Here is a 288358-nt window from a genome sequence, read left to right on the forward strand (position 1 = left end):
TTCCTTAGTAGCTAGCAGACTATATTAAATCCACTTCTGTGTACATTTTTGTGGGATATAGCTGTCTTATATTGCTACGACATCTGCAAATTCATAGAGCAGCAACATCTACAGTTGTTCATCTATTCCTATTGTTTCCACATAATTTCATGCGTCTAACGCTCTGTGCTTTTTGTGTGGTTAAGTTTTAAACTCTCAGCCAACTCAGATTAGTTGCTAATCAGCTGTGTATTAAACTGCAGAGTATTTAGCACAGATGAATGCACGTTTCTGGACCCACACACTGTTTACTTTGTCTTCGCTCATTATGGTATAGGGTCCTGTCTCACTGCATGCTAAAAAGTAATGCTGACTGGTTTTATGAGGTGCAACCCGATTAAAAACTACACATTTATCTTGCCACAGGTAAGCTCCTGAGAGGGTTTGATCCTGTTTATCCCAAAAGCCTCTGGATTGACACAAAAACATTTTGCAATGGACTTCCCTTTCATATGGTTTTTGACAAAGAGGTAGGACGAGCATGTGGTAAGGGCCTTTAGTCTGCATAAACCTCGTAGTAATTTTCGTCTGTTTTGTCTGTCCTACAGTTCACTGCTGCCCGTGCTCTGTACACAGTGCACGCTCATTTGTGGGATTTGCAGAAGTGCTCTGTACGGAGACATGCAATAAAGGTCACTCACAACAACTGGGTTTGGATCGTTTCCAATAGGAATCTCCTTTGAATTTATCGAGATTACCGTGTCTGAAACAGCTGCAAATACGCCAACAAGGTTTATTGCAGCAGTCTATCAGTTAACAAACGCTAACAGAATTTTCTGAGGTTTCTGGCCACCTTCCCTCCCTTGGATGTGCCAGAGACATGACCCATCCTTTAAGGTGTCTTTGTACTCACAGCTAGTCACCCTCTCCGCTCAGTTACTAATCTATCCAAAGGCTTTTGTAAGGCTTTGCTGGCAACCGAGGCTCTACATGCTTCCTGAGTCTACTCCTACACGCTTCTGCTGCAAAAACCCAGCTACCTACTAAATCGGGCAGCACGCAACCCCATCTAGTAGGAACTGGACCCAAAAACCTCTTCATCTTCTGGGGGAGGATTGAGTCTCCTCTTCTGTGCACGCATACTCTGCAGGAAGGGAATTGCCCTGTTTTTGGCAGGGACTGCCCCGTGTCTGGTTTCCAGCTAGCCTGGGTTCCCACCAAGCTACAGTTCCTCTTGCTGCCAGTTCTGTGCAGAGAATATTAGCTTCAGACAGGAGCAAAGAAAGGAGAAGCTGAGAATAGGACAGCAGGAGCAAGCTGAATACAGCCACTCAGGGAACATGTTTTGGCATCAGGCTGATAGACATTCCAGACCAGATAGTCTGCTTTGTGCCACCGTCCACATTAGCCAAATTTCAGAGTTTTAAACGTTCCAAGACATCCAGTCTGCATAATTTGATAAAATTACTGGTGTGGAAAAAGGGCAAGTCCTGCACCCATTATTAGTAGCTAGGTCAGAGCTTCAATAACTCTGATGACAAGCAGTGAAGGCAAGGTGGTCATTTCTGCAGGAGTTAAGAGTTCATGTATGGTCAGCAGGCTAAAAGAGAATGACTAAACCTTTACACGGCAATGGTTAAGAGAAGGTAACCCATGGCATCTATTAGAAAATTAAAATTTGCCAAGATGTTTTATGCCACAGTTATTTTCTGTTTGTAATGCAGGACACGCTCTGGTATGTCTAATAGTCTCTTGCAGCTCTGTAAGGCTATTTGTTAACCCTACACAAATGCAAGCAAGGATAACTGCAGATAATTTTGTTTTGTTTTTAACAGTTGATAGGGAAGAGCATTTGGGGAATAACATTCCTTTCTGGGGGCTTTGTCTTGCTATGGAGACTCATTCAGAGCTTTGCAGTAATACACTAATACGATAGAAACTTTGCTCAGAAATAAGCCATGTGGTATAGTAAGGCTAAGTGTGTGTACATGCATAAAGAGTGACCAGCTATAGCTTGACCTGAACCCAGGCAGGGTATGAATTATAACACATTGTTCATATTTTCTTTTTAAGCTCAGAGTGAAGCAAGCTGGGGTGAGCATTCAGAAGATTGTACCTGGCCTTCAGACCATGGGCGTCTGCTTGGATCACTATTTCAGTATTGTTCACCCAGAAGTACCCTTCACCATCACTAGCATTCAGAAATTCATCAACAGCCAATTTGTTTTCCAGACTAGAAGAGAGATGATGCCAGAATCATGGAAACAACGGCCAATGCTGGAGCTGAGAGGTAGTTCACTCTTTTCAACAGCATAAGTGTTCATATGAAATCAGGAATTATGCCAGTGTTGAACTAATGCCTTTCTGTGGACTCCTGGCTTCACATAAGTCCTAATAAATGGCCTTGTCTTTGTGCAGTGAGGAGAGGATTAGATGGTTCTGTTTAGAGAAACAGTACTCTAAGGTGCTTGTAGACAAATTCTGCTATTACCTCACCAGATTTTGAAGGCTTTCAGTCAGAAATAACAACTGCACTCCCATTTGAAAGGCTTAGAAAGACGGTGGTTTTCTAATGCTGCAAACCCCACGTCTTTGCAGGTCTCCTGAGTAACAGGGGCAAGGCTGGGGGAGGATTAGATTGTTTCCTGAACCACCTCTAGTCTCAGTTATTCACCGAGTCACAGAATTGACTGAACTCCAGTTGAGTTTGGAAGGGACCTCTGGAGACTGTCTAGTCCATCCCCACTCAAAGCAGGGTCAACTAGAGCATGTTACTCAGGACCATGTCTAGTTGGGTTTTCAATGTGTTCAAGGATGGAGAAATTGTTTCTTGTCCTTTTGTTGGATACCACTGAGCAACACATTTTTTACTCCCTCCTATCAGGTATTTATACATATTGATAAGCTCCCCCTGAGGCTTGTCTTCTCTAGGCTGAACAACCCCAGCTCTGTTAGCTTCTCCTTATATGACAGATGCTCCAAGCCTTCCCAGGCCCTCCATCCATTGCTCCTTGAAAGTAGGAGTGACAGTTACTTTCTTCCAGTCCTCAGGAACCTCCCCCAGTCACCACAACTTTCAAAACTAATGGAGCGTGGCCTCGCAATCACGCTGGCCAGCTCCCTCAGCATTCCTGGATGCATCACATCAGGTCTCGTGGACTTCTCTATATCCTGTTTGTTTAAATGTTTACTAACCTGAACCTCCTGTGCTGATGGTAGGTCTTCATAACTCCAGACTTTTCCACTGGTCTCAGGGCCCTGGGATTCCTGAAGGGTGATTCTTATCAGCAAAGACTGAAGGAAAGAAGGCACTGAGACCTTAAACTTTTCCATATCCTTTCTCAGCAGATCACTTGCGCCATTCAGCAGCAGGCCCACATTTTCACTAGTCTTCCTTTTGATGCTCATACACCCATAGAAGCCCTTCTTCATCAACAGATGCAACTTCAGGTGGGTTTTGGCTTTTTCAACCCTGTCTCTTCCTCTGGGGTGACCTGACCCAGCTTTCACCTCCTGTATTTTTTCTTTTTCATGTTTGAGTTTAGTCAGGAGCTCCTTATTAATCCATGCAGGCCCCTGCCATGTTTGCTTGACTTACTGCACATCGGGATAGACCATTCCTGAACTTGGGAAAGGAGATCCTTGGAAATCAACCAGCTCTTCTGGAGCCGCCTTCTTTCCAAGACTGTATCCCGTGGGATTCTTCCAAGCAGATCCCTGAATGGGACGAAGTCCAGTCTCCCGAAGTCCAGGGTTGCGATCTTGTTTTTTTGCCCTGTTCATTCCTTGAGTTCCTGCACTGCACCATCACACAGTCATTGCAGCCAAGGCCGCGCCCAGCTTTCACATCCATAGGTCTTCACTATCTGTAAGTATCAGGTCTAGCAGGACCTGCCCTCATCGGCTCATCAGTCACTTGTGTCAGGAAGTTCACCTGTGTCAGTGCCTCAGTGCACTCCAGAAACCTCCTGAACTGATTGTGCCCTGCTGTGATGTCTGTCCAGCAGAAATCGAAGTAGCTCAAGTCCACCATGAGGCTTCCCCCACTTGGCTTAAGAATGTCTCATCTACTTTATCTTCCTGAGCAGGGCATCTGTAGCAGACACCCATCACAATGTCACCCACATTGGTCTGCCCTCTAATCCTTATCTCAAAGCTCTCAGCTGGCTCATCATCCAGCCCTTGGCAGAGCTCCATGCATTTCCCTTGCTCCCTCACATAAAAGGCAGCTCCCCTCCTTGCCTGCCTGTCCTTCCTAAAGAGTCATTCCGTTCAACCTTTGCAGTACTCCAGGTGTGTGAACTACCTCACCCAGCCTCTATGAGCCCAATGACTTGGTAGCCCTGGAACGGCACACAGACCTCTAATTCCTCCTGGGTTTTCCCCATGCTGTGCACATGTGCATACAGGCACCTCAGAAAGGTGCCCAGTCATGCCCATTTCACAGAAAAGGTACAAGGGTTTCCCCCATAATGCTGCCCTATGTGTTTTTCTTTGCAGAGTTTAGAACCAAATATATAACGTAAGGCGTTGCTCTGGGGCCGTCCCTGTCACATGGTTGTATTGTCACTCTTGGCTTTGGTTGGGATCCAATGCCAGTTGCCCTGCGGATCTCCCCAGCCTTCAGCTATGGCCTTCTGCTTCACTGGGGACCTGTGGAAGGGACACAATGCCAGCCCTCAGAGCCAGCTTCTGCCCGTGGAGCTACCGGGCTCAGCATGGAGATGCACTGACCTGTGTAAAAAATATCTGTCCAGGTCTCACCTCCCCAGAGCTCTCCACACCAGCCTATGTGCCCCACACAGAATCGCCTTGCACTGCTAAGAATTTTCTTTGCCAAAGAAATTACTGCTTTGTACGTGGAACATGCCCAGCCGCCCAGCACGGGCAACGCCAGTTCCCAGATCTTGGGTTGCATCTTTGGCACGTAACGAAAGGGGGGTGAGCATCCCCGCAGCAACGCACCGCTCCCCGTCTGCCGGGCGAGGGGCGGGCAGGGGCAGGGACGAGGGACGTGCTTAGAGACCAAGTCCCGATAACATTGCTCCAGCTGGAGGAAAGAAATGGCTCCCCCCGCGCCTCCATCCATTTTGATTCCTAAAATGTGAGTACATGATTCATTCTTAATTTATGCCTTTGAGGGGAGTTGTTTGCTACTGGTTGGGTTTCAAAGGTGGATAAAAATAGATTAGTTAGCTGCGTTTTTATTTTTTGTAGTCACATTTTCAGATTCTGATTTGTCTTCACCCCCCAATGTTACATAAGAGTTTACCAGTAAAAATTATTGTAGCAAAGAAGGTATTTTATTTGCTTTTTTTTTTTTTTACTGAGGCGCATGAGTATGGAATGATTCTCTGATTTCTGTAATTAACTATGATATTTGGTTTAACTGTTCTGTGACCTCAATTTTGCATCTCTGAACTATATAATATGACCTAATTTTCCCTTCTCTCCTTTCACTTTTACATAAAAGAATGTCAAATCTGGTATTCCTTAGATTCAGAACAAATTAAGAGTTTAGGGAGACCTTGAAAAAAGTGATGTTACCAAAACAAGGAACTTTAACTAGTCAACAGGTACAATTTTACTTCCTCTTATGCTGTCGGGGTTAATTCACATGGTATCTCTGACGTTCCAATCCTGTTAGTTTTCAAGCTGTTTATCCAGTTGCTCTGGGGATGGGGTGAGAGAGAAAGAAATAGGAATTCCTAGATTGTGTTCAGAAACCAAGGAAACTTATGAAGCAAATAAAGAATAATAATTATAAAAAAAATTTAAAAAATCAAACCCATAACCAATCTCAAAAAAGAAAACAAAAACTCAATCCCCCACCAAAAATCCCTTCTACATTTCAGGCATTTTTGTACCTGCTTATTTGCATGATCATAGTGACTGAAGGTTCCGGCTTCCACATCCAGCTTCCAGGAAGGAAGGAAGGCTCCGTTGACTTTACTGGGGCCACATATTACCCACCGTGAAATTAAACTTTAAATGTTTCACTTAATCATTGTGAGCCTCAGTTCCCCTGTGCGTGATGCTGACTGGCTGGCTCCAGGAACAGCTCAAGGACTAGTAGCAGAGGAGAGATGCTGCGAGCACTGGGGGTCCTCGTGAAGAGAAGGGACCTGAAGCACGGTTGGGCTCTGCCCAGCAGTTGCAATGAGTGAGCGACTGCTTTCTGGGTCCTGAAACTTTTTTATTTGCTTAGTGTACCTCCTCCAAACAAGCCCACCTCTAATTCTAGGAAGCAGAGTAATTCCTGTGATGACCCAGACCCTACAAAAAGCCACTGTCCTTAGAACTCATCCCCTAAAATTAACATCAGTAATACTGAGCATCACGTGAAAGTCCAAGCAGCTGAAAACTCTTACCGACTCTTGTCTTGAACAGGCCAGATGATCTGGATGGAGTCCCTGCAGTGCATGCTGTACCTCTGCTCACCTTTGCTTCGCACCTTGCATGAACTGGAGGAGCGACAGATGCATATTGCAGATATTGCGCCTCACGACGTGACCAGGGATTTGATTCTTCTCAATCAGCAGCGACTGGCAGAGATGGAGCTCTCTAACCAGCTGGAGAGGAAGAAGGAAGAACTGCGGATACTGTCAAAGCACCTGGAGGAAGAGAAGAAAAAGACTGAAGCTCTGCTCTACGCCATGCTTCCTCAGCACGTGGCCAACCAGCTGAAAGAGGGGAAGCGAGTTGAGGCAGGTGAATGAATGGGATGCGTTCGCGATGCACGATTCACGCACCAGCTGATGGTGGTAGAGAGACTGGGGTGCTGGCACAGCCCCATTGCTGCTGTTGTGGAGTACATTCTCTGTTTGGTGACATTCATGGTAGGGGGAGGACCACAGACCCTTAATCTCACTGGTAATAAAGATTAGACTATTCTTTCAAACAAAGCTTTGGAAGCTATTTGCCAAAATTATTCCCTAGGAGGTGAAAGGTGGTAGCAGCTGCCCATTCGAGGAACAGCATTCAATGTTGCAACAGTAAACTGAGATTTTGTTTTTAACATGGGTATACAGGGAAATGTGGGCTCAAAAAGGAATAAAGAAATTGTCTGTCTTAGAAAATTCTCTTAGTTCCTCTATGCTATCTATAAACGTAGAATCATCATGATTCCCACTGTTATTAAGGATAGCGAGTAAGAATATGCTTAAATTCCCTTTAGTAAGCACATATATGACGTTAGGGGTCAAGAGCTAAGCATATCCTGAATATGGATGGACAAAGGGATGTATTCAGATGTCTGGATTGTTTGAGATGTGCAACGATTCTTACATTTGATATACTCTCGCATCGATATCTCTCGTTCATATCAGCATCCGTATATAAGTATTACACCTGATAGGTCATGTTTCCTAAAAGAATGACGAGAAAGTAATCTTTGCAAACAGGTCTCAAACAGTTGGCATGATTGTCCAGCCACTACAACTACTTACTACTGGTCTTTCTGCTCACAGGAGAGTTCAAGGAGTGCACTATATTGTTCAGTGATGTTGTGACCTTTACCAACATTTGTGCCCAATGTGAGCCTATTCAGATAGTTCTCATGTTAAATTCAATGTACCTGCGATTTGACAGACTGACCACGGTGCACGATGTGTACAAGGTATGTACTGATCGATAAAGGCTGTAGAAATAGTTTGAAAAAAGGTCGTCTTGTTGTTGTTTTGGTTTTTAGTTTTTAAATACACTTAAATCCTCTCCCCCCCAGCATGATTTTTGATAAACCATAAAGTATTGCATATTTGTAGTGGCCATACAGAGAAACTAAAAAGCAGGCAGAGTTGCGATTAAATATATTTAAAATTTTCGGACAGGAATGTAACATATAATCATGGGCTAGAGACTCTTTCCACAACACTAACACCAGAATGGCTGTTCTTTCACACATGTCTCTCTCCTCTCTCTCAAATGCCTACCCAGCATGACAGGATATCTTAGTTGATGAACCAATTTGAATAATTTTCCTAGCTTTTATTCCAACCTGTTGTAAATAGGTCACTATGTCTTTTAAGTGTCCCCTTTGGTGGGAAATAACCTATAAACAATACACAGATAATAACTAGACTTCATTTTGCTTCATGAAGATCTTAGGTATAGATCTCCTGCTGACCCCGAAGAGCACTGATCAGATCTAGACTGTAATGCACGTGTTGTCTCCAAACTGTGCTGGAAGGATCAGAGCCCTGCTTGACATATAATAATAGCGTTATTGACATCTCCAGAGCTACCCAGATTTGACGAGCTGACGAGCAGGTCCCAAGTGTCTGTCTGTCCCCACCCCAGCACAGTAAATATTTAGGAAGGCAGAAATAGTAAAGGGTGAAATCCAAATCCCATTCATTCCTCGCTCAGGCAAGGCATGCAGTTCATCCCGCAATAAATTGTACTGGGAAATCAGAAGTATTTCTGCCTTGGCAAGGAAACTGTATTCAATAATTGAAGCATCCAGGATATGGCCCACAGATTTTAGGATAAATTAGCATCATATTCTATCTAAATCATCCATCATGAGTAAATTATCTGTCACTATAATAATCTCCTTTTGATGCCTGCATATATCTCCTATTAATATTGAAGGAGGTTACTAGGGTGTGGAGAGGGAGGACGAGATTACTGTTTCAGGGAACTGAGAAAGACATGAAATATTGACATTGATCAAAGAAACTTGGCCCAAGCTTATAAACATCTGAAGTTATGAATAAATCTTGTTAAATTAAATCTCCTACCACAGCTGAAAAATAATTAGGGTATCTATTTGCATTAGTAGCTTTTTACAGTTGTTTTTAATTTGTTACAGAAAATGACTGACATTACTTTGGGGTTGGCTATCTGATAGAAGGCATGTACAGGAACACATTTTTTGAGACTAATGTGCTGAACAGTTTTGAGTCACTATGTTAATGAACAAACCCTAAGATGAAATTATGCTCCCGCTCTCTTATTTGTGTTCATTTTTAAGAAATCCAATTAATCTAATTTAAACTGATCTCTTATTTACTGGTGGTAAATGTAACAATGAAGTCTCATAAGAACAATTTAGAAATTTTCCTTACTGTGTAGCAGTCTTTTACAGTGAATTTTAAACATTTGAGAATTCTCAAGTTCTATTCCTAGCCAAATCTCTGGTACAGGGACGACTCCCCGAGTATTTATCAGGTGCCTTATCATGCACTTCAAAGAGACTCGGTGCCTGAAGGAGGACGAACCCTTCAGCATTTGTCTCACAGGCTGCAGCATGTTGTGGGAAAGCAGCTGGTTGTAAGGAAGGATGCTCCCAAACTGCTTAGTCCACACTTCGTGTTCTCCGACACCCTGGAGGTTGCAGGTTTCTTGATTTCATGTGAACCCCTTAGTAATAATCAACAGTGAATAGAGTCCCTTGATTGATTGTGACTTTTTGAAAAAGAAATATCTTTTAAAAAAGAAATATGCTTTTAACACCAATTGTGAATTAGAGCTAATTAATAGCATTCAGCTATCGGATAACCTCCTGGCTCGGGAGTCTGTGCCTGGGGATGGCTCTTTGCATGTAGGTCTGCCCTGGGTAAGAGGAAGGCAAAATAGCTGACACTTGCACAGCATCCCTTACTCCTTAGGGTCTCTCACACTGACATCGAAAATGGGTCAAGTAAGCATGGACAGAATGCATTGAAATTTTTAGCGTGGAGGCAAGGAGAAGATCCCCATCTTGTGTGAGGAAACTCACACATGCTAGAGCTTTGTACTGATTGGAAACATCTTTTAGAAGAAAGGGAGGGTTGGTGCAGGAGCCCCAGACAGCAAGGCACTAACCTGAGCAAGGTATCTATGGCATGCTCATATGCTCGTCCCTCTCAATTAAAGGTGGAGACAATTGGAGATGCCTATATGGTGGTAGGCGGGGTCCCTGTGCCCGTGCCCACTCACGCTGAGCGAGTTGCTAACTTCGCCCTGGGGATGATAATAGCAGCCAAAGGAGTACAGAACCCAGTTTCTGGGAATCCTATCCAAGTAAGTTGTCAATGCAAAGGCGCACGTCTGTCTGTCTGCTTCTTGGGTTGGGCTTCTGGTTAATGTGTTGCAGTAGGACATCAAAGAGCTGCTTCTGACTCCTCTGTGACTTTGGGCAAGGCCCACATGGGTACATTTTTCACGAAGAGCCTCTCCCTGTGGCTATTTGATATTTTACTGGTGTCCAGTGTTGTGATAGGATGAACTTTTAGGTGGCTGGATAGCATTAAGAAAGGTGCTAAATAACAAGTGACATTTCTGGGGGGTGTTTTATGTCTTTGTAAAGATTAGAGTTGGGATCCATACAGGTCCTGTCTTGGCTGGAGTTGTTGGAGAAAAGATGCCTCGTTATTGCTTGTTTGGAGACACGGTGAATATAGCTTCCCGGATGGAGAGTCACGGCGTGCCGAGTAAAATTCATCTCAGCTCCAGTGCCTATCAGTGAGTAACTGTGATGGGAACTTTGCCTTTTAAAAGCTGTGCTGAAAAACACTGCCTTGACAGCTGCAGCTTTCAGTGTAGGTGATGCTTGTCCTAGTCATGGATTTAGGCAGCTTACTTATAAAGAAAAATCACTGCTTGCAGAGAGTTTTATTTGTTCTGATTATTTCAAATGCAGTTGTATAGGGAGACAGAGGTTTGAGAGTCTCAACAGACTTCCCTAGAAAGCAAAATATGGGAAAAAAATAATTGTGATTGTTTGTTTGGAAGTACCGATAGGGTGATGTAGATGATAGAAAGACTGTCAGAACATTTAAGTTGACATCCTGCATAACAAAAGCTTTAAAATCTCTCTGATTTCACACAACAATGTGTGGCAAAACAGTTTTATTTGCACTTACTAAGGATTAACTGCATAAAACACTATCCTATTCATGCAGTGAGTAATTTAAGTTTCCTAAAACTCATGTCACTAAAAATTAAATACTCATTTTCAAGAATTTATGTATGCATAAAATATGTATGCAAGAGGTGGAAGTGAAGACAAAGCTACAAAGGAGGAGTACAAAAACGTTGTCTGGGCACATAGGAATTATATTAGGAAAGCCAGAGCTCAACTAGCATTGAAATGGGCAAGGAAGGTTCAAAGGCAGTAGGAGGAGCTTCTGCTATGTTGGCAGAAAAGTATAAATGGAAATGTGGACCTGCTGTGGCAGGTGATTTAGTGACAGTGCCCCAATAAAGGCTGAGTTACTCAAGGCCTCTCTTGCCTCAGTCTTCACTGACGAGGTTCGAGGTCCCTGCACCTAGAGTCAGGGCTCAAGGAACAGCTGAAGTACCAGTATTAGAAGAGGATCGGAATAGGTCTTCTGAGAAATCTCAATCTATAGAAGCGTACAGGAGCAGATGGGATGCCTCCAAAGGTAATGAGAGAGCTGGGTGGTGGCATTACAGTGCTGCTGACTGTCATCTTTGGAAGGTCATGAAGACCAGCACTGTAGCAACTGAAGAAAGCCAGATGTTACAGCTACCTGAAAAATGTCAAGGAGGACAGGCTGGGGAACCATAGGCTGGTCAGCCTCATGTTAGTCCCAGTGAAAATCAAGTCGTCTTGGAAGCCATTGTTGGACACATGAAGAAGGCAATCGGCAATAGCCAGTCTGGATTTACCAGGACTAAATCATGCTTGAGGAACCTGATTGCCTTCTCTGATGAAATGACTAGAGACAATTCTGTCTAACTGATATTGGCTGCCTCAGTTCTTAATTTCTATTTACTAGTCAGTAAGAACCCTCCACCATACTGAAGTATTTGACTATGTGATCCATTGATTTTTGATCAGGCTGTATGTGTAAAGCTATAAAAGCACAGCAGGCTTGAATAAACAGTTGAAACAAACCCTCATTTGCTCATGGATTAATACTGTTTTTCCCGAACTGTTGTGATTTGACTACTTAGATTACAATAGCTCTTCTAAAACGTCAGTGTCATTTTTGCTCATCTTGAATTTTACATGTCATTTTGATTCTGATATTTTAGATGCCTAAAATACAAGAACTTTGAGATGACTGAAAGAGGAGAAATAGAAGTGAAAGGCAAAGGGAAAATGCACACATACTTCCTCATTAGAAATAAAACTGCAACTGAGAACGAGATTATGGGAAGGCCAGTGAAAGACTTAGATTCCGGCCATGAATCTGTTCAGTCCTTTCAAGAAGGCAGGACTGAAACAATACCAAGTTGTCATCAGCCAGGTAGAGTCAACTCGACATATCTTTCCCTCCTTGAACAAACGAACGTTAATACAACTCTCTTAAATATCCTTTTCTGTTCTTTTTTCAGCTACTCAGACTCAGCCAGAGAAGGACCGGACCCCAGCCATTGCAATGAAGTATACCAATGGCCCCACAGATGCACAAAACAGCCTCAAAAGAAGAAATCAAACGAAAACTGCAGATTTAACAGGTAGTTATTTAGTTACTATGTGGCAATGACAACAGAATTAGGAAGTAATTGAGGCTGAATCTTGCAGCTGTGTTATATTCCTCTTCTGGATAACTATTGTTTCACTCAAGCCAGAAATTCATGCCAACATATCCACGTTGGTGAAACTAACCGTTCTGCACACTGTTTAGGGCCAAGCACACTCACCTTCAGAGCAATCCCAGGTGTTAATTGTGCACTAGGGAGAAAGAAGCTGACATGGCTGTCACACCCCAGTGTCCTTCTGGCAGTGCGTACAGAACTGGTGAACGTTAGACAGCTCTGTGCGTGGACAGTCCCAGTGGTTCATGCACACATCTTTCCCTAGAAAAGCTGTCATTATTTGTGGGCACGGGGAAGCCCTTATCGACTCAAGCCTGAGAAGCACTGGCCGTGCAGCCTGGCAGTCCTCAAGCCAGTCGCCTGCAGGAGTCAGAAGGATTTATTGCCATGCCCATGTTCTGTGACCAAAATTCATTCTCCAGTATGAGAATGAATCAGCTACTTCAAAGAGAGATGATGGATTTGATGCCATAACAGCCTAATCTAATGCAGCAAGTCTTGTAATTCTATTTATGTGTTTTGTGGATTTTATACAGACTAAATATGTTGTCCCTGATTAGTAGAAAATACCGTATTCCCTTCCCTCCCACCTGCTTAGATGTGGTAGTTAATCTAGTATACGGTGTGCTGGCAAACACAAACCTCTACGGTCATTAAAAACTCACGCTGAAGGAGTGTTTCCTTTCAGGCAAAACTTATGATTCCAGAAGTGATGGGAGTCTCCATGGCAACCAGCACGCAGATGATCGTCCTTGTCCTCTAAACCGGGGAAGAGTCAAACCTTCTACCGAAGAGCCACAGATTAGAAACGTTCGCTCTAATTTTTGCACTTTACTCTAAGTTTCTTACTTTTTACATTAAACAGAGCAATTTTATTATGATTTAGTGCATTTCGCTGTTATGGGACTGATTTTGTATGTCAAGTACCATGTGATTTTGTAAAAAAAAGAAAACAAAACCAACACAAAACCCAAGAAAAAACAGAAAAAAGAAATTTCATCACAATTTTCAGCAAAAAGAAAACAATAGAGGATTTTTTTTTAGTCAATCTACACATGCCATCTAATACTCCCACTGGAGAAGGAAACCACTGCAAGATGCTTTGAAGACATATTTTTCAGCCTTTGCTGTGTCTTTGAATACCCCTGTGTAAACGTCACTTTTTGGTATCTCATGCAGCAATTGAGAAAGAGGTGACTCATCCAGCTAGAAATATTCCTACTCAAACAAGCGCTTGCCATAGAGGAAATACTCCCCGAAGTGACCATCTGCCTTGACTTCAGCACAGCCAACAACTTCCCCGTGTAAGGTTAGCAGAGCTTGGTCTACATTTTAACTGCAATGACAATTTAATCTCTTAACAGGTCTTTTGTTGGGTCAAGGCATTATGCAGTAGAAGTGCAGAATAGAGCTAATACAACCTGTATTTTTCCATCCTGAAGATATAATATCGTGTACTTTATAGCATCCAACAGTAAAAAAAAACCATCTGTGACTTTTGAACCAGCTTTCCATACTGGGCTTAGATAATCGTAGAAGGACGTGCACATAGTGGAGTTACGTAGCATCGAATTCATCACAACACTGAAGGACTGTTCAAGGCCTGTGAACTGTGTGAGACCTTCAAAAAAGTTGCAAGTTTATTTCTCATTTTCTCATCCCAGCTAAACAAAACTAAAGTTTCAGGACTACAGAGAGAGCCTATCAGTGCTGGAATTAATGTTAACACCATTGCAAATAACAGTGTTAAAAGTCAACATCACTTACCTGGTGTCAGAGGCTCTTCAGCTGAATTACTTCTGTGCTGATATATTCTTAGATTATGCCTGATCAGAAATGGCAGAGAAAAATTGAAGTTCAGCTGTCAGGGATTTAAGATGTAGGAGCAAAGACACAATGGATATAAAGGTTGTGGGCAATTTGGCACGTCGTAAATTGTGCTCTCACTCCTGTGAACGGAGTAATTTAGTGACAGGAGCTTGGAGTAGCTGGAACGTGCTTGTACTGGGTGATTTTGACAGGAGATGCGCCCTGCACACCGATTTATTGCCTTTGGGTGTGGATTCGTTGTCTAAGGATGCAAGCATGAGACCCATTTGAACTTTGAGCAAGAACACACTGGAGGAGATGATAATGTTACTCCTCTGTTACAGTGTGGAGCATCACATTTCCACCTCTGCGGCAAGAGTGAGGCTTTTTAAACACCAAACAGAGAGGTAGGACTGATGAAAGGCATCTCCTCCTCTCTATAATATAACAAGATGAAATTTCACCTGGTTAGATTTTCTTTTTAAATCTCTGAGACAGTAGCTCCCTTGTCTGGGTGCTGTACAGCCCTGTCTACGTTAACAAGTAGCGCAGACCAGTGGAGGAGGATGTGTAGGGCGAAACCATCAGTGCTGTTGTCCACACTATAGGTATTTCAGAGGGCTTGCCAGGGTGGTCCCATGTGCTGAATACCTGTTAGCTTTTGGAGCACCTTACAAGCACATCATCTGACTTAGCTTCATCCAGAAGAGATCCATTCGTGTGCTTTGAGACCACTCTGTGACGTGAAACAGAGTCCAGTAAGCGGGTTGGACCAGGAAATTCACTCAGGAGGGTTCTCCTGACCCTGACTGAAATGCTGATGTAGATGCACCCTTTAACGTAGCACTTTCCACGGTACAGCTGAGCAGCACCGTTCTGAGAGAGGGTAGTTTTATGAATGGCAGGATTAATTAATTAATTAACTAACTTATTTATAAGGATTTTGCTGTCTAGGCACTGTTCGTTATTTTGGTGAGGGTGAGATCTACCGTAGGTTGAAGATGCATTTAAGGATTATCATTGTTAAGTTGGGTATCAAGACTTTAAACATTTGACTGTGTGTTACCCTCAGACACACAACATCCCACAACAGAACAATCATCCTTAGTAACTCCTCCCCCCTGGTCCAGTGCTCGTGGCTTTGCACTTCTGTGTTATGACCATAGCTTTAAAAAGACTTTCCTAAAGAAAGATAATACACAATTTCTCTCTCGCTTACAATGATGTAAATGTGAAGTAACAGTTACGTCGGCACTATCCCACTGATTTAAGTCGAGAATCAGCTCTGACAAGACTTCTTTGTCTCCAGCCTAGAGGTGTGTTTCGCTGCTCTTGACTAGTCACGCGGATGGAGCGGAGAACACATCATTTAGCAAGTGGCAGTTGCGGACTCCGTCTTTGTCGGCATTCGCTATGGAAATCCAAAGCCACTCAGCCCCAAGCAGGAGCCCTGCACAGGAGTGCACGTCTCTCGGTGGCCAGTGCCAGTGCAGGAGGGAACCTCGGAGTGTTCTCAGCTGCTCGGGCAGTCCTGTACCTGCCTGCTGGATACCACTGACCGCCTCTCCGAAAGGAAGAGTTTCCAGTTGGAAGAACTCCATAGTCCAACAAGCCTGGCTATCGGTGACTAGGGTTTAGTACGTATTCTGGGGTTTAATATATATTCCAGAGTGGTTTTAGGGAGAGGCCCAGAGCTCCTCTGAACGTGTATGGATCCTCTTTGGGCAGAAGAAAGAAAAGGACCATGGCTTAATTGCTGCCTGCATCTCTCTGTCCAAATTTCAACACTCGCTTTGCTTATACCTGCCCTTTTTTGTAGTGAACAATCTATGAATGTTTAATATTGGAATGCTTTAGTTGCCAGGAAGTGCTCCATGGTAAGTTACTTTGTGTTGTACTGTGGTAAAACTGATGTGCTCAGTGGTTTCTCTGTGGCCTCTGCTACAATCTGGTTCTCCTAGAGCTGCGGAGCTAGGTCAAATCTGCACAACGCTTTTAAAAATTAATGTGCCTGTGCATCATCATGTGTTCTTAAACCTGTGGGCACTGCTAAAGATTGCAAAAATATCTTTGAAAAATAAATATTTCCGTTAATATACTGACTGCCATTTATCAATGACTACTTTGATTCCTTTCCCTCTTTTCCCTTCCACCTTTCTGTTCTTTTTCCCTGTAAGTATACAAAAGTTTAAGACTATTATACTCTAAGACTCTAATAAATGTCCAGCGAGTTTAATTTCTGGACCATACACAAAGTTGTATGTATTTGTGTGACATCAGAATCAGCAGCCCACTACAGCTGACGCTGTCATACGCTTACTAATAGGCAGTCTTAGTGTCAGTGAGCTACCTACGGTGAATTGACACAAAGAGGGTGGGAGAAGAGAATTCCCACCGCTGCTTCATGGAAGCTGAGGCTTAGAAAACTTAAAGGCTGAGACTTCTGAAGGCTGTCTAAAGCATACGGATTCCCAAATCCCATGAAATCTGGTGTTCAAACAGGAACTGTCAAAAGCTTCGGTACCTTAAAGGTCCAGGGCCAGATTTTCAAAGATGTTTGTTGTTACTTTGCTGAGTGAAATCAGCTGGGTTTAGGTACTTAACTGAACACACACGCAGTGTCCAGTTTCTGACAATGAAGCTTTCTTTAAGACATTTAAAAAACACTTCCCTGTAAGTGCCTTCTGAAATGAGCTGTTGAGTAAATTTTCCAAACTGTAACCTCGTTTGCTGGAAGTCATTGATTCATTACTTCTGATATTACAATGCAACTCAGTATGGACCCAAGCTGAACATAAAAATCCACAAATAAAATGGCAGTGAAATTGAAGTTATTACTTCGTTGGTGAGAATATAGTAAAAACGTACTTGAATATACAGAACATGTTGAATTTCAAAATGAAAAAAGGTGCACAGATTTTTATACACGTATACAACATCACGGAAAATCCAGAAGGTATTTTTTTTCCACCGGGTCTCTGCTCTCACTTGTGAAAGCTCAAGAGTTTAAGAGTAGACAATGAGATTAAAATCTTCCTTAAAGTTATTGGTACAAACATCTACTGTTCATGTATTTTCTGTACAATATTCAATCATCAGTGCTGCCTGTACATAAAGAAATAGCAATGTGCAATATTTTGGTTCCGTAAGTACTTGTAATAAAAATAAACATGTGGGACACTATCTTTACTCATGTGACTAGAACTAACAAGCACTCCTCATTTTTTACAAGGTGTTTGTAGTTCTCTCTCATTTTTTTCTTGCACCTGTTTGCTGAATTCCTGCTAAGGATTTTTGATTTTTGAGAAGCCATTCCTGAAAAATTCTGATATTTGCAATTCTTCCTGTTTTGACGTGGTGTACAGCCTTTAGTCTCTGGCTGGCTCAACACGCCGAGGCAGAAACAGACACGTAGTCATGTTTTCATACCGATTAGTACTTGCTGCGCTCCCTCAGAGGTGCACCCCAAACGGACCTAAACAGTCATTGCCAAGCTTTGCGGAAATTCAGAGTAACGCTAACTGACTCCGTAACTCCTTCTTAACTTTGCTGTATTAGTACTGTGAGGTCTTAAAGTTTTACATACAGAGGAAACCTCACAGGCTCTTTAATAGCTCTTATTTTGTCATTTGCATCAAATACCTTTCCGGCGAGGGAATCGGCAAACACAAGCGGTGACATGGTTTCTGCTTTTTGTGACAAACACATCAAAACCAGCTTCAACACTGTTTACAGCGGTCCTAAGGTAAGGGATCCTTGAGATACGTTGCGCAGAAGCTACTTTGTGGAGGTACCTTTGCTATCGTGTGGCTTCATCACGGCGTACGGGCTTCCAGCCGGCTTTGTCGTGGCTTCCATTTCCATGCTGAACATGGGGCCAGTGACCCGAAACACGGGCTGGGTGATTCTCCGCAGGCGTCCTGCCAAAGCGTTTTGCAGGAAAGGAACCTGACACACAGCTATCACTTAAAACCAATTTATCTCAGGAATCAATGGTCCTTTAAAAATTCACCAGCTCACATATCCTTTTCAGCGATGGTGGTTAACCGCTTGGTGCTCTGACTTTGCGGGCTTTTGAGGCAGCCTTGCTTTTCAGCGTATGATGGCGTATCCACTGGTAAGAGGAAACTAACGGCCTTTACTTTACCCCTGGAGAAAAATGAGAAAGCGTTACGAGGATTACAAATGTATAAAACGTGCAATGAAAGTAAAAAAAAAAGAAAAAAAGCCACCAGCAAGCAAAAAGGAAATGCTTTATCAGCACTTGCATGCTGCACGGAGGCAGGGTTTCGTGGTCGCTGGGACAGGGTTCACACGCTCTTCCCAGGGGACCAAGCACAGCGTTGTCTGCCTGTCCGTCCGTCTGCGGGAGGCATCTGCCTTTTTCCATCCAGCCTCACATCTCTCTGTCGGCGCCCAACGCGTACGCACAAAGCTACGCGCATACGGAGCCCTCGGGGTGCACGTGCACCCACACGGGCCCCGGGGCTCCTCCGGTGGCTTTCTGTTGCTGTGCACCAGCACCCAGCTACGGCAGGCGGGCCCGAGAAGAGCCGCTCCCCAGCGGCGAGCGAGGAACGCTCCTTCACGTGTCTCGGGACGGGTTGGTTTGGCAAGTGAACGGATTGGGTTTCGCAGAGCTTTGGTTTTCCTTCCGACTGTCCTCCGCGACTGCTGTCAGCTCGCTCAGGCCCTCGAGGAGCACGGGAAAGGAAAATCATGAAACTATGAAAGTATTTATTGACGGTTACTGGGGGTGTCCTGCAGGGCAGAGGACCTCTGCGACTTCCTTGCCCCTTCTCACCTGCCAATTAGACCTGTCCCACTGGAAGGTGAAACCATCAAGCCTGAACACCCCAGTGATTGGTACCAAACTGGCCTTGTGCCTTTTGTAATTTTACTGTAATAGCCCTGAAAACAGCTCTCAGCCCCTCTTATGCTGCCTAGTGTAGTCAAATATTTAGTCTTTTTTTATTTACCAAAAAAAGTGGGAATCATAGAGTAGTTTGGGTTGGAAAAGACATTTAAAGGTCATCTAGTCCAACCCCCCTGCAGTGAGCGGGGACATCTTCAACTCTGTCAGGTTGCTCAGAGCCCCGTCCAACCTGACCTGGAATGGTTCCAGGGATGGGGCATCTACCGCCTCTCTGGGAAACCTGTACCAGTGTGTCACCACCCTCATTGGGAAAAATTTCTTCTTTATATGTAGTCTAAATCCGCCCTCTTTTAGTTTACAACTGTTACCCCTTGTCCTATCGCAACAGGCTCTGCTAAAAGTCTGTCCCCATCTTCCTTATGAGCCTCCTTTAAGTCCTGGAAGGCTGCAAGAAGGTCCTCCCAGAGCCTTCTCTTCTCCAGGCAGGACAGCCCCAACCCTCTCAGCCTGTCCTCTTAGGAATGGCGTGGTATAAATAATTCTTTAGCATATATGAATGAAAGTGTTGTAGGCATGCAAATTAGTGAGGATTTGTTAGCAGTGCTGTTATTTTATTAGTTGGATGCACTGCACGCTAGATAAATCTTGAGTTAATTTTAAAAGAAAAATATTCAGCAGCACATATAGGATTACAGCTTTGGAGCAAAATGTGAGAAAACTACAACAAACAATGCATAGGAAAACCTGACACGGACCAGCGTGCTGGGAAGCAAAAATATCATCACTGTAAAAAATTAAGCTCAATTAGCTTGCTGAACTCATTGCCACAAATTATCGTACTAGTTAAAATTTTACTAAGATTGCTGTATGTTTTAGACCTTTGTGGATATAATGGAAACATCCACCATTAAGACCAGAAAATACATTAAACTTTTTTTGCTGTAAGGAACACAAAGCTTCAAGCTTCAGGAGATCACCCAGCCTGCTGAGGGGGTTAGGTAAAAAGCTCTTTCCGTAGCCGTTCCTTCTAAAGCAGCCGACGCCGAGTGGACGTGAGTTACAGCACCACACGCTGCTGCTCAGAGCTGACGAGGCGGCTCTAAGGAGGGCGATAAAAGAAGCGGCACCATTCCTTCGGCCGCTGGGAACCGGTGCTTTTAAACCTGCGGGGCCCGAGGGTCAGTTGTGTGCACGGGGAGGCGTAAGTTGCCCTGAACCCCGTGGATCACGTGCTGAAATCCAGAGTTACGGGGTCAGGGTGCTTCGGAAAACGATACGAGTCGCCTGCCAGGGACTAAATCGAGGCGTTCAAATGTTGTAAAATATCTGACCCTCAAACGTCCTTGCAGGAAAACCTGGGTGCCTGCGAAAGCGTCCCCTCGTGACCGGGGCTGTCGTGTATCACAGTCTCATTATTGGTGCTTCTACCTTGGATCGTAGCCCTGTGCTGGAAAGCTTCTCATCAATAAGCAGAGACACTGGCTTATTGGGCTTGTCCAGCAGCCGTTTCACTTAATTTAGAAGCCACCCTGAGAACATTTTTCTCAAGGCTGAAAGCATTAACCTGTAATGCTTCAATTACAGGGGAAACATGATACAGCATGTCTAAATCCATGAGCCGTATTAACCACACTTCCAAAAGCATAGTTCAGAATTCCTTGATATCTTCGGTGCTTTTTGTTCAAAGCTTAAAAATCCCTTTCGTTAGCTTGTCAGATCAACACACCAATCTGCAAAACTCTTTAACAGAGAGAAGATTTCAAGCCCCTTCCCTCTCCCCTCAGCCTCTCCTTTCTACAGTAAATTTAAACTGCTAATGCCACTGGCGATCTTCACGCGCTGCAGGGGGGAGTGGGACAACTGGCCCAAAAGAGGTGTCCCGCCTGCTTGATGCCTATATACATTCAAACAAAGACCTTGCTGATAACGAACTAAACCCCAGAGCAATATCCATAGGTGTTATTAGGTGAAACCCGCGACCAAGCCAGGCAGGCGACGCTGCGAAGGCAAACTGAACCTACCTGCACTTACTGACGTGCTGCCGGAGCAGCTTCGCTTTGCTGGAAGGACTGTAGGAGAGCGAGCCGGCTGGCGTTTTTCCCAGCCCTTTCTCCTCTCCACCGGTGGGCTGTGCTGCAGCAGGAGGGGCCGGTGGCCGGGCGCTGCCCGGCGCGTCCGGGAGGCCATTGCTCGGAGGCCTCTCGCCGGCCCGGTGAGACCTCGCGCCGGCAGGAGCGGGTGCTGGCGAAGCGGTGGAGTATCGCCGCACAGTCATGGTGGTATCTGGGTAGCAGAGACAAAAGCAGAGCTAGAAACAATAGTAATGAGAATTCAGATATCCTCGACTTATTTTTAATCGCCTTCTTTTGGCTCAAAAAGTTTTCCACGTGGGGAGACCAGAAAGCAGAGGAGGCCAAACAGCCCCTTTGGAACCCACCCGTTCGCCTAGAAGGCAGCTGGGGAGGAGAAGCCAGAGGGCTGGAACGCACTCCGCACATCTCTCACGCTCGCCGAAAGACCAGTCAGCTGTTCCCAAGCTGGCGACATCCATAGCCACCGGCAGCCCCAGTTCAGGAGGCCCTCAGGTTGGCAGCCTGACCACTGGGCTCGGCGGGCTCGGCAGTACGCGTGATGGCACGGCAGCACTCATCTAGCGTCACGTAAATCCACCGGTACTGTTCAGCCTCTCATCTCGTTCCTTTTCATAGACTTGGCTCTGTCAAAACCTGCGGGGACATTTCTCCAGGGCCTGGACCTCTCCAGGAGGTTGGTTCAGAGCTGAGGGGCATGTGGACTGTAACGGCAGCTGCAACCCGTAACACACACCACACTAATGCCAAGAGGTTGCGTTAGTGAAGTAGTTTTCCAGCAGACTGGACGTGACAGATGCCAGACGAGGACGGGACAGGCCTCAAGCACGTACGATACCCAACAGCCTGACCCTGCCAAGAACCACATCCAATTCTGCAAAACTACTTCTCACCAAACAACACTTTGCTCTAGTTCCTGCTTCATTAAATCCTCCAGAATTCTCAACCAGACTTCTATAACCGAGGCATATTTCCATTTTTTCCTCTCTGATAAATTGTGAAGAGGGAGTATTCCTTTATATTGGACCCTCTCTCCCTCAGCCAAAATAACCGCCTTATCTGCAAAAAGAAATTGCACATCTGGTGTGATGTATACAAGCCATCGCTGTTTGTTACTATTTGTAGAGTCTTTCTCATCTTTTACTAAGGCAAGAGAGGTTACAGCACGGTTACAACTGTTGGTCCTTTTCTGCCTGGATCTGACAGGGATCAGGCATGGGCAAGATACTCCATGCCCACGAAAACACAAAGCAGTAAGTCAAATTCTGCTTAAACAAAGACAAACCGAACTTTTTGAGTTTAACTCTTTGCTTGAGCAGCAGCAAAATACTGCACTAAGCTCCGCTTGGGGGATGTAGGTACCCCCCTATAAAGGTCACAGCGCGAGACACGCAGTTAAGGTGGGCTTGGGTGCGGGCACCGAGGGAGGCCAGAACGCTTCCACCCCGTTAACTAGACAGGAAGCTCGTGGCCCGTCTCCCGTTCCCTGCAGACGCGGAGCAGCCCGGCTGGGAGGTCCTGCGCGGGCAGCACACGTGGGCGCCACGGACAGCCCTGGCTCTTCGGTACCTGTCTGCTCCTTTGGTGCCGGAGCGGGACTGGCCACGATGCTTCCACGCAGGGATGCTGCAGAGCCAGCTGGTCCTGCCCCATCGCCGGCGAGGCTCCTCACGTCGCCCTTCCCACCTCCTCTGGCTGCCTCCCTCTCCGCGGGCGCAGCGCTCTGCCCGCGGACCGCCAGCTCTCCCCGCAGGGCCCTGTTCTCCCGCTCCAGCTTGTTGATTTGGGAACGCATCTTGCGGATGACCTGGAGGAGGTGCACGTTTCCCTCCATGGTCCCGCGCCGCGCAGCAAGGCCGCCCGCTCCCCCGCCAAAGCGCCTGCGCTGCGGAGAGGCTCCTCAGCCAGCGGCGGGCAGACCCTGCCCTTAAAAGCCTGTGGACAGCAGGGGTGCCCCCCGCACGCAGGGCTCGGGCCAGCTCCCACCGCCACCAGGGCTGGCCCGAGTCGTCAAGTTACTAAGCGGAGGCCCATGATTTATTCATTCCCTGTCTCGTTTTTCAGAGCGGAGCCGGCCTCTTCCGCGCCGCACAAATCACTGTCAGCACAGTATCGCCGCTTCGTCGCAAATCCCTCCTGCTCCCACGAGAACTCAAAGCAGTAAGTCAAATTCTGCTTAAACAAAGACAAGCTGAACTTTTTGAGTTGAACTCCTTGCTTCAGCAGCAGCAAAATACTCCGCTTGCCTCAGGCTTTGGTTTTCTCCGAAAGGACCAAGGAGGGACAGAGCCCGTTGCCCTTAGTTCACCCGAAAAGGCCAGCGATCGCCTCCGGGGCGCAGAGGAAGGGGCTGCCCTGTGCTGGGCAGCAGCTCCCCTCTCCCTTGACACCTTGAGGTGAACCACTCGTTTTTGCTCTGCGCATCTGGAAAAGAATTAGCGATTTCTCAAAGGAAAACTAGATTTCCGAACAAAAGCTGATGGAGTGCGAGACCCCCGCTATTAACGGCGTACGTCAACAGTAGGCTAAACTCTCCCGAAACCGCGGCAGAGCCCGCTGCCCTGCCCGGGCGCCCGGGGAGGCTTGCTGGAGCGCAGCCTCCCGCGAACGTAAGGAGAGAGGGACCGGGCATGAATCTTGCATTAGGAAGGGAAACGCAATCCTCTGCGCTGCTCTCGAGGCCGAGGCCCTAAAGCCATCATCCTGCCGGCAGTGAAACGCGAAAACCTGCGGAACGCCCTTCCCACCCCCACGGCTTACTTCCGAATACAAAACTGAGAGTGCCGGAAAGCCAGCAGGAAAATAATTTAACACACCTTTCGCTTTGAGCCCATTCGGTTTCCAGTAGCTCAAGAGTGACTCGGGAATACCTGAGAAGAAAAGACCTTTTGTCTGCGCGCACCTCCCCGCGTTGCTGCAGAGGCCGGGGGACGGAAGGACAGCTGGCGTGAGGCGCTCGAAACAAGAGACGACTGGGTTTGGCTTTCCCAGAGAGCGTCAGAGGCGGGCTGTCGCGAGGAAGCGCTGCTATTGGGAAGTCGGGCAGAAACTGCCAGAACTGAGAGAAAAACAGGGATGCAGGCGAAGAGCTTTGCCCTCGGGCAGGTTCCCGCCCGGCCGGCGCTGCCTCCTCGGGAGCAACGCCCTCAAAAGCGCTTCGTGAGGACGAAGCGGTTCCCGCAGCTCAGGCGGCGCGCGCTGCCCGCTCTGCCTCCGGCAGCACGCGGCGCCCAGCTCCGGCAGCGGGGACTCGGGGCAGGAGCGGCCGGAACACGCAGCTGCGCCCAGTTTTGCGGCGACACGGACACAAGGCTGGGGACCGGGCGCCGCGGGAGTCACGGGCAGCCCTGCCGTCGCCTCCCGGGAGCCTCTCCAGAGGCCTCTGCGCAACTCGGGCTGCGTGCAGAGAATGAATTCGAGTTTTCGGGCTGCAAAGAAAGCCCATGGCATCCCTGACCTCTCACGAAATCACAGTGCAAGGGGAAGAGCACGTCAGGCCCCGCTGTGTTTCCCCTGCCCGGCTGGTGGCAGTCTGGGCTTGATGTGCTGGCATTAACCTTGGCAAAGCTCCGGGTGGGTCCTGTCCTCTCTCCAGCCCATCCAGACTGCACCAACAAGAAGTGGAAGAGTTTTTTCCTCCCCTCCAGAGAGGTGCATGTTACCGAGGGCATAATCACATACAAATGGGAAGGAGTGGGCAAAGCCGGGCTCAGGAATGGGCTTGGATCCAGGCTTAAATAACAGCGCAGGTGCCCCTGTGCTGGGGAGAACGTGTGGTGAGCAAAGCTGCTGGAACCGAAATACAAATCCTCTCCATTTTGGAGTCATCCAAGAACTTAAAGCACAGCAGCAACCCTCCAGTGTGTGTTTCAAATTCACGTTTCTGTGTCTCCAGCAAGCGGATCAGGTACCGGAGCAGCGATAGCGCTCACGTGCGATTAGAGTGTTGCTGCTGGTGCGGCAGCGGGCCGGGCGGGAGGGCGGGGGACGCCTGCCAGCTCAGCAGTCAGCTCACCCCGGCTGCCACCGAAGGCACCTGCTCCTCCGATCCCGTGCCCGCTGCCCCACTGGCACCAGAGGGGCACGGACCGCTTGTTGTACCAGCGACTTCCGAGGAAACGACGTTTGCCTTGTAACATCGTCCTGCTGCTCCCGCTGCGATTCCTGCCCAGGGACTGATGGGCAGCGGGGCAGACGAGTCGGGAGTTTTGGGTGACAAAAACCTGGCAAAGCTAGATTTTCCGCTGAGCTGGTCAGCATGTTCCCTGTACGCAGACAGAGCTCCTCGCACGCAGCCTTGTGCTTGTAGAGTCAAGGTCCAAGACGTGTGCTGGCGCTGCCGGGCCCGTGGGGCCGCCGGCCCGGGGCAGGGCTGGGCAGCTCCTGGGCGCTGCCTCTCCATGTGCCATGGGTGGGAGACACGCTCGTAGGCTGCAGATTTTGGCTGGCCATACGTTCAGTGTACCTTCCTACAGTCACCTATAGCTGTGTGGTTTTCGCTGCCGAACGCTTCAACCTAAGGATAGCGTTTCTCACACCTGCGCTGCTTGGGCAAGTTGTGCTTGGTAGGACATGGACCTGGGTAAAATCGTATTCACCTTCAGCCGTATCCAAACCTCTCCAGCAGGAAGAATAACCAAACACAGCGGCGGAGTTTCTGGCAGCTGCTGGGCTCCAGCGGCCCTGGAGCAATCCCCGTACGTGGCTGCCGGAGCATCTGCTGGGTTTCAGGGGACTGTACGACCCGCGTACCAAGTAGCATTGCAACAGAAAACCTGTGAACAAAACGCAGAAGCCTTGGGGAGCGGCTTCGTACAAAGCCAGGAGAAGCGCGGCTCTTTATTCCGCCACTACTTGATATTCTGCAGCTCCCTTGTGCGTGTCCGTGGCTGCCGCGGGGGCTCCCTGGGGAAGGGGCTACGCTGTGGGTGCAGAGGGTGCGTTGTGAAACCTGCCGTCAGCAGAAAACGGCACCTGCACGGCTACCGCCATCGCTGAACAGCTCTTCCAGCTGTCTCACTTGCCAAATCTGCTCTCGTGCTACCCTGAAAGTTGGAGAGGTAAAAAACCAGAGAGGACTCATTGCTACTCCAGTAAAAATAAAAAAAGATTTTTTTTTTTTTTGCACGTCACAACATTTTGTCCCTGAAAATCCATCAGCAGCAAGTGTGTGGCTATTTCCCACGACACGCTGCAGCTGGAGGCGCGTCATGCCTGCAGGGGCACGGGAGCCCGCCCGCGAGACCACCGAGTCTCCGCTCTCCGGGGCGAAGCCCGACTGGCAGAGCACGAGTGCCGAGCTCCAGCTCCCCATACACGGGCAGGACGGCAGGGCCGCAGCGCCCACAGCCTGTGCTAGTGCGGCGGGGTGAGGCCTCCCCTTCCCACCACGCGCTGGCCAGAGCGCGGCTGGGCTGCTGCGGCCCGCAGCTTTGAGGAGGAGGAGATGGAGGCAGAGGACCGAGGCCGAGCAGGGCTGGAGGTGGAAAATCTCTTACCACTCGGCAGTGAGCGAACACCCTTCCTTCTCGCCCGACGCCATACTCCTCCTAACCCGTAGGCTTCCGTCCTTATGACGCCCTGCTCCCGCTCCGATGCGTCTGCTGGCTGCCGCAGCTTCGGCCCCACCTGCCGCGCGGCCCCGCATCGCGCCGGGGCTCCGGCCCCTCGGCGGGGGACCAGCCGCGCTGCACCGCGCCGCCGGCCTCGCTGGGATGGGCGGGAGGCGAAGCACGGCAGCCCGCCCGCCCCGGCACGTAGCCCACGGGCAAAGCTGGGGAGGGGAGCGGCTCACGCGCCGCCACCCCTGCTCCGGGCTGGAGCAGGGCTCCGTCAGGGCGGGAGCCTCCGGGGAAGGTTTGCTGTTAGCAGCCACGAATGCCAGCGGCGCTGGATTTATTCACCCTGTGAGAAATGACCAAGCAAAAGCGTAACACCAGCACCGGTCGGGGTCAACGCCAAATTCTTCCTATTGCCACCGTGCAAGAACTTCACCGCGCCCTCAGTCCTTGCTTGATTTCTGGCTTTGACCTATGTTTTGTGCTTCATGACGGTGCAGAAGAGCCTAAGTCTCTTCGGATCTGTCTGTACAACTTCAGGAGTTAAAAAACGAATATTTCAGTGAATTTAAAAATGAGTAAAAAAGAAATGTTTTTTAGCGTGTTTTGCTGATGCACACTTTTGACAATTTTGCTCCTGTACATCTGAAGGGACTGCATAGATTTATTGTCAAAAATTTGATCCTATATTGGCCTTCTCCTTGTTTAATTCTCAGTGGCTGTTCAATCAAGAGGTAAATCTGTAATCAAGAGGTAGATTTACATTTATTTCTCCACTTTCACTCTTCTCAAAGTTTAGACATTTAGACCTTTAGACATCTAAACTATCCCCGTGCTTTACTTGGCCAGTCCTATAGCTTGAGGCTCAGCAGAAGGTTTGAGATCGATGCTCTACGCGAATGTGGGTTTTTCCAAGCGTTCGAACAACGGCTGGAAAGTGGTGGGACACGCGACACGGTCTGCAAGGCCCTTGCTCACCCGAGCCTGGTGCCGGCAGCCGCCGCAGCTGGCATCAGCGTCCCCACAGGCGGTGCTCTGCCAGGCCAGGTCACACCGTGCCTGGAACGAATCCCATCTGCGAATGCTCAGCCACGCAAAGAAAGGCACGAAGCGCAAAGAAATGCACCCTTCTGGCAAGGGAAGGACTTGACAGAGAAGATTTTGCAGCACAAATTGAAAATGTTCCAATAGTTGGACAAAACAGCTCAGCCTCTAAAGTTTGCCGATCGCGTCCGTGTTTAATGCCGTTTCCTAACGCGCCCCGGCCACACGGCCCCGCCGCCCCGGCCTGCGTGCCGCCGCGCCAGAGCCGAGCTTCCACCGCGAGGGCCGGCGCAGGGCGCGCACCGGCCTCCGGGGCAGTGCCTCAGGCCGCGCCGCGGCAACCGGCTCGTTACCCACCGGCTGGGTTCACTCGCTGCGCGGCGGGCGGGCGTGTCCCCGCCTTTAGCCGCGGGGATGCCTCCCCTCCTCCCAGCCGGCATCTCTCCGCAGCTGAACGGAGGAAGCCGGACGCCCGCTTTGGTACGTTCCCACAAATACAACCGTTGAAAAATTTCCACACTGACTCTGAAAAGTGTGACTTTTGGCTCCAAGCTATTGCACAGTTGAAACCTGCTGTTCCTAAGCCCCTCGGAAGGCCGAGGCACGCCGGTGCCGGGGCACCCGTTCGAGTGGGTGCCAGCGTGCCAGCGGGCGGGTGCTGCCCGCCCCGCTTCGGGACGCCCCCAGAACCGGAGCCCACGCGCGCCGTGAAGGAAAGCCCTCCCTCACCCGCGCGCAAGGGCCGAGGCGGTGCCTTCACGCGCTCGGCTCGGCGGGGGCACAGCAGCAGCACCCACGAAGCCGCCGCAGCCAAGGGCGAGGTGCTCCCGCGCCCACCGGCACTTCCGCCGCCCGGGCCGCTGCCAGCCCCGCCGCCCCGCGCGGGAGCCACCTCCACGGCCGCCCACGTCTCGCCAGACCGTGACCAGCCACCGACACGCGGCACTTCTGCACAAAGCTCTTTTTCTGAGCGCGCTTGGGCAGCGACTTCCCGGCAGAACAAAAATTCGCCGGGGTTTGGCAGGACGAGCCCGGGAAGGGGATTGCAGGTCTGCAGCGGCGCTCTCCCCTCCACGTTGAAGCGGGGAGAAGGAGCGGGGCCGCAAGCCGAGAGAGGGGGCACGGGACACGGGCTGCCCTCGGGGCACGGACACGGCCAGCAGCGTTGCGAGAGGCAGCGGGGAGCGGCAAGGGCAGCGCCTGTGGAAACGTTCACCAGCCTCACGCGTAGCCAGGCGTGAGAGTATATAAAGCCGGCTGCTTTCCATGCGTGAACGAAGTGCCTTACGCTCATGACTAATTAAAGGCTCCCATTCAGCCCCGTCGGAGCGGTGACTTCTGCTCACGCTGGGTGCAGCGAGGCAGTTGTGTGGAGCGAGCTGCATAACCTCCCCGAAAAAAACCAAGGTGGCAAAAATTAGCTCCTGTTTAAAGCGTTCTCAGGTTTCATAATCTAATTAGATAACAGTGGCAAATAGTTACTTGATTAGTCTATTTAACAGGTAATTGTTTAACTTGTCAGTGTCCACTAAGCATCCTTTTTCTTTTGCAAGGACCATCCGCCTGCCCGTGCCTTAACCCCAAGACGTACGCAGAAAACCCCACACACGCGTTGTTAAAAGAAACCCCCGTGAGCACCCCGCTCGCTTCAGCGGCGGCAGGGAGCCGAGCACCCGCGCAACACGCTGAGCCTCTACAGCTTGGCATACACAGCCCCAAAATCTTCATAGTGTTGCTTTGAGTATTCGGTTTCTGAAAGGGGTCTGGTTTCCAGCAGGGGATGCTCAATACTTTCGAAAAACCAGGCTTAACCTGAACACGGGAAATGGAAACTCCGAGATACGTGAGTCACATCTGAAAACCTTGGCTACAGTTTTGGACCAGGCTGGCAGCGAAGCAAGGCTGTAGAAACGTTTCAAACTTTTCAGAGAGCACTTCAGCCCTCCGTGTTGCATTTCTAAGCCTCTGGGTCTCTCTCCCTTTAAAAGGATCCTCAAGTTAGTCTGGAATCATCAGAATTAATCTGTTTTATGCCAGCTCCCTGGAAGCACAACATATGCTACAGAGTACAAAACTGTGCCTCGTGCAAGAAAATCTATATGCTCAGCTGGAGATTTCTGTAACTAGGAGTGTGCAGCTGGGCCCGTAGTTACCTGCACGCGGCTTCCGACGGCTTTCCAGTTAAAACAAGCCATCACTCATGGGAGATAGCCTCATGATTAGGGAGCAGCTCCAAGCAGAAAATCCATCCCAAAATTCAAAATGATAATTATTTCTTACTCAGTTTTCTTCTCTTGAACAAAACATACCATATAAAATGTACGTGAGCGTATTTGTAGCCATAAGATATCACGCCATAGGCAATCTGTGCAAACACATCTAAAACGTGACTCAGAACCGCGGGGGAATACCACGTGGCATTTGCAGGTCACGAAAACGTATCGCAGGGCAAGTAACTCCCTCACAGCTGTTCTCCAGCAGAAATGAAGGATTATAGCTAACAGGAACAGCATACGGGGAGCACAGCTTCAAAAGCACCCAGAAAATGCGTCTTCTGTACAGCTGGGGGGTAATTAATCGGGAGAAAGGGAAACGTGCATTTCTTGGCTCCTGTTCAGGGGGAGATGTTCATGCTGAGAACTTCAAGATTCTTGCCTTGGCGAGTAGTTAAGAACCGCATGAAGAACCTCAACAGCCCGGACAGAAAAGTCAGTAATTACGATGGCAGTTTTGCGTTACTGAGAATTTTCCAGAAATACCTGTACGTTGTCAGCTTGACGAAGCGTTACAAGCAACCACACACGCATCCCACGCAGACTACGACTCCCGGCCCGAAGGACGCTCATTACTGTAACTCCCACCTCAGCCGGCCTCAGGGATGCTCCCGAGGGCATGGGACATGGGTGGCTGCTCAGGGCTGATCCCAAACCTCCGTTAAGCCCAACTCCTCCTGCAGTGCCGTGAGGAGGCTCTCCCAAAGGAGCTTTTTACCATCTGCCTTAAAACCACTCGTGTTCTTTTGGCCTGATAACCTAGACACTGCGACAACCCGCCCCAGCCACGCTGGCTTCGCTCTACTTCTTATTTTTTCCCATCTCTGAACACGTGCCCGGGAGGTAGGGAAGTTACTCAATACTTTCCATAGCTAATATTTCACCAAGGAACCGTGCTGGATTTCTCCCGAGAAGAGTAATAATGTTCTCATTTCCTCCCCGCGCTGCCCTGCGAGCCGACGGCTGCCCAGAGTCGCTCTCTGCAAACGAGAAAGCGCTGGAAGGTCCCTACGCGGGGGAGAGCCACGGGCGCCCGGGGGGGGTCCGTGCGCTCTGCACAAGCCCACCCTGCCGCGGCGGCTGCCTGGATCCCCACCCCATCCAGGCGGGGGCAAACGCCGTTCCCTGCGCCGGGTTGTTTCGGCCTCGCGAGCCGAACGCCGTGGCCTCGGCAGGTGCTGAGCTTGGAAACCGGGCTGCGCCGGCGCGCCTGACTCCGGGAAGAGCCGACCCGCCGCCCTGAGCCGTGGACGTCTTTACGCCTGCATTCAAGCGTCGGTCCCTCTCGTGAGCCCTGCGCTGCCCTGGGCTGTCAGACCTGGCCTTCCCAGTCGCGATCACAGTTCCACACGGGCTTGGCTATTCTTTCTCTTTTGGATTGATTTTATTTCTCTCAATGCAATTCTCTTAAATGAGAAACACATTCTAGTTGGGTGTGTTTCCTTTTTCCTTCTTTCTTTTTCTACAGCTCTGGATGCTTTTCTCAAAATCCCGTTTCTCTGTTCTCATTCGATACTTGATTTTAACATCCTTCAACTGCCCGAGTTCAAAATTAACTTCATGGCTTTAATGTGCTTGTTGTGAACACGTAACTGATTATTTTCGCAATTATTTAAATATTTCAAGGAAAACCTTTCACATGCATACCAAACTTGTTAAAAATTGGTAAATGCATTCAAATCCATAGGCACAGGTACGACAGCATTTTTCACACCGAGATGCAAAAATCCAGGTTCAAAGCTACACGCGAACGTAATTTCACTTTTTCCCCAGGCCGGCGGCTGGGCAGCGCAGGAGTACGAATGGTACAGATCCTCCTCCTGTTTCTCATTTGGATGTTATCCAAAAAAAAAAAAAAAAAAAAAAAAAAAAATCATCCCTGTTCAGATCAACATGACGTTGCCAATGTAACATCTCTCCAGTGAATGTTAAGATATAATTACCCTGTAAGGAATGATTCCTATTAAACATTTAGTACATCTCCCTCTAATTGAAATTTAAGCCTTTGGTTGTGGTTGGGTGTCACTAAAGATGTGATTAAACATAAAATATGTATAACGCTTAACTCCTCTTGGGGTGTTGCGATAGCTTTCACTAAATAACAAACATAAATAATTCCTTTTGCACTGTAAAAAGTTTTTAAAGTAGCTCGATTGGAGGCCGGCGCAGGAAGATCTCCTTCCTCGGATGAGAGGGGTTCTTTCGCCGGCTTCCCCGACAGCAGCAGGGGCCCAGAGCGTCCTCCAGCCCCGCTTCGCCTCCGCACTCCTGCCCCGTGTATCCCGCTCCCTCGCAGGCTCCTCCCTGCCCCAAACCTCCCCCCGCCTCTCCTCCGGCTCCGGCTGCCTCGCAATGTTCCTCTTCTCTGTCGTAGCTTCTCAGCCTGAGCTCAGAAGTCTTCTTAGGCAGAACTACTCACCACAAAGCTTTAACGGAGGAAAACGTGGACTTTCCTCTTACGTGAGTAATCTGAATGTGAGACATTGGCAAGGCCACCAACACTAGTCCTAAATCAAACACTTGCACAGATGCATTTTTTTGGCCTGTTATTAACGATCTTGCTCATAGCCTAAAAACCAGTTCTTGTCAAAGTCTCACCTGTAAAGGTGAGCACCTACGTAATGCCACACTTACCAAAAACTTAGACAAAGATTCGAAGCAGCACCGGCAGCTATGTTCCCTGTCCACCTTTCTTTCTTTTCTTCAAGCAGCACAATTAACAAAATTTTGACTTCAGCATTTCTCACCGCCACCTCTGCCCGGTCCCCGGGACGCCTGCGCTCGGGCCACCGAGGCCCTGCCCAGCCTGCAGCAAAAGTAAACCCGACGAACGGCAGCAGTGGGGACGAGCATCTGTTTGTTGTGTGGTTATTTTAAAAGTGTCCTAGGACTTGAAATAAAGAAAGTCCAGAGAATCACTTTCAGAAGTGACTGAAAAATAAACCCAGCTGTGAGAATACACCGAGAAATGATCTACTGGAGAAGAGCTCAGCTCTGAGAACAGCCGACCATGTTCTTGTGCTCGCCCGAGACAAAAGGAGTCTCTGAGCTGAGCTTTCGGCAGGGAAAAAAAAAGGTGTAGACCTCATGTAATCCCACGAGTTTGAAAAGCAGCGACTGTACGAACAGAGCCCTTTCTTACAGTGCCTGCTCTATGGCGGGCAGCACTGAGCCGTTCGGGGGGGCTTTCACAGCCCACGGGCGGGGTGGATGAGGGATTCCACGCCCACACATCCAACTGCTGCAGTTTTGGTCGCTGAATTTTATGGCAGTGAAGGGCTGAACCCACCTTCGTAATAACCCTACTCCTTCATGTTGCCTTCTGCATTTCTCTCTTCTCCCCCCGAATGCTGGGACGATCCATGATTTAATGCTCTGTTTTCCCTCCCTGTTGCAGCCCCGATTCAAAGCTCATGTTTGCTAACTGCTGTCATGCGGCTGTGCTGAAAGCGCTTGAACACAGCAGGAGAGGAAGAGCCATCTGGAATAAGGACCCAGCTTCGCTCAAGCCTGAGCGTCTCTAACGCCAGCAATAAGGTAACAGGCAGAATAAGGGCTGGATTTTCAAATCCCCAGAGGAGGCTGCAGAGCTGGTGCCTTAAAATAAGCCAAACCCTGCAACCCTTAGACTTACCCATGAAATTCCTTTTGTGTGCAAGCTATCGAGAAAACAATCCAGGGATCTCCTTACCTCTGCTCTACAGACCACAGCTTGGCTTCAGAGCAGCCCGGTGTCAGCTTGCACCGCTGCCTCGGTGCAAACCACACTTTTGCAATCTAGTTATTCCCAAAGATGCTCAACAGATTGAGTTGCTCCATTCTTGTGGCCATTAATTAGAAGCAGTCTGTCTCCAAGTCACCTTGATGGCTTCTGAAGTACCCATCCATAAACACAAATCACAGTGAATGCAAAATGAGTCCAGGGGACCAACAAACCGAAGGACAAGAGAGCTCGATGCTCCGACTTACCTCCTCCATACGCGGGTTCCCAGTGTCTGTGACTGGTTCCTCCCACAGACACAAACGAGCAGGTAACTTCATCTACCATGACACATATAGTATAAAGCAGGTTAAAATCTGGGCCAGAAATCATTCCTTTCAGCAGACTATTGGTTTTGAACAGTGCAGTGTCTGAGGAGCAGAGCTGGGCTTTTCAAGGTGAGGATGAGGAAGGCGCCTGGCTCCCCGCCCAGCTGCACGGCCGATGCTGGTGTGACATGCACAGCCGAGAGCTTGGGCAGGCGCGGGCTCACGCTGCCACCGCGCTAACGCTGGAGCGGGGCCCATCCCAACCCATGGGGTGCTCATCCCAACCGCTCCCCTCCTTCTCCCACCAGGAAAGAACGCCGTGTGGGTTTCAACCCTGAGCAGAGACTTCTTCTGAAAGATCCCAGATCTGCTGACAGCGAGACACAGCAGCACGCGCTGCGCAGGCAGAGACGGGATGATGGCGCTTTTACATTGCTCGAATAGATGGGGTGAATTTAGAGGCCACCCTTGGCTCTGGCCCGCAGGCTACAACTTGAGATTGACCAGCTGTGAACGGAGGGTGTCACGGGAAGAGGCACAGGGAACGGAGACAGTAGGGCAGAATGAGGCAGCACACGGGGAAAACCCTCCTGGCATCCCCACGTAGCAAGATCTGGCGCTGGCCCCTGACCCGAACAAACACTCATGAACCTGTGGAGGCCAGGGTTTCTCCAGGGAAAATAAGCCACAGCTTAATGGAATGTGGGGACTGCATGCATAGAATAGTATGTATCCTAACATACACGCACAACCAGCAGGGACCCCTGAAAGCAGGGGTTTTCTACAGGCAAAGGAATGAACATGGAAGAGTGTGGGAGTGCCAAAGTTAACTCATAAGAGCTGGCAGAACCGCTCCACCTCATCCCAACATGATGCAGAAACCTAAACAAACATCTCACTACAGGCGCACGGTTTCCCAATACGCCCTGGGGAAAATCTGGGACTACGCCCTTCAAAGGAAGAGCAGAGCTTCCTTGGCCTCAAGCAGGAGGACTACACCGAGCCCCGTTTCCCAGGGTGACCTCAGTCTGTGGCCATGGAGAGAATCTGAAGGCATGTTCTGCAGATGGTCCCAAGCGTCCCTGTCAGCAACCACAACGCAACAGACAGCCGGGATGCAGGAGGCATCCTGATCTCCACCGCTCTGGAAAGTGCTGACATGGGAATGAACCAATGCACAGACCTTCAAAGAGAAAGTTTTATGGACGCTTTTATACACATACACAAATATTTTAATATAATGGTAACTGAAATGTTATCCATATTCTTAGTACTGTCATAATTAACTAAAAAGATATTTTTAAAATTTTGTAAAAATGACATATTTTACACATCTTCTATTTACAATTGCAATATACTTAAATGTTATAAAACATCCACTCTGACCTTTAAAATATATGTATACTAGGACTTAGTATTAGATATATTATAATTTATAGCAAACTTGGGGTTTGCTGTGTACCTATCTGTTCAATGGGAATTTCATGATTAACCTGGCTTAATAAAGGCTGCTCAAAACCAAACATCGACAACAAAGAAAAGGTATGGAATGTGCAAATATTGGGACAGGCAAAAAAAAAAAAAAATCAAGCTTGCAGTTTTAAAAAAATAACACCATGAAGACTTCCAATAAATTAAAATCATAACCCACAAATCCTTTTCCTGGCATTGTCCGTGATCAAATTCATTTTCAGTACTATTAATCTAAACGGGGTGGGGGGGGGGGAACAAAACACTCCCCCAGCCACCCCAGGTCCTTCCAAGGCTGTGTGTTCCCCACGCTGCAGTCAAGCATCAGGATTTGCCAGGGTGGTTGCTGCTGGCACAGACGAGCTGGCTCTATTGATGACTCGTGAATAAGTGCGTTCCATTCCTTGCTGTTTTGCCGAGTCCTCCTTGTATGCAATCTTTTCATAAAAAAAGAAAAGCAAAAAAATATGCAACAGTGAGGGAGATCTGAATATTTTGGCGTCTGAAGTGTTCGTTATCTAACCAAGGATTTCCCATATTTTATTTATTACACAATGATGCTAAGGATCTGGCAGAGGAAAAGGACCTTTGCTGGGGGACCCAGAAGTGACGGGAGGCTGCAGCGAGAGGGAGGATGTCCTCTGAGCTGGTGGGATGAATGGGGCTGGGGTCACCATCTTCTGCCAAGTGGTGCTTCGTGGCATTCCCTGAACTGTGTTTCTCTAACAACTCTCATACAAACACAACTGAGAAATCACCTACATTTTATAAACTCAGCAGACACCTGCACTAGCACCTATTGACCATGGTACAGACCAGCCCCAGCTCTGCCCACGCTGTCATTCGGGCATGCAGCATCCCCAGCGAGCTTCACACACGGCAGCTGAAAAAATATGTCCATTAGGCAGGGTCTGGACCAATTGCCAGGCTGAGGCTGCAGGCAGAGCTGCACTCTCGGGGAGAAGCAGTGGCAAAAGCTCTGCCCTGTCCTACACACAGGCTTCAGCAGGAATAAAGATTTTTTTTTCCTGAAGAAGTTCTTTTTAGCCTTGGTAATAGGTATTTTCCCTGCTTACTTCTGTAAATACAGACTGAAAACCTGCCTTCTTCCATGGGGCACTATGTTGAAGCATCCACAGCAGAAACAGGGGCCATCTCCGTTGACCATGCACCCGTTAGCAGTGGAATAGAAAGCTCTCCCCTTCACAAAGCTCCAGGCGTAATCTTACGCCACCAACCCCCAGTTATCCCTGGTCAGGGCTGCCGGTCAACCACACCACATCTGTTACTCGGGCAGACATGACCACGCTGCCTCCACGTACAGCTTCAGTGCCTGAGCCAGCAACTCCGGCAGCTCTGGGAAGGAGCTGCTCCCACGCCGCGGGCTGGAAGAAAAGCACTGGGACTCGGGCACTCCCTGGCAGCGCCCAGCAAAGCCAGGGAAGCTGCAAGGACAGCAGGGAAGTTGCAAGAAGGCGACCACGCTCACAGGACAAGGGAGTCTTGGCTTAGTCGGTACCTTTCTACACCACTTGTCCCTGGCCCTTCCATCCGGCCACTTTTGCTACTACCGGCACATGCTTTTGCATTAGGATGCTCTTTCTGAGCTGCCCCATTGCCCCAACTTCATGAGTAGGATCCTAAAGAACATGCGTCTCAACACCGCTCACGGACAATAAATCACACGTATCCCTCGTCTTTTTTTTTTTTTAACTCCCTCAGCAAGAGAGTCATTAGACATGAAACTAAACAAACATAGCAAGTAGAAAAACAAGCAAGTGAGGAAAGTACATGACATTAAATGAAACAATAGATGTAAGAAAAATGAACATACCACTTTTGGCTATAGTATTGAGGGAAATGTTAGACAGGGAAGAAGAGAAGCTGTATAAGCAAGGACCATGACAGAGCTGTCAGAAAAGAAAAACAAAACAAAACAAAAAAGAGAAAAACATATGGTGATGAAATAGTCACTGTCAATGGGTGAGCAAATAAAACCCTCTTGAATACAACCATGGGAAAGATGGCAAATCTTACTGGTGTAAAGCACACAGCACAGTTACAATAGAGCCTCAAGTTTTCCAGCTGCGAGATAAATATTTCAGCCACGGTTTACAGCATGTGATTTCTCTGAGGCAATGCTCTGCTCAGAAGTAGGGAGTTCATGCATTTGTTGCAAGAGGACTGGAGTCTTCCCGGAAAGCCATGCTGCCTAGGAAACTGGGCTGTTGCTTATAAGGCTGTCCCACAGGGCTCTGCAAGTGGGAGACTGGTTTTCGGTGTGGACTTTCAAGTTCAGATGATTTGGGTTAAACAGATGACAACTTTGCTGGATTAACTCTTAACTTTACATATTAACATTGTTATATACAAGTAATTTTGTATTATTTAGTCTTTTCATTTACATGAAGAAAACTCAGAGCTCAGTGACATAAATACAGGTGTGAGTATTTAATAGAACTCACCAAATATTTTACGAATGCTGAAACTCATAGGCTGTTCGTACCTCATTTAAATTGACCATATGTTTTCCATTCTTATGGGGAATGGGCAAGAAATATGGTACTGCCTATGCGCATTGACTGGATGGCCAAAATACCTTCCATGGGAGAGCCATGAACTTGGAATAACAAATGACACCCTTAATACTTGCGTACTTGATATAAGAAACAGTGATAAATATTAGTTATGATAAAATTACTGGAATGCTTGAGGTTCACAAATCTTTATAAACCTAAACAGGAAGGGAGCACAATTCACAGAACAGCAACCACCACTGAGCTCGACCCCCACCTGGCATACCAAGGCACACCAAGTCTTCCAAGCACTTTCATAGCTTTACACCCTATGAAAAACTAGCTCAATCCTACACTAGTAACAACAACGGGCCAAAATTTCTGGTAAATCCTTATTCTCCTCACATGTGAAGATGAATAATACAGCATGGTCTAATGGGGAGCCAGTTAGACACTTCTGTGAGATGCCATCACTGATACCAATGGTTAATCAATGTCACTCTGTACGCAACCAGTGCTTATGTGTGCTATAGGCACCTGGAAACGCACTGCAACTGCTGGAGAATAAGTATTTCTCAGATGCAATCTAAGGCGTCCTACACACAAGCATGCACAGAAATAACTAAGCATGATTTGATTTGCACTTTAGTATGCAAATGTAAACGTAGCCATGCATGCTCATCCTTCCGAAGCTGCTAACAGCTGAAATAGAGTTTTAACACGGCATGTATTTTGCCAGTGTACTTAAATATAAAAAAATAAAAGAAGAAGGAAATCTTGCTCTGAAAGCTGAATACAAATAGAAACTATAAAGATACGTCCTCCAGTTATAAGCTGGGTCTTAAAAGCAATTTACTGTTTTAATTAAATACCACACAGCTGTAGGATAAAGCAGGCAACACATAAAACGCTACTTCAGCTGATTATATTTCTACACCTTTAGACCTCAGTCTGCATTTAGCCTCATGAACATTCAACTTTTCAATATGTAGCAAGACAGGTAAAAACCAAATCTTTGTTGATCAGTCAGATTCAAGATATACAGTACAGCTGGATTTAAAAGAAAAAAGAGGGAAAAACACACAACTGTTTTCTTAGTGACTTGTTACACTTCTAGTTTTTACTTCTGGTATTTTGCTCTACAGCTTCATTTGTCGCTAGAAGACACAATTAGCCACCCTCGTTCAGCCCAACCAGCACCAAAATAGATGATCTGACCTGTTCATTCATAACTGCAGAGAGCTCGCTGAGCATGTCCTTATAATGAGACTTCATCTCTCCCTGATATTCAAATTGGTCCTCCTTAATAAGGCGTTCATTGACATCAAGAGCATGTCCACATGCTTCTGCAAATTGCCTGCAAGCACAAAAGCACAAAGAACAACCATACAAATTTTGTAGTAATGAAAAATATTTATCTATATAGATACAAACACACACACACACTACTGTACCTCTTCTCCCACTTGCAAATTACACCTTGTTAGAAGTGAATTTCAGAACTCGCCCTCAGATCAAGAGGAATGTAGGCTACTAGGACAGCCCAAAACTTCAGTATATGCTTTCTTGGCAATGACTTGTAAGATAGTGTAAATGCACATGTAAATTAGCCTGGTTCAATTCAGACTGATTTCATGTTACACCTACTCATGCTACTCATCCTGTGCAGAGGGTGGAAAGTCTAAACTTAATGCGTACCTGAAGATTTCCTTCAGAAGCTTAACTTGATTATCAGGGTATCTCTTAGCATTTGTCTCTTCCAGAAAAGCTCTAGCATAGGCCATTGGTCCAGCATTTACCTGGGGGAAAAATACACAGATTAGGTGCAGAGAACAAGCAGTTTATCATCATTTTCTCTTGTGTCCCAAGGCTCAGGGACTGGCCTCAGGCAATCAAGCCTGTGTGAAGAACATCACATCACTCCTCTTGTCACCTGGATGAAACCTGAAGAGTTTTACTGAAGAAAAGGGAGCTGGTCAGCCTCACACAACCTGCGAATCTCTGCTGGCCTTTGAAAGTCCTCAGCTAGTTAACCATCTAGAAAGCTACACATTTGAAGACATTTTAATGAGGGCACCAGAAACAGGCACTCCTCTCACCAATCCCAACTTTTCTAAATAAGAAATGACAAAACTAATCCTAACAAAACTCCCTTTAAAGTATCTGCATGCTTGGCTGTGAGATGGGCTGTATTCTGAAGTGACATGTGATGGTCTTGTTTGAAAGGCCTTAACATTTCCTTAGAGAAGATTTGACTGAAATAGTTGTATTTGCACACAAATGATGACCAGCAGTCATCAACATCAGTGGAAAACTTTCCATTCTCTTACATTTTTAGAGCAGGCACCAACAGCAGTGGAATACAAGATATGACCAGAAATATAAAATAGACAAGACATGTCTGGAATGATGAAAATCAGAATAAAAATGTAGGTAGATGGGTTGCCCAAAAAAAAAAAAAAAAAAAAAAAAAAGAAAGAAAAAAGAGAGAAAGAAAAAAAAAAAGAGAAAAGGCAAATTGTCATTACCTTGACACTGACACTTCCTTGGAGTTTGAGCTGCAGTCGGATCATGTCCACTTCTTCCATTGTGCAAAGCTGATTGAGCTCTGAGACTTTTTTGGACATCTCATCAATCGCTACTTCAATAGGGTTCAGCTCTGTGCTGGTTTGGCTTATGACTTGAATACGCTTCTTCACGTAGGGAAACAAGTGACTGGCTACTCGAAAGGAAGAAATGTATCAGAGAAATTCACCCAACAAAAGATATTTAAGAAAGCAAAACAATTGAGTCAAAGTATTAACTTTTGACTTTGTCAATCTCTCTATCGATATATAGAAATTATGTTTTAATCAGTAAATGAGCGATGGTGACACAGCAGGTCCAAATTGAATTTTGATGTACCTGGCACTGGAAGAGCATTTCCTTTTGATTTCACCAGTTTGCTACTGAGCTCTTGGCACATCCATGTGGCAAAAAGTTCTTGCCGTTCAGATTTTAGAATCCACAAATTTCTTCTTCTGAGTTAAAGCACCAAATTATAATCCCGTACTGAACATCAAACAGCTCAAAACATCCCATCAAACATATTTCAAGTTAGAGGCAAGAGCCTCTAGTTTAGCTGACTTGGGTATCCTTCACCCACACTATTAATACACACAATATTAATCATCCTTAAAGAAGTAAGGAGTTACTTTTAGTATTCTACCTAAATACTGCTATGGGAGCTGACAGAGGAATTACTCATCGTTAAAACCCCTTCCTCCCAGTCAAGGCCTTTTCATGGATCTCAAGGAGTTTGGCAAAGGTACAGTTATGGCACATTAAGCCTGATCTAAGCTAACAATCTTTTCCCAATTGCCCTACACACTTTGGAAGGCGTCCCAAACTTCGTGCATGCCCTCCTCTGGCAAGCATCTGCTGCCAGTCAGCTCAGACCTAAATAAGCTCCAGCTTACAGGGTGCCTGTCTCCTTGCAGAGCATGAAACCCAGGAGAGCTGGAAGCACGAGTTGCAACCAGGCACGGCAGAGCGCCAGGGATCCACAGACTGCAGCCAGACAGCACTTGTCCTCTGCGCAAAGCAGACAGCAGGCTCAGGAGCAGACGCTGAGCAGGTACGGTTCCAGCCACCCAGTACCTCTGCCCAAGCACAATTAACTTCCACTGCTCCTCCAGTCATACCAGTAAGCCTTGCTTTCTTCTCAAAGTGGTTTCCTTTACAGAAAAGCACTGAGGCAGGTGCCAGAGGGAAAAGCAGGGGAGAAGAGAAGGTCATCAAATTCCCACCTAACGCTGAAGATGGAGCCAGGCTGAGAGCACTGGGAGCTGACGACAGCATGCAATAACCTGGTGTCCTGGTTTCAGCCAGGATAGAGCTGGTTTTCTTCACAGAAGCCAGTGTGAGACTGTGTTTTGGATTTGGGATGAGGAACTGTTGATAATGTGCTGATGTTTTGGGTTGTTGCTGAGCAGTCAAGGACAGTCCAGCTTCTTGTGCTGGGCTGCCAGCAAGCAGGCTGGGGGTGCACGGGGAGCTGGGAGGGGACACAGCCGGGACAGCTGACCCAGGCTGGCCAAAGAGATATTCCCTACCATCCGACGTCATGCCCAGTACATAAACTGGAGTTGGCCGGGGGGCGGAAATCGCTGCTCGGGGACGGGCTGTCGATCACGGGGTGGTGAGCAATCTCTGTACTGGGCCTCACTTGCTCTTGTACATTCCTTTGTTGGTATTATCATTGTTGTTCCCTTCTTTCTTTCTGTCCTATTAAACCGTGTTTATCTCAACCCACGAGGTTTTTCCTAATTCTCTCCCCTGTCCCACTGTGGGAGGGGGAGTGAGCGAGCGGCTGCGTGGTGCTTAGTTGCCAGCTGGGGCTAAACCACGACAGTCCTTTTTGGCGCCCAACGTGGGGCACGAGGCTTGAGATAATAATGGTTGCAGGTCACAATATCAGTTTATTTGATTTGCATCATGCTCTCGTCTTTGCTGTACATGTTAAGGATCGGTGTTGGTTTCTGCGGGCTGCTGTACTCTGCAATGATTAGTAATGTCTCGCCTGTGAATTTTGTTTTTAGAGCACTGACCTTGAGCTTAATGTGGTATCATCTGAGCTCTGTACTAAAGCCGTTACTGTATTTTGGCTACAGTCTTGTGGAGACGATTAGCAATTATACTTCTGCCTCTGAAAGGTTTTTTATGGAGGAAATGCAGAATGGTACCTTTGCTACCCTCTATCATAACATTTCCTCCTTCATCACAATAATTTTTCAGTATTTTGAACACCCTTGGGTAGTTAAAATACCTCTATTGCTACTTCTGGGGAACATTGTTTCGGTTTTGTCTAAGGTTGGCAAGCAATTTAAGAATATCACCCGGAGATCTGCCCCAAGGCTGGATAGTTATGAATGGCAGGGCGTGTGGAACAGCATGGGCAAATGCCTGGGGCGGTGGGCACCTCCGGTGTTTTGGAGCTTCACTCCCGAACAAGTGCAGAATCCTGATAAACTAGCAGAATATTTGGAAGAAGTATGCTGTCGGCCTGGCAGCTCCAAGGAGACACAAATCATTGCCATGTGCTGGGGCCTGGCCCATGCCTACAGAACCCTATTTAACACTGTGCAAAGGGGAGAGAGGCTCTCTGGGTCTGATGGCAATGTGGCAGGCACTGTGACTACTCCAACCCCAAAAACACAGTCTCACACTGGCTTCTGTGAAGAAAACCAGCTCTATCCTGGCTGAAACCAGGACACCTAGGCAAAATGTTCTGCTGGAAGAACAACCCTCTCTGTTTTTGCCAGACATACCGTAACAGCTACGCTTTCAAGTCAGTGAAACTACCTGCTTCAATACAGATCTCAAAACACCTACTGCTGCTCAAGCACTTAAAACAAACCACACACAAGCTGCTACTCCTTTCTTCTTCTCACAAGTAAAGCTGTGGCATGTAACAAGATGCCCCCAGACATCAGTGCATCTTTCCTGACTTGCCAGAACAAAACTTTTAGGCTACTATGCCTGTACTGTAAGCAGCTTGCTTCACTTTGCCCTTTGGGAGAAGCAGATGTGCTGAAGTTGGTGGGGAACTGGATTTTCTGTCACTCAGGAACTTTTGCTGTGAACGTCAGCCTCTCTGCTCACGGCTGCCCACGAGAACAATGCCTCCATCTCAGACAGTTTCTCATGCTCCCAGCCAAAATTCAGACAGATCAAGTTTCAGTAGTAGTTTCATGACAGAAGCGTCTTTAAAAAGAGATTTCAGTCATGACAAGGAACTAAACATTTACCTATTTAATATAGCTCAGTAAGAGCAGACATATCTAGTGCTCCTGACATTCCTGTCTTAAAACACCGATTGTGCCCACTGAGATGGAATCTTACCTCTCGCTTTAAAAAATTCTATATATTATACTTTACTCACATTTTGAACAAAAATTCTTATCTGCTAAGTTTTACTCTTCTTAGCAGAACAGGCACCCTCTTCTGCTTTTTCTTCGACCTGTTTATTATTAAAAGAACAATGGTTCTGAGCGCTAAGCTGCCTCCAGCAGAACCACTCCCAAATTACATCACTGTAAGAACAGTTAAGATGTCAATAATAATAAGGAAAAATAAGACAGCTGATGACTCCACAAAAGAAAGTAACTTCCCCTAGAATGGTCAGCAGGATTGCAAGAAAGCACATACTTTGCCAATGGACACATTGAAAAGATCATTTATTCTGCACAACATGCTGCGCCCACTGACTGCAGAAAACCTGGCACATGAAATGCACTGCTGGGCTTAGCTGGGAAAGGTGGTGTGGGAGCGGGGAAGCAGCCGGAGCAAACGTACTTGTTAGGATTGTGCGCCTCTTGCACTGCTCTTCTACACCTCCGTGCTTTTTTCCTGAGAGTGTGAAAGGCGTTTCAAACACAAAACGGTTGATGTTGTGGTGCATTTCAAAGTCAGTCTTTCGATCCTCAGCTTCTTTCTCTTCAAAGAAAGGTGTGACATATGTCACCTGGATGTAGGCATATTTTGGATCCAGGTCTTTGGGGTTGACCTGTGTAACAGTGGCAAACAATAAAATTCTGTTAAGTGTGACAAACTACCAAGGCGTCCGTTATATTTCTGATGCTTTTATCTATCATGGCAATACTGATCAAAACTGAGACTTCCAAATATAATACTCAGGCCACCAATTAATACAAAGATATTTAACTAGGAGGCCCCTAAGAACAGTGAGACTTTTGAATATAGCCAGCGGCAAAAGCTAAATGAGAGAGAAAACAACCTGCTTCTGCATTGCAGTAAACATCTGCACGCTCTCTGCAGGCATACACTGGCATATGCTCTCTTCCCACTGACTCTGATGCCCTGCTGTAACATTGTCATTTCCATGCAGTACCTGCCACGCTATAAGGTGAGGGTCCTTTTTTGGTTCTAATACTAGACCATAGCAGTTTACACGCACACTCAGTTCACATTCATTCAAAACACAGCTCTCAAAATGTGAGCCACACACTCACTTCTACCCCTCGCACAAGAACCGCACGTCTTTTGCACCTTGTTGGAATCCTGGATGATCTTCACATTATCTATTCCAAACTTGTCTGCATAAAGTTTCATCAGCCTCTGAGAGATCTCAGACAAGCCAGTTAATTTGGGTTCTTTATAGATATATTCTTTACCTTCCTCTTCTTCAAAAAAACCCTGTTTGGAAAGAAATGGAAGGAGGCAGTGAAGACAACAAGCAGGGCAAAGCCTGAATGAGGTGCTTACATCAGGAATCAAGGTTGCCTGTATACCCACCAGAGCCTCCAGTATGCTGTTTCCAGCACCTAAGGTAAAAGCTTACCTCTCTCCACCCCTAGCAGACACACACCTAGATAACTGCGCTTATACTGGTTTGGTATATCTTAAGTTACCCAGGAAATAAGTTGTACACATTTATTTATGTAAGAGACCTAGCTGTTTAATGACTTAAAGTGCTTTCTTGAGAACACTGATGTGTGTATGGTGAAAAACGCTAATGAATTAAAAATTCGACATTAAAAAATCCTTTAAATTTTAACCATTTGGTTAAATTAACTATTTCAGAAGCACTGTGCTAACAGAACGTGAGTGCCACAGCTGATCACTGGATGCCCAGCCAAGCTGGGGCGCGTGCAGCATGCCACCTCCAGTGCCTCCTATGTGGGAGCTACGTGTGCAGGCAAAGGCTGGGCACGGCACGGGGCACTGCTGCCTGCGGCCACGTGCAGGGCGGGCGCTCCTGCCCACAGTGATGCGCAGGGCCGAGGCACCGGGAGCTCCTGTGAACCTGTCTGCATCTGTTCAGGGCAGCTGAAGAGGAACTCTGGTGGCATCCTGAAAGGCCATATGGAATTGCAAAATTTTCAGAGACAATTAGTAAATGATTTACATTTGAAAAGAAAAAAAAAAAAAAAGATGACGACACACAGACTGTGCTCCTTTGCAGAAAGTTCAATCTTGTTAAGGTCATTTACTTACTACACTGGATGGACTTGGCAGAGCTTTAATAAAAGGCTCCACTGAAGAGCTGAACAAGAACCTGTCAGGCTTCTGAAGAAATGCCGACCTCAGAAAATTAGCACAGATTGCATCACATGCAGGTGAGACACCCAACTGCTACATGATGAACATGTACATCAACACTCCAGAAGCTCTCCAAGCTGAGCAGAAAACAGCAGGTGCCCCATTAACAAGGACTGTATTTATCTCAACATCATAAGCAGCACCAGCCCTCCTCCTAGGATTTCAATATGCTGCTGCTGAAGTCTGGCAGTATTAACCACTGCAGCTGGACCCAGCGCCTCCTCCTTTCACCTTAACGCAAAGTGACCCAGAGAAAAATACTTGAAGCTGCAGGCATAAAGGGGAAAGGAAGACAGCATTAATGATGTCAGACCCAGGGGCCTTTAAACTTCATAGGACGTGGCTTTGACAGCTAGTTCTATAATAAGCCCAGCCAAACTGCCATCTGTTGAAAAAGAGAGAAGCACAAATGAAGGAAGTCAAGAGACACCCTCAGAATCTCTTTGGAAGGTAGTCATGCAAAATCCAGCCTATTCATGTTGTCGGCCGCTAAAATTACAGACTAGGCAAATCTTCACAGAAAAATATGCAGAATTAAAATACATTAGCTGTAAATTTCAATGTTTGTTTCGGAAAAAAACCCTAAGCTTTATTTCAATAGGGATTAACAGATATGTGCATCTCAGGCTTCTCCTTCAGTGTGGAAAAGGAGCAATATAATTGTCTTTTAATCTCGCAAGTGCCAACAGCAACGTGGGCATTACTGGAAACCAATGACTAATAGCAGCAATAGCAGCTTGTCTGATAGTATCGTAATCAGTCTCACAGTGACCTTCTAACATTACACAATTTTTAAATTGATAATATTGTTAACTCCATAGGCATATGAAGAACTTCACAGGTAATTAGAGAACAAATCTAGAGCTCAAAAGCTGATACCCTATAAATATTTACTGAGCTAGGCAGGCAATTGACTTTCTACTGATTTCACTGGGAAAAGATCTACAGGATCATAACCTGGTTTCTGATCTTGGTTCCACCGAAGCAAGACTGCTTTATGTGGGAAAACCTTATTACTCTCATGCAACCATACTCAAATATGTTACTCAGGACTGCTTCTGTCAAAAAACATCTGTTCTCTTTTACTATTCCATGTTTTCAACAAAAAACCTTCTTGCTTTCCAAATTAATCACATAGAAAACTACAATATAGTTCATCCTCTTAAACATTGATTCTGTGTATGTTTGCATGCTGGAACACAGTGTTTACACGTAAGTGCCAAATCTCCGTGCTGATGCTGCATGGCACAAGAAGATGATATCTGTATTAATGGTTTTGATTAAAAAAAGATACCTGAAAACAAACAACGAACAGATTTAGTCTAGTCGCTAATGCAAGAGGCATCATTTAGGTACATATTCCCTACAGTATTTCAGCTGACAAGCTGAAGTTAATTGTGAGCTATAAATAATCATGTCTGCCATATGCTATATGGCTGGCAAAGACTATTGAATGTAAGATTAAATACTTTTTAGGAGAAAAATATCCTCCAATTTCAGGATTTTAAAATATTAAGCAGCCAAGGTCACATTATCAATGCATATCCCTAGATTATTTTCGTACTGGTTGGTTTTGCCCTGCAAGAACGATGCAGCCTTACAGATGAAAATTATTACATGGAGCAGCCAAACGTAACAGAAGGGAGACGATCTCCCAGACAGTAGGTTACTGGTTTCCACTGAGCTCTGATGTGCCGAGAGTCAAGTTGTGACCTGGCACTATCACCATGGGAGCGCTGAAAACGCCCTTCTTCCTCCCCACATGCCCTCAGACACAGCCCTTGGAGCTCACAGTAAATCAGACTCTTCTCTGCCCTTTGCTAGAAGAGTACACGCTACCCCGCAGCTGATGTGCCGAGCTAAAGCCTTCTGCTTTACCTGCCAAGAATTGGCTTTTAATGGATCCCTCCCTGTCTGTATCGAGTGAGCATCACCTCCTAGGGTGTGTGAGTGTATTGCACTCTTTGGTAAGGAAGCTACAGGTGTTTTACTACGTTTGGAAAAGGGGACACATATTCTGATCTTCAGATGTAAACCCGCAGTCAGCTTACTGCTATGAAAATCTGCCCTCCAACTTCTACAGCTTCTTGCACAGGCAGGAGAACAAAACCTCAGCTCTACCTCTACCTAACACTGCTCTGAAAACCAGTCTTGAATGTCTTTGCTTATCAGCACAATATGAGTTTTCAGCTCCTTGACACATTTAACAGATTTGTTTGTTTATTTTTTTTTAAATTCAAGAAAGAACTTGTCTTCTCAAAGCACTCATCTGTAAATAAAATCATAAGCACTGGCTAGTGTGGCCACTTGGTGGTGCAATGAGATGTTGTCACCACGGCCCTTAACAGAGGTTGCAGTCTAAAACAGCCACTGCCATGAGATCTGGCGCTCTGAACTGGCAAATAAAGCTCTCTGGCGAAAACAACCAGCTACACCCTCCCTAAGGACTACATTCATTCACATCATCCTTGCAGAGGGTCCCTGCAGCAATGCAGTAACCAAACGCTGTCTCTGCTTTTGCATGAAGAAAAATGGTTTTCAGGTGCAGCTGCAGATTTTATTTTTTCACTAAGAATCCCCCAAATTCCCCCTGCAAACAGTATTTGCAATATTATTTTGTCCTTTAATCTGCTTTCCCTGCAGTTTTTGTTTCAGTTAAGAAACAGCAGTGCTCCATTTTTACAAAACATATATATGTATTTATTATTGATGCAATAGACGAACAGTTTTAATGAATAAACGCATGTGTAATAATGCATTTTTTATATGTGTGTGCTTACATATGTACCTACCCACAGGCATTTTATAGAACAGCATATGTGTAAGACTAAAAAGGAATCTCATACCTGCATGCTGAGTTTCCTTCTGTGCCATTTCCTTTGTAGTGGCCTAAGCAGAGCGATTCGTATTGCTTTACACTGGTTTAACTGTATAACACTAGCAAAACCTGCAACCATTAGCTTTTGGGAAGTGTGCAAAATCTGTCAGAAGCACAGAAAAGGGAATTGCTTTTAATGATTTAAATGAATTGGGCATTGAGACTGTTTTCAGCATGGAGGCCTGCAATACTCTTGCCAACAGAAGGACCGAAAGGCCCCATACCTTTCCACTTGCACAGCCAAAATGGAGGCAAGCGGCACATGGGAAAAAGGAACTGACAGAAATACAGAAAGGAAACCTTCCAAAGGGAAAAATATGCAGGCACAACCAGGATATGGGAACAGACTGTTCTGTCTGTCTCTCCTTCCAGGTCAAGCTTCATCTGTAGCAAACATACCTGCCGTGGTGCTTTGTGTACTGGTAAGCCCTCCTTAATTAGTTCTGCACGCCCACTCCTATTTTCCTTCGTAAATGAGGCACAAGTAACTCTGATGGGAATGATCCACCTTTAATTATTTGCACTGTGCCATACATTTTTGTCACTATGCCTCTGCAAAGAGCAATACAGAGCAGTCCCACTTTCCACCACATAAAATCTCTTCTGCAGAAGGAAAGGAGGAAGCTGTGCTTGTTTGCATCTAGAGCTCAGTGTCTGGAGGCACCAGGGAACAGATCGAGCAATACGCAGCTATGAAAAAGTCATACGCTTTCAAGCACTAAAGCTGTTTAAATGAAGTTGCCCTTGTGGCACTGGCAGCTGGAAAGTCATTGCACTGTAACGGAGATTTTTTAACCCAGTTCAGCAGAACTGCTGCAGCTGAATTACCCACTTACAAGTAGCTGCCTCTGGGAGAGCCCTGGCAAGAAGCCGCAAGTAGCAGAGTCCCATTTCCCCCTCTGCTGCCGCCATTTTGAGGAAGGACTCGCCATTGCCCTCCGACTCCCAATTTGCTTGCTCCTACGAGGTACTGCGAGGCCCGTGGCCGCAGCCTGCCTGGAGCGCTCCAGCTACCACCGCCGTACGTGGCAGACTGCACAGGCCAGGAGAGCAGGCTTGCATTCAAACAGCAGGAATGCCACGCTGAATTTTTCAACAGGGGAGGAAGGGCTCCAATCCCACTCCCAGCGAAGCTGAGAGAAAAACTTTCACTGAGATGAGATGACACAGCATCGGGCCCCATGGAGCACACACAACACGGCGACAGGTACAGCTCGGTAATCCAGGTAACTGAACGAACAAAAATTAGTTTGCAGGATGCAACAATGAATGGAACAATGTTATTTCATCTGCCACGAACCAAAGAATCGAGAGAATAGGGAAGTTAATGTTAAGTAACAGTACAGGGAAGGATGGAGGACGTGTGAGGAGAATTAAACAAAACATGCAAAAGAACTAGACTTACCACGGCCTTGAATAAGATCAAAAGGAGAAAAGAGCAAATTTTTGCATTAAAATCTAATTAACAAACAGAATGATTCACATCAATCTGTTGTTTACACACCTTATTTTAGAGTAAAGGAAATTGTGTGCTTGCCAAAACCAGGTCTTAAGAACATGCTTGACTGCTGCACTGGTTTGTAGTGGAAGAAAGCACAGAATAATGCTTTGAGGATGCTAAAAGCACAGCAGAGGGAATAAAACTACTCTACAGTATATTGCACAGAATCAGAGGTGGCCTGAAAGCAGAAGCCAGAGTCAGTGAGAAACACAACAAAACATCTACTGCATACTGCTCTGCTTTAAGCTCTATTTGAAGAGAGGGCCATATATCAAAGATGTCTTATCTGGTTTTATTTAAGTTTTACTCTGAAAAAAACCATCCTGCCTCAATCTCAGTTTTGCTTGATGAAGTCAAGAACCAAAGCTGACATGCAAGTCTGTTCTCCATTACTACTAAACACACAGCAGCAGTTTACACGGATGCAACTGAATGCACTCTCTCCTGAGTGAAATCCTCCTTGGAGTCTGAGCCACGAGGCACTTCTACCCCATGATTCACTGCCAAGTGTTTCCCTGTTCTAGCTTCCTGAAATACATCAGGACTAGAAGAAAGTGGCTGAAATCTGGGAATCCGGGAAACAAAAGAACACGTTGACTTACCTGCCCATAAAATGCAACACGGTAATATCGCCCAAAGAGACGTTTTTCAGAGTTCACTACTTCTGCAACCTTCAGGTATGAGCGGTGGATGTCGTAGTACAAATCAGACAGCCTCTACATTAAGACATAAGGAGAGCAAGGAGAAGTGAGAGAGCGCGAGTACTTTGGGAAATAACACAAAGGCTCTACACAAGCATGGCTTGTCTTAACTGGATTACCAAACCTTTGCGAAGATGGCTGTATATGCTAAGGGTTAACGTTGGCAGCAGTCACTAAAGATTCATTTCAAGGTTTCTGTCATCTTTTGAGCACAGTATGTGGCAGCAGGTGCCTTTGTGTACAGAGTCACACAGGCACGCAAGCAGCCCACCACTGGGCAGAGGTAGGGACCTACTAAGTGGTCAGAGAACCCAACTGTCCTATATGCGGGAGAGAGCAGGGTGCCAATAACTCCAGTCAGCTCCCAACCCCATGCAAAGATGTGCTATCCACAATTACCACCAAAAAGCGCTTTCTTGGGACAGTAAACCAGAATTTCAACTAAGTTTAAATCTGAGGCCCTGCTTCCTCAGCATACAGCTTATAGCTACCTACTTCTTTGCTTATTTTAAATTTAAAACCAGAAAAATCAGTAAATGAGATTATCATCTGGTTATCCATTATGTATTGAAATTGCCAAGTAAATAAGAAACTAAGAAACCCTGGAATTGTGAAGAGATCACACAATTTATCAGCAGTTTTGAAACTTAAATACAACACAAATGTGCTCTCGGTTTAAAAGCACATGTAAAAATTCACATCCACTAGCTAACAGAAGAGGCTTGTTTGAAAAGTTTTTGTTCATTTACTGTTGTATTGATGCTGAAAAGAGGAGGGTAAGGTACCAAAGTTTTTCATTTACTCACAGTACAAAGTATTAAATAGAGAAATTACAGACAGGAAGAAAAAAACATTCCGTTTAAAGAGAGCACTTTTTTTCCCCCCTAAGAATTTTGATCTTTACTGTTGTCTTAAGATAATTTAAAAAACAAACAAACGAACAACTTACTTTAAAATCCCTCTGCTTCTCAAAAACAGCAATGATAGGCTTGTTAACCTCAGCAATAAGCTCATATCTCTCAGACTTCCACAGGTATTCAACACACAACTCCAGCTGCTCCACAAGAATATTCTGCAATTCCACAAATACAAATAGCTCAGTGACTCGACAGCTGGTGGCATTTAATTAATAGCAATGCAGCAAAAGGACATACTCAGTATTTAATTTTTGTTCTGTGTCTTCTATATTAAGGTTTATTTCAATGACACAATGTTTAATCAGATATTGGTGAGCTACCTCTTCTTTAGATGAAAAACCCTTGAAATAACAGTAACATGAAAATATTGGAATACTTGACATCTCATTCAGAAGAATGGTTTGCTCTGTGGGCTCTCCCCTGCCCTAACTTCCAGCGCTGGTACTTAATGTTCTGGTTAGCCAAACACCTACCCCAGCTGTTTAGTACAACAGCTATGGCATTTCACTCAAAAGTTATGTGCCTTTTAATACTGTGTGAAGTACACTCTCACTGTAATTTCACAGAATCACAAGGTTGGAAAGGACCTTCAAGATCATCAAGTCCAACCATTAATCCAGAACCACCATGTCCCCTAAACCATGTCCTGAAGCGCCACATCCACACGTTTTTTGAACACTTCCAGAGATGGCGACTCCACCACCTCCCTGGGCAGCCTGTTCCAATGCCTGACCACCCTCTCAGTGAAGAAATTTTTCCTAATATCCAATCTAAGCCTCCCCTGGCGCAACTTGAGGCCATTTCCTCTTCTCCTATCACTAGTTACTTGGGAGAAGAGACCAACACCCTCGTCGCCACAACCCCCTTTCAGGTAGCTGTAGAGAGCGATAAGGTCTCCTCTCAGCCTTCTCTTCTTCAGACTAAACAACCCCAGTTCCCTCAGCCGCTCCTCAGAAGACTTGTGCTCCAGACCCCTCACCAGCTTCGTTGCCCTTCTCTGGACACGCTCCAGCACCTCAACATCCTTCTTGTAGTGAGAGGCCCAAAACTGAACACAGTATTCAAGGTGCGGCCTCACCAGTGCCGAGTACAGGGGCACGATCACTTCCCTGCTCCTGCTGGCCACACTATTGCTGATACAGGCCAGGACGCTGTTGGCCTTCTTGGCCACCTGGGCACACTGCCGGCTCATGTTTAGCCGGCTGTCAACCAGCACCCCCAGGTCCCTTTCCGCCGGGCAGCTCTCCAGCCACTCCTCCCCAAGCCTGTAGCATTGCATGGGGTTGTTGTGGCCAAAGTGCAGGACCCGGCACTTGGCCTTATTAAACCTCATACAGTTGACCTCTGCCCATCGATCCAGCCTGTCCAGATCCCTCTGCAGAGCCCTCCTACCCTCCAGCAGATCAACACTCCCACCCAACTTGGTGTCATCTGCAAACTTACTGAGGGAGCACTCGATCCCCTCATCCAGATCATCAATAAAGATATTGAACAAGACTGGCCCCGATTTTTGTTGTAATTTGTTGTAACATGCACAGGCATCCATTAGAAATAACACCCTCTGTTAATATAGAGCAAGTATATAAATGTTAATGCTGCTGACCTCATTATAGGGAGTATCTTGCATCCCAGAGTCTTCCTTCATAGCACCTTCTTCTTTAATGTTGGGGGTAATGCTCAGAAAAGCAGGCCATCCCATGGAAAATAAGCCTTGAAGTGTAAGTCATAACAATGTCAATTAATGACTGAATAACCACATAATTCAAAAAGTTATTGGATGCTATTAAAAGAGAGCTGATTTTGTCTGACTGGATTAGTTACTTTTTTCACAGCCCAACTGATGAGAAACAAATGGAACTGACTGAATTTATGAGGCTATTACACATTTTCTCTATGATACAAATCCATTTGTGCAGGTAAAGGGTAACTAACATTTTCCTGATGCAGTATTATTCCTCTCTTTAGCATTTCAGTTCCTTAGCCGTACAATACTGTCAGCCCTTGTAAAACTATGCATGCAGCACTCCTCTCTACAGGAATTGCTGTTGCAGGCTGAGGAGAGACAATTCATACTCATGAAACCAACGCTGTAGCTCCCATCCTGACCTCCAGGCGCTTAATGCTACACGCTGGGACCTGCACTCATCCCACCCACCAGATTTCCAAAGCAAGAGGGGCACAGTTGCCCGGGGCTTGCTGCAGCCGATGGGGAGACGGCCGCTCCGGAGCACGCTGCGCCTTTGCTGGCTTGAGGACACCCTGGCAGCGGCTCTCCTTATCTCCTTATCCTGCTCAGGGTCAGCAGAGCGACCGCAGCCCTAACCGAGGAACTCTCCTGTAGAAAGCTCAGGCCAGTGGCAGAAGCTGCTGACACGGGAATGCTTCAAGGACTAAAGCCGAGCTTACGTTTAATACTTGCTAAGCTGGGGCCTTAATGCAATGGTTGCAGAAAGAAGAACTTACACAAGCACTGCACATTACAAATCAGGCAGAGTCTGACCTGCAAAGATTTTACTACCACTCTTGAATGGCAAAAGTAAACCTGCCAGTGGAGGCGATGAACTCCTGACACAGTTTGTGTTCAATTTAAAAGTAGAAAAATGGTAGTAAGGCACAATTAAAAAGGTAACCTTTACACATTGGGACAGAGAGACTCCTTCCCCTTTGTCAAGTTTTGAAAACCATTTAAACATAGGTTTAAAATGACCCACAAGTTCTTCACTCCACCTACTGTGATCTGTCATTCATGCAAAGTATTTTACCACTAGTGAACCATCTCCAAAATACTGCTCTTCACAGAAAGTTTCCTTCTAAAAGGATGTATTTTTCCATCTCACCCACAGATGCTTCCAAGTGTATCAGAGAACCATGGTCTTTCCAAAACTAACAGTTTTCTGTTCCCCAGATATCTGCCCTTGCCCCCCAGAATTGCTCTTTGTGAAAACTGCTAAAATATCTCACGCTGAGAATTACTTTGAAATACACATTTCATAAACTAAATAACCACTGGCATAAAAACATTCAATAATAGAAGCCTGCACTGCACTTCTCTAATAAGCATCACAGTTTTTTTTTTATAAAATCTTTATCTATACTGTTAGATATGGATAACCAGATATTAATTCCGCCCTCACGCCCTCCCAGCTTTGGATAGTCAAGGAATTGGACATGGATTTGTGTGCTAAACAGCAATTGACTTGAGAGGGATTTCTGTTGCCGATGAAGAGCAGACTGCTCTCTTGTTGAAAAAGCCTTTAAACAGAGACATTCTGAGCAATTCATCAAACCAGCCAAAGAGCATCAGGAAAGTAACATACAATATTTCTGACATTACTTGCTTGCTATTACAGCCATCAACATGCACTATAAATATTTTCATTTTGGTAGATATTTTTCCAGATCAGCTGGAGAACAGTAATTTGACTCCCTAATTATGTTATTGGACCCATGAACAGGCATGGTTAGAGCACTCACTTCCTCCATTGTGAGTTGTTAGTAACACATTACTATCAGAGACTTGACCATCTTCCAGGAGCATACGTGAGGTACAAATCTTTTCCATTTTCCAGTAACCTATGATAGTGTAAGATGGTATTAGTACACTGCTACTGGTATGTGTTAATACATGCATATTTAATAACAACAGACTAACAAGTGAAGCATTCTCTTTTAGCACTAGCTTACTAAACATTTAATTAAACCCCTTTACACAAAACACACACTTTCACTATTCCAGTGCTAATACTAGCATTTATGATATATTTTAAAAATAAAGTATTTGGGAAGAATCCCAGCAGCGTTAAGAGTACTTTATATATATAAAAAGGAAAGCAGGACAGCTAGAAATTATTTTCAACAATAATGTTTAATAGATACATAGTTGGCTCTGAATATGTCGATCTTACCCTTTCTTTTCAGGTACTCTGCAATGAGAGCAGCAATATGAATATAGCACATAGCAGCCTGTAATGAGAGACCAAGATACACGTACACGTTAAAGTACACTATGACTTACAGCATACAGGTGAATAAAGAGCACATACATTCATTACTGTCAAGTCATGCTGCAAAACAGGGAAGACAAAATTTATATAACCATTTAAGAATATAAAGGATTAAATGATGAAATCCTTCTTGAGTGTTAAATTCACTAGGTGTTCTAGATAAAAGCATAGATTTGCTCAAGAAAACCATTAACATTCCTTAGTAAAGAAGATATTCCTGGGTTATGCACTGGAGTTTTGCATCACCCATTTAGTTTTTGATGAAAAGGACAACACATTATAAATGAAGCTCATCTCTCATGCCATAGTGGGGAGAAGAAAATCCTTTATGTAAGTTATGCACTGCTCATAACCTCATTTACACTACAGCTACTGTGCCTGCTAGGGTTAAGCAGCAGAGATGCTAACGTGATACTGACCACAGCTTCCCTGTCAGACATTTTCAAGTCTTGCTCAAGACTTGCATGTATCAGGTAGTCAGGATTAGGCAAACTGGGATAATTAGCACATCACATCTCTAGGTGTTTTTCAAACCTGTCTTCCTCTAGTTTAAAGTATATGAGAGACACTGTATGATTCTCTTGAATCACTACTGTTGTCTGTCTTTCAGAGCCCTTGTCATCAGAAATCTCAGCCTAAAGACAAATGGATTTCCTGTTCATTTATTTATATTACCTCCGACAAATCTCCATTTCTTGCATGAATCTTGGCCATGCTTTCAAGCCATGTCCTACGTAATTCAGGTGTGCTGGCATATGAATTTGCTAGGCTGTACTGCAGATCCACAAGCATCTCGGGGTCTTTCTCATGCTCCTTCATCTGAGCTGTGGCCATTAAAACCGTTCTGATGCGTTTCGTCAGATCCTTCACCTCTGCTGGGAAATTAATGTTCTTTGGGAAAGATAAGCAATACATCACTAAAACCATCCAAAGAGCCACATGCAGCACCCGTGAATGCGCTAAAGTCCTACTTATGGAAGACCTTCCTCCCCTTCCCTAATTCAGTAGGCTTTGAAGCAGAGTCACAGTTCCACAGCACGTACACGTTGTACACAAATCCTTGACTTTTTTTACTGAGGTGTCATAGCACCTACTAGATATCCCACGCAGTCAGCTACACCACCGTCTGTAGGTGGCAACTCCACTCAAGTCAGCAAACAGAAACATTTGTTCCTCGGTCGCTCACTGCATCCAGAGCTGGATTCTCGTACACTTTGAGCTGACGAACAGAACCATGCACTATAGATTATCCTGCTTAACTACACTCACAGCATGTTTCACTGCGGTGAATAAAGCACAACAGTCTGGCTCCTGGCCTTCTCACACTGCGCAAGATTAAAACAGAGTCCTTGTATTACTCGTATCAGCTGTTGTCAACATATTTAAGTGAGCATTGTAGTCTCTCTTTATCAGATGGGAGATGAAATACATTTCTATATTCAGACTTTTTCCTCTCGTTCCCTTTGTTTAAAAGTAAAAACATCCAGAAAAAATTAAATGAAATTAAATGCTTCCTCCTCTATGTGACACAGAGATGAACATGTTACAGAAGCAGCGTGACTGACTGCAGTACTGGGAAGTCAAAGCTGGATTTTGAAAATAAATACAATTGTAACTGCATCTTATTAAATAAGACATCAAATTACTTATGCTAACTATCAACCAATTTGCTTACACTAACTTTATTACTAACCTCAGTGGAGATGCCCTAAAATCACTTTCAGAGAAAGTAAAAAAAACCTTCAATGTATAAAATTCAAAGTGCATGTTGACAAATGTTTGGACAGGAATTGTAAAAATTAAAAACTGGGATCTCTTTCCAACACCTTTAGTACAGACAATTAATATAATAACAATGGTAACTAATCTAAGAGCTAAGTGCCTTTTTCAGGCTGTTACAAAACCAAACCTCTGTGCATGTTTCTGCTACGCATTTACTGAACAGACTAAAGAGACAGTTTTGTAGACTAAACATTGTCAACTGTAGTTGTGTTTCATTAGACACAATGCACAGTATCTTCTCTGACATCAGGCAAACAAATAAAAAGAGCAGCGAATAACAAATAATACAATTTTAAAATAAAAATATTTTTTCTTTTAAAAATTATTTTCAATTACTAAGCTTCTGAGTCACAAACATCTTCATGAACTTCAGGCTGCCTGAAAAAGGCACACTAGGAATGCATAAATTACCGTCTAATAAAAGACAGCAATTTTATTCACTGAAACACTTGCTCTTCTGAAATTGTTGACCTTTTGCAAGAGGTAGTGATTGACGAAAAATGTTTCTTACTTTCATCTGCTTGTCTCCGTTAGCGAAATTATTAATAATTGCAAGCGAATGTTGAAAACGAGATCCGCCAATCCCGGCATCTGCTATCAGCTGGCTCACTGCTTTGATGAGCTGTATGGGGGGGCGCAAACACAGGGTGCAATTAGCAAAGAAAATCAAAGTTTCTGAATAGTTTTTAATCCCTATTTTAGTATGACTTGATGTACCAGGCTAGCAGAGATGCACTTTTATACCTGTCTTAAGATAACATATACAAACACAATGACTGTGAGTAATCTTTCCAATGTTTGTAATCGCTCACATTTTGCGGTGTAAGCTCACTGTTACTGGACTTTACATTTCTGTTACTATACTATCTGATTCTGTTTAGTTCCTTCATCAGCTATGTCCTCACTGCAGTAAGCAATGCACATGAATCAAGAACAGCCATTTATCTGGCTATTTATTGGCTAGAGTGGCTAGATTCACAGCTGTTGTCTCTCCCTGGACCAGAGCCAAGCAGCGCAAGAACCGCAGAGAATCCAGCCCAGTGTCTTCAGACTTGGCATGAAAATCAAGCTGCCACAGAGAATTGCCTGTCTGAGGACTCCAAAAGAATTGCTTTGCTACAATGCATAAAAATAGTAATGATAAAAACCAACGCACATCAGGTAAATACTGATGATCTCACACTTCACTTACCTGTAGATGGGATCTGACTATTGATTTCTGCTTGTTAAATTCAAAGTTCTTTCTCATGAAAAAATAAAGAAGAGCAGATGCCTCCGTCTGAGTTGAACGTGACCTATGGTTACAACACTTCAGGATTTCGTAGCACAGTGAACCGCAGAGATCTGCTTGTCCTTGGAAGAAAGCTGATGGGAACTATTGAAAAAAACATGTGAATATAGAATCATAGAATTACAGAATAGTTTGGGTTGGAAGGGACCTTTTAAGGTCATCTAGTCGAACCCCACTGCAGTGAGCAGGGACACCTTCAACTAGATCAGGTTCCTCAGAGCCCCGTCCAACCTGACCTTGAATATGTTTAGCACTACTCTCAGGCCTTGGTACAGTTATTCTGAGTCAATAATTTTTTCTGTCAAGCTTGCAGTAAAAACAACTCTCTGTCACATATTCATTCACACCAGCATTTAGTGAAAAAATTAGCCACCAGCTAAACATAATCCCATATGCAAATTAAGATTAAGTAAAAACTGCACACAGGTTTTCATACAAACACCATACGCAATGCAACGATCAAACTGGCCTTCAGAAACTCCAGACAGCAGCTGGCACACAGCAAGCATAAAAGCAGAGCAGCCTATCTGCAAGGAATGCAGAGTAGCTAACCAGGAAAAGCCTGTGTGGAGTTCTGTACTACTATAAAAGTTGTTCAGGAGAAAGAAAACACTTTGAGTAGCAAGCAAAGTCAGCAAACTTACAGCAGTGAAGGGTTTGAACAGCAGGAGACAACAGAGAGTGAAAGATGGCTCTCCAAACCATACCTACTCTTTATCAGTAGCGTGAATATAACAGAAGACAGACTGAGGAGAGGTGGAAGTTGTACATATTGGCTACAGATCTCAAGTATCGCCCAAGAGGTTCTGCTGCAGGAACCATGACTGACCCCTGTTCCCACAGAACTACAAAGAAAGAATTCAATCCTCAGAGCTACAGGATGAATGAAAAGGACGATCCTGGATATTTATTCGTCCGTCCCCATTGCACAAGAGTTCTGTTCCTGACTGTCTGGTATGTAATTTAAAGCTGTCTGTGAATGGTTTACTTTATATTATACTCCCATGGCCTCAAGCTATGTTACTGGGAGAAGCATGATTTCCTCCTCTTTCCCCCGAGATAACAACCAGAAGGAGGCCACATGGTTGAAACTGATCTACGCTATTGCGTTTCATAGAAACATCTGGGAGATCAGGGCAGCCTTGCTTATTTTCCCTTCCCCACAGCAATTGTTATGTGTGCTACATTCTGGTTAGTTTTAAGAGGATCTCATCTAAGTCTATGACTTGGAAATCGTGCAGCCTTTGCAGTTGGCACAAAGCATCTAATTGCCCATGATCATTTACATATGTGCAACACAAGCAAATAAACAGTTTGACAAATAAGCATGTTTTTGTCCAAAAACTATTCTATGTTGAAAACGAGGTATTTGTAAAACTGTATTAGTCTGGATGAACATTTGGTAAAGTGCAGGGAATACTCTCCTTGCAGCTCCTCTGTGGATAGCTGTAACCCTTCACTGCTGGACTGTGCAACCCAGGTATCCGCCATGAAGATCACGGACCTCTCGGGTTTCAAGTTTTCTTCCACAGGTGGTAAAAGCATGAAAGCCAAGAGGGCTATGACATAGCCAGACACCACAGACCTGGACATTACTTATCTATTTACTTTACAATTTTCAGTTTCTTAGTAAATTTTTCATTTTCCAAAACAGAACTAGTTTTTCAGATATTGTGAACTTCTCACTTTTAATCGGCAATAAATCGGAAGATCTTTGTCAGGAATGAGCATTAGTACAGTGAAGTTCAGAACTCTGAATTCGAAGTACCCAACTGTCCTCAAGCTGCACTTGCTGTAACATATTAACAGGTCAGACTAACAGAATAAAACCATAGTTACCTTGCCTACAAACAGCCGTAGGGCAGCAAAGACGTGCTTCAGAGCTGCTGCTGACTGGTTGATTTGCAAAAAGAGCATGTGTGTGTCAAAGACTTTCTTCATCAATGCATTCTGGCAATCAGATTGCTGGAGCTGCCTCTGAAAAAGTCGCAGACAAGACAGGACATTCTGGTTATTGAAGTGAATAAACAGAAGAAGGATCTGCTAGACTTTACATTGGAGTGTTCCTATGGAGATGCTTTTTTCAATGTAAAATTTCTGCTGGTGAGGCATTTCCAGCTTGCTGCAGACCTTTTGCAGTTTTTCAAGGACAGCACTTTCCTATGCCTGTGCTCTTACTTGTAGGTGGTAAACGCTAGACTTAAGGGCTAGGGTGGCAGAAAGGAGACACTAAACCTAAAAGGAACTGCCTGCTCTGTTGTAGCTGTGAAACCTTCAGCAAGTCATCTAGGCCAAAATTTGTAGAACAACTTTTAAAGAGGCAGAAGATCCACCTGCTGACTTGAAGCGATATAGATAAGCAGTTCAGAAATCTTTCGTCTAAAGTCTCTGATTATCTAGTGGGATAAGCATGATTCAGATAAGGTGACATATTAGTAGATGCATGACCCTTTCATGCAGAGCAGGGCTGTACATAGCCCTGGATACGTAAGATGCTCTTCCTCCACATCCTTCTACTTAGTCTAGGTACTAAGAGTCAATTCCTTCATAAAATACCTTCACTGAGGACTGGCATATCTTATTTCCCTACCTTGGTGTCTCAGGCATTTCAAGTTTTCTGTCTACCTGCTCCCCAAGACCTTCCTCCACCACGTATCCCACATGGCACCAGTTCAAGCAGAAAATGAAACAGCAAAACATACCTGGTGGTTCAGAGTGTAAAGACACAACAGGTCAAGGATTGTGAGGGAAACTTCTGTAGCAATGTTTGCCTCTGTGTCTACACACTGTACAATGTCCGTTTCATTGGAGCTGCCTGCAACACATAAAAAGCAAGAAGACAAATGATCTTCTGAGTGTAGTTAACGATGATGTAATTCTGCAATCTGGTCATTAAGTCTCAGCACAGTAGAGATGGGGTCCTAACTGCACATTTAACCAAAGGGGTATTTTGAAGATCACTGCTCATAGGAGATGAAAGGGGAGGGAATTTGAGTCAACTTTTACCAGCTGCACCAGTGATGTGAGTATATTCTTTCATTGTTTCTGTTTGTTCTCAAAGGAGGAGAGAAACCTAATTGCAAAGTGGGACAGATGACTTTGATCTCATCATTTAAAGAACCTTCTGTCATGAAAAGGTCACTTTTATTGCTAGATTTAATAAATGTATTTCAGCCAGTGTACATCTGCTAGTCCAGAAAGGTACATAACTATAGATGCAAGAGATGCTGGGAAGGGGGCAATAACTTGTCATTAAGGCTATTTAAATATGTCAGGCTATTGTAATTATTTTTGTTTCTAAATAAACTTTGATCAACTTTTTAAGCTCAGATTTCTTAGTCTCCAGAAAAAAAGCAGATTCAGCAGCTCTGTTTGTGTTTAGGCTCTTCTCTTCAGGCTATATTTCACTGAAACTCATGAAAACAGATTTAATTGTATACAGCCTGATCCAAACCCCATAGAATTCCAGAAGGAAATAAATAATTTTTTGTACTTACTTGCAGTGCTGCTGTCTATCATCTGCAAGAGTTTGGGGTTAGAAAGTGCATTTTTGCCACGGATTATTGGTAATGTTTGAGATCTATGATGCTTGTGGCCATCGTGACTAGAAGTAGAATGCATCCTGAAATTGAAAGGTATCATTAAAAAAACAGGAACAAGGAATAAACTATCATGCCTACACAGAATTTTTCCATGTTATTTAGAATTTTCTGCAGTACTTCTCAAAGGCTAAATTAAACAAATCGATGCAAAATTTTTCAGAGAAACAAAGATTAAGAAGAAAGTCAGTGAGGTTGACAAAACGAACAGATGTGCTGTGATTTCTTGAGATCACAGGAGACAAAACACTCACTGAGCACTGAAAAAAAAGCATCAGCTTAAAGAGCTGGCTGATGTTTAGAAAACTGCCTTTGGGTGAAGAGAAACTGAGATGAGTTCTGTTAACTCAGAATACAAGAAAAATGTATTCTGCTCATGGAAGAACTAACACAGCTTCTGGAAGAGGAATAAAATGGTGACAAACTGACAACAGTAAAAATATGTATGCATATGCGTGTGTTCATTTATCCCTCTTGACGCTGACAAACATTATTAATTTATAATGAGAAGCTTAGAACTAAAATACCAATGCTTATCATAATTTTTGAAAGGATTTTGAATTTGTAACCACTATAGAATTCAGCAAGATTTAACATCCGCAAAATTCAGGTCACTTATTAAAATACACTTTTATTTATTTTTTTAAAAATGTAGCTTCCTAAATTTGTGTAATTTAAAAATATTCTAGGGCAGAATTACTTCCTGCACCTAGCTGAATCCTCTTTTATGTTTGTTATTTTTATGAAATTAATTTAGAAAATTAACATTTCAGATGTAAACAAAAAAAAGAAAAAGTTCCTGTCACCGGTATGGAATTGATGACCAGACTTTAGCCAATCAATGTGACTGGCAAGTCTTCCGTCAGTGGTCACAGTGGAAGGATCTGGGTGGACATCCTGGCAAGCTAATGGATTTGGAACATGTAGAAATTTGATCTCAAGGTGCTTGCTTTTTTTTTTTTTTTTTGGCAGGGCGGTGGGAAGTCTGGTTTCATATGAACATTTCAGCAAACTGAAATATATAAATGTAAGTTAGAGCTGGTCACCAGCAATACTTCATTTCTCAACTCATGAAAAAATGCTCTGTATTACAACAGGCCAAACAAATAGCCATTTGGACAGCAAATGCTGATCTAGAGGAGGTAAAGTGTAAAGGGTTTGGAGACAGCAGAAACATGACTTTGCTGGATTCCTACCATGTTGGTTCACCTGCAAATGTGCAACAGAACAACAGTCTCCTAAAGCCTGCTTGCCAGTTCCAGCTGGTGTAATGAAATCAGTGCTGTTTCTTGAAAACTGCACAGTAGAGGAACAAAGAAAGAAGTATGGCAGAGAAAGCATCTTTTTTCCCCTTTGTTCCATTCCAAGATACATGCTTATAATGCTAAGCATATTCTAGCTATACATAAATGAGAAAAGTCAATGATCCAAGCTCATAAGGAAGGGGGACTTTCTCACCATGCTCTTAGATACAACCACAAGCTGCACAGAGTCAAAAGTTTCCTTTCTCTCTTGAGTTTTACATTATTAACATGAAAAGAATCACACTTTCCCCTAAAGGGATCAAAAAGACTATTAAAGATGAGCTGCACCTGCAGCTTGTTACCATGCTGTCTGTGAAATGATTAAATCTTGCAATGTTTAGACTAGGAGGAAAAAAAGACCAGGAAAGAAAGATTCTGTAACTGGCGACATGGACATAACAGTGTAAGACTATGCTACACTTTGCAGTGTGGAAGTAAAAAGACAGGGATCAAGTAAACCCACTCTTAATTTTGACTTTGTGTTGCTAGATACTTCCCCATCTGCAACCCCAGGTTATTGGGGAGAAACAAATCCCCCAATACTGTAACTGCATCCATAGATATTTACCCCTGAAGCAGTAAGATTCCATGAAAGCATAAGGTTGCAGACCTATGAATTCCTTCAAGTTGGAGAAAACTGTGGATTATCTTTCAGACAGGGATCTGAGCTGAAAACAACAGCTACTGTTTCTGCAATACTTAACAATACTGACAGTAACTAAGGATTCTTCTGAACGTAACATTTTAAACAACAGCTTCTAAGTCACGTTGAAGTTAAAGGGACTCAATTCTTTTACAGTTTATGGCTTTAGGGGCTCTATGTGTTACATGTTGTGTCAACCTCTTTTCAGTCAACACTGTGACAGTGTACAAGGGCTGGAGGATGACAACAAAGATGTGGGTTTATAGGAGTTAATAATATAACGTGTCATTACCATTGCGAGAGCAGACCTGATGCCTGGCCAGAGGAGTTTGAACCTTTAAGGGTTCCATTATTCTGGGTGGCCTGAACAAACTTAAAAGCAGCAGCAATTTTCCTGTTAAGAGAAAATAACTGTTAGTCTGTTATGGAACGTGACATTGATTTTGCCATGCCTCTGAAGAATAAATACAGGCCTGAGACAACCTGCCATGGAGCGTGAACTGGTTCATCTGGTAACCTTTTGTTTTTCTACAGTATGACATATAGACAAGTTCACAGTGGTAGCATTAAATTATAAATGAAACATCAACTGAGACAAAGTGTGCATTTCACATTTCACAGCTGGAACACAATCTCATGCTTTTTCAGAGTGGGTAGGGACAGGAAATTTCTTTTTATTGCTGTAGAACATTTATCTATGCCCATTAAACCATTCTTTCCATTATATGGATGGAAAATACAGCACTCAAGTTCCTTTGTTTGGCATATGCACAGAAATATGGTTAAGAATGGCCTTGTATTATGGGTTATAAATGCCATAGTGGGTATCATCACACGCGATTCATCTTTTACACCAGGTATGTACTCAGATGTCCAGAACATCACGATAACATTGTTTGCATAGAAGAAAAAATAAAATAGACATCGGCTTCTGCATGTCAGACTTAAGCTTTCAGGAGAAAACTGATACACTATTAGTCTCATTTAGGCCTAATGTCATGCAGTAGTATTTAATACGGTAACATACAGTCTATAACTAGACAAGTACCTTACAATATTGCGTTTTCCTAGATATCTGAAATTCTGCAGACAAACCCTGAAAGGTAAAACAACATATTTTATGTCTATGAATGGCTTCATAATTATGGAAAAAATCTGAGTCTTAGTGCTTTGAAGAGACCTGTGGCACATGCACTTCCTCGTAAGCAAACAGAATAGGATGCAGCAGTTCCCAGAATAGGGATGCACAAGATGTGGCACCACTTTCCACACCCTTGTTCCCTTTCTCCATGATGGAAGATTCCTGCCTGGTGAGGAGGCAAAGTCAAAGGCAAAGACTTGGCTGCAAAAGCATTGCTTCTTCGCCAGGTTGAAGTTAAATAACTTCCATTTCACTTACGAGATGGTGAGGAAATTCTGAAAACAGCTACCTGCGCGGATTCTGCAGACATGCATAGATTGGATTGAGCAAACCACCTTGGAGGTGTGAAAAGCAGGTAATTCTACCTTACATGGCTTTTCTTATGGTTTGGAAGTTTTCGGGAGCTAAATACTTTTCTCAATGTAAGAACAGAATCTCACCCCCAAATGGGGAAACTACTATGAAAATCTTTTAGGAGGAATACCCAAAGCATTATGTCCCTTGTTCATATTGGAGGATAAGGATTTTATTAGTAATGCCTCATTATGACTTTGGAAGATTATGGCAAAATAATCTAAGATACAAGAGCTATCTCGGCCTATTCCACTAGGTGGACAAACTCAAAGAGAAATCATTTGCAGCAGTCACTTCAGAACATCATCATTTAACACAAAATAAACCAACCATAAAGTGAACTTACTCTAAAATGCTGAAAAAGTCTGTTATTTCTGAGAATGGTGCTCGCAACCAGTAGGAAATCAGTGCATCTAAAGGGAGATATTAAAATATATTACGTGTCTGTTACAGGGAATTAAACTTGACCCAAAGCCTGTAGAATACACTGACAATTATTCTGATTTAATGTTTGGATTCAGCATTCACAATATTTTACAGCAATGTAGATTAGGAGTGCACATTTTTTTACCTTCTGAAATGGTTTTCATAATGTGAAGGAAACACATAAGAAGGCTTCTAGTTTCAGCTTGATCCAATTTGTCAAAACGAAGCGTTGATCCGATCAAAGACAAAGGTCTTGTTATCTGTTGAATTAACAGCAAAGGCCCTTAAGCACAGAAATAGTTTTGCACCTCTAGTAACTGTTTTCAACATTTGCACATGTACCTTTTCACAGGTGTCAGTTCTCTCACTGTTTTTTTCATTGGTACTTGGGTTAGATTCAAGACTTGCTAAGGAAGCTCTGGAGTCAGCATGGTTTGCTGCAGAGATAGCTATTGATGAAAAGGCTGTAAATGAAAGTCATAGCAAACATGCTAAACTAAAACATTAATGGATACAAAAACCTAACAAGAAAAATGGAAAACGTAAAATGTGTCACATGCTGAATTGCCACCAGTGCTTTGAACTTCCAATAGCAAAGCCATTGATGGGTATGTTTAGTACTGAAAACATGCAACAAGTTGACGTAAAATGATTCAGTTTGCTGTTATTCACGGCATTAAAATGGCCTGTTGCATTCTGTAAGGCCTGACTTAAAGCCACAAAAATCAGTGGAAAGATGCCCATGCACTTCCCTGAATTTTGAAGCGGGGTTTGGAGGAAGTGAACAAAGTTGTGTTTCTATCTTTCCATTAAGTCTGGAAAAACTAAGAATACTTGCCTCCAAGAGACTTCAGTTTTCAGGAGAAACCTTGGAACTATTCTTAAATCAGGCAGAGTCTGCAAGAATGAACTCAGGCACCGGGATTTGTGGAAGCCTGAATAATGTCATAATTCCAAAGCAGGAGAATAAGTGAAGCAGTGGAAGAAGAGTGGCTTCACAACAGAAATAAAACCCAATCCAAAAACACCCAAAAGGAAGAGAAACATTGCATATCATGTTTCCCTGAATATTGTATAAAATGGGTTAATAATATCCTGCATGAATACTAAGCAGAAAGCACGATGGATGGAGATACACAGAAATCTACCTGTGTGCATGATCAGTCATTTATACCTGCTATAGAGTTCAGAACATCTTTAGAAAAGGATGTGTCCACAGAGTTTGCATGTTTCATTGCTGTCTGGCTCTGAAATCCTCCGGCTGTGCTCAGGTCATCCCTAGATCCCTGTATTTTGAAATAAACAGAATAAAATCCCGTAAATAATATCCTAACTTTCATGGTGACAGCACGCCTGATCGATTTTTCTTAGACATTGACCTTGAAAACCTACTTTCAGTTGTTTAGATGTGACAGCCTTAAAAGATCAAGGCTTACTATAACACAGCAAATAGTTACCTGCAATATGAAACCTTCTCCTAATTGGAGTTGTAAAGGACAGATCAAGTCTAACTGTGTTTGCTTCTTAAACACTAGCACAGCATTGGGAAAGGAGTATTAATTGCTGCTACCAACGATCAGATGAAACAGGCTGGTTTGCTAGAAGGACTGAAAGACACAACACCCCTACAGAAATCTGTTTCTGGTTTTTAGGGCAGGGCTATTAACACGTCTAATCTTCTATGAAATAAACAAACATGCTCCTCCACATGCGCAGTTTATACAGACATTTTCCGTGGTGGTAAAGCTGTACCCCTTCCCTCCTTCAGCTACTTGTATGCATTCCCTCTGCCTCCTGGTATAGTTCACAGTCCCCTTGTTGTACCAGCGAAACTGCTTGTGAATCCATGATGTAACCCTGCAGAAAATCTGAGTGTGATGGGAGTTTTTCTCTGTAACAACGTCTTCCAGCCACCTGCCAAGCGACCTGGCTGAGGACAGGGTCCTCAGCCCACAGCACCAGGGCAGACATACTGGATGGACTGGTTGGGGCTGCAAACCTGAGCTTCCAGCCCAGGCAAAGCCAGTGTCCTGGGTCTGTTCCAGACCCACGGCTGTACCCTTCCAGAGCAGGCTCCCAGGGCCCTGCAAGTGCTCTGCAAATCAAGGGCTTCTAAAAACATTATAGGTGCAAACAAATCAGCATTCTTCGGAACTGCATTTTGTTAGCTAATTCATGACCAGCTAAGCTTCCCACCAGATTTACTGGGTCAGACCTCAGTTTGGTCATTTAAATGTTCTGAAATATCACGTTAATTACCTGATTGGAAGTATTGATATTGAAAAGGAACATATCCTTCATGTAAATCCTTGGCATATTGTCCAAAAGCATTCCATAGAGCGGCATATACAGGTTTGCTATTTGTGCCTGTTTTGCCTAAAAAATAAAACACACAACATAATCCTGAAGAAACTAAGTAATGTATACAGGTGGCTAAGGAAGTTTCATATATGTTTAGCTACTGTATGAACAAGCAAATGAAAAAGAATAAACAGTTCTTTACCGGCTCTGCGTATCGATCATCAAATGAATGCTTTGCCATTAAGTTTTTAAGCACAGCCAAAGCTAGGTGCCTAATATCCTGATCTTCTTGCAAGGCAAAACCAACCTCCCGCAGCAGTACTCCAATTAAGAAATGTTTACGGCAAAATTCATTGGTCAATGTGTACTCTGGAATATCTTGGAACAAAATGGACAAGAACACTTAAATGAATATACAGGTTACATTAAAAAAACCCTCTCCTGTTTTCCAAATTTTCAGTAACTTCTATTGATTTAATCCACTGTTAAAACTTGATTTCCTGATCTATCCAATTATGCTCCCTCAATTGTTATAATAAATTAACCTAATATTAATATTTCTTGAAAAAAGGCAGTTTTTACAATTTAATAATGAAAGACAAGTTATATACACATTCCTATATAAGAATTTCAAATGTTTTGCACACAATAAGAGTATTCGTTTTGAGGCACAGAGTCCAAATTGTTGTTCCCATATTCTACCTAGAGGAGTTCTAAAGCACAGAGAGATCCAGAATAATTCAATTTTTCAAAATGGTAAATAATTTTTGCCTAAATTTGCCACAGTTCAGTGGCAGAAGTTGAAGTAAATCTTAAAGCTCTTGATGCACAATTCTACTTACTCCTTATGCAGTCATTTTGTTCATACCTGATGTTCGATATTCCTGTGTTGATTCTGAAGGTGTCACAGGGTCTTCATTTTTCATAAATGGAGAACAAAAATAGGCAAAAATCATGCATATTGTTTTACTTAAGTGTAAAAATATACTTACTTTGTATCCTTTTTCTTTGATTTGACTCAAATTTGAGTGAAACAGCTTCTACTGTTAAAGAAAGCCCTAAGTGCCAGAACTGAACTCACTTTTTGGTGGTAAAAACTGAAGCAAAAAGGAGACAAGGGCCCATGGTTTGAGAGATGCTGCATAGAGAGGTGATTCTGCTTCCCACTGGAAGATACCTTCCTCCCTCAGCAACTTAAAAGCACCACATTCCAAGTGAATTTCCCGGAAGCCACAGAAAACTGTGAGAATGGGGAATTGTGCTCAGGCCTGAAATCCCAGTGCCTTTGAAACTAAGAGGAAAAGCACCCGATACTGGGCATTGGCCACAAAGTTGGGTTCAAAACAACAGATTTCAGTGCACGAGATGGAATGCAGGGCGGCTGCTGGCTTTGGGGCATGGGCAGGGTGGATCCACTCCTGTGGTAGAGCACAGGCAAAAACCTGTTCATGCTTCTCCGCAGAACATAGTTACACACAGTACCCACCCCTGCCTTGAGCAGCAGCTCGGGGGTATTACTGACACGTTCTGCAATGGGCCTCTCTTGCCTCACTGCTCCAGGTAAAACACTGCACTACGTAGTGACCATGGAAAGTTCAGGCTTGCCAGAGGCCAAGAACTTGGGAGAAAAGGGTTATTGTGTGGGACACGCCTGCCAATCCTAGAGATACTCTGAAGGCAAAAGTACTAACGGCCTATTATCTGTGAGATGGATGTTTCCAGACTCCTGCTGCCTGTCCAGTTCAGGTCTTGCCTCCAAAGGAGGGGCTGCCACATGGACAAGTCACGCTCCCAACAGCAGCAGGAAAGCCTTTCCCAACTAGCAAAGTTTCCCAACGCCCTTATCACCGCCTCAGCTTCTTCCCCTTCCTCCTGTACCTGCTCAACCTCTTCACTAGGCTCATCAACTCAAGGCTACTGCAGCTTTAGTAATTAGTCCTCACAAATAGTCCAGTTCATTCACCTCAAAACTTCCAGTGAAAGTCACCTCCCACCTCCTAACTGGGCTGTCAGGGGTTGCGTATGTTTACACCATACTGAAATGATGTCGTTTATCACACTGCTTAAGTACCACACCTGAAAAGCCATTTGGGGCTTCCGTGCCTGATGTGCAGACTTCACAGAGTTAATTGTTATCTGCTCTTTGAACCTCCTGACAATTTGCTGTTGTACAGAAACCCTTCTGGGGTGACACCTTACCAGGAATGTTTGAAGACCGTATGGGCAGGCACAGAGGAATAAAGTGCTCGTGGTGACAGACTTCTTGGAGAAAATCAAATTTGAACTGATGTAAAGTCTGAAAATCACAACAGGCAATGGCTCGGTTAACATTAAAACAGGAGAAATGGCAAGATAGAGCTGCGCTACTATTTATCTCTACCTCAACATTCATACTCACACCAACAATAAAACCTTACGGCTTGTTATGCCAAGCTGCACAAATAATAAATGTTTGGTTTTCTTCTCTGTTATCAAAAGAACTTGTCACAGTCGCTTTACTGGATTCCTCAACCATGATTTTTCATTGAAGATGCACTGATAAATACAAGCTTGATCCAAGTTAAACATTTAAGGCATATTTAAAGCTACACTGGGTCTTTTCATGGTATATGCTATTGCATATAATCATAGTGGTATCTTCTCCAGTTCACATAAATTTGGGACCATCGTAATTATTATGCCTTTCTTCTCTCTTTCGCTGCCTGCCTGCCCCCCCCGCCCCTTTTTTTGGTCAACCGAATACAAAGTTTCAGCCACACAGGCCAGATCCAAATCTTACTGATAGTGGTGAAAGTTTCCTCTACTGAGGCCAGTGAATTCCAGCTCCCAGGGGTTTTGGTATTATGTATTATTGGTATTATTTCCTGCTAACTCCCTCCCAAGATGCCATCCATGAACTTTTGTGGGGCCTTACAACTAGCTCAAGAATTTATCATTCCCACTATAATGATGTGCCACTGAGATATAAAGGTAATAAATGACATCCAGTAATAAAATTTTATTTCCACCTTCTCTTTTCATCTTTTCAGCTCACTGTTATAAGGGGCAGAAAGCAGTCATTCAGGACTACCAATATGACACTGCATCGATCCAGATCAAACATTTTCCCTAGCATTATGAAGTACTTGTAAAGGTCTTAAACTTGCCCCGCATTTAAGTCTGTCAGTCCCCAACAACCTGTAGCATTTCTGTTGCCACCATCAGGCTAAGATATCCGGAATTTGCACTTTTCAGAGTCTACCGCGTGGGGATGGTGGTGATTTTTTCCCTGAAATGTTTTATTGCACTGTAGTACCTAAACAAGAATACAGCAGACATGCAATTCATGGTCTAATGGCAAATAAAGAAATGAAGCACCCGAAATACGTTTCCCATGAGGAACTGTGGCATTTTGAGGGAACACAACAATGAACTGAGTTCTAATGAGGTATTCAGCTTTTGAATAAATGAGTATTTCTCAAAGCTACGTTTAAATGTCAAAATATGGAATACTGTGAGTGATATTTCTGTGAAACAGAAATTACTGTGCTTCATTCACAGTCAAAATAAATTCAGACTGCAATGTTACAGACAGATATACCCATAAACTATTTATTCAAGCAGCAATATATGCCGTTAAATTTTCTGAAGAGAGAAGTTAGATTGTAGTAGAATCTTTCCAGTATGTAAACAAGCCACTTGAAGAAAAAGACACACAGAAACAAATCCTGCAGCACGTTTTAACAACTGACTCTTGCTTAGGTGTCTGACTGAAAAGGAAAACAATGCCAGGCCTCTCCTTGAGGTCAGAAGTCTCTGATTTTGTTTTGTGGCTATTGTTTTCAGGTGCCGCAAAGTCTGTTCCAGGCCCATCTGTCTCAGCTCCGCAGTGATGCTGCTTCCACGCGTTCTGACAGATGGCTCTGGAGGGATGCTGTGTGGCTGGCAATGCGCAGGCACTCACTGCCAAGGAGGTGCCAAGTTCTCCTCTGCACACTGACTAATCTCAGGCTTTTCCACTGGCCATTAATTGTGTTTTAATTAAACATTTGTTTCTGTGGTTGAATGTATTTAGAGAAGTTTGAAACGTGGAAACAATTTTCAGATTACATAATGTTATTTACAGAATTATAGACTTCAGGCTATGACATTAATACTGAGAGACTCCATTCTACATTTGTCCCAGGCATCACGTGAAAGATCCAAGTGCAGCATGAAGTTGGTTTTAGTAAAAAACAGAACAGACTTGGAATAATCTCACTCATTACCTACAAATGCCCAGATCACCACTAAAGAATTATAAAAAGTTAATGGACAAAAGTTTTGTAAGCTTTTTTGGGAAAGAGGAGTCATCCAAAGTGTGTATCTTGAACACCTTCTGTTATCTATCATCTTACATGCTCTGGTATGATAGCTCAAAAATTTAGCTGTGCAAGAGAAAAAACCTGTCTCATCCTGACGGATGAAGAGTAAAGAAGTCAAGCTGAATACTTTGGGGCCCTCTTGCAGTTTGAAATTTATTGTTTGAATGACATCACTGATTATTTTAAGTATTATAGAAGAAATCCCAGCTGCAGGGAATTTTCCTCATGGCAAGTACAAGTTAATTTGGAGTAGACTGGCTTTCTTGCATCATCAGTGAGGTAAGAGCTTACCGTTCATTCAAAGTAACTGAGATGTTACATTCTCACTTGAGTTTAGAGAATGGTAACTCATCCATATGCTCTAACTAATCCTCTCAAAGAAATTACTGCCAATTGCTGCTGATATTTATAGAGCAAACCACAAGCAAACCTCCAAAGAATCAAAGCTTAAACTCAAAGAATTTCTGACTGGTCAGCCTTTTGCATGTTTGGTCTGAGCAGTCCTTGCAGAGCCTGGTCTTGCAGAGCTGAGTGAGTAGTTGTTTGGACACAGCTATTTACTTCCAGGAAAGAGGATAGATGGTTCAAAACCAAGAGGTTTCAACACATATTTACAGTAAATGTTTTCACTGACTTGAGTTCTGAGCATGGTGAAGCCAAGGAATAGATAATAAATAATTTCAATATAAAAATATTCTGCTAGCGAGTTGCCTAGGAAAAACAAACAAACAAAAAATATCCATACCTTGCTATCTCCTGTTCCAAACATACTTATATAATTGTTGAACATCTTGAACACAAATCCACGATCCATAAATGTAAAACAGCGCTAAGAAAGAGGGAAAAAAGACTTATTATATAGCCACAAAAGCAGTACATGGCCTCACTTACCTGGCTATTTGCCTTGCGTCACCTATAAACTTGAACCATTTGTGCAGGTGAAATTAGTCTCATGGCAGAGCAAGGAAAACCAGGGAACTGGTGAATCTGGTTTGATTTTTAAGTTTATTTTCATCAATAATGAATCAAATCCAGCCACAATACTCACTATCTATGAGCTCCATCATCTCTCTGTGAGCAAATATGCCCCTACGTTACTTCACAATAAGAACACCGCTCTTGCTGACTGATGGTGCTCAATAATCAGAAGGTGTAAAGGTTTTGAGGGCCTTGGTGCTACAGTTACTGACACTTCTTCCTTGCAGAGTCAGCCTACCAGACAGGGAATGCAATCCTGAATTCCTCCCTTTCTGGTGTTCCTGAACTCTGCAAAGCTAGCGAAGCACCAAGCCTTCTGCCACACAGCATTCAAACAAGGCTGCTGCAACCCCAGCCTGGAGAAAGCCGTACCAGTGCACACCTATGTAATTCTTTCTGGCAGACTAAATTTGACAAGAAATTAAAATACAGCCATATGCCATATCATATAACGCAACATTACTGTCTTCCCAATTTAGATGACTAACACACAAAAATAGCATGCAAATCTGCAACACCTCCACAGGTGCAACTACTGACTACACCTCTCCATCTACGCTCCTGCCTCAAACCAGCATGATCTTCCAAATGATGTAACACTACGGAGAGATATAGCTTAAGGTCAGCATGCCAACAGCAACTAGGGCTTCCATGTAGTATCAGCAACAGAGGACAACGCAGCAGACAGCAAGGTTGTTATTTATTTCGCCTATGTATGAAAGGAGAAAAATCCACCTTCAGTTTGTGGTTGTTTTCTTTATAACCTCACAGGAATATTTTATTGCTGGAATACTGCTCTCTCCTAATGCTGTGCTTCAATTTGCCATGAAAGATTTGAGCCTGGGTTTCAGTGTGTATACAGTGTTCTGTACGTCATTAATGTATATCATTCGATTAAAGGAAAGGTCTGTGTGTGTCCCCAGTTTAAATCTAGATTAAGTATCTGGCCATGCAACTTACAGAATGTAATTTTCCCATGTTACACAGCTAATTCAATGCTGGGAAAATAAAAATGATTGAGAAGTATTAGGACAAGACCAAAAAATGCAACTCCTTTTAGTCACTTTTCCAAAGCATGCATGTATTTTCTTATATTTGGTAAATGAAAGGGCATTACCGAGTTAAAAAGGTAGGTTACAGTATTTCACAAAATACTTGCAATTTGCTTATTCTGGTTTGTAAAAGATGCCTAGCTTTGTGGTTGTGATTAGGAAATATTAATCCACCCACAGTCACTAAGAGCTATAGTATTTAAAGAAAAAATACTATGTCAACTGTAACTACGGTTTCATTCCTTACCAAACTTTTTACCTATTTGAATGTAATGTAAGAATCTGCAAAATTTGAAAATTTGAACTTGGGCTCTTTTAGAGAATAAATATAAATTAATCAGAATTGCTTTAAAGCAGACTCCGTCAAAGCTTTTGCATTCTTAAAGACCCAAATGCATAGAAAAACTGAACAATAGGTCAACACTAAACTTGGAAACAGAGCCATTATTCACTCAGAATTGTTTTTATTCCCTTTGATTAGACCAGAATAGCCTCAAGTTGGCATTAAGTATGGGCAAATAAGTGCATACACTGTAAAAACAAAACATCTCACCTTGAGAAATTTGGCAGTGCTGTAGTTTGCATTCCTGGTTTCTTCAAGAGCATCTTTGTACTTCCAAACAACATGGTCTGCTAAGACCATCACAAGTGTATCCAGCTCAGTTTGAAATGATTCTGGAAACCTCTGAGTTCGAGACACCTAAGCAGGGAATAGATCATCACTTGAGAGTGTACGATGTTGCACATGAAACCTGAAAATACATTCAGGCCAAGAGTAAAGCAATAAAACAGGTCATTCAACACAGAAGAAAAGTATTTCTAGGGTTCTATGGACCTGTTCTGAGTAAAAACCCCAAAGGGAAGAATCTAGTCCATAAAAAAGTGGAAAATCTTATCCTCAGATTCCAGCACAAGTATACTAAGAGCATCTTTGATAACCAGGAAGAAAAGAGGTCAGAGCACTGATATTCAGCGATGTATGGTTTGTTCAAAACAGAACTGAGTTTTTAGATAATTTATTTGCTGTCTGGCATAATCACCTGTTGGGTAACCAGCAGAAATTAAAGAATTCTCATTCCGTTCGAGAATTGTCATTCTATTCTAACCTATAAAGCTGATGCATCTGCATTTTCGGCCCACCAGTTCTGTACAAGCAAGAATAGGTTTGAGCCTAGCAGGTAATATAATGTTTTTGTGGGTAAAAGCAATATTTTACAAAGTACAACAGTGTTTCTTTTTTTGACTAGTCAAGAAGTCCAAGTATATGTATTTCCCAAGATTTCACATTTTATATTTTCCCTAAAAGACTGATTGCCTACTTAATTGAGATCACGCATATACTTACCTTTGTTTTGTTTCTATCAACCAAGTGCTGCGCCATTGATTTTAAGATAACTGCAAAGAAGAACCAGGAATGCTGTTCAAAAGAAGGAAAAAAGATATTAGGAAAAATGATTGTCTGATACATACTTTATGATGCATTACCATTCTTTATAGATGGATTACAGTTCTCAGCAATGGACAATGATAAACTATGTGACAAATAAATTAAAGAGCCTAAGTGCCATGAATTTGAGTAACACTGCACTTAAGAGAGTTGAAGCCATCTCAGGCACTTTGTGTCACTGTGGCTCTGGGCAATAAGGAGTCCACAAACACCACTCCCACAATCCTTCTGTTCCCGAGCACTGTCTTTATTCTTTGTTTGCAGGTAACTGGCAGAAATGCATGATGCAAAGAACATCACAAAACAGACGCTGAGAATAAATTGCTTTGTTAGTTCCAGTAGATGGGTAATTCAGCCCAGAATAAGATGGTACTTGTTTAAAAGATAAGCAGAGTGGTTCTTCAAATACCATTTGTAATAGTGAACAAGTAGGATACAGTCTACTATCTGTATCCTCACATATCTCAGGAGATACATGAAACAAATACACTCAAAAAACTTACACATTGCAAAAAAACCCCAAAAACCAAAACCCACAACAAACACAACCACAAGTACTTTTGCATTGCCCAGGTTTCCTGCAGACCAGATTTTCTGCTTTTTTCAGCCTGTTTTTTCTATTCCAGTTGCTCAGCACAGGAAATAGGAACTGCTTCACTCTAAACAGTTGAGCATATCTTTGCCCCTGGGAACTCCTGAGCTGGACTGGCTCTTATATGGCTCTTATACCATAACCAACAGGCTCAGTGATGCGACTTGCACACGTATGAATTTCTTAGACCTGGTTTGATATGAGAAACCTCAGGAAACCTCAATCATTCTCTTTTTGGTCACTGTCAATCAAAGAAGCTGAAATCAGACCTAAATGTCCTACTTACAGATGAATATTCTCTCCTGCATCTTCCAAAATAAAAACAAGTATCCTAAAAGTAATTGCTCACATCATATTGTGTAAGAATTAGGTTTCTGACTCAGACTAAGCTGTAACAGAAAAGAGAAATTTTATTATGCAGACCATGGCATTCCAAGAAACATCTTATGCTGAGAAACTGTAGCAAGTCTGGTAAGTCCTGCTAAAGAGACTAAGAAGTTAGTCTCTTTAGCTTATCCTTCCTAAATTGCATTGTGTTTTGGAAGGTAGAGTAGGACAAATAGAGCAGTCAATAAGTTTAACTCTTAGTCTTCGGGAACACAGCTGGATGTAGGGCTCAAAAGGATTAGAAAACAGCCTCTGTTTTCTCAAGTGGCCATTGCTCGTTTCAATACCAAATACAAATGTGTGGCTGCAGAGATCACTCTGTCACTGAAAACTGGGTAGGAAGAAAGTTGTTCATCATGCCTGTCTGTAAATCTGTAATATAAAGTCTGTTCTTGTTTTTAATTGTGCTGGTTCTGTTGAATCACTGCAGGATGTGATTTGTGCAAAGCTCATACAGGGAAAAAGGAGAGGAGAAAGAGATGTGACAAGTGAGTTTCAGGCAGAAAACCAGTAGTAAAACTACAAATGTGCTAATCCAAGCTATCATTCACCTTTAAAACCTGTTTCACTGTAACTTGGTCATTTAACTTCAGAAGACCAGTCATATTCTTGGCCAGCTCCTCATGAACAGTCCTTTCTTCAAATGATTTGGTCCTGAACACATACTGAAGAAGAAAGGAAAAATAAAAATTATCAAAATGTATATTAAAACAAATATAAAAAAACCTCGTAGGACAAGATAAATTATTTATACAGCACTAAGAGCTGACAATCTTTGCCGCCAAGTATCTTGTCTGAACAATACATTCACATAAAGTTTAATTCCGCTAGCAGTAACGGCACACTACTACTCCCCTACAAAATCCCAGTTTTAAGCACAGCTTCCCGTTGATTTCCGCTTAATGTGAACCAAGAGGAATTTCTGCTTAAAATCAGTGCTACGATTTATTTTTTCAATAGCGCACAGGATTTTGACACCTCTAAACTGCCTTTCAAGCCATTTCACCAGGGGGGAAAAAAAAAATCAAGCAGAGGAAGTACAGAGAGTTTTTCACCCACCTAGTCAGGGCCACCTTTTACTTGCTCCTTTCTGCCAGTGGCAACAGCTAGTCAGAGCTGTTAGCAACTCTTTATCCTGAGAGGCGCAGAGCACCCATTGGAGCTGACAGAAGGGGAAAACTATACCCCTTTTAGAAATCAAGCCCTCAAGAGAGGAATTTATCCACCAAGTTGCTCAGAACTCATAAATCTAGTATGAGTTTCAGTCAACGTTTTAAGCTAATAATTTGGTACCGGGATCCATTACTCCTTCCCTAAAGCAAGCACTGCTCTGCCAGTGCATCATCAGTCCGGATGAAATACCTTTTCAATTCAACCAGGTAAAAGAATGGAATATCACTTGGAAATACCTTATTAATATTCAGCCTTGTTTCCAGAGCAGATGCCCTAAGCTTCTCCCTATGCAGTTTGACACTTCTGGGTCCAGTTATTAAGTTAGTGTAATTCTGCATTATTATTGTATCTCAGACTTACTCCCAAAACAACATTTCTAAAGTAGGTATTCATTTCCTCACAGATTGATAAAAGAGATTAACAGTTATTGACTTTTGACTGCTGCTGGAAGTGGGAAAACAAGCTAAATGAACTTCTGGTGTGGCCTAAAAATCACCTGTTACTTCAAAGATATTTAGCTGCAATAGGTGTTAATATCCATTTAACTAACAAAAGACAAAGTGATGGCAATATCTACTTTAATTCTTCTTACAACCTGCAATTCTCCTCTATGCTGTTACTTGAGATGAACAAATAAGGTAATAAATGTAACACTCAAAGATATTACAAGTTACTCATTGCTGATTCATCTAGTAAGACCAGAACGAAATTTTCCAGCCCTCTCCCCCACAATTAAAAGGGAGAGGAAAAAAAAAAATAAAGGCAAGTGAAAGGAAAAGAAGAGTAGCACCCTTAAATGAGATTAATTTGTCTATTAATTTTTGTGTCTGTGCCATTAACAGCAGTTAATGTATTCTTCTATTTAAAAACATGCTTCTTCACAAAATTCTCAGCTTAGAAAGCTGTTACCCAAATATACCATTGATGAGATACTTGCTGGTCAATAGCATTATTCATACTCATTTAATGGATATTCAATTGATACAGATAACAAGGAGATGATCTTTAAAGGGGACACCCCTTTGGCTTTTTAAGTAGTACTACAGCTTCCCTGGAACCAAACTCCATACACAGAACATACGCATATATATTCTATGTATGCCCTTGCAAAAATAGTAACACATGAAAAAAACTGATAAACAGGGCGCAGTCTCAAAAAATCTGAACTCCACAGATGAGAAAAGAATTTACGTACAACAGCTCACGCAAGGACACAGGATCTTGAAACTAAAATCACGCCTTAAGGAAATAATCAAAAGATTAGTTAAAAAGCTGTAGCTGCACCAGGCAGAGGAAACATAAGCAGCCCTTTGTCCTCAACGGAGTAAGGTTGTGAGCCAGGATGCAGGTGAGTTTGGTGGAGAAGAACACTCCGTGGAGCATCCCTGCTCTAGAGGATGCACTTAGAGCACAGAAAAGCAGTGCAACTTGTCCAAGAGGACAAGAAACTTATGGCAGAGGAGGGAAATTAACTCAGCCTCTTCCGAGTCTTGTGTTACTTTTCTCACCAGTCACCCAGCCTACCAGGGGCAGAAAGCCGTAATGCAAGTGCAGAGGAAGCTACAAACAAGTACAATGAAGAGTAAATCAGGAACATTCCCCCCCAAATAGTTAACAGTATAACAGCAATCATACCGTCACATAAGAATTAACGCAGTTGTCTAGCTGTTCTTCATGGCACTTAGCAACAATGTTAGTAAGAACCCTGCAAGATAAAAAAAAAAAAAAAAAATCTGAGCTGTTTTGTGTCATAAGGCAGAGAAAGTCCATCTGATGCATCACATTGTTCTGTTACTGTATGCTCATTTAAAACAGTCCATGAGGAATGTGATCCAAATGATGAATAGCGCGTGCAGGAACTGTCCCACTGGGCAAAGCAGTCACTCCTTAGGCCCTCCAGTCGCATGGATCATGCTGGTATGTATGCATTCAATTAACAAAATACGCTCAGTTTTCATGGTTATAACTGTTCTGACATTACAACAAAAGAAAACTAAAGCTTACACAGACCTTGGACGATTAGAAATAAGGAAAACTAGAGTATGTTAATGAAACAGAGAGACAAGAGCCTCTTTCTCCGGGAATGCTCCTTGCCAGGTTCTCTCAGACCCTGGTAATTCTATAAAGCTCTGACACTTGGTTTACGATGGCACCGTTAATCGAAGACAAACACAGGCCAAGGCTCAGGCCCGAACATGCCTCTCTCCTGCACGGTTCGCCCATAACCTTGGACTCGGCCCCGGCCCAAGCGCCCAGGCTCGTGGGAGCAAAAGGCCGAGCCCAGCACCCTCTCGTCACCGTGCAGCGGGGAGAGCCTGGACACTTGGTGCAACCACAGATGCTTTGAGCTTCTGCAGATCATCTTGGTGATCGGCCATGTGGAGGAAAATTGCCTGGGTCATGCCGTATCCACTCACACCACTGCTTCTACTAACAGCAGATATGGTACCACTAGAGACCAAGTGTTTCAGCAAAATCTTCTCTTCGATTTGTACCTGGGCCATCTTTGTTTGAGATCATCCTGTTTCAGGAAATGCAAGAAGACTTCTTCAACTTCACCATGAGATTTTCTCTAATTACTGGGACCTCATTTTTTCAGGACACAAAATAGAAAACACTCTGTAATTTTATAATCTTATTTTTACGTCGAAAGAATGGGGAGGAAACAGTTCATGATTTTCAGATGTAAAAAAATAGTGAACCATACCTCAAATTCAAGGGTACGCATAACAACAGCATAACTAAAACGGATTATTAATACATAGATAAACAAACAGGTATATGCCTGACTGTGGTCCACACACAAGTAGTCATTTCAACTAGCTTGGTGATTTGAGTGTTTTCTGCCAATTCTTATTATTGGATGTAAAAGCTTTGTAAATCTTTTAAGTCAGTATTTTTTCATAGATCTCATTTCTTGCTGTTAGAAGTAGTAAAATTTGTAGCAAAACACAAAAGCTATGAAAAAGTTAGTTGTGCCCATTCTGATCCTTCAGCCTTTACTCTGATTTGAAACTGAAACAAGTCCTGGCAAAGATGAGACAGAAATGATGACATGACTGGGCCCGCAGACAAGTAAATAACTATGACAGTATAAAAGGGATAACGTTTTCTCCCCAACACATGAGCCAATCTATGCTCTCACTCTGTTGTTGTTGCTTTTAATATGTTCAACACAAGCTGCTTCAAGCTATTCAGAACAAAATACACTGTGTGTATATATAGGACACATCAATGAATGGCACACACAGCAGTCATGCATATTCTTGTTGACATCAACTCTACTAGCACAAAAGCTACCACACATACAAGAAAAAACACAGAATCCTTCTTTCTTTTTTTGGCCAGGTGGGTGTATAGTCAAAATCTGTACTATGAAAAAATTTGCATCTTTCCATTTTTCCATGTAATCACTAAAACTAATTTTTAAACAGCTGCTTCTTCTATAGTATTTATTTTTCAGTCAGTTAACTGATACTGAAATTCTGGCCTGGAACAGAATTCTTTGTTCTATCTAGCCTTAACATCAGTTGATTTGGTGGCCATAAAGGGGTCCTGAACAAAGGTCTGACTGCCCCTCTCCCTTTGAAAACAGTATGCAGTGATGAAAACACACATGTTTACAACGAAAGGTTCTTCTAATCCTAGTGCCCAGGTGTGGTAAAATTGGACTGTGCCCTGTAAGGTGCCATGATCCTTTGATAAAGGATATTGAAACATTAGCTTTCCAAAGCTAAGATGAGGAATTCTGCTTCCTTGCTCAAGTTTTCCTAATTAATCTAGTTAATTTCTAATTAACTTAATTAATGTAATTCTTAATTAGAGGAACTAATTCTGAAGAACAATTTGTAGAAAGAAAGAAAATATACAGACAGCAGATTAGTCTAGAAGGGTTGCTGAGGACAGTTGTCATTTTTTCCTACTAGTTGTATTGTAGTCCCCATGTTTAGCTACTGGCAGAAGTACAACAAAAACACCACTACGGCCAAAATAAAACGCAGTGCAACTTTCTGCCCTCCTGCAGAGACCAATAATAATCTCTCCAGCATTTTTTTTTTCCTTCCTGCTGCCCTGATTAACAGCATCAATAAAGACAATTTCATTACGTGAGGGGTGAAAGACTCAGCAAATCATTCCAGCTGTTTTCCTGCTCACTGGAAAATGCTTCCATTGCTCCTGAGTTATTGCTGATATACTCTAATTAAAAAAATACCCCAGAACAATGTGACCTGGTTGTTTGACTCTGTACTGGATGCTGCCAGATGCTAAGTTCTTCCTATGCTGAAATCCACATCCTCAGACCCAAACATAAAGCTAGACTGATATTCAGTTTTGTTAGGAACCACTTAGCTCCTTAAGAATGAGACTTTTACCTACGATTGCCTCTGGGTACAGAGGAATGTCCATCATGGCCAATGACTTCCTTGTTGGTATCAAGAGTCAGACACATAATGGCATGCTCTTCCATGCATCATTTGCAGAGCCCTGTGTTAAGGGCAAAGCAGGGAGTCTCACCTATGAAATCTAAATGCCATAGTCAGCCTTTATAAGAGCAGCTATAATTGGACTAACATCTACATTTGAAGTCCCGAGTGAATTCTTTTCCTCATATAGAAAATACTCAGATACCTGGTCACAGCTGTTGTAACTTCATCATCACTGTTTTGCACCAAAACCCAGAAGAGTTGATTCAGGACTATGGGAAGAAAATTCATAATTACATGGATCTTCTCAATCCTCAGCAAATTCTGTAATGGACATAAGAAAGAAAATGAGAGATTTCCAATAGGAGCAATAAAAACTGATTATTTGCTTTCCTGCTTCAGCAGGAAAAATGCAGTGCAGCCACTGGTGTAAAAGCAGTAGGAGAACAGGACAACTACTTGGAGGACCAGTTCCCTGGGGAGTTTGTTTTAAATACGACCATCAACACAACTGTAGGTATTGTCCAAATTTCAGAATTCCAGTATTTTGCTCTACCTTGACTGGGGGTGGGGGGGTGGGGGGAGGGAGAGAGAACGAGAAACCAACACCAATTTTCATATTTCACTAAGGATATGGATGTAAGAGCAATAAAAGAAATTAATTACTATTTTCAAGACATGCATTTCCTAAGAATTTTAGGAAAACTCATTCTTTCTATGTAGAGATCTGATACACTGAACTTGTTGTGGCTAAAATATTTATGTTAAAAGCACACTGATTAAAAAGTAGCATTAACACTGTAACCTGATGGATTGACATTACCTCCTCTGATCAAAGAGGATATTGAGCTCTTAATTAAATAAAACCCAAAACCTCCTTTGAATTCCTCCTAGTTTTTAATTTCAGTCATTTCCAAACCACTCCAGAATTTCTTCAAGGGTCTTTGTGATTTATAAATAGAAGCAAAGCACTCTGGGGAAAATGACTTATTCCTTGGTTATCCATACCATATCCATAGTTGATCCCTTGACACATACAACATTGCCTCTATTCTCTAATGCAATTACTGAAACTTTTTTAAAAGGTAAACCACAAACAGCAAACAAGGAACAATGCAGTTCTGGCAGTTTAGATAACTGACTTACTGTCTAGAAATTTGTAGATGCTGTTATGGATTTCTCCAATATTCTCAATGGCTTCCCAAAAATTCACAGTTAAGGACTTCATTCCATAGAGGTATAACCTCTAAATAACCTTGATGCTTTGATTTTTGAAAACTTCCCTTAATAATTTCTTTAAATCAAGACAGTATTTAAAAACAAAGAAGCCCCTTTCAGGTCTACCTGCATCTATCAACAGAAGTAGTAGCCACCTTTAGGGATTTGCCCAGAGATCTGCCATGATATAGTGGAACTCATTGCTTGCTTATAAAAGCAAAATTATCTTCCCAAGCAGCTTTATAAAATCTGCTTAAGATACGCTCAAACAGAAAACATTAACAACCAAGGAAAGGGGAAAATGGCATTGGAAAATGGGATCTAAACACCAAAAAACCTGTTAGATTTCACAGACTGCTACAAGGAAAATACATAGCTGTAATAAACACAAGTCATGTTGTCCTGGTTTCAGCCAGGATAGAGTTAATTTTCTTCACAGAAGCTAGCGTGAGGCTGTGTTTTGGATTTGGGATGAGAAACTGTTGATAAGGTGCTGATGTTTTGAGCTGTTGCTAAGTAGTCAAGGACAGTCCAGTTTCTTGTGCTGGCCTGCCAGTGAGAAGGCTGGGGGTGCCCGGGGAGCTGGGAGGGGACACAGCCAGGACAGCTGACCCAGGCTGACCAAAGGGATATTCCCTACCATACGACATCATGCCCAGTACATAAACTGGAGTTAGCTGGGGGGCGGGAATTGCTGCTCGGGGACGGGCTATCGATCGCCGAGTGGCGAGCAATTGCTGTACTGGGCATCACTTGTTCTTGTACATTCCTTTGTTGGTATTATCACTGTTGTTATCATTGTTGTTTCCTTCTCTCTTGCCGTCCTATTAAACTGTTCTTATCTCAACCCACAAGGTTTTTTTCTATTCTCTCCCCCAACCCACTGGGGGAGGGGGAGTGAGTGAGCGGCTGCGTGGTGCTTAGTTGCCGGCTGGGGCTAAACAACAACACGTATATATGATGTTTTAGAGTTAGTACTGTGGAACAGTGCCACAGCTACCCTTCAGTCTTCTTGCTTATCTTCCTGTTAAAATTCAGTAAGCAGATTGCAAAGCAAGAACTGAATTCCACCATCCACAAACAAATAACAAATCATGGCCCTACTTAACCTGCTGCTCTTCTAATTTGCTTGTTATACTCCTCCCTTCTCACAGCTTTTGACCTCTACTGAATACAGTCACAGTTAATGCAGTCGTCTCTTACTCGTTCCACCTCTGCACAAAGGGTATCTTCTTTCTGATTTCAGAATTTGACAGCAACCAGCGCACCCTTGATTTATACATGCAAAATACCCGAAACAGCCCTCTGAATAGCATCCAGGTTTTTAAGAGTGGAAGTATGAAAAGCCAAGTAGGAGGTAAGGGTACAATATATCTGAGGCAAGAGAGGACTAGCAGGAATACTACAGCTCTACAGCCTACCGCTCCTTTTCCTGGACATTCCTAGAGCAACACAGCGACATTACAGAATCCTTTAATGGGATCTGAGGCTTGGCATAGGCTGGATTATCAAAGTCGATGGGGCAGATGCAGCCATGCCCTAAATGAGAAGGGATGGGAGACAGCTCTGTGACCAGAAGTGCATCTGTCACATCAAGTAAGTCTAACTGGAGTTGTCACGGACCCTTGCCTGCTGCTAAGTCTATGCCATGTTTAGAATTGTGCAGCGATAGATCAACTGAGAGAAAGCTCTAAATACAATTTTATAGCACAGTTCTGTGCTGCAGGTTACTTTACCTTACAAGAACTGATAAAGTTTGAGGTAGGAGGCTGGGATAAATCCTTTTCCCTTTCTTGGCACTGATGGAAAAAGTTATTCAGGTATGGATCCTAAAATGATAAACATTCACATTAATATATGTTACAGAAAGGATTAGAATTCAGCTCCAAAAATTGGTTACAGCAATCACCTGTGATACTGAAGAACACACTTGGTCCCTACTGCCTTCAACATAACAAACAGAAAGACAGATCAACTTATTTAGCCCAACCCACTGGCCAGCACAGCTTGCTATATACAACTTATTTCTAGGTGCTTTGACTGCTCTTTTTTCAGTGTTGTGAGCAATTAATTTTTTTCTCACAATCTATGTGATTTCAGCGGCCAGATTTCTTTTTCCTCCTGGTGCTCACAATTTATTTTCTTGCTGTTTAAACTGCTATTCCACGATTTTTCGGTTGGTATAATCTCAAATGATTTGTATTTTTCCTTAAAGTGTGTATTCCATCATTGTCATCTTGCCCTTCTACATTCGCATAACCTTTAATGTTTCAGGAAGATATTTATGCAATATTTCAAAACATCTTTCGGAGATTCCCTCACACTTTTTGTTTGTAAGCAGGTAACAGAGCTAAGATGAAATTCAGCTTACCTGAGTATTTACTGTCGATACAACAAAAGTAGAGACTTTGAAAAGTGGTTTCCCACTATCTACCCATTTTACATCACAGCCGATCTGCTATTAAAACAAACAAAAAAAACCAAAACATTTTCCCACTTATTACTCCTAGTTAGTCAAGTCTGCATCAAATTTTCCCTGCATAGCTTTGCACATGCATGAACTGTGCTGGCTACCGTGCTTTCACAAGTAGAGAACTAACACAATACCAACCCACTGTTCAGCACAAGCCCATGAACATTATAATTCAAGGGACCAGATCACTGCCCCACCCTGTCCTCATGACAATACTAAAACAAACACAAGGAAGCAGAAATTACCCAAACTGGGCAGGATCAGTGGGAAAATGTGATATCACACCACAACGCTGGAGAATGAATCATGATCATGGATCGTGTCAGCTAGAGAATGAATGTCATATGGCCTGAGTTTGTGAGAAGAGTTCTCTTAAACAACTCCAGTTGAAGCTTTGGAGAAGTTAGGTGTAATATTGTAGAATACACAGTTACAAAATACACTTTTTTCCATAGACACCTGTGAACCAGCAACATTATGGCTCACAGTCCGGTGGTATACATATTAGTGTATACACTCAATGATATGCAGATGAGTATTCTAAAACAGATACACTTACCCGGGTAAGTGCAAATGCAAATCTGATCTCATGTAAAACATCTGTAAATAAAAGTTCTGCACTGACTGAATAATATAAAAGTATGAATTAATACCTTTCCACTAGTTGGCTCTTGAAGGCTCAAGTAATTGTGAGGCAGACTGCTTGCCACTGGCACGTTGTGTTCTTGGGAAGCTAACTGGGCATCTTTCAACAAAGGAAGCCATGCGTATCCGACTGTGCACAAGAACAAAACAGTATGACTCTTTGGAAAAACAAGCTCCTCATGTTCAAAGGAAGACAGTAATATCTAGCCAGAAATTCTGGAATCCTTATTTGAACGTACATAATTTATATTTATAATTGAAAGTAATTCTACTACAGGTACCTGGTGTTTCCAGAGCCTCTTTCTTTTTGGCATTAGCTTTTGCATTTATGTCACAGGTGACATGATAAAATGAAAACAGAATGTGGTGTTTCTTATGGAGTTGAGTGGGAAGTTCAATTTTCACCTGAAATGTAAAATGTTACACCTCACTTTAGTTTAAAAATCGATTAAACCAGGCATCAGAGATGGTCTAAATGAGTGACATCTCTCTCTACACAGAGGTCTAAGTACAGCCTGCCTTTACTGGCTAATGTTTGTCTGCATGGTGCTGTTGCTACTTGGGTAATAGATGCTTTCTTAAGGAAATCATTTAGGATGATCATCCATCACATTTAAAGTAGCTTTTTTTACCTCTCTGTCTTGTGGATGAATATTTGCATTTATGATGAAAGAGTGTAAGATGAAAGAGCACAGATCTAAAGAGTGATGGACACTGCTTAGAAGTGATCACCTGCACGCTAACAGCCATAAATAGCCATCACCATTCTCGTATTTTCAGGGTGATCAAACCAAAAACTAAAATGCCATCTCTGCTACCCCTTCATCACCATTTCATGGCAAAGACCAAATAATAAAGGCTGACATGAAAATAAACTTTTATTTGTGATTTCTGGTCAGTCTTAAATCCCACATCATGTCATCCATGAATCCCTACAGATTGCGTTTGAGGTATTATTAACCTATTGGAATAAAAATACAAAGTAATCAAAACATTTTACCATAGGAACTAATAAAAAAGACCCCTTGCCCTTGTGAGCTATGATAAAGTTTATCCAACCTAATCCTATGTTTGATAAATGCTTCCAGTGTTAAATCAGCTTATGGGTAAGAATCTAATATCATTAACATAGCTATGAAATGGGCATTCAGGTGCACACCTTTTCCAGTCAAATCAGCTATTAAGATCCAAGTTCAACACTTCGTTCAAATTGAAAGTAATCTGCCCAAACCAGATGGCTCACTAGCATCACATGAAGGACATTTTCAGATGTGTTAAATGCCAAAACACTGCTCGCAAAGGAGTAGCGGGGAGTTCAATGCCTCTGAAGATGTAATGCTTTAAGTTCCACCTCAGTTCCTAAATATGAATCTTAAATTGACACTTCACATGATGTTGTATGTTATCTGCTGGTCTTGCTCCTGCCATTTTATAAGTGAAAAAGGAAGTTTTTCCAAGATCAAGCCAACAGTTTGAAAAATGCTGGCTATATCCTAGCACGGTTTGCCAACCTTATCACTACACATAAAGCAGTAGTGGAAAATCCAGAACAGACATGTGACATTCACAGGCCATCAAACACACTAGTCACTGAAAGGGTGAAATTAAGTTCACCTGCAGAAAGCCTGGGGAATCAAGACTTGGTGTTGGTGAAATGTAAAGATGTACGTGCGACTGACATTTGGCAAAGGCCAACATATAAACTCAATTCTATACCTGCATCCTCAAAAGCACCAGCTAAATTACTTGCTGCAGCCACTACATGTCACTGTACATCATGTTCGGACCACTGGATCAACAAAAATGACCCGATCTGGTATCTCAGAGAGGGATTTGTTCTGACATTTGGCTCCACCCTCCATCATAATGTTTACTGTTTCCATTAAATTCAGAGATGCAGCTGGACCCTTAATGTAATCCAGACATACATTTTAGAGAACTAGACTGTTCCTAATTAATTCTAAAGCATCTTAACTGTACTCAGAACATCTTACAAAAGGAAGCACTCACTGACTTAAGAAAAAAAATCAAAACGTGACACTGTGTGTATACCTACATAACACAGGCCCATCCAGATACACAAACAATTTTAACAAAAGTATTCTTTACACATATTTTTCTGTCTCCTTGGCAAACATGTGGGATTGGCAGACATTTAATGAAAGCAAAAGCAGACTGACCTCATCATAGAAGTCAGGATTCTGGGAATGATGTAGCACAGCGGTGTAGGCTGTTGTTGTAAATAGTGGTCCACCTGGCTTCCCATAAATACACTGGTAAGAGAAACATGGTTTAATTACCTTGTGAAGTTCTGCTGATGATACTACTCTTGGTATATCTAATATGCATGTACACTGAAAACAATATAATGAAAGATTGATAATTACTTTGATCACATATTAAACAAAGTATCTTGAGTGCTCAAACCTGCAATTTTTTATACACGTTTCCAGTAACAGTCCATTGATTCTGTGAAAATTACACTACACTCTACTATGCAATGCAGACTCCTTAGACTTCTTCCTTGCTGTTGAGTTTTCTGCAAAAAGCTTTACAAAAGCTATTCCACTTTTATCTCCTTGTTGACAAGAGTCCAGTCTGGAGGCTCTTGATTATCAAGCGATGGCAACTTTATTTATTGGTGGGGAAACTACAGCACAACAATGTTATGCAATAGCCCTTGGTCAATAGCAAAGTTAAGAATTGTCTAAGGTTCTTCTAACTTTGTCCCTCAGTCTTTTCAATGAAGTGTCCTGAGCTCAGTGAGAAACCTGGGGTAAATGGGGAGTTCTAGAATAAGCAAGTTGCGCTGTAAAAATGGTAAGTTTCCTAATATTCTCTTCTTTCCCCTCCACCAGTCAGAAAGCCGGTGCTGCTAAATGGCACTCTGAGCTGGAAGCATTATGACCAGCTCAGATCAAACAGAACCACAGTGCATATTTAGAAAGATGCATGACAACATTCACTCTTTAATTGTTCTGGGTTAATATATTAATCTTGATTCCTGGATTTTACAAGCATAATGTCCTCAGAAACATTGTTGTCCGAATACACTCTCGTGGCTCACCTTCAGTGGCTTTGCTCCTTCTTCATCAGAGCTTTTAAATTCAATGCACACTGTTATATTCCGTGCCTGAAAAAGCAGGAATGTATTAAAGCTTAGATCAGAAATGGGGTACCCATAAAAACACAGGCAAACTACAAGGTGTGAACTAAGCTCTTTTCAAAATCTAGGAGAAACATGCAGATGGTGGATTGAAATTTAAAATGCCTTTAAGTCAGTGATATCACTGAAAATAATATTTCCAAGAAGAATGGGCAAAATGCAAGCCAGGCCTCAAACTGACTGTGTAGAAGCACATTACACAGTGACCAGCACTTAGCTGTGTCTTGTCCCTAATTAATTTCAATCACCATGAAAATGCAAGCAGTACTTAAGTTTCGTTTAGAGAGAACAAGTATTCTCCAAATTAATTTTATCTCCACACATCATTTCATGAAATACAGCCCTTCCGAAGGTTGTGAAAAAGCTATTACCACATTATCTCTCTTTGAATCACTGATACAACTTAAAAACCAATCAATAGATTAATTTCATTAGAATTCTACCAATGCTTTAGGATTGTAAAAATTGAAAAAGATCAAAAGCCAAGTCAGTGACACATCACCATTTCCCCCTCCTTTAAAAAAAGCAAGTAGTGTCTCATTTCAATGACTGCTCAGGCAGTACACATATACCCAGTGCTGGTTCCTGAATCGGTCACGTACTGTACCTTGTTGAAGTATTTTTGGCTATCATACTTGAGGTGTTTTGGATATATGTATATTTGGTTCTTGTATACTCTGTAAGGTCGAGAATATTTTGTTGATTCCTGTACAAACTCTTCAACTTCCACTGTAGGTTGATGCTCCCTTATGTCATTAAATGGCTTGATTGGAATAAAAGACGAAGTTACACAGTCTTTAAAAGAACAGAAAAGAAAACCATCACGTATTATGTTTATTTTTACAGTCTTACTACTAAGCGTAAGTAATATTGAGATGCAACAAGTAAAATCCTGCCTTAAGTTGCAAAGAATAAGTAATGCTGAGATGCAACAGGTCAAATCTTGACTTAAATTGCATCCATGTTACATCAGAACAATTAGCAAATATCATCCTTAAATGGTTTATCTCACTTGAGTTAAACAGAACAGCACTGAAAAACCTCTTTTGACACACACAAATGTTTGATGGCATAAAAGAACCATTGGTATATGGACAGTTTCAACAGAATATACTGAAGTGATGCTGTTTCTAATTATTTTTACAGCTCAGTAGCTCATTTTAAGTTTTTCTATTATCTAATAACATAGTAAACAAAATGAAGAAACAAGTCACGCAGAACTAGATTAAATATATGATGCAATTGGGATAACTGAAATCAGATCAAGAAAGAGCAGATGAAAATAAGCACTCTGTCACCCAGACAGCAAAGTCACAGGGGCAGATTAAAAACAGATAGAGTATACAGTCTGTCTGTGTCATTAAATCAGCGAGACATTTAACTTCAGCATGGAGAACTCAAAGGCTGTTTGCACAAAAGCAGCTGAGAAGGTTTGGATGACCAACGTAGGGATGTCCTGAGCTAATTCTGGGAAAAGCAGTTTGAAGATCCCACCTACAAATACATTAATCAAACCCTACAATAATCCACAGGAAAAGTCTACCAATTTGTGGTGAGGAAGTTGAAAGAAGGTGGTGATCCCTTGTATACATTATGCCCAATTTTACTTCCTTCTAAACTAGCACAAGAGGGAATTGCTGGGTTTAGGATAGTGCAGGTCCTCTACAGCCCAAGCAGGCAGAGGAGAAGTGTCTCTGTGTCAGCTATAGCTGGGTGATTTCTCTGTTTTCTTTCAAATAGACACTGAAAACTTTCTTCCCAACCTGCTGCCCCCCAAAACAGCAATGTGTCTGGTTGACTTGTACGCCCCAGTCAACAGACACAGCTCCTGAATTAAACTGGAAAGATCCATTTGTCATGGTTTAGCCCCAGCCAGCAACTAAGCACCACGCAGCCGCTCGCTCACTCCCCCCTCCCCCAGTGGGATGAGGGAGAGAATTGGGAAAAAACTCGAGTGTTAAGATAAAAACAGTTTAATAGGGCAGCAAGAGAGAAGGAAACAACAATGATAATACCAACAAAGGAATGTACAAGAACAAGTGATGCCCAGTACAGCAATTGCTCACCACCCGGCGATCGATAGCCCATCCCCGAGCAGCGATTCCTGCCCCCCAGCTAACTCCAGTTTATGTACTGGGCATGACGTCATATGGTAGGGAATATCTCTTTGGCCAGCCTGGGTCAGCTGTCCCGGCTGTGTCCCCTCCCAGCTCCCCGGGCACCCCCAGCCTCCTTGCTGGCAGGCCAGCACGAGAAGCTGGACCGTCCTTGACTACTTAGCAACAACTCAAAACACCAGCACATTATCAACAGTTTCTCATCCCAAATCCAAAACACAGCCTCACGCTAGCTTCTGTGAAGAAAACCAGCTCTATCCTGGCTGAAACTAGGATGGTATATGAAAACTTTTGTCCTTCCAATCAAAATTAGTAGCATTAAAAGGGAACTGCTACATTAAATCACTGGCATTTGTCAGCCAGAAGCGACCACTGCCTGCTATAGAGAAGCCTTAGGAAGGAGGTTTATTCTCTCCAGTGCCAGCAACAGGTCCCTGTAGGTGATCACACAAATTCCTCTGTAGGTCAGTGAAGATACTCAGGGTCACATACAAACTTTGGAAGGTTTGTTCTTCTGCTACTTATGCTCCCAGTACTTGGGAGACTGCTCACTGGTCTTGGCCTACAAAGCTAAGATGGGCAGCTTTCTGTTTGGGCAAATCTCACACAAGTCATCTAAAAGACAAGGATGCGTTACATCTTATAATTTGTCCAGCTGCTCCTTAAGTTCAATATATTATAGGCATTCTGACTGTGTCCATTTTTGAACATTTTAATTAACCTTGTTTTTCATTAGAGAAATCTGGGGACTAACCCAAGGACAAACACAGCGCTCCAAGGCCTTCCTGCAGAAGTCTTTTTGTGCCCTCCGCACACAGCACTTCCAGTAGCCCGTGGAAGATCCATGGGGAAACAGTGTTGAACTGAACACAAAAAAGGGAGTGATATAAGACTCATGAAGTTTTAAAATACCAATAGCTCAGATACACTCTACAGGCTATCGCTACTCTCCTGAGAAGAGGCCGTCATAATAGGAAGAAGCTGGCTGGAAAATGAAGGCTCCTGCAGCCAGTTGTGACGGTCTGGTCTCTCTATGCCTCACCTCCGCTGCACAGACATGCACATGGAGGCAACAGCCCAGTTTGCTGCCAGCCACATGGCTCTTGGCTACAAGCTACTCTCCGTGACTGCCCTCTGCAAGAACGGAGCCTCACAGTTCAGGGTTTTAACAGGTATTCTGGGGAGGAAAGCAGTGGATGTAGCAGCAACGGTACCTGCTGGCCTAACGGGGGTGCTCTGACCCTCCAGTGCAAAAGACAACAAGCAGAACCATGCAGCACAGGTGGCAGCTTCGGAAAGCTATTTTCTCTCTTCCCCGTTGCTAGAGCTACATGAGCTTGATTTCCTCCCATGCAGGAGAAAAGGCAGAAGCTTTGTTTCAGGTTAAACACTGCCAGACAACACCCCTGATACACCGCTGGCTCTAGCTCCTAAAAGCTGGGAAGGAGGTGTTAGAACAGGTTACTGCTGTTACAAGGCTTCCTTCAGAGCTGGCTGCAGTCAGAAGAGTTTTCATGGAGATTCTAATGAATCCTACAGTATGCAAGTTTTCTGGTGCAGTTTATAAATGATTTTACAGCCTTATTCAGAGTAAGGCAAATTTTCCCCATACCAATGAAACGTTTAAGCCATTACTCTTTAGAGTGAAGGAATTTTCATTAAACTGGGCACCCTACTAGCACATAACCTTTAAAGCCAGTGTGCCACAGTGCACACTGAGTCAGGTAACAGTACAAGGCCCAAGCTGCTTTGGACCATTTTGCCTACTCTGAACTATCACAGTTTCTTTTAATTCCAAAAATTAAAACTGCTTTTGAAATGTTAGTGAAACTATTTTTTTATCTAATACCACATGAAGATGGCATGAAGATGCGTAATGATAAGACTTCAGAGGAACTCCGATGGTCCTGAGCTTTTTGCAACAGTGGGTCACAGAAATGTGGCCCTTGAAACAGAAAATTAAAAAAGAGGTAAAGTTAGAAGCATCTATCTTTGCCATCAGTGCAGCAACTGCTGAGTGGCCTCTGAATGAAGTCCTCCATCTAGTCTCCATTCTTGAAACCCACTGGTAATCATATCCCATACATGCTAATTCATAGAGGATATGAGCACCACAGCTCATCAACAGTGCCAGGCTCTTAACTTCAAGCTACAGAAGTCCAGACAGCTCTTTTGCCTAATCCCTTAGCGACCAAAAAGTCATCCCTGGACCTTCATCACATGTGGATTCACTGTGTTGTGTTCTGTATTGCTGGAGTATATCTGGCCAGGTACAGGAGGAAACAAAGAATGGTCTAGCTAAATGAAAGCAAGACATCAAGAACACTCCCCTGCATACATTTTTCTATTCAACGATGGATGCTTCTACCAGAATTGTCTCAAGGCAGCAATTAAGGCTGGAAAGCCTATGACAATGTCCTATTTAATTATAATATTTAATTATAAAGTGAAATCATACTTGGATGTTCCAAAGGAACACAATCAACTGCTATGTCCAAACAACCAGGTATGGTCTGTATTTTGCTTATCTTCTCTGCTCTGCAATGACAGAAATGAAAACATTTTAGAAAATTAGAACAAGGAGATGAGACCCATCATAGGAATTAATCTAAAATGAAAACAGATCCTGATTTAAGATACAAATATATATTGAACACATTTAACATACACCTATTGGTGATTAAACTCAAATCAAATACAACAGCAGGAAAGAAATGTGGTGTGGTTTTTCTTCTTCTTTCTTTACCTCATTCCTGCCTTCTCTTTGCAAGCAATATCATAACATGTTTTGAGAAGAGAAAGAAACTGATGAACCAAACCTTATGAGAATTAACTTACCCACTTCTTTCTAAAATCTGAATCAAATGTTCTTTAAAAGGAATTCAATGACCACTGAGACAAGAGGAGTTCACAGAATCATGGCTTCTGCAAGTGCCATGCTGAAAAGGGACCAAGACATAGTCCTTGTGCCCAAACAATTTGAGAAGCGCCAAAACTGTGATGCTAAATTGCTTTTATCTAGGAGATGTTTTAGACAGACAAATGCAGCAGCGGTAACTCTTATTAGAGTAGTGAGAACTTCAGTAAGGTTTCCTGACCAGTACCAGCAAGATGGCACCAGAGATTAAGGGCCTGATCCAATCCCTGTAGTTGAAATTCAATCTTTCCATGATCTGATTTTATGTAAATGGCACAGAAATTAATTAGATTAATTAACAGGCACATTTAGAGTAGAAGGGACAGGAAGAAAGTCAAGGTTCAATTCTCATGTCACTTATCCAGTACAAACAAAGGCTCTGCTCTAGAATCAATCTGATTTACACCTGTGTGGAAGAATATCCAGCCAAACTGCTACGCACTAATTTACACACTGTCAAATGTTCGGAGAAGTTTTTTCCTTCCAATGTTCATTCTGCAGTTTGTCATGGAGACTCAAACAAACAAAAGCAACAAGTGGGGAAACCACTGAAGAATGCTTTTTCATTTTTCTCTCTTGTTTTTCCCCTCCTCCTTTTTCTCCCCGAGGTAATGTTCTCTTGTTGGTTACTTCACTGACATGTCCCCTGATGGAAGCTAATTTAAAGAATCACTATGCTTAGGTTATAGTAATAATTCATTAATGTGCCAAATGATGTTTCAGCTTTCCTGAAAAGTCCAACCTAAAGCACTATTACACTAGCACATAATAGGCTAATATGAAAAACACTAATTTAATATGGCACTTTGGCACTTTCTGTTAAATGAAGAAAAAAAATCTGTAAAAATTATTCTGCACAGCTTTATAAAGCTTTTATTCCTTCTCAGAGGAAATGAAACACTGTTCCTTACCTTCTGTATTCTGCTATTAATTTAATCAAATCTTCCATGGAAATCTTATTACTTTCTTGCCTGAATAAAGGTGAGAATCGGGAGTCTCTGTCAACATTTCCCTGATTATCTTTGAACACTGGTCTATAAAGAAAGAAAAATGACATGTTTATAAACACGCATATATTTCAACATTTGAAATGGTCATGTAATCTTTTAACAAGAATATGATATGCATTCTTACACAAATTCAAAGGGTCTCTATGAGCTTCACACAAGAAAGCTCTTCTGAGCTGTACATTTGCAGGAGCACAGGCAATTTCAGTTTACTTGCATGCGCAGTCCCAGTCCTGCAAAGACTTCAGACTTTGTTTAATGTTTAATCTTACACGATGCAGACATCCCCACTGACCTCAGGTGCAGTGTGACCGCGCACAGTTTGGAGTTCCTGGGGTTTAATGCTAGAACCGATTACCATCTAGTTCAGCATCCACCGTGTTCCCCCCTCTTCTGTAGCCAAGTCTCACTTGAGAAAGCACCTCACCAGAACCAGCTCCCCGCTCCCACCCGCCCCTCCATCACCCTGGCTGCAAGGCTGCCTTCTCCAGCCTCCCGGCAAGCTGCTGGGGCAGTTCCAAAGATGCCATCCCTGGCTGAGAGCCACTACCCCTGAACCCGATGGGACCTTACCATCTTGCTCACACATCAAGGACATGACTGCTCACTTCAACAAAGAGACTGAATTTCAAGGAAGCATTTTGAAGAATTCATTCATCAATAGCTAGTTTTGTCCAAGAAGTTACTACCCAAGGAAAATAATGATAATTTTAAGTAACAGAAATCATAGCAAGATGTCAAAACCCAACCACTACCTCTCACCACGTACAGAAGTGTATGCTTTTGCAGAACGAGATCAGAGACCTCTACTGAGTCTTCGTAGGCATTACATCTGTTCTGCGTCCTCCAGGGACATGACACCAACTCACCGGGGTTTAGCTTTCCTTCACGAAACAAGTTTGTGGAGCATCAACTAAATTTTTGGTGAACCAGCTACAAAATGCCAAATGAAATGGAAAAAAAGGATATCCAAAATAACTGGGAACAATAAGTATCAGCTGTTGTGTGCACAGGAAAACATTCCCAGGTATTTCCATTCCTGCTCATTGACACTTGCAGGATTTAATTGAGACATTCCAGTGCCCTTTGTATATCCCCAAGGGTCACACATGCTGGCTGGACTAGATAATGCAACAGCTATCCAAATTAATGAACCTTGGATTCAACTGTAGTACGCAAAAGCCTTACTTAACGAAAGTAAAATGTTCTTGACACTAAGTGCTGCTCTGTGAATCATTTGGCCAATCTTGCTTCCTTAATTTACTTGTCTGTTCCACTGCCAGTGAGAAGAAGAATTGATGCCAGCACAAATTGTTGCCAGATGCAAAATAATGGAGTAAATCTTTGGAAGAGGATCCCAAGGATAAGTATAAATGCACCGTGTCTTAACTTAATTAACTGAAAGAAGCACCACTATTTCATTTCTTTGTAACTGTAGAGCAAAAACAGCTCTCTCCTATCAGATTTTTGCCTCCAGCAGTTCAAGGGAATAAAGTCCACGCTAACACACCATGTCAAAAATATTAAGTTATTAGGGAGAAACAAGACCTAATTTCTGGCAGCCACCACTTACTTTACAAATCCTATTAAACTGCTGTCAGGAAAAAAAAGAAAGAAAAAAGATAAGATTTAATAATTATTACAGTTTTGGTGACACTATGAGATTTCTTGGACTCAGCACTGCTTCCTTCTCCAGACTCACAGACAGGACTAAAACATTCAGCAAGTGATTTCTGCCATGCCACTGGGCTCTGCAACGTAATGCTGAGCAAACCCAGGCTCCGCTGGAGCTTATTAACTAATTCCAGTGTGAGCAAACCCCTGCTCAGCACAGCAGGGTGTAGGGGTGCTTACCAAGGCAGGGTTGGGGATGTTCATAGTGTAAAAGGAAAAAGAACCAGGTCAGTGGTGCTGAGCACTGAGCACTGCCTCCCGGGAGGCCCAGGGCACAATATCATCACCTCGTCCCCTCTGTCCGCTCTGGTTTGGAGTCAGAAGGGCTTTAGAGTCCTCCTGCCTACAACCACTCCTCCCCAGCATCCATGCTCCCAGGGTATCATATGCCCTACCTCTAGAACTGCTCCTCGATAGTTCAGCAGCATATGCCAGCCTAAATACACCCAAAAGGGATGAAACCAGGTACCCCCAATACAAAACAGGTAAGTATTTTTATCCCTCCAACTTAGACACAATACTCCATTTATGTAAAGCTCTTGCCACCACAAGAGCAATTTAGATGTCCACTGAAAACAAGATAACCCTTCTTAAAAAACAGGTACATTTAATGCGCTCAGGGAGGAGTTAAATGGCTTTCTCCTGATCAAATTGTACTGGTGTTTCCATTCCCCGGCTCATTAAAGCTGAAGAACTGGCAGAGCAGCAAGCATGACGTGTATTACGTCTGCAGTTAAGTAACCACAATCCCATGTTTTGCGAGATCCTTTCAGGCTGCTGGGCACAGGTGGAACAAGAGTGCTCCTTGTCACAGTGAACATATTGGAGGTGTTTGAGAATGACAACCGTCACATCAAAGAAAAGGAAACGTAACAAAACACTTCTACAATTCAGGAGACCAATATTTGTCTAATGTATTAATGATTGCCTACTGGTGGCTACTTATTTACTAGAGAGATTTTAACAAGAAAAATTTCACAGAACTAAAATCCTGGAGAGATTCTAAAGGTGTTAATTTAGGGGAAAATAAATCAACAGATTTCACTAAAGAAACTGAGACATCATCTCAGTATTTAAAATGTTTCTATGATTCTCACATTGTTAGGTGATAGTCCACAATCATAAAAATTCTTTAAGCATAGAAAACCTACACAACGTTCATATTTTAACACCGAAAAGCTACTTTCTAAGTAGTGGTTTACGATCTGTGGAAAAATTGCTCACCTCCAGGGTTAGAGATACAGTGTGAGATCTGCAGCTACTGTAAATCAGTGCAGCCTCACTACCTTCAGCTATGTCAAGCTACATCAGCTGAGAAGTGAACCAGCAGCTGCACAAGCTGCTGAAGGAATCAAATATTAGACTCTAAAATGTGAAGTTTATGAGGGCAGAGAACATCTGACGGAATAGCAGAGTGTAAGAACTAATCTCCGTGAGTGAAGTTTCCCCACCTCTACAATATGTAGCTCAGGCACATATTTGCAAACTCTGACAGTTCTGGCAGGAATATGAGAATGGAAGATGGAGCTGACACGCTGTAATTCTAACATATACCCTAATTATACTTGCGAGAACATACAGACACCAGATCCCACCAGCAAGAAATCAGGGAGGAACCCCGAGTCATGCTTTTGAACAATGCTAACAAACCGGATGCCACATGAGCTAATTAAGAGTTTCAGTCACATGCACAATACTCAACTGTTGAGATTTTGGCTTGCTGAATGTATACGTAAAAATCGCACTGTGTCCATCTGTAACTGCTTTAAGGGAGGAAAATTTCCACACAAAACCAGGAGTGTGGTTAATGCCAGAATGAAATAATTGGAAAACACATTTCCAAACCCAGGGGTTTGCTATTTATCATAGCCAAACCATTTTTTCCCCTGTAGTGCGATAGCCTCCTGTGGAAACTTCTATTTTCAAGCTGTGAAAACAGAAATAGATTTTATAGAGCCAAATTATACTTCGCTTTTAGCAGACAGAGTCCTGAGTAATGTTAATACATAAGCAGATGTAAATGAGTGCAGAATTTGACCCAATGAACTAAGTTCCTTGTGCAACATCACTGATACCAACAAGGTCACACATGTGGTGTATTTTGTCAATGATTTTTAAACTACATTATCTCATAATGTGATTTATAATGAAAAAGTTTAAGAGCTGATAAATACACCCAAGTATATTTTCTGCAATTAATTGTACAGATAGGAGGAAAGGTTTTTAATGGTATGGGTAGGGAAGCACTGAATTAGGATGCCATCCAAAAGTACTGCCTGCTGGAACTGAGGGCTGTCCACAAATCCCTGCTACGTCCTCTGCCCATGTGCAGGCCATCTGTGTAATGCGCACACAATAAGTCTGCAAAACGTTGAACTTGCGATGCACTTGCCAACTGGTATTTTAATGATAAAATATCTGAAATAACACAGAACGGAAAGGAGAGGAGAATCTTCCGAAAAGCACTATGTTCTCAGTGCACCCTAGCTTGACAGGCATTTAAGGTGCTATCCACCTTACAGGGGTGGAAGTAAAACTTCATTCATGCCTGTCAGACTTCCCTTCGGCAGAGCAAGCGCAGTCCTGCAGCCACAACTCTGGGCCGAGGCGCAGCACCACGACTGCGCTTGAGCGACGCAGCCTCGGCACATACGCAGCCCAGCATCTGCGCAGTGGTACAGTACGGCACAGCCCGAGCCTACTCCCTCTCACTGAGAGGCAACTGGAGGCTGCCACTTGGAGAATCCTACAAAAGGGAAATATGCTTCCTTTAAAATAAGAAGAAAACCTTTCTGTATTTTATTTTTTGGCAAGAAACACTCTAAGGTAAGATTTGCTGAAGATGTAGAAGAATGTTTTAGCCTTCTCCACGTGCGTAAGTGACTAGACAGACTCCAAAGTAGTTAAAATCATCATGCCACCTAAAGACAGCTACAGCAATGACTGAGTTGCAGGACATATCACTAATGGTACAGCCACAGACCACAGGCAGGCAGGACAGAGTTAATGAAAAGCCTCAAGTCAGCCTGATGTCAAGCCTGCACCTCATGCCATTGTACGGTCCATTATGTGCTAAAAGTAGCTCTGTCAACCCAAGAGACACTCATCAATATAATTTTTTGAATAGTCCTTTGGCTACACAGAAGCAGTAAATATTCAAGAATGAGAAGGGAAAACCAGAGAGGACAGAGAAAGGAATTACATGGAAAACTTGAAGGGAGAACAAAAAAAAAGTCATATCTGGTTCTGCGAGTTAATTTGGTAGAAGGGGATCAAGAGGCACAGGGGTGCCTCAATCTTGAGGGTGAGACCAGCAAGTAGCACAGAACAGACCACACAGTGACCCGTGCAAAAGGAAACAAAGAACTCTTCCGAGAGGAGAGAGAGGAAAAAAACTCCATTACTGCCACTGCACTGACCTGCAATAAAACCCCAATGACCTGCCAAACAAGAAACTAACAGCTCTGTCACCTATCAACCACTAAAAATGCAAGAGTACCTAAAGCATAAGCCTCAATAGCACCCCCAAGGCACTGTTTTAGGGGCACCATAACCTCCAAATCCTTGGTTAAATTTTTCCTAAAACCTGACAGGCATCACCATGAGAACAGAGTTTCAAACCTGTGCACTTATATTGTAGGTGGCCACTACAACGCTGTTTCAGACTGTAATTATCTTTGTAGGAAATTCTTGTGAGAACTGTGACTTAATTTTTCGCACGAAATCACTGGTGGAGCTCATGATAAACTGATATTCTGTCAGCCACCTTTGCTACTCCCTGGCAACTTCACTGCATACCTGAAGAAAGGATTCCAACACAGTAACATTTAATGAGAAAGTAACCAACATTCAGCTGTGTGAAAAATAGGTCAATGAAATAATAAAGCTGCAGGATCTTCTGGGGTACTGGACCACACAGAAAGCTTTGTTCAGTTTCAGGCAGAAAAAGTGGAAAAGGATAAAAGCATACAAGTCCAAGAACAGAATAAGCTATAAGATGCTTCTAAAATTATAAAAAGAATGAATACATACCTCACTGACCAAGCAAATGGCATACGGTATTTCCCCAGCTTGCTGCAGAACTGTTTATTGGATTTTAACACTTTCTGTGCACACTACAAAAAAGAAAATATTAATTATTTCATCAATATAGTTATAATATCTGAAATGCAGCACAGCGTACATTCAAGTACTCCTCTGCTGAAGAGACAATAGCGTCCCTGAAATAATTTAGCCTGATGCTGCCCGTAACAGAAGGTTCTGGGTGGACAGCAAAGACATCATGGATGAATATGATGCTGCTGACGAATTAAACCCCTTCTCCATCCCTTCAGTCAGAACCGCGTTAGTTACAGTTATTATTCCAGTTTTCTGCAATATACTCAATGCAGATGCATTGTCTGCTCTCAGAGGCAAACAGGTGACTATCCCAACTTTGCTCATATACGAAGTGCACTAACTCATAATTTCTAAAAGATTGCTGAAAGAGAATTTCAGAATGTAACTAGCATAGGAATGCACCACAAATGAATTTGTATGTTGCAGACAAAACAGTACTTTACTCATTCATTCATTCAGTGTAACTGAAAGAACACATCTACCATGGTAAAGTTGGTTGCCATATGTAAAGGTTTCATCTTTCTGAAGTCAGTGGAGCTTGAACGTTTGCTTTCTTAGGTGTGGGTCTCCTGTGAGCTTGCCCCATTCAGCAACCACACACTGGTGAGGTTTGTGAGCACAATCTGCAATGTCTTCAGGTTCCAACAGGCTGAAGCTGACAAGAAGGAACTGATGCTCCTGTTACATTACCTTAAACGAATCAGGATTCTTAATGTAAGGTTCAGCACTGCTGGCAATGTTTCCCGTAAGCACCTTTTCTATTTTTGCCACTAATACAATCTCAGAATGAGGATTACTTATGGAGAAAAGAGCCTGTGGATAAAAGAGAAAACAGTTAATAAGTATATAGCAATACTGGAGAAATGAGATACTGCCAGTGCTCTCTGTTGATGAAAACAGTAACAAACCCAATTCAGAAAGGATTATTGAGGATTATTATCTCTACATTTGCAAACTTAAATGCTGGCCTACATCAGTCATACCTCAGGGAAATAATGGGGAGAAGAAAAGGTAATGTATGGGGTTTCGGAGTAAGACTTACAGCAACAGCAAGAATGTAGAAGTACTTTGAGATTAATGCACCATCTTTATCGCTTTAAACTGCGATTTTGTTTGGCTGATTTGGGAGAGGTCAGGAAATGAACTTAAAGAGCACAGGAAATGTGGGTTGTTTCTCTAAATAACAGACACTAACTTTCTTCAAAGTTTTGATAGTAAATGGTTTTAAAGTCTACACAGAGAGCTCAAAAATCAAGCATCTGTACAGAAGTACTACTGATACACAAAAAAGAGTATTCTTGACAACAAGAACCACTGGTAGTAGATAAATTCTCTGATGAAAATGAATACTACTACTGAACTAAAGTCAGTCACATGAGTCACTAAGTGACTAAGTGACGCAAATCACACGTGGAATACCTGTTTTGGGTATTTCAGCCACTCTTCTGGAAAGCCTTTGACCTGTGGTTCTTCCATTTCATTTGAGTCTGTATTTTCAACAGTGCCGTTTTCTAATGAAAACGAGGAAACTGAAATCATCTGTCTAACGAGTGCGTGGTTCAAATCCACATGAAAATCAGCAGAGATCTTCCTGCCATCCCTGACATCATACAGTGCCATGCTCACAAAGAAAGGCTCTACCTGGAGAAAACATCAGAAACATAATACAGTGGTAACTGATAGCAAGGGGGTAAACGCTATCTTTTATTAGGTTCCTGCAGCTAGAAAAAATGAAAGCAAACAAAGATTATTCACAAATTACGAGATTCGTTAAAAACACATGCTCAAACATACCCCTGACGAAGTTAGCGTCCAACCTAGTGATTTTTAGAGGCTTTTAAAGGTAGTTTGTTAACAGTGTGCCAGAAAAGTAATTGACAGCTAACTTAGAAACTTGCAGAAAAAAGCCAAACATATTTGTCACAGATTAGAGTAAATGAATAGAGCCCCAGAGAAACACGTTACAGCATTTTTAAAATGTAGATTCAGATTCACTATTAAAGACGGAATAGTGAGGATGGACTTCCCAGGGATCATCAGAAATATGACACAAAGATGACAAATATAAGTAGATGAAAAATGTTTTCTGGTACAAACACAAATGTGTGGGTATATTATTCTGTGGGAAACACATGTTCCGTTTTGCTAGGAAACCAAGAACATTCAAATTGCTCTGACAGTACCCACTTATTGTACCACAGAGTACCAGGGAATTACATCCTATGACTGTAAGTAACCCCCAGATAGCCTCCATAGTTCTGATGAAATAAGTAAGTCTCAGAACAAGAGTAACCAACTGGTGATGAGACCTTCTGAGCTGTCCAGAAATCAGAATCCTAAAACTTTGGAGACAAAGAACAAACATAGAGGTATAATATTTTATGCTTCTTTAGCCTCTACAGTGAATTATCACATGCCTTTGGTACAGTTATCATGACTTCATTTCAACAGTTATTCCAGTCTGCCAAAAAAGTATTGATTACATCATGCTGAATATGCACTCATTGTAGAGGTCATCTTCAAAAAAAAAAAAAAAAAAAATTTAATCAATGCCTCATATGTAATGTATGAAAGTTGAGCTGCCAGGACACTAATTTCTCAAAACTTTCCTGCTTCAGAGGAGAATGAACTAAAAGCTATAGACTGACAGCTACAACTCACTTTTCCCTGCCCTTTTTTCTTAAAGTAAGAGTAAGAAAAATTTTCTGCTTTGTCCTGTTTTTAGCTGGGCTTTTCCACTAGATGAAACATCCAGTGCTTTCTATTTTGCCTTCTCTTCTGTAATTTAATCTGCTGGGTTCCTGTTCTCTCTGAAAAACAAAAAAACAATTCACCAGTAACTGATACTCACTTGCCTCCCTACACAGGTCTTGGAAGTTTAAATTTCTTGTTCTTACAGCAATTAAGAATCCTCAAGGATCTTAATATTTTTAATTTCCCATTCAACTGTAGCTAAAAGTCTGCAATCTAAATCAGCTTCAAAATGTTTATTGAAAGGTTCCTCAGTTTCATTATTCAATCACCAAATAAAGCAAGTAAGTGCACAGGGAGAGGGAAAAAGAGAAAAAAACACAGGGAAATAACCAAAGCTTACATTGGTTGAAGGATCATTTTCATTTTCAGTAACACAGGCCTGGAGATTCAAACTGAGGGATTTGCAAGATATCAGGATCCTCTTTGCAGGCTTTTCTTCAAATGGCTTGATCACCGAGTTTGTGCCTGGAAACTCCTTTTTCTGAGGATTCAATGACTGAAATAAGTTAGGCGATTCGTTACATATGGGAAAAGCATAGCAATCCAAAACTACACAAGTTTTTTAAAGGTCTTTACTATCACTGAAGCACGTTGAAAACCTCACAAAGTCACTGCTGATATCTTTACATTACCACAGTAAACAAGTGGTAGTTCCTAATTCACAGATGAGAAAGTGAACCAAAAAGATTAACTGAGGACATATATAATGTCAGAGGCAGAAGTAGGGATCCAAGTTAGGTTTCCTATAATTATAGAACAGAACCTTGAGTTTTCTCTTGTTTACTTACTACTTCTGAAAGCTTAGCTATTAGTTTCCTCACCTAAATTAAACTGCCTCATATTTTCAGACTGTAACACCACATTTTAGGATTAGATTTCAGACCTTTCCCTTCCTTTCCAACTACTTATACACTACACCACTATTCCAATTCACTTAACATTTTTAATAATGACACTACAGTTGACTGACCACAGGTTCAAGTTTGAATATAAACTGATCCAAATTTTACTTAAGCCTTCTTTAAACAAAGTTTCCAGTTAAATCACCAACAAATGTACATTCAATGCAAGGAAAAAGAGTCTTTGAATCATGAACTCTGACCCTAATGATAAGCAAGCTGAAGATAAAAAGAAAAGCAACCTGTTCTTCCTATGTTTCCAGCTAAGCATTTTTTCACATAGGTAGCCTTTTGTACCTCCAGCTGTACCTTCCCACTGCTTTTTACATCCATTTGTGTTTTTGTAGTCAAATTCAGCCTAACAAACAACAATAAGAACACTGTTCTTCTAACATTCCCAGTCCAAGTGAGGGTTCTGCTCCTGTAATATTTTCAGTTTGCTTTAATAATTCAAAGCTTAGCTAGACTGGACTAGACGACCTCCAGAGGTCACTTCCATCCTCAACCATTCTGTAGTCAGATATGGCTACACAGAAATCTCTGCAGACTAGAGATAGCTCCCCCCACCTTTCGAAGCTGAAGTCTTGGGCATGTCTGGTTTCTTGCTGAACTCCAATCCACTCAGGATGTCTTGGCTAACCCGGGTAGCTCAGACCACCTGTATTTTAAAACTTCTAAGAACTTGGAGGGAAAAAAAAAAAAAATCACTTACTGCTATATCAGGATCCAAAGAGAAAAGATTTAGTCGTTCTGTATTTCGAGAGGCTTTCACTGTTTCTTCCGTTTCTGTGATGTACTGCAGTGACAGATAATAAATTAGTTTTCTGCACAAGAACAGAAATCTATAGAGTTGTTAGACTTCTAAATGAATGAACAATGTTTCACTTATAGCACTTCTCATTTCTGCAGTAGTTAACCCGAAGCACCTTCAAGCACTCTTTTGAAGGTTACGTGCTTGTGAAGCGGGGATTTTCAAGCCACGATATACTTCTAAGGAACCCCAAAATAGATCGATTAAGTAATTCCAGTTCATTATGTTACTAAAGAATCCATTGTGTAAGCTATCAGAACAGTGGAACATCGCACTAAAATCATTTTAGGGATTCACAAGTTGAGGGAAAAAAAAAACCAAACAGCCCTGCAGAAAATCACTTGTGTTAAGGGGAGGGCAGGAAGGGGAGCAGGAAAATGCAGCTCAGCCTTACAGTGGGCAGACACACAGATTGCAGCGTGTCACCCAAGGGTAAGGCTGGGAGTCGTCTCCTCATCCATCCTTCTGCCATGAGGCAGGATCAGTCACATCCATTTTATTTCTGACGGACACGTGCCTAAGTTAATAATAAGCTCTTTGATAAAACCAACTCAACAACATCCTGAGGCCACCTGGTGCTTTCCTAACCTGCATTTTAAAAGTTTAACCTTGTGTCTAACTTTGATAAGTTTTCCCCCACTATTTAAGCCCATTCATCCAACATGTGAAGTATGCCCTACACGTTCCCTTCCCCTTACAGATCCCTCATGATATCTTTGAAACCTTTTTTTCTCAGTCTAAACATGCCCAATTCCTTCAGTCTTTCTTTGCACTTTGTTTTTCCTAACTTTTCATTATTTTTCAATCTCTGAACTACTAACAGAGTCCACAATTCTACTGGTTGCCCAAGACTGAGTATAAACCTTAGCTGACATGGCACAGGCTATGCTTGTGTTCAGGTTCCATTCAACGTTTTGTGTTTTTCACAATAGCATGACATTGCTGACACACATTAAGTAACAAGCAGAGCAGCACAGCAAGACCAAGAGCTCTGTGTCCTCTTCCTAACATGTCCCACCCACGGGCTGACTTGCAGATGCAGGTCCTGATGTGTCCCTGGTGCACTGGTTTAGGTAGAGATGGGATGTGGAGAGGTACCTGCCATGGACTAGGGACAGGCCACAGATCACTGCTGCAGCCAGGCCTATGGAGTAAGGGTGGGGAACAGGAATTCACCGTATAAAGGACAATACAAGCATCACACAAGTTGCAGATCAACAGTGGTCTTTCAGATATATTTAAGATACCTTTGAGATAATCTGCATTATCTAGAAAGTATCTATCCACAGATGAGACTATCAGATGCTACAGTTGTCCTTAATACATAAACTCAGTTATATTTTATCTAGTTGGTTGGCTTGTCCTTATTCTGGGTTTTGTTTGGTTTTTTGTTTTTAAATTCTAGGTGACCACTTCATAAAGATAAATACAACCCAAAGTAAAATGTAGGCCAAATTGTGTCCTCATTTGCATATGCAGCTTTCAGTTCAAATCTGCAGGAGTAACATCCTCAAACAGCATTTGACTGTGTAGATAAATAGTATCTATAGTAGCTCACTGATGTAAGATTACAAACATTAATTTAAGAAAAAGCAGTGAAATATTTACAATCTAGCTTTTCATCAAAAAGCTTCTTAGCACCGTCTACAATTATAAAAAACACCTCCCCTGATACTACATGCATCTTTCAATGAAATTACAGAAGGTGATGAGCACTGCACAGCTCGCTTCCTTGTAAGTCACACAGGAAATCTTGGCTCTCCAAGGGCCAAAGTCTTCTGAAATGCAGTTAAAAAGAGTAAATATTTCACAGATAACTTCAGGGACCAGACCCTTACTGACTTCACAGGTCTAAATCAAACCACAAATACAGTGATCCATTATATCACTGGATAGAATGAAAGGGAGCATCTACTTTCATTATATCCAGTGGAGCTTTTCTCACTTAAACAAAGCCATCAGCTGTTCAGAAAGAGAATAATTCCTGTCATTTGTCACAGCTCTAACAATCAAAATGGGCCATGATATATTTTTAAACCTTTCACAATACTAATGATCATCTATTGGCAGGCATTTTTCACTTTACACTAAGCTTGTAAAGATAAATATAGCATCCATTACTTTTGCAAAGTCTGGGTGCAAGGTGTTCTCTGAAGCATCAGTCTCTTCTTGAGAGCAATCATAATTCACTGGAACTTCTGCAGAGTCTTGAATAGAAGAAAAAACATGCACATGTTTTTATTATACTTGCTATTACCACTGGGTTAAAAAAAAAGAAAAGAAAATCTATCCCCATCCTATTTCTTTTTATTCCCTTTAGTATCATCAGGCTAACAAATGGAAGAGATACTAATGTAAACTCTGTCCTCAACCCCATCTCCCACTGGTGCTTACTGTAACTTAGTCTTTATTTAAGCTTTCAAACAAGAGGCCTGATTCTACTCAGTGACATGTCCGACACATTCATCCATGACAAATATTCGTGCCCACAACAAAGACACCTTCCCTTGCTCTCTTGGTCCCTTCTGAGGCAACATCAAGGGTTTATGTCAACTGAAAGATTTCTGGAGTCCCAGTAAAGGGAGTCTTCAGTGAGGCGGGCAGGACCTTACCCGCTCTTTGGGAAGGGATACAGTCTGGACTCCATGAGTTGCAAATCTATGGATCCAGAGAACAGCACTATCTATACAGCAACTCCTTTGCTTTATTTGGCTCACCAGGGACCGTTCTGCTTTCACTAGGTAATTCACCCCAATGTGAAGTAAGTCATTACAGCCATTTGGGGATCTTCTGCCAAGAAAGCATCATGCCTTTTGACAAGTTAACTCCATAGCACATTCCTGTTGCTTGTTACCAGGGTTTTTACCAGTAGAGACTTCTGTTTTCTGTTAGCCTTATGGCTTTGACCTTTTATGCATGTACTTCTTCCTATGTCATTAATATCCCTTATGGGTGGGATTTCAAAAGTAGTTCTCTGATTCTGAAGTGCAAGTCTCTTGTGCCTCCAAATTATAAAAATGTCTTTGGCTATATGAAGAGTATCCTGTCCCTCCAAAACTAGAATTTATTATAAACACCAGGCTAAGGCCTTCAATTAGCTCTGAGCTTCCCCAAGATTCAGATGCATGTGGATTCAAAGCTTTGATTTCGCTCAGAGCACAAGCAGTTCAAATCTGTATTAAGGTTTCAAGTGTTTTCAGTCTTAGAATTTCAGCTGGGGTTCATCCAAACTGAATGTGGATTTATTACGTGGAGGAATAAGTTACTGCCACACGAAGAGTGCAGTATAACAGGGCATCCAATTCTTTCTTCCACAGTGAAAGCGTATTAATACACAAACTCACAAAAGCAAGAAAAGAAAAGTCAATAAGCTTCCAGGGAAAGAGCAATATACCACAGCTGGGATTTTTTTTTTAATTATTAGCTCCAGATTTCTAAAGAAAACACAATGCTGGAAAAAGAACTGACTTAACCTCCCTCCAGCACAAAACTCTTTAAAACCTTCCAAGTCCAAAGACAGTAAAACACAAAGTACTAGCAAGATCATTGACAGAGAGGACTATATTTGAAAAAGTGCTGCGTATGCAAAGCAGAGCCACGTTGCTCCTGCTGACTTTGTGGGGAGCAGCTTTACTTCCCCTACAGCCTTTTGAAAATGACCTGTGGGGAGTTATCTGACATTGCTCAGGGACTGACAAAAGACTGGTGCTGCTTCGTCAGAAATCAATACATGCAGAATCCATTACAGACTCGGGCAGTTAAAATGATTCAATAGTGATATCTGAAGGTTCGATTTTTTGCATTTGATTAAAAAAACCCAAAAACAATGCAAGAGACTATTCACTCTTACCAAGTTTCAGATCAGTGAGATCTGCACTTTTCCTCTCCTGAATGGCTCCCTCTGGATTTATTTGCAGGATTTTGTTGAGAGTGAAAATCCAGTCATCCATATCCTGCTCATTTTCAGCTGCCAGCACGAAGTATGTGAGGTCATTCATTTTCAACTCAAAGGCATGTTTCCTAAGCCTGTTATTCTGTTGGAACAAAAGGAAAAGGAAAATGAACACTAGAACTAATTATAAAAAGGTGCTGAAAAAGGCATCCATAAGATGGACTTGTCTATGGCCACTCCTTAAAAATAACGTTCAAGTAAAATTCAGTGGCTTTAAAGAAAATCCAAGTAGTGCGACATTAATGCAAATTTATGTCAATTTATTGTCGGGTCTTTGTGCATCTAAGATCTTCTATGGCCAAATATACGTCTTCCATTTAGCAACAGAAATCTGAGACTATGAACAGTAACACTTTAAACTACAGTAGGGAATACCTGCCAAGTGGAATAATGAAAGACTTCTGACGGTGAAGTACAGCATTGCTACAAGAGCCGTAGCTGTCCGGAGAGAAGACCTCTAAAGCCCAAGTCTCCTACACCTTACCAGTGCACCAAACACTCAAAAAGATACTAAGCAGTGCCAAGTCATGCAAATATTTGCTCAGTGGGAACAGGACTGAGTTCACCAAATTCAAACTAGCAAGTAAGCAAACTCAGCGTGTGGTCAAAGACTATTCCATCCCTGACTGCTGAGGTTGGGCCTGAATAGGTCAAAAGTGCTAACTGTGAACAATTTATAACATCTTCTGTTTCAAGATGTTTACAGGTTCTGATAATAAGCCACATAAAGATAAGAATTTCTGAGTCTCTAATGAAGTTAGAAACATTGTGGTTAGGATAAGAACATTTCTACATAATTTTATTCTTTTCATATTTTTCTGAAAGAGCTTCTAGATAATGAGTCTAAACTTGGAATAGAGATTAACCAGTAAATCTCTCCAGAAGATTGCAATACGAGAAATTCCTCCGTGTGAAAAGATTACAATGGGTACCTCCCACTGCCGCCTTTGTGTTAGAAGGGTTTTAAAAATGACTATGGCAGTTTCAGCAATTCTTTGCAGGAGGCAAACAGTGAGGTATAGTGCTGTTCAGTCACTGCAATACTATCCAAATACAGATTAAGAACCAATGCTCAGTATACTGGCAACAGATTCAGTTCCGAGACCTGTGCTACATCACCAGATTTCACCTGCAGTAGATGGGTAATCCATCAGTTTCTGTCATTAGAATTAACAGGTGCTTAGTTACTGTAACAGCTCAATAAAATTAAACTAAGTGATGTGATTTAATATAATGTGCTTCATTCCTCAAATTTATCAAATTAGCGAGGCTTTCATCTCTCAGTCTTATGGAAGCAGTTGCACCAATTGTCTCTGCTCCTTGCTTAAAAACCTGAAAGAACACTGACACGTCCTACACCCTATTATTCATCGAACTTCTACAACCACTGACTATGGACATCAGTGCTACCATTTTGTTTTCAATACTCCAGAAAATTGCCATCACTTTGTTGACACATCTAACCTTGGAGTGATGCTGACAAATGAAAAACGATTAATCCACTCTGTAACTGGCCATTTAATTCAATTTTATTTTTCTTCATTAACAGTCTCAAATAATATGACAATGGTACCGTGTAGTTCTACATACTATAACCACTTCTCAGTACAGTCCTATATCAAAAAGTTACTAAGAATAGCTTCTCAGCCAGATGGTGAGGTGATAGTGATATTTTTATATGTACAAGAAGAACAGAGGCCAAATCTGATACTGATTAGCAGAGGAGACTGAGAACCCAAGACACTGAGAATAAAGTTCCATGAACATTTTTTTTCCAGCAGCAGAGATTATTTAGAAGATTCCTACCCAATCTGTTGTTAATCACTTGCTCCAGTTCTTATATTACATGTCATGACGCAGCTCAGTAATCAGTTAAGACTGAACAACTTCTGGAGCCACTCGGGTCAACAGTCAGTCAAATCTTGGCTTTTCAAACTGATTTGGGATTGTGTGTGTGTCTATGTGTGCGCGTGTGTGTTATTTCTTAGTTCTGCTACTGGAAATTCTCTTGGTAGGAAATAGTTTTCCTCTCAAGTACTTTACTGAGGTGAATATTCTTTCAGGGATATAAATTTTAGTTCATCCAACATAGGGTAAGAATAGGGTTGGGTTTTGTAGCAACTGGTTCTTGGGTGTCCAATATTTTTCTTGATCATGAAATCACTCTAATACTCCAATCACTGCATACATACAAATCCATGCAAAACAAGGACTAAAATTTCACTGAAACCTGTTTTTACTAATAGAACATGAGGGCTTGAGAGAGAGCTAGAAGTTGGACAAAACTATGCCAAGAATCTTAGGTAGTAGCGTTCAAAACTTTTAAAGATAGATTATGTGTAGAAGTGGATTATGTATGCCAATTTATGCACAACCTATGAAGAAAAATGCTACATTTAAATTTATCTTCAGAAAGTACAAAGAGCATTAAAATAAATGTATTTCTTGTGTGTATTATGTACTTCCCCTTATAGACATGTCCAAGATCTTTAAATCAGGTACTGTAACACTATTAGACATTATCTAACAGAGCAACACATCTTGCGAGGCTGAATCGTAAGAGCATTAGGGCAGGAAAACTTCAATATCCACTTTTCCATCTGCACTTCAGAGTTCTGGCAAGCAGATGAGATCTACAGCAAAGTCTTTGTTTCAAATCTAAAGCCAACTATTTTCTTCCTGATCAGTTAACAGGGAAAAAAAACCCCACCATTTCTCACTTTGCTTCTCTAAGTCCTTCCATATGGTATGTGGACCTTGAGGTTGCCTTGTCATCCTCAACACTTAATTTCAAGTTTAAAATTTATTCCAGAAGGAAATAATACAAGATTCAAAAAGAAACTATGGATGAGCTATAAATGAAACATCAGGCTAAGTCTAATGCATGCAGGGTCACTCTTCCAAAATAACAGAACTGTTTTGCAGGCATATTGTATTTTATCTGGATATGATTTCTCCAGTATGTTTACTACAATTTAGATACTCAAGCTCTATCGAACAGGAGCTCAAAGTCACTCAAAGAGAGTTAAATGACTTATAGTGATATTAAAACTCATTAAATGACAACTTCCATATCAAAGTTTTCCTCTAAATCTTCAGTTTTACCCAACTCTTTCTCCACATTCTGTGGTCTCCCCGTTTATGGCACCACTAAGCCAGGCTTTGTTTTTCAGCCTTCTGATTTTAAGTTCATCACATTTTGTAAGTGACAGATAATTTGACAGCTGATGATAGTTGCCCTATTACTTCCTTGGCCAAGACTCTCACTTCTTGCTAGTGAAGATGGCTCATAAATTTGTGCATCCCATTCCAAATGTCAATCAAAGAACAGTTGTGAACACTAGTGACTGGAGGTAGGCGAGAGAAGAACATGTAGTTCAAACAGTTTAGGACAATTTGCAGGAACACTGCAGCTGGCAGCTGTCAAAGTTCAGGAGGAGAATTTCAAAGGTTTCTTTAGCTTTTTGGTCCAGAATCTTGCAGTCAAGACAATTTTGGTATCATGGAGTGTCATCAGAAACAACACAGCAAAACAGGCACCCTCTGGGATAACTAAATTGCATTAAATCTGTAGCTAAACCCACACTACAGGGATGTTCAGGGCTTAAGTAGAACTCTGGCAGAGACTCATCTTCAAAGAAAGCACACGCTCCCAGCAAGCAGGAGCAAACACTGATTTATAAACAGGATTTCTGCATAAGAATCTCCTCTACTCCTTCTGCCACACTTCCAAGCTACCTGTTAGGGTCTTTCAAGTCAATGGACTGACACAGGCAAACATCATTGTCCTTCTACAAATTTATCTGTGTCTTGTCCTACACCTGTTTGAAAAAAGAAATACCATTTTGAACTACACAGGGGAAAACAGTCATTCCCTACAGAGCTGGGTACTTTTCTGGGTGCAGGAATGAGGTTCTGCAAGAGGCTGTCAGCAAATATTTGTTCCCAGAGTGAATTACTCATCAGTTAATTTTCTTGCTCTGAAGGGCCTGTTCAGGGGTGAAGGACAGACTTCCCAACCAAAAAAGCTTGTGCTTATCAGGGGTCTCCCCTTGCATTACCTGAAAGTTTTCTTTCAAAGCAACCCTCAAATGAGTCTGCGCTAGCACTGTTGCCAATCTTTACTGGTTAAGTAGTAAAGAATAAAGTAGAGCTAAAATAAATAAATAAATAAATAAATAAATAAATTCCTTATTTAGTGACACATGGGTCTAGATCAACCAAAGTAAGATACTATTCAAGAAAACGTCTTGTTCAGAATAGAAAAAAGAGAAAAAGAAAGAAAGAAAGAAAGAAGAGAAATACATTAATAGAATTAGAGGAAAGGCAGAGAAAGAGGGGGGAAAAAAGCCAAGAACTCAATCTTAGGTGGAACGAAACAAAAGGTGGTGTCAGACACTTCTGGCTCTTTCTTTTTCCAAGCCACAATAAACAATAAGACTCTGTCCTACCTGCTGCCAGTAAGACTTTCTATCACCTCCAAAACTGATGATCTTCAAGGACGCTCAGGATACAAGATTAGTTTACCACTTGCCCAATAGCTGATGCTTTGTAACCTGAGTCTCTTTAACCCACAACAAGCAAGCATGCTGTTAGTAAGCATGAGGTAAAATCTGGCAACTAAGAAAATAATCTCAGTAAAAAGAAAGATTTTATAATTTTTTTCTCATGTGTGCCATGGGCAAAGAGCACACGCATGATCTGCTATCATAATTCAACTGTGGGTTTTGTATCCTGCCAGTCGGAGTACTTGCACCAATTAAAAGAGCAAAACTAATGGTGTTTTCATTTCATGAAAATGCTCATGAGATTACTATTCCATTAACGTGTGTGTTCTTCCACTTGCCTTTTCAAATTTATCTGACACCGAAAAAATACAATGAAATAAACTGAAACGTACCTGTACGACTCCTGTACAAGAATCCAAGAAAATACATCCCTTTGGCTCCTTTGATATTTTTTCATCTTTATAAAAATTCATAATATAGGAGTTATCCGACAATTGTGTCAGCTGGAAGTAGCGCTTTTTGAATGACTGGCATGGGTGGGGAAAAAAGAATGAAAAAAATTGTTGTACTGCAAATTATTTTCACTGATATTTATTCACAGGGTTTAAATAATAGGCAACTCCTAACTGCACTTCAATCGCACTATTTTGCAGACAACTGCCATATTACTTTACTATCATTTAAAGCAATGTAACCAAACCTGAGATATAAACAGATAAATGACAATTACAAGCAAGTGTGCCTCTGTGGAGGAGATAAATCCAAATGGAACAAAGAAAGAATAGCGCTGTCCCCTTACCCGAACAGTAATGCTATTGTTTACAGTGCTGTTGAAATTCCCTTTATAAAGCCATCCAGACTTGTAAACTCCTGCTGCTAATCCTCCTCCTCCACCACCACCACCTTTTGAAGATGAGTGGGATGTTGTATCCTGTATGAAAGACATTATTAATATTGCATGGACTTGCTTTGTGAATTCTAAGACAAAAGAAAACTGTAGCATGTGAATATCTGCTTGACAACAAATAATCATCCTTTCATTCCTTTTCAAATAAGACGTTATTAATATGCCTGCTGTGCACATGATGACATAAGAGACAAAGCTGTTCCACTAACTTCGGAGTTATTTAAAATATGAAGTATTTTACAGGAGACAACGAGCCTCCATTATAATTCTTTACTTGAAATTAAAGCAATAAATAACTCTTCCCCAGGGGAAACAAAAAACACCAAAAAACCAGAATACATACTTCATCCTTATCCACATCTTCATGATCGATTTCAAAGGAATGTGATGGCAGTTTTTCCGGTCTACATTCATTTCTGGGAGGGGAGGAAAAAGTGTCTTTCATTTTTTATTAATTTTTTTATTTTTAAATAATCATGTACCTGCTATTTCAGGGAGGCAACCATCCCAAGTCCCCGTGGCATCTTCAGTACACCTATTGCCGTGACACTATTAACTCCTTCAAAAAATCACTACAGTTACAAAATACAGCTTTTTTCTTAAGCCACATGCATTTTTTTTGTCAACACTATGAAGTTACAACAGTTCTATACGAACGATAAAATACCACTTCTTGTTCTCTTCACTGCTCTTCCACCACAACAGGCAACAAAACCCAAACAATTTCCAAAGAGATATCTCATTTAAAGCTGTCAAATGAATGAGAATGAACTCTTTAGTATCTCACCAAGAAGAACATTAGGACATTCAGCTTAGAGCTTCTACATTTCTTCAACATTTCAAGATATTTTTTACTATTCAATATGATGAGCACAGCCTTAAAATAATTTTTAAAAAAACACAGATGTCTTTTCGGTGCCGTTTAAGATCTTCATATTGTGGACTTAAAAGCAAAACTGAGTATGAAAAAGCAAAGCACTCAAGCACTTAATTTTAAGCACATAAGTAATTGTACTTAGGCCCAGAGTACTTCACATGTTGCAGAATTTAACCTTAAGTACCTTAAGTAACCTTAACTGTAGCTAAATATCTATGATAAAAATTCAGATATATTTAAATGGAGAAAAAATAGATTTTTCTATGGCCTGAGAAATACCAACATTATTTTCAAATTCCCAAAGATTACAAATCTCATCTTGGAAATCTCCAGTTATCATATAAAAACCTACAGAAGTTGTCATGCTAAAAGTCATCGTTTATCAGGAAGACTGGCTTTTCCAGAACTTACTTTCATCTACTCAGCCTGAGAACAGGAACAGAGCAACACTAGTCTGTACCATGCAAGGAAGCAAATCCAAACAGAAGCAGGGAAACCACACGCTCCTAAGCTAGTTTTCTTTCTCAGCTTAGCAAACTTTAGCACACACTAGCACATAATGTTAAATGTCACTATTTAAAAAAAAAGGTAACTTTGAACCTTTTTATCTTCTATTCATTCATACACAAGTTACAGATTAGGAAGATTAATGAGCAATACCTCTCTCCTCCACTCTCTCCATTTCAAAGTCAGCGTTCTCATGACGCAACTACCCCACCACAACCGAGGTCAGCATTTCAGCGGAGCTAAGGGAACCAAGTGCACAGAAGTGTTTTATCCTCTGTTTTAGTCTTTTCTGGCTCTGGTGTTTATTTAATGTAAACAACCGATCAACATTTTGAATAAAAGGGACATCTGCAATCTATTGACATCTTTGACATCTGCAAAAGCGTTAACATTCAGAATATTTGTGATGGTAATCCACCACAGGTTTTCCAATGCAACCCAGGGCAGCTGTTAAAAATTCTTATGCAAACACTCCCTCCCACCCAAAAGAATGCCATAACAAAAATCTCGAGCCGAATCCCACCTTTTACAAAAAACACCATTCAAGCTTTCACATTTTTGACAAAAACCCTATTGGCTTCTTCTTTATTCAGAGCTAAAAGTATACCACAGTGCTCCTGGGGTGACCTGTAGGCAGGCTGATCGACGCTCCCTGGCCACACGGACAGATAACACCACTGCACAAATTTGCTTGAGGGTCTGTACCAGTAATAGGACAAGCTAAGTCAGCTACTAAAAAAACCCCAAAACAAAAGCCCAACCCTCATGCTCTTGATGCTGCTGGGCAGGGGAAGGAGTCAGAAACCTGCTGGATTAGCGGGATGCCGACCCCTCACCATACGACACAGCGACTCTGCCCTGCTCTGCTGCCCCACAGTCAGAGCGAGCTTGTCTCATTAAACCACAGTCCTTAACCATACGCTCAGGCTTGCTGAAGTTTCTTAGAAAGAATGAAAACCCTCTGTCCTCTCAGCTGAGCTATAAGAGAGATAGAAAAAGACAGACCACTACTGCTTCAGGTGTCAGAGCTCCCTGACCACCCATGAAACACTCATTCCGTCAGACCCCTGTGTCATTCTCCATAGAAGTTTTTCCTTCTTTGGATGGGAATCCTTTTGGGCATGCTCCTCATCATCCTTGGGCAGGCAGATAAAGCATGGTAAGGACACGATCCTGTTTGGTATACCTTCTTTTTCTGTGCCTACTGCCTCATCAGACTCATATGAAGATGCAGAATTCCAAGGGACCAGACCTGAAATACCTACCCAATGTTCCAGGTTTTCTATAAACAACAGCAAGAACTTTGCTAATGACTATTTCTGTTCCCAGACACACTGTCACCAAAGGACACACTAAGCAACCCCTGTTCCTCCTCCGCCCTTCCACTTGCTCGAGAAGCAAGAACACACCAGCACGAAGCATAAAAAACGGTGTAAAAAGAGGTAGTGAGAGCTCACAGAGAGGAATTTAAGGGGTAGAAAGGCCTGAAAAAACCTCAAAGGAGGAACACACTCAGAGAAAAACTGATGCTAAACATTTTGGTCATGTTGTTGTGAAGGTGATCGAGCTCTACCCCGGTGTCACAGCACTACTTCAGCGGAATTGCACCATGGACACGTTGAGTCCTCCCTGCCTCCCAGGTGGTCGGCCTCACAGAGCAGCTGCTTCCCAGTCAGAAAGGGTCAGTATTCAGAAAGAAAAACTTTGATATCTGATAAAAATCTGCTACACCATGCAGCCATTACTTGACATGTTGTATGACTGTGTGAAACTGCACAGCATGTCCTCACGTACAAACAAGTATGATGTCCTTCAGCTGAAGGCTGCCAAGTCCCAATTTGTGTTTCTAAATGGGAAAGCCCACAGGAAGGTTCAGCACACCCTCAGAGAATGGAAGTACTTTAGCCACAGTTAGATCTGGAATTGTAAATGATGTTCCTTTCCCATGACGCAAAGCTAAATGCTTAACACTCATCCAGTCTTCCCTGTTACGACTTCCTATAAAGCAACGGATATAACAATATACTCAGATTTCTGATAATGCGACAAGCAGTTTTGCACAAATGAAATAAAAAACACTGTGGAAACTGGGCATCCGGAGCTCTCAACAGTGAGATATACTACTACAACAACGATGTATCAAGCCACTATATTTTTAATGAGGAGATTTAATTTAAAACACTTTGTAACAATGCATGTGCAAATCAAGGTCCATTGATGTTGAAGAGGCTGGAAAGGTATGAAACAAGGTGGACTCCAAACCAGCTCTGTTTAAGGTATGTTAAGCTCAAAACCCATGGCAACTTTCAGCAAACAAAATACAGACACTCCTGCTATAACTTTGCTTATGAAACATCAACCAGTGCTGCATCCAAACCACTGCCGAGTGCTATGTTCTGATACAAGACAAAACAAGATCTCTTGTTTTGTTATAATCCTCTACCCAAGGGGAAAAAAAAGTAAGATGTGAGACACTGTAACAGCATGAACTCATGAAAGAAATATTAAACATCATATTAAAATAACCTTCACAGAAGAGGATGTATGTAATCAGCTAAAATGTACTTTTGTGCAGAGTAATGCAACCCCATCTGTCAAATGCATATTTCATAAGAGTGAAGATGCTTAAGGTTAAATGGAAAACTGCTGTGCTGCAAACATTTTTCTTGAGCAATAAATGCATTAATTTTCTAAAACAATCAGTACACTGGGTACTTAAGAAAAGGTATGTTTATAATCTCGGATTAGTAAAACTGCTCTTAATGGCTTTTTGTACTACCATATTCACTGTTCATAAAAATACCAACATACAAGAGAGAATGAATGCAGATCTGAAGGAAGGCTTGCAGCACAAAAGCCTCTGAACACAGCATCTAAAGGGACCACAAAGGATCAGTTATTGATTCCTCCAACAATGTTTAGTTAGTACTAGTTTCCATCCAACCCATGCCTGGAGTACCCCTTCCACAGGATAGAAACCTGCCAGAAACCAGAACATGGGCAGAAACTCACACATGAGGGAACGAGCACTGAATTCTTCATTTCTTTCCATTCAAGTCAAGGAACTTGTTCCTTCTCCTCCCAGCACCTTTACACTGATTTTAATGCACTGCCTCCACACACAGAAGGGAGGCCCACTTACCCACACACCTGCAGATTTCTGCAGCCTTGTATCACCCGTGCTGCACCAGCATGTGCTGTACGCATTGCACCCAGTTCTTCTGTACGGTGCAGCTATAAAGCACTAAGTGAAATCCTACCCCTCTGTTACACAGGGTAACTAAAAGGAGAATTAATCCCAGTTAAAGGTGAGTGACATTTATGCATTATTAAGGAAAATGGAAAGCCAGCTTTCCTGTATCAACTGTGCTTTGAATACACAAATATGCTTCTAAGGATTTGTATCAGCACTAATAGAGTTTGTTGATACTAGTGAATTCTGCAGAGTCTTGAACTTTTGTTGAAGGACCTTTTCTTCCCCTTTTTAAAAATGCAAGGTACTATAAACATGGTAAAACAAGCAGAGCGTATGAGACAAAGGAAAGTGCAAATATGGACAAAGCTCAGCAAAATGACACAAACCTAATAGGAAAAAATAAAAAAGAACGTATGCTAGATCTTACTGTGGTAAGTGTCGAAAGTCTTCTGAGTACTGTTCATATTTGTAGTTCACAACATGCCACTGAGAACTGTAGTATTTACAAGCCTAAAGAGAAGAAACACAAACAACAACAACAATAGAATTACTACAACTATTTAGATTCAAGAAGGCTAGAGAACTAAGAAAGATCTGAGGGAGTCATTTGTGCTCGAGAACATATTCTTTTTTTCTAGCTGGGTGCACCGTTCTTAAAGGAAAATCAGAGCCGTATGTTTCCACATTTTGATGCACAATTCCCCTTTTAAATCAAATGCACTGAATCATACAAGATGGAGGAGGGAGCTGAGAGCAATTTAACATGCTTTACTGATTCTCATCTACTCTGTAGGAAGCATCACTAAATTATATCGCTACTGCCTCAAAAGACACCACCAAGTTTAGGCCTGACTTTCTCCATGGGCATTAATTATGCATTTTTTTGTTTGCATCCTGCTTCACTACCTAAGCCTTCCATTGTAAATACATTTGCCCTACTCCTTTTATTCCCCCTTGTTGCAGCACAAGCCCTCTACTTCTTGTTCTGCCTTTAAGGATTGATCTTAAACGTCTTAAAAGCATTCAGGAATATATTAACAGGACTATCATTTTTCACCAGAGTCTCATTTTCCCTTCCACACTGAACTTGCTCAGTCATTTCATCACCTCCTTGGAGTTTTTATTTCCTAAAAAACTTCTTGCTGGTTTTGCATTCATCTTTTGAAATTGTTTTTAATGTGTCATTCTCCCTGAAGTAAGGGAACCAGACCTGAACAAACACTATACTGAAGGGCTTTGCTATGCTGTCAAATAGTCCAGAATAACTGTGTGATTTCCTCGATGCAGAACTTCTATCAATGCAATTAAACACAACATGACATTTTTAAAGGCAACAAGATGCATGAGATATGTACAATTATTGATAAGGTACACATCTCCAACAAGAAAAATGACACAATGTCAGAATTTCCAGTGATTTTTGCTACAGAGTGTAAAATGCAAACTGATACTTGTACAGTATGCTGAAGAGCATTATTTTCTCCCCACACTCCACCTGAATATTTGCACCAGCCCATGTGGGCTACACACAGAAAATGGAAGAAAAGGCAACAAAAGGATAGGATTAAGTTAGTTCTCCTCTGACTGGGAGTATCCCCTCTCTTCTCTGCCAGCTGCTTCTGGAGCTCCCACGGGAGTCATTCCTTGCACAGTGGCCTCTGCCTCAGAGGGGCAGAGAGGGGATTATCAGGTTGCTGGAGCAAAAACTGAGACGGGCCAAAACCATAAAGGTGGTGCTTTCTAAATTGCTTAGCACTGGCTTAACAAATCTCCTTTTCAAATCTTGTGTAAAACATGCAGAGTATGTAGCCACAAATTAATTTAGGAAGTCATCTTGGGTGTGGTGACAGCCTCCTGTGACAGCTTTATTTGGTTCAGAGTATGGAAAAGGCGACGGGGAAGTGGGTGTACGTTTACAGGCAGTTCTCTCCCCTCCTGACACTGAACTGAGCAGTTAGCACAGCCGAAGGCGGTCTGCAGTAAACACGTTCCCTGTGCATCTAGCATCACCTTTTTGGTCTGACATAAACCCCCATTATCTTACAGGATGCAGAATAAAGTGTGACCATGAGGCAATATAAAATAATCACAGATCCCCTGAGAATGAACATAATACTATGGCATTATAACTAACTCCGCACCTTGTGGGGTCAGGTCCAAAGCCTACCCCTGACAGCCATGGTACCTACACCACTCCAATGTTGTTTACGCTTTGCCTTTGAATAGATGGAAGAAAGCCCCACAACCAAAACCAAAAAACAACCTTTCTGTTTTGTGACTCTTCATAAAACGACTTGGTCGCTCTTGTATTTTTGTGGTCTACATTTTAGTTAAAACTATTTGATAGTCACGTAGGCTATAAGAATACTCTTATAAGATCAACATTTACTCTGTTCTACATGAGCCAATGAAAAACTCATTCACTGAATGTTGTGAGGATGAGCCCAGACCCTCCAATTCACACTTCACTCGCTTTGTGTTTGGCAAATGTAAACCAACTGAATCTTCTAAGGACCACTTTTTCCTTGTGGTACTTTCATTGCTAAGTAGTCTACTTAACAGATGCAATTAAAGCCCCCAGAGAATTCTCAATGCTGACTTTTATTGCAAAGATTATAGGCTGATGTGTTGTGAGTAACATATAGAGCAGGCCACAGTATTATAGCTTATAACTATAAAGGTTTATTGTGCTCCTCCAAGAAAAAGCTAATAAAAATAAAAATCCAAGCGGACAAGCAGCACATTCAAGTATCATTCAGTAAATTCACAAAAGGCAAGCCAATTCAGTCCAACAGCTAATGCTGTTCTTGAACCAGCTCATTGCAGCTATCCATTGTAAAGTAGATCTAGTTAAAAAAAGATTAAAAAATTACAGCATTTTCTCTTCAGAACATCCCAACTAAAAATCAAATACTTCTGCTGACTGTACTGACTTAATGACTTTTTTTAAATTGGAAATTATTATTGGAAATTGAATTTTAGCAATGAGGAAAAATACCTGCAAACCTGATTTGAGGAGCAAGAAAAACCTACAGGCAGAGATTTCATCAAGAGGCCAGAGCTGGAAGCTACCATTCCCGGCAAGAGCAGAGGCACCAGTGCAGAGGCTGCTGAGCCCAAGTGGACTGTGGGGGAGGAAAAATATAGATGGAGAGATGGAAGCTTTGGGATGTGGGAGGGTTGGCACACGTTTGCATGAACTTTCCTACTGCATTTTCGACTAGGCAGGCTGCACAGCCCATTCCCAAGGGCCCTATCAAATTCAGGTCATTTCTTTTCTTTTTTCTTTCTTGCCCAGCTGACCTAATTTTTCCTTAGAGAGACAGACAATCCTGTAAGCTTTTTCCACCTGTAACTTCTTAGCTCTGGTGCTGGTGATGACAGCATGATGGCTACTGCTGTGAAAGAGGCACTTAGAGATTTACCCTGCAATGCAAATGAACCATTTGGAGAAAAAAAAAAAAGAAAAGAGAATAGGAAGTGAGAGAAACACAAATGAAGCAAACACTTTGAAATATTTTAAAGCAATTTCCCCACTTATATTATCTCCAAGATCACGCTACGTATGTGGTCTTCGTAAATACAGATGCACATATGACAAAAGTCGTTTGTGGAACAACTAGGCTTCTTGCACAGAAACTGCATGCACAGAGCAATCCTGCCACCTCGCTCACCGTTGAAGAGCAGCTATTTCTGAGATGGAAAGCAGGAGATGATGAACAGGGAAAAGCAAGCCCATGCAAGCACTTAGGAACAGAAAGCCAAGACCTTCCAGAGCTGGAGGTGGCCACAGTGCTAAAGGGGAAGCCGCACAGATGGCTCTCTGCTCTGCCCCGTGACCAGGGACACGCATGGCACTGCTCATAAACGCTTCCCAACCGCTTCTCCCTCCTCTGACCTCTGCTGCAACAACCAAAGGCAGCGTGTGGGGATTTGGCAAGGAGGAAGGCGGTGTGATCACCCTGGCTTGAAATTCAGTCCTCCACCCCGGGCCTACCCCTGCTCCCCTGCATTGCGACAAGCATGGCAGCGTCACGACGAGCTGCTAGCAACCTGGACCTTCGTTGAGCTTGGGGCTCTCAATGCTGTTTCCAAGTTAACACAGTTTACACATATAGCAAAGTCCAATGACACAGCAGTGTCACAAATCAAAACATTAAAACACACTATTTTTTTAAAGTATTAAACATTTTTTAAAAGTATTTACCTCTTGTGCTATCAAAAGACCCACTGTCCTTTAGTAACATATATCATTGTCCTGACACTACAGTTCTTTGAAGTACTGAAAGCACTCAGAATTTGAAGGTGGGGAGATCTACACTTTGACGAGCGGTAATAAAACTCTCTTTGTAACATTTCTCAACAAGCATTCCCATTTTAATTTCGCTCACTGTAAGAGCAATACAGATTAGCTTGTAAGTAAAAAGCCTCAGAAATCAACTGTATGGACACACAACCGCTTTCAGTAGTTCTGCAGAAGACTGTGGCTCTTTTAACATTATGATTAATAAAACTCATGTTTAATAATTACTTACAGGTCCTGTAGATATCACCTACAAAACATCAAATAAAAAAATCCCCCCAGATAAATGGCAAAGGCTCTAAAAACTTACAAGTGACAACTCCAACTTTTGTATCTAGAAAATCTACACAGGAAAGTTAAGAGGTGTCCACATGAATACAGTACTATAGCAGACACAACGAACTACACAATCCATCAAATGAAATTTGAATATTCTTACACTGTTATTTCATTTTTATGTAGTGCTTTTCAGCTAGCATGGTCATGACTGCTCTAAGGATGAAGTGTGAGGACAACAATTACACCCACAAATGAAAAGGAGCCAACACTTGGGTGCAAGAAAGCTCAGTCTCAACAGCTCTCCCCAGCAAGCTCGTTTCTTTGTTGTCCTCATTTTTAAGAGCAATTCCCTTAAGTTTGACCACCACAATTTGACATCAAATACAGAGTCACTAAAAAAAGTTTACGTAATGCTGCACGCGCAGAGTGCTGTTAGCACACTCCGTTCCTGGGTTTACCTCAGACTCCCTTACTCCACGCACTGGCAGGTCCCAGATGTTGGACACAATCGGGTCACACACGCCATTAATAACTGACCTCTGTTCCCAGGCTTTTTCCAACAGGTTGCTAAGACGACAACCGCCTAAATGTCCATGATTTGAAAGAAACAATTGGCTCTACAATGACTTTTAAAGCTACAAGCATGCTCAAACACAGCTCAAGCGTGCCAGCAGATTTCTGAAGGAGACAGGCCTGACTTGAACCTATGCAAGTTGGCCCTTTGATAATAATAATAAGCCCCAAATCAGCCCATCTGCTCGACGGTAGACAATCTGCCTCAGTGACCAGTAAGAAGCGCACAGCAGGATGATGGCAGCAATAGTTTTACGACTGCAACATGAACTCCATCACCCGTGCTAGAATATGGGTGAGATCACCAGTGACGGCACTTGCGGGCTGATCCAAGGCCCAGCAAGCCACCAAAGGAGCCCTTCCTTGTAGCGGCCACTGCCGCTGGATCAGACTCCTGAAGCAAAAAGGATGGGTCAGGAGGTACCTGGCCTACCTGGGAGGGAGGGATGAGACAGCTTCTCAAAGGGCCCTCGGGGCTTATTTACGCCCATTACACTGCATAACCCAGGGACGCTTCTGCAGCAAGCTGCTCCCCGTGCCTCCTGCCCCTGCGCAGCTCCCGGCAGGGCCCTCCGCACCCGCAGGGCCGGCCCCTCCGCGAACATGCTTCCCAAAAACATATGCAGGTAGCACCTGTCACTTCTGGAGGGATCATTTAAGAAAGGACACTTGCCAGGTAATATTTATTTACTTTCTGGACTTTTTTTTTCTTTTATACCTAAAATTTCATCCCCGTAGATACACACACACAAACAGTATGCATGTGTGTATGTGTGTGCATGCACGCTTTCTGAAAATACCGACTTGACGCAAATCAACATGGGACTAACTGTGTTGCAATTAGATAGCTTAAGTTCCTCAAACTAAACATAAATTTGAATTGCAAAACGCACCGTCCCCTAGTGCTTCCGAATGAAATGTGGCAAAAATCCCAAGGATTGCCATTTGATCTGCGTATTCAGGAATACAGAGTTGGGAAAGGTGATATTGGGAATGTTTCCACTGTCTAAACCGGAGAATTTTATTTTATTTCTTGTGGAGGGAATGTTTCTATTCGCAAAAATTATGGACTACGAGGACAATGCTGACTGGCATGAGTACATGCAGCAGACTCTGTGAGGAATTGAGAAAATTCAAAATTTGGGAGGAAACAGCACTGTACAATACAGAATTCAAGGAAGTCAGGAATACTTAAAAAAAATAAACATTGAAGGCAATTTTATTTTGGCTTTAAAAGTTTCTGGAAACTTCTCTTTTCTTGGAACCTAATTTAGGTACTCAAGTTCCTCCTGCCTAAGAAAAGTTAAGGTGGAAAAATCCACCAGGAAAATATGCTAAGATGACTACAGGTATAGGAGTGATCAACTCACAAATTTAGAATTTAGAATATACCTAATAATTAGGTATAAATTAATAAAGGGATTCAGATTATTAATCAATCCTAACATGTAAAATATCTGTTCTCTTTGCATCCTACAGAAAATACTTAGTTATCAAAGGGCTATTTACTTATTCAAGTCATCTGCATTTTATTTTTTTTAATTTTCGTTTTACAGTTTCAGCAGAAAGGAGAAGGTTAGACATCTTAAAGTAAATTCTTCTGCCTCGCCCATTACCATAACATCTGAACATCTCCAACGGTGGAAGTTTTTGGTTACTGCAGAATCTAAAAGCAGTATTAAGAGAACTGAATTAGACAAGTAGAGGCACAAACCTTCCACTACAGGTGGACAGGATCAAATGCTATCCATACTGAAAGCCTTCCTCAGCAACATCAGCCTCATCTTTCTTCATCTGGCTCGTCAGCTCTTTTGCATCCACAAACCGATACTGCACAGGCCATCAAGTCATCCTGCCGTGCCTGTAAGTACTGTTTACGATCACTTGAGCAAAGGGAATCTCATCAAATCCCCAAGCTGTCATATGTATTTATTTTGGTAGGGGTTGGGGAAAAAAACCTGATCCTTGAAGGACTCAAGCAATGAAAGAGCTAGCGGCAGAAGTAAAGCCTTCCTACTGTCACCAGTAGGAAACAAATGCCCAGGAAGAGACAGACAGGATTTTAAGGCATTATCAGACTTCTGACAACCCTTTCAAATGACCTAGCAGTACCTTATAGACAAGACCATCTGAACACCACCAAATATCCAGGAGGAGGAGACAGGAGATGATGGATCTGAGCTCCTGAAATAGCTTCAGTACCGTGTCCTCACACCACGCCATATGAAGAAAATTAGTTTCACCTTCAGCAGCAGACCCTTCATTTGTAGTTAACTGACTTGCTCCATGTCTTCGCGCCGCAATTCGCTGAACTACTGAGACAGTGTAATATATACTAATGGTCAGAGATGGCTGTTACCACTTACGGGGAACACCAAAAGAGCTTCAGCGAGATGGTGTACATTGCCTTTGTATAGCTTCCCCAACAGTCCGATCAGGAATTAGACATTTGATCCTGGGTTGTAACAAGTCCAGCTGACCAACAGATAGTCAAGTATGTACAAGATGGATGCTTTAATTGTTTGTGATATCATAGTATATTTGAAGAAAGAGAAGAGTCCTTCACTGAGTAAATGTTGGCTTTTTCACAGCTCCAAGAAAGAAGTGAAGGTCACACACTCCACTCCTGCACATCTATCCAGAAGCGCTGAACACCAGCCTAGAACACAACAGACTGCTGCTGGGTCAGTACAGATTTGTGCAATTGCTGCAGTGGACTACAATCACAGATCTTCACAGCACCTCGTGCTCAGTTTTACTTAATTTTGGACTAGAAACTGTCCTCTTCCTGGAGCTTAATTTATTTTGCATATAGTTTTTGGCTTTGTGGAAAAGTGGAACATTTGCATTACTGCTTTAAAAGAGGGTCTTATCCTGCTACTATTCCATGCAAAGGCTTAGTTCTGTAGAACTGTTTTTTTCCACTGCTTTCCTCCTCCTCTCCCCCTTCCCTTGGCTCACTGGTATTGCAGAGAAAGCTAATAGATGTGCTCAATATGTATTTTACCAGGTTGTCATTAGCATCCCCTTGGAGTACTCAGCTGTAATGATTCCCAGACACTGTGTACTATGTTCCATTTTTAGACCCACCACTTTCTCTGTAAAGCCATGAGTACAGTGCTGGCCTTGCAACTTGTGGAACCTTAAAATAAAAAGCAGACCCCAAAGTGCTGAAAGGGCAGTGAGGCTTCTGGGAAGGTAGATAATTCCACAAGATATGTTATCTTTAAACCCTACTGTCGGATTTAGAAAGATGGCAAAGTTCAGGCAGTTTGAGATGGCAGTAAATTGTTATTGCTCTTCCCAGACCTGCTGGAGAGAAATACAGCCAGCCTGTAAAATGTCATGTTGCAAACAATTCAATAGCTACATTCCTGCCTAATCTTGGATTTTTTTTTTCTAATCCCTGTGTTTCTCTGCAACTGACTTTTCCTCCACAAATTATCTTGCAGTTAAGTTATAGTGCATATGAAATAGCCCATACTAATTCAAACCAGGAAGCTAGGTGTGAAAAATCCCAATCTGTGACAAAAAAAAAAGACAGAGAACACACACCTTATGAACTAATTATAAGTGCTTGGAATTAAATCCCTTATAGAAGCTGGCTGAAAATTTGGTTTCATAAATCTGTTTTGTTAATGCAAACGATGAGCTATACTTTGCATCTCTACTGAAAGATGGGGAAGGTTCAGGGAGTCATCTAAAGTAAATTCCTTTCAACAGTATAACCAGCACCTCCAATGTCCTTCAAAGCGATAAAACCAGCGACAACCTGAAATATCCCTGAGGAAAAATGCAATGCCCATCTACAAGAAAGGCTGGAAGAAGGATCACGGGAACTACAGGCCTGTCAGCCTGACCTCCATGCCAGGGAACATCATGGAGCAGTTCATCTTGCGAGTGCTCACAGGGCATGTGAAGAACAATCAAGGGATCAGGCCCAGCCAGCATGGGTTCATGAAAGGCAGGTCCTTCTTGACCAACTTGATCTCCTTCTATGACTAGGTGACCCGCCTAGTGGATGAAGGAAAGACTGTGGACGTTGTCTACCTGGACTTTAGTAAAGCCTTTGACAGTGTCTCCCACAGCATTCTCCTGGAGAAACTGGCGGCTCGTGGCTTAGACAGGTTTACTCTTTGCTGGGTAAAGAACTGGCTGGACGGCCGAGCCCAGAGAGTTGTGGTGAATGGCGTTAAATCCGGCTGGCGGCCGGTCACAAGCGGTGTTCCCCAGGGCTCGGTTCTGGGGTCGGTCTTGTTCAGTATCTTTATCAATGATCTGGATGAGGGGATTGAGTGCTCCCTCAGTAAGTTTGCAGATGACACCAAGTTGGGTGGGAGTGTTGATCTGCTGGAGGGTAGGAGGGCTCTGCAGAGGGATCTGGACAGGCTGGATCGATGGGCAGAGGTCAACTGTATGAGGTTTAACAAGGCCAAGTGCCGGGTAGTCCTGCACTTTGGCCACAACAACCCCATGCAACGCTACAGGCTTGGGGAGGGGTGGCTGGAGAGCTGCCCGGCAGAAAAGGACCTGGGAGTGCTGGTTGACAGCCGGCTGAACATGAGCCGGCAGTGTGCCCAGGTGGCCAAGAAGGACAACAGCGTCCTGGTTTGTATCAGCAGTAGTGTGGCCAGCAGGAGTAGGGAAGTGATCGTGCCCCTGTACTCGGCACTGGTGAGGCCACACCTTGAATCCTGTGTTCAGTTTTGGGCCCCTCACTACAAGAAGGACGCTGAGGTGTTCGAGCATGTCCAGAGAAGGGCAACGAAGCTGGTGAGGGGGCTGGAGCACAAGTCTTATGAGGAGCGGCTGAGGCAACTGGGGCTGTTCAGTCTGGAGAAGAGGAGGCTGAGGGGAGACCTTATCGCTCTCTACAACTACCTGAAAGGGGGTTGTGGCGACGAGGGTGTTGGTCTCTTCTCCCAACTAACCAGTGACAGGACGAGAGGAAATGGCCTCAAGTTGTGACAGGGGAGGTTTAGATTAGATATTAGGAAAAATTTCTTCACCGAGAGAGTGGTCAAGCATTGGCACAGGCTGCCTGGGGAGGTGGTGGAGTCACCATCACTGGAAGTCAAAAAATGTGTGGATGTGGCACTTTGGGACATGGTTTAGGGGGCACGGTGGTGTTGGGTTAACGGTTGGACTTGATGATCTCGAAGGTCCTTTCCAACCTTAATGATTCTGTGTGATTCTGTGAAGCAGGAAGAACAATCTTCTACAATCTGAGATCAGGTACAGAAACAATACAACTATAGGTTTTTTTTTAAAGGTAGAGCAATTAATTGGTCCTGGTGGGGCTCTAACTGCCATGGAAGAACTTCACTCAACTTTTTACTATGGAGGTAGAACAGACTCTAAATACTGACAATAAATATAAACCCCTACACATCCTTCACAGTGCAAATACACCTCAGATCGCTATAATATACACCTTCAACTAAGATACAGATCTTGTAATAACTAACAATCTAAAACAGTGACAAATAGTTATCTTTTTTGGAAAGATATCAATATCTTCCAACTGCAAAGCACATTCAGATCAACAATTAGCACCTGTAAAAATACCAACATCAGTATCAGCAGACTAGCAGTGACAGGGAATGCAGCTGGAAAACAGTAGAATGAGAGGCTGATTCAGTGCATTTGCCATTTTTCTAGATACAAGTATCTCAGAATAGGCACCTGCAGATATGCTGTCAACCCTTCCCCTCCTTCTGGCCTCCAAAATTCAAACCTGATTCAAGTCACCTAAACAATACTCAAAGAAAAAAGATGTTCATTATAATCACAGCAAGCCTCCCCCAAGCCCATGGTTTTATTTAAAATTAAAGGATACACACACTAGATATTTACCTCTTTAACAAATAAATTTTCTGCTTTTTGTTCTGCATCTTCAGGTACAGAAGGATACAGCGTCCTGATTTCCAGTGAAATTGTGTCTGTCTGACAATAAACAAAAAAAGGCAAATTAGTCAGAGTGACAGAACAGCAGTTTTGTCTCACAAAGAGGTTAAAAACCATATTACTATGGCTTGCATTTTTCAGTTTGTCATGCAGCCAATAGACACGCACACCAACAACTACAACCCAGCTCCTGCCCACACACGCTATTCAATACTATCAGCTAAAGAATTAATTACAAGCAGCAGCAGCGTTTGAATAGATTTTTGGGAACAAAGTTGTTCCAAGCAAACTCGCTTCAGTCTGTGAGGTTTCTGATAACAGAAGTCATGAAGTCTTCCTTACATCCTCTCCCAGAACTACACGCCAAATCCAACAGCGTTACTTGCTTCCTCTGCTTCCCTTCTGCACCTCATGCCTTTTACAGCAAGGAATGTGGAAACAGAACTAAAAGCTTTGACTCTTTTGGAAGGAGAAGAGAGGAGCAGAGCAGAGAGTCCTCCCAAGAAGCCGCAGAAGGGCTGCCACAGGACAGCCTTATGGTCGGAAAGCAAGGGGAGCCAGGCAATAGCTTCTCAGTGGGGCACTTCCCTCCGCGGGTGCAGACAGCGGAGCAGGACTCACGTGGGACTCCTGATGCTTCCTGCAACCTCCTTTCAGGCTCAACAGATACCACGCATATTAAGTCGTTTTTCTGAAACCAGCTCCTGACTGAGCTGGTTTGTCAGGCCCTACAGCAGGAAACCACACAGAGAAGTGGATCTCCAGAAGGTCTCCACAAAGAGCCAAGCTTCTCAGTTCCCACCAGGCCAACGAGAGGCCAGGGCCACCAGCAGTGCTCCTCTGTGTGACCCTGGGCCTCCATGCTGAGGACAGGCATAGCAGCCACTTTGCAAAAGTCACAAAAAGGGGAAGCTTTGCCATATTTTGAATTAATCCACAAATCGGGCCCCCTCATTTTCTCCGCCGTAAGAGGGGGAAAATGAACATAACCAAACCCCAGATGACCAGGTTATGCTCTCAGTTACCGTGGAGTAACTCCACCACTCAAGACAATGAAGGACTGAAACCAAGACAAATCTGATTTCCCAAGCTCATTTCTCTTCCCTTACGGAAAGGCACATGATTTCTGGAGAAAGGCCTATGGCATACGACTGGTTTAGCATGAAGAACCACTACTTACTAACACCATGAAGCAGCCTGCAGTATCTAATGTATGCCCCTGGAGGATCTTCTCCCAATCCCCAGTGTCAGACTGAAAAGTGATGTTTTTCCTCTACCAGCTGAAGCATCCAGACTCTATGAGACAATTGCTTGGATATTATTGACTGCATTTTTCCTTACAGCTTACACAGATCACACTAATTCCCCCCCTATCACTTTCCATTTGAATAATTATGAACGAAAGGCATGTACCACTCACGCAGATGAAAACGTCATGGGATTCCCCAAACTTTTTCTGTTTCAACTGCACAGCTCAGGATACAGTGTGATTTAAACACTTTGTCTCCCACAAATAACGATGGTGCCTCGTAGACACCACAAAATGAAAAAAACCCTGTTGTACTGGACAAACTAAGTGCAGTTTCCTAAATGCGGGTTCCTGGGCTCCACCCAGCTCTACTACCAAAGCCTGTGTACATTGGAGATTTACACAATCATTTAGTCTATGAGTAAAAAGAGACAGTGGATGGAGAAGTATGAATTTTCAGGCCACATTTAGTAATAGTGAAGATGTCTGAATCCTTGGTTGCTTAGGGACTTCCCAGCAGCACCCACAGTCTCTGGAACACACTTCATTACTTTTACTTCACACATACGTGACATTTTAAGTGCCTTTTTTTAACCAGTCCCGAGAAGACGCAATCCCAGAGCACAGCTGAAAACCCATGCTGCCCCTGAGGTCCATCATACAGGGTTCTTCCCAGGTCTGGGGTCCCACCGCCAGCAGCAGCCGCCCCAAAGCACGCACACCGTCCTTCCATGGTATCACCACTGCTGAAGATCAGCTGCTCTTTCCAGACTAAGGCAGCGTGGGAGGCCACAAGAGAGGAGACGTGTGATGCACCGTGTACCTCACACTGACCCTGTTGGGATGGTGACTAAGCTGTAGACAGATCAATAACCTCTTCTGCTGGCCCATAACAAACTTACTTGCCCCATGTATTATGCCGAAGACAGTTTCCAGTATTTTTATTTTTAGTTAAGACACATAGCAAGTAAAATTTTTTACCCAATACAACGCTTCTTGTCAACTGATAGCAACATGTGGATCAAGACAGCTAACTTTTGCCTTAAAGGGGTCATTATGCCTCCCTTCCCTTACACAGCTTGTTAAAAAGACTGTAGCTGAACAAGACACGTAACTCAAGCCCACTGTTTTGCCTGTGATATGCTCTTCTACTTTCCTTCTCAACAAGACTGCACTTGCAAGAAAGAAACATAGCTGTGCAAAACAGAGAAATCGGGTAGCACTGGGCTTGTCACGTTTGCAGACTTTGCCAAAGAATATCACAAGCTTACTTACATAGAATTGGGGCATGGAAAATCTTGTGTATTGTTATATTTAAACTTGTTTTAAAAACTACAAAGCACTTCCCTTCTGAGAATTAGTTATGTTCAACCACTTAGCTGCAAAAGCCTTGCCACAAAGACACTTCCTGTTCATAGTTGATTACTTCCAAAGTTAAATGCTCTTAAAGGCTGATCAGGCATAGCATGTATTCACCAAAACCTTTTTACTTCAGAAAATAACTAAATTTCAACAACAGACTAAGTGCTTTTGCAAAGGTCATCAAAAAAATACAGGATTTTATTTACAGAATTGAGCATTTATATATGTGCTTTGATTGCAGTCTAATTTTCTAATGTATAGGCAATCATAGCAATTGTCTGTTCAAATCAGAGGCCAACTATCTTATAATCTGTGCATGCAAACTGTGATAATCAAATAATGCAGCTATCAGCTTAAAACATTAAATTCCATAATTCTTCTGAATTACTTTTAAAATCTATTTTATATAAATATCCTATATCTAACAATGATTTCTGGCATTCAGACAGGCTGTCTGATTTGCATAAACTGTTGGCCCCAGGTGTTTGATTAGTTATAAGGTGCAATTTAACTAAGCGCCCTCTCTTTCTACATCCACTCTCTACAGTGAAAGCCACAAGTTAATATTGCTCCTTATCAACGACTGATTAGGAATAATATTTTCAGACAGTGCCTACTTCCCACTGACACGGTGAGTTTAGTAATGGAAAACGGAGTTCAAACTCCATTAGCTGTTTCAGACATTTTCATTCTGAATCCATTCTAATAGCTTTTAGTCTGAAAGCATGTTACCAGTGGTTAAATCTTTAGACAGATGCATCAAAACTGATTATATTTACTTCCTGAACAGGCAGCCCTTCTAAGAGAGCTAACCGCACACAGGCAGAAATGTTCCCATATGTTAATGCTTAGGTTCAATCTCTCTAAAGAAACGTTGCTCAGCCCCATTTTCGTCCAAGTAAACAGATTTACTTAACATTACCAAAAACTGTAATGAGTTAGGCAATCAAATTAAAAAGCAGAGTAAGATGCAACTTTGCTGTACAAATACCACTGTGCAAATGCTGTCGCCATATGGGGCTCCTGACAGGCTGCTGTCTGCTGTCCCAGCACAGACCTCACTGCAGAGGTATGTGCATGGGGGCAAAGCAAAAGGAAAGCAAGCACAGAGCGCATTTAAAGGACAGATTTTGCCCCATCGCTCACAGGATCACGTTCGGGGTGAGAGGCTATGCTTTGCCCACATAGCGTTTGCTTGGCTCACTGCATTGGCTCTATTTAAATAGCCAGAGTGCGTCCCTCTAAGTATAGATACCTCTGGCTTTCCTGCTCCTCCCAGATGATGCGAACTCATACATCAAGGATACCCACATCCCATTAATCATGAGAATAATGGACTCAATTTCTGCTCCTCTAAGGTTGAGCTGATACTGCCTATCACATGGGAAAGCGGGAGAGAAGTCATGTGCTATTGAAAATAACACAAGATCTCACCACTGTAACTCTTCTGACCTTAGAAATAAGAGTCAGATCTACAGGGTTACTTCCAAGGAGGCTCTAAGTCCTGTGTTTAGAGCTGCCCCTATGGCACACGCGCTGTTTGATGCAAAGAGGCAGTGGTGTTGCCTACTCTTGCCCTCCCCCCTTAAAGATGCATCAGGTTCTGTTGTGAACTTCTGTATCCAAACGAACAATTTTTGTCCATGCGCAACACCTAGATAGCAGAGGTTTCACAATTTGAAAAATAGGGAGATTTTGGCTCTTCCTTGTTCAGAGCTAAAATAAAATAAGCCTGGAAACAGTCACACCTGCAGTGATGGAGAATATCAGCACTGCACGACACAGCCCCTCTTTGGAGGGCACTTGGGTAGGCTTTCAAAAGCCCAGAAGAGCCAGGAGCACATGTCAGACTGAACTTCCACAGGTTTTGCATTACACAAGTAAGCTTTGCCATCTTACACCTGTCCTAAATTTAGGCAATGCATTATTATTTCTATTGCCGGTTCAAATCAGACATTCAGCCATATTAATACAATTACTTTAAGGAAGTCTAACTTCGACTTTTCAAACAGAGATTTAAAAAATAGTACGTGGAGAAAGGAGGAGGAACAAATTTTCAGGACCCAGAGAGTTTAACATGCTTTTATACCATACCAAATTGAAGTACCCATTAAATACTTTCAGTTACCTTTTTATGACAATAAACTTACATTTATCAACATGTTGTTAACATATATTTAGTTACTAAACCTCCATACAAGCAAAGGTGTTTGCAAAGGGGTGCTGAGCCTCTTGCCACTAAGGAAGGGCACCAACGTTTCTACGCAAGACTTGAGATCCTTGAGAGATTTGAAGAGACTGAGGGGGGTTCAGTGAATTTCCGAAGGATGGTGACAGAAAGAAAGGACATACTTATGACTTTCATAAGTCATACAGCAAGCATTTTGCTTGGATACATGAAGGTGCTTAGGTGCACAAGTACAAATGTATGACAACAAATCTGTGCAAGACTAAGATGCAAAAGGTTAAAGGTGAGAGGGAGACTAATCTGAAGCAGGTTGTCACACTTCTTTCATGGCCTCCTTTCCACCAAACAAGCAGGAGAAAAGTGAGAAATAGGAATGCCAGCCAGCAGCAGTTCCAGTTGTCACGGGAGAGTGTGGCCAGGTCTGGGGAACAGAAGGTGAATAGAGCACGTTATCCCAAAGGTGAGGATGCAAACCTGCCAGCATCACCACCAAGCACGTATTTTTGTAAGCGCAACAGGAAGCCCATCAACTCCCACTTACTACCACCAAGAAATACAGTGCAGGCTCGCACTCTTGTGATAGGGAGCTCCTGTGAAGATCTGCAGATCCTTCTTGCACACAGTTGCTGCACTGCTGCAGAAATGTCCACTGGCTATTATTTCACAGCACAGCAACAGAATGGTAATTTGTTCACAGGATCCAGGAGCAGGTGAAAAATGAAACTGAGATGACATGCTTTTGCCCAAAGGGACAAAGGAGGAGAGTTAGCAAGCAAGGCACTGCTAGGCAAACAAGTGGAACTGATGTGTATCGATGATTTTATTTTTTTAAAAAAGGATTATTAAGCACAGTTACAAAAAGTGAAGCGTCTTTTCCCCAGCTGAAGCAAAACCAGATCTTTGTAATGCATCTTTGTAATGTATACATCTTGTATTCATCTGCTGAAATGCAGGGAAATGGAGGAATACAGTCTATAAGGTTCAAATTGATATCAAGAATTCTTTGCTGTTCCACAGACTTCTCGTAAGATGTTGGAAATGACCAACAGAAGCCTTATGAGAATAACTGCATTTTCTTTGAATTGCATTGGAAGAGAGAAAGCAATTCAGAGACGAAACAGAAGACCAGATAGTGCAGCAGCTATGATGATAATTGACCCGTATCTGATGCATGCGGTGAATACTACAGATCCAGAAATGGGAAATCATTATCAAAAGCAGAACCTTCTCTCATGCTCACTACCTCAGCTAATTCTTTTGGTGGGGTTTCACTCTGAAGAGACTTTGCCCAATAGGATGTGCTACCACACAGGCCCAAACTGGGGCTGCAACCCCGAGCCACAAAGTCTGAAGCAATTGTAATCATTAGGAGTTAAACAGTAACGTCCACCATTTCCTGGGGCATTATCACATTAAATAACACTCAGAGCCAGCCTGAGCACCTCCTAATTCAGTCAGACCTGGATCTCTTTCTACTCAAATGGCTGACCCAGACTTTTGTGCATAGGTAGTATTTCAGCAGCAAGGAGCAGGGCTATAAATAGATGCTCTGCAGCTGAGAAACCTATCTGCTATGAAAGCTCTGCCGTCCTGTCTGGTGGCACAGGCTCTCGTTACTGCAGCTGACTTCAACAGAAGATAACAGAGACAGGTTTATTGCGAGGATATGGACCCTACCTACCACTGCCTCTGCTCTTCTACAAGTACAGGCCACCTCTACTAGCAAGCACCTCTCTCATCTGTCTTAATCTTTTTTTTCCCCCCTTCTTTTTTTATTTAAATCAATTATGCAGAATAGTTGCAAAGCATAACACAGAGGGAACAAAACAGAAATAGCTACTAAAAGCCAGGCAGCAACTGCTCAAAATGAAACAAAAATAAGGATATGAGAATATAGCTTGAGAGGCAGAGGCCTTGAGCAGGACACGACTCCTTTGCTGAGAGGGTTTGCTCTACCAGCATGAGCTCAGTTATTCTAAATCAAGGGGCTCAAGGGCCTTGTGACAGCACACAGTATGTCTAGTCAGCTTTATAATGCTAAATTTCAATTTCATAAATTCACAAATGTGCGAAATGGATAAAGGAATTAACGATGATGAGGAAATCTATTCTGTTTAGTTTCCTCAATCCCATGAGCACATTAACTCAATTAACGCCACCAAGGAAATAAGAGCCATTCAGTAAAACAAAGCAGTCAATTAGATTAGGCCGGCCCCACAGGACAGCAGCAGTGCCATGAGCTGATGGGAAGGGCCCTCACACAGCAGCTACAGCTGGTCACAAATTGAAATGTTATTTCCATTAGAGAATGCCTAGTCATCAAAATCTAAATCTTTTGCAGAAATTGGTTGATTCTGAAGTTGCTATAAGATGCAGGCAATCTGCCAGCTGACTCGCCTGGCAGCATTCCTCCCCAGCCGCCGGGCAGGCAGCCCCTGCCCTCCCCAGCTGACCCATCGCTGTCGCGGTGAGGGCTGCCCTGCGCTTCCACGTTCTCAATTTCTTTGCAGCTTGCCAGGACATGCAACGGGGAACCCGGGATGAGGTCAGGCAGCTCCACAGTCGCAGGCTCTGCTATCCACTGCCTGTCAGCATCCCACCACGGAAGCCTGCCTTAGGACTGGGGACTCTGCGCCCCCATCACTGCAGATGCCAGATCTCAAACCCCACTGAAGAAAAATTTAAGACAACCCCAAAACCAAACAAAAATCAAGTCCATTTGGACTTATGTTTCTTGTGCGATCTAATGTCAGCAACGGCACAGCTTGGAAATACGACACAGCCACTGTCTAAAAAGTCTGATTTTGAGCAGAAGGCTGGGAGTCATGGGTTGACTCTAGTGGCCAAATACATTAAGCAGAATAGGATCAGAAAGACTAGATGTAAATTACGGAAGTGTGATTAAATTAGATTATAATATTAGGGAGAGATTCCAGTACTGGCCAAACTACCACTGTGCTGAGCAGACAGACAAGTATAGATTATGGAATAACATGTTTTCTGAGTTCCTGTTTGGGAACAACCAGGGCTTTTTATCTAATCCTGAACAGTAAAATCACTCACATACAAACGTCAGCAAAAAAAACCCAGAGTGAATTTGGTGAAAGGGAAGTAAGGCATTATGCATAAATTAAGAAAATCTTAGAGAGCCCTGGGGGAACTTCTGGCTCTTCCTCTAGCAATGAAGATAAAATAAATACATGAACAGGCTAACCTAAGGGAAAGAGTAACACATATTTGCCTTATACTTACTGAAAAGTCATCATCGGGGAATAATATCAGATCCTTAAATGGGTTATCCCCAATATTTTTTTCAATCTCTGTGATAACAGCTTCATAATCCAAAGGTTCCAAGAGTTTGGGTTTTTCCTGCTGTGGAAAGAAAGAAAAGATCAGGTAATCTCTCTAACACTCAAATTTGCCTTCCTTCCCCTTCATAAACTGAGATCTGCTGCATTTTTCCTTTTTTACACCGAAGTATAAATAACTTCCTCCTCGCCCTCCTCCATTCTTCCCAGCTTGCTGCAGCTGAGCTGATGTGACAACAGTGGAAGGGAGGAAGTTGGGCCAGTTGTGACACTCACTCTCCATCTGATAACTCAAGGGCAATCTGTCAGCTCATTAGAGAGACCAACACCACCACGTTAACTTACCTGGCACTCTCAGGAACACTCTCTCTCCTCCTCTGTAAATACAAGCAGGCAAATAGACAGATGGACACAATCTGGACTGAACATAGACATGACTTTGAGCTAGTATGTTCTACAGTAAGTAATCTACTAATTTCTCCACTGTCTTACATAGTCCCACCTCTTGAACTGCTGGTAGCTTGTAAGTGCCACCACATTGTTTTACTTGGTAATAATCCAGGGTTTTTCTCCTGGAATAAACTATCTAGCACCCATCCCCATGGTTTCTCTTGTCAGAAACGGGATTCGTATCATTGTAATAGTACTATTATTGCCCAAAACAGTGGTAAAGTAAGAAACCACCATAGGAACAGCCAAACAAAAGTAGAGTCACACTGTCTCAAATTCAACCCAAAAATAGAAAAAAAGAGATGCCCATCTGGCATGCCAGAATACATTAAACAAATGAAGAGTCATGTATTAGAGCGACAACATTTGCTTAATTCAAAGGCTTAAGCATCACAAGGAATAAATGAGAAAGGGCAAGAGAACTGCTAGAAGGGACAGAAAAGCAGGCAACGAGAGAGAAAAAGGACACTAGTGGAAAGAAAATGCAGAAACGCTTCTGCAGAACACTTTTTCAGTCTCATGCAATGGTAGACAGCAAGTTGTATTTTAGCCAGTGTTCTTGCACTGTGCTATCCAGAATACTGTAAAGTTTCCCTCCTTCCCTCTTCCCTAAACCAAAACGATGGTGTATTGGAAAAGAATGCTTTCACACCTCCATAAAACAAATTTCTCCAATGGACAATCTCATGTTTCTCTATCATGTTTGATCACATACATGTATCATTCCCATATGGTCCATTATACATATAATGATCCAAATATACAAGTCTCTCCCTCTTTTGCCTTTGTTCTAGAGAGTTCCTGTTTTTTCAGTAATTACAGTCATCTCAAGATTTCTCCCCTGCCTTTGTGAACACTGTTTCCCTTGTATATTAAGTTCAAGGCTCCCTTTGGTATCAAATGCATCTATGAAAAGTTTAATTAAGGATCAGTAATACAGCCACACAAAATAGATTAAAACACTAGGATACACATGTTCCTAGAAAATTATTCAATTGCTGAACAGCTTATGACAAAATCACAGAATAACTCAGGACCTCTGCCAAGTCATTTACTCCAACCCCCCTGCTCAAAACAGGACAAGGTGGATCAGGCTGCTCGGGAACTTGTCCAAATGAGTCCTGAAAGGATGGAGATGCAATTTAAAAAATTGAAGCCGTTCCTTCAACAGTTCAGTCTATTAACTCTCTTAGTCCTCTTTGTCAGCTTGAGAGTTAATAAACTTCTAAAAAACATTAGTACTTAGCATTCACAGGCCAAAACCACTGATGCTGAGACATTAAAGACTTGTAAAAGATAGACAAGATCAACACATAACAGTAACAAATACAAAATTTTTGAAAGCTCTTTCTCAAGGAAACTGCTTCATGAATGTTGCTGTGGGAGGTGAGGGACAGGGAGGAAAGAGAAGCAATATTTGATCTACCTTAAGTACGGTGTATCTTTAACTACCAACTCCCAGAAAACCACTAAAAGATCTATCTGTGTCAATAAAATAAAAAGGGATTCTGACACACAGATACTGTGCTAGATTCCTTCCTAGATGAATCTGGAGACATACAAGGACATGTCCGTCTTGCCTTAGAGTTATGAAAGGGAGATTGAATTACAAACAAAACTTGGGATTGTTTAACAGAAAAAAGAAACTTCTCTAGAGGAAGGCCACTGTAAAACACAACAGGCCCAAATGAGAAGGAACAGCTTTAAAGTTTAATTTAGATTTTGTGACAGGACTGTATACTGGTGTGTGATATTCAGGCACCCTACTAGGACACCTGAGACTTCACATTAACCCAGCCATGTTACCTTAGACTGTCCCAAGCCGGTGCTTGGCCCTGGTCAGTACCAGCTCACACATTAACAGCCAGTCGTGCTCAAGAAACGCTCGGGTTGTGTAGCAGCAGTATTCTTTAGTGAGGTTTCAGCCTCCTGTTTACTGGCAGCGGTTCCCCACGGGAACATAATGGGCTCATCCAACCATCTCACCATGTACACCTCGCTCTTGTTTCCTTTCAAGTTATGTTGAGTCACCACACTATACTTTAGCCATGAGTTTTAGACTCTCCTTCATTAAATCTACCACTGTAATTTATTAAATATTCCTATATAGACATAAGTTTCACGGAGTTAAAATATGAAAACACCAGTGTACACTGAGTGTACCATCTCTGCTGTACCACTCATTTTGGGAACGATGTCTGAAGAAAGTTCACTCAGTCCAAGTTTAGCAGAAACCAAACTTGTAGTAGTGTAACTGTTACCTTCAGTATGAAATCTTACCACAACTTCTTACAAGAAAACTCAAAGTAAAAGTGAAAAAATACTGACATTTATGATGTACAAGTGTTTCATGTAGGCATTTTTCCTGTGTAGCTGTTTCACTAAGACATGTGTGTTTTCTGCAGAAAATCTGTGACATCGACTACACTGAGAACCCTCCCTTCCTAAAGCAGATACTGTTAGGCTAACGGTTTTGCAACACTCTCAACTTTTATTAAGTCAGATATGCCACTGAAACCATAAACATCCACTCTTTAAAACCAGAGACATGTCAACACAGTATTAATCTAGGTCAGATCCTCCTTGGAAACGTCATGAACGTTAGCTTTCAAAACCTCTTAAAAATACATGAAGTAAGCAAATGACCTGAGTAGCCACCCTCCTATTGAAGTCATAGACTAATAAAGAGCTGAAGAATCCCACAAATCTTTGTACTTCTCTTGAAATATGGGGGAATCCCATAAAAATGTGTGGCATTTGCAGGTTCTCTATGCCAATGGAAACTACCCTTTTTGCTGGGGCTGGCGGAATGAAGAGATCTTTCTTCTTCCCCCTGGAAATCCCTGCAAGGCTGGGGTAAGCATAGCTACAGCTCCTTCAAAATTAATGTCATACAGGTGTTCACATGCAGGTGGAGGCATGGTAAGCTATGTCACATGGGCCTCACTTTTCTCTTCAGAAACTGGCAGCCCTCAGAAAGCCACACCTGATAGCCGTCTGAAACAGTCCAGGGGAAAACTTCTCCTTCACAGCTGCAAGGTCATTTACGTGAAACAAGAATGCAACTCGAGATAACCGTGAAGCAGAGACACACAGCGAACCTATGAACATCACTCTTCCCACTGCACCAATTCTCTTGCTCTCAGTGCTGCAAAGTGCACCATCCGATGGAAAGATGTCAACAGATGTTAACAGAGAAGTCTTACCAGAAGGGTTACATGTCCAAAATGTAACTAAATGGAAGTAGATGTAACATTATCAGAAATACTGCAAAACTTTTCAGTGAAGCACCTGTATTTATGGTGATGTTTTTCTATTGATGCAATGACAACTGCCATTCTTCCTTCTACGGCATTACAGCAAGATCCTGTATAAAATTCAATACTGTATTATGCCAACTCCCATAAATTAGAGATGGAAGCAACAGCCCATCCTCGTCAATACACCGACTGCAGAGATAATCTAGTCCATTCCCTGCCAAAATCAAGCATGACAGTATAATAAACATGATGACTCTCTTTATGAACTGTGCATGTTCTTACAAATCTTAAGACTTTGTAGTGTGGACACTGACTCCATCCCTTGTACAGCCAGTACTTTGGATTTGGCAAAGCTTAGCATTGCAATACTTCGTGTTGCATTTGTGACAGGAAGTGGTGGCTGGTTTAGTTAGCAGCTTATCTCAAGAAGCATGGAATGACTGCTCAGTTTTCTCATCACAGGCAGAGGCACCGATGTTGGGATTAGCAAATTTCTCCCTGCGAGCACTAGCAGAGATCTGTAAATGAGTAGGGCTGATGTAAAGCTAATTTAATAACCATAGTGCTGCCTCTTCTCAATTTAACTTGTCTGTTCTTTTTGGAAATGGACCAACCTAGCAATCTGTGCCAAGATCAAATTATGCTGGCTTGGATTTTCATAATGCTTTTTATATTCTCTATCTCAAGTGAGTAATGAATTACATTTAGTTGTACTGAAACGGTTGTGAATACATCTAGTAGAAAGGCACTCTCTGACTCCTCACCTGCCACCACAATCGCAGCAGTACCATTTACTTCACTCCCTGACAGTGTTGTGGAGCATATTTCTGTATGTCGTTGAGCCAAATCCTTTTGAATTGTGCAGAGGTCTTTAACGAGCACCAGATCCAACATCACAGAGGGATAATCACTACTTCATTTCCCACGGGTGAAACAGCCCAGATGCCACCAGTGACATGTGGCTTGATCGCTACCATCTTCTGGTCTAGGTACAAAAGTACTCTTTTTCCCAGTAACAATGATGAAAAATATCCACATAAATGATTTTACAGAAACAGATATGGTACCTGGCTTGCCTCCAGCTGCACAGACATTGTGCACTGATGCTAGTACCCATCTTCCCTTCATAATATAGGATAAAATGACTTATATATCATCCTCCTGAAGTCATATTTCTGTGAACACTCACTAAAAGGAGGAAATGATGTAACTGAGACCAATAGTCTCTGGATAGTCATCCAAAGCACTTCCCCATTCTAAAAACAAACTAGACCAAATGCTATGATTTTCTAATGCTTTAATGACGTGTTATTCCCAGACACCAAATCCTGAGTTTCTAAAATGTATTTAATTTAATACAGATGTTTAAATGAATTTCTTCTATTCCTTATGCCAGGAAGAAGAAAATTAAAGAAACAGGTAGACAGAAAGAATTTGAGCTAATGGACTTCAGTCACCTGGACTAAAATATCTTCATGACAGGAGGATCCACTGTATGTTCATAAAAAGAGTCAAAAGAATTGTGATGGCCAGATTGGTCAAGATGAAGCAGGACTCTGATTTTGTATTTCATCCAGGCTATGGCTTGTCTAAAATTACAATTTATTCTAGTATACATCTGAAATACTGAAATAGGAAGACTTACAAGAGAAAGGGCCACTTACTGAAATAACAGCATCACCTTCATTAATTTTTTATAGACTTCTCAATGATACTATTAACCAAGCCCAATCCTGCTAAAACTCACAACAGCAAATTAAACTACTTTCTGGGATGACATCAATGTGAAGTGCTTCTCACACTTCTTGTTCTTCCTTTCCTTTCCCCAGTTAAATACTGTTTCTGGCACAGTACATGACTTTAGATTTTTTTTATATGGTTCATATAAGTAGTTAATTTTATTCCACCAGGGTGGGCCAAATTAAATTAAATATTTCTTTGCCAAGCCTGTCCAAACTGAAGCTGAAGAACAGTTGGGACTCCATGACTTTTGGAGGAGCTGTAGCGCAATGGCTGAATTTAACCCTGTCTCCAGGCATGCCGGCCACAGCTGCCCGAACACTCAAGATGTGGAAGCAGAGGCTAGAAAGCCACTCGCTTTTTATGGAGTCACCAAAACTTCTGCTTTTTTGTAGGACCAACTTAGGTCTCTACTCACCATTAGGCAGCATAGCAGTTTGATGCCTGGGGTGATTTCCACAGGAAGGGTATCTGCATTGGGTGCACCTTCTTCCCCCACCAGTGGAGATCATGGGTGAGCAGCCAGATGACCCAATGTGCTCCAGGCAGCGAGTCCCATGGCAGCATTTGTACCCAGTGAGCAGCGGCAGCACAGCCATGCAGGGATTTTGGTATCCCCAAACACCCGCAAGCAGCTGACCTGGGAGGGACAGGTCTCGCCAACTCAAAATGCTCTCGCCCCACTGGCCTGCCCTCTCTCCGCTCCCAACACACTCCACATAGTGTTATGGAATTTCCTCAAGGTAAGTAAGTTTTGCCTTTCAAGCACAGGGGAGGAAATTCAGCGTCTGCAAGAGGTATTCAGGGAAAGGACAGGGAAGCACAGCCAGAACCAGCAGGCAGATGGTCCCTCCTTTTATTTTAGATCTTGCCATTTTTACAGTTGCTTGGCATGGTACGCATCTATTTACAGTCAACAGACCCTCTGGCCACATTACAAAGGCTACATTTGGCTCGGTATGTGATCCACAGTTAACAAATTTATTAAACAAAGACAATTTTCTGTGACACCCCTCCCTTCCACCCTAAAACATATTCACTTGTCAGGTCCAAAATGTTTAATTCGTCATGTCTTTCAGTAAACCCTGGAGAACTGCACTTGGAAAGAATCCAGCCAGTCTTTCAGGGCTGCACAGCACAACTGATACACTCTTCAGTGTCAGCAGTGAAGCCGACATGCCAATAAATTTCATTAAGGGGATTGCCAGTTCCCACAAGATTCTGGTACACAGAAAATTGCAAAGAATTACAAAAAGATTCAAACTCCCAAATTTCTAGCGATTCAGAAATTAATATCCAAACATGTTATAGTACCTATCGGTTTAAGCAGCACAAAAGCAGGGAAACCTGTGGAAGATCCCACTGGGAACAAAGTAAAAAGTAATTTTCTTTCATTAAAGCCTCTTCATTAAAAGAAAATTCTGACTGACACCAATAAGGGATTTGCTTGACTAAATGAGACTTAACTCTGTACAAATACGGGTGGGAAGGGATGAATCCTAATTGCTTACACTGGAATCACCATTGTTTCCTGGATCAAAATCTATAGAGGTCTACTTTGCATATTTTCCAGCTTTAAATATTACTATAAGAGAATTCAATATGTTAAATATTTGAAAAACGGAAACACCTCTCATCTGGACGAGCTAACTCAGATCATTTTCATTTTAACTGACAGGCCAGCTGCAGCCGTCGGTGACTTCAGCGGCACACCGACACGTAACTTCTCCAGCAAGCCGACCGACCGGGGTCAAGACTAGTCAAACCACAGAGAACTGTTCTCAGGCAACTGGGAGTGACCTACCCTTTCTATTACTTTTTATTTCTCAAGTTGCTTGAGAAATTTATCATTGCTTTCGTTATGAATTCTCAAAGCACTAGGCCTCATCTCGCTCATGGTTAAAATGTGCAAGCCACACAGGACCGATGGCTCAGCAAAGCACCCAAGCTGGGGTGAGAGGGGATGCTTCACGCTACGCTCAACTTGGCCATAAGTGTTTCCTGAACTCTGTTTCTCAACCATGACTATAGAGCTGGCATTGTAGCCTCCCTGCAATGCTTTCTGAATCTGAACAGCCTATGCATGGGCATGTACACACATACATCTTCAACCACTAGCACTTGCCAGGTTCGACATTACATGAAACTACCAATATAGTCTGCAAAATATTCAAGGTAACAAGAAACAACTTACTTGTCCTCTGTGTTTATGCAGTAGCTGGAAATTCTTTTTAGGAAGGAGATAAACAAACTTCATTTAATCAGAAAATTACTGAAATCACCATTATCATGCCACTGACAACAAGACCACTGAAGAAACTGCTAAGTTTTTGAATTAAATTTCATGTACTGGCTTTTCAAAATGTCAAAAATGACAGCTTCTAAATATTGAGTACTTCTGAAGCCTAGACTAAATATTTGCCCATAGGTCACTTCAGGGGAAAAACAAGAAAGTCTTATAAAGTATCTTAAGGTGTTTTTTTTAAGTTTAATTTACACAGACCTCTAACCTGGCAACACTCAGCCACTTCACTCCCCTTACCTGACCTTAGCCAGAAAAAAGAGTGCAGTTATAGCAACAAAAGGTTTTATTTACAGCTACCATGCTGAATCTATTCATAAAGAAAGCAAGCAAGCAAAAGCCAAAGAGGTGATTGATTTATCTTCATGCAGACACCTGAACAGACAGGTAGGATGCGCTGGAAGAGGATCAGGAAGAAGGGAAGGGAGCTGTGCAGGAGCGGAGAGGACCTGCCGACGCAGAGCTGGAGTGCTCCACCAAGCCACTTGCCTCATTAGAGATCACTTCACCCCAGGGAAGGGGAAGTGAATTGTCCTGCCCTGGGCACCACAAAGGGGATGCTGGAGTGAGTCTAGTTCAACTATTCTATAATCACTCTTCACTTCATGTTCGCTTTTTCTAGCATGGTCTCAGGCGGGCAGATTCATGGTCACAAACAGAACATGAAAAAAAACATCCTGCAACCTGCACATAGTGGATTTGACCAAAGTTTTTAAGCTTCCAGTACAAAGTTCATGTAAGCAGCACTTCTGACTGTGTATACAAACACAAACACAGAGATAGATATATATTTAAAAATTCAAGTAGATGAAGTCCTTGTAGTCTAAGGAAAATCAACATTAAAAAAAAAGAAGACACTCCCAATTTTTGCTCTACGTGGCACTCTGATGATCCTCATAGCAAAGGCAGAAATGCATCTCTGACACCTACAGCAGCTATACAGCAATAATAGAACTGGTTATAGCAACAAGCTCACACCAAACCAGTCCCCTCCGTTTCTGCAAACTGGATGAATAAGTGAGATGGAGCGATCTACCCATGGTCATCTGTGTACAGGTTCAGGAGAAGGAGAGAAGGGAGGATATGCCAGGTGTTCTTGGCTCACCCGCTCCTCCAGCAGGCTCATCTAGCACAAACCTGCTGCTAAAACAGGGGTGTATTTTACATAACACCATGCACCGCACAGAATTGTCTTTAAAAACGTTTTTATTTACTTTGAAAATAAACGTTTCTTTACAGTAGGCTTTGGTTTTAGAGTACATAGGCGACTTTTTTTTAAGGACCGAAGGGAAAACTCTAATGTCTATTCATTAGATCATGCGGTGACACTAAAGACTTGATCACTATTCTAAGTCTGAAGATGAAGTTGCAACACAGTGCATTAGCAAACTACATTGCCCGTTTTCACTGAAATACCAAAATTTAGATGTATGAAGTCCTAGACCCGTAGACTGAGCAAACAGCTTCTTTGAAAGGGCCTCAACCACTTCAGAAGTCCCTGAAGCAAAAACAACGGACAAAAATGTTTGCATTAGCTCTAAACAAACTTTTCAAAAATACCATTTGAGTTCTAGAGAGTACTTAGTAATAAGTCACTGTCCCGTAGTGCAAATCTCATATATGCTGTTCCACTTCATTTTACTCAGTAAAGATGTCCCTTTTTCTGCCTACGCTATGGTTACTTATCTCTTCATGAGTTATAGATATTTTTCATGATACATACCTGAGTAAATAATTGTAAGTATTTCCACAGTGGCTTTATCTGTAAAAATTAGCATCATCTATACACGACGTTAGAATTATAATCATTTTCTTGACGTCAACTACCCTCCCAATCAATTATCTAGCTATGAAGTCATGTACACACACAGAACGTAAACAGAAGCAAAACCTGGTCAACCACACTGAGCTCAATCAACAACCTACAATCAATTAAAACTAATCAGATCATAATTAGTCTTACAAAAAAGGAGTTTCCAGCAAATAATACAAATCTATCTACAGAAAATACAGGTCTCAGCGTAATATATTAAGACATGCACTCTTTGAATAAGGTCCCCATATACAAAAGACTTTGCAGCTGCAGTGGGAGCTAACACCACTTTGAAATCTGCAGCATCAGAGGTGCAGAGGACTGATGCATGAAGGAGAGATTGGCTCCTGGTTGATAGCAGAAAGTGCCCGTAGGCCAAAGATTTCACATGCTCCAATTATGAAATATTGGGTAGAAAGACACAAAAGTAAAGCCAAGTGTGCCTGCATTTCCTAAGGGCTAAACAAACTATTGGGAAATACGCTCGCAAAATAACATGACACAGTGACCCTATCTTAGTCTATCTTAAGTCTGAAAAGAACAGAAATCAGAACAGAATTCCCTGAAAACCCACGTTATGTCCCTGACATCCCCACCACTTCAATGGGAAGTGCAGTGTGAACCACAAGACTCTGGTGAAAAAGGCATGTTACCTATTTCCAATTAAAGGCAACAGGCACATGGTTACAAGCGCTCCAAGTTTTAGGTCAGAGTATGATACACTTTATTGACTCTTAGAAATCACAACAATTTAAAGGTTCTTTGGCACCATTAAATTGAACAGACACTCAGCTTCTGTTATGTGAGGATACAGGCAAAAATGAACAAATATATTCCTCTTTAACTGCAGGCAGGCTACTGATTTATTGTTACTGCTTGGGCTTCGTTTTACTTCCAGACATTCTTTCCTGTAAGGCTTCAACCACTTCTGGTGAGCACTATTCATCTATAGTTAGGATTTGTACAATAATGACATAAATCCCTCCTAACCAGGATTTAAGGGGATAAGTCAAGCAGCAGTGCCTACCTGCTACCAAAGTCTTGTGAGTGGCCAGGGTTAGATGCTTTCAGCAGAACCAACAGCGTTTATTCTTGGTACCCCGAACCATGAAGCTTAAACTTGCTATCGTTGACTGTATGCAAATAGCTCAGGGCAGCAGGAACTACACTGTAAAGTAGCCTTTTCAAAAAATCCGTTTCCATATAAAATATCTATCCAAAATTGCAGCTAGTCACAAGCAAAACCCAAACACTCTACTAGATGAACCACAGGCCATCTCAATCAATCTGAGACCAAGTATTACAACTACAAAGTTATTTTCCTTCCTATTTAAAAAAGTTAATGAGAATAATCTTATTCAGTGCATTATCACTGATTCTTTGTTACACTGGACATGCAGAATAGCCTCAAAAGAGCCTCCGGCATGCACATGCAAACACAGCTTGTAACTGGATATACAAAGCTACAGAAGAAAACCAAACACCTCTTGCCATGAAGAAAAGGATCCACTGTCTCCAAATCATTCTTGGGGTATCCATTAAACGTTTGACATCTAAAGTAATCTCTCAAGTTAAGAGAATACACTGAAAATCAGTACTTGCCTAAGACTTCTCAACAGAAGGCTCTAAGTGTTTTACGTAAAACTGTCTGCAGTTTCAATTTCAGTCAGGAAAGCTTAGGCACAACGCAGCTAACATGAGCTGCCCAGTGTCACACAGCGGAGTTTCGGGAGGCGCAGTCCTGTCCCAAAGCCATCACTAGCAAAGCTGCCGTCTACCTCGCAGGGCAGAACCTCACTCCATCTCTCCCCAAGGGTTCTGGAGCTTTCTCCATTTGCAGTGCTGCATTTGCTCCTCCAGAGCACTGCACGAGGACATGGGCTTTCTCCTCCTCACCCTGGCTTTGAGAGGCTCAAATCACCCATAGCGGATTGTGAGACCTGAAATAGCACAGGGTACCTTTCTATTCCAGAAGCAGCATTATGGATTTTCATGGAACTACCAAGCACATGTTACCAGGCACCAGAGAGACTATCACACAGTGCTGCTCCCAGTACGCGTCTGATTGACAACGCGATGCTATGCAACAGTTTCCCTAATGCGCTTCAGTTCTGTAAACTCCTGAACACCCCATGCTTCAGTCTTAAGACTTCAGTCATCATTCTCCAGTGTTCAGGACTTCATCACACAGATTGACGAAGACTCAGTCAATCCTACGTACACACCAAGGATTAAATCCTACTCTCTCCTACATGTACTCTGAAGAGTGTTTGACCTGTAATTTCTTAGGAGTTTCATAGAAGAGATGGAAGAAGGGGTGCATACTCACACAGCTTAACCTGTGAATTTCTCCTTGATTCACTCGCCTAATGGTCCTTCTCTTCCTCCGCAGTTCACTGGGCTCCCTTCTGAATCTCCCGCGAAAGCTCATTGTATCCGTAGGAATTAAAGCAGCAAACAAATCTCTCTCTCAAAAACTGTGCTCCTTTCACCTCTTTCTTTCAGCAGCTTCAGCAGAACAACTGGAAGCTGCGTATACTGTTCAAGGGGGAAGTACGTCTAGAACTTACATGCTGTATCCACAGTAACTGAACAGAAAGAAGAAGAAAACCAGCAATAACTCACTTCTTCCTGTGAATAATATTCTGCTATTAAGGCGAGAGTGTCTCATTAAACCATAAATACACCCAGCCCCCGCCTCTAATGCAAATCAAAATAGGAAGTTGTAGGAAAAACGCTTGCAACTGAACATCCGTCTTTGTCTCAAAACCCATTACATCCTTTCTCCTCACCACCCTCCCTGATTCGAAAGCCAAAACGGCTGCACTCTTACTTCATGTGCACGTATGTCTGCAAGCTAAAAAAAGGCATTCACAGAACAACCACCTCCTACCCAGCCCCTCGGTAGCAGACTTCAATCACAGAGCACACAGCAACAGGTTTGTGCTGCCAGGGCCCAGAATCGCATCTGCTTTTGGACCAAGGTACCAGTTCCCCTTTAAAGTGGCATGAAAGAGGAAGCACCCTGCAAATTCCTAAATCTACAGACACTTATAAAATGGGAAAACCAGAGCAATTTGTATGCTAATATCCAAAATACATTTTTGGCTTGTAAAAGCCTGGTTTTAGAAGTGCTTGTCACCTGCTAACTAAAAAAAAATAATCACTGCTTGCTTGAACCCTGCTCCCACCGCGGCTGAGAGTAAAGCTGCCCAGACAGAGCCTGTTCGCCAGCTGCCCCAGGCAGGGGCAATCACAGCAGCACCCCGACAGGTTAGCAGCCCCTCGCTCAGTGCCTCGGAACTGCAGAGGCAACAAGAGCAGTGACACGGGCAATCAAGCTATTCTTAAGGTAGGAGATTCACGCAATGCTCAGCTGCCTGAAGGCTGGCAGGGCACAAAGGTCTTTTAAAACCGAACAAACCCCCTCAGTGCCCACACATGAGCACACACACACACAGACCCTTTTCTTCTCCTTTGTTCCAGCTGAGGATTCATCCTGCTGTAGCAGCAAAGCTGCATTCCCCTGTGCACATAGTCTTTATGTGGCATGCATTAGTTTTTATTTTTACTTAGTATCAGTGTGTGTAACTGAGACAAACTTGTAGTTTTTCTGATTTTTCATTCTGGATTTTTTGCACATTGGACGATGAGCAACTTTTTCACAACTTGTTTCAATTAAGTACTCTAAGATCTGTAACTTTACCCTGTGGACCTTTTTTTTTTTTTTTCCTTGCAGCAAATAATTCTGAGCTCTATGAACTCTTTCACTCATTTTTCAGCGTTAGTAACATTTGATCCAAAGTACCAAACCTCTGCAGAATTTCCACATGACTGTTCCACATGTAGGATTTCCATGCCAGGAGACCACTCACACCGAGCCCAGGGTGTCTGACCTGAGCACTACAAAACAACGCCTTGGTCTGTTAGTTTGTTTTTGTCTTCTACAGTTAAAACATGGTGCAACTTCATGAATTAAAAACCCTTCTCATCATTACCTTCGTCATTTAGCTTTGCCTTTGAGAAGATCACCTCCTTTAAACAGAGTGTTACCAACCTGCGGCGCGACTGCTTAAGACAGATTCCACTGTACTCTTACTTAGTGGTGAAACGCATCAGTGTCTGGCACTAGAAAACAGAAAAGACAACAGAAACCCTTTGCCAAAGTATGCAGACAATTCAAGTGGCTACCAATATAGTACCGCAACATTAACCAAGTTGGAATCACCCTTGTTTTCTCTCAAACCACCACGCTATCTATGCAGAGTCCCAAGTGCCTCTCACATAACATAGTGAATGCAGCTGCCAAGACAAGAGGTCCTTGCCAGAAGTTAAATTTAATGCTGGATCCATCAGCTCTTCTGGCTTAACTTTAAGCAGGTATCAATTCCTCTCAGAGGCTCCTTCACCTATCGACTCCTTTCTGTAACTGTCACACGGAGCGAGCCAAGCTCAATCTTTCCTTTCCTCAGGAAGGCGCTCTCCCAGCTTCCTGCCTCCAGCAGCACTGCTGAGCCCTTCCAAGGCATCCTTTCCACCCAGATAAGGGTCACCACTGTTTCCTGAAACTCTGATGAACTTGTGTTACTCCCAAGTAATACAAAAGATGAACTTAGGTTCAAGTTTCCAGCTGGTCCTTATCCAACTTACTCCACTGAGTATCTTCTGTCCAAAGGATTTTCATTCCTAATATCGTTAAACCTCATTTCTTTCCATATCTCTGACAGCCAGTTTTTCAGACTCGATGCTAAATGCACTGAGCATTCTGTTTTCTCAACACCAAGGCATTAAAAGGTTGAAGCAATGAAATAAGCTACAGCATTAACACAGAGATATAAACAGAATTAATAGTAAACAACTGCAAATAAAGATTCCACTTTCTTAGATCTGTTTTGAATGCAAATCGCTCTATACTTGGAATCACCAGTCAAATGTCTAATGATGCTTTGTCCCATAGCAGAAGTACAAAGCAAACCTGATTAGCATCTGTGTGACTGTACAAGATTTCCTCATTTTTTGTCAAAGACTTCTCTATCTCTTTGACTGAAGTATCAGGTACTTTAAGATATTGGTTATGTTAATATGAATAAAGCTCCTGTGTTGCTTTTAAATTCAGAACTATTATGTGTAAGGTGAGAAGTGTTATTGGTGCCTCAAGTTATCCCAAGAAAAGAGGTATTTGATCACAGGAAATCCACAAGCTTTGGTTTATGTTTGTGAACTGATATATCAGATTCATATAGTCAAAATAAGGATGCTGAAGCACTTCAAAAATGATAAAATATGTAAGGTAGTCAATTCAGTGCTTAACTGCCCTCTGCTCTACTGTCTTTGCTGAATATTTCCACCTCTTCCCATTTTGAAGAAACTTACTGATATCTAGATAGGAAAAAAAAAATATTTGATATCTCTACTCCTGTTAAGGAATAGCTATGCATTCCCTTTGCTTCAGAGCCACTAGCATTCAGTTTTCTGATAGGGGTCACGAGTTCTTTAATAACTTCTTTATTCTCTTTTCCTACATTTCTTCTAAAGCTTCTGTCCAACTTAATTTATTTCCCTCTTAAATCTATTCACTGTCATGCTTCATTGACTTCGATTTGAATTTATGATACACAGCAATATGTAAAAATGTATTGCTGGACAAAACTAATCCACTGCTTCAGTATGTCGTGCAATCATTGGAAAATGAATTTCGCTACTGCTCTGCTAGCAGCCATATAAAGATACAAAAATGCAGTCCCTAAAGTGTGTATCTTCAACTAACATAAAAGACATTCCAAAACAGGCTAAATATTTGAGCTGTGGTGTAGCAAATACTGAATTCACCATACCATCTTTCTAAAATAATATAATCTACCACTTCCCACCAAGAAGGATCGAGAAACGAAGCTTCAGTGAGCTACACTGCCTGCCCCCCCCCAATGTTGAGGTTGGGGAATCACATGCAAAGATCAAATTCATAGCAAGTTTCAGGGAATGAATGCTTCCCTTCAGCTCAGGACTTCTGTCTGGGAGCAACGCTGACATGTACAAAGAGAGTGCTAGTCAAAAACATAGTCCTGACATGCCCATGTATATAAATAATTGCATACCAAATCCATCTATTGCCTATATATATTAATAATTGCATATCCATAGTCATTACACACCTAATCCTGACTCAGGCCTTTTCTTTAAAAGACTTATGAAAGATAGTTTAATTAACAAGAAAACTCCTTTAGCTGGAACAAGCTGCATCAACTGCAGCTATTATACCTATATAATAAATACCTATTATAAAATTAAATTCTAAAATGGAAGACAAACCTCTCATAAAAAAAACTTGCTCCATTTATAAACTACGACCAGCATGATGACAGTGACACTACCATTGGCAGTCTCTGCAGTGTAGACCAGTTCTGAGAAATTTGGCTGACAAACTTAACACTTCACCACTTGGCAGAGCGCAGATAAGATATCTACCTACCTCCCTTGAATGGCTTATGGCATTTCCAGCATGTCAAGAGTTCCTGGTAGAACCACAGCATTAAAGCTGTTGAAGAAAACCCAAAGGATGACAGCCATGCCAAACACCCAGCCTTTGGAGCAGAAACAGAAAAAATTCTGCACTTTGCAACCATGACTTTAGTACATAGCCAGTAAGCAGGTCAGGTACCGGTGAGAAGAATAAAAAATATGGTACCCTGGAGAGGCTCACAAAGGGCTTTTTTTAAAAACCAAACCAAACCAAACTTACTCCACATAGCCTTACAGCCTTCTCTATCCCATATGATGGATATAGGATGCAGAAGTCACAAAATTTGGAGACCTTGCTGGTGTACTCAACACAGTTAATATCCTACAACATAGAGGCAGTGCCAGTAGCTATATGAATGCACACTGATGCTGCTTTTCATATATTCCTCACTTGGTCTTCAATTGCATTCCCCAGTAAACCCACCATCGCCATCCGTCACACCCCGACCAGCGTGTGGCACGGCAACGCTGCTACAAGTCAGGTATGCATGTGGACAAAGCAAGCCGTATCAGATATAATTTGTCATCTTTTCTGTGGTCAGGGTGCTCGCTAGGAAATTGGTTGCAGTGAGTGGCAACACACTGCATGTATTATCAGACATGATTGCCAAAAATCTACTAATGGGACAGTGAGACTAAAAACGAGGTGTCAATGACTGGACACCACTTGCCTTATCTGCATCTTCCAGGTGTCACAAATAGTGTGTGTTCTGTAGTGGTTTGTGAACGCGCGTAAAAACTGTGCTTCCTAGAAGCTTCATGCTGGACAGGTAAAGCAGATCACTATGCTGGGACCAGAAACAGCGCAGCGACCCGCTAGCGCAGGAAGCCTTAATTACCTCCTTCCCAATCCCTCTGTCATCAAAGACAGGGGTAGCAGGGGGAGATCTAGAAGAGATGATCTTCTGGATTAAATGTTCACTATTGATCTAGCCCTTGAAAAGGTTTGGTTTTTTCCTTTTTTTTTTTTTTTTTTTTTTTGAAGAGGGTGAACATGTAAACCAATTTACTTAAGAAAAAATACATATAAATCAACCTTTTGCAAAGTCACTCTGGTATTGAATCGACTGGAAGTGAATTACATCGTTCTTTGAGAAATGTGACTCCACTTAAGGTCTGACAACTTAAGCTGAAACATCAATGTTTGCATGCAAACCTTGCGTGAAGTCATTACAGTAGCTGATGCTTGCTTTTTGCCTACAAATCCATACCGCTAGCTCTGGCCAGGCGAAGGGCCAGGAATCCATCACAGTAAAAACGACATCAGCTCACAAGGCGAGCTCTCCAAGGCAGGGCAACAACGTCCCTGCACAAATACCCATGAAGAGAAGCGCCTTATATTGTCAGAGCTCTGCTAACAGATCTTCCCAGCCATCCGTCCCCGATGTCAGTGACTCCACCTATGTCAATCCATGCCTTTTCTTCCTAGCCTGACAGTTGCTGATGTCAGCTATTCCCTCCTCTGTGCCTTCACCCTCACTTCACGCCCCAGATACTAAAGCGCTCGTGCAGAACAAACCTGTGGGAGGCTGCTGTATTTCTTTGCCCTGCCTGCAAGGCTAAAACACGCTCTCCGGTCGAGCCGGTGGTGCCAGGAGCCCTCCCCGGCCTGCACTCGCCAGTCTCCTCGTGCACCGCCAGAGCTGGTAAGACTCGTCTGTGGCTGAAAGTACCCCCGGGGGTGTGAGGAGAAGGCCTCGGGGAGGGCAGTTTGGCAGCTCCCAGCCTGATCTCACACACAGCGCCCAGCGGCCCCTGGGGCACAGATATATTTCATCACCTCAAAATGACCTTGTAAGCACTCACAAGAGTTTGCTTATCATGTCCACACTCCAAAAGCCACTTACTACCCCTTTGCTGATTTTACAGCTCCTAAAAACTGTCCTGCTGTTCTCCCATTTGGGAAGCAGGCCCAGCTGAGCCAGCCGCAGTCCTTCCCTCTCCCATGGCCGGGGAACGCTGCTCCATGTGCACACACCTTGCCACGGTAACGTTTCTATCAGCTAACTGCGCAAGAACATAGATGCAACAGCAGCGACATTTCAGCCGCTTTCCCAGCTGGAAACCCACCCGGCACAAATACAATACATTCCCTTGCCACTAGACGGAGGAGGTCCTTGGAGAACCGGTTGATGCGACCCCAAAGGCCTCCAGCTCCTCCACGCAGTATCACTTACAGAAACCCCGCATCGCAGATCCCATGCTTGCGTCCGTTCCTCTCCTACCCTACCAGCCCTCTGGAGAGAGCAGCCACTGGGGGGGCAAGAAGGTGCCGGGGTGCTACCAGCTGGTCCTCTTTGCAATGTGAGGGTCCCTACTGCAGACTCGCATATAGCACAACTGAGCGCAGTCATCACGGGCTTTTGTTCTGGCTATCTTTGCACAGGTTGGATAGAATAGGGCTGTACTTCTCTTCAGCAAACAAAATGCCGCTTCTTACATCAGCATTCAGGCTGGAAGAATAAACTTCCCATTAGCAATGTTGCCCTGCTGATGTGTACAAAAGCAAAATATGCAATTACTTTAATTTCTTCTTTAGTTTGATCCATTGGGAAATTTCAAACAAACATTACCCTTTTGTCTCCACCTACTTGGACTGGAAGCAGCTCTTGATAACAAAACACATAGTGATGAAGGGCCATAACAGGCGATTAAATAATTTAATCATCTAAATTTACTATCTCCAGACATGTCGATGCTGCTGCAATTTTGGCTTCTGCTGCATGTTTTTCTGATTGTAACTCTAATACTTGCTATTCATGTCTATGCTATGTTGCAGAAACTATTTTTCTTTTTCTTTACCAAGAAAAGCTCGGATCAGACAACATCTGGTTTATCAAGAGAATCCACATTTTCACCCAATTTTTCAGCTGGAATAACTGAAGCAAATGGGAGGTCAGGCAACTCACTCATTTACTCAAGATCACAATCAACATCTACAATGCCATAATCTTGATATAAAATACCCTGGGATGCTCTTCCTTGTTTTTTCTAAGCACTAAAAAAAAAAAAAAAAAAAAAAAAAGCTAAATAATGGCATTTTGGAAGAGAGAAAAAGCACACAAATTGCAAAAGCAGATAAGCAAGATTATTTTCTTATTTTAGCAAAAAAGGAGTGAAATATAAAACCCTGCAAGTCAGATTTATATCAGCTAAATCCGGAAAGCGGAAAAGAGAAAAAGACAATTTGCATCCTTTTGTCATTCCCCTTCTCTTACTAATCTCTTGGAACACAGAAGGCAAAACAACATAGTCTAACAGATAGTGCCAACATCTGATATGAAATTTCTCACTCTGACGTAACTTTCTGTACACCCAGAGAATTGTTTCACCTTTCCAGTCTTTGTTCTTAATTTCTTCATTAAAAACTGCTAATTTTAATGGAGACTTATGACAAATATGCCATCTTCAGTATTACCAAAATAGGGTAAAAATCTCCAGGAAAATACTGAAGCGGCAGTAGGTAATATTGCAGTGTAAGCCCTACAGTTTGCGAAAGCCTGTGTAGTTATCAAAACCAAATATAACCCCAACCTTGCCCCCCCCCGCCAAAGAAAAAATAGAAGGGGGGGGAAAAAAAAATCCATCAAGTTCTACTCCTTCAGTTATCCCAACCTCACAGCGAGGAATATCTAGCGGACTGGAGCCGGTTCTGATGCACTGACAAGGTACTGCGCGCTGGCCGACTCGCAATGCAGGCCCATGCACAGGGACCGCAACCTGCACCAAATGCAACGTACTTCATGGGAGCAGAGTCAACCACGCTGACATACTGGCATGTGTAAGAGGCAAGACAATGCCAAGTACCATACCATTACAGCAGCAATTTGAAGTACTGGATGTTCACCTGGATGCCATGCTAAATTCCGGTTTATGTAAGTATGGTCATACCAGCTAGCATGAAAGTCCATTTAACCCAGATTTCTGCACCTGAGAGAATCTACAGATGCTTACGTACAAGTACAGAAAATAGCCAGTGTAACAGTATTTCTCCTGATTACCCTTCCAATTTCCACTCATGCAGGTTCCCAGTCTGAGATGGCATCTGCGTATTTACTACCTCTCAAAGACTTTTCTCTCATGAGATTTTTCCAGTCATTCTTCAAACCTACACAGACACTACAGATGCTAAACGTTCTGTGGCAAGGAAACGCAGTTTAAATATTCATTCAATGAAATTTGTTTCCTCCAAGCTTGCCCCCCCTTAATTTTATTTAATGATCCCTACTTCTCTTGTTGAGAGAAGAGACAGCAAGCAAAGTCTACGTGTCTCTGATCATTCTCGATTTTTATGAATTCCATCATAACCCCTCATAGTTATTTTTCAGGTCAGTCCAGGTCCAGTCTTTGTCTGCATACATAGTCATAGATTAACTTCACTGATCCTTCCCACCTGTCTCTGCAATTTTCTAATTCCAGTAAGTCTGTTTTGAACTGTACAAGGTTATTAAAGCCCTCCCAAGAAGCTGCTATAAAACTCTGCTATCCAAGGACTGATCAAAAAGCAAAATTTATTTACAATTCCTTAGTGAGCTGGACGGGAACAAAACTATGTCATTCTTAACACAGTAAAGTTGCTCTAAGCTTCCAGGTCCCAGCCACTGCAAGGCAGAGAGCTGAATCATAGTAATTCCTCCTCCTTCGCCTCCTCTGGATGATTTTCTCCAGTGCGATGAGTGTAAGCCAATATTCCTGCCCTTGTGTTTCTCCCCACTCACACATCTTGCTCTTTGTATCCAATGTGCAAGGACAAGCCCTTGCACCTTCACTCTTGCCTTATCATCAAGCCTAAACTGGTCACTGACAACCTGACTCTGTATCAAGGTTAGGTTGGTGTTTTTTTTTTACTTTGGGAATTCTGAGGGTTTTTTTTAATTTGGAAATTCTGGAAAGTCCAGAAAACTCCCTCTTATTGTAGAAATAGCTGGAACATCCTGACTCTTATTTCTATTGAGCACCACTTGAGCTGGATACAAAAGAATTGGTCAGGAAACTAGAAGCTAAGAGGTTAACTTCTGATTTCCTACAAATACACACGACAGCCAGGCATAAACAAGTGCCAGAAAAGGATGTGGATGGGAAATAAAGCAGAGTTTGCTGCAGCTCCTCCTCACTCAAGCTCCTTGTTCTGCCAGAAACACTGCAGACATGGTCTGACTCAAGGAGAAAATTCTTTTGTGAAAATATTACCAAGAAATACAGTTGTCTCTTGAATGCATTTTACAAAAAGCAATGTTCAGCCACCAATTCAGATTCTTTTTGCAGGCTCATGTAACTTAAAATTGCCTTTGATTTCTTTTAGAAAAGGAAAACTGGCAAGCACTTAGTATGTGCAAAAGCTTTTGGCAGCTTAAAAATACTGTGTAAAGAAACTTCTCAGTGGGAGCTGGTACAAACTTTTATGTCAACTCATCTCAAACATTTCATTTGGGCAGGTCCTTTTTGGTGCATTCTTCAAGAACTGGCTTTTTTATATAGTGAAAATGTTTAGAATTACATTTTATTAACCAATATTTACAGTTTCAATTAGATTCGGAGAAGTAAGGCAAAAACATATTGGTACAATTCTAGGCTTGAATTATCTTTTCTCTTTTATATAAAAAATAGAATTAAACACATATTTCTATTATTTCCAAATAGTTCTCCAGCTCAAACTGTGTTTATGAGTTTTCTCTGTATTTCCATACATTCTGCTAAATTATTTTGTATTTACACAAGTGTTTGAGGAAGGAGCATGCTATCTGTCAGAGCTGCCCAGTGGAGGGTTTCTGAACAAAAGCAGGTGATGAATGCACAGACAGTGCAACCACAAGTCCTTCCCCAACTGATGTCTTTGCTACATTGTCAGCAGAAACAAGATCAGGTGCCACAAGGGCCAAATGGTCATCAGGAAGAATCAGATGCATCACAAACTACAAAAAATATCATATATCCTAAATACTGCAAAACGTATTCATTAAAAGTCTGCATAGAAACAGTAAATGTTTCCTCATGGATGTACCAGACTCAAGGTTAGGATTACTCTCCCTGCATCTTCCACACATCTGCTGCTCACATTCATCTGAAGGATGTGTAACGGAGCACATGTCTAGCACCTGGGAGCAGACAGACAGCGAGGGACTTGGCTTCTTTCGTAACAGGCCAGTTAAAAGATAAAAGGAGACCCAACTGCAAGGTTGTAAGGCCAAAGAAACAGGACATTCCTGGCAAAAAACGAGCTTTTAGAGAACTGTTTAGATCACTGCACCTCCTAAAGGGCCGTGCCCTTGCTTAAAACCGAAGAGCTAACAGTGGTCAATAGCCGGAGGAACTCAAGCACTGCAAAAGCCAGAACAGAGTCACAGCCTGAATAAGCAAAGCCAAGCCCAAGCGCCAGCTGGCAGGGGGAGAGCCCGAACGGGCGGCTGGAGGCTCTGTGCCTGGCTGCTTTTTCTAGGGAGCTCTAGGGAGATGAGAAAAGGCTCCTCAAGCACGTGGGAGAATGGGTTAAAGACAGGGAAAGAGCTAAGGCACTGAGAAGAAAGAAGTGCAGATCAGCTGTGTGAACGCTTTTTGTTCTTTACCTTCAAGCCACAAGTACCCAAACGTGAGAAAAAATAGGCCCAATGCCAAGCTCCATTTCTCCCAAGAACTTGTCCTCCTCTGTAATCCCATTGAGCTCAGATTTCCTAGAGATAGCTGCAATGCATGTGTGCACATAATTTGCTAATGGAAGAAACATCTCAAAAAGGACAGTGGAGCATCTGGTTCCAGGAATCTACATTTCAGTAATTAATCTCTTTACTGTTAAGGCTTACCCTCTGAAAGAGCTAATTTTAGCAATTAAGTCACAACCTGTAGAAAACATCAAGGCAACACCAAACCCTTACTGAAACGTCAAAGAAAGTTATGAGTGATTGGTGACATGGTGTTCAACTCCCAACATCCTATTTTCATACTTAACCACTGATTGATCCAGCAAGGCCCCACACATTTTCCACTCTTAACTTCATGATTTCCTTTTTTTGAAGAGAAACGTGCAAGCAGCACAAAATTACACTTCTGGTCCATTCTAATGCATTAAGTCAAAACCTTATTCTGATGGATTTGCACACATATAACCGAGAACTGAATCTGGCCGCCTCATCTTCAGGCAAGTATCAATATTAATGAAAAGAAAATGAGCACAGCAGTTGACAGATGAGAAGTGAGAAAAAACAAACACCAAAGGCATGAAGTGTTCAATTCAATTCGTTCCATTCACTGTATTCAGAGTGATCCCTGAGGCAGAAAGAAGTCTGACAAACATTACAATAGCTATTTTTCATCGAAAACCACACACGCAGAATCTATTATGTTTTAAGCTAACCGCAAATTGGCAATAATTATTAACAGACTGCAATTGTAGAAGCAAGATACTGCACACAAATTCTTTCTGTTTAGACAGAACATAACGTTTTGTTCTGAAGAGGCACCAACTTAACAGGATGAAAAAAGTACATTTTTTATAATACGTATTTATTTACACAGTTCCCTGAGTTTTAAATAAAAGTCCTAGCAGAACTGAAACAATTGAGCCCCAGAATAATGACGGAATCGGCTTCTTTCTGACTGGAAATACGTGCATACACGCACAGCTACAACTCCTCAGCGTAGGAGATCATGGTCCACGGTCTGAGCCAGCTTCAGCTGGACTAGACTTGGAATAGTGCCCTGAGATGATCTGTAGACCCTTGCCACCCAAAACATCCCGAAGTATTCATGTGACATGCTTTCTGGTGATGAATCCTAATCCCTTCCCCACCATGGTATTCCTCACTCCAATCACTAATTCAGTCTGGAAGCCTTAATTATTCAAGGAAGTGATTCAGAGGCTAAAAGATCAGGACCTGTTCCTATGTTTCCCAGACACTCCCTCTTCCTCCATCTTCCTTGGCTCCAAACACTCTGAAGACACCGTGCCTGTTTCTGTATCCCTGAAACAGCAGCACTGCAGTGAACAAGAGTTCAGTTACTTTGGTACTTCAGCAGAGAATTCATTTCTTGTTTCACTTTCAAAAGCAGAGCTGCCAGTTAGTACTAGCTGACAGGCTCAAATATGCTGAAATGCTGCTTAGCCTTAGAAACAAAATCCTGTGTTTAGCCTTCACAAACCTTTCTTTGGTTAAGGGAACATCAAAACCATTTGCCTTTGTCTAGTTCCTCTTAAGGTACAGGACATATCGCAACCTGAAACTAGTCTGTATTCACCCACACATTTGCAGTAGTCATGTAATAGTCATGAAGTGGTGATGCCGTTCATCAAAACCTTGTATGATTCAGGAAATGTAATCGAGAAGTCAGAATGTTGAGAGTTTTTAGAAATCACGTGGCAACCCCCCTGGGGTGCACAGAAAAAGGTAAGAGAACCAGTGCTCACCCCACTAGGTTTTACAGCACACAGCACTGACACTTCAGTTTATACTGTAGATGTGCTCACAGTATTTACTCCTCAACTTATCTTTCCGCCACAGCTGATGATGGAATGGTTCAGCAGCTGCCATTAAGTGAAATGCCTCCTGTTGCACTTGTGCCACATTACGCTGCTTGGCTGGCCAGAGGTTGCTGGAGAGGCTACGGAGCAGCAAAGAGTTGCCACACGTGTTAAAACCAAATGATTCTAACAGATGGAGTATCAAGCATGGAGATAAACGCTCAGAGATACATCTCCTCGTCTCTCATAAGCAATGAAACTTCGCATAAGGCCTTTGTCTGAAATGTGCTGAACTGGAATTCTGGTTTATTTAAACTGGGTTTAGACTAAGTGTATTAAGATTACTGTTGTAAAGAAGAAACTTCATGGAAGTGAGATGTATCAGGAACAGTTCTGTCACACTCCGTTCACATTTCCAATCCACCCAGGAGGGGATGGAGTGCATTTATGCTCAAGTCAAAGGTGGTTTTCCACTTTGGAAAGGAAGGGGTGGCAGAAGGGCAAGGGAGAAGGGATTAGCATCAGTAGGAAGAGGTATACTCACTGTGAAGCAAAACCAAAGCTTTTGAGAAGAACAAGGAGGGAGGAAAAAGCAGTATCAGAACATCCTGACATGTCAACACAGAGCAGCGGTGGCTTGCCCTCAAAAATCAAATCTTACCAAAGTTTAACAGCAGTGTGCCTTACTAATTTCACATGAGAAGAAATGGCATTTTCTACTTGGCTTCTGTCTCTCTCATCACTGAACTCTTCCTCTCTTACACACAGTCTTTGCTTCAACAGCTCTCCTTCCTCCCTTTGCCTCCCCCAGCAGCTTTTACTTTGGCAGTACTTTTGGCTGGTCGGCACTCTCTGAGGGCCCTGGTTTCTTCATGGCTCCCTTCCTCACTCATCGTACCTCTTACACAGCATAGTTGTTTCCAAGCTAAATCAATATCCCCATGTTTGTAGCCAAAGGCCTGAAATGGACTCTGGACTCAGCTATATGCATTTAAATCCAGATCAGCTCTACTTGGAGGATTCTGTACCTACAAAAGCACAAAAAATAAAGCCCAGCCTGGCTCTCAGTGCTGCAGACAGTGGTGAGTTAATGCCAGTGAGAGGAAAGGGCTGAGGACTGGCACTACTACTGTTTTCTGGAAGCATGAGTTTAATGTACTATTGCTTTGTATGCTCCTTGAGCCAGCTGCCGCTCTCCACACTCAGCAGAAGAGAACCAGTCTACCAGAGCCTGGGCCAAGGACAGCGCACACACGTTAAGACAACAAGCTCTGCTGCCACCACACCGCCGCTCACCGTCCCGGCCTCAGGCTCTCCAGCTCCTGCGTGCGGCGCAGGGCGGTGCTCCAGCTGCGGATGCCCGCACACGCGCTCGCTGGTAATGCGGTGCAAGCACCTGAGCTGAGGGCACGCACGAAGCACTGCAGGTGGATTTCTGCACCCTTCTGGCTCATACGTACTGCAGGCACTGCCCCAACCCGTCTGCCAGCCGTGGACGGCGATACCACTAATGGAGACGTGCTCCTGTAATGGGGCTTGAGCAGCGTGGGACAGCACCCCTTCTCAGCCAGGATACAGTGGCGGGCAGTATCACTGCTTCCATCCATTTCTGTAGATACTAACCGTCAACCTAACCCACCACAGAGCCTGGTCAGCACAGTGCTAGGAGCAGCCACGCATCCCATTACCTCTTCGCTGTGGGAGGCAAAAGACCAAATGATTTGAACTGAGTTATGAGTCTGGAACTACTTGTGCAGCCCAAGATGTGCATAAAACCAAACAGAGAATGTCTCTGAAAATAGACCTGGAGGCTGCTGGTCATAAATACATGTATTTATGTATATATACATAAAAAATGGTTTCTATTTCTGTCCAACATTACATTGTCTACTGACAGCACGAAACAAAATACCTCTACTGAGTTCTGTATGAAATAAATTTCAAAGCATTTTCTTGGAAGTCTCCAGAACTTCAAAGATATTATGGGGGTTGTTTTAGATGGTTCATCCTGTGCCTAGCACTTGGCATTTAAAGCTATGTTAATCTCCTTATTATTACTGAAAGTTTATTTTTTCTTTATAACTTATTCAAATATTTAATACTCTGATAAACACAGGAAAGCAGGCAAACATAAATGCAAGATCTGCACTCATGGCTGATTTGGTGTATGAGGTTACCATACCATGTAAATAGCTCAAGGCTCCTACAACCATAGTTCACCCGATTCCAAAATCCCAGACCAGTCAGATCATTGGTATTTTTTTTCTTAACAATCCTACCTTCCTCTGAAGAAAGATCCAAAGAGCAGAACAATCAAGGGAGACATGGAAGGCTGGCATTTTCTACAGCCCCTCAGAGCTAGAGCCAAGCAGAACTGCAGACAGAGCATCGCAGACAAAACTGCAACAAATCAAGCATATGTGTGCATAGATTTGTTTATAAATGTGCTTATTACACAAAGCAGTGTGACTGCAGATGGCCAAAGCCTGAAAAACCTGAAGTTTGTTTTGTTTTTTTCCCTCGTGTGTGTGTTTCTCTTTGCCTTCTTGCTTTTAAGCAAGTTGCTTTGCCTTTCCGTAGGTCAATCTTCTTCTCTCCCAAGAAGCATTTTGAACACGTATCTTTTAAATTGTGATTTTTGTTGAGTGCATAAAATCACAAAGCCTTCCCAAAGCACTGCCAAGGACTGTTACTTATAGAGACTTTCCTGTGCCCTTTAATTCCTGTGCCCTATAATTAAATATAATTTAATTATAAATTCCTTTAATGTATAACCTACTCTTTCAGGTATTCATTGCTTACAAATAAATCGCTTGCTTCTCTCTCTCTTTATTAAAAAAAAAAAAGGTAATAAATTCCTCTTATGTAGGAGGATGTTTTCATCACTCTGTTTTTTTTAGTCCACACTCTTCATAAGCTGTCATAAGACTTTGGTTAACAGATGCATAATCATGTCATACCACATACTGTCATACTACACACATCGCTGCAACACAAATAAGAAGTAAAAGCAATATAAAACGTTACTGCTTAGAGTACTAAAGTCAGATGGAGAAGATTTGCTCAGTGGAAAAAGACACATTCCCACCTACAAAACCAGTAAGTCATGAGTCAGACATCTTGCAATTCTTAGAGTTGCCATCTATTGATAGCACTTGGTACGCATATGGTACAAATTATCAGTAGGTAAATGCATACAAATGAGGAAATGAGCGCACTGAATTATTTCAACTAGAAACATAAAATTAACACAGATCCTGCAACAAAACTTAAGGAACACAATTCTGGAGGTAAACTTTAGTACTACATGAGGAAAAATTCTCAAAGCCATGCTTTTATTGTTTCTACTGCTTTTAGAAGACTAAAACTCCATTTACAAACTACGTGACCTGAGAAGCAGCTCGGGCAGCGCCCCAGACCCAGCTGTATGCCAGAGCAGAGCATCCTGCATCTCTGCAACAGGGGAGGTTCTCTTACTACTTCTGTAACTGGAAAGAGTAGAGAAAATCTCTGCAAGCTGTCTCTTTTCAGAGACAAAAAACTGAATAGAGAGAGTAGTATTGTCACCTTGCTGTTGCTGTGTTCGAGCTAACACATCAGTTCAAGTTACATTATTTTATTCAAAATGCAAAACATTTTACTCTGGTTTTTTGTGTAGCTGGTTACCAAGGGCGGGAGGGTGGAGAGGAGGATCATATCCTTAAACGTCATGCTTCGCTCTTATTTTCCACACAAACCTCAGCTGCCACAGTTCATAATAAATCACATCAAAAAACAACGAACGACCTACTAGGTAAAGCTCAACTTCTTTTCAAGTCACAAGTTCCAAACACAAAGCATCACCCCAAACATTAGTGCCTCCACTCCAAACACAAAACAGTTCCACATAACCCCATATACTAAATTTCCTTCCTTCAGCCATATTCCTCTTCTTTTTCTTGCAGAAACAGCATGTACTTTTATTTGTATTCACTCTACCTAGGTTTTTAGTATCTCAAACCTCGCCATCTCAGGGACCTATTTTGAAAACCAGCTCTTACAGACATAGTCTTAAAGGTACAGAAAACAACAGGATGGTCTATTAAATGCAGAGTCACTGAGCATATTAATTCAACTTGTACCTCTAGTTAGAGGTTGTTTGGATACTTATTTTCCACGTCTCTGGCAACTCCCAGGATTGTGTCCAAGAGAAGATGACACGCAACAGTCATACACGAAGAATTTCCAGTTTTGTCTTTCTGACAACTCTCCTTGCTCAGTGGATCCAGCCAAGATCTAACACTGATTATTAATCTGTCTTGCCCAAGGATAAAAACATATTTCTAAACTAACAAACTGAAGAGGGAAAAAAATTTCTGTGAATAAAGACATCAATCCTCACTTTCTGCAAGGACTAGAACACTAGAAATACCTGCTGTGATGCCTAAAGGTTTCATACAGTGATTAGTTGGTGGCCGTTAAGCAATAGCTGGAGGTTTTACTCATGGCTTCTCCCTTTCTTTTCTCAAGGAGCACACCCACAACACCTCCCGCTTGGAGTGCCACTAACAAAGGCACAACTCCGAGAAGAACATCCTACAAAGATGTTCCCCTCCAGGGATTAGCAACGGAAAATGAAGCACATCTATAGAGCTGTATACTTACTGCAACTATTTTAGGGTAGGCTGCTGTTCTCTTGCCTCAGAATTGCTTTCCCTATCAAGGGCAACACTGAGATTTTACTTTTTCTTCACACAGGAGAGGCAAACTTGGAAGAACACACAGCAGAGCCTGGGGACTTAAAAAAACCATTCAAAAAGAAGGCCTAGTTTATCTCCTGAAATCAGTACCAAATACTAACCCTCTCAGTAGGGAGCATATAGCCAGTGGCACACAAACTACAAAGAGGAGGACCATTTCATCTGAAGGCATGAAAAGATAAAATACCAGCTCTTAGCTGACAGGAGCCCACAGCCTCTGGCGATCACACCCAGGCATGTCAGCATATTTCAGGTATTCTGCATTTTGGGATTTCCTTGCCTCTCTTCTTTGGGCACCCCAATCACTCACTGTCCTCAGACATGAAAACTCAGTAACCTCACTGGGCTCAGTTTAGCTCCTGGCAATTCCAGAATGTGCATAATGACATTGTGAACTGAACACTTTTGCTTGTCTACGTAGCTGCCTCTACTGTATTTTCCAGACATAAACTTCTGGATTTATGACACAGACCAAGGGGGAAAAAACATAATCTGTTAGAACCATAACACATGTGTTATTAAGGTCCAGTAGCCGCCAGCCCTCTTTATCATGCTGCTCTTTCAAGTAACATGAATTCTAGTGGAAACAGGACCACCCATTTCTGCTGCAGAAGTGCTCTGAAGCAGTGATTTCTTCTCAACTCGCCAGGTCTCCACATCATTATTAAGCCTAACTGTGATGAAGTCCAACAGCAAATTATTTTAGTTATGTAATTAACTGCTTCTAAATGAAAAGGCACAGTAATAATACACATCCAGAAGAGAAAGAAAGATGTGTGAGGGAAGACGGTTTTCCCAAGTCGTCGCCTGCCCTGCAGCTTTCCTCCAAAGCGCCTGCCTGCAGCTGCACCAGCCTTATGACAGGGCTGAACCCCTCATCCTCCTGTTCGCAAAGGGACCAAGGGGGAGAAAATGATCCCACAGGTGTCCTGGCTTCCCCAGGGAAGGGCAGCCTTTTGACAGAACAAACAACAGTGCATTAACTGTTGCTGTAGAAAACATGAGGCCCCCATTACTATGATGGGTGGATGTGTCTGAGTGTGGGAGGGGATCCCCGGAAGCCCACATCCAGCAGCAGGTAACAGACCATCTGACGAGCGTGCCTCTCCTTTGGGTATCCCCAGCTCTGCAGGGTGGTGGACAGCTTCCACAGGTCCCTCCATGCTGTGGTGAAGCCTCACTTCTGAGAACCCAGGGACCTTTGTGCTGCAGCTCTCCGAGCCCCACTCTTCCACGATTTACTGCACAAAGAACTGCAACTCAAGCTGCTTATAACTGCATCTGGGTATGGGGTAGTTGGTACATTCTTTGCCCCCATGACACCCTTTTCTTCCAAGTTGCACAGATGATCCATACTCACACATGCTGCAATTTCTTTCAGACCCTTCTCACTTTATTATGCTTGAAACTACTACCAGGAAGGAGACAGTTATTTGCTTAAATGCTGTTGAGGTTGTTTATTTAACCATTAAGTGGAAGAAAAAAGAAAAAAAAGAGGTTTTTATAGATACTGGATTTTAAAGCAGAAGAAGCTTAAACATCAACTTCACGATGATGAAATTCACCCCCTTCCTCCTTGTGACCATAGCCTCACCCCATGCACTGGCTAACACCCTCAGCTGATACAAAAACCACGGCTTGGATTGGGTCCTAGCTATTATAGTTGCCATGACTGCACCACACACCTCTCTATGGGCAGCAATGCTCTACTCAAACCACTGCTAGACCTCAGGACAGTTACTAAATTCGCTAATGTTACCATCACCCACTTACAACTAAGTTACTGCCTTGTGTGATACAGTGAGGTATCAGGGGGATGCACCTTGGACTCCAACATCACATACTTTATATACAAAAAACCCCACCAATCTCTACCACTCAAGTGATATACACGAGTGCCCTGACAAGCTGACAAAATCACTGTTTGCGGTGTCTCGGTAATTTTTTTGTCAAGTGAGAGCCACAGAGTACCAAATCATAGCCACCTCAGACCCAAACCACTCCAGGGTTCTGGAAACGCTCACCATACGTGTATTTGGCAAGGAAGAGCAGTAGCTAAGCAGTAGCCATATGCCTCATTCTGAAACAGTGACTTATAAAGAGGAACAACCCTGTCACTTATTCCTAATAAACATATAATGCTTATAACATTCCCAACACAAAATAAAAATAATCCAATTTAATTCAGAAAGAAAAGGACTCTCGAAGACCGAGAGCCTTTCAAGCCCCCCTTCATTAAAGAACGGAGGCAACTCACTACACCAGAAAGCAGCGATCCAGCAAATATTTTACTGCTGCAAACAGTCTGCAGCAAAGATATACGAGAGTTTATTTGCATATAACGATACAGATTCCAACTGCATCCTGGGTGAAAGTAAAAGGTTTTTGTTTTGTTTGGCCTTTCAGTTTGTTTTTGTTTTTATGATGAAAAGACTTAGTACCTAATCTGTCTGCTGTTTAGAATTCCAAGTCTGAAATAAAACATAACCACGCTACTGGCTCCAGTGCTGCTTATCTCACAAATAGCAACAAAACCCATCAACAATTAAACAGCAGAACATTTACTTATGTAGAGCTTATGTGTAGCTAACAGCTTCAGCTATAAAGTAACATTTCAGCTCTGTTTGACAACAGAGACAGCAAATCTACCAGCAAACTAACTTGCAGTTGCAAATAGCCTGTTCTTTCTCTACAATTACACAGTTAAAGGGGGGGGGGGGGGAATCACATAACGTCTGTAGTAATAATTCTGTCACCTCTGCCAATTAAAGAATACCATACCATTATGGTGAGAGTCCTGGGTCTGCTCATTTCATCATCACTATCCAGCGGCAGAATTTCATGTGACAACTCCTCTCGTCGTCGTCGCCTGCAGATATGTGGACAGTTCCTCTGTACCACAGAACGAAAGGCTTGGAGCAGAACAATGCTGGCAGCACAACCCATATCTGCATCCTGAAGCCTACAAAATAACTTCTATGTTTATGCTATGTTTGAAAAACAGTGGCTCCTTGTCCCTGAAAACAGCCTACAGTGCAGCTGCAGCCAGCTCACTCTCCAATCGCTTCCTTCAGCTCTGATCATCTGATCACAACCAAATAGCTTGGATGCAGATAGAGGAAAGATTTGATCCACTGAAACTGAAACACACGCAATGTTACAATGCTTTTCTCTCTCTCCCTCCCGCTCTGCTTCTGCATTCACACAAGAAAATGCACTCCCTCTCTTGTACAATCGGCCGCCTCCTCTGATTCCAGTTTCATGGAATTGAAAGTATTAAAATGCCTAGTTCAAAAGAGCCAGCTGTTCATTAAACACACACAGGGGCATCCACAACAACTGGCAAGATCAGTTTAAATGCCTTTTTAAAAAAGTCATATGTAGCAAACCAGCAAACATCTGGAAAGTTATTAGCTCTCATTATCAGCACTGCTGTTTTTAAAATACTTTGCCTTAGGGTGCTTTGCCACAGAAAGAGAGACATATTTAAGCTCACCGAGGGATTTGGGCTGTAATCTTTTCACTTCTTGCAATTTTCTGAAGCACAGCAAGCTCATTTGGGTTGTAAATGTAACAAGTGGTTAAAAAAAAAAAAGGCAGAAATCTGGACTGCTTCATCCAGCTCATATTAAAATAGCCATGGCTCAGTGAGAAACAGCAGCGTGTAGCTCTGAAACGCCTTTCAGTAGTGTAGTTGTGTGTTCCCACACAGGCGTGCTTTCTGCAGAGTAGTACGTTTTCGCATCTACATGGGAGGCTTGTGTGGAGAAGGGTCTCTGCTAAGGGGGGTCTCACTGAACCAAACCCCAGTGACCTTCCAAGAACGGCTTCGGTGCTCAGCAGTGGGGATCCAGGCAGGGAGAAGCAGCTGCCGGCAGTCAGCAGTAACAACTTGCCTGTCTGGCTCCTGCCTGACAAGTCATTCAAAAAGCAGGCAGGGATGCTTAGCAATCACATGACTGACCTGGAAACACAGCAAGCGCTAATGGTAGAGAGCGTAAGATAATAGCACTTGAGAGGAAGTTAGCACTAAAAATATCTAGAGAAAATGGATTTCTCTTACACATTGGGAAAACTAAGAATTTCCAACAGGGTTTCCAGAGAAGCTGCTTTTAAGCTAACATGTATAATTTTATTATATGTGCACCCAAAACCGTATTTACCTTGAATTGAAAGGCTTTGATTTCTAATGAAGGCCATGAGAGTTTTGTCTGCATTCCCACAGGGGCATAAGCAACCTTACAACGGCTGTTAATGAGATCTTTGTAAATAATACTCCTCCTCACAATCTCAATCAGGAATTGCACTGAAAACATTCCATGGAAATACTTTCCTCTGGGCTTGATTAGGGTTTAATTGCTCAGTGATCTGGCAAAAGACATCATCATTTTAATTAAAGCATTTGCCAGAAAAGCTAAATGTGTGCTTTAAAAGCCACACACTCATTGCCATTATTTCTTGCCTTTGTTTCGTTAGAGTAAGCCGCTTTGAGCGCACACAGAAAATAGTTAGCAGCACTGGCAGGCACTGCACAAACTCACCCACAGCTCTGCCGATGCACCTGCCCAGCTCTTCCCCCTTGATCTCACTGGGCACATCGATGACTTCACACGCCTGCGTGATGTGCCTGCCTATCCACAGGCACGCCCTGCAAAGATGGCCTCACACCCTGCTTAGTTTGACTTTTCTAATGCGATTACAAGAGCGCAGCGGCACAGCTGGGTAATTTCTGCACCACATCAGCAATCCTGCCTGCAGCTGCTATTGTCTACGTTTTCATCAGTCCCCTGCCTGCTCCAGAACTGCGACTGACACCTTGGCCACGCAAAAGATGCCCTTGGCAGCTGGGAGACCTACATTCCTACTCTAATTCCAGCAGCAGCCACAGGGGCCTGGGTAACGTCTGCTGCTGGCTGTTACGGCAACTGCTCTGCCACCTCGGGGGCTGCTAACGCGTCTCCCGTCTGTCTGTACGGCATCTGCTTTTATTCACCCGTGTTCAGTTGCGAGAGCCGGCAGGGATTTCCATGAAATTTGGTTTCCGTGGCACAGCCCAACGCTGTTGCACACGAGTGCGTGCGTGCACACATACGTGGAATAGCACCCTAGGGCTTGACCCAAAGCTTCGCTTCGCTCTCAGTGAAGAGTCCCATCCATTTCAGTGGTCTTTGGATCAAACTATTCTCTGCCAGCGTCCCAAATAACTTCATTACAATTGTTTGCGGATTAAACTATTTTTAGATATAAGTAGGAATGACATCACCTTGGCATTTCATCTCTTAGGAGACAAAAATGACACTTAGTCCAAAAACAAGTAAACTAACAAGCCAAAGCCAGCTAAAAGTAGCCTGCAGGCCTTGATCAAAATTCAAGAACTGAAAAAACGGCTCATGCACAGGGGAAAAGAAACCACTGAAGAGTTAAAAAAACCCTTCTGTTCTAAGCAAAACTCACAAAAAAATGAGTTATCATTGGAAAGGAAAACTCCCAGCCCAGAAAAATGCCTGGACACAGACACAGTATCAACAGCTTTGTTTTGCAAAGGTAGGGGTCTCATTAGCATACATTATCCTTACACACCAACTATCAACAGCGTCACTCACTCTTACAGTGAAGCATCAAGCACTATTTTGTGTTAATTAGCACTTTAATCCAGAAGCTGAATTTAGCAAAACCTCCTGGGAAGCAAAATACTCCTTTGTGCAAGCAACTCCACTCCCCATTACAAAGACTTTGGCAACAATGCCGCGCTAAGGAATAGCCACACTGGAAAACATCCGCTGCCCACTCTCACTCCATTTTTAACCACCGCTCATTTCAGCTATGCTAAGTAGCCATGTAACACCAGCATGATGGTTTACACGAACAGGCTGGCAAGCAGACCACTAAGGGTAGCCCAATGGAAAAAAAAATAAAATGGGAGAGGCAAGACAGTTGTTTTAACCCGGATGACTTCAGTGACCCAGTCCCTGGCAACTCCAAGGGCTGGGTCTGCGCAGTAACAAAGCCGTGCAAGAGCAGAATTGGGTCACACTTGCCACGTCTTATAAAGTCTGCGATAAGACAGCAGAGTTCAAAGCATTAATTAAATTAACGTGGATCCTCCAGCTAACAGCTATCTGTCGTCATCCAGCCTCAGCTTCCACATGAAAGAGATGCCAGCTCTGCAAATGGGCAGCGAAGGTCCTAAAGAGGTAAACTATCTCTGGCAGGAGGTCTACAGCAAAGAGTAAACCCCTCATCTTCCAAGCACTGGGTTATTCCTCTTCTGCAATATTCCTGCATTTCTGTTTCTGCAGGCTGCAAGACTTTCTAAAGATGCTACCAAACATTTTCTAACACTCCTATTTGATACCTCTTTAGCACACCACACTGAAAGTTCATGTTTCCTTCCCACAAGCTTTCTTTATTCCATTAATTTTCCTTTCTCTTTGTGTCATTTGGATTCATGTCATCTGAATAAACAAGACAGAACCTATTGGTATGCTGGTCTTCAGATGAGGGCTTTAAACAGGAAGACAGAAAGGCAGCTCTCAGAAGAGATCCTTTAGCGAGAGGATGACTTTCCAAATGAGACACTGACCCTTCCTTCCAACCCCAGAGGAGGCTACATTCTCCTCAAGCTGCAGGTTAGAGGAACCCTTTGCCCACACCTGCTCAGCTGTCAAGATGGCATGCACAATTTTTTATATATTTTTTTTCATCTCCAGAAAAGAAGGCCTCCTCTCCAGGATGTGTTTGTATGACGTGCATTGAGAAGTTACTGAGAAACTCTTGAAGTGTGAAGGTCCTAAAGCAGCACTGACAGGTGACTGCAGGAGCCATCCACAAAAACAGGAACATCTCTGATAATGCTTGTAACAGTCTGTGCAGTCTGGCCCACAAAAGCCCCAAGCCGTTACCAGGAACTAAAGACACTGTAACAGTACAAACAACACACAGTGTTGTTACAGATGATAATGCTCATGCCACCATTATGACTTACCAAAGGATGCCCAGAGTATCCAGCTGAACAAGGCACTTGCTGGTGTAAACAAAGCTACTGTCACAGAGACCAACTTGGCACTCTGAAGCCAACTCACAGGACCAGTTACCCAAACTCGAAGTGATAATAAACTGGCAAAACAATGTCCACTCCTTCACCAGAGATAGTGCAAAAATTTGCCAGGTGAGCTATTTACCTCATATAGCTCAAGTAGAGATAGCTTGGGATGGTTCTACTCCGGGCAATGTACGGTGCACACAGACACGCACAGCACTCGGCTGAGCTCTTCTGGAATCAGACTCCCCTGCAAGCCCCGACCATTTTAAAGCATGAACTGTTCTCTTGGGAAGAGTATAGTGGGTCTTTCAGTTTTTCAGGGCTATCCTACATGAGTTACTACTCCACATAGATCATCCTGGTACAGATGTTGAGCAGCTCCTAACAACACGTAAGCAACAGGACCAGTGGCTGTCGCTCACAGCTCCACACATAGACCCACAGTTACAGTAAAACCTCTGTAAAGGTCTAGCCTATACAAGTAGCGCAAAAACATTTGAAGCAAGATAGAACAAAATTACAGTCTCTACCTTGATGCAGATGAGGAACACTCACATTTTGGTGAGCTACTGTGTCGTCTCTCAGCAGCTTATAACTCATCACTCACATCAGCCTTCCAAAACAAAAAGAGCTGACAGACATGATCTTCTTAGCAAAAGGAATTTTCCTCAGAGACAAAGGCCCTTGTCTCCAGTATTTGTTTTCATAAAGGCTTGGAGGCGTTTGCAAGGAAAGCAGAGGGGACAAAAACTGTACCCAAGTTGAAAGTCTCTCTTCATGCTCTGCTACTTCAAAACAAACAGTGGAATCCTAACCAGCTCCCAAGGAATCAGCATTGAGACCCGGACCAGACAGGTGAAGTATGTCTTCATGGCAGTCTGCTTGATGACAGAAACCCTCATTAATGTGCCTCCTTTCCTTGCATGTTTTATGCCTGAGGAATAGTATAAACTCGGATCTTTCAGTGCACTTTTTCTAATGACTGTGTCCTTTAAGGCAAGACGGTGGATACCATGTTATAGTGGCATCGCACTGCCACAGAGGCAGCATTTCCAACACCACCTCCTGTTCTCTGTCTGCTGACAGGTTGCTATCAACAGCTCTGGGGGGCTGAAAATCCATCTTCAGGAGCTGCCCCGTCTTTTCTTCCAACAGAGGTATGTCCCAAAGCTTTCACATCCAGCCCAGTGGCCTACAGGAGGCTGCGCAGTGCTAGGCTGAACCACTGCTATCATACGATTTGAGGAGAAAAAAAAAAAAGCTTCACAGTGCACACAGTGAGCACGCACTTATTTCAAAGAAAGCTTATGCACTCACAGTTGCTAAAAGCCATAAATAGCATCCATACCTTCCACTGATAACACACCGTCTTACAGTCATTTAAAAAACATTTATGAACTGTATTTCAAAGTTTTGCTTCAAAACAGTTAAATATCAGAAACACTGCGGTCTCAAACAGCAGAGCAGGCCCAAGGGTCTTGTCAAAGGTCACTAAGAGAGTCAGAAGTACACAGGCTTTGTATTTCTTTAGTTTCTACCAGCTGCTCCTTAGTGACCTAAGCAGGCATTTACTGCAGCTACTGGTCATATAGTTCCTGAATGACACCCGCCTTTTTCATCTTCAAAATTGTATTCCTTCTCACGAAGCTATCATTGACCAACACCAACAGTTCTTAACCGTACTGAGTTACGGTTAGTGCAAACTCCCCAATTAGTAGTATACTGTTAGAACTATACAAGTGGGGCTTAAATGATTCAGCCAGCTCATTTCTCATCGTCGCAGCTGGCAGCAGCAAGCAATGCTTACACTAGTGCAACGCTCAGGAGATACGTCCCCAGGGCTGCCACAAAACCGCTGCAATGCCACTGGCTATGGAGCAAGTAGGAACACAGAAAGTAAGGGTATGGCACCCTCTAGGGAGTAGTACATGAAAGACAAATTCATCACCAGACTCGGCTCTCCTCGGTGGGTATGACAGGTAACAGATTAAATGACTGTGTTTATAGTATCTTCTCTTTACATTAAAAAAAAAAAAAGTAGCTGCAGTATCTGAAACCTTTAAAAATGAATCACATGTTCTCCACCATAGCTAGGAGACAGCCCAAAGGAAGGGCTGCAGGATTACGATTGCTGTTCCCATCTAAGCTTTTGAATTACTGCATGGTGTGAATTGTATGACAAGTTATGCACAGCCTTGCCTTGGGGGGCGGGTGGAGTGACCACCTAAAGGTTTCCTAAGCAGCACAGTGCTGCATGTGGCACAGAAAGACGGGGCAGACTATGAGAACTTGTGTCTGCTTTAAGCACTCTTGGGCAAACTACATGGCAGGGTGCTACCCGAACCGCGGACTGCTCAGTGGGGGACGCGCACCCAGAACGGGGAGCCCAGCGAGGGCTGCCCAACAGCAGCCATGGGGCTGATGGACAACCAGCAAGCACATGGGAGCTCATGCTGCAAAACTTACTCTTACAACTCTGCCATTTCTTGACTTTACCTGCAGAAAACAGAAACCGTCACATGACGTGCAGACACAGGGTGGGGGGGATGTCTGATAATCACAGAAACAGGCTATCTGGACCGCATGTGCTAATGCCACCTTTCTCTTCTCAATATTGCTTTTTCACCTCTTTCATGTTGCTGTCTGGTAAAAAGTATTATGCAGAAGTGGTGTGGAGTACTCTTAATTACTACCACACTGTACCTGAACGAAATGCAAAGGTTCCCCCCCGTTAGATCCCACAGCAGTTCATTAAAAATATCAACATATTGCAACCATTTACAGATAAGGAAACAGAAACAAAGTGACAAAAAAGACTGAAGTAAGGGTTTCCAACAGACAGAAAGTGGGCTAGAACCCATTTCTCTAGAACTCCAACCCCTAAAGTGGTTTCTCAGAATATTATCTTTATACAAAACACGGAAAAAAAATTATAACTTGCATGCGAACAATTGCCACATTCCCATTTCCAATTCAGGTGAAGCACTCTGCTGATTTTTCAAGTAATTTCTGACTTTGACAGGAGGTTTTCTAAAATTACAGTTTCTGTGAGGTCAATGGGATTAGTCTCAGGTCTTAGATTAAGACCTGAGAATAAATGGGAGTGCTGTATTCTATGGGCAGTGATGAAAAACTTTTTATTTCAATGCACTTCAGTGGTTTCTCGATCTAGCACTAAATATTCTAAAGAGCAGCGAAAAGCATTGTTGTGGTTTCGTTAAACATGTAACAGGAAAAAGAAATATTTAACTTCATACCAGGAAAAATAACTACTTAACTTATAACGCAAATGTTTGTTTGTTTTTAAAAAACTTTTATTATCCCATAAAATTGGAGGACATTTAGTTGGAGCTACCAAAATTCATCCTTTCTCTGGCATGGAGTTAAATAAAAACACACGTTAAGATAAACTCTGGAAAGAATTTTCACCAGAAGTTACAACAAAGGCTGGGCTCATGCTTTTGAAGCGAAGATTGTACAAATGAGCCACAGCAGGAAAAAACCACAGACACTACCCCATTGGTTCCTAAAAAGAACTGGTAGCAATTTTTTTACCCTCTTTCAAAAAGATCCACATTTGACTTGCACACAACCCCTCAAACAGCATTACCAACACCTGATCCTGCTTGCTGAAGACTTCCATTTCACTAACCCAATGGGTGAGAGTCTGAAAACTAAAACTGGCATAGAGAAAATAAAAATACCACAGTAGCTTGTTCTCACTCTAACATGTTATTTTTTGTGACAGATCTTACAGCTCTAACAGAGCACAACTGGTCCGTTACCTTGCCAGGGTTCAAGATTTCCATGACATGCAAAAACTCCAACGACCTTTGTCTAGATGTTTCACAAATCAATTTTTAAGAATGAAACACACCCAGCTACATGGAAAGCCACCGTTCCCACACAAGAGCAAATGCAGCTGCCCTGGCACGAGCCCTGCTGCTTATGGAAATACTGGGAAGAGACACGAGGAACTCCGGAGACCAGGGAGTCTCCCGACGGCACACTGCATGGCCCTAAGAGCAGTAAGTCACCAGCCGCTGACTGACGAGGTTTGGAGAATCAGATGTGGTTGGATGAGGTGCCATTTGTACAACGTTCTCTATGTTACATGGCCTGAATACGGGTTGAATAGCACAGTGCTTTAATGAACTACTCTTTCTCCTTTAAAATGTGATCAAAAGCCTACCAAAACACTGGGAAAACTCTCACCGACATAAACAAACTATGGACAAGAGCCATAGAAGCCTGTACCGCTGACATCTCATCTTCAGGACGTGCAACCTAGTCTCTATTTCTGTAACAGCCACAGCTTGCCACAATCCAAAATTAGCATCTCTGTTCAAATACAGGCTTAGAAATACAAAGCAAGAACAAATACAGAGAGACTAGATTCACCTTCAAAAAGAAGCCACCCAAATCTGCAGTAAAGCAGAATTTTAGCACAGTGGTATCTTGTTAGAAAATGCATTTCTTATTCCAATTTGCCTCCAGTCCAAGCCAATGACATCCTTCTACTCACAACCCAGCTAAGAACAGCTGACAAAAAACCAGAGCTGCTCCACACCCAGAATGCTTTCAGCCTCTAGCTCTTTGAAAAGACCATCTCTGTCTTTCAGCTCAGGAGAGAGCTTGCAAGGGAAGGTATCTCTTGGCATGCTCCTATCTACTCATACACTGCTTTACTTTTCAAAAACTCACTTCAGTAGGAAAAAACGTACATGGCTCAAAATTTGAGGTAGGAATTTAAATGAGATAAACGAACTCTTTGTTTTAATGTTTCTCATAATACTTAACAGAGAAAAACATTAACTATTTGCCATCAAGGAAGAGTGAAATTGGATACTATATGAATGAGTCAGGCTTCATACACAAATCCTAACTGCTTACACAAGACAGGTACAAACACAGGCCCTGCCAGATAAGCTAGAGAAGCAGGACTCTATTAAATGCAAATGAACACAGGCTAAAAATATTTAGGGAACTTGAGTGTGTCAGTCAATGGCAGATTGCATGGCATATGTCAAGGAATGGCCACCAACAAGATGAAGAGGACACAAGAGTTTGCTCTACTCTCCTTCACTAGCACCCTGAGGTCTGTACACACAGAATTTCACCAGCTCTGCAGACCTGCGGTCTCAGTCTCCACCAGGGATTGCAATAACTTCTTCCCCAGCACATCACTGCGTCTCATGCAGAGATGGCATCTCCACCAAGGTCACAGCCTTCCAGTCTCCCATATGTTAGTATGTCACCCTTTAGAATAAGCACCTGGGAGCCAAGCACATTTTTTGTTTGTCTGCCTTAAAACCAAAACCCCCCTCTTTTTTCCCGCGTATAGAGTCAGGCCAGGTAGGTTAAATTGGCTCATCTCCTGCCTCCCAGTTTTGGTATCCTTCCTCTCTCTCCCTTCTTTCTCCTTCTCTCAGAAGCCAGACTGACAGGACAAGAGCAGCAGCCAACATCTCATGCCTCTGAGTCAGACTACACGTGTGATAGACATCAGCAGCAATTCTCACCTGGCTCTGCACAGAGCATTCACAGGAGGCTTTTGGATTTTCAAGCCAAGAAACCACTTTCCAAACTCCCTCACAAGACAAATGGACTGTCCCAGCGAGCCAGAAGTTTAGCTGCCTAAAGCATTCCAGGTTAATTTATTAAATTTTTAACTCAAAACATCAAATGCCTTGAAGATAACAATTTCTACTGCAAGCTGGGAGTTCTGCAGCTGAAAATGATAGGAAAGGGGGAAGAGCTAGAGGCAGTGGCCAGTGCCAGGATGTTAATCAACTACCAATCCAGCACCAGCACCAACAGACTTCAACATAGTTCTGGACATAACGCAAGGTATCTCTAGCAAAGGAAGTACTTATACTACTATATTTAATAGTAATGACATGAATACCATGGGGAGACATCACTGAGAGTACATGTATAGGTCTGTCCACCCTGAAGGATGAACCAGTTGCAGAAAAAGCCTGCCAACATGACCAGGGAGTCAATGTGCTGAAGGGTACCAGGTTTGATGTGCCTGGTTCTCAAATACCCAGTACAAAACCTGACACACTGGATTGAGCCCTGTGGGAGGTCACCAAGACAGACTGGCGCTGGAGGACACAACGTATGAGGAAAGGCTGAGAGAAATAGGTTTGTCCACCCTTAAGAAATGAAGGCTGATGGGAAGTCTTGCTGCCATCTTCAATTACCCAGCGGTAGGGTACAGAAAAGACAGACCTAGACTCTTCTTGGAGACACACTGGCAGGGGATGAGACACAACAGACAGAAGTTGCAAAAAGGGAAATTTAAATTAATTATAATAAAAAAGGTTTTTCCACCACGAGAGTGGTCAAACACTGGAACAGGACATCCTAGAGACTGTGGTATCGCCATCCTTGAAGAGTCTCAACAATAGACTGGACAAGGGCCTGAGCAACCTGATTTAGTTGGACTTGCTTTGAGTGGGGAGCTGGACTCTAAAACCTCCAGAAGTTTCTTCCAAACTAAGTTATTTCATGACTGTGTAAGAAGACAGTTTATTCAGGCTAGCAAACCAGAGCCTGAATTTCTGCCCTGCCTGGGAGAGCCCCACACACAACTGAAGCGGAAGAGCTACTCAAGCCAAAGGCTAACACAAAGACAAGAACAAGAGGCTATAAACTGACTATTTAGGCCATACGATTTTACTTTGTAGAAGGTTCTATTTCTAACTGAACATAAAAAGGAGCAAAAGAGGCTCCCAATCAGGCTTCTTTCAACTCCAAGTCAGCTGTATAATCCCTGCTTATTATTTCAAGGCAATTTCACTTTGAGGCAGGCTCCAAATGCACAGAGTTCAGCCAGGAGCAAGGAACAATCCCATTCAATTTCCGAGCATAAGCTTCTACAGCTGGAAAATAGAAAATGAGGCACAAAAAGTGAATAAAGTAGGAAAGGAAATGCAAAGTAAAATTTGTACATACAGTGGCCAGCAAAAATGTGTTGTCTCAGGTGCTGATGTCCCATCATCCTACCCCCCAAAACAGTGCAGCTGCAGATGTATCCTTTTATCTGACAGGAGAGATCCCACAAGAAGAATATGGATTACTTCCACTAGCAGTATAATAATGTGGTTTCGGATCCTTTTTTCTTATCAGTGCCAAGATTCCAATGGCAGTTTTTCCCAAAACAAAGAGAAGAATTGGGAGACTCTGTAAGTTTTTCAGGCTGTAAATATTAAGGAAGGGTCTTGGGTTTTGTGTGTGTTTATTTTTTAAATGCTGCTCAAAAAAAATCCCCAGACCAAACCTGATGGCCTCAGGAGGAGCAAACCAAGCAGCCTTTTCCCTTTTGACCATGTCACGTATGTCCTAACCATGATATTTCTAGGCCTAAAGCGCATGGGGCAAATCATGAATTTCTACACAGAAATCCACCTACACAGAATCCTACTGGCATAACATCAGTCTCTGCAAGACAAGTAATTTCAGAGAAAAGGGATCTGTGGGTATGTAGTGCCAGCTACTATCATACAACAGAAGTTACCCTCTTGATTGCAATGGGGGCTTGTTAGGAGATCTAGAACTTAAGGGAGGCTCGTATTGCCCCTCCTTTTACAGTAGCCAGAAAGTCCAAGCTGCACAATGCAGCAGTGAGACCACCCGTCAATGGCATGCAAAAAGTACATGGTCCCTCAGACCAACAGTCCTCAGTGGAATACCTTAGCCCTTTCAAAGGGCTACACCTGGAGCAACTCAAACACAGCTCCTCTGCTCCCTCTCATGCCCCACCTAAGGAAAAGCCTGAAAAAACACAGTTTTTCCCTTACCATCACAGAAAGGAAAAACCAAAATGCACCCTGCACTTCTTAGAAATGATCCTGCTTTGCTTTTTTCACAGCACAAGAACGTGCTCGCGGTATCAAACTGAGTAACAGCTATTTTAGCGTCTAATGAGCGACACTGTGGTGTTCCGTCCCCTGGACAGCTTTTCTCTGCAACATGTGTTTTTCATTTCATGTCTCTTGTCAGGGTTTCACTCCCTTTCTTTTACTTGAACTCTAGAAGAGAATAAAACCATACAAAACCCAAAACTAACGAACCTGCATTGCTGGTATTAATTAACATTCACATCCACAAAGCTCTTTATTCAACTAAATACAAAATTAGCAAAACCAGCCCAACTAGAAGTTGTTTGGTCTATATTTGTTAAGCTGTAACACAGTCTCTAAAAATACGTGTCTTCTGGTTGGTATTTCAGGCAAAAATCTTTAGAATAATATTATTTTGATTAGTAACATGTGTGTTGAAAGATTAATACTGAACTCCAGAAGAGATTAAAATATGAATAGAAACTATGATCTAAATACACATATGTGCAAAGAGTTTTCATTCTTACTCACTGAAATATCTGGTTGCAAGACATTTGGTTTTATTATTAAAGTCTTAATCATGTTGGTTTGGGTTTTTTTAATTACCTGATATTTATTTTAAAAATCCTGTTCTTGTAGAACTATTTCAAGAGGATTACTAAGAAACACTTGATCAAGTATATAATAGAAGTGACATAATTCTCTATTTTATTATGACACATCTCACACGCATCTCCAGGGGATCCTAATAATTTTAGGTAGTACCCAAACATTGACCTCTTCTCCATCTAGTCTTCCAGGACTTCTCCACCCAAGTAGGAAACAAAGAACAAAGCAGCCAGAGAGTGCTTTTCAAGAAATGGTAATTATTTACACTTACAAACGTATTGATTTATTTCAGGGAACCAATAATCAGTTCTCTAATTGTGCTGAACATGCAATTAGTTTTTTAAATAGATGACCAACTTCCTGGACCACCCCTTCATTCTTCTGCTGGCAGCTGAGCATTCAACAGGCTTATGTGCTTAACTAACTCCAGCTGCAAAAGTGCAAATGCATAACTTAAATGTTACAGACTATGCACTGGAACTTAAAAAAAATCAATAAAACAATCTTTACAGTTAAAGGAAGTAAACACTCTGCTTGTCTATGCTGCCAAAACTTTGATTAGAACACGCAATATCCACGTAAATATATTACGATACATACAGATTTCCTTTAAACATACCCCTTTTTCATACCAAGGAAAAATATTCTCAACTTTCTCTTAAAATTTTGATAGAAATTAAGATACAGATATAGCAACTGTTCATTTCCGCTGCAGTTTACCCCAGTATATAATTAGTGCTCTAATTACATCCAAGCCAGAAGTTAACGATCATTTATCACTTTATATGTATTACAATGATTTCATGGTAACACAGAGTTGCAGCCAACAGAACAGCTCTCACCTTGCTGTCATTTATACTTTTATCAAGCCGCTGAGCAAATTCGGAACAGTTACATCTAAATAAAGGTATATTTACACACACAACTAAAGACACACTGTCAGGCATAAGGGTGGGGTTGGTTACAATTACTCACTCTCAGTGTCTCGCTCTTGATGTAGTAAAGCTAGTTCAACATGACCACCCTTCACAAAAGATCAGGTTGGCGATTTACTGAGGAGAGCGCCAGGGCAGATGTCTGGCATAGGTAAGTACTGGGAGACGGAAGCCACAGCATTTCAAGCGAGACACCTAGAGAACATGTTCTCCACCCAGTGCAAGCTTCTCAGTAGATCTCACCACTCTGAAGCTGCACTCTCTGGCTTTCAGATCTCACACATCCGCACCTGATTTGAAAAAAACACAAGCTTGAATGTCAGCCATGGAAGACTGCTACATCCTGGAAGGCGGTACTACCCTAACTAAGTAACGACATCCTGCTGAACCGATGTTCACACGACTGTCAGCCAGGAAAAACAGGCATGGTGAAAGGTTAACAGAAGTTCACCTCTATCTTGGTATTGCTGCTACCCCTGGACTGTGGACAGCACTTACTTGGGGTTTCAAGGGGCAAGGGAACAACTAATCTCAGGAAAACCACAGAGAAGATGGATCCTACTCCACATGTAGACTTATCTGGTGATCTGAGCAGCAGATCCTCAAATGGCACTACAATTGTGATTTGACTTCGGAGTGCTGAGGAACCCAGCATCTGCCTATGACACATGACTTCTGGAAGCTCTAACCTCATCCAGAAGATCAAACCACACCAGTATGAGTCCATACTTAAAAGGTAAATCTAATCCCACTTTCCAACTCGACTATGCAGACAGAAATCTGAAGACATTCCACTGCAACCAAAAGAATTAATGGGATTTTTAAAAAAAAACAAAAACGAGAATCCAATCAATCTATTTAAAGCGAAGATATTTAAATTTGACTGTTACTGACATTATTCATCCCAGTGTAGCAACAAATGCTGAAGCCCCAGATGGGTTAATATTTATGAGAAAGACAACAGAACATCAAACAGAACAGGAAATAGTGTTTCCTGCCAAACTGTCTAAAAGCAGCTGTATCGTCAGCACTTGCACTTCACTAGTTTTCACTACTGTTATCTCACAGACAGACACGAAAAACACAAAAAACCTCCTAAGCTGAGCCCATGATACTAGCAACGACAAAGTATTATTCCTTTGCCATGGTTCAATTTTCATTTATTTTCATACCCTTAAGACAGCGAAAAATATTTATAAAAAGTCCTTGTTAGCTAATGATAGCAAGACCTTTTGGCATACTGGTTACAGGGAACACCTGGAGCTCTGATGCAGCCAAAAAGAATCAGACCACTGTCATTTCGCCTTATCTTTTTTGCCCTATAAATGCAAACAGCAGGTAGCGGAATGAAATTGTAAGCTGCCTATTACTTCCATGCTTTTTTCCTCCAAGAAAGGAAAAAAATCTTCATAAACAAGAATTAGAGGAGAACGGTGTGCTAATGTGCTAGGCTTTTGGTCCTGAGGGCACCCACCCCAGCATGGTTCCCCTTGAGGCACGCTTGTGCCAGCATACTAAGTTGTGAAATCGAAGTCTAGCATTTAACTGGACTTAAAACAAAAACAAACAAAAACAAAGGAAAATTTTGTGATGATTCCTGGGATGCTCTCCTCTCTTAGGAAGAGACACATTCTCCAAAACGTAACACACATCCCCTCACTCACACACCCAAAGAACAGCAAAAGAAACACAAATAAGCAGATTTCCAGGCAGCTCCAGACATTAGTGATCCAAAGGCTCACCCTTAACAGCCATGATTAAAGGACAAGAAAAAAGATGATCTTCTTGTCCCTAAATAGTCCCATTTAGTATCAACTACCTAAATATTGTAGTATTACATGAAAATATATCTAGTTCCACTGATGCAAGCCTCCATGCAAATAAAGAGGGAGGGAGTAGGGGGAGAGAGGAGAGGAAGAAAAGGGGAAGGAAACACGTGAGGGGGAAGATTCAGATTTCTTTTTATTTCTTTAGTTTTATTTCCTGTAATTCTCGCATTTTAGACTATTAATAACCACACATATAAGGACTTATTGTTTTTAAAATGTCATCCTTTTAACTGTCAACAGTCAGTTAATACGCGGCCTTCTGTAAAACTGCAGCTGTTTTTTCAGGCGAAATGGCAAGGTCTACTTTGCTGCTTGTCCTTGACAGCGATCTTCCCCGCTACCACCACTTTGAAAGCACACTCCATTCCACCTCTGCACTGGTAACACAATTGAGGCTTTACCAGGGGCAACGCAAACTAGAGACGGATCCGGAGCCAGACCCCGAGCTGGAAGCGTGGTACGCGGCTGTACTGACAGCACGGCAGGAGCGATGCCTGTGAGCGTCACCTCCTGTCTCTCCGTCCGAACGTCACCGGTGCGCTCCTCCGCGGAGACCGTGCTATTGAGGACGTCTGGCTGCTTGTTCCCCAGTGCTAAGCACTTACCATTCCCAGTTACCGCATCGGTGGGAGCCATGGGGGAGCCACCACATTAAGAAGCAACGCCTCACTGCTGCGGCATACAGATTTTATACCTCAGCTTTTCAAACTCCAACATAAGAGTCATTTGCTGACTCCCATTCTTTATCACACGCAGACTTCCCCAAAATAAACTCACTCACATTTTCAAATCTGAATCCCTGACAGATCATTTAGGATTAGGAGTTGGGCTCTTCTGAAAAACACACTGGGAAATAGCAGTAGGAAACAGAAGCCCAGAAGTGGCAGGGCACAAAAACCAAGTACAGTGGCCCTTATAGCTTCTATAAGTTCTAGCACATCTCAATATCCATCAGCATGGTAAAATTTAAACACAAAGTATCTCTGCTTAAAAACCTCCCAAAATGCACACTACATTATTCCAAGGAAACAGATGTTAGCCCTGGCAGCTACCTATTCACCTATTGGGGAAAAAAAAAAAAAAATCTACTGCTATATATACAACATCAAGATATTCCACTGTCTTCCACACTGAGAGGTTCTTCTTTCAAGAAAAAGTCACTACCTATTGAATTATATTTTATCTAATGAACAGTCACTCAAATAGCAATTATTTATAGAAAACCATTTGTTTAACGTAAAACTTCACACTAAAGCTAGGAGAGAGGCTTATTGCCAAACCCAAAGACTTTACACTGGTGGTATGGGGGTGAGAGACATGGCTAGACAGAACAACACAAGATAGCTGTTCAGTGAAGAGAAGGAGCGGAGAGACTATTGGTTTGAAGAACTGGCAAGGAGAATTCCTGGCAAAAGTGGGTTTTAAGATGGCATGGATGGCAAGCAAAGAGGGTGCCTCACAGACAACTGCCATACTGTTCCTGCAGACAGAGGGGCATTAATGGAGCCTCAGAGTTGAGTGGAAGAAAGACACAGAGAGCAACAAGGACTGTGGACTGGAAGGGGCAAAGGCAGCAAAGCAAGGAGTGGGTAGATACGAGAATCAAGAACTGAGAGTAAAATAATGTTTAAGTGCAACATACAGGCCATGCCTAGTAAATCTGAAGGGTTCTCTTGCAAGAACAACTTTAAAAAGAAAAAAAAGGAGATAAACCTCACACCAAGGCACGTTGGATATTGTGTCCTGTTGTACTACTACTCATCCAGCTTACTGCGACGCAAGTAACTTGTTAAGCTCCACCAGCCTGCAAACAATTATCCCCTTACCCTTTCTGGAGAAAGGATGCACAGAAGGCAAAAAGTAGTTTATTGCCAACATCCACAGCAAGCTGGAGCTAGCTTTCCTACATAAAAAAGTCATCCCATCTTCTTCCATTTCCAAAATGAGCAGACTTGAAACACTTTTGATATGCCGTGTTTCATGAGCTCCAATCCTTTTCCCAAGTCTACAGAAACATGTGAATGCTTGGGTACATATCTGAAATATAAAAATAAGCAGGACATTTCTGAAAGACATCTGAAGAAAAATTATCATCTACCCAGCCTGCAACCTGTTTTGGTGCACATTACGGATTTCCTAACATTGCTGTTAAACCACAAGTTATTACGGGACCAGGAAAGAGGAGAAGCTAAATTTCTGCTTATGTATCTCCTGAATTTCCATTTAGTAAGTTCTCCTAACCTCCAAAACAGTTCTCATTGATTCTGGGGAAGCTATGAGGATAAATTCACGTAGCACTGAAAAGACGAGTATCATTCAATTCTACTTAATGTTCTATGACTTGGTTTCCACCAGTGTTTGCAATTTTAGCTGTTTAATGAAATAGTGTCAGTAGAACAGAAGCACCATATAGTCACACAGCTCGAAGAGATAAACAACTGAAAGAGAAACTGATGCTTAAAGTGAGATGTGAGCTTTGGAACAGGCAGATGTGTTTTAGTAACTTACTTTCAGATGAGAGCTGTGTATGGTATTTCACTTCTGCATTGTTACTGTAATTGCTCTTTATCCACTGCTGGAAGTCCACCTGCTACACATGAACGGAAGGAAAAAACTGTGCCTATATACTGACAATGGAGACATGACAGCTCAGCACGTATTTTAGTATGCATTGCAAATATGTGAATACAAAAGATACAGACCACACGATATTCTGAAATAAATACCAAAGTCTGCTCGCAGCTGGTTTTAATACTTACTCATCACTCCCTTTCCCTCTGCACATCAGAGGTGTGACTCAGGACTTGTTTTCCCAAGGTCTCTCCCCATCAATGCAGCTGTTTTGTACCATGTACCTTCCTGTATTTGGTTCAGCATAGCTTAAAAGTTCAAAGCCATGAAAGACTTCCATCCCAAGGATGGCCAAGTTTTGGCCCCTGAACCACTTTTGAGACTTGAGACCCCTTCTGAGGCTCTTCAAACTAACAAAAAAGAAAAAAAAAAAAGCCAGGAAAAAGTCTGTACACTTCTATCTTCAAAGAGAGACTGATATTGCTGCAAATACCACAAGTTAATTTATGACCTGTGAAATGCAATGGAGGCATTCCTAACAAAAGACATCAAGCCTGGCACGTGCCACAGTACTTGCACAGCAATAGAGAAAGCTCTTTCACGGGACGGACTCCAAAGATGATTTATTATCTAAACCAGCCTGGTCCAACCAACAGCCCTCAGGCTGACTTCAGCCCATCACTTTCACTCTAGAAGACTCAACAAGCTCCGAATACTTTCTCCTGCGCCTACTCATAGCATGGAAAGGAGCGCTGTATTTGCTTCCAAAGGGGAGAGAAGGGGATATGGAGGACTGGCCTCCTTCCATCCCTCAAACTCTACATACATTTTACACAACATCTGGGCATAAAACCTTTCCTTTCTCTGTACTGCTGACTTTTCAGCTTGGACTCTCCGCTGGGGCTGCCAGAGCTTACACAGGGCTAAAAGGGCAAGGAAGACGGGGTGGTGACGGGATAAAGAGGGAGCAGCAACAAGTATCTCACAGCAGAAGACAGCAATGGAAAAAGTAGTTTCAGGGTTAGAAGCCACTGAGGCTCTGTTACACACCACTGTGGCCAGAAGATATCATAGCAGTCCTCCCTCTGCCTCTCCTCATGTCCCTTCTCCCACAATACTTGTTCTGTCATGCACCTTAGGGGACACATCACCTGCAAACCAGAGCCCCCCAATGGGCTCATTTCCCCCACCTCCCAGCTGCAGCAGCACCAAGCAGACCCACCATGAGGAGCCCGGAGCCTGCAAGGGTCAGGATGAAGATGACTGCTCATGCTCAGACACCCCGCAAAGGAGAAGAAGGTCCCAAATTTCTTCCCCACCCCACTGCCCAGCAAGTACTTGCACAAGTATCTAAGCAGTATAAACACTGTAAAAACATATTTAACACCAAACGATGCCATCACAGACGTCGGTGATGAAATAAGTCCAGTATCCCTCATGGACACTAACTTTAATGCCCCAGGAACAGACATGCATCATGCCTGTACCAAAGCTGAGAGGAAGTAAGGGAGGTTGCATTTAAAATAGAGGCATCAAACTTATTTTAGAGTTTCAAACCATCCACACAGTGGACAGGATCCGTCTAAAAATCCAACAAAAACTAGACGTAAGAGAAAACAGAGAGGGGCTGGGGCAGAAGGGGAACAGCAGGGCAACAGCTGATGGGCAGGAGGGAAGGGGACCAGGGCAAGAGAGGGAGGTGCGAGAAAAGCAGGGCTTGTGCCCAGCTCACAGGCACGCAGGGACAGCGGCCCACGTTAACCCCAACTAGGCTGTACTTCAGAGCTTTCAAGTGATAAGCTTTCGACTGGTCCTATATTGCATTAATTCTAGTCACAGAGTAAACGCAGAAAGTGGCCCGAGAGAGAAAGGCAAGAGGAACTAATCCTGGCATCAAAAAGAAATACAAAGAAATTGGCAAAAGTGTCACCGGAAACTGCCAGTAACCACCTGCAGCTCTTAAAGGATTCCCCTAACTCACGCAAAATGCAAAACTCTGGTTTGAATTTTAATGAATAATTTTTTTGGAAGTCAGAGGAATTTGAGTGGGGACAGCAGGATTTGAAAGTCGGTAAATTACAAACCCCACAAAATTGTCCCAGAGCCTGGCAAAAACTCAAATCACAGGGGAAGCTTCTCGCACTTTAGAAGTGTATTTTCTTCAAACCATGCCAACCTCTCCCACCAAAACAAGAAAAAAACTGATCTAAAACAAAGATCACTGAGGAACTTGCATCAAAACACAGACACATTTAACCCGTAATTAAAGTGTTGCAGACACCATTTGGATGAAAGATATTTGTAGGTCTTGTATCTGCAGAGCCACTGCACTGCCCACATGGTGAGCCTTTAACTTAGTCCTCAGAAAGGCAGACGCATGTGTTATGAGACACTTAAGAGTCCAGAATTTAATTCCTGCCTAAAAATTAGGAGTACACTCCTCAAAATCAGCTGACATACATCAGCCTACTCACAGTTGCAAAAGCAGGTACATCTAGCAGAAAACATACGTGGGCAAACAATGCATCTAGATCCCAGTTTAAAAATTAAAATCCACTCTGGTGAACCAAAACCAAATATAGTAAACAAAAAATGTTTTTCTTTTTTAAATGCTAAACATATCTAGCCATTACAGTCTCAGAGAGAACATTTCTGTACTACTCTTGTTGATAGTAACAATTAAAAAAAGGAAGCTTTCTTTATTCCTCTATTGTATCCAGCTCCATTGCATTCATTAAATTTCATTATATATACATCATTTAATTTAGGTCAACATGTCACACTAACCTCAAATCATGCTTCCTCCAAGTCAGCCAACATTACTCTCAAAGCTGAAAAGCCCATTTCAGACTCAATGATAGAATCACCTTACACTTCCTCCACACAACATGAAGTCAGAAGTGGAGAACTATACTGAGAATTAAGAAAATTACTACAATGTTGACAGCTTACTAAATTTCTGTGCAACGCATATAACACCAACTGCACAACTGCAATAGCAGGAAGAAAATCTAGCAGTAAGCCAATGGTTAACTAATAATAAATTAGTAAATTAAAAAGTAACACACTTCTTTCCCATTTCTGAGCTTTTTCTTTTTTTTGAGTCTGCAGAGATAAAACATCATTTGACAGAGGCAGCAGAGGACTGTTGGAGGCAGGCATCCATCTCCATTTCCCTGCATTCGCCTGGGATCTTAATGACGGTAGCTACAGTGCGCACTGCTATCTGCACAGTATGAACCCACGCATGTCACAAATGCATCCAGATTTCCTCATCTGATGTGTTCTTATACAAGCTTAAAGCACATCTACATTAGGTCATCTCAAAACACTGCACTGTGTTCCAAAACATGTAGTATTTGGGTTCCAGCTTAAAAGTAGCATTACAGTGCCCAAGCAAAGAGGCTGGATGTTAACTCCCAGAAATCCAGCTGGGGAGGAAAAGCTGGGCAGCACCATCCCCAGTGCTCCGAAGGAACTCTGGCCCTATATTTCTAAAGTACTGTGTAAAATTTAAGAGCAAAAAAGCAAAATCAACCTCTTGCCTGTGTGTGTCATAGGGGGGAAAAAAAATGGTACCAGAGATGACCAGTAATCTACTAAAAATATATTTAAGCAATGTGTTTAGGTTGTAATTACGTATCAGTGACATGGAGGAGAAAAAATTACTAACAGACTACCGCACTGTGAGCCCAATCTAAAAAACAAAGGAGAGGGGAGGGGTGGGAAATGAAGAGGAAACCTCCTGAGTCTCTCTTGTAAGACAATGGCTCCAAAAGGCTTCACTGACACACGTTACCATTTAGCACTAACACAGCTTGTTGCCCCCTTACTACACTGCTGTTTGGAGCCTGTTGGTGTTCTGCCCAGAAAGGGGCAACATGAGCAGAAGTCATTTACACTAAGCCAGCACACAAAGGGCTGGCAGCTCTCAGTTTTTGTACATTTTTTACAGGAGAGGGAAAAAATTGCCCATGTCAGCAATGAGAATAGTGGGGCAGACTATGAAACAGTCTTAATAGCCAAGCAAATTATTCATCCATATGGGGTAGGATAGCCCATTAATGGGGATGAACTCAGAGACAATCCTTCTGAGGCTCTTAGTGTAGATTTATTGCATGATCTTGGGCAGTTAGCCCCTGGTGTTTTGTTTTTCTTATCAACAAAAACAGGGATAAAGTTTGCATTTGATAATATAAGAATACACAGTTGGTATAAAACAGACAACAAATATAATCTAGCTTCAGAAAATTACCATTGAGTTTTGTGAAATGCAGACAATCCTAAACTGGAAACATTGCACAAACTGCAAGTAAGTCTTTGTTATTTGTGTAATAATCACTATTTCACAGCCTTTTGACCTTGTGCTAGAAAACTTCCAAACATGTTTTGACTTCTGGAAGTGACATACGGGATGCCGAACTGCCTGTTATAAACCACAACAATAGTAAACCTTCTCTCTGCGCAGCCATCCTCCTCCAAAGCCAACACAAGGCTTAGTTTTCCAGATTCTCCTTCTCTTTTCTACTGCTGTTCATTCTGTCCCTCCCCAAACCCCTTATTTAACCTTGTAAGCAAGGGAAAAAAAGTTAATGCGGCTTTTATAAACTGAGAGCATTTTGAGTTACTCAAACTGACTCATCTCCTATGAATTTAAAACAGAGCAATAGTCAAGTGACAGATTCAAGACAACAGTAAAAACTCCGCAATTAAATCTGAGTGCCTAGGTCTCCCTACCTACTCAATGACTGCCTGGGGTTGCATACTAAAGGTTTATTTGCATGACTTCTTCACCAACCTGACGAATCTTTCTTGCAGCTCTCTTTGTTTCTTTCCTTCGTTTTATCGTCTTCTTCAGCCTCTCTTTCCCAACAAAGTCTTTTCTCTTTTCCCCCATTTTGTCCAATGCTTTTAACTTCTTTCTAAACCATCTTCTTCCCTTCTCTGTCTCCACCCTCTGAGGCTCTCCACTGTTATCTCCTTTTCCACATTTCTGCATCAATTTAGTCCCCAGTGCCAGTCTCAAGTGAAGTTCCTAGAATTGCTCAGGAGCAGACTTTGGCCCTTTTGTCCGCTTGCAGAGGAGGGAGCCTAGCAGCTGGGGAATGTGCAAGCAGTGCATTCTTGCCTGTGCCCTTTGCTTGGTTTGCCCTTACATCTGGGCTCCAGCAGCCAGCTGAAAACGACCAGGTCCTTGTCAGGGGCACACCACTGCAAGTGTCCTCGGGACACCCCCACGGAAGAACAGCTACAAGATTGCTTGTCAAGACGCTTCAAAACAAAAAAATTTCTGGGAAAGGAGACTACTTGCAAATAATGCGGGTCTTGTCTTTGCAATATCCCTTACCTGTTCACAGGATATTAACTGAAGATAAATTTTGGAATACAGATTCATGAACGAGGTTCACAAGTAAAATACAAATATACACAAGTTGTTTAATACTTCAATATTGCACTGCATTCACTGAAGGCTGTCACCATCCTAAATATGCCTGACAAGTCGTCCACCTTGAGCAAGCTGTAACTTTATCTCAAACGCAAAGGCTCGCAAAAGGAGAACTTTCACTGGCTCTAGACTGCAGATAATATTCCCTTATGCCTGTGCCATGAATAAACTCTCTCTCTCTTTAACCGCCCAAAATGGGATGAAGCTTTCACTCTGTACATGTGTTTTTAAGATTACTTCACCAGGCTATCACTTCAGCCTTAACCAAAGAAAACACAAAAATAAGAAAGAACCAATACGTTAAGAAGTCTGCAGGGAAACAGACAAAAATCTAGTAGCTGGCTTGTGAAGACTGTGCATGCACATGTATGTACAACCACACAGAGTCTATTTTGTATACAACACCATGGTATATTCACTGTCTGTATAAATGCCTTACTTTGGTTCACCCTGGACAAATAGTAGACATCAGAACATCCTCGGGAGAAAGGAACCTTTCACAGTCCAGTTTCTGCCTTCAGAACAGCTCAGTTAATACTGTACCTTCTCAATGGATGAAGTTTTCAGTGTCATTTCATTCGTTGGCCTGATTCTCGACATGGAAGTCTGATGCAAGCATCGCCACATAACGAGAAAAGGCCGTACAACATGATCCTACAGTATAAGCACAGTCAAAGCTCTGTTATTATTATCCAGGGTCCCAAGGCAGTGGGTGTTCTCTATGAGGCCATAAACAACATACATTACTCTTCTTGCGAGACTACAAAACGCCACTGGAGTCACAAAAAACCCTCATCAACAGTTCATTACCTACCCAAAACTAGAAACATAAAACTACAATGCAGAGACCTTATTATTTGTAAAGAACATACCACATAAAATACACACTGGAAACAAATGGACTCTATTCTTTTAAGAGAGGAATTACAGCGGCCCCAAGTAAAATAACATGTAGAGAAAACCATTTTTGGGGGAAGAGAAAGCCATGTAATCCAGCCTTCCACTTGAGAGAGACAGCCAATACGAGGTCATTGGACACCACAACTCTCTGTGCTTGGCTGCACCGTGATGGAAAGAAACCTCTGCCAAAAAAAAAGACACGTGGAGCAACAGCCCAATTCCAGACTGCTGTTAACTTGTTTAAGTATGGAAGAGAGATGAGGAGCAACACCTCCTGCAGCTCTTTTATAAAAACAGTGTCACAATACTTTATATAAAGGATGAGTACTGCAGCCAGCAGTACTTAGCCAAATTAATTGAGATCTGGAAACAATAGCATAGCATGAAGTTTAATATTAGCTAAGCCGCTAGCAAGCTGATTTCTAGGAGCACTGGCTGGCCCATTCCTATTTTAAAAACTTCCAGTGAAATGTCACTGCCGCTACAGACACAACGAAGAAACGGACTTATTAATTTCCCTTTTTTGTGCACAGCTATTCAGCTTTCCTGGGCAGTGGCAGCAAGCATTCGTAAAGCAACTTTCAAACAAGCCTTTTCTGTTAGAAGAGAAAAAGAATTTCACAACAAAGTTTCAAAATACCATACATTATTTACCTTCTTGATTATGCTGACCTACTTCACTGACTGATTTGGTGAATTGCCTTTTCTACATGAAAGCTTAACTAGGCACTTACAGAAACAACCTGAAGTACTGCCACGCACTATCAACACCTGATAGTACCACTCCTCCATCTGCTGAAGAGTTGGGTAATAAATGTAGAATGTGTTACTTGTGCCAGAACACTGCAGCTACTACCCCCTAACCAACCAACATATATTCCACCCTCAACCTCCGTTTCCACATTCTATCTTTTAGGGCACTACAGAATTTCCTCTCTTATATAATATGATACCAAGTGATAAACATCCTTAACTTCTGTCATCCCCTTTACCCTGATTACACCGACACTTTCTACATCTACAAACAGATTCTGGTGCTGAATACTAGCAACTGTTTTTCCCCTATTAAATGAATAAATACGAGCAGAAGGCCAGGTAAAGTACACAAAAGAAAAAGCAATATAATTGAAGACAGTAAAGAGCTAAAAGACACAACACGCTACTCCTCTCTAGGTCAGCTGATGTCAAATGGGCATTTGATCCCTAGGCTCGTACCGAATTGCTGAGACACGAACGCCCCTACTGCAGGTGCCGTTACCAATCCCACTGACAGAGGCCAGCTGCAATTCAATACAGGACATACACAAAAGCAGTACCAGAAGCTTAATTCTTTACACTTTATACCCTTACACTTAATTCTTTACACTTTACACTTTCCCTGCTTTGTAGCAGCCAGTTACTTGCAGACTCTTAACAGCAGCTGTGCCAACTTTCAGGACACTCCAACACAAGTCAGATTTAGCATAACTGGAAAGTAAGGCGCTGATACACCCAGAGCAAGATGCGATGAAAACCAACGTACCTCACTGAATACACCAGATTTTTCTCTTCTGCAAGAATAGTCACTTCTGGTACAAAAGAGTCAGCACAAATTCAGCTGCAGATTTCAGGGACTCCTCCACAATAGCAACACAACGGCCTTACCGCAACGGCTGTGCCACCCCGGTGTCCCCCATGTGCAAGGCACACAGGCCAGAGGAGCTTCCCTGGAACACAGACCTGCCAGCCCCGGCACTCTTGCGTTACGGATCCAGAGGCAACGATCGCTGCCCAGCACCGAACATCACAGCTCCATGTGGCAGCCCCAAACCTGGCTATGGACAACCAGCAACCCCAGTTACGGCTGCCAGGGGATCTTCTGCCTGCTAGCCAAGATATAAGGGTTATTTCTGCTCATTCTTAGTTGATGTAGCTAGAAAAGATTTAACCCTGAAGATTAACCCCAGCATGAGTCCTCAGCATAAGGTATTTTATAAAAGTTTGACTTTCACAGGCAACATTACTGGCAACCCAAAAAAGTATGGTACAAAGATGGTAACTTCATTAAGTTTCCCAGAGCCATACATATTCAACACAGCAAGCAACCCAGCCTTCAGAACCATTGTGCCTGCTGGTAAATAAACCCTAACATCTGGAAGTCCCTAAGTGCTCCCACTGAGCAGTATAACTGAAACCAGAATTTGGCCTGGCGTCTTCAAATCTTAACTTCAGTATCTTTAAAAGACCATCTCTGAAGGTCTGACTGCATTTGCCTCAGATATTGAATCAAAAGCCCTGATGAAATCCAGCACCAGTACGTTTCATCAGTCAACAGGAAGTCAGACTCACAGAAGTGGTAGACGATTTTTGCTGCCCCACAACTGAAGTCTTGAACAGATTGAATAAAATGTAACTCAAATGCACAAGCAGTAATTAAATACTATATTCTTACACTAGCAGTATAAGATCTGTTAGCAACACCTTAAAAAAACATTCTCCTCAAGGGAAGCAGATCATCAAATTCAGATTTGCTTCACCAATCTCATTCCAGGGTGGGTTTTTTTGCATTCTTGCAGCAGAGACACAACAGACTAAAAAATACACTTCTACTAGAACTTAATTTATAATACTTTAAGGTGCAATTAGACAATACAATAGTTCAGCTGGTACACAGACTTAAATACACTCTCTTAGGGGACAACTACTCAGCACAGTGTCTGGGCAGAGCCCAAACCAACCGTGACAGTTCCTAGAACGCTTCCACCAAAACTTCATCAGCATAGTGCATCCTGTTTGGCAACAAGCCAAATTCTGATCTTTAGGTGCCCACAGGGCAGGCCCATGCAAATCTGCCAGCGGTGCAGTTGTAGAGACAACTCAGGACCCGACAAGGGCTGACAGTATGTACAAGCTTTGTGGGAAGTCAGGAGAGACAAGTTAGTTTCTACCAAGCTTTCACGAGTCAGAAGTGTGGAAATGCTTTATGAAGACCTTCAGAGCTGACTGCAAAAGCACTGCAAACCTAGTGGGGTAAAGAAAACAACTCGCATTTGGTGCACAGATAGCTAGGAAGCATGCACTGCCTGCTGCCTCCAAGCAGAGTGGCCGTTTTAGTGCTGCTCTCCATTTCTAGTGGGCAAGGCCCCCCAGAAGATGGAAATGGCCCAGTATCTTTATGGGAACATAGTAGCAGCATTATTTCCCATTTTATACAGAGAGAGTGCACTGCGTTTCAGCAGTGATGTAGGGTAAACTTTGATGAGTGATAACGTTTCACTTACAACTTTCCCTCTTTCAGCTTTTTAGTCTACTTCATGAACTGCGTTGCCTGAAAAACTAGAAAAGAAAAATATTTAGCTGAATTACATGATTCATAGAAACGATATGCTTAATCATCTAAGAAGGAGTCATTTATCTTTCATAATACACAGCTTTAAGTCCTAAGGGATTTTAATATAAAAGTGGCTAATAATGACTCATAAATAGCCGGTAATTTGAAAAGGCTAGTGGACATTTCTCTGTGAAACCAAACAATTTGCCATCTATGCCTATCAGCTAAGTCCTTACATTGAATGATGTAAAGCCAAGAGAAAATACTGTTAAAGTAGAATGGTAACAGTTTACAGCCCTTCTGTGCTATTGCCTGATGGAGAGACATGGGGGCTGAAGCTTCATGCAATGCATTTGAGAAGCGAATGCTACTAGGAAGACCAGGGTCTACATTTCTGTGGCCCCTTAGGCCCCCTTCTATGGGGTTTCCAAGTGGAATGCACCAAGAGTGCACACACACCCTCACTAGTCGCAGTTACAGGCAAGCATACGGGCTGTGAAGTACCAAAAATCTGACCGACAAAGTACCAAAAACCACTGACAACTCCTTGGAGAGATGCAGGGCTCGGCCCCGTCCCCCCGGGGCACACCAGGCTTATCCAGCACCAGTACCAAGGTCTTCGAGTTTCGCTTCACCTGCCCGTGCAAAGCTCATTCAAAAGAGAAAGACGGCGAAACTGAAGAAAGGAAGCCAGCCAGCGCGCTCCGACAAGAGCGAGGGGCAGCAGCAAGCAGTCTGTAGCGCACACCCGCACGGGGAGGCGCGGCAGTACCGGCGGGCCGCCCGGCTCTCGCCCGTCGGCACCTCCGCGGGGGGCGGCCGGGCCGCCCAGGCCGGGGGACTCAGCGCCGGGGCCGCCCTCCCCTCCAGCGCCCACGGGGCTGCCCGCCGCGCCGCGCCCCTCCCCGGCTCCCGGACGCGCTTCGCACCTGGGCCGGTGCCCGGCGCGGCCCGGCCGGCGCTGCCCCGCCGCACTCACCCGCTGCTGCAGCCGCCCGCGGGCGGCCGCCGTGGCCGCGCTGTGCCGCAGCTCCGCCGCCTGCCCCGGCCGCAGCAGGCTCCGCGTGAAGCGCCGCGTCCGCTCGCCGGCCATGGGCGCCGGCAGCCCCGCGCTCCGGCCGCCGCTCCCCGCCCCGGCCCCGTCAGGAAGCGGAACTGGGGGTTTCCCGCCCGCTCCCCCCGCCGGCAAGTTGGCGGCCCCTCCCCGGGGAGCGTCGCGCCCCCGCCGTCCATGTGCACCGCGGCCGAGCGCTGGCCCCGGGCCGGCCCCGCTCCCGCCCCGGCAGCTGGGGGGCGGCAGGGCCCGCGCCCCGCTTTGCGTGCATGCGGGCACCGAAGGACGCTGTGCGGGGTTGGGTGCGGCAGAGGAAGTGCTACTCTTGATGTTAAGCGCTCGCCAGGTGGGAACCTCGGCTCACTAGACGGACCTGGAGCCTGGCCGCCCAGTTTCACGAGAAATCCAACTCTCTGTTCAGCCCCACGGACCTCGGAGCTGGCAGGAAGCATGTGCCACGAAGGGCTGCTGTGCCCCTGCTCCGGGTGAGGCCGGATGCTTTCCTGTCCTTCTACCCGTTGGAGTGGCATCCCTGCTTCTTCACTATGGAAAACTCCGGCGAGACACAATTAAGTTCAGCCATTTAAACCCAACGAAGTTACACAATAGGCACAGCGCTGCCTCCCCCCCCCCCCCAAATGATCAAATCTTCTGTTAACAGGAATAAAGCTTTATACCTTAACACTAAGCTGGCATGTGGAGAATACAGGATTGCTGCGAGAGCCGTGTGTGAACTTCTTTGCATAAGAATACTTATGTTCTCCTCCATAAGGCAGATTTTTCATAACTCAGTTACACAGGGAGGCACGGGAAAGCAGGCAACCATGGGTGATCGCGCGTTTGAGTGCACGGTGATCTCTGTAAGACAAAATTGAAATAAAACCCAAGGGAACTTCAAGTGTAATGCCTGACAAGGCAATGATGCTGCACAAGTGTGAGGGCAACATCTGAAGCTGCAAAGGCGCTGAGGCACAAAACCCAAGAGTCAGTTAACATTTAGACTCTTGTATTAGGGAATTAAATGTTGCAAGGACTGCTGGCTTACATCGTCACCGAGGAGGACGCTGTCTGTTTTGAGGTGGTTGGCTGTAAGTCACTATAGGTACCAGTGCGCTGTGAATTCACTGCAGCCTCTGCATAGCTACCAGTTCTCTCCTCCACACTTACTAAAGATACCAAAGGCAGCAATGATAACAGGACATCACAGCCCAGAGTTTAAGTATTCCTTGGCAAAGGAAACACAGCCCAGTATGGTGAATTATCTGAAGTGTGTTAAGTGCCCCAGAATTGGTTTAAAACAATTAAAGATACTAGTCTACCATTCTACCAAGGTGTTATCTTGGAATATCTTGGAGATGATACTTGTTTGAAGCTAAAGCTCAGTAAGAAAGTACTACCAGACTGAAAAAGTTTTCTTGCTCTTGAGAAATTTGGCATACAAAGCCACTGAGAGATGGAAACTGGAGACTACATTCACTTTGCAAACAATCCAGATAAGGCTCATTATAGGAAACCACAGCCTGATGTTGCAAAGAAAGTAAGAAAAAGAAAGAAGAGTAAGTAGCCTCTCTAAGGAAGCATTCTGACTCAGTATAAAGATGTAATGATAAATTTGACTGCAATTTGTTGCAGACAGCAAAGAAAACACACATTGCATTTGTGAGAAAGAATAATGAACATTTTCTTCCATTCAGTATGTACATGTACATTGTGCAAAACGATTTGAAGAAAATAATCACCATAATCCAGGTCAGGAACCTGCAGCCATTCCCGGGCTTTGGGCACATAACTGCTGCTCCTGCTCAGATGCGGTCAGCTCTGCGGTCAGGCAGTAACGGCCTGTGTTCCACATTACTTCTCTCTTCACAGCTATACATGGGCAAGCTAGGGCTTGAGTGAATATATGCAGATACTTGTCAGTGAGCAGTCGGCTGTGTAAGTCTATTAGTAGACATGAAGAAATAGAGCCAGCTATTTCTGCACCACAAACACTTTCAAGCCTGCAGGAAAGCAAGAAATGTCCACAAATACTGAAATAATGAGCAAAAAAGGCAGTTGGATTAAATATAACACATTTTTTATTATCAATCTCTTAAGTAAACATTCATTGATAGTCTGGGCAAGGAGCTTTGTCAAAGATGAGCCGAACCTGCTGCCTCTGAAATTGTCATGCATAATGCAACACACAAGTCTCCAGTATTTTACATGCATATGGTTGTTTACAAAACAATTCTTATGCCAAATTAATTATTTTGGTTTATCTCAGAGTTCCTCTGTATTTCCGAAATTTTTTAGTTTTCGGATTTCAGTCAGCTGTTACACAGGGCCACTGTACGCTGTATGAGTCTTTCCATTTGATTCCGAGCATGCCACAGTGTAGTTCTAGCACAACTGCTAGAAAAAGCATATATGGTATATCCTGTTAATTCTCCACGCTTAGAAAACTGTTAGCTTTATAAACATGTAATTAGCATTTGTACAATAGCAGTAATAGCAGTAACTTTGGATATTCAGTAAGTCTTAAGCTGGAGATCTCAAGTTATAGAAACAAGTCATCCTTAAAACACGAGTTTGAAGTCTATTTCTACAACTACTTAAGACTGAGCTTAAGAGTTGGATGATTGCAGCATCACTGATGGAGAGAAATTTTAGCACTGCACATGCTGAAGTAAATGTTTGGACTGGGTTTCCAACTTAAAACCAGGTTTGGATCTGGAACACTTTTTGTCAAAGTTCAGGAATGTTGGCAGCAATTTTGTTTCAATACCACTGCTAATCAGAAGCAAAATCTTCAATTTGCAGTTGCATTAAGTAGCAAGACCGTATGAGTTTTGTCTCTTCTTAGCAAGACCAGGAAAACTGTTTTCATTCACAGCTGTGTGTTACCTCAGATAGACAATAGTTCCAACTTTCTCATAAATGCAATAAAGAATTGCCGTCCCCAGCAGTCATTTCCCACAGGCATACAGCAAAACAAAAGATACAGCAAAACTCAGTTTAGGTTTGCTGCTTTAACAGGTCTGGTAACCTAACATTTCTAGTACTGGCTTTTGAAGTAGATTACAGGAATCTGTCATTTTATATACCTGTACTTGCAAGCTTACTCAGTATATTGTCTTAGTTTTCTGACGCAGAGACCTAGCTTCATCATCTGGGGGTTCCAGATCATGCCAAAAGGTTGCTCAGGCATGTGAGTGTTTAAACACTTGACCTTAGTTTTCTTTGTCCCTGAAATGGGCACTGATTGGATTAGTGAAAAAGTCATTGGTATTCTTACATCTCTAAGGTGATGCACACAAATTTCAATGCAAACATTTTTTTCTTTGACAAAATGCCTTCCCCCAGCCCGCTGCCTCTTCCATCACCGTTCACAACCTTAGTTCTGTACCATTATCAGCACGCACTAACTGCAAAGTCAACCTAACTACTGTGGTTTTTTATTATCTCAGCTGCAAAAAAGGTAAACATACTGTATAATGCAGCTTCATTTTCTCTTGGGCTTTGAATTTCTTCCTGTGTGCAGTGAAATTAATTCTCCTGTCCATGGGGCCTTCCATAGCTTCTAGTACAATTTTAAGTTGTCACTAACTGCTGACACAGCCATGTGCAAAACATGGAATTTAGCAATCTCTGTCACTATCGAGAGCACAAGAAAGTTAACTCTCTTAACATGATTTTAAATCCAAATACCTTTTAAATTGGTCCAGTGATTCAGAAACTTCTAGGACCTCACTATTCACTTCCCAACTCGTTCCCACTCCATCTGATTTATTCCAAATGACAGCATTGCACAATCTTTAGTGATTCTGGTACCTGCAGAACACAGCATACAAGCAGCTCACAGACACCTACCCTTTACAGGATGACTGCAATTGCTCTTGAACACAGCTCAGCCTACCAAGGCCGAAGGCACTCGCAGGACTGAGGATGCTTTCTTCCTCTGTAGCTGCTACCTGCACTGTGTCTCGCTCACTTCTCCAAGACTTAACTTCCCCTGGCTTTTTCATTTGTCAGTGGATGAACTTACCAAATTCAAGGTGATACATCTATGTGAAGTTTTAATGCAGAGCCAATCACGCCATACCAGAAAATAACAACAGCAGGAAATGAAAACATGCAAACACAAAATAACTCCTTCGACATGCCAATCAAAAAACTACAAACCTAATACTTTTGCAAATACCTCTAATATCTACATTATAGGTCTGCTTTGCAATAAAGGTTATATTCTGCAAAAACAGGCTTTTAGCTTAAAGAATATTAAGAAAAAGAAGTTTCCAGCCCTTCAGCTCACCCTTCTCTGAGGGACCAAGTGGGATGTAGCTGCTTGAGTAGAAGCATCATTGGCATCAGCGGAGCTATTTTAGCAAGGCAGGTAAGAGGGTCACAAGGTGGCTCTAAATACTTCAAGATTCCTGCGATGGCCTACTCTGTGTATGGTTTCTATCTCAATTTAACTATTTCTGCTAGATTTGTACGGATGTAGGCTGATCACTGAAGAGCTACAACCGACTGATCTAAGTGGAACTATTAATATGAATCAAGTAACATATGTATGTCTAATCAATCAGGATCAAGTAGCGTAAACTTCAAACACCAGGCAAACATGTATCCTTTTTATAAAGACTTATTACTAGAAATCACACTGCTTGTAGAAGACAGGCATTGTACTTGTTTTACAGGCTCATTGAGGTCAGAATATTTTTCCTTAATTATGGAATACCAGATCTGACCTCATATTTAGTCACATTGCTGGGTCAAAATTCTTGTCCTTTTAGAGTGTTAAATGTAAGAAGATGAGGAGAAAAGAATGCTGCAGGAAAAAATCTGCTACATTTAAAGGACACAGAAGTATTCAAGTACACAATTTCAATGTGAACAAAGATGTATACATATTTAACAGTATCTCTGACCATGGCATGCAATCAGGTAAGTGGCCAGTGACCTCATCCATACTTTTAAACTCTAGAGATATACCCTTCTCACACCCCCCACCCCCAAATTTTATACTGCAAGAAATGGGTATTCATACAAACCAGTTGCTTTTGGGTAACTTGTGAATAGAATTAGGCATAAATTGTGCATTGAAGTCAGGAGAAAAATGTTCTCCCTCCATTGGACCAAGAGCAGTCATCCCCCTGGGAAAGAAAAGGAATTCCTCTTATTCCATTGAGGATCATATATTCTTGCAATAAGACAGCAAGCACAGTTACCTGCTACTTGAAGCTACAGGTGCAACACAAGTGACCTAAGTCTTATCTACAAGTGCCTCATGGGACAGGTGGAACTGCTATTTTAAAAGATAAAACAAACTACTATAGGGGACAAACAAGGAAAGCAAAAAAATTAAAGGAAAATTATTTTTATTCACAATTATACTTGGTGGAAGAGATGTAAAATGAGAGGTTGCCTTGCAGTTATTTAATGATAGAGGGCACATTCAGCTGTATGGCCTTCAACTTCCTCCTACAGAAGCTATAATGTTAAATATAAAGGGGGCACTACCTACTGGTTAAGGCAGTAGTCTGGACACCTAGGTTGATCCCCGTTCTGGAGAAATTATCTTACTCTGTTTGACTTTCCTCTAAAAGATGGTAAAAATTGCGTTTTGGTACCACACCGTGGATGTAGTTTAAAGGTGTTCAAGTGTTTAGCTCACAAGGTCCAAAGGAGTAACAAGGCTAGATATGGCTGTAAGTACATATTTTTAAAAACAAAACGAATTAATACTAATGTAATGTTAACTATTTTAAACTGTTTATCAGTCTCATTCAGATCTGTATTCCATTTTCTGGGCAGCTGTGTAATTCCCATTAATCATTCTCCCCAGCAAAAAGGTTTCAATACTTTCCCCTTCAATACGGTACAAGTGCAAGATCAATATTGTTTATGATACATTCAGACACTACATTAGAAGGAGCATTATAGATACCTAGCTAGGACATTAAAAAAAGTGCTTTCCACTTCAGCTGTGCAAAAGTAAACCCTTGAATTTGCAACAGCTGTATTAGCCTCTTAGGAGAAGATTCACACATGTATTTATGTACCTTTATGGAGCAGAAGCATTACTCAGAGATTCACAAGACATTCAACATGTAAGTGCCCTGGCACCCACAGGACTACAGGCATCTTTAAATACAGAGTGCCTTTCTTAAGTATGCAGAAAATAACAAGTTTGGTGTTTATAGATTTCACTCTGCAAAGCTGATATGAATTCTCAGGCATGGCAGCACTAAGTAGTGCAGCCCTTCTAAGATTCATTCTTCACGTCCTACCTCTGCCATGTCATTAGGTCCATTTTAGAAATTCTCATAAAATTCTAACATGGAAGCTGTAAGGGAAATCAATTTCAACTTTTTCTTAATCACTGAATGACTTAATGTATTCTCAATTTCAAAATATTTCTCCATTATCAATTACATTAAATATACATTGCTGAGAGACTCCATTTGGTATGACTGATACAATTTTGTTCATGATTTAATTGCGACACCAAGCCACTTGAGAATAGACTGAGGTCAGTTGTCATGACAAGTGCATATCCATGTCATATTTTGCATTGGTGAAATTGCATCTAACACAAATAAAACTGAAGGTCAAGCAGGCTTTACCTTTTGAAGTAGAAATTCTACCTGTTCCACATAGCACTTGACAAGTGTGCATCATTATAGCACTGTCTCTAGTTTGAAAAACAGGCAGAAAAGTTAAACGTAAAATAACAGAAGCTTAAGGTAATTCCATGTGATCAGAGTCTTCATTTAGGGATATTCAGAGCACCTTGAAAGTTCTAGGAAGACCTCCACCTGCTCATTCTTCACTGTACATAAAGATGATGTTAAAGGGAAGATTAATTGTCTTCACGCTGTAATTCTCACTTTCATGTCCCCGTACCTCCACAGCACATATTCTTCTTCCACAGTAAGCATATTTTACCATTTGTGGAAGTCAACCAGGTCAAGATCCCGACCTTTCCATTTTTAAATGCTGTTTTTCCATGGCACTCTTTACAAAATGTACTTGGCATTGAGGATTGCATTCCAGGAGACTTCTTTTTCTTTTCTAAACACACAGTCTGCTTGATTCTTCTGCTGTTTGAAATGATTAGTAGTATGGGTCTCATGTCCTCTAAATTTTATTTTAAAATGCGTTTAGCCTGCTACCTCGCAGGTACAAATTCCCAGTGGAAATGAACTGGGGCGAGTGCTGGATTCCACCGTAATTGAATGGGTAATCTCTTGGGTGAAAGCTGGATGCTTTGCTGTATTTTCTTTTTTACAAGCAGATATTGCACAAATCTCTTTTCCTTCAGGAAAATGCAGAGCACAGACTATAAAGTCTATGGTATAAAAATAAACAGGAAAACCAGCCAACCTCTCTTTACCTCTGCCAAACCTCTTGGGCATTGCATATACACAAATCCAGCCAACTCCTGGAAAGGGAGACATAACCATAATCAAAGAACAAACCAGACAAGTGAGGCAGAAAGGCCAGTATATAGTTCAGTCATTTTAAAAAAGGTGGAAGCAGGTTTCAATAGAGTACAGGTCCAGTTCAAAGCAGTAGAAAGTAAAGCCTGAACCTACCATTGCCTACTTCATGTGGTGGTTATGTTGGGGTGCAGAAAGATCCCCATAGTGATGTACTGCTGCCAGGGCCAGGAGCAGCCATGGGAAATGTCTACCCTGGAAACTGCAAATTCTGCATGGTTGAACACGAGTGAAAAGGGTAAATTTATGGGACACAATTCAGTACCTTCTTCTGGGGAGGAAAGAGGGATTTTTTTGCTTTTTCACTCCATTTGAAAAAAAAAATATGGAAGAGTGGATGCACATCCGCCTGCTGGAGTTTGCAGCCAGAGCACTGCACTTGTGGAGGAGGTGGAACAGGGAATGCATCCCACCAGCTTACGCGTCCCTAACTACAGCCAAGAACTGCAGCAAGTTGCCTCTGTTTCCTCCCACCATCTCTCCTTCCTAAATGCTGCCTGCGCAGATGGAGGAATTGTCCTCAGATGTCACAGGAAAAGCAGAGGCCATTCCTCTGCTGCCTCAGAGCTGCTGTTCTACTGCCCTGCTAGAAAGGCGACTAGGACCCACTGCAGCAGCCCAAGCCCTCCTGAGTGTCGGGCTGTGCCAGAGCTGGCATCTCTGCCTTCAGTGTACAGTCTAGTCCCTACTACAAACTCACACATGTGGAAACATGGCCACATCACGTGGTTTTGGGGTGAGTTTTGCTCTCTTATTTCTCCTCTTGTCTCTCACACACGCGTTTGAGATCACTTTCGCTTTTACTACATGCACAAACACTGGCTGTGAGACCGAGTCTCCCCGCTCACTTTGCCACCAAAATGCAGAAAGATTTAAGGTGCCTCCCACTCTCCCTCTGGAATCTTGTCTGGACACTGCAAAAACACCATTGCCAGAGATGACTTATTTGTGGAAAGTACTCAGAATAGTTTTGAAGAGCAAATTGATGTGTTCTGGTACTCCGTAATACATCCAGAGCCCTGCATTTTCCAAGCTGGAAGACTCTTGGGCCCACCCCAACTTTCAGATGAATTGAACAAAGCGCTACACCATAAACGTGTTGTTTTACCAAAGGTTGCTGCTTTGTTCTTCCCTTACAGGGGAGCTTGTGGAATAAAAAGGGAAATAAACTATCTTCCCTGCCTCCCCTATATCCAGTCACAAACAGGTCAAAAGTTAAAAAAAATCTCAACAACTCTCAAGGATGCATTGGCAGGAGAAAGAGGGTGAAGGGTTCTCACTGAAGTATAAACTCTTCACCTAGCAGCTGATTACAAACAATTATTTAAGTGAAAACCTGGAGTTTAATCTAATTTCTGTGAGTTTAGAAGCTGCCTCTGTGTCCAATGTGCTTGCATCATATAAATATTTATGTTTGTATGCCTTTGAGCAATTACTTGCTATTTACAAACAGTAACAGGCTTACTTTTCATTTAAGTTTAGATACATAATAAATTACAATGACTGTTTGTATTTTAAACAAAAATCCCCTTCACCTATCCAGCAACAGGGTCAATGTGAGGTCAAGTGCGGATTGTACCTCATATGACGTAAATGAAAGCAGCAGGCAGTGTGAGCATATTACACCCTGGAGAATCAAATGTCTTCTTTCTAATGGATTTCTTAAATCTTTGGGGGTATATGATAACATCTATAAAGAGAAGTACTAATACAGTAACAGAGTACAAAACTACTAATAATATTAGGAAGTCATTCGTTATAAAATGAAAGCACAGATGGGCGTGATGGCTGTGTAACTTCTTATGGAGACAGCTGCCCACGGAGACCAACTGAAAATCTGAACATGAACTTTTGCCAACATCAGTCAACATAAAATAATTCCATCCCCCTGACTGTAATAATGGCAGGTACCAACATCTCTCTCCCTTTTCTGTACTCATACATAAAAACATTCAACAAGATGGAATAAGAAGTACTCTGGTCAGGGTAACTATATACTTAACATAACTAGAGAAGAGTGTTAAAAAACTGTCTTGCAACTGTACTTTGAAGCTGTTATCAGATTCTTGATTTTAGCCAGTAGTAACGATACATCACATTATTGAGACTGATCCAATCTCATTAAAGTCCATGGAACTAAATCGACTAATTTCACTGGGCTTTGGCATTCTCCCCTGCATAAACAAAAAGATTCCAACTTACTTACCACTCAAGTACATTTTACAATAATTACCACCTCCTTTTATCTATATGCTACCTTTTACTTTACCATCTGTGCAGTGGAACATAGAGCCCCTCATTTCCCCAAGTGCAGAAAATAAAGTAAGTTTAAAAGATGGCCTTCACTGTTACCTCCTACAGTGAAAACAGTCACGCAGAATGTTTTTGGTCCAGGTTTTGCCCTCAGTGCCCATGGTAATGAGCCACCTGGTTTTCTACATTTACTTACTGCAACATTTATTATCAACTGTGACAGATATTCCCAGCAGGTCAAATCACTGTAGCATCCGGGTCTAAATGAGATTCCACTACAGCCCCAAGGTCTCTCAGCAGTTTAAAAGGCAACAGTCAATTGGGAATGACTCATGGGTGGATCAGAGACAAGGGAATAGAAATGAGACGCTTCCCTCCTATCCACACCTGGAGAGCTGATGGGGCTAGGAACCTGAAAATGCTTTGGCACTGCAAGCAGCAGATAGAGTTGACAGAAGTGTAAAAAGCAGACCAAGATGCTGAGAAGGTTCCATCATCATAAACAATTGTTCTTAAAAGATGATTACATTCTTAAAGCTGAAAAAAGATGCAACTTTAAATGTGTAACACTTAAAGAGCACTAAAAATATCAGAAAACACAAGTCTTACAGGCTGCATTAGTGTACTCCCTGGGATTTGATACTGCACATGCACACAGGCTTATACCGTGTATGTACTTCTCCTAAATCAGTGGGCTGAGTAGCCAAGATATCAAACTCAAGAAAAGCATCCGCCTACATGGTAAGCTGCCCAGGTGGCTTTGTCTGGGCCTCTGGGCCTGTCGCAATTAGAGTGCTGCATTATTTTCTGAGCTGCTTGGTCTTCCTTAAGGCCATTTCTTCAACTTTCATTTAGAATAAGACATTTTCTCCTTAGTCATAACATGACATGGATCTGTGACACTTAATAGGTCCTTTGAGACATAATAGCAAGATCATCAGGGGCTAACATCAAGATTACTTTTATGACTAGAATGTAATTATTTATCACTAATGGCACATGAATAATTATAGTTCTCTGAATTGCCAGTTTCATATGCAGGGAGTCCCTGACTGTGTTCTTAAATGTTGTTTTTATGTGGACCCCAACAGCTTAAAATTTCTAGGCCCAATAACTCATCACGTTACACTTAGACAGAAGTGGAATGATGCATGCAAATCAGTCATAACACATGCCATAAACAAAAGCGTGGATATTACCGGTCTCTCCCTTCTCCAAGGCTCACACTGTAAAGTCCCTCTTTAAAGCTCTATCCCTACCCAGATTTCGCTTGGGGTGGCGACACTTGAGTTTTTGCCAGCTGATTAGCCACAGGTGGGAGATAAGCTCTCCCCCTGTAAATGGTTTCCCACCTATAGTGCTAAGTTACAATTAGATGATTAAACCAGAAAAAATATTAATAATCCGTTAATACTAAAAACCCAATTCATTTGTCATTATTCCATTGTACATTCTCTCTTTTTTCCTCAACTTGCCTCATGTTAGGTAAGGAAGTCTTTATGTAGAAAAGACACATATGGTCACAGGGGTCATAAGAGCTCATCTAATTTACCTTCCTTTTTCGGAGGCAGGCTTGGTATTATGTCCCTTCCCTCCACACACCCTCTGCCTTCTTTTCTTTCTGGACTAAATTTTCTAGTTTTTCTTATCACCGAGAGATTTACCTTTACAGTAACATCACCATTTTGGTGTTCCTGTGTAGGTGCCAGACACTCCTGCATCCTTCTGGCTAGTTACTCTCCTATTTCATATTTGTGCATCTGATTTCTCCAAAATGCAATGCTTTGGACCTAGGCTGAATTTCAGACCATTTCTTAAATTTCTGACTATTGTTATCTTCTGCATCAAAGCACTTGCAACCCCTCCCTGCACAGCATTGTCTACAAATGTTAATAGATTATCTTTGTTCTACTCTTATGTCACTAGTGCAAATATTAATTGCAGTTAGGCTGAGGACAGCTCTCTCCTATTTTAGCAAACCAACTGATACCTAATGGACAGAACTGGTTGTGTACTCAGATAATAATGATTTCATCTCGACCACGCTGCCTTAGTCTGTTTATGAGAATGTCATGTGGGAATGTGTTAAGACTCATATCAGATATAGCACAACCTTGCTCTGGAAGGCCAGCTGGTCTGTCAAAGATGAACATTTCACTGTCTGAATGCAAATATTTTGACAAATCTATTGCTTAGGGATTCTGGGCTACACAATGCACAGAGAAGAAACACAATGCAAAAAACCTGACAGATTTATATGCCTTTCCTCTTCTGGGCAATTGCCAGTACCTCTAGTTTTTCATACCCTCTCTGTCTCAATCCTTATTTTGATTGCTGCACACACCAAAAAGGCAACAGTGTTCCAGCTTTCTGTTGCAGTAGCGAAATAGAGAGACTTGAGGTCATACGCTCCTGCCTTTCCCATGTCCTGTGACCAGCCTTACTGCCCACGCCAAAGTGCAGCTCAAGAATCCCTTTGCTTTTAAGTGACAGATACACAGTCACATAAGGGACTAAAGAATCCTCAGGAAGAGCGGAAGGGTGCCACAGACTGGCTGCAATGTCTTGGTGCGCTGCAGATACTCCAGTCTGTAGGCTGAGTACCTCAACCCCATCACCAGTGATTAAGCGCATTGTCCTGGGAGAAAGGGATTCAGATGGACTATCTAAAAAAATAAGATCATCTGAGAATTCCAGCATCTCAAGTGAGTGCCCTAACCACTGAGCTGCTGAATAAGGTGTGCATGCTATTTCCTTTCACTGTTGAGGGATATTCTCTGCAACAACCCTGCCCTATCTTGTCAGGCTGGCTTGGAAAATATCAGACTGTGCTCTGCAGGCGAGTAAGTCAGAAGGATGAAGACTGTGAATCCTAAAAGGGTTTAAGCATTACTTTTGCGCCTAATACTGCCTAGAATGAGATACTCTGGGGCACCTCAAGAAGCCAAAATGTGATGACTTGGGGCACTGGTACAAGTTTAGACAGCAGCAGGACACTAGCAGACTCAAAGTCTTCTGAATTTTAATTTTGTAGGGAAGTAGCAGCCAACTACTTCAACTTTAAATGGTGTTAAATCCCAGAACTGGTCAGTGTGACTTTTATGCTGTGCCGCCTTTGTCTCATTTGGTGGAGGCACATAGCAGCTTTTGGTAGACACTTCAATAAATCACCATTTTGAAACAGTGCGAGGAATTTCAAGTAACAATAAAAGCCAGTCAGATCCATATCCTGCCCAACACAATGCAGGGTAAAGGTTCACAGTGGAAGCAGAGGCCTGGAGAGGGGAAGAGAGTTAAGCACGAGTTCAAAGTAGTAAAATGGGCAGAAAGGTCTAACCAGTGATGTACCTATCCAAAGTTGCTAATGATGGCGATACAGCAATAGACAAAACAATTCCTGCAGAACTGTTTTAAGGAATAGCATCAAGGAACAAAAAATACAAGTTTGTTATGTTCTGGTTAAGGTCAAAGTCTTGTCTATTTTACAATGAAAATTGAGTATATCTTCTACCAAGACCACTGCATACTTTTCCAGACTGTGTAACTAGCACTGGATTTGCCCAAGAGTGGGAATAGCACCGAAGGGCTGAAAGGAGTCTAGTACAGCCCAGCTGCGCAAGAGCTAAAGCATCGATCGCAACAATGCTTCAAGTTAACAGGCGTTCAGGTTCCTAGAGACTCTAAATTTCTGTGTCTGGAAACAGCGGGATTTAATAAGCTGGTTGAGGATTTCTATACTAAAAAGAGAGTTCTGTTGGGAGATGAGAGCAATAGGACAACAAAAGGTCTGGAGTGCGCCAACTCCTATTAACAATGGACAATTCAGCATTATGATGGAAAGATACCAAATACAGAATTCTTGCAAGATTTTAAATGCAGGGCTGAGATCCTATACTGCTCCACCAAGAGAATGTGGTCTGTTTCCCAAAGATTTTCCACCGTATGATTTATACACCTGTGCAGTTACCCTGCCGGAGAACCACATCCAGTTTGTAGAGATCAGTCTTTATACATGTGTTACAGTACTGCAACATTTAGCTAGTATGTTCCAGCACTATAACATTTAGCTATTCCTGTTTTGGTAATACCAAGGAATTTAAGTCAGAGCCTAAAAAATATAGCCCCCTCCCACACACATTGTCTTTTTATATACATATGTAGGACAGTCACATTCAAGAGTTGTCCTGCATGCAACACGAACATTGGAGAGTAAGGTCATATACAATATGCTGGAAATAAATAAAAGTTTAAGAGCTCTTCCTAGTGAAAACTTTTCAATTAGAAATACCATACACTTAAAAATTTTACATCACTTTCACTTAGTATCAGAGGGAAAACGTCAGGCTGGTTAGAATTTGGAACATTCTGCAATTCGTTACTTTGCATTAAACTCAGCATATCATTGGGTAAATTAGCCCTATTGATATCATCTTGCTGGTGAGAACGTGGTATGTTTCATGTCCAGTTTTATACTAGGTACCACACATTAGTCATGCTACCACACTTCCTCCCAGTCTTTGCTTACTTACAATTATAACTGACTACTTTTAGTCTATATTTAACCCTCCATATTGTTTATTATAGTATTTAAATCGGTTGTCCACCCTATGGATACAACAAATTGCTTTCTTCGGTTTTCATCTGATGTTTTCAAACTTTCTCTAAAGTTCTGAAGATACAAACACATAAATACAAATGCCACATGCACACACATGCAACAAACATCAGTATTTAAGTCAGAAAATAACATTAACAAGGTGAAAAACAAATGCATCTTGTTCTTCAGTGGGGCATCTCATCTTAACATGGATTTATAGGAAAAAATAAGCAGGAAATTACTTTCCCAAATGGTCAATATCAGGATACAGTACTTTCAGGCATGAAGGAAAGACTTGAGGCAGGAAATTTGGTTCAGGGTTCTAGCCTTGGTGTGGGTTTTTATTACAAATTCTAGTGAGTGATTTTGGACCAGGTCAAAAATCCAGTTAAAAACAGATCTGTACTACCTGACATAGACAACTTCAGCATTCTTGCAGAATGCAAAAATATGACGATACGTTCACTCGTTTTTTGTGTGTGTTCTCCTGTATGTCCACAGATATCTGAAATATTTTTGTATAGTGGTAGGGCTTCACCAAGACACAGAGGAGTTCCTGCTGCTTACAGTATAGCCAAAGGAAGGGGAAACATGGGTTTGAAATCTCTCAAGAAGGGAAAAACCTGTTCCAATCTACTGTTTTCTACACAATCAGTCCAAATGCAAAATACCAAAAGGCAAAGTGATTTAAAAAGGACAGCTTAGAACAAGGAATTCCTGCACACCTTCTGCTTAAAAAGTGTCTTGAAGCAAACACTTAGCCACAACTGAGCCTGTGGCTAAATGCACGATGCACATCACATGAGTGATGTGAGAAATACACTATTAGATACAACATGCACGATGAGTGCTCTGAGAAACACACTATTAGATACACAGGGCATGAACAAATTGAGCAGGGCTGTCTGTGTTGCTTGGATGCTTAGGCAGCACTTTGGCAGGGTGTGCAGGATCACAACTCCACACTTCAAGCACCTGGGCTCCACCTGGTTGCATGCTGGGTGGCAAATCCCTTTTTGGGAACTAGCTTTAAATTCCCGCTGTGTTCAAGCACAGCCGATGGCTAGCGGCCCCTCCAGGAAAAGAGCCCACCGGCTTGGACTGTAACAGGCACAGTGGTGCCATCTCCTGTTAACTCTTGCTAGCCCCCAAACAGCCAGAGATTTTAAACTACATGGCACACCGTTTTCAAGAGAAAAGATGGGAAAGAAACACTGGTCTGTAGTATCACAACTGCTTTTTCAGAACGACAAACATTAGAACACCTATCTAGCATCAGTGGCCTCAAAAAATGTGTACATCATCTTTTGTGCCAGATTTGCTGCATATTCGTAAGGAAGATGTAAGCCGCTACCACAATCTACCCACAAGCTTTAAATTGGTAGGACATTTTTGTCTCCTGTGCACCATTTGCAGGTATTCTTTTCTTTCATAGACTTTAATTTCTACCTATTTTCAAACTTAAAATTCTACCCCTCTCTCAGCTCTTCAGTAGAAGTCAAAGTAATACATAATTTTGCTAGTAAAATACGCAGATCACATTGGTTGGGAAAGCTGGGCTGGGTGCAGGGCTGCCACAGCGGGGGAGAGAAGACCTAGCACCTTCAGAAGTAGGAAGGGAGTGACACTCGGCATCACTGCAGCTGTGGGCTGGCGCTACTCTGCGCCCGGTTGCAACCTGCGGGTTCCCATAAGAAGAGTGATTTCATAAAGGAAGTGAAGAAAGGAAGAAAAGAAAAAAGGCATAAAACATGAATTTTAAGGTCTCTCTTTAGCTTCCAAACCTCCATGCTTCACAGAGTACATTTCTTTCTTCAAATTCCACAAGTTTGATCCAGCGATTTTCCCCCCTTCACAGTCTTAAAAATGCTTTCCATATGTTTTACATTCTTCTAATATATTTTCCATCTATATATATAATACATTGTCTATCCTATTTCTATTCAGCCATTTTGTCTAATCAGCAGGACAGTCTCTCTGATCCAATAATTAATTTGCCAGCATCAGGAGAATGTTATCTAGGAGTACTCCTGTTACTAAGACTAACTTGCTAATATACTAAAGGTAGCACTGCAGATGCTTGTGTCCTTGCTTTTGCAATATTAATTAGCAAGAATCATATTCCACAATGCTCTAGGTTACAGCTGCCCCAAAACATATGCTTATAATTTGGGTTGAAACTTCTCCAGCATAAATTATTTTCTTGTGATCCCGATCTGCGTAAGTGTTCTGGTGCCCAGGACAGTCTAAAGTATATTGGATTGCATTTGTTTCAATTTAGTCTTTGTTGATTAATAGCTCTTAACTCATCTCCTCACACAATTTCCTCCAAGTACTCAGATAATCCATCTTCCACTGCCTGTGTTAAATAAAAGCATTGTCTTCTCTTTAGAGAATATCATGGAGAGGTTCCCACTGCCCAGAGCTAATACAGTATTTCATACCTCTGTCTCCTAGCTGTCCTTACCCAAGCCATCCACAGCCTAACAAACCTCTGCTTCCAGATCGTTCCCCTTCAGGAGCTTTTCATCCTCTCGACCATTCTGGGCAGAACAGACACTTCAAGGTCCTAACAGGAAAACAACTGGTTTACTCTGGTTTGGTTATTGGTACCAAAGCTAACAGAGGCTCAGACAAGGAAGCAGGTGGCGAGGCATGGAAGCACTATGAGAACAGGACATTTCAAGCATGTCCTGCCATGCCCTGGCTGCCTTCCAGACCCACAGCGACTCTGCAGCTCCAGTCACATGAGGTCTCCCCTTGGAGCACACGGTCCATGAACCACTTCCTTTATGTTACCTTGCAACTTACCTCTTTCCACACTCAACGCAATGCCAGGCAGACAGCTGCTTAACATAACCTCTCAGCCAGGTACAGGCTGTGGTACAGAAAACGAATAAGGTTATACGACGTATCTCGAGCAGGGTCAGTGTGTGGGCTGAGCCAAACACCAGTTAATAGTAAACCTGTCACACAGGGCGCTCACTAGGAAATCACTGCTAGACTGGCAGCGAGGTCTGACGGGTGTGAGGTGACTGGTAAGTCAGAGGTTATGAGCACGAGGTCTTGAGATGGTGAGTTGGGCCTGTATGAAATACTGAATACCCTCATCTCTGCCAGACCCAGTGATCAGGGAAGGCTAGTGCAGGTAAGGATCAGTGGAGGGAAGTGCCTGTGTCCCTTTCTCTAGTGTGGAGGCAGACTGCTGAATTCTCCTTTCAGGCTAAACCTCAAAATGCTTCTTCCGTGTTTCTTTTCTAATGTCTGTTTTAAGAAATACAGAAGCATGCTCTCATTCTGACTAATGCTGAGTGCGTAGGAACATAAATCAGCTCCAGATATGGCTCAGCTCTTCCAAAGGTCTTCACACAAAGGCAGTCATTATTAAATAGCACCGTGGTGGATTTAACATGTAAAAATTAGACACAGAGCAAAGACCTACAGTTCAGATTAGAGATCTGTGTGCCCCTAAAATGAAGAATTTTTTTAGTTCTAATGTAAAGGACATAATAAATAAGCCAGCAGAGTACTTATGAGCTCCCTGTTGAGGTCTGAGGCTTGAACTTGGAGGTGGCTCAGTAGGCTGGTGAAGTCAGAACACCAACATGAGAACACCACTTATTTTTCCAGGTTTTTTTATGCTAGTTTTTTTCCTCAGCTCCTGCTCAAGTACACTGAACTAGAAAGCATGGCACCTTATGGAATGAATTTCTTAGTCATTTGGGAACTGTTTTAAATGTTGAAAATCCCAAAGTAGTACACTAGGACAGCTTCTGGAAGACTCTGAGCCTCCCCAGATCCTTTGACTACCAACTTGATGACTTGCAGACTGGCATCCAATGAAGCTTGCAGAGACACTGGCCATGAGTCACTCCTCCCTGCCTCTCCCAGGAGACCATGTGAGTGTGGTCCCAAGGACTTTTCAAGTGTGGCCCATAACCCACAGGCCATGAACACTTAACAACCACCTCTCCAGAGTCTGCCCTCTCATCAACTGCTTCTCTCCCTACTAGGGAGAGCTTTGATTCAGGGATGGACTCCAGCCAGGTACCATGTGCAGACAGTAAAGAAAGATAAAGAAAGATGCACAAGACTGCCAGTCTAGTCATGCAAAAGCATACCATAAAGTACAACTACCTGGGGGCGTAGAACCAAAGCGACATGTCCATAGTTCCCCTTTCCACTTATTTAGTCATCCTTCTACACATTTTCCTTAAAAATCATACGGTCAAGCTCCCATCATCACCCGGACTTATCAGTGCACATAGTATAATTTTGAACATAGAATTTGGATATTTCCCCATCCACCTATCATCTTTGTACAGGTAGATCTTTGCTAGACATCCTGCTTGTTAGTCTTATTCTAACATTTACCAGTCATATTCTTAAGCACCCATCATTCAGCTGTACAGCTATAAGAGTTATCTTCTTGTCTCTCAGGCCAGCTCAGCGCTGGGTTCCCCATTTCCACTAAAATTAACAAGACTTAGCAGCTACAAGCCTTTGAGAATTCCAGTATCTCTTTGCACAGCTTTCTGAAGATAAACTGCGAACAGGGTCATATAGCAATTGGCATGCTACAATAAGGAAAAAACCCAGCACCTTGGTTTAAGGCATCTCATTAAACTCTGCTACCTTCTATGCGTATTACCATTCTCAGTAGCTTCATAGAGCAAATTGCTCCTGAACAGTGAGTGCTTACTAACCGTTATCAAAGCTGATTTTATTAATCATTCTGCATAAATTCAGACAACTTACTGAAGCTCTGTAAAGAATGTAACAGTGAAGGAAACAATCCATCGTGTTAGTGACTTTACAATCTGTTCATCCTGCTGTGCTCATCAAACTTGACAGCCATTTTCAGAACCTGTAACTCATTTTAAGTTTGCAATATAGGAAACTTTCAAATATAGAAATGCCAAAATAGAAGAGCATTCCCCTCCAAGAATGATGCCACAAGTGTTGAAAACAGAGTGTTCAAATCATTTTAAGCCTTATGATTGGGTGGGGCTGAGGAGGGAAGAAGCTTAGTATGATTGCCTAGTATGTAGTTCCTCAGAGCATCAGTAGGTTGCAGCAGAGTGTTAAATACAACCTGAAATGAGGGTGTTAAAGGACAGGAGCACCATTGTGACAAAGTGCATGAAGTCAACATGGCGATATAGAAGGAGCTGGGAAAATTTTGCTGAACAGACTTGCACAATAAGAAGGTGGGCTTAAAATAACCATACACCCAGAGCTTGTTTTTTCTTAGGATGTCAATGTTAGTCTTTGAGCCTCTTTGCCAACCAGCGACATGATGGAATGACATCACTGATTTGAGAAAGTAATGTTTCCTTTCATTTCTGTGGTACCAACTCTGCAGTTTGGTTTTGGTTAAGGAAGAGGGATGCTAGGTTTGGATTCTTTTCTCCTTAGAGTACCACAGTGGAATCCATCAACTTATGAGAGAAAACATGTAAGAAAAATAAAAGCAATAGATTAATATCAGACAGTAGTTGTATAAACTGGTGAACAACGTAGATAAAAAGTAAATTTTGGCAATGAAAAAACAACATTATCTAGTACTCCAATAATAAAGCCACCATACAAAATTGTTTCTCTCTTGGTGATACATTTGGATATAAAAAATCCCAGTATTTCAATCAAAGCTCCCAACAGTTATTAGTGGGGGTCTCTGTTCCCTTCAATTGTTCTTTTTCTCTAATTTGATTGTAAATAACTCCACAGCTGTGTCTTCTGGAACCAATTGCATCTCTATAGGTTCCTATATTTAGATTGCATACAAGCATGTGCAAAAAGTAACAAAGACATAAAGAATACTGCCTAGCCTTTAGCAAAATCATACAAAAGAGCTAATGAAGCTCACGCTAATAAGCTTTACTGAATGACCAGCTGTAAACCTTCATTTGTATTCCACAACAGGAATACTCAGTCCCGAGGAGAATGTTACCATTCCTCTAAAGGTATTGAGTTACTCCCTGTCCAAAGAATCATGCTTCAATGGGCAGCACAGGCTTCTTGCAAGCTGAAAGCAATGCCATTGCAAGAAATGATCCTGTGCAACTGGTCAAAGGCAGATACTCCTCCATACAAAGAAATTTCAGGTAATCAAAGTTTCACTGGTCTTTCTAGCTTACGCCAACCAGCAGGCTACCTAAAAAAATATGCATAACCATGCTGGTATTGGTAACAGCATCTTCCTTTTCACAATGTCTTCTCTGCCTGCATCATATCCTCCTCTAAAGTCACCATTTCTGTGAGGCTGCACTAGCAATAAAGCCCATGGGCAGAAGAAATTCCAGTCACAAGGGAAAAGGTCAGCACTTAGTGGCTTATGCTTCTCTACTATCAAAATATGGAACCACTAGCCAACATAATTTGGAACCTTGGCACATCCCCTGTCAAATAAATAAACTGTGCACCATATTGATCAAGTCTACACCACAGTGTTACAGCACTGACACCTGCCTGAAAGCAAGACAAACTCAGAAAGATACAAGCTCCTCCAAGGAGCAGATGAGTTCTACCTGTCCACTACCAATATTGCCTATTCCTGACAGAGCACGGGACCAAAGCACACTAAAGGAATGAAGGCAGAGCTGACGGCTGCCCTTCTTCCGACGATTCGAGAGTGCCAGATACAGACATTTGTATTAGGGCACGTTTATATTGTAACACGAAGGGCAAACATACCACAGTTAGCTAGACTTGTTACCTGCAGCTGGCTGGTTGTTTAGGGTGCCATCACAGCAAATGAAATACACTGATAAAACTGAGTTCTGTGGACAGTCACCAAAATTGTCAATGGGCTGGTGCATTTTCTTCCTGTATGTTCTGGTGCTGAACGTCTATTGTCTTGTGGAACAATGGGAGGGCCGTAATTGTGGGATATTTGCACAGATCAACCTTAGTTGCTCAGGTTGGATTCTTGAGTGAGGAAGTTAAGAGTCCTAAGTTAATACACTTCTGTTTGCTGATTAGTAATGCATTTTGCAGAGGACAATGCTGGCCAGGAGCCTACCAAGACACTCTGGGCCTATTAAATGCTGAGGCAACATGGGGAACATGAGGAACAAACCTACATTTAGATGGTAGGAGTAGTATTATTGTCCTCCACTTGGAGTTATTCCAGTTGCGCATAACAAGAGTTGGAAGAGAGCCTGGACAGACAGGCTAGAGAATATAAAATCTGAAAAATAACATACTTCCCTGGAAGTTTCATCAGCTTCTATAGCAAAAAGGTGAATACTCATGTCCAAAGATGCTTGGATCAGTGGTCGACTGAAAAGCGCCGGTAAGTAAAAGCTTCCACTCATGTAGGTAACCTACCAAGCAAATATATCTTGAGGGATAAATCTAATCACTCTCTTTTAAAACTAGAAAGTACTTTTATTAGGCCTTCTATGCTAACTGCTACGAGAACTAATGTGGAATTTCTGTTTCTGATGGAACTTTTTTCCCTCTGGAAAATGCCAGCTCTCCAAAACTAGAATTTTCCCCTTAAGTAATAGCCTGGTAGAAAGGAACATGTGAAAGGAAGGTTCAGATCCCCTTCTGTTTGTGTCAGTGTCCCGAACATGAATTCACATGATTTCCCTTACTGTATAGAGACTCTTACTTGCATCTGTGACATGGAACTTAGCAGTGTAACATGATTAAGTTGAAGGGCAGATTAAATGTCCATTTCCATACAGAAACAGGAGTAAAAACTACTTTCCTCTGCAAAAGGATTTTAGCTGGTGAAATCTAGCAGGGGACAGGAAATGGGTAACAGGCATTTGAGAAGGAAATATCAGACCTTTGCGAGTCATGGTCAAGCACATTTTGATAGCAGAATTGTAAGTTCAATGTATTTTTGTAAAAGGAAGCTATAGTATTAAGAGTAGACTTTATATAGAGAGCCTGTCTCTCCTGCTGGAACTGTTTCATTTTGGGTAGATAATTAAATATTCACTGAGTCCAAGCGGGCTACAAAGAAAGAGTGGTGAACAGGAAAGCCAAGGCTGGAAAACTGTTCAAAAAACACACATTAAAGGAGTCAGTTTCACTCCCATGCAAAATTATGACAACATTTAAATTATTTATTTATTCTTTTTTAAACTAAAGGGTTAGCCTGGCCATGAGGCTCTCATCTGAAATCTTAACATTCTTGAAATTCACCAGCAACAAATGAGTTAAAGAAAAAAGTGGAGCTGTATAAACTTCGTCTCAGTAGAGTACTCAGTTCTAGTTACCATAGCAGTATCTGTATTATTTTTCTGGATTTAAATTAGGCAGAGAAGGATCAGCTAGCCTCCCTTTGATTTTATATTGAACTTTAATAAAGCTATACTTATTAACATGATTTCATTGTGAATGTTCCCTACACCACATTTCTAACTAAGAATAAAATTGTCCCCAATCTACAGTGTAAATTGAATACAATGTAAGGCTAAAAAAAACCCTCCTTTTCATTACAAAGGGCAAAAAAATAATAATATTAATAAAATAACTACTAGGGATGAAAGGGAGCTTTATTCCATTTCTTTCAAAAATAAATGATTTATTCAAGATGTGCTTATTTTCAAGTTACATGGTTTCCCTTGATGAATATTCCAGTATGTTTCTCAAAGTCCTGGTTTAGTATGACAAGATGTTCACACACTTTTTATGGTAAGGAAGAATGCCAAGAATATAGCAGAAGAGGACAGAATTGTAATATGGTAGGAACAGTCTGGGAATTCCTAATTTCTGCCTTATTTGTTGGCAGCCAATACCAGATTTTCAGCAAAAAGACCTTCCATCCAAAATTAAAACAACTCTCCCATACTTCATGCTGAGAACATATTTGTGGCCAACAGAGGCAAGGGTAATTCTTCAAAGACTCCTTGGTACCCACAAAGACCCTTGAGAAACTTGAGCTCGTTGATGTTTAGTAACTACATTAAACTAATGTTATAAGGAAGACGGCCACTCAAGTTTGTGGACCTATGCTAGCCACATACCTCTCAGGAGAGACGCACAGCTATAGCTCAGGAAGAAAGCCCACATACTGGCAGACTGGAAAATTAAACAGGAGTAAAAAAACTCTGTCAAAAAATAGTTTTATGGAGAAATGTATTTCTTTAGAAACAGCGGGAAAATTAATAAACATTTTGGTACTGTATAAGAGAGATATCATATTTTCTCTTACTAATTGTTATAGTTTCCAGGTAAGGCAGTATCTGTAATCCACAGCTGTAAGTCTAGAAAATTAGACATGCAGCAGCTGAAAGCCACAGATCTTGTTCTAATGGTTACATGCATATTAGGTATACATTGGAAACTGGCATGCAAATCTTGCTCAAGTAATTGATAAAATATACTCCACACTTCAAACGTATTGGGTCAAATCAACTCTGAGTTTAACCCAATTTCAATACCTTGTTCAAAACAGTAGGCAGGTTTAGTTAGAGCTGTGTGCTATAGGGATATATGTAGACAGGCTGATTGATAAAGAAAGGGATTTCATGATAAGAAACTTGCAGGAGCAAAGTGTGAAAAGAAAAAAACACTGAAAAATGAAGCAGTGAAATGCATCACATCCATAAGCATGACTTCCTCATTTAGAGAGCCATTTGCACTATTCTTACCACAGGAGTTGGTCCTGCAACCCAGAGTGCTAATGGGAAAAAGGTGAAGTAGGACAGAATAAAGAAGATGGGGAAGTACACTCAGAAGTGGCAGATGGAATGAAAAGATGAGAGGGAGAGGAGAGAAACAGCCAACCTAAAGCTACATCAAGTTAGATGGGAAAGAATTGAAACAAAAGAATGAAAGTTACTCAGTTAGAAAGAGCTGAGATGGAGCCTGTCCTGCCTGCAGGCTGCCCAGCTGCCTGCACTGAACACTGGTTTCTCCAGATTCCTCCTCCAGCCGGCTATGGGCAGCATCTCACCAGCCAGCTCTCTTCTCTTACCTTTTGCCCTCCAACAGCCAGGTTCCTAGAGCAGGCAGCTCTGCCGGCACTCCTTGACCAAGACACACATAAGCCAGCAAGGTCTGAAATGACTTAACTTCTAGCATTTCTCTATACATTCTTTACACATTTCGCATCTCTCTGAAGGTTCTGGCTTGATTACAGCAAAAAACCCCCGGCCTCTATAATTAAAATCAGATAATAGCATCAGCAATAGGAGTAATTTGCTGAGCACACAGATCTACACTGCCTGTATTCCCATGTATCAGTGAACCTGTGCTGTCTGAAGAGACGGATGCGTACCTTCTGTCCCATGACAGAATTAATTTTAATTCTTTCCAAACTCCCTTCCTACTTTTCCCCCTCTAGAGACTAACCAAGTTCTAAGATTCCTGTTTTCCAAATAACGTCTATTAGTAAAACAGTGACTAATGACCACCTTGTCCCAAATCCTGCCTTTTGCACACCATCTTCATTTACTTTGGCAAGTTTCAGCCAAGTATCTTTATAAAGTTCTTGCACCATACTAGTTTGTTTTCAATTTATCATGTATTTTGCATTATGGATGCCTGTCCGGGTTTTTTGAAGAAAGCCCATGTTTGGTGTAACTGACAGAACAGATCTCACGATGATGAACAATTGCTCCACAAAACCAGGCTGTGGCAAGCACATAGGCCAAATTGTCACAAGAAAAATGAAGGAAAATGTATTTTTCTTTTTGCCTCTTCCTCACTCTGCCTTCCCAACAGCAAAGAGTCTATGATAATCACATTTACCTGCTCTCTGAGAGAGAATGATTTTTTGATCTGATAGCTGAAAGAAAAAAAAAAGTCTGAAAGAAACTTGATTCAATGTTAAACATTTTAGATGCTCTCAATAAAAGACAGTTAGAACAGTTAATTTGACTCAAAATTTGGTATTTTCCTTACAAATTTAGATCCTCAGTAACCTACCGATATTACTTAATTCACACATTCAAATGACATCTCAAATGTTAAAATCAAATGTTTTGTCAGCTCCACAATGAAACATTAATTCTAGTCTTTTAGAATTCCCACTTCCTTTTCTTAAAGAAAATATTTGCCAAATTTGACAAATGTAGTTTTGGTTTTCAGAATTTTTTCTGCTTTTTTGAGAAAAAGTATTTATTTAAAAGTCATACCTGTTATGACACCACAAACAACTTTTCACCCAGCGACATCATGCCATATGAATGCAAATAACTGCAATGAGACCAAACAAGAAACGGGGCGGGGAGTTAAAATTTACTGCTGATCTATCTCAATCCTTGAGTCTTCCTTCTGCCTACAGATCAATCAAGCAGCAAAATATAAAGAGCAGCACATGCACCTGAAAATGGTAACGCTGGTGCAGTTAGCAGACTCCTTCTATGTCCATAAATCTCAGCAACCACTTCAGAAAACATGAGCTGAATTTTAAACTGGTAAAGAACCTTCACGGGGGTGATGGTCTCCGAGCAGATGTGGTCTGTAAACAACAGTGCATATTTTCTAAACATGGACTTGGTTTCAGGATGCTATGAAAAATCAGAAATAAGGTAAATTTCAGGCAAATTTCAAGTTGACATGACAAAGATGTTTTTGTCCCAGCTCTAAGCTTTTTGTTCATGACAATTCAGATATTGTCTATAAATTTAAGTCTATTAAATAATTAAAATAACATAACATTGCCCAGAACAGAACAAAACTTAACGTAAGAATATCCAGTGAAGTCCCATCTGTTCAAGAGGAGAATGCTAATGAACACTAAAAAAGGCAATTGCACTTTTATTTATTTTTTTTTTTAGTTGCTCTTTTCATCTATTCATAAATTGCAAATGAGAGAACTGGAATAAACTGCCAGCATATTACGCTCATGCCCAGGACTTCCACATCCAAGTACCCCGCTTCTCCCTATCCCTGGGTCCTTCCAGCTTGCAGGAGAACCCTCTTATTATCATTCCCACACTAGCACACTAATACTTTGCAATTTGGCTTCTGCCTCCCACCCCTGTCTCTCAAATGTCTTTGCCTGCTCACCCACCTCAAAGACAGCACGTTTTAGAACACTAATTGGGGTTGGACTGTGGCAATACAAAAATTGCATCTCCTCTTGGAACTCTTCTCTACCCTAATAACCATTTGTTTGGTTCAGCTTTAAATGCATGGACTTTGACTGCACAGCAGGAACACATGGCCTTTGTTGGGGTTGGGGATCTGCACTGAGACACCACCAGGCAACAGTCCTGGTATGATGCAGCCCTGGAGAGCCCTGCTGGAGGAGATTTTGTTAAATCCCTAAGGGATTTTTCTTTCCTTTTCTGCTCACATAATGGAAATAAGTTTTTTTTACTCTTCATTAGAAGTACTACTTGCATCCAATTCACCTGCAGATTTTTATGTCTCATTGTACCAAAACCAACAAGGGAAATGTCAGTAGAATCAGGTGAATGTTTCGCTGGCATAAGGACACAGAATAAGAGGAAGATGACAAAGAAACAACTAACCAACTCTCACTCTCAAGCTTTTCACGTTAGCAGCAATTACAAACCTTTGAGTTAAACAAAATATAGGCAGAGAAACAATGAGCAGCCATAAAGCTGTTAATTTATGATTAAGAGGGCGGGTTCACAACTGCTGTAGAGTTGGTGGCAGGTACACTGCTGCTATGGCATGATACCTGATCATCTGAAGATAGGCTGTGACCGGCAGCAGTTCCGGGAGCAGCATCTGCCTGTTCTCCTTCATATTCTTTGTTTGTATCGCCTACTTAAACTACAAACTGCGCCTGTGAGTAGCTCTGTCCTCCAGGCAGCTCTTAAGCCCAGTACATTGGATTCCAATGTTGGGTAAAATTCGCTAGAGCTTGCTGTAACTCAGACTACAATAATACTACACTATATTCACAAGATTTTATGTTAATGCAATAGCAGAAAATTAGGTGCCCCTCTTGAATTTAGCTCATGGCTTTGCCTCAAGCTAAAATACACGCTAAGCGAGCTTGAACTAATAATGTCATCTCTGTGATTGCTAATGATTTAATTTAATGACTATCGTTACATTCAAATAAATATCTGAATCTCATTTTGTGAAGTAGAAAAAATTGTTTTAATTAAACCTGATTACAGAAGTCATCTAAGGAAGCATTCTCTTTAGTACTTCTGCACTGAAATGGAATCCATTAATCACTTTGATCTTCACATTTGAAATACTACAAAAATAAGTGCCTGTAAAAGGAATTGTTGTCATGTTCTATTGAAATACAGTGGTACAAAACCCTATCTTAATGGGAAATTATAGATGAAAAATGAAAGACTATTGAAGCTCAAAATGCAATAGCACTGTTCCTTCAAAACTATTTAACTCCCCTATGCATGTGAAATCACTCTTTTTTTACAGACAATGGTAGACGTTCAGTTTTAGAAGAAAATATCAGAATATTGTGTGTTCTAGGTGGAACCACCACATTGAATACAGCTGTGTTTATATCCTCAACCAGTGGAATGAAAATAGTTTTCAGCATTCATATTTTGGTTTTTTTTAAATTAAAAAAAAAATTCCAAAACAGGAAAACCTCAGATTCAAATAAACACACTACTCAACTCTGACAATTTGACCATTTTTCACAGTTAACAGGTCTCCAGCTAAACTAACTGCAACCCAAAATAATTTAATTTCTTTGACACATTGACCTAAATAGGCTTATTTCAGAAAGCTGAGTTTTCTACTTGGACTGACATGCCTCAGTGTATTAAAGTTACTAGAAAAACATAAGGCATGCATGCTGGAACAGTCCGATTCCACAGGGGCTGCTAGATTCCTTTTACTGCCATTACAAGAGTCTGTGGAAAATAAGGTTTGTAAGATTTTAATACTAGCCCCTTCCAAACCAGAACAGTATAAAGCTTTATGTTCTGTAGAATCTCCTTCCTCCAGGTTAATTAACAAAGACAAAGGCCTAGAAAATTGGGTACAAGAATTGCTATTAGGTGAAAGAAAGTGTGTTTTATTCAATTATATATAGTGAGTGATTCCTGAGCAATTTGCCCAGAGATACTAAAATCTGGACTGATGCAGCCATGATCTGGCTGTGTATAGCTTGCTTTATGATCACAACACCCTATAGTTTCTACTACCCTTTCATGTCCTACTTGCCCAAATTTTGAGTGCTTTTCCTGTGCTGTATGTGTTATGGTTTCAGATCTGGAAAATTTACATTTCCCTCACTTAACTAAAGCATATATGCTTCTTTTTCTTGAATTCCAATGAAGTTTTCCACAATTATTTCCACAGCTACAGACCATGGCTGGATGCTAGATAACCACACTGCATCCTAAATGTGTGCCTCTAAACATAATCAATTGTAAGCTCTTTTCCTTTTAAAAAATAGTAAAAGCAGCTGATGACCTCAGACAAGCTTAGTCTTCTGCAGATATAACCAGTAGAACTTTGTTTCAGAAAAAAAGAATGAAGGCTTTCTGGCATGCTATAGCATTAAATGCGAATTTTCAAACTTGTGGGACAAGATCTCAGCTCGTATAAATCCCTTCTGTTCACACTAGTCTAGACAAATCCATTTAGGCTGCCTAAGAATCCAGCCCAAGGTTTCCTTCTCCGATTAACAGCTATCAGAGGAGGTCCTGCAGAAGGACTGGTATGTTCCTACTGTTGTCCCCTGGTTTTTTTTACCTGTCACTTACAAACCCCATTGACATATTCCCTCCAACAGTAAGATTCTACTTCAATTTCCTATACATTGCCAGATTGACCTGGATTATATGCAGCTGCAGATATGGAGGCTAAAACCCGATAATTGGAGAGATTGGTAATGGACACTTGCAATGATTACATCTTGAACATATCTTTTGTACCCTTTCTACTGTAACTGGATCCCACTGTTAACACTCCTGGCAAACATTTAAGATCCTTCCAAGTATCTAGGTAATATTTATACTAGACAACACATTCCAATCAGACCATTAAAATCCAAAAATGGAAAAGACTATTGACAAACAGAACCAAACCTCTCCAGTCATGCATCTCCTATGGCTTCTCTGCTGACAACACCAAGTGAAGCTGACACGATAGCACAGTAAAATTACCTAATTTTTAATCTTCTTTTAGGAATTTCATGTGGCCTGGTGGCTGCTATGTACTGAAATAAGAAATGACATAAAATAACCTTCAACCAAGAAACCAAAGACATCTTATCAGTGTCTTACTGATAAGATACTTTAACTTTTTCTTGCGTTTCACTACTACACTGTTGCCAACTGTCTGAAGACATTGCAGTAGATGTATCCAGACATTCCAGGGTCCTTCCGTTGAGTTCTCCGTCAGCCTAAATCTCCTCTTGACAAGAGCTTATTAGCCACTTCCCTCCACCATCCCACCCAAACTTTAACTTCTGACATTGCTGTGATTCTGAAATCTTTTCCTTTGTCCATACTCTGCCTTTACAATGAATCTTGTTAATTAAATCATCCTTCTGATAATAGAGCAGTACTTTATCTGAAAAATTGCAGCTTTGGACCTTCCCACCACATACTGAAAAGCCATATGATGTTTATTAGCATGCAGCATGTGTTACTTTGAGTTGGCTGGGAGGTTGATGGGAGTTAAGTTGCATGCCATACTGGTATTCACACTGGCAGATCTCCAGTTCCTCTTTGCCACCTGCAAGCCACATCCTTCCTCAACCAGGATGCTCATTTCACCATTCGCTGCAGCAACACTGGCTTCTGAACCTATTCCTGTTTTCCCCTTATTTTATAGGTATGCAGGGTGGTCATCCATAGAAGGAAAGGCTTTGCAGAGTTTTCCATCTGAGTAACTTCGAACTATTGAACAGCTCAGCCAAGTTTACCCCTCATTTAACCCATCACAGCCTCTTAGGTTTTTTAACAAGTCCTTTTTGAACTTACTCTTAACTACCAGTTCAGCACAAGTATGGCTGTACATTTTCATTCAGCTTACAAGAGAATCAGTGTTTCATCCTACATTTTGAGTTGAGAAGGTTAAGAAAATGGTTAATTTGCTGAAAGATACAGATTCAGGTCAGCCAGAGTGATTGGAAATTGGGATTTGTTGAGCTGTTTTGAAAAAATGGGGGAGGACTAAGAACATTTAGTAAACAAAATGGGGAGAGTTTTTATTTCAAAAGGAAACAATTCTATACATGAAACCAAAACAAACACTTTCCCAAATACATTCAACTGAAAATGCACAATGTACTCCTCATAATCCAGGAGGAAGCAGTCAAGGACATGCTAAGCCACCTGGACACCCACAAGTCTATGGGGCCTGATGGGATCCACCCGAGAGTACTGAGAGAGCTGGCAAAGGAGCTTGCCAAGCCACTCTCCATCGTTTATCAGCAGTCCTGGTTAACAGGGGAGGTCCCAGAAGACTGGAGGCTTGCCAATGTGACACCCGTCTACAAGAAAGGCCAGAAGGAGGATCCTGGGAACTACAGGCCTGTCAGCCTGACCTCTGTTCCAGGGAAGATTATGGAGTGGTTGGTTTTGAGAGTGCTCACAGGGCATCTGCAGAACAGCCAAGGGATCAGGCCCAGCCAGCACGGGTTCATGAAAGGCAGGTCCTGCTTGACCAACCTGATCTCCTTCTATGACCAGGTGACCCGCCTAGTGGATGAGGGAAAGGCTGTGGACGTTGTCTACCTGGACTTTAGTAAAGCCTTTGACAGCGTCTCCCACAGCATTCTCCTGGAGAAACTGGCGGCTCGAGGCTTAGACGGGTTTACTCTTCGCTGGGTGAGGAACTGGCTGGATGGCCGAGCCCAGAGAGTTGTGGTGAATGGCGTTAAATCCGGCTGGCGGCCGGTCACGAGTGGTGTTCCCCAGGGCTCGGTTCTGGGACCAGTCTTGTTCAATATCTTTATAGATGATCTGGATGAGGGAATTGAGTGCTCCCTCAGTAAGTTTGCAGATGACACCAAGCTGAGTGGGAGTGTTGATCTGCTGGAGGGTAGGAGGGCTCTGCAGAGGGATCTGGACAGGCTGGATCGATGGGCAGAGGCCAACTGTATGAGGCTTAATAAGGCCAAGTGCAGGGTCCTGCACTTTGGCCACAACAACCCCATGCAACGCTACAGGCTTGGGGAGGAGTGGCTGGAGAGCAGCCCGGCGGAAAGGGACCTGGGGGTGCTGGTTGACAGCCGGCTGAATATGAGCCGGCAGTGTGCCCAGGTGGCCAAGAAGGCCAACAGCGTCCTGGCCTGTATCAGGAATAGTGTGGCCAGCAGGAGTAGGGAAGTGATTGTGCCCCTGTACTCGGCACTGGTGAGGCCGCACCTTGAATACTGTGTTCAGTTTTGGGCCCCTCACTACAAGAAGGATGTTGAGGTGCTGGAGCGTGTCCAGAGAAGGGCAACGAAGCTGGTGAGGGGTCTGGAGCACATGTCTTATGAGGAGCGGCTGAGGGAGCTGGGGTTGTTTAGTCTGGAGAAGAGGAGGCTGAGGGGAGACCTTATTGCTCTCTACAACTACCTGAAAGGGGGTTGTGGCGATGAGGGTGTTGGTCTCTTCTCCCAAGTAACTAGTGATAGGACAAGAGGAAATGGCCTCAAGTTGCGCCAGGGGAGGTTTAGATTGGATATTAGGAAAAATTTCTTCACTGAGAGGGTGGTCAGGCATTGGAACAGGCTGCGCAGGGAGGTGGTGGAGTCGCCATCCCTGGAAGTGTTCAAAAAACGTGTGGATGTGGCACTTCAGGACATGGTTTAGGGGACATGGTGGTTCTGGATTAATGGTTGGACTTGATGATCTTAAAGGTCCTTTCCAACCTAGTGATTCTGTGATTCTGTGATTCAGGGTTTTTTGTTTTGTTTTTAAATTTAATCCATTCCCCTTCCACCCCCCCGCCTCACAGTTTAACCAGCAAACTGAAAGCTTATCACTTAGGACAGCACTGCACTGCCTTCTCTACTGCTGTTTAACTAAAAAGTAGAAAGTACTTTGTTCTGAAATTTCCAAGCTTAATATTGGTTTACATTCCTCCCCAGCATTACATTTTCCCTGTTTTTTTAATCCATTGTAGCCATCTTTCCATTGAACTCCTTCCTTTTATGATCTGAACCCACTGCCACTGAAGATGGGATATTCCACATTCAGGCAACTAGATGACTTGGTATAGTCTGAAAAACTTTCATGGAGAGAATAGGGAGTATTCCTGAACAAGTCTAAGCCTTGCATTTTAAGGGTTTTCTGTTATCACATGATTTCAGCCCTTAGATTTAGTGCCATTTGTTACAAATCAGTAAAATGGCAGTTCAGCTAAAAATGTTGCTGCATTACTGTTTAGCAAGATTTTGTGTGAATGGTAAAGCACGAATGTTGCCTCTTAGAGGAAAGTGGAATAACCTCTATGATTCAATTAGGCTTAACAAAAGAGGTGTCTAGAATTAGAGCTACCTGAATCTCAAGTTTAAACAGCTCTTTCTAGGTTAGTACTGCACTATTAGGTTAGTTTAACAAGCAATTATAATTATTGGGAGACCAACTTCTTTATTAAAGGTCACAGAGGAATCACTACAGCTCCAGCTATGAATATAATTGGACATTTAATGAAATGTGTCTATCCAGTGCTCTCTTTCCTTTTCAATAAACTCATTTCAGAGTTAAAATGCAGCACAGCAGTGCACTCAGATATTTCAGAGAGAAAGATGACTATTTTATGCTAAACTGATTATTTTTCTTTAATCTGACGGTATAATTAACAACCCTTAGGACTAAAAGTACAAAGCATTTAAAATAGTATTACAAATTATGTACAGCACAAAAAAAACTGTAAAACCAGTTGAAACCGGTTTCAAAAACTGGTGACCAAGTTGATTATTCATTCTGTATTTGAGCACTCAGATAATTTGAACAGGTGGAAAGCTCCCAGTATCAGTAATTTATGTATCTCACTAAAATCTACTGTTGCTAATTTTAGACTCACAATTCTAAAAGTGCTGTACACTTCCAGAAGTTAGGTGTGCTGAAGAAGCCTCGACCATTCTCAGATTGTTAGAAGGAGAATTCTAACACCAGAATTCCTGTCTGCTGCAAATCAGAGCTTTGGCAAGAGTATTTACATTGGGACTCTTAAAATTTCTGCCTATATCTGGGTCTTTAACTGAATCTAAAGGAAATAAGTACCAATCCTCTGAGCAAAGCAAATTATTTACTGTATCTTAAATGATGTGAGAGAAAAGTCCATCCATCCCTGGAATACAGCAATATATCATTGGTAACCCTCTCACGGCAGAACTTGCCTCTTTCAAAGGAGCAGGCAGAAACAAAAGGCATTGAAGTATATGAGAACAAGTGTGCTGGAATCATTAGTTATCCTAAATCAATGCAAAATAAAATTTAGATGTGGTCCAAATCTAAGGCTAGGCCTACCTCCCTAGAAATGGAGAGGAAGGGCTCATATATTTGAGTGCATTTTGCCGTATCCTGGGTTCAAGGCAAGTTTTTTTAATAAGGCATGTTCTGCAGTAAGGCCTACTTCCTCACCGCCACTGTGATCCCGTTGTTAAGGTGCATTGTTAGAAGGGATGAAGAATTGTATCAGTGGTAGATAAGAATTATTTTCATCTTTTCATATTTATAGCTTGTTTGATTGTGGCTTTCTTGGTGAAGCAGCTATAGCAGATGGTCTGCTACTATCACACATAGATATTCTTGAAATCAGCTCAGCTCTGCTTTCACTAGAACTTCTAGACATGACATCTAAAAGCTAGTGGTCACAGCCACCACGTGAGCACACCCACACGTTCCACTTGGGAGACAGAGCCAGGCAGGAGACACTAGGCAGCAACAACTTCAACAGTTCAGATCCAGGACCAAGGGTAACTGAGCTTGCTGGGGCACCATCAGACACCCGCCAGGCTGCTGATCTGACCCTAGCACACAACAACGGGGTGCTGACCTGAGGCAAGGTTTCTGCTCTGACTCCAGCCCAATTGGGAAAACACGGTCTGGTTGTAGATTTTTAGTTTTCTGCAAATATGCACGTATATGGAGAAAAGAAGGAAAGCGTCAACTACAGAAATGGTAACAAAAGAAACTGCTTTTGTATACAAGTTTCAAATGACATCTGCAAATGTTTTTAATCAGGATAACTGAACGATCTTGGTACATACTCTCTTGGCAGGATACTTTTAAAATAATCTAATAGTGTAAAATAATACAGCTTTCCTGAACAAGACTGATCTCAAACCTGCCAAATATGTCACTCAATATGCACTCTGTGGAGCACATAAATGTGTTTTTCTAAAAAAAAAAACCCCCAAAACAAAACCCTCTTATTTTGAGCCAGTAGTATGAACTTCAGGCTGGATTCAAAAGCAAATAAAATAATTTAATCAAACTTTTCTTTCAGCTATCTTCATATGCTTCGTGAAGACAGAATAAACCGTCATTCAGTCTAACTTCAGTAAATACATAAAGTGAAACAAAAAAATCCCCCCGTACTAGATCTGTGCAGCTCCTGAGCTAAGCCTCTCTATTTCATGCTGAAGTGGATTAGTAAGTGCTCACATCTTCTGATCTGCTGGTAGAGCTGTGGACTGAATGTTCAACACTACGTAAGAAGAAATAATGTCTTGAAATGCTGTGACTGTTAACTAGGTTAATGTGTATCTACAGCTTAATGCTGTCCCAAATGAATTTAAGTCTAACCAAAGTGAAATTCATTTAAACCAAATGAAGTGTACTACCGACGTGTGGCATAAGTTTATGACAAATGCCACCCGATACTTAAGATCGCCCTAAAAGGAAATGTCTTCAGTATAACCTTTTCAAATGTACATTTGAAAACTGATCCTAACATAAGCTTTCTACATCTGTGGGCAGAACTTTCCCACCATGAAGCTAATTTTCTACATTACTTTGGGGTAGACAAGCATTAAAGAATGTGAACAGTCATATTAAGTTTGAAACATGGGAATGAAATATCTAGTTACACTAGACAGAAAAGAAGATTCTCTAGCAAAATTGAAAAGAGCAGGGCAGGAGCAGAGAACTCCAAACCAGCATGGCCCAAACCAGATGGAAGCAAAACATGTTACAAGCATGTTCTCTAGGATGGGGCCAGGAGGAGAAATGGAATGCAATTCAGTCCAGTAAAGTTTTCCTCATTTGATCAAAACATGAAAAAGAACGAACAACAAAGTTTAACAAATTCCTGTTCTTCATGACTGAGTTACAACATGCTCCTTTCTCCCGTGTACTTCACTTTTCCCCAGCACTTTAAGAGACCTATTAACTCAGGTTCTTTAGATCCATTGGGAAGGCTGGATAAAGTATCTCAGAGCACAGCAACTTTATCCCACCTCTGTTATTGCAAAGGACAAATCACAATATAAGCTGTATATATTTGATACATATACGATACCAAAAATGCTGCACAGGTGAACAAGGAGGTTCTTTCATTTGCAAATAAAATGAATCAAAAAATACTGAACAACACAGAATCCAACTCTATGGAAAATAAATTAATAAGATGCTTTCCTTGCTGGGAGTGATTGACTCTTGTTTGATGGATTTTTTTTCTGCCTTGACTAAGGCAAAATTATGTCTGTGATGCATTGAAATATTTTGCATATTGCTACGATAAAAGTAAGCCTTAAGGGACAGCATTACATCGTGTTATCTAAGGATTTTCTTTTAGTTTCCTGTGTGGGAAAAGAATGATGATGCCATCCAATTACCTATCAATAGGGGTCCCTGCAGATTTAACTTCTGGTGTATAAAATAATCACAAATTTGCACGTACTTTGGAAAAAGTTTTTGTTTAGGATCATCTTCTGTTTGCAGACAGAGAGCTGTTCCACCTGTGTACCAAGAAATCTACCTTACCTAATGTGTTTCTAAATTACTGTTATTAAAGTCTATGAAAAAACTGTTGTCCTTTGCTTTCCAATGGAATACAGTGAACTGCTGTAGCTCTAGGTTAGAAGAGTCAAACAAAACAAGAATGTATTAATATTAATTTGTATTTATTTAGCACAGAAAAGGAGTCTGACATTGTTAAAGAAGGAGACGCTGAGCTAATGAAATCTATAAAAGGATTTGATGACGTGTGGGAGGAAACCAGCTGGAGCAGTGAGGAAAAAGAATTTGGTGGTTGCATTTTTCACAGATGAGAAAATTCTATTTGATGTTGGAAAATTGGTCTGTATTCTTTTTTCATTCAGTTCTTTTTCCCTTGTAAGAAATTCTTGCATATGTTTATAATGACAAGAGATAAACCTTGTCAGCTTATACAAAAATTGTAGCAGTGTTATATATTTCCGTACATTAAATCCTCTTGCAGTACCAACATTATTCACTTGCTTATCTGCTACTGACTGCCATGGTGTAAAGGTTAGCTTTCTGAAAATTCATAGTAGGTTTTCATGTGTCCAGCATGGTCTTCAGCTGTCTTGTGACATTTGGGGATTTGAGTTTTTTGGTTTCACTTTTCTGGCTCCTACCACAGTGTCATTCACATCCAAGATCTCTGGAATTATACAGGCAGAAATTGTTGCAATACGTAGATTTTCTTCTTGGCCTGAACTTCATACAAGTTTCCTGTGTGCTCTATGATTATATACATGACATCTGGCCTTTAATGCCTTTATATTTCTAGGAATTACATGTCAGGCAGTTTGAATGATTATTTCCTGGTCTCTTGCAGCACCCAATTAAGTTTCATCCTTGACAACCTTTGAAAAGTTGCTCTGTTCTGACTGAACAGAACCCTCACAATGTCAGGCACCATTAGAATTCTCTTGTCGAGAGGCTCAGTAGTGTCCTACACAGTCTTCACTTCAGATGTATTAAAGAAACCTGGAAAGCATCCAGCTCACTTGAATACAACATTTCACGATTTCCGTTTCTTTATACTCACTGACTGCAGGAGCTTCTACCACCAGAGCAGAAGACTGCAGTGCTTTATTTCTAGGAAGACAGTAACGATGATACTAAATTCTTTAATTTAATCATGAAAAATAACTTTGACTAAGGTAAGATAAATACCCTGTAAGTTTTGAGATTTATGAGTTTTTATCTGGTCAGACACAAATTCACTCATACCTCAGTTTTCCATTTCTCATCTTTCCCCTTCTTTTCAGGTATCAGTGTTTATCAGCAATGGTAAAATAAGGTCTTACCTTCCAAAGGTAAAAAAATAATTACTATTGAAAATAATTGAAAAATCCACTCTGTTTTTCCAATCTTTTAAAAGGAACTGATTCAGTCAACTTCCATTCAGCATAGTTCAAACCTTTCCAAAAATACACATGGGCTTTTAAAGACAATCCTGAATTTCCTCTACTTATGCTCCAAACTTGCTGGATAAGAGGCAGATCTGAAGCACCGTGACTTCTGGATCAAAATTTGTGCCTCTACCAGTTCTGTGCACAAATTCAATAAGCTTGACACTGGAAAGTTTTTACAAAGAGTCTAAGGCTTCAGCCTCTACAGTCTGAGGTTTTTGAGATGTTTGACGGACAGACAATACTTTGTTTATGCTAATGAGAGCAGTCTCAGATAAAGCACTTGCCTTACCAAAAATCCCATTCACAGGACAATTAGTCTGGCTAAAATTCTTTTACACAGGATGGCTCAATTATTGAAATCAAAGACACCTTTAAAAGTGCATCTGGAGGAGCCTCAACAAAATTTGACAAAATTAAACCAAAGCTGGTGTTTCTGCCAGTTCTGACTCAATTCAGTTACTAACCAACCAGGGGACTGGTAACGGATGCATGTTCTGACTGTATAGGAACAGTGCTCACATAAGAGCAGCCAGTATTCATACCAATATAACTCACGCAAATGAATCGAGAACAAACTCAAGTGGAAGAAGCAGCACTAGCAATAACTTGGACCTGCAAACATGACAGTGAATATTTGACTTGGCTTTTACTCAAGATCCAGAGCACAAGATCCTAGCAGCATTACTGAGTCTCAGGTAACAAGTAACCATATTTCGACTACTACTGATAAGAGTTTTCTTTTGCATTTGGACACATAGAAAAATCACTTGCAAGAGAAAATGCTCTATCCAGAATTTCAACAGAGCACTACAGGGATGTAACAAGAGAGGAAAAAAACAAGCCTTTAGAAAATTATATTCCACAAAGGTACCTTACAGTCCTCAGCTGCAGCTAGCATACATTTGTTTTTCTGGAAAGGACACATACCCTATTGTAGCTGATTACTTTTCCAGATATATTGACTTGGCTCTACTTAAAAAATTATCATCAGCTCTCTAATACCTGTAATTGGAGGACAGTTTCTAAATTTCTCACGTCAGGTAAAAGGCCTTGATTTTCCTCTAAAGCATTCAAAGTTGTTTTTCCAGTATTTAGGTTTTCATCACTGTATGTCACACTGTATGCTCAGCGCAGCAGCAAAGCAGACAGTAGTGACAGTATTAAAAAGACTTCTGAAAAAAGTCACTAGCTCCATTGCTATATTCCTTGCATACTGGTCAACAATCCCTACAGTGCAGAAAAGAAGGCTGCATCTCCTTGTAAAACCAGGGAGCCCAAACAGATGATCTGAATGGAAAGAACGTAAAAAACAAGAATTGCTCAGAACAGCACTGCATCACGAGCTGGCACCAGGGAACAGGCTGAGGCAGGAGTACCCGGGCATTCGAAAACGTTTGGGATTTGGCACAAACTTCCATTTCCTATATAGTAGGATCTTTAAAAGCATTGCTCTGGAGAAATGAGTTTCACCTTCAGTATTTCCTAGTAGAATGAAATGGAGAGGGCATGAGGCTCTAAATACCTCTTAGAAAATAAATCTCCACCTTTATGCAGCTCCACACAAGCATTTACCAGAAACAGAAGCATGGACACAGGTTTTGCTCAAAACTGGAGCGCAAATGCTTGCAATCCTACTTCTCCCTGTGACAGTATTGCTGAGCCATTAACACACTAGCAGAACATGAGATAGTAAACAAACATCAGCTGAAGTTACAGGAATATAGAGAAGTCTGTAATAGCACAGACTTGTAACCCTGCACCAAGGAGAAACTACTGTGTCAAAATCCCAGACCACAATTAAATACACAGTTTCTATTTAACACAAGGTAGTCTGATGCCTTTTAGTAGCACAACGCACCTCCTACAGCATCATAAATTCTAATTAGCTGAATTCTACCAGTTGCCTCTAATTTATGACCTCATTTGTTCTTAAAGAGAAACTGGTAACACACCACTTCGTAGACTCTCCTAGTCCCAACTCTACAGATTACATTATACTTAATGTGCAGTAACCACACTTCCCATCTGAACTTTAAAATATCAACATGCCTTAAGAATTTTTTTTTCTGAACATAAAGCAAGATTAACCTACTTTGCCGTCCCTAGTTGTAACCCTCAGCCTCCCAAGCTTCCATGTTTCATATAATACCACACTAGCCACTACATGCTCCATGTGACACAACATAGCTAAGTGTCCTTCCCCCCAACCCCTTGCTGCTCACAGCTGATGGAAGAGCTAGCCAAGAAATAATTTTAAGGCATGCCTACACTAAAGAAATAGGAAGTACTTTATAAAATCCAGAGCTAAGTCCTGAGCCAGTATATGTCTATGCAATCCAGTGCCAAATGGACTTAATTACTTCCGTTGAGAATGTCTTGAAATGGCTTATTAGTCTACGTAAATATGATGAATTATATGCAAAGCCAACCTCACTTGTACCCAGCCTCTTTACGTATCTTTGCCCCATGTTTCTTTCTGGTTTTGAGACCAACACAAGCACCGTCAGCGTGGTCTCTTACTCAACTTGATAGCCGTACAAATCAACCATGACCTTGGAACAATGTAATGCATTCTTTAACTCCATTTAATTGTTCTGTTGTTGTACTTTATACCTCTTCACTTGTCTCTTTATCCAGACATACCCTTTATTTCCATTTAAGCATGCATTTGTACTTGAGAGGTATTAATGAAAATTATGAAGGATAGAGTTTATCATTATTATAACAAACACAGCATCTCCTGACCTTTAGGTATCTCCTGTTCTGGAATGTACAAATCAATCTGAGAAGACATTTTTGATAGTTCTCAGATCAAGAAGCTTTTAAAAAATGCAGAATAATTGTGACACTTCTCACAGTAGCACAATTACTATATTTAATAGACAGTTTCAAAGGTTCAAAGTGTTGGTGGCCAAAAAATATTTTACACTCACTATTATTATTTTTTATTTTTAAATTGCAGTCCATGTGCCTTCCTCATTTTTTCCTCAATATGTCCAAATTTGTGATCACACTTTCGCATCCTGAAACAGTACTCAGAGTGCATGATAATGCATAATGCCTGCAGCCACACTATCGCCGTGTTTGCAGCCATTAAAACCTCAGAGTATTATTATTACTGTTAACTTGCTACAAAAAAATGGTAGTCCAGAGATGCTGAATTCTCATGTGGGCAACTCTTCTCCCTAAAGTCTGTTTCTTTCAGATGGCCTTGTTACTATGCTTGAATATATTAATTGCTACACTTAATTTCCTGCTTTATTTAGCCTGCAATTTGTTACAGAGTGACTTCTGTGCGTATCACAGAGTTTGTGTAGATCATAAGGTTAAAACAGCAATGAATTTTGGAATACCTGTTGATAAACTATGTTGAAGAACACAAGATACTTGTCATTGTTAATATTCACTGGCTGGGCTAATCCATATTCATAAACAACTACTTAAATATGTGAAGCATTAACGTATATAGTTTAGATTTGTAATTATCTCTACAGATACAGACAAAAACAACATCTCCTTTGCTCTAATACTACCCTAACCCAAGGACAGAAAAAAAAAAAAAAAGAGAAGGATACAGGCTGCTGTCCCTATGCTGTGTTCGGTTTGTAAGCAGGCTCATCACATATGCCAGAAGAGCCTGCACACACGCTGTTGCAACAGATCCTGCCAGTCCCTGAGCTGAGGGTCCTGACTGTGGCCTTCCATGACAAGCATATGTTTTTGACATTATGCTTACAATAAAGTATGTGCTAAGGAAGAACTATTTCATCAGGAATAAGGTTTTGGTGCATTGTTTTGTTTTTCAACTTACTATGATCCAGTGCTTTGGATTTGCAAACAATTTTCTGCGCTCCAGATATTGCTTCCAATCTTCTGTTCCCATTATGAGGCATGATGTGAAACCTGGAAAAAATGGAAAGAAAGAAAAAAAAAGGTAAATGAAAAACAATTTTAATCTCCTTTTGCACACTGACAGGTTTTAAGCTACTTCTCAGCAGTGGAGTGGCTATACTGAGTGGCTGACACCAGCCTGTGGCTGCAAATACCTACATAAATGTGAGGTTAGCAACACAAACCCTGATCCCAGTCACACCACTACAACTATGAAATTAGTGCACAAACTTCCTTGATGTCCCTGCTATCTGAAGACTCTCAAGCAGCTAGAACTGTCAGCTTCACAAAGGCTTTTCATCACAAAAACCAAGCAAAGTTACCTTACCATCACATAGAAGTGGGCCCAGAATATTTTGGTCCCATGCTTTGTGACAGAAATGCATGTAACGTATCCTGAAAATAAAAGAATGCACCATGCAGTAAAGCTGATAGTAATGAAAATGCACCTGATATTTTAAATACCCAGTGGCATTAATTCATATTAGGGACAAAAAAAGCTTTAAATAGTGTTGGGTTTTTTTTGTATTATATGGCAGTTCTGAAATTTAAAAAAACAAAAACATATTAATTTAGTAACTGCAACCCCTAGCTTCAGCCTGGAACATTTTACAGCCAAACAATAAATCCGTGAAAACGGGAATTTTCTATGAAAACTGTGATGGCTGTTAAGGTAAGAATATAAATGGCTATTCTGTAATAACTATTGAACCATTCTTCTTCATTACCAATAGTAATGTATCGAAGAGTCTATAAGAAACATTTTAGATAAGATATAATAGATAGAGAAATTTGCATTTAATATTTTAGAGATTCAAAGTCATTGGGTCAAATTCATCCCAGGTGAAACAGACTTCTCCAAAGTCATTAGTGATAAAGTTATTTTGTACAAATTTCTGTTTGTGACGGACCCACTGAGATCTTTCCTTACTTCACTAATGCTGTCAAACTTGCTGCGGACATGATGATGAATTGAAGGCTGTAATGTGGTCCATATCAATCCCTTTCTTCTAATTTTCCACTGCTTTTTATGGTGGTTCCTGAGGCACATCACAACTGCAGCGCCAAGTGCCTTCCCTCTTTCTTCCTTCTAAAGAGGTAAAAATTAAAGGTGTGGGAAATTGACTCAAAAAAGCTGTTGGCATGTTTGAGAGCAATTCTGGAAGGCGTAGCAAACCACCGAACTGCACAAGCACTCCAGGACTGGGTATTCTCTGCTGCACTGGAGGCTTATTCCAGAGCTCATCAGTCAGGTCTACTAGAGATGATGTTCATCTTTTCCAGCAAACACTTTCAAAAGGGAGCAGGCACCTACCAGTTTACTACCTTTAACACACCGAATGCCTAGTTCTTTTGTAACTCCCTGAAGTCTCACTGTCCAACAAATTTATAGCTATTTCCATAATGCTCCTCCCCGCCCCCTTATTTATTACAACTGGTTTTTTTTGAGGGGAAAGAGGAAGGAATCCCAGGGGTTTTTTTTCATTTTATTTTCCTTCCAAATCCTGCCCTGACTGTCCACTGTGACTGTCTGCTGTTTATACTGAGGACTATGGCAGCTGAAGCCTCCTACTATGGACACAAAGCCATAGTAGGTAAAAGGAGCATTGTCAGCAAGGCTGAAGGAGGAGAGAGGGCTGCATGCTACTCTGCCTGCCATCTTGTGTTCCATGAGTCACAGCAAATGGCATATCTTGTCTTCACTCCTTTAACAGTGTATTTGATTGTGGCTGAACCTTTGCCTCTGATCCTCATCTGAAAATTAAAAACTCTGTACTGTTTGAAGGTGCACAACTGCTTTTGTGGTGACCTCTTACCATCATCTTCTGCTCACATATGGCTGAGAAGAGTTTACACTGCCCCGCTGTTATCCACAACCACGCACCATGAGGACCAGGAAAAGGCATCATCCTGGACTATATAAATCAATGTGCCAACTATACTCTACCACACCATTTGCCACAGGAAGAGTTTGGTATTTAGCCAATTAAAAAAACCCATATCACACAGTATAGAAAGAAAACAGAGCATGGCCCAAATGGAAAAGAATACAGGAGTCAAAGCAGATTGGCTACGGAACTAGGGTACAGGAGTGACCAGGAGTGGTACAGCAATAAAACTCAAATCAACACACTGCATGGAGAAAATCTAACAGGCAGAACTGTTTCCAGCCCCAAATTCTGAGTGGATTGGACAAAAAAAATGACAGGTCATATCAGATTAATTCGGCTTCATCTAGAGTTCTTCAATAAGATAGCTGATTTTCTAACCCAAAAAAAGATCGAGGCTATCTGGAGTTCAGTAGAGCACCACATGGGAGTTCATTAACTGAGATGAAGAAGGTGAGGGATGAAAAACTATTTGTAAGAGATCAAGGGAAATGGATACATAGGAGATGACAATGAGCTATGCTCAAATTTCATTTAATATTTTCAATGACCTTACCACAAAAGCATACTAATGAAGTTTGCCAGTGACACAAATTTAGGCTCTATCAGCAACAGAAGATGACTGGAAGGTTAGACAGAAAAAATTAAGAGAAATAGAAACAGAAGGAAATTCAGTATCATAAAACATCAGGTCATAATGGCCTAATAAAGCTAGGGATATAAAATAGGAGCTCATCAGGGTAGAAGTGACTGAGAAGAATATGGACATACAATCTGAATGTAAGATAACAATAAGCTGCCACACTGACACCTGTTAAAGTAACAAAGACACATTGCCATCTACATCATTGAAAGGATGCAGGTAATGCTTGGGGGAAGAATACACAACACTAAACAGCTTTGACTACAAAACTGCCTATAATTTTGCTCAGATGAAGGGGACTGGTAAAGCTTGACTTGTTTCTGCTAGCAAATAAAAGCTGAGAATGGATAGAAGCCCATTAGTGCCTAGAAATACATCACAGGGAAAAAATGCCAGGAAGGGGAAAGATCTCTTTGTGTGAAAATAGAAGAAGCCAGCACAAGAATAATGCAGCAAGAACTTATCCTGAATAAACTTAAAATTGGGTGTCAACAGAAGGTTTGAATGACAATTCTATGAAGAACACCCTACTTATAGACAAAGCAGACTCAAACTCCCCAGTATTAAGAGCTTGCTGTGTTCCTAGAAAGCAGTGACTGGAGCTTGCAATGACTTGGAGTACAACTTCTCTGTTCTCCTGGAGGATCCTCCAGGATCCTCTCCAGTTTTCTTATTACTTCAGTGCAGACCTGGTGAAGCCCTTGGTACTCAAAACAATTAGTTATTTAAACTCAAGACATCCTGCACGCTACTCTGGCAATGTCCCACACTTCTGCTAGCACGGGGAAGAGGGTCTGCCTTCTGTCTTCCCCTGTGCCTACAGCATGACTTTGATTTGTTTCTCAGGGTATGCATTTGTCAAGTAGACACTGATAATCAGACACAGACTTTGCCTCTAAGATGCAAGCTTGGTTTGCCATTTTGGTTTTTGAACTAAAGCTAAGTCAAAGCATGCTCTTTGATCTCACTCTCTCTGGATTTCTGAAAAGCCTATCACCACAATATAGGAGTTGCAGATGCTGTCGGCCCATGGCATATATTTGTCAGAATGGAGAAGTTACCATATTTTTCTATCTGCTCACAGTAACTACTAATTCACCTTCGGAAATGTCTATAAATACAGAACATGTACGCAATAAGAAATGTAGTGCTGTCTAGTGCAAAGACAATTCTGGGGGCTCAGTCCTGGTGTCAACTTGGAGTTGACACAATAAGCTAAGATGCAGTAAGAACCTGCAGACTTCTTCTAAGCTGAACATATGGTCTCAGAGATTTAGTCTTCTCATTGCACAAGTATTAGCATTAATCTGCCTGGCATATGAAAATAGTTTTCTAAGACTAACAGAAGAGGCATTTGCAGGATCTCTGACTCCCTCAGACTTCTCAAATGACAGCACTGCATGACACAGCATCACAACCCAAATTCTTTGTAATGCTCCTATGTCAATGCTAATAACTAACAGGAAATAGAGCTGGGGCATCTCATGGAGGTTTGCTGACACTGACGCAAGGCAGAAAGACAAGAAATACTTTAACAGATCTAAAAATAAATCAAAAAAGACCTAAGTCAGTGTGCTTTTTCCATAGATGTCTTTACTTTCAATACCATTTCTATTTTGAGTCAGTTTGGTTTTGATTTTTGTTTGTTTGTTTGTTATTGTTGTTTTTTGTTTAAACCTCATGCGTAGAGTGAATGGAAATGTAATGAACAGGAGGAAGAATACTTCAAGTTCCACTAAAGGACACATGGAGGTCAGACACTCCCATTCACCTTGCTTGTCTGCTTTTGGCTAAATTGCTGACCAGACACTGAACAATTTCATCTTTTTATTAGAACAGAAGGTAAGTGGATCTTAATTTTTCAGAGCTGTACGATATCAGTGTAGCTGGCTCAGTCTGAGGAGCGGCTCCTTCAAATCTGCCGTCCTCACCAGATGAGCGACATGTTCACCTACCCGAGCGCCCTGCGAGGGGCTCCCATCCCCATGGCAACAGCACCTGTCCGTCCCCCCTGCAACACCCACCCCAGCCTCTCCCATGGGACTCGGCTCCACCTGCGTTTTGACCCATATCCCAGAAAATATGGCCAGCACTGGAGAATGCATCATGTCGCTCCTCCAGAATCAACACCCCCTCACTCCGTGGCTGCATTTTTAAGTTTAAGGAACTGTGATTTACAAACCAAGCCCAAAGCCCAGCAATTTCTGTCAGTAATTATGCAGAATAATTACAATTATATGCTATTCTTTACAGAGAAAGATTCAATATAAACAGAATTTAGAAAAACAAAGTATGAATTTGACGTGTGATATGGGAAATTTGATGTATCATGTTTTTTCAGCTGAAATATGAAAAATAATAACATTTTGTTATGCAGATCTGCCAAACTCCACTTCTGCTATACTACACTTGCTTCTATTTTGTGGCAGGTAATCATAACAATGAGATAGGAAGAGAATACTAAAAGCTATTTTTGTCAAAGCAACCTGGGTGAGTGTTACCCAGCGAACACGCTGCCCAGGGCGGTTCGCGTTTCCCAGGGCCGCATAGAGCCGCCCCGTGCGCAGCACACCCGCCCTCCTGGCACCGCGGCGCCCGCCGGCCCCTCGGATCGCCACCTCACACCCCAGCGGCACGGCCACAGCACCCACTGCAGCCCCCACGCTAATCCCCTCTCCCGGCTGCCCTTGACAAGCTTCCAGACAGCAGCACGTCCTGGGCTTAATCCTCTGAACTAGTGGGAAAACTGCCGCCGACCTTCACCCGCTCTGCATTTTGCCTGCTGTCCTTCAGGGCGCGGCAGGGCAGGCAGCTACAGCAGTGGCCAAACTCGTTTTCCTGTGCGCTGCACCTTCCCATTTCTAGACAAATGTTATTTGTGGAGCAGAGCAAGCCGCAGTGCAGGCTATCAGAAGAAAAACCACACCAGGGCATCCTCTCAAGGGGACTTTTTTGGTTTGGTTTGTTGTTTCCTTAATCAAATAAACCTAATTCACATAGAAAGTATCTGTTTGCTCTTTGTGTCTGGAAAAACATAAGAATTACAATGTTAACATTTCCAAATGGCAAAAAATGAATTTCAAATAGCTGGCAGGGAAAATGCTTGATAAACACATGCTGGCTGAAATTCACTCCTCTTTCTCACCCACTATGCCCGAACCCCATATTAACCATATGCTTTTACAGATTAAGTTTAATTCTCTGCGTAGTTTATAATCTGCTTTGTTACAGTACAGTTGTAATAACAAAGTTCCTGAAAATTTAACCTAGAATAAAAAAAGAAAGCTAACCATGAGATTTGCAAAATCATGCAAGAGATAGAGCATTTGACATGTATCACAAAACACTTCCAATACTTAAAAGTATTTGGTAGTGGTAGTATTTTCCTGAGCATCATATTGTTTATTGTTGTCTTCAATCTCATTGATAATTTTGTATTTACAAGTGTATAAATTCTGTGGTTAATAGTATAGAAAATGAAATGTACACATTGGACATGAATGAAGGTTTGGTAATATTTCACATTCGATTTGAGCTTCACCATGTGTTGAAAATTATGACTATGTACCTTATGTAGGAAGTTGCCTCATGACATTGCTGTAGGGTATACCACACCGACAACCTTCACTGCTCCTTTTAAAAATAATTTTCTTAATCCCACTCCCCATGACTCAGTCCCCGCTCACACAATGAGAACGTATGTCTGGCCTCTTGCTTTTGAAGGCAGAAGGAAGAAAGTAAACCTCTTCTCCCTCCTCCCCCTCCCCAAAGCATACTTGTAAATTTTCTGAAGGAACATTCTTCTCTTTGAAAAATGAAGGTTTGTCAAAATAGAAAAATTTTGAGGAACAGAGTCAATTTTGTTGACTCTTCAAACCTGGGTTTCTTTCCAGTTCAGCTTCTCACAGGCTGAGAAGTGCCAGGGTCTTAGAAGTTGTAGATGAATCAGTCACATCAAAATCTTTTGAACTCTGAGCTTCTTCTTAGCCCATCAGGCAAACAGCCAATGCTCTGAGCTCCAAAGGGAAGCCAGGCAATTTTTTTTTTTTTTTTTAAGACACTTCTATTGTACTCCCCTTAGATGAGAACTTCTGTTTCCGGGAAATTCAGTAATACTAAGTTTCACTCCAATACAGAACAATTTTGCTTTGTTCTTCTCTTTGTACATGGAAATACCAACATTTTAAGATCTTATAAACAAGCATGTGAAGGCATGAGAAGTTGACCTTCTAACTATCTACTCAGCAAGAAAGTAGACCGTAACAGACCATTTGGTTGAGAGGTCTAGAAGTACCGATTGTGCTCCTCAGCTCTTCAAGCACCTTTCCCTTCCACCAGTGTCATGGTTTATTAATTCTATCCCAGCTGAAACCAGGACAGCAAAACTCAAAGCACCCATGAGGTCTGCAGGGCCTGTTTGCCCTACTTTTAATCCAGAAGCCGCTGCTGGCATACTAGTCTTTCAATAGAGTATTTTTCCACTCATGCTTTTTCCTCAAATGTGCAGTATCCCCTCTCCCCCTTTAAGTCACAAAACCTTGTCTATATAAAGTAACAAATAATTGATCTAGGAGGGCATTCTTAACACAGCAACACTTGACATCATCAGGACAGATTTGTAAAGCCCTTGCAACATAACTTTATTCTGAATTCACTTCCAAATGCAACTGTACCACACACATAGAAGTCTTACTCAGTATTTGTGGAAGCCACAAGAACTGACCCATTGCACAGTGATTAGCACCAGCAGGCAAAACCTAGATAAATCCATTTTGTCGCCTCTGTACCAGAAGCTGGACAAGCTAATTTGCACAGCTAGCTTGCACACACCTTTATAAAGGGACCTGTTCCAAGGAAAGACTCCCTGCCAAGCTCCTGGGTGGTTCCCTACCAGCACAGCTGTTATTTCTCATGGTATTTCTGTTACAGTAAGATCTAAGAGCACCGGCCCTTGATGGGGACCCTACTGCTACCCAGTGTACAAACATGCAACAGAAAGACCGGTCCTTGTAGCAATAGAACCTTGCAACTGAGCTTGAAGCAAACTGACACAGAAACACACGTTCTCCCTCTCATATTGGTGGTAGCTCCCTGCTGACAAAGAATCCTGGGAATTTGAGGTCAGATCCTGTAGCTGTTTTTACTAGAAAAGGATCAAACCAACTATGCAGTATGGTCAAACACAGAAAGAAAGCAAGGAAAAAAAGATGATGGCTTTTCTACTTATGAATTGTAAGGTATTTTAGAACACTTCCACAAGTATCGGGATAGTGTTGACTACTCACAGCAAACAAGTAATGTGACCTGGCAGCTTTGCTCAAGAATCACTGTGCACTCCAGTCAGTGAACTCTACCAAATGCAATGCCATGCACATCCCCTGTGTGAGGTTCTATTCATTTCTCGAATCTGAAGCTTACTATTTGCAATATTACAAAGCAAGACACCTAGATGGTCTTTTGATGCAATCAGAAAGGAGATGCACATAGAGCTGAGCCTGAAAGAATGACCAAATCCCATGCTATTTATTTAGTATTGTTACTTTAAAAAATTGCTTGGACATGCTGTCGAAGCTGATCCAGGAAAAAATTGTCTCAAGCACTCCTAAGTGGCAAGATCAACTGACAGCAAGGAAAAAAAAAGCTTTCAAATGACTGGAAGTATTTAGGAATAAGATAAATGAACTGTCTTTGGGACTGTTTTATACAGTAATACTTGTATCTAGACTGGTACAAATACCTTTACTATAGACAAAGTCCTTCACTTGAGATCTGTTTTTGTTTAAATAGGATTATCAATTATATTTGATATTCCATTGCTGCATGTTACCCGAGGCCTTTGCTGCAACCACAGAGATAGCCAGTATTTCTACCTTATTACAGCATATGGAAGTTCCCTAATAGAAGAGGTTCTGTGGCAACAAGCTCTGTGAAAATGGAGTATTGAATCTGCAGCAAACATTTGAGTTTGTTAAAAAATACAAACCATAAGGCTGTGTACAACATAGGGAAATACTGGGCATACTGTACTAATAGTTGGTCTAACCCAGCCAGTACAGAATCGCTTTTAAACCATTAAAGGCAACCAGTGTCCTCCTACGTTAGAGGAACCGGTGTCATCAGAATGGATCGGAGCACTGGAACAGGAGTGGCTAGGAATTGCAAGGAAAACTGGTACTCCCTTACCCAGCCTGTCATTCAGTGGACAATACCAGGCAATGTGACAGCCCATGGCGTTTCATCTTTATTTTGTCAGTTTGTATCTACCTCAGATCAGCAATGGCCAGGAATAGTTTAATATCAGTCCGGACTTCCCTCTCTACTCAGCACCAAAACACTGGTTCTGCTGAACACCACTAACTGTTTTCTAAATAACCAGTGTTGACAAAAAAAAACCTCACCCCACAAACCAAAAGAAATGTTTCTACTTTCTTCTCCAGAAAACACAGTTTTGTTTAAAGTTCTACTACTTCATATTCTAACATTATTAATCTGAAGCATTCAACCTTATAGACATACATTTCAAGTTATTAAAAACTATAGTATTTCATTGCTTCAAAATCATACCTTTGTGAAAGGAATGTTCTTATTCTTTCCATAGGAAAAAAAGCCTTTTGTTTCAAATGAAAAACAAGTGCAAATTTAGAACTTTCAGAATATTGCAGAGATTTTCCATCAGCTGCAAAAATACATGCAGAATTTTCAATCTATCTCAGGGAGGGGAGGTTGTCTGACATGACATCATTGCCAGATGCACTTAGCATCTTGGACAGCAGTCTCATCTGAGTAAATATGAACTGAAAACATTACAGTCTTTGGCATTCCTACACCTCTTTGCAGGTCAAGACTGAGACCTGCACTGCCATTTCACAGGCAGTTATCTGCTTTGTGATTGAAAAGAGGATTTTATTCTCTAAGACTATCAGTTGGGCACCTTCACAGGCAGAAAAAAAGAAAATAAACCAATACAGCCTAACCTTCTTATCAAGGGCATTGATCAATTGTAACAAAAGTCTGGCAGCTCTGCCATGATTAGTTTTGGACCAGGCACAGATAACTTAGTCCTTGACTTACGGGAATCCTGATGCAAATTATGACCATCACCTTTTCCAGTCCAGCAGTACCTGAAAGCAGTGGGGCTAGGGAGGGGTAGCTGAAGCTGCTCTCCTCTAGCCCTGTCCATAGACCATGAAGTGCAGTCTTCATAACCACAGAGCATTTGAATTCCTCGCACAGATACAGACAATCAGAGCTGATGTGGATTTTGTTTGGCAATTGTTAGGAGTCGACATCCAGTCACAATGACACTTGTTTCACTTGCTGAACTACACAGAAGTTAATTAGAGCCCAGCAAACACGGCTAACCCATGTCTGTACTGCAGTTGAGCAGGATGACTGCAGGGGGTGTAGACATGCAAGCAGTAGTTAGCTTTGTTACCAACAGCAACCCAGCCGCAGCACGTGCATTTCAGATCGGGCACACCAGATCATCTGGCAGCCTGGGTACAACTACAGGTCTACCAGTGGCAGAAGAGAAGGATTGCAGTCAACCCTGCTCAGCACAGCTGCCTGCCTCAACCCCTCCCAGAATCAGACCTTCAGTGCCACTGGCACCTAATCCCACCGAGCCGAACTAGATCGGGCAGGACTGCGCAGGAATCATTGCGGGGCATACCTATTCAGTAATAATGGTTTTGCTTTAGTATTGAAGACTGAGAACAATGCCAGAGGATGGACTCTCTATTCTCAAAGAGCATAATCTAACCCAAAATCTTATTCATAACACATAATGTCTGATTTTTTTTCAAATAGTTATAGAAGCTATTACAGCCATTTTGACACTTTCAGGTTTTATTTGAAAACTTTTCTTCTAGAAGTGGCAATTTTTATTCATCTTACTGCACATTTTCTTTCAAAAATATTCTGCATTTGTTGCTGAGAGAGGAATACTAGCTGATAGTACAGTGAAATTGTTGCCTCAAGACAAATTGGCATTCATCATTCAAGCAGAAAAATAAATTAAGTGCAACATTTAGGCACTCTGCATTAGGTTGTTAAAAAAAAAAATCAACAAAGGGAAAACAAATGTTATGTCAACTATTGACTACAGAAACTGAATAAATGAGTAAAGTATTTCACCAGTACTTATACAGCCATGTAATTCACTATGTACTTAAAAGTATGAAGGCTTGGAACCAGCAATCAACTTTACATGTTTTGGATAGAAATATGTGGCCTTGGTAAATCCTAAAAACTACACCCACCTTTCTAATATTTCAATTTGGTATTTAAAAACAGTGATAGCAGTATTATTACTACTAAAAATCATTAGACATGATTATGATTTTTGCTACAGTCTGGCAGACTATATTACTGCTTTACCTTGCCTTTCGAGAATGTCTTTCATCGTAAAGGACTCAAGAGCACTTACACATTTTACAGATGCACAAAGCAGACTAAGACAGATAATTTCACACACCAGTACAATGAGGCCATTTCTGCAGTGGAGAGCGTTGATTTTACTTTCCTCCAATATTGTAGGACAAGAAAGGAGATGGGAAAATTCTAACATGATGAAGTTCACTACTGGGATATCTGTCACTTGGCACAAGTCTTACCAACATTTACTGTGGAGCATGTATTCCTTGTCACTTGTACCCCATGGATATCAGGTGTTGCTGTTGTTGGACATTTTGCAGCATAGAAAGGTGTTTTGTTAAACTTCCATCATGAAAAAGAGTGTGCAATTTGACAATAATTCACACCGTTTCATGTCCATCAGTACTGATTTTTAATCACTATCACTCTGCCAGTGCCATCAACATTCTTTAAGATTCCCTCAAACCCTAACCTGGATTGACCTAATGTTGCATCATTAGAAAATTTTGTCACCTTTCCACTCATCCTCTTTATACCAATACAAACATTAAGTGACACTCCACACGCAAAATTATAGCTCACCACTGCTGCTAATCCCTGCTCTTGAAAAACTGACCAGCTATTCCTCGTCAGAGACAAGGACCTCCTCCTCTCACCTTCTCCATTATTTGACTCCCATCCAGAGCTCTAGTCCACAAGTGAGCAGCAGCCAAGCTGACTTCCTCCAACACAGCTGGGGCTGATACCACTCAGATGTGGCCTAAATGTTTGCATGGGTGGATATAGAAACAATTTTTAACCACATTTTCACTTTCAAAATTAATCTTTTCCACTTTTGTCATCTTACCACAACTGGAAGGTTTAGCAGAATAGATCAGGATTGAATCAGAAGTGTGATATTTGCAGCATGCCTAGTACATACTTATTTTATTCAAGGCACATATACATGATGTAAAGTCCTTCTACACCAAAACTGACCACAGCAATCAGCATGCAAGGAGTGTGTTGCTTTCTGCTTTTAAGCCTTTTGACAACACAGGATGAGGCATATAATCCTCAACACTCTGAATGTCTTAAACAGAGCCAACAGATAACAAACAACCTAGCTGCAGGTGAACCAAGTGTGTTAACGCAATATATCATAAGGAAAAGGTTTGAGGGGAATATATTTCAGGACAATCAGAGGCCTTCAGAATGGCTGCTTCCATATGCTGAGACCTACTTAGCTTTCTTACAAATCTGATGTTGTCATTGTTAGGGCCTGAGAAAAGGTTAATGCTCACAAGTCATTCAAAATAGAAGAGTGACAACAGTGTGACAGAGACTCTTGTTCTCCTCCCGTGCAGGTGCCACACTGCCTCCCGCCCTCTGGTGCTCTACCTCCATTCCAAGAAGGCACACATGCCTACTTCTGCTGCCTTCCAGGTCACCTCACGCCCTCTTTCCTCATAGTAAAGAAAAAACATATATGGCCGCTCCCCAACTTTTCATTTCTGCCTGACACTAAAGGAGCAATGAAAATGACAATTTGGTGATTAGCTTGTAATCCTCCTCTGCATTCTTCCTTAGTTCTCTCCCTCATAGCCTTCCCCTAACACGTATGACCTGGTCTTCTCAGGTCACTACTCCTTTATGCTTCTCAACACATCACTGCGACCTTGTATGTGCTCCATATCTCTTTAGAGTCATATCTGTGCTTCTTTCCCTAGGGCATATTAATTCTTCACAACAATCAGGGTTAAACAGCCACATATTCCAGGGTGGTTTGCCAAGTCCTGAAAGGGTCAAAAAACTGTATGATACACTGGTAGTATACGGTCCCACTGTTACTCCCCATGAGTAACAAACATGAGTTAGCTTGTGCAACTATTTTCACCTCATGAATTTAGCAGAACAGAAAAAAATCCCCGTTATTGCCCATAGGATACATCAGAGGAGAGTAGACTTTTAAACATGTTTACATGTTTCCCCTTAATAACAACAAAAGCAATAAATAAACAATAACAATAATAATAATTATTGTTATTATTATTCAACCTCTGAAAGCTCAGGTTAAAACTCTTTCCTGCCTAGGATTCAGGGCAGTAACCACCCTTCTTTCCCACCAGAAAATAATTTTAAGAACAGAGTACTTAAATGTAAATAGCTCCTCCATGCATTCTCTCTACATGTCATCAGGTCATGCAAGCAGAAGACAAAGCTTAACAAAGATGAAAGTGACGAGGTGAGCTACGGGAGAGATAAAGAGAGAAATTAAGTGGGCAGTAGCTGAGCCTATGTCTTTAAAAAAAGAAGAAGGGGCCAGAATGACAGAGCCAGAAAAGAAAAGATAGTCTCATCTGCCAAAACCACATCTCTTTTCCTTTGTCCATTGTGGGGTCCTGAATGACACAATTTAAAAAAAAAAAGAGAATCTGTGCCAGAAGAGGTCTTAAAAATATGAAAAAAATCCCACAGCTCTGCAAGTGTATGGATGTGATTTGTCCTCTCCATCTGCCTCCCAAGATCTGTTACAATGGGGCGGTACTTGCAAAGTGCAGTCACATTTTACCAAGTCAGAAGTACTCATTAAGCATTCAATATTCTTTTAAAGGGATTCAACAGGTGGGAAACCTGCACCTACCAGAATGTATCAATAGCATGCAAGGAATTTGGATGGATGCCACTTTTTGGCATGAAATAACTGAAAGACTTGCTGAGCTACTAAACCACACTGATGCAAAGACAGTGTCATGTGAAAAGGTCATCCTTCTGCTGCTTTCCCTGGTTTTCTTTTTCAACCTTATGTCACCATTCTTCTTGTACTACCCTTTGCTGATAGCCTACCCTGGGCAATTTCTCCACCACTTGTCTGATACATGGAATGCTGTGACTTTCCTCCATGTTTTCTTCTCCCTGTGCATAGATATATACTCATACTTTGCAGAAAGATTCAGGCGTCAAACAAAGTTCACTTGCTAACTCTTTCCACTTTCAGTCTCAGGCAACTTGACACAGACCATACACAACCCCTCTATATCAGGTGAGAGATTACTTTGAACCAGAAGAGGTCGAACAAGTGTTAAGCTCACACTGCAGCTGTACAGGAAATTTGCTAAACTGTTTTAAATGAGAAGGGTCCCATAATTTCCCTGCTTCAAGGTGATTATCCTAAAGTAATGTATGGTGAATGACAAATATTTGATTGATGAATAATATGAGTATTTTCCTTTGCATGTAAATCTGACCTTTATAATGAACACTATGGTACTAAGAAGGTTCTGCATAACCAAAACACTGTACAGCCAACATCTGTTATTCAAAAGACCTGAGGGGTAGGGGGAAAAAAAAAAAATCACAGTAAATCATTTGACCTAAATACATTTTGCTCTGTGATATAAAGTATACTTCTACTGTCTGACTCACCAAATTCTTCTTGCCTTAATGTGACATTGTTTGTTAACAGAAGTATGCGATTTAGGTAACCTTTATGTTTAATTTTGTAACTAATTATTATTCTCTAATAGCCTGTACCGCATTTGTCACAGTGAACTGTAGATGCTGAAGACAGATGGACCACCAGATGGACCCTGGGAAGGATTGGTTAAAATGTCAGTGATAAGCTAACAAAATGAAATGCAGTAGACTGAAGAGACTATTCAGCTGAAAAGGCTGTCTACAGAAATGGATTTTGTATTATTCACATTCATTGAAGTGCACTTCAACCATGCTGTTTTGACATTTCTGTTTTGAGACTTTTCAAAGCAGCCATAGCTTTTTTTTGTCCCCTTCCCCAAATGCTTGTTTGACAATATATGTTGGCAAAAGTGACCCTAGCTTTTACAGGTGATCACTTCCACCATCAAGTATTATGGTGAAATTCCCTGGAAGCATTCAAGGTCAGGTTGGACGGGGCTCTGAGCAACCTGATCTAGTTGAAGATGACCCTGCTCATTGCAGGGGGGTTGGACTAGCTAACCTTTAAAGGTCCCTTCCAATCCAAACTATTCTATGGTTCTATGATTATATTCAGCCATCAGACTCACAAGGGCATCAATTCAGAGCTTGAACAAAAAGTTGATGCATGCATGAATTGCATTGACCAGAAGTGAATGGTTGCTTGCTTCTGGTAAACTGCCAGGACTTAGATTCCCTAATTCTGGCCGTGCATATACTTGGTAATGCTAATTACGATAGCTTCCTTGGGTTTACCCATGAAAATCACATTAAATAAATGGAAACATCTTCACTGGGATCAGGATCGTAGACACAATGCATACAACTTCTAGTAAATCAGCAATAGGGAGCAAGCTAAGATTGGTTAGGAAAGATTCTAGGGCAGAAGATCTGCTGCAAAGCAGGAACACACACAATACAGAGGTTTGCCCATTTCTGGATTTCATATGCTTCCCCGTCCACTGTTTGAAGAAAGTAGCTTTTTCTGTCGAACATAGAAAAAACCTCACATCTCTAGCAACCCTGTCTGCGATTCTTTACCAATGCCATATGTCTGATCTACGTATGACTTCATAAGGGGTATTTTTATTTTCTCCAGCACAAATTAGTTGTCACTAGAGAAACAAGAAATTCTCATTTTTACTGACTTACTAGATATCTAACAGCTACCATGAATATTGCCATACGTGAAATGAAAATGCACTATGGGTAATTTGAGCATTGAGAGTAATTCTCCGTTTTGCTGTAATTTGAAACAATTCCCAGGGTTAAACAAACACTTGCTGAAGAAGAGTTTTTGACTTCTCAATTTTTCTTGCTTTACGTATGGAATTTTTTGAAATTAGACCTGGTTTTACTGAAAATGTTTTAAAACAGGGAAAAACCCAAAACTCTGCCACGTTTGTCATCTGACCTAACAAAGTTAAGGCCAAAAAAAGCGAGATGCCATTTCAAAGAATGACAGTGAGGTAGGCTAAGCTTGTGGATATCTTATCTAGGGATGCGCTGCTATTTCCCATCACTTGAGATCTTTAAGTATTTCCAAAAGGCATGTTGCACCTACAAAAACAGTAACAAGCTAGATAATAGGGCAAAATGTTATGCAGCAGTTTAAAGAAGATAGTCAGAATAGCCATAATATTACTTTCTGTTAAAAAGCACCATAAATCAAATTGACATTTTCTACCAGCAAACAATAAAGTATAGAATGACATTGCATGCACACATGTTCATATTTCATCAAAATGGAGTGTTGCAAAAATACTAATGGAATGCTGTGCAAAATCCAGCAACATGAAATATGTACCACTCTACATCCAAATATATTGAAGCCCAAAAGGACGGGGATGGTTTCCTTATGATCTAAACCAATTATGACTCTCAAAATACTGGCATTTTCGTTTTCCACAGGTTGCATTTACACAGTGTACTCACTGCTCCTTGGGTTGTGTGTCCTTAAGTTGTCATCATAAATTTATGACATTGAACATCTCTAGTTTACACGATGTTAGTCACCTCATATGGAAAGAATTTTTATTACCATCCAGTAACTAAAACAACTGAGATCAAATCCACTGACATCAGTAATGCTTTCTAGTGCAAAACTGCATTTTGCTCTGAAGCACAAAAATGGATACAGGGACAAAGGTTCAGACTCCAAAGTTTGTCAAATCAGACTCCCAAGCAAAACGCAACGGCATTTCCCACTGCTTTCAAGGTAGCCATGAAAGTTAACCCTGGGTTTACAACATCAGCTTCAACTCCTCTGGTGACCATCAGAATGCCATGTGGTTATTTATCACAGAATCACTAGGTTGGAAAGGACCTTCAAGATCATCAAGTCCAACCATTAATCCAGCGCCACCATGTCCCCTAAACCATGTCCTGAAGCACCACATCCACACATTTTTTGAACACTTCCAGGGATGGCGACTCCACCACCTCCCTGGGCAGCCTGTTCCAATGCCTGACCATCCTCTCAGTGAAGAAATTTTTCCTAATATCCAATCTAAACCTCCCCTGGCGCAACTTGAGGCCATTTCCTCTCGTCCTATCACTAGTTACTTGGGAGAAGAGACCAACACCCTCGTCGCCACAACCCCCTTTCAGGTAGCTGTAGAGAGCGATAAGGTCTCCTCTCAGCCTCCTCTTCTTCAGACTAAACAACCCCAGTTCCCTCAGCCGCTCCTCATAAGACTTGTGCTCCAGACCCCTCACCATCTTCGTTGCCCTTCTCTGGACATGCTCGAACACCTCAGCGTCCTTCTTGTAGTGAGGGGCCCAAAACTGAACACAGGATTCAAGGTGCGGCCTCACCAGTGCCGAGTACAGGGGCACAATCACTTCCCTACTCCTGCTGGCCACACTATTCCCGATACAGGCCAGGACGCTGTTGGCCTTCTTGGCCACCTGGGCACACTGCCGGCTCATGTTCAGCCGGCTGTCAACCAGCACCCCCAGGTCCCTTTCCGCCGGGCTGCTCTCCAGCCACTCCTCCCCAAGCCTGTAGCGTTGCATGGGGTTGTTGGGGCCAAAGTGCAGGACCTGGCACTCGGCCTTATTAAACCTCATACAGTTGGCCTCTGCCCATCGATCCAGCCTGTCCAGATCCCTCTGCAGAGCCCTCCTGCCCTCCAGCAGATCAACACTCCCACCCAACTTGGTGTCATCTGCAAACTTACTGAGGGAGCACTCGATTCCCTCATCCAGATCATCTATAAAGATACTGAACAAGACCGGCCCCAGAACCGAGCCCTGGGGAACACTGCTTGTGACCGGCCACCAGCCGGATTTAACGCCGTTCACCACAACTCTCTGGGCTCGGCCATCCAGCCAGTTCCTCACCCAGCAAAGAGTAAACCTGTCTAAGCCAGGAGCCGCCAGTTTCTCCAGGAGAATGCTGTGGGAGACGCTGTCAAAGGCTTTACTAAAGTCCAGGTAGACAACGTCCACTGCCTTTCCCTCATCCACTAGGCGGGTCACCTGGTCATAGAAGGAGATCAAGTTGGTCAAGCAGGACCTGCCTTTCATGAACCCGTGCTGGCTGGGCCTGATCCCTTGGTTGTCCTGCAGGTGCCCTATGAGCACTCTCAAGACCAACCGCTCCATAATCTTCCCCGGTACAGAGGTTAGGCTGACAGGCCTGTAGTTCCCAGGATCCTCCTTCTGGCCTTTCTTGTAGACAGGTGTCACATTGGCAAGCCTCCAGTCTTCTGGGACTGCCCCTGTTAACCAGGACTGCCGATAAATGATGGAGAGTGGCTTGGCAAGCTCCTCCGCCAGCTCTCAGTATTCTCGGGTGGATCCCATCAGGCCCCATAGACTTGTGGGTGTCCAGGTGGTTTAGCAGGTCCTTGACTGCTTCCTCCTGGATTATGAGGAGTACATTGTGCTCTCCATCCCCGTCTTCCAGCTCAGGGGGCTGAATACCCTGCGGATACCTGGACTGGCTATTAAAGACTGAGGCAAAGAAGGCATTAAGTACCTCAGCCTTGTCCTCGTCCTTGGAGACAATGTTCCCCGCCATATCCAGTAGGGGATGGAGATTCTCCTTGCCTCTCTTTTTGTTGTTAATATATTTGTAGAAGCATTTTTTATTATCCTTTACGACTGTGGCCAGACTGAGCTCTAGCTGGGCTTTTGCCTTTCTAATTTTGTCCCTGCTTGACCTAACGAGATCCTTGTACTCTTCATGAGTTGCCTGTCCCTTCTTCCAGAGGTGATAAACTCTCCTCTTTTCCCTGAGTCCCAGCAAAATCTCCCTGTTCAGCCAGGCCGGTCGCCTTCCCCGCCAGCTCTTCTTACGGCACATGGGGACCGCCTGCTCCTGCGCCTTTAAGATTTCCTTCTTGAAGACTGTCCTGCCTTCCTGGACCCCTTTGTCCTTCAGGACTGTCTCCCAAGGGACTCTCTCAACCAGTGACCTGAACAGGCCAAAGTCTGCCCTCCGGAAGTCCATGATAGCAGTTTCGCTGACCCCTCTTCTTACTTTGCTCACAACTGAGACTTCTATCATTTTGTGGTCGCTAAGCCCAAGACGGCCTCCGACCACCACATCTCTCACCAGTCCTTCTCTGTTTGTTAACAGCAGGTCCAGCAAGGCACCTCCCCTGGTGGGCTCACTCACCAGCTGTGTCAGGAAGTTATCCTCCACACACTCCAGGAACCTCCTAGACTGTTTCCTCTCTGCTGTGTTATACTTCCAGCAGATGTCCGGTAGGTTCAAGTCCCCCACAAGAACAAGGGCCAGCGAATGCGAGACCTCCGCCAGTCGCTTATAGAATGTCTCATCTGTGTCTTCATCCTGGTTGGGTGGTCTGTAACAGACTCCCAGCAGGATATCTGCCTCATTGGCCTTCCCCCTCATCCTTACCCACAAGCACTCTACTTGGTCTTCACAATCTTCGATTTCTATGCAGTCGAAACACTCCCTACAGAGTGATACAGAGCCACCCCACCACCTCTCCTTCCCTGCCTATCCCTTTGGAATAGCTTATAGTCATCCATTGCAGCACTCCAGTCATGAAAAGCATCCCACCATGTTTCTGTGATGGCAACTACGTCATAGCTGTCGCGCTGCACAATGGCTTCCAGCTCCTCCTGTTTGGTGTCCATGCTGCGTGCATTGGTGTAGATGCACCTGAGCCGGGCTATCGATTTCAACTCTGGCACGTTGAACCTACCCCTAGGTTTAACTCTAGTGAGCCCGGTTTTATCCCCTCCCCTCTCCAAATCTAGTTTAAAGCCCTCTCAATGAGGCCTGCCAGCTCATGAGCAAGAATCCTTTTGCCCCTTGGCGTCAGTTGCACTCCATCAGCTGTGAGGAGGCCCGGTGACGTGTAAAGCGCCCCGTGGTCAAAAAACCCAAAATTCTGACGACGGCACCAGCCCCTAAGCCATGTGTTGATCAGGTGTGCTTTCCTGTTCCTTTCAGCGTTCTTCCCCGTCACTGAAGGGATTGACGAAAACATTACCTGTGCTCCCGCTCCATTGACCAGTCGCCCCAGTGCTCTCAAGTCCTTTTTGACTGCCTTTGGGCTTCTTAGCGCAACCTCGTCATTGCCAACCTGCATGACCAACAGTGGGTAGTAATCAGTGGGCCGAACCAGACCAGGGAGTCTCCTGGTGACGTCTCTCACCCAGGCCCCGGGGAGGCAGCAGACTTCCCTGTGAGTTGGGTCTGGTTGACATATTGGGCCCTCTGTACCCCTCAGAAGGGAGTCGCCTACGACAATCACCCTCCTTTTTTTCTTAACAGAGGACGTCTTGATGCATGGGGCTGGTTGACTCACCCTAGGCACCCCCTTGGACGGACCTTCGTCAGGATCCTCATGTTCCTGTCCCTCACATTCCAGAGCCCCATACCTGTTGTGTAAGGGCAGCTGGGACGGTGAGGGAGGCCCGGAGGGAATTCGCCGACCTCTCCGAGGAGGGACCTGCTTCCATTTCCCTTCACCTCTTAGGTCCTCTCCTTCTGCCCAGCAGCAAGAGGGCAGGGGATCCCTTGCTGCTTGTGGAGCCTCCACCAGCTGCCCCTGCTTCAGGGATGGCCGGGTGCGGCTCCACCTACCTCTCTCTCTCTCACACACTCCCTAATGCTCCTCAGCCTCTCCACTTCCTCTTTCAGCTCTGCTACCAGGCTGAGCAGGTCGCTCACCTGGTCGCACCGCACGCAGGTAGTGTCCCCGTCAGTCTCTGGAACAACAGACAGGCTCATGCACTCTTTGCAGCCGGATACTTGGACAGCCGCGTGCCCGAGCGGGAGCTCTGTCTGTGTCGCCACATTCTTTCTGGCCCCGGTTTTCAGCCGAGTGGCGACCATGGCTGAGCCTCCTCTGGGAGGACAGTGGCCACTTGTACTGTACCCCGCCCGCACGCCTTCCCTGCACGCCCTGCCCGCACGAACTGCCACGCTCCAGCTCGCTCGCACTCCCGGGGGCTGCTCCTGTAGGCGAGGGGTTTTGGCCGCCACTGCCCTGAGCCCCGCTCACGCAGAGTCAGAGCTGCCGCTCGTCAGGAGCCCACTCCGCCAGCCGGGGGTCGGGGGGGGAAGCTGGGGCACTCTCTCGCTCCCTGTGCTGCCGCCTTCGCGGTTTGACCGCTTCGGGAAGGGTCCCCCGGCGCGATCCTTCACTCCGTAGCCCTTCGCCTCAGTGGCTTCCGAGTCCCAAGTCATCCTTATTCAGCTGAAAAGCCACCTTGGGAAGTTCTCTGCTTCTGCCTGCTCATTCCCACTCACAAACCTGCAACAAGCTAAGCAAACATTTTTGAAGGTGTTCCTTCTTTCGTTTTGATTCTGTGACCCACCTGAAAGTCCTGACCCCTAACAGGACAGGTACAACGGCAGTAAACTGGGGCATGGGGCAAGAACTTCTTTTATAGCATAATGACTCTAGAGGATACCTCAGAATAGAGAAGTTTTATAATGGTGACACAAGAGTAGAAGGACATTAAGGTTTTCCACACAGAAAAAGAAGTATTAAGGAGTCCAGACAGCTTTTCTGTAATATCACCTCCATTTTATCTGTTCAGTACACCAAAGTGGCTTCAATCAAATCCTTATCATCTCAAAAGAATTTCTACAAAATTTACTAATTGCTAATATTCAAAATTACCTAAGCGAACTCCCCATATTTCATTTGCCACAGTTAGGATGAATTCCGATCTATGGGATTTTGCAGCAGGGTAGACTATACTTTCCACTGAATGTAGCTTGAAGTTACTGGCTTCTTCACAATAAAAATTTTTGGCATCTCATACTGTTCTCAATTAAATGGAGAATGCAAGAAATAGTGTGATTTTCAATCGGTAAATCAGAGTCATATTAGGGGAACTAATAGGATTTTAACACGACTCGTGAGTTGTAGTTTGAAGTTCTTGATTGCTATTTTGAAGTGTCAGATCTTTTTGAAGGAAAAAAGGAATTAAGAACTTATAAGTCCTCTGGTAACAGCTTTTTCTGAAGAAATATCCAGGGAAAGTTTAGTATGCTGTGAAGATTACATTATTATCTCTTAAAATACACAATGTAAAACACTTGAAGAAAATCACAAAAATATTTATAATAAAAACATAGTTAAAGTAGATTTATAGCAATAAACAGTAATAGTACAGATTGGTACTGCAGATTTATGGCAATAACAACTTCACTTTGCTTTCATGTGCTAAATGATACTTCACCCCAACAAACACCACCGTTTCTATCTATGCATATGTATACACACAGAGGCATATGCAAACTAACTGAATGTATATGTGCATACATACAAAATTGTCCATCGTGGATCCAATTTACTGTGCTGGCAACAGCAGTGGGCAGCAGCTAGGCATAGTCACCAATAACATGACATAATAGTAGGGTATATAATACCACACATCACAAAAATTATTTCTAGTCTTAGGGAGCTGGAAAAAGAGTAACAGTTTGAGCTATATAGCCCTGTATAGCCTAGTGGTATGTGTGTACTGGTTTCAGCTGGGATAGTTAATTTTCTTCCTAGTAGCTGGTATAGTCCTGTGGTTTGGCTTTAGTGTGAGAATAATGTTGGTAACACACTGATGTTGCTTAGTGTTTACACTAAGTGAAGGAGTTTCCAGCTTCGCAGGCTAGGTCAGTGAGGAGGTGCACAAGAAGCTGTGAGGGGGCACAGCCAGGACAGCTGACCCAGACCAGCCAAAAGGATATTCCCTACTGTATAACATCATGCCCAGTAGCTAAACTGGAGGAGTTGGCTGGGGGGCAGCGACAGCAGCTCAGGAACTGGCTGGGCATCGGTCAGTGGGGGGTGAGCAATTGCATTGTGCATCACTTTTGTATATTCTTTTACTATTATTATTAGTATTCTCTTTCTTTTCTGTCCTACTAAACTGTCTTTATCTCTAACTACAAGTTTTACTCCTCCCCCCCCAATTTCTCTCCTCTATCCTGCTGGGGTGGCAGGGGAGCGAGCAAGCAGCTTTGTGGTGCTTTAGTTGCTGGCTGGGGTTAAACCACAACGGCTCTTTGAAGGAGATTCTAGACCAGCTGCACATTTCGAAAATATAAACTCTTCTGGTTAGTTTGTCACATTTCACTAGTAAAGATCATTACAGATACAGCTTTCAGACAAGATAAAGTTACTATACTTGAAGATACTGAGATAAAAAAAGTTCAAGTAAGCAACACTTCAACACTCCTCATTGTTTTCAATGACAACCTAACAGCAACAACTACACTCTCACTTCTAATCCTTAACGGCCCATCATAACAAACATATATACAGAAGAAGTATCAAATCCCATTCTGTCCTGGAGAAAGTTAGTGCTCATTTTCATACACATTTCTGTTACCAAAGATACCACACTACACAAGCCTTAACTATCTTGGTCTCGGCTTGCATAGCATCGATAAGAACACTGTTTCGGTGCTTTGAAGGGAACAACGGACACTATTTCAAAACTGCTTCTGTGCAAATTAAGCTCCTTAAATGGATAGGTAATTTTGGAGAATATGATCTAGATTTTTATGGAAATGGTTTTCCAGATCTGACTTCCTGTATGAGAATAGAAATTGATCTCAGTAATAGTAGGGTTTATAAAAAGCTTAGCTTTAGATCTGAACATTGATCTAAATTCAGAATCTTCAGGAAGTCAACTCTTTACGCAACTCTCTTCTTCCTCCAGAGCACACACTTCCATGAGCTCTTCCAGAGTAGCTATCTACCGTCTGCAAATGACCAATTTACCCACAAGTTGCTTAATATTAGCAGTATAAAAGTAGTTTGTGAGGAATAGTAGTAGAATAAGACACCAGCTGATATGACACCAGACAGGACTTTTTACATAAGCATAGACAGTAAAATTGCCAAGACTAGAATGTAGTCAATAATATAGGATTAATAGGCTATTTTTAACATTGCGCAGTAAGAACTTTAAATACCATAAGCACTAAGTATTAGAAATATGCAAGCTTGCCTATTGCAAACTACGATGTGTATGAAGCGTTTATGGATGTACACATACCTGGGAGTAACTGAAATCCAAAATATAAATAACATGCAACATGTAACACGGTGGAACACCTTATTTCTCCCCAACAGACCTTCCTTTCTAGGCTCTACTCTACTGACTCCACCTATGGCCAAGTAGAAGAGCCAGATGCCTTTCTATTCAGCGACACTGTGATACAAGAACACACGTCTTATGCAAGATCTATGCTCAGTTTTCAACAAGGTTTTGTTGCTGTTTCCATCCACATCTCTCTGACCTCCTTTTTGAACACTTATCTCTATGTTCAAGACACTTACCACTTATCTCAGTCTGCTTTTTACACTCAGAAAAAAATCTCATTGCTTCTTCCCATTAGCCCACTCTAACCCAAACAAGCATCCAGACATTGTCCTGTCATAAAATATGTGGGTAATTTTGCATATTCATTTTTGCAGCTGGATTCAGTTGAAACAACACTAAATCCCCCAAACCTTCAAGTTTAAGGATTTTAGAAGCCAGCAATATTGCTGGCCCACAAAAGACCAACTAAGCACTAAAATTAGTTTAAAAATCTCCCTCAGTGCACCATGGTTCTTTCCCTAATCTGTGAGCCACCACAGTGCATCACTGGAGTCTAAATTCAGCCATTTAAAATCACTGGAATCCACCATATCACTTAAAACCACTTAAAACCCACCATAAAAATCACTGGAGTCTACATTCACTTGTGGGGCAGGTCATCGCTGTGTTCTCCAAAAATGGGCAAGAGGAGAAGGAAAGAAATACATGAGTACTGTGATCTGCGACAGATCAGGGACATGTATAACTCTGAACTATGCCATGAAATCAGGGTCAGGAAAGATGGTGATCCTCTAGTGTACACCTACACACAACAGCATTAATACATGGTCAACAGCAACAGTGAGCAGTGGGCTTTTCTTATGGCTCCAGCTCATGATACAAACAGCTCAGCTAAGCATTTTACATCAGTACAGAAGGCAAAATGAGAAGTCTCCCACTGTTTATGAAGTAGCAAAGATAATACAGAGAGACTGAAAACCCTGAAACCATCCTCAAAATCAACAGAGTCAGGGGAATATAGAAGAAAAATGAAATGGCTGCTGAAAACAGATACTTCAATCAGTCATCAGAATTAGTCCCACAAATACATTGGGAAATTAACTTACTCACTGGTGTTCACTTGTAAAATTCTTCTGATGTTTGATAATATCTCTAAAAATTTCAAGAATTTTAGGCTGTGTCCCTAAAAATAGCATCAATGGCATTGCTATCTTTTGCATTAGTTTATAGGATTAAATATATTCTAATTCCATGGAGAGCTCTACATTTGCATTTAGTCTAATTCTTGCAACGGAAATTTAGTGAAGCTTTCACAAAGCCTAATAGAAAAAAAACACAATTAAGTTAGTGTATCATAGTTCAGCTGCTGCCTGGGATGGGAAATAAAAAAAAAAATGGATAGTAAGAAGAGACATTTGCTATCCCTTTAAAAAATCAATTATTATATGTAATAAATAATAAAAATTAAGAATAAGTAGTAGCGCATGCAGGTTGCAATCATGGTAAAGTCTATTGTACAAGGCACTGTACAAACATGCAGAGCAAAAGCAACTCTGTCCTAAAGAGCCTCTTGTATAAGTGTATATACAGGTGGTATTTTTCAGATGGAAGTGACCGAACACACGTCACACTTCAAACTGGCCACAAGCTTATCAACTGTGTTGAAGGTTAAAAAAAGCCCCCTTAATGCAAGCTCATGTTTTCTAGACAGAGATATCCTGAATAGCCAAAGCAGGAAAAGCATGGCAAAAGAAATGGAAGTGCCAAGCTGAGTTACTCAAACTCATTCAGCAAGTCAGTAGCAGTCACAAACAGAGCCAGTCTTTGCTGTCCTCCCACAGTGCCCAAAATGCCACTGCTGTATAGCGAGACTAAATCAACATTAAGGAGAAGCACTTCACAGTAGCTTAACAGTCCTGGTTCCTGGACATGTGAACTCACTGTGTCTTGCACTGCAGAGAAGGCATCCTTGTCCTCTGAGTAACCTATTTGGAAACTAATAGCGTACTGTCACCAATCCTCTGCCCATGCACCCAGGTTTTCTGCAAAAGAAAATCCAGGCACACAGAAGAACGCACCACCACTTGCTCTGCTCCCATCACAAAGCTGAGACACAGCCAAGATGCCCTCAGTGACAGGATGAGGTACAACCACTGAAATACCTTTTTCTCTTTCTGTAGGCTCCACACCCACTCATGGGAATGCCATATCCCCATACACATCATAAAGACAAATAGAGTACCGTTCTTTAACACAGACTGAAAAATTTACTGCCATATCCAGGTCCCCAGGATACTGTAAACAAGTGCTTATAGATTATATAGGATCAAAGGTCTTTCAAATTCAACACCCTACCTCCAACAGCTGCCAGCTGTGGAGACTTCAAAAAGAGTGTAAGAACCACAGCAATCGAGGTCTGATCCTTCCCTTGCTAGGGAGGTTTTGTGATCCACTGGAAAGAAGATTTCTGCACTGCACCGATAGCTAATTTTAATTTTTTTTTAACTCATTGTATCTTGTCTCTACTATGCTGATGAGCTCCAAGATTTAATTACCTGGTGTGCATAAGAAGTACTTTCCTTTAGTAGTTAAATCTGATACCCGATCATATCATTGTTCATTTCTTTGTCCTCAATATTGTGAGAAATAGTAAATAATCACCCTCTCTTATTCACCTCTTATTCTCCTATTCACTTTCTCCAAATGCAATCAGATCATTTACTCAGATATTCATTACTTTAAAGCGAAACTGTCATTATTGCTCCAGGTGAAAGCATTTTTTTTTTTTTTTAAGTTTTCTCATGCCAGAAACTCTCACAAGGATTTTTAATATCCTTTGTGAGATTGCCTCTGCAGATATATTTGTAATTCACACATTTTGACTTTTAATAAAAATGGCTAAACCATCCCATCTGCATAACACAGATACAGCCTAGTTCAGCTCTCATTCATTATTAACAGATAGAACTCAGTTATTTATTAGTTTCTTATTCACTTCTGCACATGCCTCTTCAACTTCAAAAAAAGCCCACAACAAACCCTAAATATTTGTAAAACAATTTTAAGAACAATAGTTTTAGACTTGTGTTCAAGAACTTCAATACTCTCTGAAAAAGTTACTTTTGATAACTGCAAATATATAAAGATGTCTGTGGTCTCAGTTTTGTTTTTCTTCTGCTTTAGAACTTCATCTATACTCCAAGATTAGGAAAAGATTACATAAAACTATAGACTTTTGCTTGCACAAATACACTGATCAGTTATAAAAATTGTCATTTCAACAGTATCCAGGTGTTGGCAATTAATCTCAGTCTTGCACACTGTGTAATTCATTATAGCAGAGAACAAGCTGCTACTTACCATAGAGGAAATTTTTGCCACAGGTTTTTGTTAGTTTTTTTCAAGGTAGTACCAGATCTGCAGCTCGCATAAATCACTAGAGGTCTCTTGATATCACCAAATCCATGCCCTTTTATAACCTGGGACATTTTGGCTTTACAGAGTCATTAAAGATGCTCAAAAGACAGGTGACATTGTAATGAAGATGGCTCCTTTTAGGTCATCTCCAGCATGTGTTCTGAAGAACTAAGAAATACATGGTTAGAAAATTCTGCTCATACTATAAAGGGGAGTCTGCAATAGCTTGGGCTCCACAAATACTACGAGTTTCTGTTTTCAGCATCTCAATGAATGTCCATCCCACAGCTGACTTCCCTGACTCTGTTCCTAAGAACTGACTGATGTGGTGACCCGCAGACTGCAAGAATGTAAGACCGCCCATATCGGTTCATCTAGGTCAAAGTCCTGTCTTTAGCAGTGGCCTAAAGTGATGATATAAACAGCAAATACACATGGAATGTTTACCAGAAGTGTTCTCCCCACTTCCAATCATTCTGAGACTCAGCAGACTTTCTGAGCTCAGACATAGCCTTCAGCTTTGTGGTCAATGCAGCTATTCAGTCTGCATATGTTCATACCAGCTTAATAAAGGTTTTTTAACTGATATAGATAACAGAAGAGAATGGAAGTATTCACACTCCATTGTGAATGTCACTTTAACTGGTCACACAATAGAACTTATAAAAAGACCTAAGTTTTTTATTTGGATAAGGGAGGAGGAAGCATGAGTTGCACCAAATGAAGAAAAAAAAAAAAGCACTGCTTTATTACACAGGCCCTGATGGTTTCAGCATCAGAGCCATCAGTGTAAGAAAAAGATCTGCTGGCCTAATGAAAACCCAAGCAACTTAGCCATCCCCTTTATCAAGCTCCAAACCCTGAACAAGGCTTACAAATCCAGCTTGATGAGCAGAACTAATGGTGAATATTCTGACAAAACATTTTTTCCCTGTGAGAGAAAGCCAAGTTGAAGTGAAAACATTTCATGGAAGTATTATTTTTATTATTTCAGTAAAATTTTTAGGGGAAATAAGTCCTCAGCCCTGATGGGATATTAAGTCCAGGACTACCAATACCTCTGGCCACTAGAGCTTCATCTAGTTTCTAATTAACCCACACTGCTCTGGCTGAGTCTGACTGGAAAACTAGACCTGTTTTGCATATCCCAGTAACTATCACTCATCCTATTAACTACTTTTGCATGCTTTTTCTCTCTTCTGTCAGAACTCTACTACTTTATACAAGTAAATATTAACGCAGAGAGAGTGCATAGCTCCAGATGCAGCTGAAGACAGGACACTGGGGTTCAGCTCCATACTCAATGAAGGCTCATTTGCATCTATTAGAAAGCTCAGCAAGACATGCACAGGATAGCTGAAACGGCCTCCGGAACAAAGCCCTCATCTTGGACTCTGGCTGCCCAAGGTCAAACTGTCAGTGCAAACCAGGAACGCAGTTTGTGATCCCAAGGAACTGACCTGCCCCTCAGGGCTGTCCCCCTAGAAACTGAGGCAGGATAAGTGTAAAAAAGGAACTGAAATCAGGAAACATTTAGTGAGATAGGAAGTTTGTGAAGAAGGGAGCAAAGAGCCTTCTCCTAGGGGAAATGCTGCATTCCTTAGGGACACTGGAAGTTGAAACCAAATGTTCAGAGATTGATATTATTTCAACTTTCTGTCCATTGAAGCAGGCACTTCATTTAATAGAATCCCTAACAACATTACCCCTGCCAGGGCTCACACAGGTCATGTCCTAAGGCTGCTTTCTTCTGTGGCTTATTCTGAATGCTTTCAGGTCCTGATCCAGTGAGATGAGGAATGAGAAACTCTAAGCTCTCTGAACACACACTGCAGTCAACAAAAGTGAAGGCCCCCAGTATCTCTTAGGAAGATGCTCTTACACATTTCAAAGCATGAGGGAGTTACGTACTTAGTTCACCTGCATATTGATGCAGAACACAGACATTAAGTATAAGGCAGCTAAAAGCAATTATTCTGATCATCAAAAATTCTAATCAGAGTAACTTTGAATTTTGTATTATGGTACAGATACAAGAGACACACAATTACAGAACTAGTCACCTTCCCATTTTCAAGGAGACTTGTAGATTTTTGAAGCATTAAACACTAACCTTCAGCTACTTTGTGCAATGTTTAAAGCACACAGGTTTTGTTTAGAAAAAATGGTTTGATTACACATAAAACCAGGAAATCTTGCAAAATGTTGAAGCAGTATTGCAATGTCATTTCCTTCTCTATAACGCTAGGGAAGCAATTTCTCAAAAACAGCCACCCATTTTCACCATAAATAGTATCAATTAGAGGGCAAATTAGAACCCTGGCTTTAAACATACTCTTTTTCAGGTGACCTTTTAAAAATATCTTCATTTAAGAAACTGGCTTACCCAACTACATCTTTCCTTTGCTACTACAGTCCACCTTTGAGTTCCTTTAGACCAAGTACCTGCAGTTGCTGCACACTGGGGAACACAACTACAGTGCAAAAAGAGATCTCAAAAACCATCTACCTACTGAATGACAAATCAGAGGTTAAAAATCTATTCTACCCATCATGGGACATAATACAGGACAAAGCTACCCACCCATCTTGATGTCCTGTTATGATGACCTCCACAGTGTTAAGTAATCAGTACCAGATGAGGCTCTGACTAGTTAATGACTTAAGACAGGGCTCATGCCATGCAATTTGCATCACTTCACTGTGGCAGGCTTGAGTGAGAGTGACATGCTCTGAACCTTGTTTTTCCCCTCTTTCGTACATTAGATTGGAGAGCGGGGGAAGGAAACGGGGAGAAAAAGCAGTTCTCTTGCCCACTGAAACTCAGCTAGCCTTTCAGCTATCTCATGTGATGGTTATCTAATTGATTCAAATGTCACCTTCCTATACAGTCTCGTAGCTCCCAGACACAGACTGCTGCAGTCTCCTCTCATTTATATTTTTCAGAGGCTTTTTCTTAGTGTATGAAAGGAATAAAGTATCATAGAAATTATGTCACTAAATCATTCTCTTTAAATGTCTGCCTTCCTTTTCATGTTTGTCTCTGACCTACTGTCAATCCCATTTACATGAAAAAATTACCGGAGCACTTCTGTATCAGCATTCATTAGCAGCTCCAAGTGCCTGGCACACAACAGGGGTTTTGCCTACTATGCAGTTTGGGGATGTTCTCATCAGAAATAGGAGCAGATAATGAGGAAAGAACACAAATCTATAGAATTTCTGTCACCAGTGCTCTCGTTTACTTCAGCAAGCAGTAATGGGGGAAATATTTTCACATGCCAGCCTTTTTCCTGCAGTTTCTGTAGTCAAAGGCACTTTTAAGCGGATTTTCTCCATTGTCTGCTTTATTTGTTGCCCTTCCCCCATCCTGTAGCACACACAGGAAGGTGCTCTGAGCAGCAAAGTTTAAACACACATGACTGTTTCAGGAAAGCCAACTGTGTGTGTTAAGTTTGGCAGGACTCAGCCTGAAATGACTTCTTCAAGGACCAGCGTGAAAGAGTGTTATCTGCTGAAAATGAAGTGTAATTGTACTCATGTTTCCTAGAAGTCTCTATAGAAGTCAGGTTGTTTGACTGGCTGAATTATTAAATAAATTTCTTTATAGATAACACACCTCTTTCTAGCCACTGGCCTGTGGCTCTGCTGCAGACACTTACACAGACAGCAGTCTTCTCTATTTGAAACATTTGAAAATTTGAAAAATTTCCAAATGAAAATTTTCTGAATTGAAATATCCCATTTTCTTACTGCAGTTCCTCTGATTGCCTCCCTCCTATGATTTTATCCTACTTGTGGCTCAGTACCTAGCAAAAACTTCTAGGATCCTGTTTTTCTGAGTTGTCATTATAATTTGACCATATTTTACACATCCTATAGCTACATATATATACAACTTTATCCAAAAATGGAAGAGACATATTTCTGACAAAGCATTCATTTGCTGAATTTAATTCCTTTTTCAAAGCAGATTGTGATACTTTGCACATGTGCCATGGGAGGTTATCTAACCACTATTTTAAAATTATATTAAACAATTCCATAGTTAAAAATTAAAAATCTTTCTTTAGGTAGGTTAACATCTGAGCCGTATCTCTCCAGAACTGTATCCTGTGTGCAATATTGTGACAGGAATGATTTTGTGGGGAAATAAATTTAAAATTTGGCCTTTAAGAGTCCTCATTGCCTATAACAGATTAGGCTACTAACCATGACTTATGTAAAAATTCAGAAAGCCAGGACAGAAGCATGAAAAGAATTTCCATTTGATCTAACCAGAGCCAGTGAAAATGATCTATATTAAAAGCAAAAGATCTGCGTGATCTCCCAGTTTCTCAGGATGCAGCAAAGGATAAACAGCACCATTGAAATTTACAGCCCACCACCACTTCGCTAAGGACAAATTTTGAGATCTCCAGGACAACAGAGGTATCTGTACGAAGCATGTTTGAGAGCCTAATCCAAACAAGGGCAGTAGAAATCTGACATGAAATCTTCAGTTATAGTTAAAAGGCACAGGAACACCACTTTACAGGAAGGAGACACTCGAGTAAAAAATAGAGTTGAGAAGATGCGCCATGTCTGACCATCACAAGGTTGTTAATTGTAAAATATGCATGAAGAAATAGTTCGTATTTACTCATTATTAAGACAAAGAATTCTGATCACCACATTAAGAGACTTGCATGTCTAATTTCTGTCCCAGACTAGATGGGGACTGTATATCCAAATTCTCTTCCCAGTCTTTTCATTAGTGATGGATTAGTTAGCCAAAACTTTCCTGTTAAACTTTTTTCTCTATCACAACAAGCTGCCAAAATGGAAACTACTATACAAAACAAACAAATTTGGGAAAACTTTAAAAAAATCTTCCAAGAAAGTAGAGCCAAAAGTATTTATAAGTTTATAATGCTGATCTTGGCAACCTCTGTCTTCAAGAAAAAGTACGTACTGGGAGGGAGAGAAGCAGCGAAATATTTCTGTTAGTTTGCTCTGTAGTGATGGGAGTTGACCCATTCATTGCCTACATGGTATTCTACCTTCTGTTCTGGTTTATGCATGATACCTAACAATAGAAAAAGAAAGATGTTCTAAAGATGTATGCTTTCAGTGTATACTGATTCAGCAGTCACTTCATACACATTTCCCCTTTCGTTACCACAGGCAATCTTTGCACAGTGCTGCTTTGCAGTCATTTGGCTACATAGCCTCAGTAAAAAGATGAGAAATGCTACTGTAAAATAGCTTTCTCCCCAAGCCTTCCATGTACTTTCTCTTGGTCCCTGGAAAATAGATGGGCTGTAAAATAGTCCTAAGCCTTAGGAAAGTCCTGTCTCACATTTGCAAATGGGTATTTTTTAGCTGAGATAGATTATTACTAAGATAGATACTTGGCTCAAACAGCTTGTCACCCCTGTTGAAGATCACTGACGCCGTAATAGAGAAGGCCGAAGAAAACACATACATGCACTTCTGGGGAGGCTTGGAAGCAGATAGACACACAGTCCATTCAGCTGTCTCTGCTAGGGTGTAGAGGAGTGAACAGGTATCTAGGGTAGCAACTGTTTCACCTGTATGCTGGCTTTGCTCTTCATCCTCCCCAGCATGTTGGGGAGAAACTAGGATTCTTTCAGGAAAAAAGGTAGCGGGATTCTATATAGTTGGTCCTGGTTTCCACACTTCTGACAGACTAGCTTGCGTTGATACCTAAGCTTTCACTGCAAAGAGACAAATCCTGACACACAACGCTGTCTCAAGGCTACTCTGTGGCTTTTCACAGCAAGGTTAGAGCAGCAATTCAAGTTACTGTTTAACAGTCAGTTCTTAATTGGAAAACTATATGCCGTGAAACTCTGAAGTAAGCAAGTTAATCACCACACGAGCACAATACAGCTCAGTACAGCATAAAGCAGGTCCCGCTGAGAAGGTGAGCTCCAGGTCTGAAACACAAAGCAAGCAAAGAGGTAGAAGGCACACCCAGACATTACAAGAGGATTTCTAGGCCACTGCAGCCATACAGCTTGAGACTGCCAGGTGTCTTTGACTTGTCAAAGCCAGTGGGAGCTATGTATGTGTAAGGATTACAGATCAGCAGGCCTTTAAAAGAATTTCAGCTTTACTACAACAAAGCCTTGAACCCTTTAGGAGTGTCATATCAAAATATCATTCAGAGTTTGACTCCCACTTGCTTTGCCTGTGCACTGGTAAGGTTATCATCTCTCTGCTTGCCATTTTCAAGCCCTCTATTTTACAAGATTAAGCTCCTTATGGAGCTGGCTCTCTCCACTTTCCTCTACTCCACTCTTCTACTCTATTTTTTTTTTCCTGGAACATTAAGACATTTTCCTAAAGAAATTGTTCTCTTAATACCAACCAGCTTATTTTTTTCAGGTTCCTTTAAAATAATATTCTTTACATTTTGTAAATTCATTCCAACACACTAGAAATGATTTCAAAAGTGACTGCCAGTTTGAAAACATTAGCCTTATTTACTGTGCATTTACACTGGTAAGGAAAGCTGACAGGTGCATCATCAGCAAGCATCCAAGGGTTTCCTATGATTAAACACTCAAGTTCACATGAGAGCAGATGGAAAGATTTAAAGGCTTACATTCTTAAGTCTTTTTTTACTCCTAATGAACTAACTTTAAATATTTAATGATTCTTAGAAAGCTTTTGAGTAACTTTGAAATCATACTTTAAGAAAAAGATTCCCAAAGTATTCCATTTCCTCTCCATTTTCTAACCCAGAGATTGCTTTATCTGAAGTGACCGCTTATCTGCACAAGGAAAAGTTTAGATAAAGCTTACTTAGGGTCTACAAATAACGCTAGGTAAAATAAAAATTCAAATCAGCATTGCCAAGTTTTCTAAAAGGAATGTCCTTAATAATAAAAGTAATATAGCTGCTTATTTTTAATTGGTAATGAAGACAAAAGAGGAAATTAAAATATCTAAGTGAAACTATTTGGGAAAATATTTTTTTCTCTTGTATATTCATGACTTCCCTAGTTATACCACATTACATAAAAGACTTAGTAAATTATGTAGCTCTATAGGACTGTTCATCATGCACTGTAAGCCCAGACATTTCCTTTGATCCATTCTCAATTCTAAGGCATGAACTGACAGATTGGGAAGGGATTTCTCCTTTCCCTGTGTTGTGTTGCACCTGCAGCCAGTGAAGTTAGGATCTAATCTCAATACTCTTAAAAACCAGTGAAAAGATTCATCAGTTTTAACTGGAGCCTTCCAGTGCAACATCAGGTGTCTCTGTTAGGGTGAGAATACTTTATAAGACAGATAAAAATCCTGACACTGGTACAGGTACCAAGACTTTGGTGCTAGCACCAACCATGAATTATAACTCCCTTCCTGAACATTATTTCTACACAAGCTAAGTTAACAACTTGCATCATTTTAATGCTACTGAAAATAGCAAGGGGGGAGCCTACATATGGGACATTAATTTTTATGCAAGACAGTCTAATTTAAAAATCAAAGTACATAAAATAAAATTGTATACTGAAGCTGATACTCAAATTGCTCTCAGACTGAAGCTCCTACCAAACAGGATACCTTACTAACCACATGTCTTTCTGCTGCAAAATGCCTCACTGAAACCAATCGTGCAGCCTTTCTCCCAGTTTGAAAAGGAATTTGAGCAGTGAAAAAAACATGACTTGATAATATTGTATATTAAGATGGAATAAAAAGTAAAACATGTTGCCAAAATTGTTTGCCAACAACCACTCCTCAGAATGCACAGGCACACATTTGGTTAGGAGAAACCTGCTTTCCTTCAGTCTATCTTTTTAGAAATCAAACAAGAACGCAAACAGCAAAATCCCACCATGCACAAAACCTGCCTAGCACCTATGGAGCTTGCACCTGGTGTGAAAACTCCGGACCTTGCCCACAGGATAGCAAGACCCAGGTGCCATCTAATGGAGAAAGCAGAAGGTAGAAAGAAATATCAGTGTTTCACCCACAGCAAATCTTCTGGGAGGGCATAACTCACTTTTCCCTCCTGTTGGTGCAGCCCAACGTGGCATAGACACTCAGCATCACGTTGGCACAGTGATCGATGATTTCCTCCCTACACTGCAGCTGGTGTACTCCCAGGCTGGACAGAAGAGGACATTTCACATGGTGCAAGGTAGCTCATGCCAAATGTGTTACGCCACTAGAAAAGCACAGCAGATGGGCCAGAGCATCTGCTTTGAAGCACACATACAGTATGGCTTAAGTTCAGTGCATTGGAGCTCTTAAGGCTTCCTCCTCTGGTTCACAGGAAGCTTTGAGTTGTGCTGGTTATTATGTATCTTGAGAACCAAGCCCCGGGATCTGCACAAACTTTTCCCATTACCTTCAGTCCTGTCTCAAGTCCAGCTCAGGCAGAAAGAATTAGGGCGAAGAAATAAAATAGAAGGAGCACCCAGACCTTGAAAGAAGCAGCACTGCTCATGAGGCACAGAGTATTTTCTTCCCATAATTACTTTTTTCATACTTTTTCTTCTTTTCAATAAAATAAAGGACCTGCATTCAGCCAGAGTAATTAGATTTTATTTAATAAAACATTTAGGGCTTGATTTTGAGAGAGAAAGAAAGAAACAGGGCAAGAAACACCAGCTGTTTTCGCAAAGGTAGACTGAAACACACAATAGCTGCTCAATATTTTTCGAAGCCCCTCCCCACCGGGAGCTCCAGACCCTTGCGACTCATGCCCACCGTCTGCCAGAGACAGGCAGCATTCGTAACTGACAGCACTCAAATTTTCATCTGCTGACAGACCTGGAACAAAGTTATGCTCCCCAAAAGCAAGTCACAAATGCAAAGAAAAAGAAATTGTATGTCACAGATCATCAGCCAATCTCATTATACATCAGGCTAAAACAATGTAACATTCCAGCAGGAAAATAGCATTTAATTAGGCTGGCATGAACATTATAAGCAGAAATAAAATGAGAATTCAAACAAACATCACATATGGGTATAATCTTTACATAACAAATAGCAATTTCAATAGTACAGGTAATTTGTCAAAATGCTATCACCTACATCAAAAATAAAGGAAGAAAAAGTACAGTTATACTCCAGAAATGCACTTTTTCCAGGGCCCAAGCCTGGAAAAATCTCCAAGAGTTGTGGATTAGTGGTCAAGTCATCCCAAGACCTCTTGGAGTCAAGCAATAAGGAAGGGGCCAGAAAGGCTCAAGAAGACAGCAGGTATCAAGCTCCTGAAACAATTCACATCCAAAAAACCTGTGGGAAAGAGTGGCAAAAATCCAGCCAGATTAATTGGGCTGGTGGCCAACTTTGGCCCACATGCTGTAGGCTAGGCATTCTCACTCTAAACTACAGGGAAATACAAGGTGAATCTACCCTTGGCTTCCCTGTTTTCAGGCTCAAAGGGGGACAGATTTTATCTCTAACTTCAATCACTTGTCAGCTACAACGCAGCCTCCTGAGGAACCAGAACCTTCCTCAGCATTCCTTGGTACCCCATCCCTAAGTCTCTTACTGTAGTGATTAGGTTCTAAGGCTCTTTGATTCCCTATTGCTGTCCCTCCATTCTCTCATTTCTCAAGGTCAGATCTTAACTCTGTAAGCAGTGCACAAATGATTGCCAACTTGGGAACAAAAGAAAACAAAAAAATCAGGATTGAGTTCACAACAACAAAGTTCCTTGCTCTGAGATGGAGTCAGGCCCCGAGACAACAGGCAGTAAGGTCACAGAGAAGCTGGCTGGACAGTGGATGGAGGAGCTGCAAAAGGAGAAAGGGGAGCTGTGAATGCAGCAGGGCACCTTGGTCTTGATTTTCTTAGCAGGTAACACCCCTGTCCTCAGATGAGTTACCTTCGACTTACACTTGGTCAAGCAAGAATTGGATTCTTTAGCAGTGCCAAGCTCCCAACAAACAAAGATAGATGAGGTGCTCAGAAGCAACAGCATTTTCTATGTACAGTATCCAAGCAACCTGATGAGGAACACTAACTGTACGGCTTTTAATACACAAAGATTGCAAAGGTAGGGAAGAAAAAGAGGAAAAAAAGCTCCCAGAGAGGCTGGGCCCTCACTTGAAGCTCGAGCCTACTTCAGAGGAAATTATGTAGCCAATCTGATAAGATGACAAAAGATCGAACTGTGAGGAACCCAAAAGAATATCTGAATTCACCTGATCAACAGATGGGAAGCTCCAAAAAGCAAACATCCAGAAAAACACTGATGTAAGCAATCCCAGTTCATTGCTTGCTTATACAACGAAGAACAAAGTTCTATTCCCCATGTGCCAGTACTACCAAGGTGTTTTCTGGAAGCCAAACACGTTGAGGAGAAGAACCCACCAACTGAGAACTTTGAGACAAACCAGTCTGAATCCTCAGAGGTCGACTCCTTCCTGCCCAACGTTGTGGGCTGTTGCTGCAGGCACAGGACCAGTGCTCCTAGGCTCAAACTCCATTCTCAGACTCATTTGCTCTTCTCTTGTATGTTCACAAATTTCTATATGGATTATGGATATTTCATGTTCATACAAAACGTGAATATTTACATGGAGTGCAAAAAAAGACCGTTTTTCACATTCAAGGTACAAAAATCCCTACCCTCAGGTACTGTTCTGTCAGGTACATATGACTTTATACAGATGCCTTTAAGTTCCTCATGATAAATTAGAAATGTGCAGCTATACATTTGTCTAGGTTCCCCCACCCATCTTAAAATACATGGTACTTCACAATCTCAAGAGTGTGAGTTTGCCATTTCCCTTAAATCACCCCCAGCTTTTAGTGTCAATTCTCATTCTGCACAGCTGCAAATGACTCAGTTGTCACAGGAGACAGATATAGTCATGATTTCATTTACAAATGATTTATTTCTATAAAGTACATAAAAATGATTGACCATATAGGTTTAGTATTCCAGTGGCGCAGCTATGGAAATAAGGGGAAAGATCATAATTTCTCTGAGTAATGAAGACAACAATCTCCTTTCATAAGAACTATTGATAAACTGTGTCTAGGCTTCCTCATATTTTTCAAGGGATCAAATAATCAAATCATTGAAGGGGGTGGAGGCAAAGACCACTATGTCAGGTTGGACTTGCTATCCATCATGTCTGATGTCCCATGCAAAGCAATCAATCCTTCATGATTAAAAAGGAATTTCCTATCTTCTGCCAAAACCAAACAAATCTTCAAGTTCTCCTGCAGGTCTCAATACACCAAGCCAGCTGGAAAAAATGTTGTGCTTTACCTTTGAGATGACAGAGCTAGATTAGACTTTGGACCATTTAAATTATCTAAACACTGAAGTGTTTAGATAATTACTCTGACCCCCTGAGTTAGTTCTAATAACTTACAGTTCACCCATTTTCCCCTCCTATCCTTCAGTTTCAAAAACATCACCACTTTGGAGCTTAGCAGCAGTCACTGAGTCTAAACATAACTTGAAGACAGTGCAAAACACTCTCTCTTTCTGGCCTGGAAGAACTTTCACATTTGTGCCAGTCTTGCTAATCCAGGAAATTTAGTGCCTGGTCTCATACCTTTCAGGATCACCGTTACACAACACAACCTGATGCCCCAATTGTTACACTGACATGCAGTGTACTTTCTTCAAAACCTCAAAACCATATTATTTTTCTTATGAGCTCAGCAGTTTACTGGAGGAAATCGGTAAGTAATTATTCATGGTCTACTCTGCCAATAGCTCACGGTGAAGGCCTGGAAAATTTCCCAGCCACGAAAACAAAAGCATTTCCCTTATAATACAGTGGAACATTTGTCATGAAGGCTCCTCATTTCCTCTAACCAGGTTTCAAGTTAAAAGGTGTCAGCTTGACACCATATGCAAAGCTGCTAGGTACCTAGATTGGAAGTTAGCACTTCTATTCCCTACAGACACAAGAAGTACACATGAAGGTTAGAACAGATGGTGGGAAGTCAGGAAACGTATGTTTTTATCCAGACATGTTCACACAAAGAAACAAAAGAAGCCACCTTTCCTTTAATCTGTCAATACCACACTTTGTTTCCTATGGTTTCAAGTTTGGCAGAGGAGAGTTCATTCTTTTTACTTCCCTGCTTTTCACCAAATAAACTGAGTGAGCCCTATCCCTCCTCCGCTTCTTTCTGTCATCCTTGGGAGGATGTCACGAGCAACCAGGGAGGGAACTCTGCAGTTAGATGCAGTGCTGCACAAAACTCTCTAGCTGGTTTATAAAATAGTAAACATCTAAAAATGGAACAGACAAATCAGAGATTTTAGCAGTTATTGCTTTATGAGTTTTAACTGCTCAAACACCAATTTACAGAGAGGCCCAAAAGATATGTAAGCCTTCTACTGGGACAGCAATAGTGCAGGTAAGGAGGGGAGATTTCCATTTTTGTCAATCAGAAATGTTTTACCTTGAAAGAGATGAAATCTTTTTAAAAAAGTCTTTAAATTAAAAATCATTATTCTTGACTGATAAATTTTGGTCTACTGTTCTCAAAATTTCAACGTTTTGTTGTGATATCTATTGCTCAATCACTGTATGACTTTGATTCAAAAAGATATCACAGAACTTCACAGAAATCACAGCAGAATTGCTCCCTTTTTCTGTGCATGGGGTTCTCTGCACAGATTGTGTTTTTTTAAAATACACAAAAGCCCATCATATGCCACCTTTCCTCTCTCCCATGGAAGGCAAAAAAAGGGTAGTGTGCTAAAGATTATCATCATAGTACACTGCTGCTAATTCTAGTCTGCCTCTATTTCAGCCTCAGGAGGCAGAAAGGCAAAGGTAGAAGTGTTAACATTCTACATGCTCAAAGATCAAAATGAAAATTTTAGATGAAAAAAATGGGGAAGGAAAAAATTTCTATAAAGGACTACTGCATTTCTGCTGACCATAACACGCACTAAGAGAAAAATGTTTTTTGTCTCTGCATAATGGTTTATAGTCTGATTCCCTTTGCACAGTCCTCTTCCCAACACACAATAAAATGTCTTGGTATCTTAAACAATTCATTTCCCTTCATGCTGTGCTCAACTTTCAAATACTCTTAGACAACAGTCAGAGCCTTTCCTTTGTCACTACTTAGTTGTTTTATAAACACTTAATCTTTCCTTCCGGTATCACCCCAGAAGATCATTAATCATTGTCCCCAAATTCCCTCTTCATCAGGACAAGCATCCTTGACAAGCACACAGAGCCATGCTTTAGAAACACCTTAACAGCAATGCTCTGTTTACCAACTAAAACCTAACCTTCTTAATGGCCATAATGGAATTTCAAAGACAAAACATTTTGGAAACATGTAACTCACCTTAATGCCCCAGGCAGACAATTGTTTGGGATACAGGTAGTTTTCTGCTGCCCAACCAGTCTACAAAGAGTTACAGACAACTAACTCCTGCTTCCTGGAGATCAGCAAGCCATCAAGCAAATGACACTTCCCAACCTGTTGGTTTGGTGGTGAATTCATTAATTACAGGGATGTCTGAATGTATAAAACTATGCAAAACTGAGCTCCAAAGGCAGCTTTGCATTCTAGCTGGTTCTGCTAAATTTGAAGCCTTCCAGTGGACTAATTTCAGCTGGACAGGAGCCTCCATTCACCAGGAACATACTATCTGAAAAATGTTCTAAAGCCTAAATTCAGCAGGGTACAGTGAAATCCAAGGAAGAGTACATTCCAAATGCTCACAACATGAATATTTGCCATGCTGAGGATCGCTATGATGATGCTGAAACTAGGGAAGGATTTCTTGTCTCTTTTTACCATGGCTTCTAGGAAACTGTGTGCCTCCAGCAACAGCAATTATGACTCATACACATACACTACAACCACAGGACAAAGATCAAAATTATTTGAAAGTCCCAAGATATTTTAATTAGAATGTATCTCTGCCCTGAAAGTTAAATATCTCTAAAAATCACTTAATGATTCAAGGATAATATCCCTTTTGTTCTTTCTCTCTGAAGGGAAGTGCAACTTAAAAAAATTACTCACAAGTATGTGTTACTCATCACTTGCCAGAGGAAAAAATTATATTGATCACATTTTGCTGTTACTACAATATGAGTAGCTGTGACATTTCATTCACAGTTGTATGGAAACAGACTTTATGATCATGAGGACTTCTGAGTACAAGCTGGTTAAGAATCTTAAAAGTTACTTGAAGAAAAGGGAGTACACATTTCTTAAACAGAAATAAGTTTCTGAATGAAGAGTGTTCTGCCTGCATTCAAGAATATTTTGACTAGCTAAAACCCAAATTAATAGCTTACAATATTTTTTGAGGATTTATTCCTCAGAAAAAGTCATGGCTTTCAATTTTTCAATGCTGCCTTTTGACAAACTAAACTTAAATTAAAAGTATTCCCTCTGATGCATTAAGGTACAGTATGATTCTTTATGCTCCAGTTAATAGAAAGACCAGAGCAGTGGAAATAACTGAACTAAAAAATTCTATTAAATATACAGTTCCTTTAGCTACGTAACCTGGGCAGCTTTTCCAAAATCAGTAGCTTCAAAAGGTACTCAAATCCTAAGAAGAATAGAAGGTGATACTCAGAAAGAACTGTGTTTTACTAAGCTGCAGTGGAGCTATTATGCCCAAGTCTTTCTGCAAGCTTAACTGTGTTTGACAGGTAAATTCTTAATGTCTACCTTAAGAAAAGAGCTTATTGCACAGAAACAAAATAGACACCAAACCCAAAAGACAGAAAAACGTAAGAAAATATTTTTTAAATAGTTGGCATTCACTATAGAAGAGACACAATCCTTGCTGAACACTGGTCACGCAAACAGGCATGTTATAGCAAACAGGGGTTAGTGGGGCACTTCCTCCTCCCCCATTTATTTCTGCCTTACATGACAATGCCTAAATTGCCCATTCCAGTCTACCCCTTGCAACAGTTACTGCTTTATCCTGAATCCACTGTTCAGAGAGTCTCTGTCGGGAATAATACAGATCTGTAAATAACTCATTGTTCTTTTTCAGCCACTGAGACACTTTGAAAAAATAACTAGAAGTTGTACTTAAAGAATACAGAAGAGCTGAAAATCACTCCTCTATGGAGGAAAGGGAAGGCAGAGTTTACATGGGGCATAAAAGTAAACGTCAAGCAGGCAGAAAAATATTACGTTCCAACTTACTGGGACAAAAAGCTACTATTCCAACATCATAGCATCATAGGCACCGCATGTCCAACACAACACTGAGACAGAGAAAGGGTTCCTAAAATTGGCAACAGAAACGCGTGAAGGGTTCTCTTTGAGTGAAACATGACACATCAGGAACACTTACTAAATTAAATAAATGTATTAAGCAGCTACAAAACAGTCCCCACAGGCATAATGCAACTCAGCTCGGCTAAACTTAAAGGCTCAGTCCCTCAAAGAACTCAGCAGGTTTATGTTGTGCTAGGGGAATGCTGACAGGCAACTCGAAGACATGTATATTGCCCTGCATAAAATATCATACCTCAGTTGCAACGAAGAAAGATTAAGTGCACTAAATACATACAGGTTGACTAAGTGAAGTCTAAAAGGCAACACGACTGCATAAATGATTTAAAATAAACACCACCATGGAGAAAAAAATTTGAATATAAATAGCACTAACAGAATGAGAACAAATATATATTTGAAATATCAGGTAAAATTTTGAAAGCAATAAACATACAGTTTTTGGGGATGCAGCTGAAAGAATCACGTACTGATAAAGTAATTTTCTTATTGGATATCCCAGGAGACCTTTCCTACTTTTAACACCCCTCAGTCTGTGACTCTTGGCATACATGAAAAAGAATTACAAACCCCCCTCAACCTCAAAACCCAGAACACATGCATGAAATACAGAGAAGAAAAGGAATCACTTTAGATTTGGACTTCAATTCTTGGCACATATCTTTGCGTCATTTAAAAATAAATTTATGTTTCTTTTCGCAATGTCATTTCCTAAGTATGTACCATAAACAAGGTACTCCTATGACTACACATCTATTTATTGATGACTCGCATCATGTCTGAAGTTAATAAAAATAGATATGAATGAAGCTGGAAAAAACCCACTCATTTCTTATGTACCCAGTCACCAAAAGAGCGTTTGTTAGTGCTCTTTCTCAATACCGTAGCAAACAACATAACATATTGCCTAACAGCAAACAGCTACAGCTAGTAATACACCCTATATGATAAAGATGAATTGGATGTCTCAATTTCTTGTAAGAAATTAAAACTATATATAGATATACTTACATAGTAAGAACTATATATAAGCATATAGTGTTGTTATATTGTGAAAAACATTATATATTGTGAAAATCTTCAAGAAGTCAAATCAACAAGTTTACCAGTAACTGGTGACTTGCAATATACAAAGAAAATTGGTGGTATCACAATGACAGATTTTTCAGAAATCAGAAGGCATTTAATACTACCAGCTGCTTATAAGTTGATTGCACAAGTTTTTACAATGCAATAGCACTTTCTCCCTTTTGCAGAGCAGGAAACAGAGCTAGAGGCATGAAATGACTTCTTGAAAGTATTTGACCAGGTCCATGGTAAAAGATGCACTATGCACAAGCAGCGCTCCTACTGCTAGCCACAACAAAAAGGCCAAAGACTGAAGAGGAATGAATGAAAATTATCATTGTCAATTGTAAGGAAAACATAGAAGGGAAGAGTATGGTTACATTGCTGCAGGCTAGAGCAGGTCAGAACATACTGCTCTTTTCAAGCCATGCTGTTCAGAAGGCTGCTGTGAAACAGAAAAACTTTCAGATATGACAGCATTTTGGAGACTAGATGTAGGTCGTTAAGTCCCTTTTTGGCCTGACTCTTTATGAATCACACAGAGATCAATCCTCTCTGCACCTACATGTCAAAAAAGGCCTAGACTAAACAGATTTTTTGAAACCATACCATTCAAAACAATGTTTAACAGTGTCTGGTTTTGTTTCAAAGAAAAAGAAATAGATATTGAAAACACCAAAAGTACTCTAAATGAAAACACAATTGTTACCCTCAGTCCTCTATAAGACTAAGATCTTCAGACCTGCTTCATGAACTTGCTTTATTTCCCCCAAGTCACTTGAAAATCACACTCTGTTTACAGCTGTAAATCTGTCACCTTTCATAAGCACTAAATTCACTATAAAAATAAAGAATGCTTTCACAAGACAGGCGGCATGTCCAACATGTCATAAAAACTTATCAGCCAGTTTTTAAGCAGCATGGACAGGCATGAGCCAAAATGCCCGATTAAAATGTTCTACTGCAGTTCCATCTCTCTGAGACAAAATCCTCATCCCCAAGACGCTTTCACAAAAAGAAGTGTCTTTTTCTGAGAACCTGCCTTACAGCAAGAGCACTGAATAGAATTCAGAGGAAGTTATTTTGCATATTTTGATACCCATGATCTTTTTGTCTTTTTGCAAAGGTGAAGTTACAGTTTAAGGTAATGAATACCAAGTCTAATACAATAATTTCTTCTTCTGTCTGTATGGAGCATGAGGGGATTCACTTTCATCTTGTTTCCTCTTCCTGTATAAACAGACACCTGCAAATATTGCCCCCAAGGGCTTTTTGTGCTTATATACTTGTAAAAGAAGGTTACTGACTACATGAATATCCAGAATCTTCAGCTAACTTACTATGTGTCAAATGCTTTGACAAGCCTATTGCTCCTGCCATTAAAGGAATAGTAAGTTTACACTCTACATAACTCCATTCAAAGAAAATCACTTTATCATAAACAGAAAGGAAGTGGTCCTGCCCTGTTTAACCCTGAAGTGAGAGTCCTGACCATTGCATCTCAGGCTGTCCAAACCCATGTGGATCAGCACTAATTCCTGTTGTCCACAATAAGTGTTGGGGTTTTTTATCAGCAAATGGAAAACATACTCTTCTTGGAGTTCCCGTTATGCTATATTTGCTATTTATACCTAATCATTTCTGTTACATCTGCTTAGAAAAAATATGTGCTACAGAGCCAAAAACATCCCTGCATTTTTACTTAAACTAGTGCTCCACATTTTCAATTTCCCTGAGGAAACAGAACAAAGTAACAAGCTTGTTCCCTTTCATTCATGATTACCACCTTTCAATTGCATTTATTGTAGCTTCTGCATTTTTAAATACATTGAAATACTAGGTGTGCAGTCCAGCCCACAGCTGCTTACAGGAAAGCAGTGTTACATCTCAAGCAGAAAACACGACTAATCTTCATCACCTTAACCTCTACGGAGAAGCCAGAGGCAAGTAGGGTTCTCAAAAAAAGGAGATCAGAATCATCAATTATGCAAACAAAAAAACAGTATAGAAATACATAAAAGAATGGTTACTGTACCACCAGCGAGAGGGAACCATGAAAACAATTGCACAGCCCTAGCCCACATTCT

General features: G+C 42.1%; 3 protein-coding genes across 5 annotated transcripts in view; 1 reads left to right on the forward strand and 2 right to left on the reverse strand.

Annotated features, from left to right (window-relative positions):
• The window catches only part of LOC309407807 (guanylate cyclase soluble subunit beta-2-like), a gene marked incomplete at its 5' end in the record, with an annotated part of 19766 nt that extends 5827 nt beyond the window's left edge, over positions 1-13939 (forward strand). Inside the window, 9 exons of the mRNA XM_082003451.1 lie at positions 406-509; positions 2053-2269; positions 6370-6690; positions 7449-7597; positions 9838-9984; positions 10271-10425; positions 11965-12179; positions 12268-12390; positions 13160-13939. Coding sequence (XP_081859577.1) covers positions 406-509; positions 2053-2269; positions 6370-6690; positions 7449-7597; positions 9838-9984; positions 10271-10425; positions 11965-12179; positions 12268-12390; positions 13160-13311 — 1583 coding nt within the window. The 3' untranslated portion in view covers positions 13312-13939. The remainder of the gene's footprint in view (positions 1-405; positions 510-2052; positions 2270-6369; positions 6691-7448; positions 7598-9837; positions 9985-10270; positions 10426-11964; positions 12180-12267; positions 12391-13159) is intronic.
• Positions 13940-18296: 4357 nt separating this feature from the next.
• On the reverse strand, positions 18297-23080 carry CCDC195 (coiled-coil domain containing 195; the record flags this gene model as incomplete). Its single annotated transcript, XM_082003452.1, has 3 exons — positions 18297-18429; positions 21178-21439; positions 22816-23080. 3 exons carry the CDS (start codon positions 23078-23080, stop codon positions 18297-18299), a joined length of 660 nt encoding a protein of 219 aa, XP_081859578.1.
• A 12185-nt stretch (positions 23081-35265) lies between these two features.
• Positions 35266-201557, reverse strand: DOCK10 (dedicator of cytokinesis 10; the record flags this gene model as incomplete). 3 transcript variants are annotated; one of them, XM_082003361.1, is made up of 56 exons in its annotated part: positions 35266-36057; positions 39355-39493; positions 39835-39935; positions 40665-40855; positions 44473-44683; positions 45187-45333; positions 51221-51334; positions 52269-52391; positions 53840-53946; positions 55711-55809; positions 56142-56199; positions 56916-57131; positions 58534-58644; positions 59215-59397; positions 61153-61290; positions 62016-62124; positions 62807-62935; positions 65152-65253; positions 65908-65955; positions 66701-66767; positions 66926-67040; positions 67123-67244; positions 67955-68066; positions 69040-69156; positions 69284-69459; positions 69950-69994; positions 71281-71377; positions 74170-74253; positions 76008-76154; positions 76800-76871; positions 78432-78545; positions 80689-80758; positions 83683-83801; positions 86432-86524; positions 87067-87153; positions 87822-87943; positions 88095-88218; positions 89994-90086; positions 90881-90946; positions 91587-91774; positions 95555-95634; positions 96925-97047; positions 102727-102809; positions 103504-103626; positions 104233-104454; positions 105908-106063; positions 107179-107262; positions 109399-109484; positions 111128-111311; positions 116130-116264; positions 116537-116668; positions 116988-117060; positions 121652-121734; positions 132236-132321; positions 140334-140457; positions 152288-152614. In XM_082003361.1, the coding sequence occupies 56 exons, from the start codon at positions 152387-152389 to the stop codon at positions 35938-35940; spliced, it is 6552 nt and encodes a 2183-aa protein (XP_081859487.1). In that variant the 3' UTR covers positions 35266-35937. The 3 variants fall into 3 exon arrangements, with proteins under 3 accessions (XP_081859487.1, XP_081859486.1, XP_081859485.1); XM_082003360.1 differs by lacking the exons at positions 35266-36057; positions 152288-152614 and adding exons at positions 36739-37530; positions 201140-201557; XM_082003359.1 differs by lacking the exons at positions 35266-36057; positions 152288-152614 and adding exons at positions 36739-37530; positions 172450-172614.
• Between the last annotated feature and the right edge of the window lie 86801 nt (positions 201558-288358).

This window comes from Phaethon aethereus (assembly GCF_964289735.1).
Source record: "Phaethon aethereus genome assembly, chromosome: 9".
Taxonomy (NCBI): domain Eukaryota; kingdom Metazoa; phylum Chordata; class Aves; order Phaethontiformes; family Phaethontidae; genus Phaethon; species Phaethon aethereus.